Source organism: Diprion similis, chromosome 6, assembly GCF_021155765.1.
Source record: "Diprion similis isolate iyDipSimi1 chromosome 6, iyDipSimi1.1, whole genome shotgun sequence".
In the NCBI taxonomy this organism is placed as follows: Eukaryota; Metazoa; Arthropoda; class Insecta; order Hymenoptera; family Diprionidae; genus Diprion; species Diprion similis.
Genome location: NC_060110.1, coordinates 23253055 through 23531711, shown reverse-complemented (window position 1 = coordinate 23531711; position 278657 = coordinate 23253055). Strand labels below are relative to the sequence as shown.

At 37.9% G+C, this 278657-nt stretch overlaps 21 protein-coding genes and 1 long non-coding RNA gene across 28 annotated transcripts; 10 read left to right on the top strand and 12 right to left on the bottom strand.

The window, feature by feature from the left end:
* Positions 1-11604: 11604 nt before the first annotated feature.
* Positions 11605-11949, bottom strand: LOC124406799. Its single transcript, XR_006929260.1, has 2 exons — positions 11814-11949; positions 11605-11635 (listed from the first exon to the last, which is right to left on the bottom strand). It is a non-coding gene; the product is annotated as an uncharacterized LOC124406799 (long non-coding RNA).
* An 8602-nt stretch (positions 11950-20551) lies between these two features.
* LOC124407188 (valacyclovir hydrolase) lies at positions 20552-22388 on the bottom strand. Its single transcript, XM_046883061.1, has 5 exons — positions 22194-22388; positions 21958-22048; positions 21451-21771; positions 20838-21093; positions 20552-20736 (listed from the first exon to the last, which is right to left on the bottom strand). The coding sequence occupies exons 1-5, from the start codon at positions 22308-22310 to the stop codon at positions 20640-20642; spliced, it is 882 nt and encodes a 293-aa protein (XP_046739017.1). The 5' UTR covers positions 22311-22388; the 3' UTR covers positions 20552-20639.
* A 770-nt stretch (positions 22389-23158) lies between these two features.
* LOC124407154 (ubiquitin-conjugating enzyme E2 C) lies at positions 23159-25351 on the bottom strand. The gene is made up of 4 exons (XM_046883009.1): positions 25138-25351; positions 24821-24935; positions 24061-24265; positions 23159-23851 (listed from the first exon to the last, which is right to left on the bottom strand). Exons 1-4 carry the CDS (start codon positions 25239-25241, stop codon positions 23727-23729), a joined length of 549 nt encoding a protein of 182 aa, XP_046738965.1. The 5' UTR covers positions 25242-25351; the 3' UTR covers positions 23159-23726.
* Positions 25352-27194: 1843 nt separating this feature from the next.
* On the top strand, positions 27195-29210 carry LOC124407192 (kxDL motif-containing protein CG10681). Of its 2 annotated transcripts, none has more exons than XR_006929294.1 (5): positions 27195-27366; positions 27618-27817; positions 28006-28143; positions 28804-28989; positions 29024-29210. XR_006929294.1 is itself a non-coding variant. In XM_046883069.1 (5 exons), the coding sequence occupies exons 1-5, from the start codon at positions 27218-27220 to the stop codon at positions 28849-28851; spliced, it is 585 nt and encodes a 194-aa protein (XP_046739025.1). In that variant the 5' UTR covers positions 27196-27217; the 3' UTR covers positions 28852-28983. The 2 variants fall into 2 exon arrangements, 1 of the variants encoding a protein (XP_046739025.1); XM_046883069.1 differs by lacking the exon at positions 29024-29210 and adding an exon at positions 28647-28696 and having other exon boundaries at positions 27196-27366; positions 28804-28983.
* Positions 29211-52930: 23720 nt separating this feature from the next.
* Positions 52931-79769, top strand: LOC124407176 (protein CBFA2T3). Of its 3 annotated transcripts, none has more exons than XM_046883037.1 (7): positions 52931-53168; positions 70302-70729; positions 70838-70984; positions 75809-76113; positions 77844-78514; positions 78897-79324; positions 79416-79769. In XM_046883037.1, exons 1-7 carry the CDS (start codon positions 52940-52942, stop codon positions 79713-79715), a joined length of 2508 nt encoding a protein of 835 aa, XP_046738993.1. In that variant the 5' UTR covers positions 52931-52939; the 3' UTR covers positions 79716-79769. The 3 variants fall into 3 exon arrangements, with proteins under 3 accessions (XP_046738993.1, XP_046738994.1, XP_046738992.1); XM_046883038.1 differs by having other exon boundaries at positions 75797-76113; positions 79005-79324; XM_046883036.1 differs by having other exon boundaries at positions 75797-76113.
* A 1583-nt stretch (positions 79770-81352) lies between these two features.
* Positions 81353-83599, bottom strand: LOC124406451 (nucleolar protein 9). The gene has a single exon (XM_046881861.1). The coding sequence runs from the start codon at positions 83450-83452 to the stop codon at positions 81620-81622; it is 1833 nt and encodes a 610-aa protein (XP_046737817.1). The 5' UTR covers positions 83453-83599; the 3' UTR covers positions 81353-81619.
* A 1814-nt stretch (positions 83600-85413) lies between these two features.
* On the top strand, positions 85414-102789 carry LOC124406452 (oxidative stress-induced growth inhibitor 1-like). Its single transcript, XM_046881862.1, has 7 exons — positions 85414-85576; positions 97833-98036; positions 99650-100011; positions 100480-100757; positions 100859-101127; positions 101364-101795; positions 101899-102789. Exons 2-7 carry the CDS (start codon positions 97961-97963, stop codon positions 102162-102164), a joined length of 1683 nt encoding a protein of 560 aa, XP_046737818.1. The 5' UTR covers positions 85414-85576; positions 97833-97960; the 3' UTR covers positions 102165-102789.
* LOC124406450 (integrator complex subunit 8) lies at positions 102625-107931 on the bottom strand. Of its 2 annotated transcripts, none has more exons than XM_046881860.1 (12): positions 107720-107931; positions 107220-107637; positions 106877-107114; positions 106236-106472; positions 105847-106092; positions 105519-105768; positions 104959-105369; positions 104448-104702; positions 104117-104360; positions 103911-104029; positions 103232-103585; positions 102625-103145 (listed from the first exon to the last, which is right to left on the bottom strand). In XM_046881860.1, the coding sequence occupies exons 1-12, from the start codon at positions 107835-107837 to the stop codon at positions 103111-103113; spliced, it is 2925 nt and encodes a 974-aa protein (XP_046737816.1). In that variant the 5' UTR covers positions 107838-107931; the 3' UTR covers positions 102625-103110. The 2 variants fall into 2 exon arrangements, with proteins under 2 accessions (XP_046737816.1, XP_046737815.1); XM_046881859.1 differs by having other exon boundaries at positions 103236-103585.
* Positions 107932-108660: 729 nt separating this feature from the next.
* LOC124407190 (protein fuzzy homolog) lies at positions 108661-111364 on the bottom strand. Its single transcript, XM_046883064.1, has 5 exons — positions 110675-111364; positions 110037-110429; positions 109550-109747; positions 109230-109429; positions 108661-109121 (listed from the first exon to the last, which is right to left on the bottom strand). The coding sequence occupies exons 1-5, from the start codon at positions 110750-110752 to the stop codon at positions 108728-108730; spliced, it is 1263 nt and encodes a 420-aa protein (XP_046739020.1). The 5' UTR covers positions 110753-111364; the 3' UTR covers positions 108661-108727.
* Positions 111365-111579: 215 nt separating this feature from the next.
* On the bottom strand, positions 111580-121588 carry LOC124406935 (beta-galactosidase-1-like protein 2). Of its 3 annotated transcripts, XM_046882623.1 has the most exons (10): positions 121499-121588; positions 119755-119956; positions 119468-119653; positions 119192-119333; positions 118695-119007; positions 118308-118445; positions 117877-118064; positions 117559-117803; positions 117273-117476; positions 111580-111962 (listed from the first exon to the last, which is right to left on the bottom strand). In XM_046882623.1, the coding sequence occupies exons 1-10, from the start codon at positions 121548-121550 to the stop codon at positions 111653-111655; spliced, it is 1980 nt and encodes a 659-aa protein (XP_046738579.1). In that variant the 5' UTR covers positions 121551-121588; the 3' UTR covers positions 111580-111652. The 3 variants fall into 3 exon arrangements, with proteins under 3 accessions (XP_046738579.1, XP_046738581.1, XP_046738582.1); XM_046882625.1 differs by lacking the exons at positions 117273-117476; positions 117559-117803; positions 117877-118064; ... (4 more) ...; positions 119755-119956; positions 121499-121588 and adding exons at positions 112248-112492; positions 112576-112763; positions 113096-113233; ... (3 more) ...; positions 114456-114657; positions 115727-115805 and having other exon boundaries at positions 111580-112166; XM_046882626.1 differs by lacking the exons at positions 117273-117476; positions 117559-117803; positions 117877-118064; ... (4 more) ...; positions 119755-119956; positions 121499-121588 and adding exons at positions 112248-112492; positions 112576-112763; positions 113096-113233; ... (3 more) ...; positions 114456-114657; positions 114773-114792 and having other exon boundaries at positions 111580-112166.
* A 169-nt stretch (positions 121589-121757) lies between these two features.
* Positions 121758-122247, top strand: LOC124407074 (histone H3-like). Its single transcript, XM_046882892.1, has one exon. It carries the CDS (start codon positions 121782-121784, stop codon positions 122190-122192), a length of 411 nt encoding a protein of 136 aa, XP_046738848.1. The 5' UTR covers positions 121758-121781; the 3' UTR covers positions 122193-122247.
* A 958-nt stretch (positions 122248-123205) lies between these two features.
* Positions 123206-124145, bottom strand: LOC124406702 (histone H1-like). Its single transcript, XM_046882229.1, has one exon. The coding sequence runs from the start codon at positions 124048-124050 to the stop codon at positions 123346-123348; it is 705 nt and encodes a 234-aa protein (XP_046738185.1). The 5' UTR covers positions 124051-124145; the 3' UTR covers positions 123206-123345.
* A 2825-nt stretch (positions 124146-126970) lies between these two features.
* On the bottom strand, positions 126971-127444 carry LOC124406699 (histone H2B). The gene has a single exon (XM_046882226.1). The coding sequence runs from the start codon at positions 127393-127395 to the stop codon at positions 127024-127026; it is 372 nt and encodes a 123-aa protein (XP_046738182.1). The 5' UTR covers positions 127396-127444; the 3' UTR covers positions 126971-127023.
* Positions 127445-127627: 183 nt separating this feature from the next.
* LOC124406698 (histone H2A) lies at positions 127628-128131 on the top strand. Its single transcript, XM_046882225.1, has one exon. It carries the CDS (start codon positions 127676-127678, stop codon positions 128048-128050), a length of 375 nt encoding a protein of 124 aa, XP_046738181.1. The 5' UTR covers positions 127628-127675; the 3' UTR covers positions 128051-128131.
* A 1723-nt stretch (positions 128132-129854) lies between these two features.
* On the bottom strand, positions 129855-131998 carry LOC124406693 (zinc finger MYND domain-containing protein 10). Its single transcript, XM_046882221.1, has 8 exons — positions 131901-131998; positions 131695-131803; positions 131155-131441; positions 130843-131048; positions 130603-130772; positions 130383-130520; positions 130051-130283; positions 129855-129949 (listed from the first exon to the last, which is right to left on the bottom strand). Exons 1-8 carry the CDS (start codon positions 131996-131998, stop codon positions 129862-129864), a joined length of 1329 nt encoding a protein of 442 aa, XP_046738177.1. The 3' UTR covers positions 129855-129861.
* A 317-nt stretch (positions 131999-132315) lies between these two features.
* Positions 132316-133684, bottom strand: LOC124406697 (replication protein A 32 kDa subunit). Its single transcript, XM_046882224.1, has one exon. The coding sequence runs from the start codon at positions 133588-133590 to the stop codon at positions 132814-132816; it is 777 nt and encodes a 258-aa protein (XP_046738180.1). The 5' UTR covers positions 133591-133684; the 3' UTR covers positions 132316-132813.
* A 245-nt stretch (positions 133685-133929) lies between these two features.
* On the top strand, positions 133930-136292 carry LOC124406694 (F-box only protein 22-like). The gene is made up of 5 exons (XM_046882222.1): positions 133930-134230; positions 134475-134662; positions 135007-135361; positions 135442-135833; positions 136101-136292. Exons 1-5 carry the CDS (start codon positions 134049-134051, stop codon positions 136184-136186), a joined length of 1203 nt encoding a protein of 400 aa, XP_046738178.1. The 5' UTR covers positions 133930-134048; the 3' UTR covers positions 136187-136292.
* Positions 136293-136303: 11 nt separating this feature from the next.
* LOC124406696 (borealin) lies at positions 136304-138466 on the bottom strand. The gene has a single exon (XM_046882223.1). The coding sequence runs from the start codon at positions 138199-138201 to the stop codon at positions 137317-137319; it is 885 nt and encodes a 294-aa protein (XP_046738179.1). The 5' UTR covers positions 138202-138466; the 3' UTR covers positions 136304-137316.
* Positions 138467-138606: 140 nt separating this feature from the next.
* On the top strand, positions 138607-141830 carry LOC124406692 (zinc finger protein 420-like). The gene is made up of 3 exons (XM_046882220.1): positions 138607-138813; positions 138908-139075; positions 139177-141830. Exons 1-3 carry the CDS (start codon positions 138640-138642, stop codon positions 141424-141426), a joined length of 2592 nt encoding a protein of 863 aa, XP_046738176.1. The 5' UTR covers positions 138607-138639; the 3' UTR covers positions 141427-141830.
* Positions 141831-142413: 583 nt separating this feature from the next.
* Positions 142414-144870, top strand: LOC124407146 (protein LTV1 homolog). The gene is made up of 7 exons (XM_046882999.1): positions 142414-142557; positions 142773-143337; positions 143456-143676; positions 143753-143881; positions 143967-144158; positions 144349-144597; positions 144712-144870. Exons 1-7 carry the CDS (start codon positions 142555-142557, stop codon positions 144823-144825), a joined length of 1473 nt encoding a protein of 490 aa, XP_046738955.1. The 5' UTR covers positions 142414-142554; the 3' UTR covers positions 144826-144870.
* A 795-nt stretch (positions 144871-145665) lies between these two features.
* LOC124406893 (V-type proton ATPase subunit G) lies at positions 145666-148286 on the top strand. Its single transcript, XM_046882555.1, has 4 exons — positions 145666-145822; positions 146438-146538; positions 146790-146888; positions 147390-148286. Exons 1-4 carry the CDS (start codon positions 145741-145743, stop codon positions 147462-147464), a joined length of 357 nt encoding a protein of 118 aa, XP_046738511.1. The 5' UTR covers positions 145666-145740; the 3' UTR covers positions 147465-148286.
* Positions 148287-148952: 666 nt separating this feature from the next.
* LOC124407333 (E3 ubiquitin-protein ligase MYLIP) lies at positions 148953-275848 on the top strand. Its single transcript, XM_046883373.1, has 7 exons — positions 148953-149428; positions 257553-257749; positions 271696-271936; positions 274035-274204; positions 274603-274819; positions 274955-275152; positions 275262-275848. Exons 1-7 carry the CDS (start codon positions 149342-149344, stop codon positions 275598-275600), a joined length of 1449 nt encoding a protein of 482 aa, XP_046739329.1. The 5' UTR covers positions 148953-149341; the 3' UTR covers positions 275601-275848.
* The last annotated feature ends 2809 nt before the right edge of the window (positions 275849-278657 follow it).

Genomic DNA, 278657 nt, shown 5'->3' with positions numbered 1-278657 from the left:
CGTGGGCGTTTAGAACCTCGTGCAGAGCTGGCCTCAGTTGCCCATAAACCGTATACGAGTATATTACGAATAACTATAACAATAGAGCGTGGCCTACACGGACACGGACCACGCTGCCGTAGATTGACTCAATTAGGCACTGCGGTGTTCCGCATGACCTTAAATTCCCCAGATTTACAACTTGTTATATGCCTACTACTGCTTCGTGTTATTTTCAGACAATTTTCTATTAAACCTACTATTGCACTGACGCTGCGTTGACAGATCCAACCTCACCTAGACGCAGTACTGTTTAATTCTGCTTGTTCGTGGATCATGCAAGTCTGAAATAGCTTAGTAAAAACTCAGAATCCAGCCGTGTCTCGGTTATTGTATAGTAATAACGATAATGCTAAAAAGAGTAATTATTTTATGCATATTTTTCCAGTAAGTATTATGGAAAACATGATCAAGAAAATTAAGGTGCAACTTCAATTAAATCGCATGATTTTTTAATTCAGTTGGTTTTATTGTTAATCCCGAAAACAGGGGCTGGCTGTGAGGTTATTTTCTATTTTTGACGTACAAGATTAGAGGGAAGCTCCCTCTTTCACTGCAGTCAGCAGGTAAAAATTCACTGGGTGGAAAAAAGGGGATTAGTGAATACGTCTGGCTGCCAGACAGCTGGTCTATATGCAGGCATCGCCCTATGCAATGCATTTGGGTAAATGTGCAATTCTGCAGAAGGTCGTTAACGACTTTCAATAACAACGTTGTACACGTACACCAGCCGCGTTTACACAGCATATACATGCATGAACTGCTTATCAGCCAGTGACATAATAACGAAATCGGTTTTCTTATCAAATAATCAGTCGGTGTCCGTTTGAAAATTATGATACAAGCAGTAGATAAAGGTCGTAAAATATTTGTTTTCACTATTAGCATTTCAAAGTTAATTACCGAACACTTTCATCTTGCAATCTTTTCTCTCTTTTTGGCATGTTTTTTCTCCGTCTATGCACGACTATACATATAGAAAATTTTCTGAATATTGTAGAAAAACAAATTCAAACAGGGCAAATCTCCTCTGTACACTGCATCTAGTTCAGATAATGATTTGATTGCAGGATAGGCAGTTTTATTCCTAGTCTAAGAGGTGATTTGAAAATAATAACGAGCGGGTCAGACGTGTAATATATGGTACCGCTAAACTTTGACATGCTTAAAACCGAGATGAGAATCAATGGAGCGCATTGGGGCGTAACTAACGAGTGATCTTCATCCTGTCGTATAATTCAGCCACATAGACGTCTTGGGCAAGCCCTTCCTGCCCTGGTTGAAGAAATCCACTCAACGATTCGAATGCGATTGGATGTCCTGTCATCCTTGTCAAACCTCACCCACCGGGTCAAAAGAAAAGCTGCAGAAAACTAATGGATTCAGTGTAACCTCAGAGTAGGTATTATAAGTAAAACAGTGGGTATGAGGCGGTATTGGATAGTGTGTACCTAATAAAAGTTGATACAATAAAGAAGCCCACGCTATGATCACCTTTGTCTAAATTTGTCTAACGCCCAAACGCTCCTTTGATCCGTAATTGATCAGCCAACCGACTGTTACTATGGGTGTCTCTGGCTCAGTGTTGGCAGCGAAACGGAGCCTCGGCTTATCCCCTTAGAAGGAATCGATTGATGCGACAAGGCAATACCACGCGCAATTGTAAGTGTACGTCTTACGTCTTACGCGTCTTACGTATGGCGTGTTGCGTGTACATGTACGATGCCGGTCCCAGGGGGACCCGATCCCAGGCTTCGTGCAATTCGTACTGAATTTTACCCTCCTTTGAAAACATTTCAGATATTCGTCGTGCATCTACGGCATGGAGAGCCAATTGTCCTACGATGGAAGGAACTGCGAGACTGCAATGCGATGCTACCACGAACATTGGGACAGTGGCGTAGTAAGCCTCTAACGGTTCCGACGCCCCGAATGTTTTTATCGCATGTTTTAATTCTAGTATTTCGAGTTGCAGTGTTGACTAAGAACTTCTTGTTTTCAGTAAGAAAAACGTTGCTCCTTCCTGAGAATTGTGATTGATTAACGTGTGTGGTAGAAACCAACGTTCTTGCAGTTCCGAAGTAGCGGGAAAATATCGTAAACAGCAGGTGGAAGTCTTTTACACCGAGCAACTACACCGTCTATGTCACATAGTATTTATTAATTAACCATTAATTGATATAATTGTATATACATACTTTCATCGATTATTAATACAGCTGTATAAGATTGACATGCGAATGGATTATTTAGCACGTTTCCAGGGTCTCCGTAGAGAGAGAAAGTGTAACTTTTTACAGAACCTTACGTGTACTTACGTACACACACACACACAATTTTTTTCTTACCCGTTACGTCGAATTGTACGCCATTGAGGACGAGTTGACCAATGCGTTCCCCCGGCAAACTGTTCACCTTCGTTGATTTCCCATTTACGGTGTATTTCTTGTTTTTTTCTCCCTTTCTTTCTTTTTTCTTCTTAATCAGTGCTTCTACGATTAACGGTTAACTCCTACAGCGCGGAATTTTTGCTTAACACTCTTCTCTCGCTCTTATATCTCCACCTCTTTTCACGAGTCTGAGGAAAAAAAGGATTCAGTGGATTACAGTTTTGTATAATAATGTGTATACCTAATGCGATAAAAAACAAGTTCCGATCTATTCAAAACTAGCGAAGCAAAATCCCGTGAAATTTTCGTCCTCGGGCGGTAAGACTTCCGTTTTTTTCTGATCACGTATGTAATATTTATATATATAGAATAAAAATAGACCTCGTAAAAAGCGTTGGATATAAGGTGTATTAACACGCATATGAGCATGTTAATAACATTTTATAACATATAAAATGTAACACATTTTTAAGATATACCTACGCTCAAATGCAATAAATCGCACGTTTAACACGCTGTGATATTGTCGAGCAGTGACATCATGAGGTTCAAGCCAAAATTGCTCGCCGTTTTATTACCGTCATTTTGTAATTATCGTTTGGAACAATTTTTTTCTTCCCCCTAATACGCAGCCAGTATTAAAGGTATAATAGCTGCCTGAAAGCGGGCGGGTTAAATACTTTTATAATAATATCTGTAACTATGCATGTACCTTAGATTCAATAGAGAATTGTAAGAACGTCGTTTTTCGTTTCATCGCATTCAGCTTAACCTTGTTACATACAAGTTATTTTGAATAGTCCTCAGCTTTGACGCTCAAATACTTTCCAACGAATCGAAATCCGTGCGTTTATTTCAAATTAAACCTGCAGCAGCAGTAATAGCTCACATTCTTATCGCTCACGAAATCACGGGATTACAAACTTTCCTGCTGTCATCTTCTGCATGTAGATAGCAACAATTTTATCTGTCCGGGATACGACTTTGTGTGTTCGATCCATACTTAAGAAACATCAATACCTATACAATTATACATATTTGTAGGCATCATAGCCTACGCATAACGATTCGCAAAGGAAACGAATCGAATGGTGGTGGTTATCGACCGAGGCCTCGAAACGCGGGGCTGGCTTGAATATTTTGGGAACGCGCCGCGACCAGCTCGAATATTTTGGGAACGCGCCGCGACCAGAGAGGGTTGTTATCCTGCTGATCGATCCGATTAATCACCCCCGTAGCAAACAAACGGGTGAATAAATATCCACAGGCTATAATATACCTGGTAGGGATATTTCCGACGGACCCACCTGGCGACGCCCGCGACGACACGATTTCGGCGTCCCGTCTTATATATCCGTGACCTTGGTTATTGCGTGTGGTTATACCCACCCGCAGAATTCCCTAAAAAAACATGCATGTAACGTGCCGGCAACGCCATGCAAAATCGACTAGCAGATTATCGTGGTTATCGACGCAAATGGACGTAAGCTCGCGTGAAAAGAGAAATATTGTGTAATTGTATGTTATACCTACACAATGCGGTTTTTTATGCGACAACCTGATCATTCGGTTTATTTCTAGGTTTTTTCGGATAGTATAGAGTATCGTCTTTTCTTAGCCTCCGTTATGTGAATCATTGTTGACGCACAGGTAACGTATCTCTATCGGTAATCACTCTACCACTTAGGAAGTGTCGGACAATACTAGTTTATTTATAATATTTTTCTTTTATTCTCATCGCTTTTACCTATTCTGTAAACTAAGTTTCCATATTCTTTCTTTCGGCACTTCCAGACGAAAATTGATTGCGAATATAAAGGTGATGTTCTGTTCAAGCCGATGATTGAATGACATATAGTTTGAGAATTTGTGATTTTCAGAGTTAATTATGATTACTGTGTAGTCCTCGTGACAGGTCGAGAGTTATAATACCTTCGGAGGCACCTTCACTCGTTCTCTCACCTTTCTTGTTTGAGAAGTTACCAACTGAGGAAAACAAACATCGTTAAGACCAAGAAGAAATAGCTTGTTTGTCGATGTTTCAAAGGATGTTAACAATCAGATCACAAAAATAAACATATTCTGCTAGTTTTCCGTGGGCTAACTAATTAACATATAAGTACTTAAAGGTACGGCCTCTTAAGGAGACAAATATATAATGCAAACTGGAACGTCTGACCAACCTTCTGACATAAGCCAGAAATTACTCTTAAACGCGGCTGATAGCAGAGTTCGCAGAATGGTATAAGTAAGCCACTGGTAGGGTACCCACTTACGTATATGGCGAGCAGCCTACACCGCTTACAGTATTATATACGCTGCATTACATTACAGCACGAGGCCACTCTGCAAAATACAGATACTCTTGTAATCGTATTATATTTATAGACTCGTCATCACTCAATCTGCAGCGGAGACGACGGGACGGCTAGGAATGTCGAGGTTCAAGTGACGCTGCATAAAAACATTGTTCCACATGTAACGTGTTATGTTGGGAGATCATGATCGCGGTATTAGCGATACTTATAGTTCTAAAATCGAAAGTAAAATGACATGATCTATGGGATCTTGGTCGAAGCAAAACGCAGATGAGAGAGGATCGAGCAATTTATAAGCCGATGCCCGGTTTACCGTTTCGATTCACAAAAACCTCCATGTTAAGAATTACCGCGTGGGATCGGTGACACACGTGTGAGCGTTGATATGGAAAAAAATTAATGAATGGCCGATGAATGTTGGTGTGTGTATTGTTGTTTGAATAAAAATACTCAAGGTCCATTGTATATTTATGACAATGACCAAAATTAATTCATGACGAGAAATCGTAAGGTCTGTGCTGCAATCCGGAGAACCACTGGAATCCCGTGCAGCGTTGCCAACTCTAAGGAAATTAGAGTAAGTTCGAAGAAAAAAGGAGAGTTTTTTTCTGATTAACAAATATTGTCGTTTAGGCCGGAGTACAAAGATAATTTAAAGATCTCTCGACGAAATTTCAAGATTGATAGCGAAATCTCTAAATATTCTCTGTGAAATCGAAACAACAACAGACTGAAAATCAACCAATTGTCAGGTTCCTGAGAAAATATGCACAAATTACATAGCGTCTGCAATTTTCAAACGCACTCATTTGACAAGTTGGTGGTCCTAAATAATCAAAATAAGAACACATTACACTAATAGGTTTACACCTACAATCGATTTAGATAATAGGATATAAATCAGTCGTAAGGTAATTATCATTACATATTTCTATGAAAATCGTCAATGGTATGAAGCGAAAAAATGAAATATATTATCTATTCCTGTATTTATTGAGTTTCAAAACCGTAAAATATCACTCTTGAAAATGAGCTATATGCAGAATAATTATGCTGCCATTTAAATAATAAAACCAAAGAATTGTTTTGGCGCCATTTGAAGAAATATTCGTCTGATAGGAGTGGCTGCAGCGAGAGCATGCCTGCATGTAAAAAGATAATTGGCGTCAAATTATATCCAGTTAAAGCTTCAATTATGTGCCGATAAATACTTGTATCCGTTGATTATCGAGCCAGGAATCGATCGGCTTCGGTTAAAATCGCATTCGGGTCAGTTGCTGGTTATAGACTGAAGAAACGCGGCACTGTGGGCGCCACGGGCGCAATTATGCAGGATCTATCAGTAAGCCTGACAGCTTCCCACAGCCGTATTCGTATTATGCACGTGTATACGATCACTTATAATGCTAATACTAATATAGGGAGTTTTAGACTATTCTGGAGAGCTGTAAGTAGGCAGGCAAGTAGCCGACGCTACACGCTCGCTTTATACACTCCAGTTCGTTGTTGTCTTCTGAAACCGTGAATGAATGTCATCGTACAATTTACCGTCGACTCAGTGCCGTATCTAGGATTTCTAAGGTCCAAGGAGATTCGAAGATTTGAAGCCTCACTGGAGTCTGAATAATAAATGAACTCTTAGGTGAGACCTAGATACATAAGTTACACGCATCTGGGATCTTCGCGCTCCTTTTTCCTCTTTCTTTACTAGAAACCTAGAAAAATTGTTATATACAGCTTCGGTTTCTTCTCGGACGAATCACGAGAGCCCGCATGTTTACCTGCCTGCAAGTTCGACTTTCGTGAGACTGTGATCACCAGCTTTGCATGTCCAAAGCCAAAAGTGCTTCAGCTATAACCTATCCGATAGACTATAGACTCTCGAGTATATCCATTGCATAGAGTCACGTAGCTGACTCATGTTGTGTACGTGTCTTCCGGAGGGAATGGTATCCCATAAAATAATTCTCCCTCTGCTAAGGAGCTTGACGAGAGTTCAACGAGACGAATTTTAAGCTCCTTGTGTTAGACCTTCGAATGAAGCGTGCGATGGAGTTACTCAATGATGAAGTTTGAAATCTACAAATTAGTTAAAATTCTACAACTCCTTTTCTCGAAGGCAGAACAACTTTTGAGTCGTAGGCGAGAATACCAGAAATAACACAAGCCTGCGATGGTTTTCCCGTGAAAAACTAACGATGAGCGGCAATTTCCGTACGTAATAGGTACTGATGTATGAAAAAAATATTTAAAAAATTCTATCACGTAAATTTTTTGAATATTTTATTTTTTCATAAAATTGTTTAAAAATGTGTAGATATGCATATCTAGCATAAAAATAAATCTCAATGCGCTGTAAAAAAAAAACTAGCGCTACATTTTAATTCAACGTAACTAAATACGAAAAAAAAACATTATTATTATAAGGAGAAATTAAAAGTTATATTTCCTAGGCCTGTGTAATCTTTTGTGGGTTTATGTATGAAGAACTTGTGTTAGTTCATTGTGGTTTTTCTGATGTTACCACGGCCGGTGACGTTTTACCACATGACTTTTATACTCAAAAATACCGAGAATCGCGATTGCAAATAAGTAAGCAATTAACCGTGTCACGATTTGATTATATCTAATATTACGAAAAACACGATTCACCGAAAAATTTAAAAATAAAATAATTTCCAAATAATTTGCAAACATTACAATTCATTCAAAATTCGATCCAATTCCGTACTGTATAAAATCCTTCAACTCTCGTTTTCCCGTACTTGTGTATTTACAAATTCACTTTTCATCTCAGGGTGTTTTTTTTTTTTGTTTTTTTTTTCTATCCTCTTAGCATCAATTACCGTTCGATCCTGTCGTGCCGCACGTGCCGTTTGTGCATCGAAATTTATTTAGCCTCAAAGGCGGTCTCGAAATCCAGTTTAAAAGAATAAAAGTAAAAAGTTTATTGCCCGCGATCATTCGGTATCTTATACCTATATAAGAATATCAATTTTATTATTTTATTGCCCACGATCACTGGGACTCTACATAGACGTATACAACTATACAGCTCATCGGGAACGCACGGAAACATTCGTTCGAGGATTGCTTGGTATAACCGCGCCTTGCCTCGCCTCCTTTTTATCGATCGCGTCCTACGCTGGTCCCAACTTCGTGCCGAGTGTCCGTCCACCGGCTCGGCGAAGGAGTCACCGAGAGGCAGGGACGAGGAAGAAGATCTTCCTTATACCTTTGCAACCACTTCACGTAGGCGCCCCACGTTACATACGTAACACAATCCAAGTGCTCACGCAGGTCTATTTGCCGCAAATTCACGGTGCCAGGAAAGCCACAATAAATTCGATAAGTCGGTCAAGACTTGAAAAAAATATCGCCACGACTGATCGAGAATCCAATTATTAAAGACCCTAGACGAGGGTAAAATTGGAGTTTCGGAATTTTGGGTATTGACAAGTTTATCAATCAATATATTGTACTTTGTCCAAATCAAGTTAGACACTTATTGTTAGCTAATTCACCAAAGATTGTTTTGTTTTAATTCGTTAAATGTATTTGACGAATAAAAAGAGCTGAAAATCAGAAGCCAAAGTTCAGGGCCTGAAATCAAACTGCAAATTTGGTGAAAAATCAAAAAAGAGATTCAGCTGCCGATGATGTTGGGTTCGAAACCTACTCAGGTGGTGACCAAGAAGCGAACAACGAGGGAATTTCGTCCTGTGCTAGGAGGAGAAACCTTAAAAGGAGAAATCTCGCGCAATTCCTTCGGCGTAAATTTAATCGGCGTTAATCCGCTGCACCGTTGTTGTGAAAAAATAAGGCCCGGAGGTTCCTCTTCCACCTTTGCGTTGCCGCTCGTGTCGCAGGCTCCTGGGTGTCGCCTCCGTCAGCTGACTCACCCTAGTTAGCATACCTGTTTTTGCGACTCTTGATAGTGTGGAATCGTACACATTTAGCGTATGACACTAACACGTAGTAACTGCTGCAAATCACGCAACACCAGGACTTCGAACCTGGTGTTCACCGTTGTGGTTGCTGCAAGCATGTGTAAAGGACGAAATGTGCTGTGTTTTAGTTACCACGGTGCCCTGCGTGCACGTGCCCTACTTAATGACCTCTTGTCGCTGAAACGAAAATGTCGTAGGACATAAATTGATGAAATAAATAAATACAAGAACATTTACGTAAGCTGTTATAATTAATTACAGACACGCGCGTTGAACTACGCAGGTGGCAAGACGCGGGCCTGATAATGTATAGCTAATGCCTGATTTATGGACGATATTTTTCAGTAGGTAAACCCACACGCATGTGAATTACACGCGTGGCTTGATACGTGTCCATAGAGAAAATTGCAACTTCAGTTTTATTTTGAGAAAAATTTTCTGGCTATTTTCAAATTTACTTTCAGGTTTACTGATTCGATCACAATTCATGGAGGTTGTGTCTAGTCAACGGTATAGTAATCACCCAGACTGTTAAAAATTATTCTGAATTTACTACACGTTTACCGTAAAAAAGAGTTTTCAATTTACGAAACCAGGTTACAAATTTAAAAATTCCATGCAGCGACGTAAATTGCTATACGTATTGGTTTTAAATTTACAATGAAAATTTTTGATTTTCTTAAAATTTATAAGAAACACACAAACGTAACTCGAATTTACAATAATTCTTTAGTGAATTTATTGTATTTCCAAATTGAATAAACAGTAAATAAATCTATAGCAAATATACACAATAAATTAGAAGATATTATAACGATGACGATGTAAAATAACGTATTTCAAAAGCTCGGTAATACAATTTAATTATTATTATTATGCACGAATCTCGCGAGCTTCCATACATGGTCTCGTCTCTTGCATCTCGTTGCCTCTCTCTTCCTGTATCAGGCTTTCTTTTCTCTCTCTCTCTCGTCTCCCGTCGTTGTAGGGCTGTGTGCTGAATGAGGCGAGCGAGCACGCGCTAGCACACGCGAGCCAGACATGAGACAAACAGCTTGCCGGCGGAGGCATGGAACATGAGGCAGGACGACGATCGACGGGGCTGACGTCACCTCCGTAAATGCAGCCCACTACCGTGGACACAGCGATATTTATTGCAGAGCCGGGGGAAGCGAGCGTAACGAGGAACCGGCGTACGTGCACACATGCATAACATCCCTGGTACGTAGCTTCACGGCCACTCGTTTAGCTTCGACAATCCCGAACTCTTAGGCGAAAGCCGTATTAAACTAACTCCCGTAAAGCTAACGCCAGCGAAAATGGCGAAAAAAGTTATTTTGCAGTTCCCGCTAAACACACCGGAGCAAAAACAGTGACGACATGTACAGCGGTCATTCAAATTCCCGCGCCGATCTGTGATAACGGCGGTGATTGGTTCGAGGCGAATGACGTCACGCTGATACTCCCGGTCAATGTTGGATTAGATTGGGTTATGTTTGTGATTTTATTTTGTGATTCGGTGAAAACCGTACGTTTTTGCTGCAAAGTTGAACAAAACAAGCGATATAATTATACCAACGAGGGGGCCTTCTTTCACATTTTTAAACTTTGCTGTTTTCAGGTAAATACATTATACTATCGGGGGTTCTCTGGCATAGAGTCATCGGGCTCCTGAAACGGTGATCACCTTGCTCACGCCTGTGTTTAATCGTAAGAGGACAAATGCGTGTGCCCGCTACGTGTAGGGATATGACTGGAACGACTGGAAACAGGTGAAAGGTGGCGAGGCTAGGCTTTTCACCCGTAAAGCGATCATAAACGCCGCTGGGCTCACCTTCAGCGACCAGAAACATTGCACGACCCGGCGTTCGTTCCCCACCCACGGAAAATAGTTCCTGCTGCGAGCCCGTGAGAATTAATCGATTTGTCACGGTGAACTCCGCTCGCATTGTAGTAATACATGTGTGTTGGTATATAATATAACACTGAACACAGGAACGAACAATAATCGTTCTTGCTACCCCTCATGGTGTAAGGCAATAAGGTAAAACAATGCACATACGCTTTGGTTGAACCAATCAGAGAACATATCCAAGGTGACGTCATATGGGCGCTAAATTCAAACGTGAATAACGTAGAGGTAATTATCCTCTGTAGAGAATGAGAAAAACTTGATATTTAGTCATTTTCAGCAAACAGAATATACGGAAATAAATAAGTAACCTCAAGTAACCTATTTACATGGAGTCAGTTGTCACATACATGAGCGCCATGTTACATTTCTGTGATGTCATGTTGGATGTGCGGAAACTGAGCAAAAATCGGTTTTCAGTTCTGACACACCTTATTTCCTTAAATCATGCTACCCCTGAAGTACAATTTCATTTGGTTCTCGGACACTGAACTACACATAGGCATAACGATTATCGCGATGGCATATCGAGGTAATCCAACGATAGACGCGATTCGTGACTCAACACGGTAGTCGATATACTTAATCTACATCAGATTGCGAGCAATTTAGTCTGCCCTTTTACGAACCCGAACGAGACATAAACCTCCGGACGACTTTAGCCCGTCTATACATATATTGTTATGGTGAAATTTCGAGATGGTATTAAAATTGCGGATATGGTACAGATTATTATTTCTCACATAGACTTTGGCTTGTCGCCGAAACGAAAACTTCGGCAATATACCGAAATCGGGTAAACTTGGGGAGAATGTAGAATGGCTTGCAGTTTTGAGGGCCCGATATCGATGTGGGACGAAGCTCGAGTTGCGCGTTTGGTGTTGGCTGGGTTCGACCAAGCTCTGCATCAGAGCTGCTCTCTCGCGAGTCTGGCTCACCTGAAAGACGAGTGACCATATTTGGCAGCCCCCCAGAGTGTCCTTCTCCATGTTCTGCTCTTTCATCCGACTTTCATGCAGCACGTACCTACATACATAATATTAACTGACCGAGTGTATAATATATAAAGATCAATATTATATCCTACGCAGGTGGGGTGATGGAAAAATAAAGAGCTGCAAAATAAAATTTATATATATTCACTTACGTGCCAACATGTAGAATAAAGTAATAAATTACCACATATTTTGAGGAAAACCGTCACCTAGGACAGGCTGTCACGAAGAGCTTAAAACTCTCTTGTATAACATCCTGCAAGGAAAGGGAACCTCGTCTGCGGTATATAGCTGATCGGCTAGGTACTGCTGGATCGATATGAAAAGTTCGCAGCTTGGAATCTAAGGCACGTTCGCTCTGAAAACCGTGAAGTTAAATTCTGCTGATTGTCCAATTGTGAACGTTCATTCATTCTCCGGACTGGTGTTCACTTACAAAATCAAGCATTAATATTATAAGAGCAAAACCAAAGGTTTTCAAAGAATTTCATTCCGTTTGAATTTGGCATTGAAGATACTTGTAAAATATTTTTGGCATGTATTCCATTCGTGGTATGTCGGATTTTTTTTTCAAGTCACAATAATCACTATGAACGATGTTTGAAGTAGAAAATCCACTTGACATTAAAACGTTTTTGTCGCTCTACAGAAAACTGCTCCCATATTGATTCTTCGTTCGATGAGATTGAAAAACAATGCAACAGCCAGACGCAAAGAGAAATTTTTAATTGAATGTAGTAAGTAAAGGTTCAAATTTTAAAAATTGTTCAGAAGCAAGAGAAACAAGAGGAAAAATTTTGAGCGTCACACTCGAGTAAAGAGCTCTTCAGTAAGAGGGGAGACGATGCGCAGACATCTGGGAAAGAAATTAATATTCATATACACAGAATTAATTGGACGCCTGTCTGTCTGCCTGCCTGCTGAGAGACGAGCGCGGAAAACACTCGAAATTCAACGCTGGGCGGGGACGAGATCAGAGGCACAAGGACAGAATCCCACGACCTAAAGGAGCGTGGTTTTTTAAAAATGTTATAAACTGTTTCCCCCCGCGTTTTCAGCATTTCAACATACGGGTACTGAATTGAAATTGGCAATGAAATTTTCAGTAAAATGCTGCACGATCGTTTCGTTCATCCATAATTCAAAATCATTTTTTAGCTTCCAAGAAATCAAAATTCAAACCAACTTGGCGTCTCGTTCGTAAATAATTATTACTGTTCATGAACCTATAAGTTAAAGTACTTTTCTCATACATGGTGAGATGCTAAAATTCTTAGACAGTCAAGTTATTTAGTAATAATTAATTTTTTAGTAATATACGAAAAAAAATTTATTTTCAAGCTACGTTACAAACAGCCATTTCTGCATGTTTTTGAGTGGATCGACTCGTTCTCACCAGCCTTACAGGTCGTCGAGTTATCGCCGCATGCAGCTCTAAAAACTGACGAATCGTATTCTCGAAGCACTCGAGCAGGAAATTGACGTTGGTTGTAAGCCAGAGTTCAACTGTCAGAACAGAAATGGAGAAAGAATCAACATAAACAGTCTCCGTTACAGTTTTTATTCTATGATGTGTCGCCCCGAAGTAGGAAATCGGATAATATTTTTTGTCGCATTATAATTTCTCGGTGCAAACCTCCCTTCGTAATATCCTATATGGGTTTCAACCCGATTAATTACATACATTATACCATCGAAAAATTCGGAGGGCCGAATACCTACCAGTCACCCTGCCTTATAGGCAATTAGGGAAATGAGTCCTAATGGAGCTCATGTACTGGGCGTAGTTAATCCAACGACACACGAACACACCCTTGTTTATCAATTGCGCATGTACAATGCACACCGGAACCATCTACACTTTCATACTTTTCCAGTGCCAAACGCGCAAGCTCGAGGTCTAGCAGGTCACCCATTCATCAGTGGCATGGAGAATTTGGACAGTCTGTAAAAAAAAAATTCTACATAACGATTTTTACTCAAGGTTATAATTCCTTTGCCTCTTCTAGTGAGCAAAATTCTTACCGTCTTTTTTTAACAATGTTCAGATAGTATTGACAAGTCCAAAATGTAGTAGGAATCGGGACGCGGAAGCTCAGGAATCAGCAAGAATTAAGTTAGGCGTGCTAATTGAGCTTTCGTATAATGGTTGGCTAGTCCGAAATCGTTTCGTGCACGAAGTTCGAGCTTCTGCGGAGAAAATAGACGTCTAATTGTTGCTGATAGATATAAAGACCGACAGAAGTTGTAATTGAGTTATTCTTTCCCTCGATCGAACTTTGGCGAATTATTTCGCTTGATCGCGGACCCCTGGAAAAGTCTCAGGGTAGTAATTAGTCTCCGGTAGCAATACGGATAGATTTCGCGAAGAATCGTATACCCGGGTGTACGTATAGTTTTCGTAGAGTAATTAGAGGGGTGGCCAGAGATATTGACTCGGACTCTGTGACTCACTGAGTCACTTATATTATATTATACTATAGTATACGGCTGAGGGTGTACTTCTCCATGTAATATGAAAGAGGAACGGTGAGGTGACTCACGGAGCTTACCGTCGACTGGATGGCGTCCCGCAGAAATCGATACTCACCGCCGCCGTGCTTCCAGAACCTGATGTTTCGTGAGCTTCGTGCTTTTTCCGGCATTAAAAGACCCTCCGTGTTTCCATTATTTGGCGAAATTGTTAGCTTTTGTAGAAGGGTGTAAGTCATAGGCTCACCTCCAAAGTGTAGAGTTTTCTTTTTCTTTCGCGAATGAAAGGCTTTCAATTCGCAGTACTGGGGAACGTAAGGGTCATAAATTGAACGTGTTTTAAAGAGCGATGTCACACTAGTAATTATTATACTATACGTATGAGGTAAAATTTCTCGAAGTATTTAAATATATGAACGAAATTATCACTCGTTTATGTTGTAATAATATTACTATAATTGGAAGTGTAAGTAATTAAATGCTGCTCAGCAGTGTTGATTATAATTATAATCCAGCATGACCTAGACCCAGAAGCGTCGAAAAAATTCCAGCAAGCTTAGCAGCAATTAGTACCATTGCAGTTACTCATATCACAAAAGTATGATACCGCGGGAGATGAACTGATTATAGAAGTTAATTAAAATTAGAATGTCATGGAAGTCACGCATCAACAAATGAAACTAACTTTAGGTACGGATGATCCAATTTCGTAGAATTTTTTTAAGAGGCCCATTTCATCCTTTAAAGATGTCTCGAAGCGGCCCTGCGACCCGATTCAACAACCTATAAAAGGTCACAGTAAAAGGAAACGCATGCAGTTACCTGCATCAATAGTTTATACATATACCTAATAGTTATGCAGGTACTTATTGTTAGTCCGCACATGTGCAGGCATTAAAGCCGTCACTGGTAGGTGCAGGTGTATGAGTGCATTTGTGCCTGGGTATTCCATCCCACTTCGCATCTCTTTCTCTCGACTTTGCTTCATACACCCGAATCGGGCGTTTACAAGACGGCAATCAGCCTGCTCCACTTTCTCCCGGCGCGGATTTGAACCGAGATGCGATTAATCTCTCAGAATATCTCTTGTCGAGCTGCAGGTACTCTGAAGGATTGAAAGTAAAATTTTATAAATACCTAATCGTACTTGGATTGTGAAGAGAAAATCAACGAGAAACCACCAGATAACTCAATTCTGCATATCATGGTTATATCCATATTCGAAAATAGCTATAGCACAGTGTGCAGCTTAGGCGATATTTCTGAACTGGTGTCGAAAGAAATTTCAGAAGTTTTTTGTCCCTGATAAACGGCTCACAGAAGCTGCGGGTACGCCGTCTGGGGAGATGAAGTATCATTAATACTATCTTCGACCCTGGAATTATGAATTATGATAAACTGCGCGCATAACGAGACGCGGAGGATGAAGAATTACGTCAGAATAATGGTGCGGGACAACGCGATCTTGGAAGGCACAAATCCGGAGGATTTTTCGAATTGCAATTGGCTGGACAAGGAAGCAGAAGTCGCTCTGGCAGCCCACGCGATTCGCCGTGACACATGTGCCTATGTGTTCTAAGCGGCTACGTGCAAATTAAACACTGGTACTTTAAATTATTGCTAGAAATTACGTCACGTACCATTTTGCTATCCAGCCTCGCATTTTGTCGTTCTCATTATGTCATTATTTGCCCCAGCACAATAAGACGAGAAGCTCGAATGCATCGAATGCGTGTGAAATATCACAGATTCACGTAAATGTGAAAATATCACTTGAATTTTTATAGATGCGAAATTATTCCGAACCAAAAAATCTAACGAGAAATTCGGGTAAGCAACAAGCTACGGCGGTTTTAGGATCGTACAAATATGAAAAAGTTACGTGGAGTTATGAATAATAAATTTGGTATCGGCTCGTTATTACTCATGAAAAGTTTTCTTCCTAAATATATTCTCGAATTTCAGAATCCTCCTGATATATTATACATGGTGTGTATACATGGCGTCCAGTAAAAAATCCGTAATAAATTCAAGCCGTTTCCAGGATCGCTGGACGCCATGCCATATAGGATTCGTAGATATGTTTACATTTTCCAAAAACAATTTTTGAGTTTGTCTGGCAAGAAATAAAGTTTATACTTGATATTCGCGTCGCTGTTTTAATATAATTTCAGTTTTTGACGCTGCAGGAACTTCGTAACAAACGAAAATGGCTACCTGCTCGACTAATTCAATTCATAGAAAGTATTAAAAAATGAATCGAAACGCGTGAATTTGTATAAGATATGTTAGAACGAAAAGATATTCGTGGCCCACTTCGACTTCAATCTCCTCTCCTCATCTCGATGCTGTGCCACTTTTGTTTAAAACTCTTCACGCAGCTTTGTAGGTATAATCCGTACTGTTTGACGGAGATCATTATAACTTTATCCGTGAGTCGAATATATGCTCAAATGAATCACGCAGGTGCCATTATGCACTAAACACTGAATAGCAATTCACGCCGTCACGAACATCACAATAAGGCAGTTTATTAGTTCGTATAAAAATACTCGGAATAATTATTGTTGTTGGTTTTCTTCATCTGGAAAATTTTTATGAAAGTTGAAATAATTATTCAGCCATTTTCCTCGTCTTATCTGGTACACGCCTAGGACTGTATACTCAATGAAATGAGCACAAATTCGAAACGTTACTAGACCAGAATCATATTCTTATGCATCAGGATTATACGTGATTTAGGTTTAAGTATTTTACCATGAAGTAAACCTGAGTCAGAAATAAAAACGTTTTGTATCTTCATGTTCTGGAAAGAATTCATGAAAATTTGTCGATCAAGACATTTACATACACCTGTGAGCAGTTTGAGGTCGTCAAGTATTAAGACCGTGGGTGCCTCTGGATAATTTTAGTCCCAGATTCGGAAAGCAGGAACTCCATACAACAAGACCGCCCCTAATTGTATGGCGGAATAATTAAGAACGGTGTAAAAATTGAACAGGCTAAAATAGCAGTGGGTATACACGAAAATATACTACAAGAGAACAATGGACCGGTGGAGCGATATATTCTCAGTGGTGACAGACAGACGGAACATTAGGCAGCGTAGAAACTCTGTATCTACTACCTCACAGGATTTTCATAACTGCAGATAATAGCCAGTGGGAAGCAAATAACCTGCCACAAATGGCACGGTAATTAGTTAAATTAAACCCGCTAAGAGTCGAGGTGCGACAGAGTTGAAAAAAATGTTTGCACGGCGCTGAATTCAGTCTAAGTACACCTTTCATGAGATTATCGGATTAGCGAAAGGTAATACATCGATTATCACCTACAATTCACGGATTTCTTAATGGACGGTTTTCCAAGGTCATCGAGCCGATGTTAATCTGCAGATTCAGTGTGAATGTACTATAACTAAATGACTCCGCTGAGAAGTAAGTAGCAGGTAAAACGTAAAACTAGGTGGGTGCTCGAATCCATTCACTCGTTCCCCTCTCGACGACTAAGAGTGACGGTCAAAGGTGGGCAGTCGGATAAATCGTAGGAGTTTCTCTTTGGAGTTGCAAATCCCGCGCGTTCTTACTGCTAAGCGTGGGATTCGGACAATTTTTATCCAGTCAAACCGGAAACGCACTCGCGATATTCGCTTACGCGGAATTCCGAGGTTTTCACCATCTGCATGCGGGATCCACAAGTTGAAATTTTCGAGGTGATCGGGGTAATTATCTCGTTCATTGCATGTTGCAATGCCAGGTCTGATGACGGATGATGACAAAAACGCTAACGTGTGAGAGCTTAAATGTCATCGGGCCAGAGTGAACACGATTTTGGCTAAACGTGATAGAAGCCAGACCGACGGGAGACATCCGCAATGCGCTACACTTGACAAAATCAATGTGGTCGACTCTCAGGCTCGGGATTCTAGCCAGGCACTGCACGTGCCTCGCTCGTTACACGGTTCAAGAATTGCGAGGTCCTTGAATCCTATCAACCCCAGTCGCCACTTCTGAAATGATTGTTTCTTATAATAAATACCGATTGGCTTTGAAGCGTGCAATTTTAATTGACGTTCTAAAATTTATTCCAGATTCGACGTTTGAGTTCTATTCCAGACATAATTAGCATTGATACAAACAATTATAGATACTGAAATTCCGTGTCAGAAACTCTAATCATGAACTTAAATCCCCTTAGAAAGTCCCCAAACAATGTGCTTATATCTTAAATATGACCTATACAAAGCCCGATCACACCTAGAGGCTATATTTAGGCTTTTTGGGTTAACAGTAGGGAAAAGGTCAGCTGAGTGTGGAGTTTTAGGGGTCGCTGATAATGAATCTGAATTCAGATTATCGAAATTCAAGATGAGATATCCAATATGGTCGATAAACATCCAAGAAGTCACTCTACGCAACCACATTGGATCCGCTATGATGAATATTGAAATTGCGAGTTTAGATTCGTGATAAGTGACCTCGAAAACCCTTGAATACCGAGTTTCATCCAAATCGAGTGACTTTTCGGATTCGGTCTACTATCTTGAATCTCGAAATTTCGAATACAGATTCGTAATCAGCGACCTCACAAACACTCCAGTACAGAATTTTGATAGATTGCTCCATAGTGTCTATACTTAGATTTTCCGACGGCCTAAAGGTTAAGGGATAAAAGCAAAGATCGAGTCTCACTTATCGTACATATTCTCTCTTTCACTTACATTTCGAACTTCCATTATTAGAAATTACATCACAATATGTTATTTCGGACGATGTTTTCATTTTATCGCGTTTTTTTTTTTTTGTATTGCAGATTTGCTGGAGGTACTCAAATAAGCACAGATCATACCTCACAATAAATTCGAAACATCTCGAGCTATGTGTCTATAGTTTATATTTACACTAGCCTGTTGGCTCGTATTTTCTATGCAAGGTATAAACTTGGTTCTCGAACATTGTTGCGCCTATTAAGATGTTACTCGGCAAACATTAACGTGAGTGTGGTTGCATATACCAACCAACTCCAATTCTGCAGAAACGGGGGAGCGAAAGTAGAATAAGAATACAAGATATCTCCTCACAGATAAAATATATTGAATAGAAAAAAATTGAAGATATATGACAGTTCTACTTCAAATACTCACTACACTGCCGAATCTTGAAACGGAAAAAGTAAAAACTGTGTCGCTAGGTCATTAAATTCTGCGTGAAATCTTATGTGAGGGTGTGACGTCCCTTTTCAAATATTGAACATCCATTTTTCCGGGTATTGATTCAATCCTGATAGATATCTCTTGCATTTTCATAATTCAATGATTTTGACGGCGTCATTAAATTTCAGTGAGAGTAAAGTATTAGGTCTGATGACAAGTTTCTCTGACGCTCTTCATATCTGGCTGTCTGGCAGACTACCCGGTTTTATAAGTATCTCTGAAGCTACTTCCGTGGTGAGAAAGTTCACCGCCTAGTGGCCGTTTATAGTACTAGTAGACAAAGCTTTTCTTGAATCAAGAAATTCACGTGACTAAATCATTTTGACAAACTAACTATATCGGTATTATTGTATTGCAGTCATCGTATTTGGAACAAACAAGGGATACTAGGTTGAAGTGAATGGACTTCAACGAAATCTATTTTGTTGGTTCAAGAATTCCTTTCCTTTCGTGTAAGGTTATCATAAATTTTTAACTTACAGCTGTGACAACTGGCATCTGTATAAGACTCTATTCAAAAACAATTTTTTCCCGTCCCACTAAAGTTTTCCACATACACAAGTGACGGCATGACTTGAACTCGTTATCACAGTACTTGCATATCGTGTCCTAAATATCCGAATAATATTTACCGTGATTCGACTCATTGACCAATGTTCGAGTATTTCAACTGAATCTCATTTCAAATCCAAAATCTGCACGTTAACAAGAAACCATATGAAATCTTATTTTTTGCGTTACACTAGTTTAAATTAAAATGAAATGCTTTTTCTTTGATTTGCATTAGTTTTATTGTACAAAGAGTTCGAACAGATTTCGCGTTTAAATGCATTTACAATAATGAAGGGAACAATTAGCATTAGTTGATATAAATCATTGTTATCCTCACTAATCTAACGTGATTATCTCAGTGCCATGTAAGGATCATACAAAAATATAATATATAGGCTTCATCAAGCCAGGTGATTTTAGGGGAAACAAGGAAAACCTTTGTGAAGATAAGGGGGTATTAGGTTTCCAACATTTTTTCGTAGTACCGACCAAATAGAAAGAAATTGGATACACACTAGAGTTTCCGTTATTTGGATCGTGTTTGAATTTTTTTGATCGCACCCCAGCAATATGTTTATATTATGCAACAAAAAAAATTTCCTGTAAATATAAAAATTTTCGGATAATATTAACACGTGCTGGGAGGCGATTACAATTATGAATTCAAAATATATTGAACTTTTCGATGTTTTTAAGTTATGTTGTTTGTTCCTAAAATAAAATATTTTTGTTCTTGTTTTTCATCGATTTTCAGAAACGTAAACTTAGCGACTCTTATTGGAAGTTGGCGATCACCGTCCTAATCAGTTTCCAACAAAAATTGTTCAGAGAGACGGTTGAACTCTTCGTGATATTTCAAGTGAAGGGTGTGAGTTCCATTTTCGAAAATGTGTACTCTGAAAACACAACAAATTAGCAGTGGTGTATTTTACAAAAGTACGACGCTCCTCGGAGTAAAATTGTAAAAGGATCGTACAAAAAAGACGGCCGCACTTACTTTGAATTCTTGACATTTTCTGCGAGGAACGTTGGATGGTCCTTGTGAACCATGACGTCTTTTGCTCCGTGAACAATCAGCGTTGGACACTGAATTTGTTTCAGTAAATTCATGCAAATGTCTCCCTTGTTTTTCTCATATATGCTCGAAAGTGCGTCAACCCACGAGGCCCAAGTGCTCCTGAAGTATCCCTCACCGTACACAGCTATCATTGGAGCTCTCATACGCTCGGACCAAGAATCTATGTTTCTTAAACCTGGAAGAAGATCATCATGCTTGAAACTTGTGAAAAACTAAAATTCCAAAGACATTCGAAAGATCGCAGCAAAAAGGTCGCGAATCACGAATTTATCTATGAAAAGATATATCATTTGACGGATTTGGTATTCATTTGACAACCCGACACGGAAAATTTTTTCTTCTAAAAGATTTTTTCCCGAAGACAATTTGCAATTGTTAATCCTTTCACCGATCAATAAATATTTCCATTCAATAAATACTGTATATACTTTGAAGTGTATCTAGACAATTATATAAAGCTATAGCTTGCTAAATATTTCAGTAAAGAATCGGAACTTATGTGCCTGATTGGTATCGAAAGAATTCATCCTACTTTTATAAACTTCAACTTCTTCCGGTAACATGTAAGCATTGGCACCAACTACGATCATTTTTTTAACGCTCTCGGGGTAGTTGGCCGCTAAGAAAAGTGCGGTAATGCCGCCGTCACTCCAGCCGAGCAGAGAATATTTATCGAAACCAATTGCTTTCATCAAATCGTGAGCAAAGTCCGCATCTCTGCTGTAAAAATCATCACCAAAGGTCCGGTTCGGTGGGCGGGAATTCCCATATCCAGGGGGATCCCATGCGACAATGGTCAGTTTATCTTTGTCCAAATTCGTAATTTGAGGCTTGAAATCTGTCCAGATCGACCCTGCAAAAAAAAATTGTTAGTAAAATAATAGGTATAAGTAAGAACACACTGGTGCAAAGAAAAGTTTTTGTGATAAAGGCAGATAAACATATTTTTTCAGAATTCGGCAATAACGGGTACAGCGAACTTTTCTAATTCGAATATCGAAAGTCGAATCGTTGCGCATCTATTTTTCTCTTTACACACCGAGGGCGCCTGGGAGCAGAAGAACAGGATGAGCACCTCTGCCCACTTTTACGTAATTTATGTCCCGCCCTTTGACGTTGATTTTTTGTTCCTAAACATGTTAAATCAAACATATAAGAATTTGGGAGATGTTTGATTCACTTGGTAAACATGCCAGTCAGATAATTGGATCTTAGAATAATATGAGCACACATAACCTCTCCGCATTTCATATGTTTTTTCTCGCCTTACCGTACCTCAGAATTCGTTGACATGTTTCTCGTCGCTGAAATAAATACTAGCTTGCTGCTAGTCGAATTTGGTACTTTTTTTACAATTGCATTGACCACTTGCTTCACCACAGACGACAGCATATTTTACTGCTAATTAACTCTGTTCGATTAAACCGATACACTAACGACTACGATAGTGTCTGTAGTATAGTAAAAAAAACTCTCGTACCAAACTATTCACCTGATTTTGTGAGTTTCTACCTTTGATAGCGCCGCGTGAGCTCACACACAAAAATCGTTGAATTCAATTTTGAAATCATTTCTTTTTCACATCCATGCATAGATATCCAACATATTTCGTAATTTACGATATATTGTGATTTTCAAAGTTTAGGCAATTGCCTTTCTGATGAACAAAAAATATTCATAAGCCGGTAAAAGCATCACCTTTCCATATTCAACTTCTTAAATTTAGAATTAGCGGCTGCGACCGTTATATATCAAAACAAGACATTAGGCGACAGACAAAATGAACTCTAGAATTTTTCGCAAATTTTTTTTCACCATATTTCCAAATTATTTTTACGCAGTTTACGATGTTTTTAAATTTTTCGGGGGCTTTTATGGCCACTGCTGGCCCCGCTATTTGATTGTAACAATTATTCAGCTACTGAATTTTGTCTTGATATTTATTTTGATTAAATTATTGCTCACCTGCATGTAAGAAACAGTAGATAATCACGCGAAAGTTATAAAGGTCAAATAAGTAAAATATCACGAGATGAACGTAAAAAATTTGTCGTTGATTACTAACAGCGGATAGTTTTCTTAAATTTGAATATTCAATTTTATTCAAATCCGGAACTTTGGAATTTACATACTGCACAAAATTCAAAGCAATATCAAACCATGGAATTCCAATACACGTATTGACAAATCATCATACTTCACAACAGAACAAAACAAAAAAAAATAAAGCGAAAAAAATGTGCATGGTTTTAAAATATTTATTTTAGCATTACACAATAATAAACCAATTGAAAACGATCCACAAATCTATACGTCAGCGCCTTGTTGTACCAAGATATCAGATATTTATATTTATTATTACATATATAAAATAAATAAACGTTTGTTTTCATTCAAAATCAAACAAATAATAAAATTATGAATGTAGACGGCGTGTATTTGAGATCAGTCCCCTATATAAATGAATTTGTATACATGCTCACTTTACGCGAAAGTAACTCGCACTATATTATTATAAACCTCGTAGAGGTATGAATGATTAGCAATCACAAAGTATTAATTTGTTCTTTGAAGAGATTTCGATTACATATTACAATTTTATTATAACGTCAAAAACGTGATCAACATTCGTATGTATGTCTACTAAAGTAAAGTTGGGGTAACGAAAACAAAAAAAAAGTTCATAGGTACATATTCGTCATAATAATGCGTGTTTCTCGCACATCTCAAATGTACGTGTATTTTGACTGTACTGAGAATTACGATAATGGTAATAGAGGGATAGAGGAGTATGGAAGAGTAGGCTTATCATGAATCCTGATTGGCATGACTGGGAGCTTTACGGTATTCTTCGTGTAAATGTTTCTTGTACTCCGTTTGATTCGGCCACAATTCAGCGGCCTGAGGGTTCAGTGGACTTTCGTTGTTCGGCTCTACAGGAAACAAACCAAGGACAGACAAATTATTCATGCTATCATAATTGAATATATTTCTAGAAAGGTTAAACAGTTTATAAATTGAAACAAGAAAAATATAGTTCATACTTGGTACAGATTTTACAGACCGATGTAAAAGGCATCGGTAAAAGGAGGATCAAGCATTGTCAAGAAATAAAACAACGACTATAATTGAAGATACTTACCCCCTAGCAAGGACTGTATAGATAGAAGTATGGTACGAACATCATACAATGCACTCCATTTGTCTTTCAATATATCCAGGCAGATGTTACCGGCTGAATCGACGTTTGGATGAAAGCAAGGGGTGGCAAAGCGCACCACCGGAGCACTGTACGGGTAACTATGCGGGAACTCCAGTGTTAGCTTGTATGTCAGCCCCACATATACCTGTTTTTATCGTACATTAAATTATATAAATCACCCCGTGACTGCAGTATTGCACTTTGATCCAGTAGAACAGGATTTTGTACAATAATATCTAGCTTAATTCAGATAGCACAAATATAGAAAAGCATTGCAAACTAATTGGAAATTGCTTGTCGTTAATTTCATTCTGTTAAGCTGAAGTCTTTAGTTCGATTTGCAAATGAGTGGCCTCACACTTTGAACAAAATCTCGAAACCTAATCTGACTTTGGACTAATTTGGGATGTATAATAATTTTGAAACTGTTTTTCAATCGAGCTCAGCTATCAATCAGATCTTCCCTAATAGACCTCCAGCAACTGGGTTATTTCTAGGTTGTCACAAGACACGGTGAACAGTGGACAACATCTCGAAACACAGAATGCTCGCGTCGATCGACATCCCAGGAATTGTGCGACGAGCGTAAAATCTGGAAATATTTTTTCGAAGCACCGTTGCCTCGAGAATTTGTTTTAAATTTTTTACTTAGAGATTTGTTCCCGACAAAAACTGTGTGACGGGGACAAGAATACCTTACCGTGTCTCGAGGGCCGGTTATGGTTCCGATCCACTTGAAGAGGTTTTCACCGTCTGGAAAGGCAGATACACTTTTTTCAGTACTGGTCATCAGGACTAGGAGTTCCTTTTGAAGCCTGTGAAATAAACGCAAGCATATCATTTGGCGTGAATAAGGGGTTTGGGAAAAAGAGAGTAAAGTTTGGTTATGAGGCTGAAAAGCGCGGCGAAATCCCCAGTTTGGTCATACCGAGTGTGTACGTAAGTAATTGAATTCCGTTTGACCGAATGTCGATACTGCGCGAAGGCTCGGAGAATCGAGGTAGAAATTGTGCCTACCTTTTGCTCACTGCATGGTTGTCTTTTGGGACGTTCTGCTTCTCCTCCTTAGCTTTGTTAGGCGTACTTTGAGACGAGTAGAACGGGTTTATATTCTGTGCCATTTCCCAACTATACCAGATTCGCTAATACGATAAAGAATTCCTTTTGTCTACCAACCGAAAACCGACACAAGCACAACAGTCAACAGTGAAAATTTGAATGCGCCCATGTTATTATCCGTTCTTAAATACATTGAAAGTCAAAACAACTATTGAGCAACGTTAATTTCATAGGAATTGTTTCGTTTGTGATATAATAATGCGTATTTTGAACTCTGTTTCATCCAGAATCAGATTTTGTGTATTAGAAATACAAGCTTGGTTGTGAATATGGACAATATTTTGACTTCCTTCCGCGAATTACGAAAATGGATCGTTATTTCGTATTTTTTTGTAAAAATAAATCAAAACTTCCAACCTTTGATTCGTATGTATTTTATTAAAAAAATTAATACAATACTTGTTGCATTTTTTTTTTTTTTCGCAAATATTCTGTGGTTCTTACAGTAAATCGTAAAAAGTCCTAGCGTCCTCTGACTAGAAATAGAATTTTGAAACTAATTTTCAATGGTAAGCACATGTCGGTAACTGGCTCGATTACCATCACGAAAGTAGTGGATAATACAGAACACGAACATTGAGTAACCGTATTTTGGCATAAGTGACGACTGCAGTTGTTGAGATTGAGCTAATTACAAATATTAGCAACTGACATTAGCGCATTATTTCTCACTTCTACAAGGTTCTGTTTGTTTGTTACCTTTTGAGAACTTAAGAACTGAAAGATCCAGCTCATTGGTCAAGAATAAAAAATTAGCCAATAGGCAGTGTCTTTCAAACCTTTCCGAAAAGTGGTAAATAACTTGAAAACTAATTTCCTGATCACCGAATCTAAAAATGGCCAGATGCATAACAAAACTAATACAAATCCTTACTGTGACACAGTCACGGACAATCGACTAATAAACTTGTTAAACTTGGAATTATAGGTATGTGCTCGGTTCAACTTCACTACAAGTGGTAGAGCATCCGGCGTTTCTTTCCTACACGTGGTATTTGCGCAGTTGGCCTATTCCATCGCTAAAAATTATAAGACCGAACGGTCTCAACGTTCTTTCCAATTTATAGTTTGATTTTTTTCATATTTTTTGTGGTAAGCTATTTTTGCTCGTTATTATTTCTTATTCGTCTTACCCATGCCTTATGCGTTGACTGAATAATATAAGATCTTTCTAGGTAATCTCAATTGTATTATACCTCTTGTTTTTGTGTAATAAATTCATGCAATTACCCATCACTTGCTATTTTTCAAGATTCACTGACAGGGTCACTCGATACAGAGAATCCGTAATGCCAGCCAACGTTTTTGCGGTTTATTTCCGTTATCGGATAAGATACCATAATATCAAATTGTTAATATAATATAACTTAACAATCGATACGCGCTATATATAATTTACTACAAATTTTCAAAAACATACCGTAACATTTTCAAGATACGAAAAATAATACTACACGCAAAGCCACGTTTGTGAAAGTTAAATTTGTAAGTAGCAATTACGAAATCGTGACACAAAAATCGCGTTCAATATCCTCAAGTTCTTTTAATTTTACCAAATCTTTCTTTATCTGAGTCACACGCTGTGGATCCAGACCTCATAATCAAATATAAGACACGGAAAAATGCATCGATCGAATTAGGTGAAACATTTTTCAGATGGCAATCTAAATTCTAAATTTTTGAGCTAAATTGCCGTTGATGAAGATATATTCAGTCGACGGAATTGCGACACTCTTCACTTCATAACGCTTAATGCATTTACTCGGAAACAAATAATGCCGCGCAAGTCTCAATCGTCGGAGAGAGCTGCGCAATGGTAGCTGCGCACAACGTAGATGATGCTTACCGAATTGCAGTCAGTCGCTGCGCCAGGCGGCGTAGTCATGATAGTGGCTTGGTTGCATGTATACAATGATACAATTCTGTGGTTGAACCACGGTCGAACTGTCAAACGCATAGAGTCAAATGTGTGGTAAAGATGGCGGCCATTCGAGGGACACCCGAATCCGACGCTGGAAGTTTTGAGTGTTTTCAAAATTACACAGCCCCGGAGGTTTTCGTCCAAGGTCTAGCGGGCATCGTAGATCAACAAGATGTAGAATCTATGATTCGTGCTCAGAAGCAAATGTGAGGATATGAGATAAATATCTATTTAAGTCTAAGCTCAATCGGGACAGGTTATGTTGTGCATTCCTCTCCCCCCGTTCATCGATTTTTCTACCAAACGTCCGCATACCGCGCGAAATTTGAAATACGTCAATGGTTTAAAAAAGTTCAAGAATTACCGAATTTCTTAAATTTAATTTCGAATGCTTTGCTATTGACTTTCGTGTTTTTATTAAATACGGTAGTGATAATTATGTCAATTTAATTTTCAGGCTTCAAAGATTCGAAAAAACGAATGAAATGCTAACAAACTGCAATCAGCTATCGGTAAATCGTTTGAAGACTGCGGGAGTCGAGTTTAAGAAACACACCGCATTGTTAGCAGAAATGAAACGAGATTTGGATCACATTTTCAAGCGGATTCGGGTGGTCAAGACCAAACTCAGCCAACAATATCCGCAGGCATTCAACGGTTAGTTATTTCCTTCGATCTTCAATACATTCTTAACGAACTTAACGAACTTAAACTTAAATCGAGGATTCATACATTCCAATAAAAAAAAATGACATCTCATATCATAAGTTGTAACACTTAAATTACAACTTACTTAGATTTTCGCCTGTTATACTTGCCCAATTCTTTTATATGTCGTATGACAGAGGCTGTAAGGAGTAGCCTGGCAGAGGAAGTTATTGTCGAAGACATTGTGCCAGGTCCACCGCCCCTCCAGCCCGAAATAGTACCTCTACCCTTACCTGTGGAAAGCCATGTTACCGATGGAGATCCAGACTCAGACGGTAACGATGCGCACCTCAAATAACGACACCTTGACTAACTCACGTGTATATAATCTATTATTATTATTATTATTATTATTATTATCATCATTGTTATCATGATTCATGTTATTTATTTAATGTTAATGTAAAACGATGTACAACGTGGTACAGTCAAAGTGTGTGAATTCATTTTATATTGTAAATTTAGTAGAACAATTTTTATTGAAAAGTAAAGAAAAAAACATTCACATTAAGCGAGAATTGCTTGGTGGATCCACTGCTTTTTGGCTGTATTATATTATTATAATATGCGTCTTGAATTGTATAATGTTAGGTTAGGCATATATGAACCTGGCTTACGAAATATATATATAATTTATTTGTGTTTTGTATATAAATATTTTATTGTTTATGTATATATGCGTTTCATGTTAATTACCCTGCACACGTAACACATTTTCGTTTTACCTCTTGTTCTTGTCCATTGCTTTACTTCCGTTTCGTTTCTTTTCTCTTTCCAGCACCTTTGCGAAACACAGGGTCTTTCGTTGGGAGGTTGAAGCAGCGCGCGGTAGAGATATATTATCTTTTTTATTTTTGTATTTTTTTTTCATCCCTCAACTTCAATTCTCAATATGTGTCCTGATGTATAATTTAACTAACTCAACTGAATCACAGTTCCAGTGGAGGAGTTCCAATTCGCAAAACTTCGGAAAAGACGGGTAAAGAGCAGCAATAGCTCATCGACCGAAAGCAACAACGAAAATAGCAACGCCGAATCCTCACCGTGCACCTCAGACACTGGCTGATGAAATTTTATAATTTTTCAACAGCCGACTGAGGAACTCGCAAGGACCCCAAGCATTATAATTGGAAATCGCACGATTGCGTGGTGAATAATTAGCCGACAATAAACAGTAACTTCGCTAGAAAGCAAACGTTCAACATTGTGGCCCTCGTATTTAACATTGTTACGATATGTATAATAATAAAAAACATGTATATATGTATACAGCACATGTACACAAAATTCCGAGTTTATACATCGATATATAATATTATTGTATACACCTATTATATTGTCAATCGAATAATAGTTCCGAATGTATTTTATCATCTTACTTTTTTCATTCATTTTGCAATTTAAGCTTTCGTACACACTTTAGAAGCCTAATAAACATTATTATTAATCTACACGAATTTTAGTCGTGATGATTGTTCCTCGAATGGAATTGTACTTCTGTAATCCAATCATACCTAACAGAGTTGGCATCGAGATGGAAGATGTCGATAAATTCTTATGAATTTTAGCGGATACCTTTACTTTGAATTAATATCAAAGAAAATAACGTTACAATTGCCCACCTTGAAGCCATTGTATATACATAATACAATATGTGGAACGCAGATGCTTATGTTGATATCTGTGCAACTGTGCACACATTCTACCAGCAGCTATTTTCTCGTTCAGGTTAATTTCATTGGAAAGAACCATATATAGCATACTACAGCCTACATTTACGTCCTATAAAACTCGTTCGAATTTTGCATTGAAAAACACTAACTATGCGAAACGATTTCGCTCATGATCTATAAAAGACGATATCCAATCAATTTACAACATAATTTTTGCAAAAATCTCTTCATCCCTTGACCGCAATTGAATTATAAACACAATTACGGATGGAAGTATAATGCGAATTAAAAAATGTAAATAAGACTGTGAATAATTCTGAGCATATTTTGATAAGTACCGGAATCGGTTTATTCTGAGGCATAGAATACATTTAACATCACAGTCCTAAAGCTAAACGGAAATATACAATGTACGCCGTACTCGTTACATGATAAATGAGAAACAGTTGTCACGTATAGAATCATTTTTCACGATGAAACGAAATCGAATTAATCGTATGTTCGTCCGGGATTGTCATCATCACCGCCGCCGCGTGGGTAGCAGACGGAAGAAACGGGGCTGTCACCTTGCACCCCTCCACCCCCATCGTGGTCGCATACAGTTACATACACACGGTGAATACCTAGATACCTTTGTGGAATGCACGTTTAACGGGGATGGAAAGCCACGAGGCTTGCGTCGAGCTTGCGTGTAGTCAGAGCGAAATAGAGAGGGCAAGAGAAAGAGCGGGGAAAAGCGCTGCAGAGACGCCGAGAGGATCTGGAAATTGGAGGAAAGCGGGAAAGACGACGGAGGCCAGCCGTCGCGACGCCGCCAGCTGCTCCACAGCTGTGTCTCCCACTTCCATTCCATTTCCTCTCCCCTTCCGACCCATCTCTCGTACTCTCTCTCTCTCTCTTGCGCTCGTTCTCGGTACGTGAACGCGGCTATGTGTGCACGTGCATGTACGATGCATTTAGGCATACACAAGTGTCCAAACAGAGCCGAGTCGGATAGCTAGCGATAGTGCCCGATGTCCCACGTGCGTGCCACACGGTACCGATGTATGTACATACATAGGTACATAGGTATATCGCTATGTGTGATATGTATGTAGGTATGTAAGCATGTACGTATATATGCGATATGTGCGGGCCGGTGGGTCGCGCGGATCCTGCGATCCTTGTTGCGATCTTTTTTCACCGTCGGTTTTAGGCGCTGGTTGAAAAATTTAAATGTACGAAAGATCGAATAGCCTTTTATCATATTAACGGTTTAGGAGACTTTGCCTTGATCCTTTCATCGGATTCATTTCCATCACATCCGATCAGTGACAGGAATAATTGTTGTCATTGTTGCAAAATGGAACCGCGGCGGATTTTACATCAAGAGCTCGTTCCAGGAGAGAAAATTTCGGCAAGCTAACTAATTGGACTGGCAGAAACTTTAACTGGTAGAATCGATTAGTGTATAGAATCGATATACGCGCTCAATACGGTATGCGTTACGCGATTCGAAGTAACAATAATTTTATTGAGCATACCGCGATGCGAGGACAGTTGTCTGTAGAGGAATAGAGAGAAAAGTCTATTTTTGAACGTAAGGCGCCCATTCATCACGAGGGCTGGTCTCACCCTCAGCGCTGCAGTTGAAAAATAGCCGTCTCACCTCGCGAAAATCGGCGCTAACTCGCGGCGAGGAGGAGGGTCTAAAGAAGGAAGCGCTTGAGTGACAGGAAACAGCTGTTAATTGTTTGGCCCCACGAGGAGGCGACGACTCGCGATGGCAAGGCGCAGCAGCGGTACACCTGCCATCCTCCTGTCCCGTGACATGAAGCCACCGAAGAACGCGTCTCCGCTTTGCAGCGGTTCCAGTGGTTTAATAGTATGGTCATTTCTACGTACAGCTCTCGATACCGACATCTTACCGACATTTAAGCCGCCTCACAGCTCAGACACAAACCCTTTTCTTCGGGTGGAGATGCCCTCTGAAATGTCGGTAAGATGTCGGTATCGGGATCTGTACGCATAAACGGCCGTATGATACGACTGGTTCCTCGTTCTATTCCTGCGCCGCGAATTCGGTTCGGTAGTATATGAAAAACGAATCGTTGTCACCGCTCCCGATAATCGGATCCTCATTCCTATTTACCTTTGACCCTTTGCACGGAGTCCAGACGCTGCTCGCGAAAGATAGAGTCGGGGTCGAAGGAGACGAGGAGAATCGGGTATATGTTATACAGTTAGCCGACGCGGTTCGCGGGGCACATAAATGTCATAAATGCCGTAAATGCCATATGGTCGTCAGATGCTCCGGACACATGGTGACTTTTGCTAAACCTCGGCGTTGGTGGGTATGTACCTACACACGTAGGTACCGTGGGGCCAACGCTGACCTTGCAGAAATCCGTCTCTTCTTGGGTAAAAACTGCACTATGAACTGCGGGCCGAGCTGACCTTGAATGAAGTTAGCAGAAGGCATATATGTATACATATTCACTGCTGGAAATAAGTAACTTTGGGGGATGTTTTTTTTCCTTCTCCTACATCGGAAAAAGTTTGCTGAGTTAAAAAATCTAAGTTTGCCAATGGTTTTCCTCAGGGTTCCTCATATTACGCGACTCGGGTTTCAGGTTCATCCTTCTCGGGGATCTTTGATGAACTGAAGAGGTGGGCGCAGGGACAGATTTAATCTAAGTCAACGAAACTAATCCAATCTTTGCCTTTGCCTAACGGGCGAATACCTGAACCACGCAGCTAATTTCCGGTTCCCTGTTTCACAGTATTCCTGGGTAAGTGACGAAACAGACAAAGGAACAAAAGCTCGCGGAACCAGCGAAACTTCAAGTCCGAAAACGCGATTTGAAACTTAAAGAAAACCCAAGAGTCACAGTGAAGACTACGAGAATTCGAGTAGTTATTGGTCAAGATTAATCAGTCGATAAGAAGTTCGTATTGTCGGTAAAAAAACGAACGCGAAAGAAATTCACTGTAAATAAAGTATTAGGTACTTCACCTGTTTCTATCAATAGATCGAATTACCGAATTCTGCCGGACCAGGAAGTTTTCCGGTACTATTTTGCTAACTAAGGTCTTGCGGGTCTCGTGCCCTGAACGATATCATTGTGCTTGAAGATAGGCGTAGGTTGATTGATCACTGTAAACCTGTATATATCTATACAGCGTCCGCAGTAGGCGTTGATTCACGTAGTACAAGCCGAGGTGACTCACCGTTAGTATTCTATTCCAATAATAGTTTGTTTGTACTGCAGCATCGACTGGAAAAAAAGAAAAAAATGAAAGAAAAAAAACTTCCAAGCCACATGTACTTGTAGCAATCAATGGTTTAAATGGTTTTCAAAAGACTTTTTGCGTGGATGAGCACGAGCTACGACATTTCTTTGAAATTTGAAGTTTGGGTTCAAAACTATGTAAATCACTGCGTGAGTTCTCTGCTTACGTTTTTCCTGCATGTATAACGGCTACCTATAGTAAGTAGGTACCTGCGTGACGTCACCGTGAAGAGGATCTAGAAATCAGAATCAGGTTGATCGCCGGATGTGGATGTAGATGTGAATCCGGATATGAATGCGAGGAGGAGTGAGTTTGCCGATGACAGGGGTGTGACGGAGTGCTAATAATATAATAGGTGTAGGTCCCTTTGCGTGCTTATATGCACACCCATATAGGTATACGAGCTACACCTATGCCCTTGTATACCTCTGCCCATCTGCTTGTAATAGATTAGGTATTTATAATAATACACGTATTTACCATTACGCATGCATCGCGAACCCTGACAATAAAACATTCTTCTACCATAAAATCGTGAAATTATTATTATACCTAACTCACTAAATATTCTCATCGTGCGTATCATTGTAGATATGTATGTACATACATGGGTCGCAACGTTTCTTATCATTATTATAATGTCGCTCGTAATTTTATTTCAATGATTTCTGATTGGTCTGGTTTTCAGTTATAGGTAAAGAGCGGAGATAAATGGCCTCTAATTTGTAAGCAAAAAGACAGAGTGGTGGCGAAAATTGAATGGTGTTATTTTCCGTTTTTACACCCAATAGCCGAGTGTCAGCCCAACCATTCGACTCGATGGTCCAATTAGTCTCGCTTATTACACTGACACGTAATATAGGTATAAAACGCGGAGAGCTCGTGCCCCAAGATGACGCGGGTCCTTTGACTCCCCCTGACTGCGTAGGTACCTGACTTAATAAACGATCTTCACCCTCGCCCCTTGTATCTGTACACCTATACCTGCGTATAGCTGCTCAAGTTGAAAAGCTTCGAGAATATGATTAACTATTCTCATGTGGGCACCTACTTAAATGGGTAATTTTGCTTGTAAGGGTGAATTAGAGAGTATAAGAATTGATATTTCAAAATGAGCTAGACGGCATTGATGGACAAGAAAGATTGCAGGAAAACAAAGTCACTAGCTTTTCGCTAATACTTGGCACGTAATCTTACAACGAGATAGTCCGACATTGAGTATTTACCAAATTAATATATTCATTATCTACACGATCGTTTTACTAAAAATGAAAATTATAAACAGGTGTCTGCATATTGATTTTTCAATTCGGGTCGTTTTAAAATGGTAAAAGATTCAATTCAGTTTGACACGTTCAAATTTTGAACATAAGTATACAGATAGAATGAACAAAAGTATTTACTCTATTTGGTACGGCCTGCCTCGTGAAATAATATTGAACTAGTCTACTTTACCATTTGAAATAACAAATCAATATCTCATATTTTTTCGGTTTTTAATATTATTATTCATTATCCTTAAATTTTCTGGAAAATCATATCAATCAACGACCGCTTTGATTTGATTATCAAAAGAGCCTAGATTAACAAAAAGTATTGATTTCCGACTCACTAACCTCCCCGAAAAGTGTCGGTAAACGTTTCGCCATTCATGTTAAACACATACACGCTTATCAGATCTAGCCATGGGTAAACGTTGAGCCTCTGCAGGGTGGAGAGCGAGGATGCCAAGCAATGCATGGCAAATCAAAGGTAGGTACGTAGGCATGTACATTGTACATACACACACACATGTGTACCATGTGCCTATGCGAAAGGTGAAAGAAGAAACTTGAAAGAAGGTAAGGAAGGAATAAGCGAAGAAGGAAATGATGAGGTGGGGGGCGAGGAGGGGGGTGGAGGGTGGAGGATAGAGGGAGGAAAGGAATAAGGCTGAGCTATTTCTCAGCTTCAAAAGCAGAGTTTTCCCTGGCACTCCTCGGCTTTCTTCAACTTTTCTTAGCTTTTCTTAGCGGAATATATCGGGACGTCACAAACACGCAGCCAGTGCCTCAACGACTCACGATATCCTGAATCCAGCTCTCCGCGTATTTACACACACATGACCTACAGTTACGTATGCATGTATTCGGAGTAATGCCACTTGTCTACCTGTGCGTGCATAGTAGCCATGCATCGATTAATCAAGTTTAAAAAATAATCGATTATACTCGATTTAATCGAAAATAGATTATTTTTGGTAATTATCAAGTACTTGCAAATTATTATTACCACGTGTAATAGCGGCAGTCTTTTACGCTGAGATTCACAAATCCTGTGAAATATTACATAAAATACAATGAACTCGTCCGAAGTATTTGAAATATTGAAAACCAAACAAAAGCCTTAGAAATCTTTTGAAATCCTGCGACATAATTAGATTGCAAAAACGACAAGATCCTAATTCTTTCTATGGCTATGGTGAATATACGTTTCCAAATATTCCTGATCGACCGATGAATAATAACGCAGAGAAGCCCGTCATACGATATTGTGAAGTTCCGAAGCTGTCGGTGGTATCGCAGGTGTGTGGCAGTCGCGCAACGCAGGCTGCATCATTCGGTAGGTAGGTACCTTATACCTACAGGCATACGAAGGTAGACACAATACCTGGAGATGCGTATTGTTCGTAGGTCTGGTGACGGAGGATATACGTAGGAGCGGAGATAGGGCTGCAGACGTATCCGACGTATCGGAAGGTGGGCATAACGTCGCGGTTATTGGGACGCCCCGCATGCTGCATGGTGTGTAACGCCTGCCTGCAGGCCACCAGCCTTCCGCCTCTGCCTACTCGACGAAGAGCCAGACTAGAGAATTCATCGTCAGTCGGTCCGCGGCAGCCGCCAGAGCAGGACGTTGGCCTTTTTCGCTAATCGCGTCGTGCGGCATCTACCTCTCTTATAATCATGCTAGACCTTTCCCTTATCGGCCGCAAACTCGCAGCATTACGCTTCCCAAATCTTTATTGCCGATTATAGTTATACTTGGGGAACTAAGAAAAGTAAATGAAACAAGAAATTTAAAAATGAAAACAAAAATAATAAGAAAAAAACAAAAAAACTACAACAGACATGTCGAAATGAGAGACTAAATTCATAAATTCTCGTAACGATCCTAATATAAATAATAATAATAGTAATAATAATAAGAATAACAAGAAAAACAAGAATTGATAATCAAATTTTGTACAGTGAGAAAGTATAAAATAGTTGTTCTTGTGGTGATATGTATATGTTATATTAAGTTTTTACGGTTACTTTTTTTCCCTTTTTTTTCCTCTTCAAAGTTTCATTTACTCATTGTTATACTTGATTGCGATGTCTAAAGATTCTTCCATGTTCGAACCTACCTGTGCTAATTAAGATAATTGCGTATAATTATACTTGAATTTATGTTGTACGTATATATGCATAATTTGAAATTGTGCGGGGTTTAAATAGACTTGCAGATTGAAATTGGGAAATGAGAGAAAAGAGACGGATAAAATAAAAGAGTATTTCGTGCCGTTTGTTAGGCGTTATGCGGTACTTGTTCTGTTCCCGTTCTACTAATATCATGAACATTCGTATGTTTTTATAATCACAAAAACGTGATTAAATTATTCTCACCTATAAACACTTCAGTTTCGCCATTTGGATTTATTATTTCAACTCGCCTATGTCTGAAAACTTTGACGTTGTTGCTGTTCGAATACTGTACTGCGATCCTTAATACGCATCTTCGTGGACGCTGCAAAACAGGTAAATTAATGTAAATTTAATTAACAATCCGTATATGTCCGGTATAAGGTACATCATATGAATTAGTGAAAATAAGACGATAATTAAGTATAATGGAAATTAGAATGAAGATTGGTTCAGGTAATGGGGTTTCCTCGTTTGTTTCCGCGCGTATCGCACACCTGTGTGCTGCAACGTGCATAAATCTAGGCGTTGAAACACAAGAAATTTATAGGTATACACATACATGCACGCGATCACGTCTAACGGCGGAAGATTTATTTCTGAAGTATCGGAGATGATTATCATTAGACAGCTTATTTCTCCTCAAATGTGATGAATTTTCTGAGACTCGAAAATAAAGAAGTACTCACGATGATTATCAAATATAAATCGATCAATCGATCAATCTGATTCTTATACATGGTATATCCGTTGCACAGTTATTCTTCTTTTTCATTCAATCCGACTTTTAGGATGAATGAAATTAATGCAAAAGTTTATAAATTTGTCTAAGAAAAAGAAAAGGTGGTGAAGAAACAAAAAAAAAAAAAAAAATACCTGCCACAAAATTTTCGTTATTAATGGACATGTTTACATCGCGAAAGCACTCATCGTTAGGTATTGTAGTTATAATACAGGTACAGTAAAAACCCGCGGAAGATGTGTAAGCTCCTTAAGCCATGAGGATCGAGAGAAAATATTTTTTCTTGCGACGAATATTGAATCTATAGAGTGCCATATATCGCATGTCTAAAACAAAACGGTAACATAATCCGGAAGAAAGTTTTCTTATGAAATTTGTGTTAATATTAAAATATAAATGGTATATTACATGAGTTTTTAGGACAGTTTCGAAGGAACGAGGTTTTTTAAAGTTGCTACAGTTTGATTTTGGGCTTGGGATATAGCAAGCCTCTTTGAAATCCATGAAAGCCGGAAATATAGCTAAATTCATTAGAACCGATGCTCGGCGCTAGAGCAGCTTTTTTACAAGGGTTGACTTCGCTGGGCTTCTCGGGGCTTCTCGGTGTGAAGAAGGCTGATCGTACTTTCGTTCTTTCGCCGCCGATGGCGAAGAGAATAATACCATTCGGACAAGTGATTGGCCGGCGAGGGTCGCGAAACACCTGGCACTCTCTACGTCGCCGCATTTCAAACTTTGACTTACAAGAAAAAGGTAAAAATAACGGTGATCAATAACAAACTTCCCACTTTATTCCCGCACCCACATCGCACCGCAGCTCTCTCTCTATCTATCTCTCTCTATCTATCTATTTATCTTTTACTCTCTTTCTCTCAGGATCACGCGCTTCGTATCGGCCGGATACCCGGAAAGATCTAGACACGAGAAATTGTCTATCAGAAAGGGGATTCCAATCAGAGAGTAACAAAGGCGGGATTTTTGAGTATTTTCAATATTCGACATTTTCGTGAATCTTATCAATTTATGCAAGTTTCCGCACAACGCGTGCGGGCTTCCTTCGGATTGAATAACTCTCGATAAATTGTTCGAATTGCGTTACATACGTGTAAGGTGGGTAGATGAAATTGAACGACAATTCCAGATATTTTCAAAGAGAGGATATTTGACTGACTCGCGGCTGTCTGGCAACGCCATGCGCCCTCGGCTGTATATTATGGTATATATACATATAACGAAACACATGCAACAGACTTTTGTGTTTACTCAACAGGTTTACACAGTTGCTCGATATTGAACCGTGTCAAATTGTAAAAATAATTGAGACGTTCTGATCCTGCCATTCCGTTTCATGTTCTCCTATAAACTTGCATAGGTACGCTGTGTTATAACGCTGCTGTAGTTATAATTGAATCCCGCGCGCTTTGAGTTTTTACGAATTTATGATAACAATAGTAATAATAATAATGATGATGATAATCGGTACATACTATAAATTAAATTGCATTTAATTTAATTCTAATTTTCGTTTTCTTTGGATTTAGGACCGAAGAGAGATTGACCATAAAAAAGCAATCAGGTCTCACCGTCATTTTTCCTGATTCTATCTGTCCTTGTCACCTTCTCATATAATCACTTCTTTATCTACTTCGCTACCGCGCGAAAGTTCGCTTCCAACCTACAGAGATGCGAGGGAAATTATTCGAAGGAGGAACCGACGTGGTTAAAAGTTAGATCAACTCTGTTTCAACATTCTCCAGGACTCTGGAGATGGAGGTGGATTCACTCACTTGAATCCCGCAATTTGATTCATCCTTTGCTCCCGCCAATAAGATCAATGTCTTGCACGTGCCTGTAGGTTGGCGGCAATTTCTTGTGTTTACCAATTTCTAAGTGTTGGTACTCCTACTCATTTAACCACCAATTAACAATAAGGTGGCCCATCATTCCATCGCGAATGGAGTCCCGGTCTTTCTTGATATCAAACCACGCGCTCTGATTGGCTTGAGATCAGTGACGCAGACTGGCGCCAATTGGACGTTCAAAAGGCGAGAAATTCAAAGTGAATAATTCCCGCCAAATCGTTGCGATCACGTTAAAGTGGAACGAAATAGTCAAGAATGAGAAGTACAAAGAGACAAAATCAAATTCCTGCAGGGTACTAGCTGGAATGCATGTAAACATGGAGTATAAATTGGTGTTATCCCTGTATACTAACATGTTTACAAAATTTACCCTCTTACATTTAGTTATTTACACACATATTTGTCTACCCTTGTATTTATGTTTATTTTTCAGTTGCTTTTTCTGTGTGAGGTAGGGGTGAAGTGGGCAGGTAGGTATACGATGATGGTGCTGCACGTGTGTATTATACCTACCTACATACGTGTGTGTGTGTGTTATTCTGAAGTATTATATCGATTAACTGTTGGCAACAGAAGAGAAGCAGAGGAAAGCTTGTCGGGTGGGTGGCGGCGTGGTGGCAGCTCCGGTTTTGGCTTTGGCTTTGACTTTTCTATATTATTAATCTTTCTCTCGTCCCTTTCATCCCCTCTTCGCCATAAGCCCCGTCCTCCCTCCCCCTTATTTCCCTCAATCCTCGTCCTCCTCGTCTCTCTCTGCTGCAGTCACTCTTCCACCGCCCGCTGTATCCGGATGATCTACAGTACACATCATACACCAGGACACGTTATCCTGCGGTTTGTTCCTATCATCGCGATCAGACACTGTTTAGAGACAGAGGGGTTGGCGCGCGGGGTACAACCTGCAGCTCAGTTATTATTTGACGGATAACCGATCGAGCAGTGCTGCTGACGTAATTAACGTCGAAATTCACCTGCGAGGTAGACAACTCGTTGTCAGATATAAATCAGCCTGAGAATTGGTATAGGATTGTGCCTATAAGTAGGTACAAGCAACTTGATTTTCAGGAGGAATGAGATACATGCTGAAGAATTACACCAAAAATAATCAATTTTCTATTACATCAATTATTTTTTCTCACTTAATCGAGTATAATCGTTGAATCGATTTTCTTCAGCTGAGTGATTGATACGATTTCACAGTTTGTCCCTTATTACAGACTATCAATATCGTATGAAACTATTCAAATCACCATCTAGTGTCCATCTATTATAGAAATAATTTCTTACAGACTTGCTCTTTGAATTAGTTGCACTTTCAAAGTGTTTACCAAAAAAAAATTACGAAAAAAAAGTCCACATAACCAAGCTGATTAGTTCGAAGAATAGTATTTAAAATGGAAACAACCATCCTCACCCCATGCGTTCAGTATCAATTGAAATACTATAAACAGCTGAACTCTGGTTGTTTTACTTTTATAACTTTTCTTTTTCAAAAAAGTGAATGAAATATTCGTAACTTCTAAGGTGGGAAGGGCGGACAGACTAACCTGCGACGTATCCTGCAGAAGAATGTTATTTTTTGGGGTTGAGGAGTTAGAGAGTTTAAGACGAAGAATCAGGAGACATCGGTTGAAACTTCGGACGTTGATTATCAAGAGGAAAAGTTTGGCTAGCTGGCCCGGAGCTAGGCGTTTGAGTAAACGAGGCGCGGGCTGTGCGAGACATTTTTGTAATGGAATTACATTAAACGTAAGCAGTGGGTAGGTACGCGGTAGACATCTGGCCTGCCTCTCTCGCCGCACCGTTCTAATATTGGAAATTTCAGTTCGTCGGTATTAAAGGCTTCCCCTTCTCTCCCTCCCCCCGTCCACCTCCACCACCACCTCCGCCCACCTTACACCCCTCAACCCTCCACCCCCGCCCTTCGAAACTCGTACCGCGGCCTGGAGGCCGCGTGGTGTGCAGCGATGCTACAACATGTGCGAGGCATGTGTCCAAACATTAGGTTTTCCTCCCCTATGGGCTCCTCGATTCGTATGTACCCACCTACCTACGTCCTACATAGGAGCCAAGCATTGGCCTTTGGATGTGGCGGCGCCATGGAGAAACCTGTAAGCAAACCAAGAGTGTTTGACCGTTTGGAATGAGCAAATATTCACCGAATCGCCGCTGGCGAGTTCCTCTCTCTTTCTCTCTTTCTCTCTTTCTCTCTTGTGCAGTATGCTCTGTACGTACTACGCCTTGCGATATGTACTCACTCCATTGTGCCTAGTACATTAAGGCTCTATTGTTTGCGTGTACTTGTGTTGTACTGTCTACAGGTTGAACTTTCCTCTTGTGTACACTTACTCGAATCACTGTGTTCAACATCGTATATATCGTGTGTGTATATGAGGTACTCTGGAAACAGTTCACGATTTAGGGGATGCTGGACTGATGTCACTTATTCACATATTCTGGTTATTATCAGAAACTACGTGCGTCAATCAGTCTAATGTAATTCGAGAAGCACTGCAACAGCTGATAGTAACCAAGTTTTTAAGTTAGAATTTTCAACTCAACCCTATTTTTCTTTTTCATTTTAAAACTGCGAGTTGAATCCATGAATACAGGTTCACGCGTGATACTTTTTTCGTTACCTTAAAAATTATCGTCACTTCCGGAATTGTGCTTCAGACGAAATGGGGCCTTATTTGTTATATGTTCACCTGCTATAACTAAAGCAGGAACAAAAAACTGTGTACGAGCTATTAAAATACGGTTATAGCTGACGATAAATCATCCAGTAGACCCGAGATTGCAAAGAGGTGCCAAGTGGCTCGCGAACTCTGTTTATTTGTCTGTTTAAATTGGGACCCGAGCTCGGTGAACTGCAGGCATTGCACTGTGCTTGACAATTAGAAGGTACCAACACTCTTGGGGGTTTTCGCAGGGGATTAGGGAAATCTCGTAGTTCGAGCCAAGCGACTTTGCCCGTTATTTTTCCTCCGGTGTATACGTAGGTATAAGTTACAGGTGAGAGTGGATGGTTAAGGGTGTGTAGGTAAAGAGCACGTAGATTTCTCGCAGATATACTAATACACTCGCAATCAGCTGAAGAAGACGGTGCAAGACGGACGAAAGAAGCTGTGTAAATAAACGATGGCATGAGTATAACAAACTCCGGGTGTAACAGTGGTGTAACCGGTACACATAGGTGTTGTAGGTGATTGTATATCCATGTGCACGTTTATCGGTTTTCCTCTTATTCTCAAGAACGATCGAGCCTTGAAAACTACGCGTGTTGAATAGCACCTGGCTGTCACTCATTTGATTCGTACGGTAGGTATTGGAATTAGAATTTAAGAACGTTACGAAAGTCTCTCGGAGGCATTATACCTATATCTTATACACCTACCCAGACATAATGTTCCACGACACGTAAACCGGCTAATTGCATCACGCCGCGATCATCTTCTTATACTAATACCGGAAACACCTCGGCTAATCGGGCGCAGCTCAGCGAGACGGTAAACAATCGACTTCCGTTTCCGGAACAGATTTAAAAGCCGGAAGGTGACCCGAATCTCAAAAATCGAACTGCACAGTTTTAACGATTTCGATTGATGCACAATCTTATTTCGAATATTATACACAGCGGAAAAAGTGGATCTTGGTACATCGAGTCATTGAATGTTCGACTGCGCATGCGCGAACATCATCGTCTTGCCACTGCGACTTCAGCCGTCAAACGCTACTCATAGAGGTTATGCAGATGTTGCGATGTTTTTTTTAGGTTAAGCAGGTCTTGAATAGTCCATGCATTGGTTGCAGATGGCAATTAATTTTCATGTTCAATCGATGAATGATGACTGATGATTGCTACGAGTCATCCTAACTACGAAATTTCAATCCGCCACTTTACGCGGGAGAGTTTCACATTTTCTCCCCCGAACGTTGCCGCGATACGATTTCACCGACCAATAGATTTCAATAGTTTTGCGCATGCGCAATAGATCACCCTTATATCTTTGAAAATTTGTAACCTACAGCAAACGGAATTGACGATATCAGGAAAATTTTGTTTTCATTCAAGGATTCGTTTATATATGTACCCTTAAATTATACGTAATACTACGAGTAAAACGTTTCGAGTTATCTTTAAAATCGTAAAAATAAATGGTGAGCTCAAAATTTCGGGGACATTTTTGCTTCTAGTTCTTTTTCCACGCTTCCTGAGTTAAAATCTCCTGAAATTTCTCGATTGTGCGGAGCTAGAGAGACCTAGCGATTGATAAACTCTTATCAGATACGCATGTATATACATAATACATGTCTATCAGTAACGCACGATACACATTCGTGTGCACGCTCCTCGTGACAGCCGATTCGTGCTCGTTTCAATCCCAGGGGCAGCTCCGCCTTAATAGTAATGTTAAAATTGCTCCCTAGGTCCGTGGGGAAATGAGGGAGAAATCCCACCTGTTCAGGTTACACCTGTGATATCGACAGCCGCGGACTCGGTCCCTCCTCGGCAGTAAGAGGGATGGGGCAGAGCTCATAGAATTATCTATCAGCTGACAGAAGTATACGTGGATACATATAACTGGTCGTATTGCCCATCTTCGTTTATTATTCCATAATTTTCCACCTCACCGGGCGAAGCATTGAAAATTATTAATATATATATCTGACGAGAAAATCATGAGGTGCACTTTATACTCGTGAGAAATGAAACCTGATATGCTGGGGGGGGGGGGGGGGGCACGAGGATGAAATTCACAAGAATATAATTATACTTCGAAAAGTTTATTCCGTCGAAATTTTTTCACAAAGTTGCAAAAACAGTGAGAGGTAACTAAATTTTCAAAAAAAAAAAATTATCCACAACTTACAAATTAGACACGTGATCATTTGCATTTGGCTTTACAAAGTTACGTTTCGAATTTCTCTTCAAATTTCCGGGATACATTTTAATTACGAAGTTAAGTGTGCAGGTGTGTGTGTGTGTGTGTGTGTGTGCAATATTGAAAAGTCCAAGGTTTATCTTGGCTAATTACTGCAATACTGCGGAAAAGCTTTAACAATTTATTTTGGCAGTCAAGCCAACTTCCAGCCCCTGACTTCTCTGCGGATAGTGAGCTTTCCACGTACATCTATACGTACGTGTATTCCAGCGTCGCGCACGTGTTTGCCACGTGTGTCAAATCCCGCCTCTGCAGTCCGACGACTTTGCCCATCCCTTCGTCTCGAGATACGAAATTACTGTTCGCACGGAGCACAAAGAAGATTCTCTAGCCTTACTTCTCAACGAAAGCGAAGAACGAAAAATATCAAGAAGTTGGAAAAACATTTATTTCTGCTAATTTTTCAACCGATAGCTGATAAATTCTTCATCTTTCACATTTCATTAGACCTGAGATTTTTTTTAACCGTTGTTCAAAGTTTCTGTCTATCAGGATTCATTTCAAAGGGGACCAAAAAAGAATCAAGGAAATGTGTTGAATAAAGATTCAAGTAAGCTTCTTTTGAGCAAAACTCGGTAAGGGATTGAATATCAGGGTTCAAATTTGACGGAACGAGATTGGGAGGATGGTCAAAACGGCATCGAATGCCCCATACATAAACTATGTACTGTCGAGGCGAGACCTAGGCTCGTTGGTATAGTATATCGTAGATGCGGGCTGCCAAACCGTAAATAACGTACAGGCGGTGTTGCGGTCTCTTCTGCGTTGTTCACAGCACGTGTAAATGTCCCTTATATTACGAAATCACCGGGTATATACATATATACAGAAACGCGCACCTAAGCATACACATAGGTATATATATGTATATAATATATGTATATGGTGTAGACATACACGTGTGGTAGGAATTTAAAATTTAATATCCGCAGACCGTATTAGGCACGTAGAAAAAATACGTGGTCGAAAATTTTCACAAGATTTGTCAAAAATATTATAGAGATAAATCAAATTTAATTCACTAAAATATAATGCATTTTTAAACTGTAGTAAAATAATTAGGTTCTATCAAAATGTTGTCTGTCGAAGGTTTCGGTAATACAAGTTTCTGTAATCAGGGTCTATTAATTTTTGTCCAAAGTCAAGAAAACTGACGTGTTTTTACTTTTAATCACAATTTGTTGGATCGCCTTTGAAGTTGTATATTTTATACAATATTATTGTAATTAATCTTGTTTGTTTTGAGATCGTATTCCTGGCTAGACAGCGTGGTCTTAAAATTATGAAAGAAGCTGCATACGCGTATATATACCTATGCTTACACACATTTTATATACGTGTGGTGTAAGTAACTCGGCAGAGACGACGCGACGACGACGAATATAGGTATACGAGGTATGCACATATGTGTAATATGTATACATCACACATATCGTATGCATGTAACTCGGTGAAGATTTATCTACGCACGTGCACGCGTCGGCATCCCTCTGACAAAGATTATAATTAATAATAAGTATGTACATACGTCACATATTTTATTTTTTAAAAGATTTTTGCTGCTGGTGAAATTTGTTCGCCAGTCAGCCAGCCAGCGGGGATCAAAGCTAGAACGAAATCCAGAGAAGGTTTATCACGATCCCGTTTCACTGTTTCGTTATTTATTAAACCCTCTTCTACGATTGTTGTTATTATTCTTTTCATCCATTTCACATATCGTCTACGCCCAACGCGACGTGTTTCGTGAATTCAAAGATGACAGGTTACACGATTTCCGTTTACTTTGATGAAGATTATTCGACGAAAATATTATATCGAATCGTATTAATATTATGCCGCGACGCACTCGCTTTTATGTGAGTATCTTTCTTTCCTCTTACTTCTTTATAACTGCTGTAGGTTAAAAAAAAAAACAGAAGCAGCAAGAAAAAAATACCGGAAATTTCACAGGAAGATGAACTTTCTTTCTCTCTCTCTCTCTCTCTCTCCCTTGCAATCAGTCAGAGAAAGCAGTTTAAACTTCCCTGCGTTTTTATAGATCCCTCCACGAAATCAAAAACTAAGAAAATTATTGCCAGGATATAAAAAGAGCCTTTCGATTAGACGTGAAGGAATGTGAGTGTTGAATATAAATTTTAACGCGCAGACACGAGCCGAGCAGGGCGGTTTTGGGAAATTGCGATCCACCCCTATCCGCGAGCTTTTGGGGGAAATTGATAAAACCACTTTTTCCAACGCGTTGCGTGCACTGCGACCTCGTTACAAACGTCAATTTTTACAGTCCCAATCCTGATTTAAATCTTCGCATTTCTTATACCGCAGGATCGCAAGGTTTATATACACTATTATGAAAAAGATCAAAAGTTCCGGGGGAGAAAGCCGCAGGATTTATTAAATCGCTCGTACCTACCGCCCCGTGGAAATTTCACCACCCGTGTACCATTTCAAGTTTATTTCATTTTACAACTTTCCTTCTTTTCCCTTTTCTCAAATGTATTTATCACACTGTAGACTCTCCGATTCTCCGCCACGATGGGCGGTGATTAATTCGTTTTTTATTTACCTTTGTCGATCAAATTCCACTGTGAAAATACGAGATAAACACCATTAACGTTAAAATAACGAAACATCAATTCCGATATCCCAATTTTGCAACTTTACAATGACTCTACATTGTACTAAAATTTACCAAATCTAAGTACATTCTTCGCTTTATTACACCACTTTACCCCGTTCTAGACAATCCTAAGCTAAATGGAATCATCCAAAATCACCAATTTTGCTAAAAATGCATCGTCACATTAACGTCACGATCTTAAAGCTCACGAAGAAATTACTGAATATCTGTGGAAAAATCATCGTTATGAAATCATGGTCTATAGACCAAAAATTTTCCACAAAGACTAGGCATTTTGTGGCAAAAATTTCCCAAGTAAACATCGAAGCGTTCACCTGCTTGCTTTGTCGGCTGCAGAAAGTGGTCAGTATCAGCGTGTCGTCGTCCGCAAACCGGCGTCTGACTACGGCGAGCTCTTTCCACTGTAGCCTTAGTCAGGTGCGCGGAAAGCCGGCGAAGATGCGAAGTAGTAACGGCTGACAGGAGCTTTAGATCCCATAAATTTGGTTTATCAGTTTCCTGTTTTTTGTTGGCCGGAGTAATTTCCCTGAGCTTGTATTTCTCAAACCAAGCGGACTGAAAGTAAAGAAGAAAGCTGATCCACATGCAGAAATCTGTGCATCATTCGCAACAATGAAACCGAAATTTGGTCTTCCAAATTTTGTGATTGTTTTGTAGATCTTTTTTAACAAATCTATGTTGCAGTTGCAAGGAAAAGTTGAGGCATGAATTTGAGTCGAGATCATTAAGCTTGCATAATTCTTCTCCCTTTCTCTTTTCCTTTTTCATTTCCTTTTCGGCAGATTCGCAACCGGGCCGTCGTAATATCGATCGGTTAAAATTCATTCCTTCTTTCTTTCCCTCGGTGGAACTTAACCGTTTGGTCCCTTTGGCCAAAGGTTATAGGGGCAGGCAGGCAGGCAGGCAACCAATCGAGTAACATACGGAGCAGTAGTACGTACCTGGTGTGGTCAGACTTATTGGAATTTTTATGGTACGGTCTAGGGAAGAGGCCTGCATCCCGTTTCCCATTACCACGACCAATGGCCATCCCCTTCCATGCGGATTCATATTATTATATATTATGCACGTATGTACAACGTACGAATATTTAGGTGAACGTGATTCACAACCCCTTGTCATACGGATCGATATATAATTTATTAATATTTCCGATCTACGGATAGAAAATAAGTACTGATTATCCACATTTTTACTCCATCCAGGGTAATTCAATAAATTCAATTTTTGGATTTTACGATTCATTTCAACTTTTTTTTTTAACATAAAACTTAACTGAACTCTCCATTCACCGTTTTATCGGTAGTCCAAAGGGATAGCATTGAAAGAAAATAATGATGATTTACGAGTAGCCCCGACATTCATGCTAAGTTTCAGGTAACATGTAAATAGAAAGATATTCTTCCGATCGATACGAATAATTTCAAAAAGATATCAACAAAACACTTTCTCATTCCTCAATTCAGATTCCGAGCTGTTACCTAATTATTCGCCTGTAATTATAACTCCAAGAGATTTTTATAGTTATCTCGTTCAGCGTGTATATCATGTGGTCAAATTCGAAGAAACTTCCACTTTGAGGAAAGTTTTCACCCCTCGTCACCCCTGACCTTTCCCCCTCCTCACCTATGAGCCGTTGGTAGGTTCGAAAATACGTCTAACTCACGGTTGCAGAACTGATTGTAATGGTTGAGCCGTCAAAGACGAATTCAAGCTGGAGGCCTCGGGGGGTAAAACGGTGCCTGAGAGGTACGTTAGAGCCTAGAGGGGCCCATCTTTCAACGGTGCCCCGCGTCCATAATTCGTGGAGAACCTCGTCGCGCACAACCTTCGGGAAAACTTATTCTCTGTCTCGGTGATATTGGGGACGCCGATGACGCCTTGGGGGGGGGGGGGGGGGGGGGGGGGGGGAGAAAAAGAGAGAGAGAGAGAGAGAGAGAGAGAGGGAGGGGGAGAGGGGTTACTCGCGCGACTCTCGGGCGCAGAAATACGTTCCGGATGGGAAATTGGCCACCTGCTGTCCTCTCCTCCTTCGCCTCTACTCCCCATCCCCCCCCCTTGCCCCTCGCCGATTCCCCTCTCTCTCACGCCTATGTACCCTCGCCTATGTATAGTCGGATTCGTATGTAGTCCTGGCCCTCATCACTGCTCCCGTACGACGCGACGTGCTCGAACCTTCTTCCTCCCTCTGCGACTCCTCGTAGGATTGCTTTGCCTCCGTTCAAATTTACCCTTTCCCACTTTTTGCGACCTCCCCACTATTCTTCTCGGTTTTCTTCAATATTTTTAATTTTACGACATGGCGCCTCGTGACTGACGCGATGTAGGATTTATTATTTAGTTTGGAAATTGAAGAATTTTTAGACTTCTATAGATTTTATTTGGAATAATAACCGATTTGAAGTTATATCGGACACTAGACCTCGATATACGTCATTATATAAGGATCAGCTGAAAGCCGCCATCACTGTGGAAACGACTTCATTCGTGACGTCATTCGGCTCAAGCCTATCAAGGCTGGTCGCGTAAACAGGCGGGAAATCTCTCAGATTTAATTTGAGATTTGCTAAGAAGTATGCAGAGGGGCTTGTAAAGATATTCGATCAAGTAAAAGATGATATTTTTCATTAAAGTGCCCGCGATAAAAATAACGAAAATGAAAATGAAAATTCCTTTTATTCTTACATGTTATTTTATACATATAAAACACCGTCTTTGTTTACGATCGGGAGTGAGTTTTTCGCGGCGCAGTCGTGCTATTCAGGTTTGGCCCAACGTTTTGTGCATATCGTAAATTTAATTAAAAACCTCTGGGTGAAATAATAATTAATATGCAACGCGCTTGCTCGACGTTCGTTGGCGCGTTGCGGCTCTGCCGAGGCACGTAGACGAAATATGCGGCCGCCGTGGTACCCGCACGTGAAATGGAATCAATCAAATTCAAATTCACATTCAAATTCAAATTGTTGTTTAAGCCCGCCTAACGCAGGCTTCGCTCCTTTATCCCCGCAATGCCCGCACCTATCCCTTCATTAACAATCTAGAGATCAGTGAGCAGGATACGAATTGTAATATTCGCTGTATGCGTGCGCGTTGGTGAAACCGAAGGCTAATTTACTTGAACACCCTTTTTATTTCTAGAAATCGAATTTCTCGAACTCTCAATCTTGAAAACTTTTTGGAAACTTCTACGCTGCGAGAATGATCTCAAAAACGAAAAAAGAAACACTAGAAAATATCGCAATTATATCAACTTTCGCGACTGTTGTAAATCTAACGGACAGATGATACTCGATGAATTTTGGTGGTCAGGCGTGATTCAATTGTTTCTTCCATTAACCCAGTTATGCATAAAGTAATAAGGTTCGTGTAATTCAAGTTCGAAACGATGACTAAACTTTGTCAGAAGAGTGGCGCCAATTTCGTTATGCGAACAATCTGGGCCCACTCTGGTACAAAAATGGGCCTATCCATTCGCCTTTTTTTAAAAACGTAACAGATATAATGATTCGAAAATATTCGGGTGTGAATGTCGCGTCGATAAGTTTTCCCGTCAATACTTTAAGATTTTTGTCGAAGTCCATGCAGCCTTCGAGGTGAACAGAGTCTGGAATCCAGACAGGGAGGTAAAGCTCGGGGCAAAGTCAACAGAGATGGCGAAGTGATTAAATCTGACGTCTAGTCGATTCTGCGGGCCCTATCAAATCCGGAAACGGAAAACGAGTCCAATACGATCGCTCGTCAACGATCCCCGTGGTACTGCAGCGCGCGGAGCTGATGATGTCGAAGGTGAATTTATTTGTTTGGACTCGTCAAGCTCCGCTCTGAAAGCAGAAGTCGCCCGAGGCCGGCAACCAGCTTCTGGTTCGTATCCCGGCTGTCAGATGCATCGCGCGGTGTCTATGACTCGGCGAGGGGCGCACGCACACGGCTTCAGGGGGATGGCCATGTGGTCGAGACCACAGGAGAGCTCTGTTTAGTCCCTTCACTCGACGCCCGCTCGTCCGGCCTGCCAGATATCTCAATTCATTTGAAATCCGTTTGATTATTGACTTCGGGGTTCAGGCGTGGAATTTTTTACCCTATTTCTTCGCTTTTCATCACCATTCGATTAAATTCTATGGACAATCTAAGAAGCCGAACTTATGTAATAGTTATCAGGTTATAATCAAGTGGTTTTCTGTGAAAGTTGCAGCTTGGCGCCGGCAGATAGGCAACCGAAGTCACACTTCAAGTTTTATTAATCTAAGAAGCCGAACTTATATACCAGTTATCAGGTTATTATCAGGTAGTTTTATGTGAAACTTGCCACTCGGCGCCGGCAGATAGGCAACCGAAGTCACACATCAAGTTTATACTCCAATTTTTGAAGAAATCTGACCAAGCAGCCGACATAACCTCCGTCGGTTAAGTAGTGATACATCTTTTTAAAAATGGTATAATTTTATTTTTTAAATCGATGAAGAATACTTTGAATAGTTAGTTTTTAGATCGTTAAACTTCACATCAAAATTATTTTAATCTCTGAGTCTGAGTGATGTAACAAAATATTACTCTCAAATTATTTTCACGAAGGATGGTTTAATCATTCTTTCGACCCGACGTTTTCGAGCCACTAACTTGAGCCAATGTAAATACATCACATATTAAGGTGTACGCTTGAAGGAGAGATGATTCCAAAATTTATAACGATCGGACGGGATTTACGCTTAAAAGCGTAGGCTGCATGATATAAGCGGAGTCTGCAGGGCTGGTTCACCAACAGCGATGAATACCAGACAGTTTTTGTGGTTTTGAAATGTTATTTAAACACTCCCAGAGAACACCGAACCAGTTGTAGATAGGTACATGCATCTATATATACATACACATAGATATAAGTATACATAACATCGGTTGATCCGCGTTGATCCGTTTAGCCTGCAACCGCCGTAACTCGTCCCTCGCTAATCGCTCGTCTCCCTCAAAGTGAAGCGTTTTAAAAAGGAACATAAGCATCGGAAGAAAAGTGAAGAATAATTTTTCAAAAAAATAATTAAAACGAAAATATCGCCCATTACCTAGCAAACGAGTTAGAATATCCTTTAACTAAAATTAGACGCAACAGTAAATGTTTCAAACTTATCTCCCCATCCTGCTTCGCCTGGATCGTGTTCGTTCAATATTTATAAAGTTAAAAAAAAAATCATGTTGTGTGTATTACTGATGATGATAATTAGGTAGTAAATTAGCGTGTTTAGACCGTTTTCAATAATCGTAAGATCGATTTTTTTCATTCGAAATATACATCCAAATGAATTGAAACTACAGTACATCGAAATTTTTTTTTTATTTTCTCTTTCATGAAGATTTTAATTGCATCCGATGAATGGCTTGTTTTATTTATATTTTTTTTTTTCTTTCATTAGTTATTTATTTATCGTTAATTGAATTATCGTTGTTTTTGTCGTTATTCCGACCGGCAAGGTGGCCTGAAAGTAAGAATAATATATACATTGGTATGGATTGGTTTCGTGGGTGAATTGGCACACGCCCACCCACCCTATACGAAATCGAACAAGCCGAACTGCCGACATGGTGAAAACCTGCACGTGAGAATATTCGCACTCGGCGCGATAGTCAATACCGAAAAGCTTTGCGCTCGAGTACCCATACATAGAGAACCGACAACGTGGATATAACGTCTACTATACAAGCTTTGCCGCTAACCGAAAGCTCCCCCCTCCCTTCCTTCTCTGCGTTGGGCAAGCGGTCACGTGGTAGGTAATTGAAAAACTGAAATATCTCACAAGGGTAATGAGAGTTTCGAAAATCGACGAGCTTCCGCCTCATTTTTTTCTTCGCCATAATCAAGCTCAAAGCTGAAAGATGTACGGTAAGAAAAAAAAAATTAGATTTCTTCATCGAAAAGTGACGTATAGGTATACATATACTGTAATTTTTTGGAAAAACAAAAATAATCGGGAAATATCCTCGAATCGATATGGAGACATTGATTTTTTTGCTACACCTAGTAGACCGTATAAATTATGTAACATGTACGCTTATTATCTGTATATTTGCCGCCTCCATATGTATAATGCATCACACGTGATCACTATACACACCGTATATATATATATATATAGGCGTGGGTATAGGTTAAGCGTGAAAAATCGTTGAGGTCAAGTGAACGTAATTAGATGCAGATGCGAATTTTTTGCGCGAGACGATGCTGGGCTGCCGAAATAAGCGGGGGCAGCGTGTTCGGCATCTCGCGCAAAAACTTACATATTATAGTACTCCGCTGGTGTTGTTTGCCGACATGCAGATTTCTCCACTCGATTTTACCAAGATCGGTCGAAAATTTTCCAAAATTTATCAAATTTTATTTCCATACAATCTAATGCAATTTTTATTTCAATGGTTTTTGTCATTTTTCTAGTTACAGGTAGCTGGCACCGTCTTTTTTTTTTTTTTTTTTTTTTCTACATCCAAGTAATTCACAAACGATTATGAAAATGGACGTGCAGGAAGATTCCTGCGGTATCAAGATCAAGGAAGAGGCCAAGGAGTGCTTGTCGCCGACCAGTACCACTCACGCGCCGTCTGTTACGGGGGCGAATAACGCCCCCAATGTCAACACCATAATCAGCTACACACCGGCCTCAAAACTCACACCGACGACCAACAACAACCCGGAACCTTCCCCGGTCAACCTGAACCTCAAACCAAGGAGCAAAGGTCAGCAATTCAATCATTCATCGTCTGAAAATTCTGCATTTCTTCATTATTATCTCGATTGTAAGATTTGCGATCATTTCTCATAATTTTTGTCTCAAATGGAAAATGTTATAAGTAGATAGAATGATTTTTGAAAAAAAGCGCGCCACCGTTTTTAAATCAGGGAGAAATTGGGTGAGAAAAACAAGACCTATGTTTGAATCAAAGTTAGTTTTACTGTAAAAAGGAAAACCTGTAATAATTGTGTTATCAAGTATTTTTGCTTTTTTTAGCTTTTTAATTGACTCTGAAAAGCGCCGCGCAACGTTAAGTCTCGGGCAAGTTGAGTCAAGAATTTTTCTTTTGTGTATTTTATAAAAGCTTTCTTTTTCAATGCTCGTGCTTTTCGCTCACTTCCCTTGGATTATAATCGGTTTTATAGCGGATTAACAAAGCTTCTATAGCTGTAAGCAAGCCTGATCGTTCCACGGCGAGCGAACTATGAAACGTCAAAGGCTGCAGGCTGTCGGATCCCCTCATTTTCCGATAAACTTAATTATAAAGCTCTACCGTTCCATGGCTGCAAGCTCGTGTTCACTCCCTTGTATCGCGTGATTAGCAACTAATCCATTACTTTTAAACTTGCAATAAGAAATTCCCTCGAGCCCTTCGCGCTTCGCATCTGCGGCCTTCTCGGCCGCATGTTTCAACTACCTGCTACATCAAGTTAAATCGTGAAAATGTCCCACGAGAAATTTAACCTTGTATAAATCAGCCTGCATTTATGCAAGTCAAAATACATTCTAACCTAAATTCGCCTGTATTTCCGCAATTCAGGGCACACCTTACCCAATTTCGCCTGCATTCAGGCAACCAAGAGTACATAGTACACTTTCCCGATCGTCATTTGTCTCATGTTGTTCACGATTGGTTGACACTTCGCTGCGCCTCGCCAATCGTAGAAATCGAGACAAAATTTCGATCGTAAAATATACCTCGAAACAAACACTCACTGGTAGGTGAAATGATAGTTTCAAAGCTCGTGAAGCAAATCAAGCGTCCCGACAAGTTGTCGTGTTCTATAAAGTAAAAAAAACTTGTCCACCTCGAGAGAAAGTATAATAGAGCCGATATAGAGCTTTCGCAAAATAATACAAGCAATAGAAATTGGAGTGCTCGCACGAGAAAGGAGCGAACGCTTCTGCTTAAGACGTTGACAAAGAGGAAGGGGGGAGGGTGGGAGGCTGAAGCCGAGGGTGGGCTAGAGGGTTAACGCTGTGCCGTGCTCCCGATGGTAGTGGCAGGCCTGTTCTTGACGGGTCACAACACGCTGCAGGCAACAAACCTCAAACAAAACTGAAAGCCAGATGATCACCATCTCGCGCAGGTCACCTGCGAACGGAGGATATTTCGCATATACATTAGAATTAAAGAAAATTTTTCCCGTATAATTTGCGACCTCATCTTGCAAAATTTGCGATGCTTCGTTGTACCGCGTTTGAATTGCGAATAGAAGTAATCAATTCATGTTGAATCAAAAACACGAAGCATGGCTGGAACGCCATTTTTTTCTCTCTTATGGTTCTCGCATTTTCATTTTCAATTTAATGTTGTTGATTTTCCCGCTGATATGATTATACTCTATAATTCATGCTGCGTGACTTCTTGGCCTCCTTAAGGGTCCTTTCCAAGGTCCCGCAGCTCCTCCTCTTTTACGAGGACATCCTGAAAGTGTCCTCTGCACCCGACGTACGCCGCCCCTGCAGGACGAGGTTGACACTCGGAAAACGTTTAATCAACGGACAGATACAAAAGTAGCCGATTCTAGATTCTGCTGCCTCGAAATTCATCCCTCCGCTTTTTAGAACCTAGATTTTAATTTTCATCCTGAGGTTCGCCCGGATGAAAACTTATTTTCAACTTTTTATAGGCAAGATTCTAGACGGTTAGATAAGAGAGAAAAATCTTTGACAAACTTTGCAAAGGCCTTACAAGTTCCGAGTAATGTTTATTTTCACGTAATCCTTCGCAAATTTATCAAAAGTTTTACAAACAATTAAAGAAAAGGACAAAAACAGTCAAATATAAAACTATAATTTTTTTCCCCAGGTTCATTATCGATTCGTCCAATGACCTTTTCGTGTGTACGTACTTGCAAGTTTGCATATATAGTAAGCGCATATAACGACGCATGCATCGTAACTCTGTAGCGTATAAGCAAGTAAACATAGAGAATGAGGCAAAAAGAGGTTGACGAGGTTTATACTTGCGCAGTGACATTTTCGCGACATTTAATTACACACAAGTATAGTCACCGCATTGTGTCATCCTTACGGATAGTCGTCAGGTCGAGTCAGCTGGTGCATGGATTATAACGCTTTGGCCAGCATTGACAATAAATCCGTGTTATTTTTACCCAACGTATCGGTCCGGCATGTGTTCCCGGTTTCAGAATGCATTGCGCTTCGTTAAAACGCCGTAGGGATTTGATCAAACGGATGTTTATATAGGTATGATAATAATCCGACAACGACCCGGAGCGATGTAACACCGAAGAAAGAAGAGAGACGGGCACTAGACGGTGGATTATACAACCGGTGAGCATCCAAGCTCAAGGAAAAAAAGGACGACGAAGCTGATTGTGAGGATGATCATCAAATGGGAACGAGAGTAGCAATACGAAAGGGAAACCCTTGTACAGGAATTCAATTATTAATCAGCACACATCCTCAATACCTCCGTCCTTGTACAATGAATTGAACCGTTAGGTAAACCTCTAGGCCAAGCAACTAGGTTTATAGATTTGTAGACGTTGAATGATACAGATTCGACCACTACATCCTCTTCGCAGACGCAATCTCGTCATTTCCGTTACACTGGATATAGTGGGTAGCTAGACATTCGAATCCACATCAATCGCTCCGACATTCATACAACTCGAACAGGATGCTGGGATAATTGGTACGGCAGTACCGAACCCCACAAAGACTTGCGAACTGACATAAACATGCCTTGGAAACGGTTCCCAATCAAAGAACACTTCCAATTCACTCTCTGCGACTTTCATCATCATGTCCTCATCGAACGAACGAAAGGGCATCTCCACGTGAGGAAAGGTGAAAGTGAACCGCAAGTCTCAGGTACATGTATGGATGGATGGATGTTCACTCGGTTTCCTTGGACACCATAGACTACCTACACCCTTCCACTCGTAGAACAGAGTGATGGACAGAGAAGAACTGAACGGAGAGAATGCGAGGGGTTGGATAAGATGATGCAGCGAATCGACGACCAACGGAAGAATTTACGTTACTGAAAATCGAGCACTGCAGCCCAACCGCAGTGCAAATTGCTTGGCTGGATGCGTTAGGTTATACTCTGTGGGTGTGTAATGGGCACGTTAAAGTGGCTGTTGCATAGGGGCACCCGTATACCCCCAATGAATATACCCATCCTGTATACAGATCCATTCGCATCGTCGAGGCATTTTAGGTACCTACCTGCGCATTTCGAGGCTATCTAATCTACGCGGGCGAACCCGCAGTCCACCACCTCTCTCATCTCTACTAATCAGTCCTTCCAATTTTCCTCGATACACGTATCTGATGAAAAATTTCGAGTATAAATGTACGTCGAGTAAGCGATGTCAAAACTGCTGTTACGTAACATTTGTGAAAAATCCCATTCACATGTAAACTCGACTATATTATATTCATTGCAAAATAGAATAGTGAGTAACAAATTTTAATAAATTGATGTTATGATGCCTTAAATGATCTTCAGAATGTAAACAAAGTTGCACAGTATGCTTATGTACTAAATTATAATGATCACTCTGTTGTCGCTTCCTTTTTCTCATTAAACCAGTTGATTAGATAATTCGATTAGTTAATTTTTTTTTTCCCAAGACAAGAGAAGGTGGAAAAAGGAACGGGGTATCCAATTCCTGGGTTTCTGTTCGGTAACTTTACACCTACACACTGAATATTATATGTACCTTATATCTCTGAGCAGACTTTTCGTGCGTGCTTCGTACCTCGGTAACGCTCTCGCCTCTCTCGAATCCCCCTCAAATCCTTGGTACACAGCCGAGAGGCACGCGCCGCGGATGTTCTCCGCGCTAATGTGTTCGCCATACCACCATGTCTACGGTACCTGTCCCGGCATAATATGAGCTTTCTTCAAAATCATACCCCGAAGAGAAGGTGATCCTGATTGCCGCAAGTGAGCTGAGTAAAAACCGAAATTTTGGCAACCGTGAGAGTTGATTGATAAAAACGTTGTTGCATATTTCACATAACGACGTTGGCATGGCGTGTTCGAAGATGAAATAGTATATTACGCACCTAGGGAGGAAAAGTAGGCTATTCCAAACCGCGTGTGACGTATACTATTTTTCACCACCCCTTGCATTGGAAAGTGAAACTTCCGTTCATACGAGGGGTCGAAAGTTGTACCTACTTTCCGCACAGGTGTGGTGAAAAATTCATTTTTCTACTTGGGAAATCGTTCCAATCCCATATTTTCTGTTGGTCCGAAGGAGAGGCGGAAAATTTTCACTCTTATCTTTTTATTTTTTATTTTTTTTTATCGTGGGATCAGGGAGGTGATGAACCGGTCGAAAATGTGCATGAAAGCTTCGCAGTGCTGAGTGGAGAGGAGCGAGTTAGATAGGACAAAGCGAAGGAGGAGTAGAGCCCTCTGGGCAAGAGTAAAGCACGTACCTACCTACCTACCTACCAACCTACCTACCTTCTAGTAGAACGCCCTCGCACCATCTGAGAAAGTTCTCATCGAAATCCCCAGAACTCGGGAGAGTAAAGAATCAGTGAAAGTTTATTTCTACCTGAAAGAACAGCGTGAGAAGAAACTGATCATAATAACACAATAAATCGAAAGGAACAACGATTTCAAAATCTCTTCTCTTACTCGCTTGATTGATAGTTTTCGATGATAAGGTGATGATAATTAAGATCTCAGTTACCGAAACACAATATTCCAGAGAATTTCTTGTGGGTCAAATCCGGTTATCAATTGTTTACAGGTTATCGTTTAAGGAGGTTGGTTGGTTGGTCAAAAATCGATTCTTTTCGTTGAACTTGCGTATTGCGAGATTTTATGACGAGGAGTGAATTTGTAGAAAGTAACCATTGAAATCGAGTGAAATCGAAACAAAGCAAATCAGTATCCAAGCAGCATTTATTACTAATCGCAGTATAGCCTATTTTTATGTTTTATAACAATCTTTTTCACTATCTCCTGATAAAATACATGTTAAGTACAATCAAATCTCGATCAATGAAACATCAAAGAAAAAAACTTATCTTCTCACGTGTATGAAATAATTTTGGAAACCTGAGAGTACGTAACATCGTCGATGTGACCGTGAGGGGTTGTTTTGGACGCATGAGGCCCAAACTTATACATATGGAGGATTGTACATAAGCTTTACACGCACACGATCCCCCGCAGAGAAAATATATAGGAATTATGTGAAATAGACTTTGGAAAATACAGCGGGGCGTGATAAAGTGCGGGCACAGGTGCGGAAGGGGTCGCGCATCGCCTCGACGGGTACGCAGGTGGTTTCTAGTACCCGTTGCCCGCCTCCTATACGAGTTCCAACCTCCGTCCGCAGGTTAGGTGAGGTTACAGGATCCGTATGTGGGGGTGGTGGTGCAGGGGCACGGCGGGGGGGGGGGGGGGGGGGGGGGGGAAGGGCGAACTACGCCGCGTGTACATACACAAACACGTAGAAGAGGAGGTTTTACGCTTATTACAACCCCTGCAGGACACAACCGCCTGAACCGCTGCGCGATGTATCTTGACCCAATTTATCTTCGTCCTTGCGTAACGCGAGCGTCGAGATTATTTCTGTGTAAAAAGAATGATAATGAAATTTTTGGAGGATAATGGGGAGAAAAAATTTACCACGTAACTTATCAGGATCGTGGAAAGCTTTGTTTTATACTAATAAATGTGACATTGAAATGTTTTTAGAATTCTAGATCATCGCAGGGATCGTGTTGAGGATTTTCTTGTTCGAGGTTTTTTTTTTTTTTTTTTTTTTTCTACAGTCATAATCTTGATGCTGAGAAATTTCAGGCAATTGTTGTCTTTTTTTTTTTTGTCTCTCGTTATTTCAAGTGTTCGAAAAAATACAATTGTCGGAAGAACTCTGTCGTTGGACAAAAAATTTTGCAAAAATCGTAGGCTCCTCTACGTGAGAAAATCTTCCCTAAGATTTCCAGATTTTACAGATTTTGTCAGAAATTAGATAACCTAGTTTTTCGTAGGTATTCGCTTTGCAAAAAAACTCGTTTTACCAGAGAATTTAGAACCCTGATTGGAATGGGAATATAAAGATATCTGAATTTGCGAATCGGTTCGAAACTTTTATCCTTCCTGAAGTGTTCCTAAGTGATACATCTACACAATTTTGTTCATTTCTTGCAATACGTGAACAAGTTTGTATGGAAAACTCCAAACCAAAGACTGTCACCAATGGTTTTACGCCCTTCACGTATAAAAAGGATTTAAAAAATTTGGAATACATATACAATTGTAAAAAAGTGTTACATTTTAAAAAAATTCCTATCTGCTTCTCCAATTCTCCAGATGCTGCAGGTCTGAATATTTATCACCATTCACTCGTTGACGCATTTCTCGTTTGGAGTTGTTGATACGATTTTTTTTTTACAGCAATTTAAAAAAAACCGCGAAGAACCTCCCCCCCTCCCCCCCGACCACCCCCCCAAAAAAACGAAAAAATCCAATTGCTTGCAAAGTTCGTGAAACATTTTTGGCTAGAAATCTCCCCGGGGAAGTGAAAATTGCGATAAAAAAAAAAAAAAAAAAAAAAAAAGTAGTAAAAATAAAAATATGTGAAAGAAAGAAAAGAACAGAGAAGCAAAATGCCGGCATGACCCTGACAGGGGAAATTAAAGCCTCCCATGCCGAGGGGCGAGCTTCCCCGAGGTTTGCAAGGGCGGCGGGTGATCCTCTAGAGGAAAGCCTAAACCTATAGGGAAAGGTTGAAGCAGACCGGCGGCGCTAGGCGCCCACCAGTGTGTACACAGAACCTCGAAACCAGCCTTACCCTGGCCTGCTCCACGTTATCTGTTACCCTGCACGGCGGAATCGGTGCGGATACCACGCAGGCGGGGTTGGTTGACTCTAGCTGTCTGGTCCACGCCCGATAAGGCACGTCCAACACTTCCAGCCGAGCATTGCTCTCAACTGATATGATATCCGGGGTACACCTAACTAACGCCACGTTTCGCGAATACGCGGCCCTCCCCTCCCATGCAGCGAGAACGATATTCACCTGCAGGATTTTTATTTTTATTTTAAGAAACAATTCGGTTTCAATTTATCTCACGAGACTCTCTTTTTTACACAGAAACTTTACTCGTTAGGTACGTTAACGAATTATGAGTAAATAATTTTGGTTTAACACAGATTTTTCATCACACATGTCAGGAATTTATTTCTCATATAATGGTGATAAGCAGATTAGAAATAGTTGGTTTTATAAAATCGGTAGAATTAAGAAACAATTCGGTTTCAATTTATCTCACGAGACTCTCTTTTTTACACAGAAACTTTACTCGTTAGGTACGTTAACGAATTATGAGTAAATAATTTCGGTTTAACACAGTTTTTTGATCACACATGTCAGGAATTTATTTCTCATATAATGGTGATAAGCAGATTAGAAATAGTTGGTTTTGTAAAATCGGTAGAACTCTGATTGAAAGAAATTGTTTACTGCGAGGCTTTATGGATTTAATGAAACATCTTCTAATTGCAACTGCGAGTTTTTTTCCAGTTAAGTAAAAGTAGATTGTTTCAGTAGTAGAATTTATTTTTTCGACTAATGGGTGATAAATTGCTTTATCATTTTTTCTGAGTTCGACAAATTTTGGGAAAAAACCTCCGTGCGATCGGTCAACGAGTTGTGGATACCCAATTACTATTTTTTGAAACCATAGATCAGCCGAAGAAAAAATCCGATTTTTTCTGGACGGATTTCTTGAGAAGTTGATCGGGAGAAAAGTTATTTCATTTATTAACAAAACAGAATATATGATAAAACTTTCATTGAAATTGGCGAAAACATTTTCTTATTTCTTTTTTTAATGCTGCAAAATTACCATCCGTTGACCACCTTAAGTTTACATTAAAAATAAATGAAGCATTTCATTTTCCTTTTCATGTGCAGGAGGCATATTTTTTTAAATAAATTTTAACTTCATTGTCATTTTTCTTCTTGAGTTCGTATTTTACCGTTATAATACTTCATCTTGATAAAACACGTTACGTATAACCGTATCACGAATACGTTACAGACGTATTAAACGTAACTCCCATAGAATAGTTTCAACAGTCGTTGATTAGTGGCTGGTGAAGTCTGTTTACCTTCACGGGAGCAGCGACTTTGTGCTTATCGTTACGTCCACAATCAATTAGAACAGTCAGCTCGAACAATGCAAGTCGATTAGGTAGCAAGTCAATGAAATATCTTGTGAAAAGTAGGTCGAACGGATCAATTGATTTGTTACATTACATCATTCGTAATTGGACAAAACTCGCGTTAATTTGACGGCCGGAAGTGGAGGCATAACGGAAACGGCCGGATCTTATTCCCGGTTGTCTACCTAGGTCTTGAAAAATCATCCAACGAGCTCGCAGCGATTTGACGGAAAAGTCAAACGTTCTGACTCTTCAAGTCAGAGATGAAAATGCCTAATTTCATCGGCGATATTTCAATAAAAATCACGTGTGACGACGGAATTCAAAAATTTCATTCACGAGTGGATCGTGTGGTTTTACTGATTTACGAAGTGAAGAATCGAAAGAGAACAGCAATTTAAAACACCGACGAGATCACCTTGCATCGCTTAAATCATGGACCAGTAGTTACGGTCCAGCTGTGGTCAGACCGGCAGGTTTCTGGCGGCTGGTTGTGTGTCGTCATACCCAGTTGAACACCATGGGGTGCTAGACTTGGCTCTGAACGTGTCCTGGAGTGCAGGACACACGGTGGTTGTCTGGAGCATTTCCTTCGTTTATCATCAGCCGCGAAAAGTGTTTGAGACATAAAAATTGATTGTCAAAACACTGGAATATCCGTAATTTGAGCTAATAATTTATAAGGCGCAAATCATTTCTATATATCATATTACATACCTGCATAGGAAAACTTCGAACTTCTAAATCCGCAAATGTTGGGTATAAATTCGTAGGCACGAAACGCAGAATTATACTGGACACGCAGTAGAATTTGACGTAGACTAATGACTTTGGCGCAGGAGTAATTTTCCCGGATCAAAAGCTCCGCAACCAAAATTCAAGACTAGCCATGTAGAATTTATAGTAAATTAGCAGGGAGCGAGTAGGCGTGGACTAGACAGAGAAAGTGATAGAGGAGGGTGGAAAGTGCAGAATGAAAGAGCGTGTTTCAAAGGTTTCCCGGGCTTATAAGGCATGCCAGGTACCTACAACCGTTTCGCCACTTGTTAATAACGGCGCATCAAAGCTCGTGTAAGCACAGCGGACCTATGCTTCAAAAAGCTCAAAGAGCACGTCCGAGCCACGTTTTGCATACTGAAATACGGGACGAGCTTTTACCCTTGAGGCAAATTGTTCCATCGCCCAAAGTCTTTCAGACCCTATGAGATCCGCGGAGCTTTCATTGAGTCTATGGCTGACCCTATTTCCCTGGACACCGAAAGACCTTTCGGTCTTTGCATTACACAACGCAGACGTAATTCAATTACAGATGAATCAATCCCGACACTATTCTTCCCTCTATTTGTCCCTGGCTAATTTCATTTTCCATCGTTACGTACCGCAGTACGAGAATCAGTCTTCACGTGGCTGATTAGCACTTTTCAGTTCCAATTTCATCTATGAATTAATAACGACTGAACTGCGTGTTAGAAAAACTTGATAAATTATGACAGATGTCTGGTACAATTGCTGGAAAAGCTTTCTGTCCAATCGACAAACGCAAGCTTCGTCCTGTCTGACTACGATCGTATACTTTTGTGACAATGACGTATTTACCCAATCGATTTGAAAACACTCTAAAACATTAGAACCGTGGAAAGCTCGAACAATCCTACAACTTACTTGAAGCTCAACTTCGTCACACGGTAATAGATCAATAAAAAAAAAATCTGGAATATTCAGGATACCAGAAAAATTGGTTATACTCTAGGAAATCGTCTACGATAGTAAAATTTTCACGCGCGTTACAACTGCTGCGAAAGCTCGACCTGTGGGCAAATAAAATGGCTGAGCTGATGGCTGCGGGTGGCAAAGTTTGAGCAACGAAGGGGTGAGCTTCGCCCCCAACCCCCACCCCCACCCCCGCCATCGCATCCCACCCTTCAGGGCGGCGCGATCAAAGCCATCTGTTGCATTGTCCCGGCAATTAGAAGACGACAGCTGAGTCCTACCTTACTTACTTACCGTCAGCGACTCTCAATTATTATACTCGAAGGACTATAAGGAAGGACCTCAAGGGAACCGATTCCATCTCGATGAACCACCTTCGAAGTATTCCAGACACGGGTTTCCACGTTTTCCAGAATCCCGCAGGTTTTTCGTGTCGCAAGAAAGTCCGATTGAGACTTAACTCGACTAAATTCTAAATTCGAGTACCGTGAACAAGCACAAAATTCAGACTTATGTATTCGAAACAATGCAGAGCGTAAAAAAAAAAAAATTTGAAAGGTTCATTCATGCGGCAATTAAAGAGGCAAAAGAATGTTTAAATTGATCAATTACCGTCGACCTCGAAAAGTGGAGTGTCCCTTGTTGAACCCGACATTCACCTACACGAAGAAACGGATTTAGGTGTGGATATTCGAGCCTGTATAATGGGCGAAACGGAACGACACCCGACACCCGACCCCCGGAACCGCGGATGCGGGCGAAAGGTTCCTGCACCTCTCTCACGATGATAGCTTTTCCAGACAAATATATTTCCCACAGCCGCCGATGCAGGCCTCGGTTTAATAGACGTATGCGGCGATTCCGTGAGCGAGTGTGCGAGGTGCGGGTGAAAGGGCCGATTTTCTTCCCGAAGACAATAGGGATAATTGCAGGCGGCTAACTTGAGCCCCTTATACCTACCTATTACCCCCTGGCAACGATGCCTTTCTAACTTTGAGATAAAGGCGCGAGTAATTAGGGGATCTTCTATATCTATACCATATACCATATAGTTATGGGTATATATTATATACCTTACCAGCCGGTCGAACTTGAGAGGAGAAAAGCCATAAGTCATTCATTTAGTGCTCGAATCTCTGTTTACTCCATAAACTTCGAAAGGTTATAGCTAGCCTGAACCCTTTTCTCCCATTGTCTTTTACACTTCCTCGATTTACTACTCCCACTACATGCTCGAGTAAACCCGGAAATTGAATAGTGAATATTCAATTTCTTTGTATACACTGATTGAGCGAGAGTCAAAGGCTTCTGCGTTTTAATAAAAAAATTAATTTCTAAAAAAAACCGCAGTTTGTATCGTCAATTTATAATATTGGAAAATAAAAGGGTCAACAATTGGGTCTAAACGTGTCTACAACCTTCACACTTACCTTATAAGGTGATATAGTACTTCAGTCCACATTATATGTATACATGTTTTAAATCCATTAATTTTATCCAAGTTTTGATTTGTCCGATGTATGGAAATGCTCGATGGGTACACCGTTCGTGAAATTAGAAGTGAAGTGTGACTCGTTCGGCAAAGTGAAGTTATACGAAAAGCACGCGAAATGCAGGGTCGAGGGTGCGGACGAAGTGCGGGGGAGACGGTGGCACCAGATGTCGTCTCATGCCTAATTCCCTGAATATTTCAGCTCTCGGTGACAGGAGATTTTTCACATTTATATTGGACTGTTAGCAGTTCCGACCATTACCTTGCAGGTATTACTAACGGTTATAGGAGCATGACCTCGTAAAGCCACACACCGGAATTCATAACCGTTTAAACACCCCCCTACAGTAATAAAATTTAACCCAATTGTACTTATTAGTGTTATTATATTTTACAGAACATTCAAAAGCTTGATGAAAAAAAGTAAAAAAATATGAGTTTTTTTTATCGTTCGTTCTATTACACCTATACATATAAATATAATCCAAGAACTGTATACAACGGTGGAAAAATAATTAATCGAACCCGCACTGAACGACAAAAAATGGACTCAAATTTCACCGTGAAACTTTGAGATCAACATACGAATGCTGGGCTTAAATTGAACGGGTTGAAAAAGAGGGTGCGGGAAAATATTTCGGGGGTAGTAGCAGGTCCAGGTTGAGAACCGGTGAACAGGGTAACAGCTGGACGAAGGGGTAACAGCAGTAGCTCGATGTGATTAGCTCAAGACCACCTAGAAGCGCCTATGTTCGAAACGTACACACAAACACGCACACACACACTTACAGGTTCGGGATTGTCGATTCACCAAGGCGGTATTTGCACTTCAGACTCATGGCTTCGCTGAAACATTCGTGAAGTAATTCTCTAGCGAAAAAAAGGTTGACGTCTGATCGAAACTGTTGTTTGTTCAAAAATCTGGTAACCAACTTTCATGAAAAAGTGATACCAACGATAATGAACAGACGATGAAAGTTCAACGGGTGATCGTACGTACATCAGTTTCCATGTTTCACCATGATTCCGAATTCAACAATGAAACCACCCGCCAAAATAAGTTTCTTTTTTTTTTTTTTTTTTTTTTTTGTTGAAAAAATGACATTTTTCATTTCCTGTTATGAGAAAACTTTACCAATCGGATTAGTTAAAAAAATATTATGTTCTTACGGGTGAAACTGCTAAATCGCCCATTGACATGCCTTATTTTGGAGGGTGGTTTCGACCCTTTAAAGTGTTTAATGGGAGATTAAAAAAAATATGTGTCCCTTAGTTTTTACTATACTATAACATATTACAAAAGTAATCAAATCGGAGAGAACGATCTGGAATACCTTCCATGTAAGACCCCGAGCTATGTACAGCTCTCACGTTTCCTGTTATACACCAAGTTTTTTGGACACCTGGCAAATCGTCTTCGCCGTTAGGAATTTTCCGAAGCTGCGAAAATCCGTGGGCTCAAGATATAAATTATCGTATATTATAACTGAGGAAAAACGTACAGTCTACTTGATCCGTGGGAAATCCTTTTTTCAATCAGCTTCCGCGGGGGGAAAATGGCATTCCGACAGTGAGGAATGACCGGAAATCCCTCTTCGCAGGGTATCCGTTGCAGTATAAGCGAGGAATTGTTCAAGTTTGGGTTCACCTGGGGCGAGATATATACATATATATACACATACATATGGATACAAATTTGAAATGGGGCGTGCATACCGATACCGTGAAAACGTTTGCGTTGTACCAGAAGCATAGCTCGAAGCAGAGACCACGCGGTGCGCCGAGTCGAAGTCGGGTTGCTAGAGTTAGTTACAAAGCAGTTTCGCTCGAGGATTCAGGTGGGTATGAGGCGAGGTAATTACCAGCCGGAGACTACCGTCAGGTGGTTGTGGCACGACGAATACCACCAAGGGTGCCTTTCCCGTGTCTGACGCGATAGGAAGAGCAGTTTGGATCCGGATACTTCGATATTCGATCGGCGCCATCTTCCGGGGGGGGGGGGGGGGGGGGGGGGGGTCAGGGGACGTTAAGGAGGCAAGGCCGTTTAACAGGTGGTTGAAAAAACTCGACACGTCCAGTCGTGCCGCGACATTTAACGACTGCGATTGTCCGACGGTGACTGATATCGCTGACACTCTGGTTAAAAACAAAAAAATAAACGCTATAAGCGAAAGAGAAGTACTTACTGCGTAAATCACGCGGGGGAGTGAACGCGTGACGCAAAAACGTCTCGTCGACGGATTTCGGAGGACATTGCGAGCGTTATACGAGCGGGTGGGCGCCACGCGACCGGATGAATGGTATCGCCGTGTCGTGGTGAACCGTCGAGATCGTTGAGCCGAGGCGTTGACGAGGGTCTGATTTATTAGCCACGAAACCGCGGCCGATATCCACCTCTTTTACTCTTAACTAGCCCGTCCTCCATTACGTGAATTGTCTCGCCCAAAAACTGGCAACAGCGTTCAACGATGCACCAAAGAGTGAAGAGGCCAAGATGACAATGCGACGCCGCTTCCTCGGGGGGTGAATCTCTTATCGCAGAGGATTTCCGGCAACGGTGAACAGCCGGTTACGAGGAAGAGGGCTGCAGGGTGCGAACCTCGCCCGACACCCGCCGGAGGAGCTGTCAGGCGCATTCGTTTAATAAATCCCCCTCCTTCCCGGAGCGGGTCGCAGTGCTCACTTCTGTTCGGCTCGCGATCGAATTTATGCTGTCCACGGGTGTCCGGACGATCCTAGGGGGTGAGTGTCGGCGAGAGAAAGGTCGGGGGAGATAGGTGTTCGGTATTCGAGTACGTATATGAACTGGTTTGGCGGATTTTGAGAGGAGAGGGGTGGGGGGGTGGGAGCAATCACTCGGAACGTGCAACGGACCTGCAGGCGTGTACCGAATAGCCATTCACCGCCGTGGCGAACGCGGTTTCAATGCAGAAATTCAGAGAAATACGTCACCCGTTTGATTTGTTTACGTCGATCGTTTATCTTCCGCGTAAAACCCGTGCCAACCTCCCCAACCACCCGCCGTTTAAAACAACCCCCTCGAACCATCCGAACCGAACCGCACGCGGCTATTCGATAAATATAATGTATGTGCAGAGGCTCTTTGTACACCATGACATAGCATTGGTGTCGGGGACTTCGACCATAACTGCATTACGCTGCGCTCTTGATCCAGATGTTTTTCTTTTTCAACGATTACCGTCCTTTTCTTTCTTTCTTTCTTTCTTTCTTTCTTGCTTTCCCTCCTCCAGACCAGGGTTACGACATGTATTACACGTCTTTGAAATCGCGATACGTTTCAAATCGACCTCGGACTCGGTTTGTTGTGATTCATGGTATCGGGAAACGATCGAACGGTGTGTGTCACATGGTTGTCCCTAAAAACCTTTGCTCCTTAAATCTGTAGGTACTCGATGTCCTGAAGCGACAATCGCATTGGCGAATTATCGTGTAACGTGAATGTTACGATTAGTTGATGCTTTCGTAAATCCGGATTCAGACATGTGATGAAGACGTATAATCTGGACGATAAACCGTTGCTTTGTTTCTGGACTGAGAACCTCAAGACTTTACCTTTCTCCGGTTCCTTCGCATTCATTTCGACTCTTGATCTCACTCGAATTGAATCTGACTCCAGACTTCGACTTCGAGATGCATAATCACCCCGTCGTTAATTTCCGTCTCCATTTTCGACCCAAATTTCCAAAATCCACCACTGACGTACGATCGTGCTTAATGACCGGGTTCCCGGTGTTCCTGGCGGCCATTTTTCACACCCTAAACAGCATGTGAAATGTCGCCGGGTGCAGGCGTGTGTGTTAGAAATTATTGATCCCTAATATAATGTGGGTGGAAAATTGATTTTCGTCGGTGAAACAGGTTTGCAGAGCATACTACGAGGGGGGGGGGGGGGGGGGGGGTGCGCGTTGAAGGACGACAAGAAAATATGAAGCAGGCTGGCGGGGTGGAAGGGGGGGGGGGAGGTTGGATGATCTAAAATCAGATTTATTTGAGGAGTTTTTTTTTGCAAAGAAAATGGAAACACTTAAAACCATTTGTGTTGGAGTACTTTATTATTTATAGTTTCAAGAACGTTTTAGAATTTTTTCATTGAAATTAATAAAAAAATGGCGGCATGGCGTATATGTATAAGTAGCGAACAACCCCGATTTGAATCCGGTAGCGCAGATTAGTCGGTCAATTTTAATCCGTTCGACTTGAAACCTTGACACAATCTATAAAATTTGTTTATCGATTCAAGTTCGTCGTTAGATTGTTCGATTTCAACCGGAAAATTTTTTTTGTACAATCTTTTTTAACAATTTTTCGATCTAAAAATGAAATTTTTTGTTCACAATCAAACACATTCGAATTTTTTTTTTCTTTTGTTCTCCCAACATTTCGGCTACGAGGTCAAACTCGAAAACGTGTTTTTAACCTAAAAAAAAAAAAATTTCCGTCTCTTACAAGTTGAACAGTAACGCCAGGAGTTCCGCCACCGCAAAAGCCCTCTGCTTCAGACTCGTTCGCTACTTATATCCTCCATTTTGTTATGAATTTCTGTAAAAAAAATTCTACAACGTTCTTAAAACTATAAATAATAAAACCCTCAAACTCTAATTGCTCTAACTATTTTCATTTTTTTGTAAAAATAAAAAAAAAAAAAAAAAAAGACTATAAATAGGTATGGCTTTAAACCCTTCAAGCTGCCCCCCGTAAGGGTACGAAGTTGGGGGTGGGGGTTATAATAGCACCAACTTTATTATCCATCGCGTCGTGTCGCGACGCAGGAACCTCGTGGCTCTCGCACAACCGTCCAGGCATGCAGGACGGATCTCTCCAGCCTGCGCGATAGGTACAACACCCTGCGAGGTAGAGCTGCTGACGCGACCAGTAATTGCATGTTATCCACTCTACATATATGTTTATGTATGTGCACGCACGTGCGCGTTGTGGTTATGTGCTCGCCCTGTGTACAGGTGGAGGCGTCGCGTATATTAATGCACATGCGGACGTCTGTGCATCCAGCGAATTCCTATTACTGTAACCGAGAACTGCCGCGCGTCTCTTCCGCTCACTTCCGCAATCTGACAAACTACCCCGTTCCTCACCATTCGGTACGACAATATGACACCTTCTGATGATAATGCTCCACTCACCTCGTTACCTATACTCTTTTCTGCCTCGGTACTTTGTGATGTTTCAAATACTTTTGGGACGTTTCAAGTTCTCAAAAAATACGATTCTGTCGCTTGGAGTTGACCGGGGTTCAGTCTTTTACACACTTTTTAGGATACCACTTCCGCTAAGTGTTTAAGGATTAATTTGAAAAACGTTTCCACGTCTCGAGAGTTCAAACTGCTATTAAACACCTTATTCGATCAGCAATTTTGAAATGAATTTTTAAAAAATTATAAGGCCTTTGAACCTAACTCCATCAATCGCTGTCACTTTTAGTTCCTACATTAAACCTGCAGGTGGCAGCCAACCGTCAAAGGAACGAGTTTTGGAGGAAGCTCCAGTTTCCGCAACGACAGAAGCAAGAGCAATATCACCGGGTTCGCAAAGGACGTCGACGCAGTCTTCGAGCATCACAAGATCGTCAGGGGCCCACGATGCGTGCAGAACCGGAGGTTCCAGGTCACCAGAAAGCGACAGTCCTCTGCCGCAGACGACGAAGCTGGAGAACGGAGAGTCCATAGTCGGCAGGCTTTTAACCGTGAACGTCGTCCACGAGGAAGTGTCTCCAGGTGCGGTCAGCAATGGCATCGGTCCATCCGGGGGTTCCGTGTCGCGTGTACCGCACGCCAAGCTCAAAAGACTTCTGGGGACGCTGGTACAGTTTGCGAGCGACATTTCACCGGAAACCGGAGATACAGTGCGTAGTCTGGTTCTCAGCGTTCTGGTGAGTTTGGAATCGATGAGATTGACGATGATAATGATGTGGAGAAGTAATCAATGTGGAGCTAGGAGTTCATGTATTTTGGTTTGCCTTTTCTCGTCGTTGATATAGAGCGGATCCATGACTGCTGAAGAATTTCACGGGGCACTTCAGGACGCCACGAATTTTCCCCTCAGAGGATTCGTCCTTCCTTACCTGAAGCATACTCTGCCGTCGCTTCAGAGGGACCTGACTAATGCCGCTAGAGCCAACAATCAGGTAAGTTGGTCAGACCATTCAGAAAATCGTAATTCACACCTTTGTACGTGCCTATATCGAGTTTCGAGTGACTACAATGAGGTTTGAAATAAATTCACGAGTTTGCTAGTCTTCAAACGCTGATTTCGAAGGCCATGCAGCTACAAATGGGTTGAAATCAAATCCATTTGAAACCTACCTTCAAATTTTAAAGCCACTAACTCATAAACTCTTCCAGCATTTGAGAAGGTGATGTCAAATTTTCTTCCCAACGCAGTGTAGTTTCGTATTGTAATCAGTTATTTCTGCTTACAAGGAGAGTATCTGACCTCCGGGTAATAGATTCTGCTGAAACTTGTAGGGGTGTTTCTTTGGTCCAAAATATCGAGCTTCTGATGTGTAGTTCCATCCATTGAACCTTCCTTCGCTCGATTTTATGACACATACATGAATATTGAATACATAAGATTGTCGAAAATTCGCAATTTAGCCTTTACTATACGTTTCTAAAATAATGGTATATCCGTTTACACTTGAATCGATGATAACCACGATATCATCGAAACTTTAACAGAAGAAATCAATTTTAATGGAATTTAAAAACTGCTCAACGTATCAAACTACACATCAAAAGGTCCATGTTTTAAGGCAAAGAGGGACTTCTAGAAGTTTCATCAGAATCCGTGATTCGGACGTCTGATACTCTCCTTGTTAAACACACACACACACACACACACCAGGTATACACCTAGACGTATCATCGCATAGAGCGAAGGCACCGTCCTCCGCTTGGTAGTGCCTCCATCAGGTGCATCAGCCGCATGCATTGTGGTGAAGCGTTTATTTTGAAGCCGATTGTAGGTCTTTGCCCCTCGGGGAAGGCACGGGGTGCTCCTTTTCCCACGGCACATTTGTCCGTGCACCTTCTACTCCTCACTGTCCCAACAACCCTGCTCGATGACAGTCCCTGCCACACCTACCGCATTTAAATGGAGTGTGGACGACGCTACACGTCATTGTGCGTCGAGTTGATGTGTCAGTACCTGGACATCATCGTCTGTACGCCTTCGTCTTCGGAGAAGGTTATAGAGGACGATTAAAACTGGGGTTATCGTCGGACCAACCAAGTATCTACGAACAAATAAACCATGACCTCATAACCGTAGGAAAATAATATTCTGATAAAGTATCCAGAAACGGACATAAATCATTTCAGAGAAAGTTACTTGAGTGAGTTCGAAGTGGACACGGAAACCCATATTCAGAGTCCGGATTCCGGCGACCGGACGGCAGTCGAAACAGTTGGACCACGTCGTCTCTCTGAATACAAATCTTGCCGGTGGACTCCCTTCCTCGATAGCTTCCACCGACCTACCAACCTATCTACCAACACGCGTCAACCGCTGTTCGTTTAGTTCTGGATTCCGAGAGCCTTGGGAACCTCCGATATTGTACATGTGAAATAAAGCGTCTCGATGCGTCTTTGAAAGGGCTATTCGTTCGGCATTACCACAGGGCGCGGAACCGGATCCAAGCAACCTGCACATCTGGGTACACCCAATTCTTCCACTTGCCTACCCAGTATCGGCCACCATACGTCCCGCAAATTTCTCCATCTGTTTTGTGGAGCGATCTGTACTCGAGGTGAACTCGAAGCGAGTTTCTTTTACAATCGTCATCTGCAGAAGAGTGGACTCTGTCATGTATGTGTCACTGTCATCTCCTTTTTCACCTTCGTCTTCTTCTGATCGTCGAAATATTAGGTACCCAATGAAACCAGGAAAATCAATGTTTACCAATTTTCAAGAACGTTGAGTTGAATCTTAATTAGTAGGTAGAGCATAGAAACTTAAGAGACGAGTCGGCTGATCAAGAGTGTCGCTAACCAGGTGTTATGACAATTATATGTGTGCATAATGACAAGAAAACGTCCCACAGGATCCACCTTAAGCTGTATTATACATACGAGTGTGCAACGCACATAGACGGACATGATGTTATACTAAAACCATCCACATCAGACTTTGCGAGTAAAATCAACAGAGCAGGTTAGCTGCAGGCTGATGGTTTGTTTTAATTTCCCAGGCCACCCTTCCCTCGGCCATGCCATGCCTATGACAGAGGCTCAGGGCGGTTCGCGATATCCGCCATCCGGCAGTCGTTTTTCGTTCAATTCTAGTGAGAACTCTCGCTATGTTCCCGTGGCAAAATGAACACCCGGTGCGACGTATGTTGAGTCTCAGGTTTCCCCCCAAAAAAAAATCGCAACTAGCGTCTCAGTTAGGGTTTCGTAGGTATACAGAGGCGTAAGACTATAGATGAGCCAAAGACAACAATGCGCTGTATAATAAGCGTGAAGGGAAAAGAGGGGTAAAAAAGAGTTACAGAAACTGAAGAAGAATAGTAAAAGACAGTAGAGTTTTGTAGAAAATATAAATTTAAAATCTTACGGCCAAGCACAGGCAGCTGTCACCGCTTCTTCTTCGTCGTCTTACGCCACCCTCTCCTACCCCCCACTTTACCCGTCGCGAAGAAGGGGTAGATAACGAATTGCAAATTAATAATGCGCATTTACATTAGCCAGACTCTGCAGACAGCAGCAGCAGCAGCAGCAGCAACAGAAGCACCAGCTTTCGCACCCCGCGGATTAAACCGTATCTTTCGATTCGAATAATAATTAAAAAAAACCTCGATTTTTCAAGAGATGCAAATGGAAAAGACGCGTCGAATCCGCCCGATAATTGCGAATTTTTGAAAACATATTCTAGCACTGTACATGCGTTTTATTAAAAAATAAAGCAAATTTCTTCTGCAAGCTTATTAAGGAAATAATGTATAATGCGTAATTTAATTTTACTAATGTCGCTGGAAGAAATGGGGTCAGGATAAAAAAATTCTACGATTTTGAACTATTTTGCAATTGCAAAATCACATCTGCACAGCCTCATAAGTGTATAATATTTAGCTACAATATAACAAAAACTGTTTTCTCATTCTCTCAGCGAAGCCTGAATCAGACGAGCCGCTTGAAGGTTGGGAAAATTAAGTAAAAGTATCAGCCGCAGGTATTGGTCAAAAATTATTAATTGCAAATCGGTACCGAGGAGCGGTGGCACGGTTGGAGGGGGAAGAGGCCTGATATTAAATTAGGGTCGATAAATTACACCCCCGGGTAGGCGCGAACCTGCAATAATAAGAAGTATAAGCATAGAAAGAAAGGAGGGGGTGGGTCGACCGGATGTCGCAGAATGGCAGAGACGGGGTTGTGTTGAGAGAGAAAGAGAGGGAGAGAAAAAAAATGGGGGGAGGTAAAAGAGAGAGGCAGAAAAGAGGCGGAGAATGCCAAAGAAAGGGACGCAAAAGCAATAAAGAAGCCAACTTGAATATTACAAAGCCAACTGATTGGAAATTGCGCGCTTTACTCTTATTACGACTTTCTTATTTACGTTTCTCCTGGCTCCTCGACATATCCCAGCCACGCTTTTCCTCTCTCTCTCTCTTTCTCCTTCTCTCTCCACTCTGGCTCCGTTATTAGCTGCTGCTCCCGCCGTTGATACTGCTGTTGCATAACGCGGAATATTTATTTTTCTTCAACAGAACCAATTCCGACTCACAATCGGTCTTGTGCGACTCGCTGTCCCACAGATTCTATGGGTACAACAGAATTCCATAAAAAAAGAAAAAAATTTTCGTGAAGTAATTAAGCAGATCTGCAGACGTTGATGTATAATGAATAGCGAAGAGATTGGGGAATTTGTTCCGTTTTTATAATTCTTCCAATCCAAATGATACTTTGTAGAATACGTCGGAAATACGTCATCCAGAATGCGGATCGCGAAATACGATATGAGGAAATTTCCGTCGGGAAGAAAAAAAGATTTTCGGAAATATCAATGCGGCGATAAATCAGGTGCGGAGGAACCGCTAGCTGAGGATTTTCCAGCTACACGGTGAGGAATTAAAACTGACGGAATCGGTGGGCATAATTATTATTGTCCTTCGGTGAGCCGCGAAGACAGTACGGCAAATGAAAGCATCGATTTAATTTATCAGTCTACGGGCAACGCACCTGCGACACCCTCCGACCCTCGACGCCGGCTTTCCAACTGCAGCTGTCACGCCACGTTTATTATTAAAGTTCGAATTCTAAGCTGGCAAAATCTATAGAATGCCTACCGCTTTTATACTCCGTCCTCCGCCTCTGCCTACTTCGATACGTTGTTATATAATAATGCGGTTAGGAGGCCCGCAACCTCTGAACTCTGCCACTATATAAGATCAATTAGACCAAAAAATTCTCCCCGCTCTCTACCTGGTTGCCTGTAAATGTTCCCAGTGCCTTATACTCTTGATATTATTCTATCATAGGTATATGTTCAGATCCATACCTAATCTAAATAGTTTTTATAGATTTACGACAGTATACTAGGTATTTACATTTTTATATTAGGGTGGTTCTTATTTTGGTCATGTAGGAATTTCTTCGCGTTCACATCCCAAAAGTAATCAAACTATACATAGAAAAACATTTGAAATAATTTTTTTAGGAAAACTATTAATTACTTAATAGGAACTGTTAATATACATATATATTGTGGTTATTTTTTTTCTGCTAAACGTCATTCACGTGCTAATTTAGTAGAAAAAAAAAAGTTGGCTGGTTGTTAATAACGACTTTATCGCAAGCTGTGTAACACTGTTAACAGCTAATTACTGAACAGCAGTAAATATGGAAAGTTGCTAAAGTACTTTGGAGTATAAGACTGCATAGCAGATCAAAAAAAAAAAAAGAACTTCAACGAAAGAACGAGTAAAGTACATGCTTGATTATAGACGTCTGTGCAGTACCTGCGCTCAAACGAGGCAGCGGTTCTGGAGGCGGCAGGTTTCAGTCCTGGAGAGGCTGGAGAAGTCTTCGGAGAACGAAATAGCGCCGGTTCAGGTTGCCACTTTCCTCCGTACAACATCGCCTCGACGGGTGCCGCAAATTCCAGCAACCCCAACAACTCCGGGGGCAGCACGGGTGCTGGACAAGCTCCCGGACTCCATGGAGGTAATCAACACTCTGGTGCAACGAGCATTCATCATTATCCTGGTCCGCCGCCACCGCCATCATCGCATTCCTTGAAACGTCGAGCATCCGACACACCGTAAGTGTTTATAATGCAATAGAAGTATCTTGAATTTGTAGGATCAATCGTATTTTTGATTTTTATGCATTTTAAACTTCTCGCTGCTCTGTTTACAGAGAAAAACGAAAACAAGGGAAGTTATTATATCGTCACTCTAAAAACGAAAATTTGGACTTTTACTGAAACGCCACGATTCTCTTAAGACCATGATCTGATTTTGGATCTGATCAATTCAATAGTTGTCAAATTATTCAAAGAGCATCATTTTGAAAGGGAAACATGTGTTTAATGTTTTCTCAACTGGAAACCAGATCTACGACTAACTACTCCTATACTCCAATGAAACGTGATGATCTCCATCATTTCCTCTTTCAAAATCTAACGTTTTCGGTATTAACCGAAGTCATCAGAGCGGTTATGCATACCTCAGAAACCTCAAGTTACGGGAAGGGGAATTCAACCCCTCTGATGACCTTGACATGTGGTTTCCAGTATACCGTTTGGTTTCGACGTGAGGTTCCGTTTGTCTTCGACTACTTGATAATTACTATTCACGGTGAATTCCAAGCTCAACCTTTGTTCCAGCCGTTCTTCACTCAACGTTCGATCAACCCGCAATTTCGGGGAGCATCTTACAACTCCTCAGCAAAAGAGACCCGCGAGTTTTCCCGCACCTCAAGTTGGGTCGATAGAAATCACTAAATCGGCCAAGGTTTCCGGTCTGAAATAAATTTAATCGGTGCTCGTCATCCCTTCGAGGGTTCGAGCTTACACCAAAATCGTATTATTTGAATTCCTGTTCGATGATAGTAATTATCGGGTCAAAAAATTCAGCCAAAGTCGAATTAGAATGAAATCCCATGGATGTGTGTGTACGTACATACATGTAAATACGTGTTTATAAGTTGCTTAGATTGAGATATATGTGGACCGAGGTAATACCGCGGCATGGACCATGAGTCCTGCACGGGTCGAGGGTGAGGGGATAAGAGCCGGGGGAGAAATTCGAGTGGCTGCCGTTTCCATGCGCCTGACGTTGACGTTTCTATACGTTCTCGTACGCCCTGGATCGCACCCCTGGAATCCCCTGCGCCTCGAGCTATTCCTTACCTCCACCTCTTCGCCTTTGAAAATCTCACCTAGCACATTCTCCTCCAGCAGGCACGGAACCGTCGTGTTACCAATGGCTAACAAGCCCGTCATTCCAATTAATTTTTTTCTCTTTTGTCTTTCTTCCTCGCATTACATTTTCAATTAATATCCCTACGAACGTGCAACACGAAACACATATTAACGGAGAAAATTTTATTGACATATGCCAGAAACATGGGTGACATGCTAAACGTCATACGTTTCATGTTCATGAAACACGATGACAACGTTCAACGCTACAAATTTACAACTCGATCGTATAATTATCGGGTTTTCGTAATATTCATCACTGTTCGGGAATAAATATTTAGCGAAAATTACGCTTTGGAGGTGTAATTCAATACACTGCAGCTACGATTCAAAATTATCAGCCTCGTGGATTCTTCTCTTGAAATGTGAACATAAATGGTGTACACGAAGTGGTGAAAGGCAGTGATATAATTCATACCTTGCTTATCCCACTTCGCCATCGTGTGCTACGTTCGTTGACTCTTTTCAATTCAATTCCAAAAACTGATTACATCATCTCAACCGAATAGGCTGATGGCGATCAATATTTATATCAGTCTATCTATTTCTCTTATTCTGCGTTTCAGGTACTACGAAAACGGAGCAGGACCTCTATTCGACGACGGTCCTCTTTACGGTAAACGGTCAATGAACCCGTGGTCCAGCCACCATCCACTCCACCATCAACGACAGCAGCAACAGCAGCAGCAACAGCAGGCAGACGCTTACTGCTGGTACCATCCTCTTCAGATCCCGGGTAACAGCGGAGGCTCGCTGCAGGGTCATCAGCAGTCCTCGATGCCGCCTTCACTCGTGCAAATAAATCATCTTGCAGCATCGTCGACTATCTCATCAGCGCCTCACCTAGTTCATCAACAGCAGTGGGCCGTCAGCGGTAATTCCCAGGGAGTTTCCGGTCTGCCGAACGGATCCTGCCCCGCTGCATCAGCCGCCCTTGACGACGAGTGGAAGAACATCCACGTTATGCTGAACTGCATCCTCGGCATGGTCGAGAAGACTAAACGAGCCTTGGCCATCCTCCAGCGACGGGGATGTCCTAGTCCAGCGACACCGGTGACGACGGTGACCACTTCCGGTAGCAATTCGCAGAACAACGGACCGGCGATAAACACCGGCTCGCAGTCGGAATCTGGTGGAAACGACCGGGACAACAGTTTGAAACGCATATCAGGGGAGATCGTCGCCCAAACTATTCGAGCTACGGAGGACAGAGTAGCGGAAGTCCAACGGAGAGCTGGTGAGCGTTATATATGATTCACGTTTCAGTGTGTTCTTGAGGTCTTTTTTTATCCTCTCATTACGAGTGATCGCCTCTCGAGCATCAACGCTCGTCAATGTCTTTAATCGCTCGTCGAGAGTCTTCAAGTACGGGCGTTGCCGTTTAGAAAAAAACCTCTTGGGGCCAGCGAGATAACAAAATCGCAATACAGGAAGCCACGAAGGTCCTAGTACAATGAAAAACTTGTGTACAAGAAGTGTATAAAATGATGGCTTTGTGCCGCCTTGTATTCCCAGGTTCGAACGCAGACGGCCGTTCAGGTCACACAAAAAGATATAATTCTCTCGAATTCTGAGCTGTACAATTCATCAAACCCTGCATGCTTTCTTTTTTGCTATAGTTTTTATGCGGCACTCTGTGCCAATTCGACCGATGCAGTCTCTGACTGACCTCGAACGTCTTCAACCAAAGGTCGCGTCAATTCCAAGCATTAATTTTACTCGTGCAGAGGAGGCGATGCTCGAGGCTAAGCGAGCGGCTGTTGCCGAGGTTCAGCGCGCGATTGCGGCCGCTGCTGCGGAGACGAGGGCGGCCGAGCGTCTTCGGGTCCATCATCGCTTCTTCGAGCCACCGATGCAAAGGAGCCACGGAGCTCACGGTCACGGTCACGGAATGGCACACGGACCGCTTCTCCGGGTTGTCGACACGACAACCTGCTCGACGACGACTGCGACGACAACCGCGACCACGACGACAGCGAGCAATGCAATAACCGGGGGAGCCAGAGACGAGGAGATTAAGGAACCGCAGCCAACAGTCGCCGGATCCGTAAGCTCAGCAAGTCGTTATAGTCATCGCTAGACTCCATCTTCTCGCGTTCTCACACAATTGTTAATCACCTTCATGTTTCTCTCGACAGAGTTGCTGGAACTGCGGCAGACAGGCGTTGGAGACCTGCGGTGGATGCGGCATCGCCAGGTACTGCGGACCTTTCTGTCAGCACCGGGACTGGGAGGCCGGAGGTCATCATGCAACCTGCAATCCGCGACGGCCAACGCCACCACCTCCACCTCCTCTGCCCCCACCACCGTCATCAAGATCCGCTTCCCGGAGTCCGACGGCGTCGTCCGGTGGCACGGGAACAGTTGTGGGTACTTCCGGGTCTTCGACAACGGCTGCCGCCAATACAGCGTCTGGTCATCCAGGCAAGGGGAAATGACGCAATAACAGAAAATATGCCACTTTGTTACGTAGCGCTCGCAGAAATTCGACGAAGAAAAATTAGTAGTGGTCCATGTTGGGGAAGAGCGTGATGAAGAATGCTGGGAAAAATTAATTAGGATCGTTTGAAAGATAATGTGGGATGAAAAATGAGGTGATGAGTTGGTTGCCATCTATAGTGGTAATGACGGAACCTTTTTATTGTATTATTGAGATCCAGCATGTAGTTGTAGTTGAACAATTTATGGCACGCGTGTATAAGATAGTAGGCATCGATATATTTGAGAATAGAAATCTCCGTGTGAACGGTTTGGGCTTTTATTTTTTCACCTTAGGTTAAGACGATTCTGTGGTCAGTCTTTACCGACCGAGCAAAATATATCATTCATTTCGAATATTTTAGAAGCATATGCATCGTTGTCCCGAGAAAGTCCCAGCTGGCGCAATGCTATATGCAATATCAAACACAAATATTCCACAAAAAATGGTTTACGCAATAATAACGCTAGAAAATTTATTCTTCTAATTAAACAGTCACTTATTGCAAGAATACCTTTTTTGGTGGTGCTCTTAGATGAGACAAAAGACATTTTGACATTTTTGTTCACCATTGTATTTAGAATTGCGCCATCTGTGGTACTTTACGTCAGTGATACGCAGGCTCTGATGGTAATCAGTCGTATAAGTGAAATTTTACTCGATCGGTAAGAAGTTAATCTGTCATTCTCTTAATGTGGAATAAGAATTGAATGCGACACTATAGGAGTTGTAGGATCCCGATATAAATATTGTGTATAGATATAATTTAGTCTGTTTATATCTGATCGTTCCTGCTATCAATACTATTATGTTTTAAATTTAATATTAATAAGATTAAATCAAGATATAAATATATACGTACAATATATTAAGTAGGTAGAAGAGAAAAGAAAAGTGAAAATTAGATAAATAAGTAAAAAGAAAAACGAAAAAAACACTCGAATCTAGCTGTGGTTTACTTGTTTATATTAACGTTACGTAAAATCACGAATTTAACGATAAAATTTTTTTTATTGAATCCACGTACTAGTCAATTTGTAGATTATAAATAGATAATTATATACATACAATACACTGTAATATCTGGGTAATTATATGAATTTGTACGTTTGAGAGTTCTATATTCTCAAATTTTATAATTTGATTAGGGAAATTATACGTTGTACATGCTGGAGAGAAACTGATATGTTACGAGTAATATGAATATTATTTAAGTCGTCTAGTCAGAAAGATAAATAAATAATATTATATCATGAATCTATATTATATATATATATATACATACATACATACATATACATTATTCAACCGCATTTCGCACATACTAGGAAACTTTGCTCAACGTAGACTATACAAAGTACTGGAAACTTTTCTCCTTGAATATTACTACTTACAATTAGATTGCAACAGCAATCCTTTGTAATATACGTAAAATGTGTTTATGAAATAATTAAATACAGTCGTCGGAATAAATGCAACATAGTTCTTTTTCAATTAATAAGATTGTCACCTAAAAAACTTTACTCATTCCCGCGCCACTAAACAGATACAGTGAAAGAGTAATAATTCACCGCACCCCTCAGCCTGAAGAGTAAGTATTAGAAAATAAATCGACATTTATTCAACGGTATCCTCACCAAAAAGTTACATTATATGTATCTGATCATATATTCTAATAACTAACTAAAAATGGTTTCGTATGCATATAATTACAACTAAATAAATCGAAATCATCAACAATTATTATTACTTTTTCGTCCAATAGCCGCAAATTCGATTATTCTTTTACCGCTCGTATTTTACAAGGACACAAATTATCCATAAATCTAAAGTTTTATAAGCAATCATCAGCTAATCGCCGATTCATTTGCCAGATGGAGGATCTCCTATTATATCAGCAAATAAGGCTTTCGTCTTTTCTTCCTTGCCAAGAGAGTCACTCCAGTCTTTCCGACTCCTGGCAAAAAGTGGAACATTCAATTTGCTGGATATAATTTTTCCAGCCTCTGTAGCTAGAAGCGATGCTCCAACAGAGGCGAGCTCCTCAATGATCCATAATTTTTGTTTCATCTGAGACCATTGCCAAACTTTTTCCAAACTCCTAGAGCCGTGCTTAGAGCAAGCGAGCTGGACCCAATTACCGCCCAACTTCCGGGCCATTTTCTCCCTGCTTTTTTCTCCAATGAATTTACTCTCTGCAAAAGCATCCATCACTCTACTTCCACGAGGATCAGCAAACAAGATTCTCAGGTCGGTCCCGCTCGATTCAAGTAAAGAATTTACGATCTTGATCGGCTTGTTGAATTGCAGCATTGCCTGCAGGATCAAACTACCATGTAAATTGACTCTGTACTCTCCCCCTTTGTCCTCAGTTGCCAAAGTTTCAAAAGGCTTCATTCGCGCCACTAGCAATGCAATCGAATTCTGTCTGTCCACTGGCTGTTCACAGTGCAAAGCCGTAGCCATTGCGCTGATGAAGGCGCCTTGTCTCGCCTGTAACCTTTTACAAGCATCAGCGACGCTTGCTATAACGCCGAGATTCCCCTTTCCAATTATCGCTTCAAAATGAGGTGATATTTCATCAAATAACGTCTCTAGTTCCTCTTTAACCTGACAATTATTAAATAGCCTTTGAACGGTAAAATTCGCCCCAGCCATCAGAGCCAACCTGTCGATCCTGTTGATGAAGAACTTTGCATAAATTTGTGTGTACATTTTTGGCTTGGCAACTGCTAAGCACGCTTCGAGCAGCCTCATTGAACTCTCAGAATTGAAAGCTGAAGATATTTGGGTCTCGTCCTGGGAGTCGAAGCAGTCCGACACCACTTTCTTCGTCAGAGCTTTGCTGGCCTGTTTGTCCACATCTTTGACTGAATACAGCAATACTTGTAGTAAACCTGAGGTTAGTTCATTCCGGGGAAACTCAGGAAGCTGCGGCCAGGCGCTAAGCCTTTTGCAAATTTCTAAAAGTAGATCAGTGTACTCCTGTGGCACAGTTTTACGTTTGCTCAAGTCAAAAGGCTCGTTTTTTTTCGACCTGTTATCCCCGCTGTCTGAAGAATCGCCGATAAGCCCGCCAAGCAACTCGATCACTGTTCGAATAATATGATTGGCACAAGAGTCCCAGACGAAGTCCTCCATATTGTTCATGATGTACTTACTCAACTTCAGAGTCCAATCGTTATAAATCTTCACGTGTTCTTCTTTGACTACAACGGTCGTGTCGTCTTTAGGTATAGTGGAGGTATTCAGAGATCGCGTTCCTCTCTCAGCACATATGATCATGATTTTCTGTAATACATGACTGGCGAATCTGTCACTGCAGATTGGCCTCAGAACATCCATGAAAGCGGTTGCAAACCTGGTTACAACTTCGAAACTTGCATGTTTCATCAGTGAGTCGATTACTCTTGAGCCGATTTGATTTTTAGCATATTCCACCTCGTGCTCGACCATTTCCTCATAGACATTGTTAACGAACACGAGCTTCTCTTCGTTACTTGGAAAATCGTTGTCCCTGATCAGTTCTAGCACGCGTATCATGTACTTGTACGTTTCTTCGTCCAGGTGACTGCCCCGACCGTAAGTTCCTTTTCTGCCGTATTTACGGGCGTTTTGCATGAATGATTTTTTCTTCTTACGCTTTATCCCTTTCCCTCGACCTTCAGATGGCACGTTATTGTCCGTCGTCTCCATCTCAAAAGTAAGGCGTCTATTTTACTACCAAACGACACTATACGGCTAATAACAAACAAAGAACACTTTTTTTGGTTATGTCAAAACAGATTAGGTTAGGCTTCAAACACGTGTGGCTTTGTCTCTGAAGTTGGTTACGGTCACGTAAACGAAAAGTATAAGCGATTGATCGAATCGAAATAGATGGAAATGGTATGCGTACTCAAATGGTTGACTGAAGTCTACTCCGTGCTTGAGGTAATGTGAGCTACCGACGGTCGGTAACAAAAACTAAAACCCAACTTTCTCTGATATTATTAAAATTTCATCAACAGATTTGACGAAAAATGGTTACGCTTTGGTTATCGAATACCCCTTTCCGAGTTAATTTCGAATGATGGCGCACCAACCTCTAGGTACAGTGAAAAAAAATCATCGGCAATGGAAAATCTGTAGACATCAGTAGACAATCTCAAACGACTGCAAGAATCCCTACGGTTTATTAAAAATCTCCAGAATTCTCTGCCCCCGTTAGAAAATCGCCAGACTTGAGATGTGTCGCAATTTCGGCGAAAAATCTCAATTTGATGTTCAAAAACTTCACATCTAGCTACGGATTCTCCAAATTGGCAATACTGGCACTGGTTATTTCTAGGGAGCGTTCTAAAACTAGATTATAGTGCGAAAAATTCCCTAGGACAGAGGCAGATTTACCCACGAACTCGGCAGCGCAAAAGAGATAAAAGATGGTCGACAGCACTGGGAGCTAATTTTTATTGGGGCCGAAATTGCTAGTTGGTGATAAACGATCTCAATTCATTGAAAATCAGTTCAAATATGAAAACGTGTAAAATCGAACCGGAAAGACTTGTTGTACCCCTTGTCGTGAATTGCGCCTTTAAGCTGCAACTGAACCACCAGAGAGTCCTGACCTCATTTTTAGTAATTCAAAAACGAATAGTTGAGCAGTGAAGAATCTCGCACCATTCTGATCTATGGTGAAATCGAATTTTAGAACACCCAATGAAGTTGCCGTGGAGATACCCAAAATATTCAACGTCTGCGCAGATCAATACCCGCTTGTCGCTTTCAGCACTTGACGACGCATGTCCACGTGAAGAAACCTGAAATCGTTTTACAGAAATTAGACGTTCATAGATATTATCAGATGGATTACATGTGTATGTGTACACATAAAAATACATATTGTAGACACACACTACAAGAGTATATAAATAAACAGCTGTGTATGACATATGACGAAAAGCTCTTCTTTCTAATTTTCATGTAAGAATGAACTGTATAACTGTATAAATTTATAAAATGTAAAATACTAAGCAAATAAATAAAAAGAGTGAAAAACCGCCGCAACAAAAACCTAATCGATAACACTTTCGGTATTAATATAAATTTCTTATCTGCCCCTGAACGTGAAAGGAAGTCGCCTGCGAAAGTATTTTACTATTGGTCATAGATTTGGATCCGAAAGAATGGAAGTGGGAGTTGCGTATCCAGTTCACGCGGTACCTTGGCATTCGACATCCGACATCACATGCAGGATAGATTCAGTTTGCCGGTATCCGTCATCGCGTAAAGGCGTGTGCTTTGTAAATATTTGATACGAGTTGTGTGAGAAAAAGCACATTTTTTCTGCCCCTTCTATCTTTTTCGCAATAAGTAAAAGTGCATTCGCTATCTTACAAATCACGCGTATTAATTTAAGCTTATACGTGAGCAAAAACCGGTATCAAGTTTGTAAAAGTAACACGATTCCACGACAGGCGCGAATATATTCCATTGAATGTAATTCCGCCGATTGAGTAGTGTTGCCTCAAGAATAAATATTTTTAAATAAGCAATTATTATATTTCACTCATATTCAGACGGTGTCTTACTATCGAAAAAAAAACAAACACAGTAAAAAACGATTAATAAAAACTAATTCATTCATAATTAGTCAGAAAAATATTTATACACACATTTAAATATCATACTAATACATCGTATATTTTTCTCTGAAAATATATAGAGATTTTTTAAAGAACATAAAAAAAAGGTATTAAAAATACTATTTTAATACTATTGTTAAACATATAACTATACTTCTCTAGCAACCGCTTCACTGCAAAAGCTGTGAACATATAGGTAAGTATTTTTATACTCTTTACGCATTATCTACTCACATAATTTCAATTTTTCAACCGCATCATGCTTATATTCGCTGTAAAGTCAATTACGTTACGCAACGTGGTGTACAACAAGCCGCAGGCAATTCACGAGGAAAAACCAGTGGTTATTGTGTCTGCCTCAGTTTTTTTGCATATGAGAACACCGTGAGAATTTTCGTTTTATTCTTATGATGATTATGCACGTTTCTTGGAAGTCGACTATAGTAAAAACACATAACATCTCAAATATCCATGACATATGTGTTTCCTCCGCTCTGGCGCTTACTTACATGTTACATATATATATACTTCTTAGACGCGCATTAGACCATACACAAACCATCTTATCCAGACGCCGTACGTAGTCCATGGTTAAATTCAAATTCAAATATTACACTCACCTGATGCCATATATTATACCTGTACAATATTTGACTTCGTGATTGTTTTTATAAAACAAAAATTATGTCATCCCCTGAACGAAGCCCGATATGCAGCTTGATAAACGTGATAAAAATTACGATACGTCGTAATACTTTTAATATCGCTTGAATCGATGTTCCGCGTTGCGGAAGGGCAGCTAGAGATAGGTTGGTACGACTTATAATCGAACCCGGTGATATGCATATTTCAAATATATCCTATGTAAGACGTTCTTATTGATGTAACGGACGTGAAAATAGAGAAACCATAACAGATCGATACAAGTATGACGTTAATATTACAGACTCCATTGTACGTATATTTGAAAGCAAATAACTAATCGCTGTCGAAGCTGGTTGGCCATGCATAAATCTTACACAATCTTACATAAATTATCATTCTTTTTTGCAAAGGTATGCTCACCGGCCTTTCAAGTCGGGCAAATTAAATGAATATAATTTTCATTCACGCGTATTTGCGGACATTCTTTTATTATTCTATATCTACATATGTATGTATATTGTACATGTGTACTACGTAATATGTGTATATAGGTATACGTTATCGATCGACTAGCTTGAGGGATTGTGGAGAACTATGTATTTCTACACTATAGGTACATAACTACGCACTCGCATTATAGGTATAGTCACACATGTGGTACGAAATGAAAAAAAGAAAATAAAAAAAAAACTAGTTCGAATGTCCAGTGCACGTGACGGTGTCGGTTTTAGAAAAGAGAAGGAAGTAAGAAAACAAAACTAGTCCAAAACGTTGTTAAATATGAGTTCTAAAAGAAATACGACGATATTTCTAGAAAACAAACGTTCTAGTCCCACGCTTTTGTATTTTAAAATACTTTCTCGCGATTGACGATTAGTCTCTGAAGTTTTACGAGTTTCATGTTCTTCGCGCTAATTCGACAGAAGAAGATAACCCTTTATGTAATTTTTACATCCCGAAACCTGAAAAGAAAAACACAAGTGGGGTAAAAACGGAAATATATTACATCCTCCCAGAGTGAAAAAAACGACTTGGTGAGATACGGAAAAATATGGTCAGGAAAAATTAATTAGGTACTTACAAGAGGGATCGTTTATCGTGTCTCTAGTTTACGACTTATTGTTAAACAAACGATCAAGTTAATAACCCGTCCAATTACACCTTGCAGACATTCACGCGCAACATAACTATATATTATACGTAATATATTCCTATTCGGTTTAAGCGCATAGATTAAAATCTTGAAGTGAACCGAAACGTCGTTGGGTCCTTGAAACCTACAGTTCAATGTAAAGCGTAGGACGTTATATAATACCAAAGGAATGAAACTTAGAAGGATTTTAGATTGTTCGACGAACCTCTTTTCATCTCATCTCCTTTACATATCTTCTTCTCCTTATACAACTCAACGTCTCTCTGTCTGTTCGCATATTCGCTTAGAAGTCGAGGAACTACTGAACCGATTTTGATTACTTTTTTTCTGTCAACAGTTAAAACTTCTGGCCAGATATTAGGCTATATTTTGTTACAATCATGTGAATAATTTTTTAGATATAACAATATTTGTAAACGAATTCGAAAGGGGATCGCACACACTCGTAAGAACGCTGACTAAACTCTTACAAATAGAGGAAAGTCATATTCAATAGTTTTCAAGATATCGACGAGCTGTAGGTACTAAAACGTCTGGCTATGTCTAATACTTTCGCCACAAAAAGCATTTGAAAATACTTTCAGGCGGAGCCGTAACGGGCTTTTAGTATATTATAGTATTGCGCAATAAATGCGTGTCGCTTATCGTTTGTTTCTAGTTATAAGCGGGATTTTCACAATCTTTACGCAAGCAAGGGGCTTTGATCGCAGCATAGCTCGTTCGTTTCTAATACTAAACCAATACTACGTATTCACTACAGGAATCAAGGTCTTCGGTTTTATCATTGAACTTGAGATTCGGCTACTGATAAAACCCGCCCACATATACGTCATAACATTAAACGTATATATTCAATCACGTGAAATCGGCTGACCACCGGCTCTTTGCCTCTGATCCATGGTGTGCCTGACGTTCTACGAGATGTGTACCAACTGTCTAAAAAAATCTCTATATTGTTAGGGAATTATTTTTCTGGTAAACGCTACCCTGCTTAGTAATGCCATCATGTATATAGTTGTGGTGTGAGTTATTTAAAGTGCTGTTCATTTTCACCCCACGCAAATTCAACGTCACAACAATTAATCACCACCGATCTAGGGTATTTTGGCACCGTTGGTACGCATCTTACTTAAGTCCAGTCCAGCGCTAGAGAAAAACTTTTTTGGTGAAAAAAACTGCACTTCTAGGCACACCATATATATGATGTATATATATAATACTCACACCACGCTCTGATTTTGATCCTTTCTGATTTTGCGCGGTGTTTAACCTCTTAGGTTTACACGGAGGCGGCTACACTTGACATTTCGACAAGGTTGGACCATTTGATATACTTACATACAACACGTGTGGGATAATAAATGGCACTAGTCCAGCTCTTACTGCACGTTTACGTGAATTAACTTGGAACGAAGGATAGTCGAGGTTTTTATTACTTCATGTATGTATGTACATACATACAAACTCCTCGACATTCGGAAATCCCAGATCTCGAGTTTCGGTCCTCGTTTGGCGCTCGCGTTTTTCAATCGCCCATATAACTATTCGTGAAACCTTATATCATGATATTATAGGAGTTCAGAACACCCGCAAAAGTAAGCCGAGTGTATGGATTCGCGGAAAGCGACTCAAGGCGATGTGTTAATCGGAGAATTTGCGAATCGTCGTTAACTGCGTAGAACTTTTTCATTTTTTATTCAAATAAGTTGAAAATTTTCAATCACGCATCATAAAATCTCATGGTCTAATTATATATACAATATCTCGCTTTCTAATTTCTTCTTGGAAACAACTAAACGCTAAACATATTCGATATAATCCTTGTGATTAAAATTCACAATCAAAAATAATCTGAAGTTATGAATAAAAGCATGAATAATTCTCGATACGAATGAGAGGCGTAAAAAAAAGAAGAAAAAAATTTATCACCAATCAAGTACCAATGAGGACTTGCAATGCAGTTTTTCGGTCACCTGCTGCACGTGATGGTTTATATTATTCTTACAGAATGCGACCCTCTGTCAAATATTTGATGAACTAAGGAAATATTTGTCGTTGTTCCATGCTGGATGATAACTTGACTTTATCATTTTTTCATCTACTGCTCGCACACAATCACATCAATAATAACTACATATCGAGTCCTCGGTAAATTTCCATAAAATGACTAAGCCTGTATAACATATGTATGCTGAAAATCAAAGTACACGTAGATTAAATTCTAAATTAACGTACACGGTAAACAGAGATCGGTAATAAGCACGAGTAGATAACGATTGATTTTAAATCTAATCACCGATACGTATAAGTTATACCAATAACGATTGTTTTCGTTTTTTTTTTTTTTCAAAATCAGCTCGTGCAAACGCTTTCATCTCGACTATATTAATCACGAGGAAAGTTACTCAAGTTGATTTGCGGCAAATTTGTCATTGGCACGTGTCATATAAACGTCATATGATCACTTGACAGACTATTAAATCACTATATAATAAAATACAATAATAAAATAATACGGCGCAAAGACTAACGACTATAATATCAATTAAAAGTGTCAGGAACTAAATTTATTACCCCAGAGACAGACAATTGGCTTTTAAATATCAATATATAATCAAACTCTCTCTCTCTCTCTCTCTCTCTTTTTCTTCATAATAATAAGCCAACGCGGAAAAGCAGAAAGTGTGATAATAACATCAAAACAAACAATTCTCGACTTTTCTTCGCACAATTATTATCATTATTATCTCTTGGGTAGAATTTGCGTCGAGATTTAAAGGTCGTATAAGGATTAATCAACGTACATTAACCGAATCAATTCGCAACGACGATTATACAGCGTTATTTAATACTTGTAGCGAATTTATCACGATTTATCTATAACGAGTGGTTCTAGAATGATTCTTTCCTTGTTATGCATATCATTTATCTAATACACTTTTTTATATCTACGTTTCATATTTTATCGGCTGACTGTAATCCGTTCGTGTAATCAGCTGACGCAATTATACAGCTGGACGTTGATTCTACGTGCGTGAAATAAATTTTGAATTACAGTTGGTATGTATAACGTGATTTGTAGAATACTGTAGTGCTATGTAAACGCGTTATACGGCTTTGAATAAATGTGTGATAACAATTCGCTCTCGTTGTAATCTTTCGGTAGTACGCCGCGAATCCATGACGTATAATAAATATACCGCGAAAGACAATTTATGACGTAAATGGTCGAAAGTAAGAGTCGAATCAATTTTTCTATACACGAGGAAATAATTTTTTTCCACAGATTTCTTACAACGACGACGAAAAATTTTTCACCCTCCGTATAATCTGCGAATTAATCTTGCCAGATGGATTGTCGTTTTTGCAATGCTCGTGATAATTGCCTGCAGCGTTTACGCTGAACGCGGTTAATTGTATGCGGCTTTCGACCATGACTCATTAAAAATGATGAATTACGTGTAAGTCATTCCGCATATTAATTTCGCACTTTTAGCCCCGTTGGCACTAGTTAGTCAGGCACATATATGAAATATACGCGAATCATATTTCAGATAAAGATATTGCATAAATTTTCATATATTATCTTGTGTAATAACCGTTACCTGCGCTTATTATTCAGTTATTATTATATATTTAACTAGTTTTGAAATATTTTCAATTCAATTTAAATTCAGAGGATCGCAGATTTTAAGATTCTTGTTCTATCATACAAACCACAATATGAGGAAAAAATTCTTCATGATTTATAACGTATTTGACTGTATAATAATTTATCATACGAACAGACGTCCTTCTCCATTGGTCTCTAACTTTTTACATAATCCACACAGCTGTTATCCTTTTTTAATAATATTGGTAAACAAGGCACAACATATTCGCCTCATTATTCGTATATCATTGAATCGATTTTATTCTTAAACTTATCTTTTTTACTCTACTGCGATCTACAAAACGTTCGGGAATATCGATTTTTGCGCACAATTGTTTTCAACAAAAACTGTAATTGAAAAACAACTACTGTCCAAGGAATACAAGAATTTTATCCTCGTGAATATTTTGAATAGCTGATATATCGAAATTTGAAACATGCGATAGTAAAATAGTAACGAAAATTGAATTGTTCGAAATGTTGATTTTCGAAAATGTCACTGAGTAGAATAACTCAAAAATCAAGATTTCGAACAACTCATCTTTCGCTACTTTATTTTTGGATGTTTAAAATTTCGGTATAACGGGCATTCGAAATATTCATCCTTCCTAGTTTTCACACCCATCCCAACAAAAGGTTGAAGAGAAAAAAGTCGGAAATACAGACACGAGTATATAGTTAACAAGGACCATGAACGTGGCGGAAAAACTAACAAGGACAATTAATGACTGACACGGTTATCGGTTAAAGCGTTGTTACATATATATACACATTCGAGACTTGGCATTGATAAATCTGGTCGTGAGGTCAGATCACTCGAGATGTAGGATATGCACCGCAATTTCCTCGTTGAGCATGTCGTCCTTCGTTGATGCGAAACGAAGGTCTCTGATTTATGAGGAAAAAGCCTGGCTGTAGGTAAATGCATTATTGGCAGTCGAGGAAATGCGACGAAGCAGGCAACGAGATCGGGAGCGATTGGGAGTTTGAGGTGAGACGGAGAATCGACTTGTTGGAAAATTTCAAACAGCGATACCTGGTGAAAGTAATTCCATGAATTTCTATGACAAACAACTAAGAATTGTTACGAAATTTTTGAATTGAAATAAACGGAAGACAGTGAAGAATTACATTTACGTGCGCTTTATAACTAAAATATAATCTAAGAATCTTTTTAATGTTTTTCAAAAAATTAAGCCCGGATATACGAGGTTCGGTTGAAAATCAACAGAGTTTAATCGTTTTGAACTTTTTCTGATTATAGAATCTTTTCTCGAGTTGCCGATATCTTACTTGTGTTTTTCAAACTTGCTCAGATTTATAACTAATGTGACAAAGAATGTTTTTACATTATCATTTGCTAAATAACATTGCTGACGATTCTTCGAGCTGCTTTTTCCGTTTTACTCCACTTTCCATTGCTGTTTGCGGTGACAAGTGCGGAACAGAACATGTTGACAATGACTAAGTGAAAAAGTCAGGAAGTTGTTATCACGCCACCTTTCTCACAATCAGAGGGAGAGAAAAGACTTTAGAATTCCTGTGTAACTTCCATCGAGTAAAAAATATTCTCAATTTCAGTCTTATTCTAATGCTGGAGTCGAAAATTTTTATTTCAGTCACTCTTCGGTTGAACTTTGGCACGCTTTTAATACAATTACAGTGAAAATAGAGTGTAAAAAATTCTTAAGGGCAAACAAAAATATCTACATGGAAATATTCTGACTTGCTTTTGATTCGTTAATTATCTAAGCGCATGAATAAATAGCAGATTTTTTTTCGCTTTCTATCGACATTGAAAAGCAATTTTTTTATAAAATATAAAAATTGTAATACAATGAAGTCGAAATTCGTCATCAGAGTAATTCGATTTGTCCATTTGCGGCAAGATGAACTTTTCAAAAATATTTGAAGTCTGCACGTAACAGTTTTTCATTCACGAAATTAGAGTGGAATTAAAAACGATCATAAAACGATCACATTATTCGATTGATCGATTGATGGATGTTAAATGTTTTTCAGTTAATTTGGCTGACTTAAGCGAACAGTTCAGGAATTTCTTTTCAACTTGAGTTTTTTAATACCCAAGCAGAGCGATTTGGAACATTCCGGAATATTCGTTTGAATGTAAATTTAGACTTACGTACCCCTGTTAAATCATTCTTCTTTATTCACTATTTATTCGATAAACGCAAACACGCCGCCACCCACACACACGTACAATAAATAAACCATTCTATTTTATTTTCTCAACAGTAAGTTGATAAAACAAGGAGTTTGACAAAGGTTTACTACACGCTGGAAATAATTGCTAAATTAAATAATGCATGAAAAATATTAGCCAAGCGTATATAATAAATTATATTGAGTTTTTTTCTTCTATCGCTTGAAGTTAAAATATGTAATATACCGATACATAATCTTTACCGCAACGAAAATATCTTATCAATTTAAACCGTCTCTACTTTTTCTTGTGTAAATTATTTTTTTCACCGACTCATTAAAATTCTTGATTATATCATCTCGATATTTTACCGAACCCTGTGTCATTCATCTTCGGATCTACGGTGTACACAGTGTATGATAATATACTTGAAATAAAAATCTTCATATTATACTCATAATTGCGATGTGAAATCAAATTTTTTTGCCAGACAGACTTTGAGAAATGAAAATTATGTAAACGAGAAACAGCTGCGCAATCCTTGTTATATCAAGAACTAACTTTGCTTTCTCGTTACATAACATTGCAAAAACGAACCTTCTCGATTGTCTTTTGCTATCTTATGTATGTACATCAATGTAACGATAGTGACATCATTACAGAGACCTCGTCGATCTTAAGCACTGCAGTTCGAGTAAAAGCAAGATAAAGATAATGATTCGCCAATCATTGAAAAAGATTAATGTTTTTACTGCTAGTATCAACGAAGATTTTTTTTATTTCAACTTAATCGAAATGCATTGCTGTCACATAATGTCAGTGAAGATATATGGTAGATACTTGCACTAAGCTTCATATCTCGAGAAATTACGTATTTATGTAGGTACATACATACTAGAGTATCAAAGTAGCTACGTAATTTATATTAGAATAATTTTTTTGTCACACGTTGACGGTTTTATTTTTTATTTTCTTCTCTTTTCTCTATTATAAGATGGTATTAAAAGAACGACGATTGAATATCTTCCAAATTATAATATCACAATTGTATATTCACCGCGTTTTATTGTATCATTTTACCAAAAGACCGAGTCACGTTATGTATTATAAGCACGCGTGTAATATTCTGTACATACTTATATATAAACTATATACGTTAGACCAGTTTCGTATAGTTGCGTAACTAAAACATTATGCGCGTGTGTGTAATTTATACATGTAACGTATAGGTATAGGTATAGGTATATATACACAAGTATGTATAATATGTACCTCAGATTCAGGGCTTAATACTTCTTCAAAAATACTTCTCTTACACTTCTATAATAACTGTTTTATATTGAGGAACGTAATCACAGTCTAAGTAGAATCTTATGAATAAAGGTGTGTTAATTAATACGGTTATGTATCGTATAACGATTATTAATTCCGATAAATAAAACTATATGATTCTAGCCGAGAATAATGATCTCAGATTTTAAATACATAGGAAAAATCAACATTGTTAATATAATCGCAGTAATTAATTTTATACAGGAAAGCTAATATACAAATTCAAGCGTAAAAAATCACTCTCGAGCTAGTTTTACATATGAAAGATTGATTTCTAGCCATGCGCATTTCTTTAGAATTATTAACGACTTGGGCTTACATACGTGTGTGTGACAAGTTAAATCATGGTGTAATTGCTATAATTAGCCGAGTGATCAAACTCCCTGCTGTGTATAGTGCAAGACAATGTGCAGGGCGAAAGAGTTTGTCCGCAGTATGAATATAGAGCGGAGTATATAAAGTGAGTCGATGTATTTTGTACGCAGAATTTTCTAAGACATGCGATTTCATATACGAAAAATTTATATTGTATAACTCACAGTATAAATAAATAATGCATAAATTATTTTCTATGGTACGTTGACCTCTTATACCTTGAATGGTAAAAAATTTGCGAACGATGGTCTAAAGTTATTAATAATTCTTACGCAATATCATAACCGAATTCCTACGCTTCATCATTTCTATAGAACGTGCACTTTGTACGGAATATAATCGTATTTTAATGTTTTTTTTTAATCAAACTTTAGCTACTAATTGGTAGAGTATAATACGAGAAATGAATGAATCGCGATTATACGTATTTACGTACGTACGAGTTTGATACGTAATGGAAAGTTGTAGAATTGTCAGGGGATAAGGTTCAAGTTTACAAACGTTATACATATATAAATATATATATATTATTATTCAGATTTAGTTTACTGCAAATATTATACGAGTAATTGTTTTCTTTTTATTTTCACGTCCGAACGGAAAGAAGTGAACTTGATTTCGGTATAGTTTATTAAATTCTAGCTAAAATTTAATTTTTATCTGATGTAAACGGTAAACACGTAATTCTTTCAAAATTCATTTCAAAAAACACGAAACGCGGTGTTTTTAAAAAAAAGGCGGTACGAATGGACTTCGAATTTAATAAACCTGCCGATGGGTTCATTTTTTCATACCCTTGAATACCCTGTACTATACATATATGGGAAATCGTACACATATAGTAGCTGCTTTATGCGTGGGTTAAATTATGCCTAAAACCGGTTAGGCACATCGTTAAACAAGCAGGGGCAATGTTACGGTCGCATATCAGATACATCACGTGCGTATATAGATTAAACCTGTTCAAACTTACGTCAGAAGTCAATTTAATATTTAACGGACTCGAATTTCACAATTCTAATGATTATTATGACGTATATAATATTACGGGATTCATTAATTGATTCAAGAGAAACTGTTGGTGCCAGGATTCATTCACTTGATGCTCGTCTCAGATGTAAATGTAACTGGATAAAATTATTCAACATATTAGATGGCTGTTTGCAAATAATTTATTACCATACAAAAGAAAAAAGAAAAAGAAAAAACGTCCACGGACAAAATTATTTAGTAACCCATCACTTCATTGTACATATGCGGTCAGGAATGAAAATTAATAAACCAAAAGATAAAAAATTTTCTTTTTTTCTTTTCTAAATACGTGCGATTTTGAATCCTGTATATAAGAATTCGATTACAGAGTATATAAAATCTGTGAAAATATATGTATATGGAATAGATCATATTGCAACGGAATAACAGAGGCGGGAAATTTTTTTACCCATGTTGCAAATAATGTTGCAAAAATTGACCTGGTTCAAACGAGACTAGACCTCTCCGACAGCCTCGAGGGTAGTGACTATAAGTATACGTACCCATATACACGTATAGATAATAGGCAAGACGCCAAACTTTTCGGAGAACTGTGTGAGTTTCTAGGCTAGACGATCCTCGAATAAACACATGTATTTACATAATGTATGCATGCCGCTAGGTAGGTGTAAGATATAGAAAGAAATTAGCCTTGGTTCTTCTGAAACTGGACTGTCTGCAGTCTGCGTGGTTTAGAAAATAAAATCAGTTACATATAGTTATGATATATGTGTATACATGAAATGTTAGCATAAGATGAATTTTGTTTGCCAAAATTTGCTGCAACAAATATCTCGAGACTTTAATCAACTTATTATCGTAAAAAGAAAATAACAATAATGATCGTAAATTTATCGTTATATCAATATCGATGACACAGAAGAAGTGAAACAATAATCGCAAGCCGGCAGAATATCGATTCGTGGTTATTTGTTATTAATACCTATGTAAAGTGAGAAGAATTAAACGTCGCATGCTGCAAAGTTTCTTTTAATTGTTTTTAATTGCCGGTTTAATTGCACCGAGTTTGTATTTTGTATGATTATAGTTTAGTTCGAAAGTGATACACGCAATGTCGATTCGCAAGAATGAAATTCGATATTGGTGTATACCTATATCTATATATATATTCTTAACGATTACCGTCATGTATATATATGTATGCATTTAATCTCTGTAACCCTTGAATTGGCAAGATCGACGATAAAACTAATCATTTAGTTTAGATTATTCCGGTTCATGATTGTACGGGTCATTTTGCTGAGATAAGCAAAATTATCACGATAAATTATCTACCGCTTTTATTAAAAACTTTTCGACGAATTTCGCAGCGTAAGATTCACGAATATTATATTATATGTAACCGTTAAATCAGTAAATTAATTTGCGAATTATTTATCGAATTTTTTCTTTGAATAATAATTGTTTCCACTTTTTTTTTTGTAACCAGAACAAATGTCTTATTTTTTCTTTCCCTCAAAAAATGTAATAAACGGTGATAAATTCATTAATTTGATGTCATCGCGGGTACTTACTGAGGAATTATATAGTGATTAACGATAATAATTGAATCAGTTGTGTGATGGACAGTTGAATGGTTGAACAGGAATTGACGTTTTCAATTAAGTATATGGTAACACGTGTCGATGTGCCTAAATAGCATCGGTTTGCTTGTATTCTGATAATCAACCGTTAATTTACCTATTTTTCCGTGTTCAAATATTTATTGGGAACTCTGCCTTTTGCCAAGGAAAATCACGACTAAATGTCGAACAATATATTTGTTTATCTATACGGTTCATAAACATAGCCATTGACACGAAAAGCACGTGCTTGCCGACCGTTCAAATACTCGTGCATTCCTGCACTATACATATGTACACACCTAATATTTTCTTTAACTGTATATACAGGAGAATGTTCCCTTTTGATAAAACCAATGCATCAATATATAACCGTAGCTTGAGTTCACGTGAAGATCAGAGTTTTCCTCTGTATATAATATTGTGAAATAATAAAAATTATAACTGCGATATTGTGAATTTTTACTTTCGTTACGGCAAAGATAATAATTCGCATTTTTTTCACATCTGTTGCAGATAATACGGAAATCCGGAAGACTGATTTACATGCATTAATATTTATATACACACACGATATATATATATATATATACATACATATACGTAAACGTCAAGATAAATTTTCTTCGTAAATCTTCGGTACAATGTTCGAGCATCATTGTCAGCACACGGAACATCTTGCAGAAAATGACATCCATTACAAAGATGTCGTCATCGTAGGTAAGACTAAAATTCTTTTGCTTTTACAATATCATTTACCTAGCTACGAAAATTATTAATTTGGCATTGTTTTTCAAATTAGTATGAGACAGAAACGATTTTTTTATTCAAGTACTATAATAAATTTCTCAATAAAACATTAGATCAATATTTAATAAGAAAATTCACGAAATGCTAGTCAAAAATCGACATGGCCGCCGTAATTGATACGCTTGCGATTTTATTTTAAGCTTAGAATTATTCTCAATACTAACCGGTTATCGAGCGCTGTTTTACGCGAAATTAAAGTATGGCAAGAATTGTCTAGTTAGTATTACGTCGTTAATGAAAGCATAGGGAACTGGAAAATTAGATTGCAAAAGTCGCTCTTACGTGATGTGTCGCATGCATAATGCCTACATTGCGGTTCGCTCTTGAATATTATCGCGCTCAGAAGTGCCCTATGATGATAGTTTTTAAACTTGCATACCTTTGTCTATTATGCATTTCACAGGATATAATAGTTTATAACATCGTATATATATATATATATATATATATATATGTTTTGACTGCATAGCTTCACATTTGCATATCGTGAACAATTAATGTTATCCTCTGCTTTAATGCAAGTTCAACATCGATATTGTGTATATGAATGAGAATGCGTTTATGTAGTACAAGATACAATAGTTAGTAATAATAAAAAAAAGCTAAAATAAAAAACAATTGGCTTAAGAGTATATGTTCACAGTAAACAATTCGTCGGTCCTGTTTTCATTTTGTCGGTCAAATTGGAATACCTAATAATGCGATAGCACAACGACAAACAAAAGACAAAAACTTTGTTATCGTCGTAATTGTTACGACGAATGTTTTATTTTACAACCTTCGAAAGTTAAAGATTGAAACAAAGTATTATTAACTTTTATCACTGACGATTTCACTTATACACCTATGTTTATACTTTATGCATTAATTAAGTGTACAAAATACTAATATAATAATCCAGAGGCAAAACTTATGTCGTGAGGAGAAATTATTTTATACAAAAAGTAATTTTAAAGCACATGTATATTTATCTCCAGACTGTTTCGAAGCAGAAATCTTATGTATGTTTGTGCAGAAGATTCAGTGCATTTCATTCAGTATAAAAATGAAACAAATATTGACTGAACTCTAATTATACGTCTCTTGTATAGGTATGTATGTAGTATACAGTCAATGCCCTAAATCAGTCTTGAGATAAAAATGTAATTATACGTCTCTTGTATAGGTATGTATGTAGTATACAGTCAATGCCCTAAATCAGTCTTGAGATAAAAATGTAATTATACGTCTCTTGTATAGGTATGTATGTAGTATACAGTCAATGCCCTAAATCAGTTTTGAGATAAAAATGTAATAAGCTGAGAATCATTTCTTTCCATCGCATAGTTATACCGAATCTCATGTTCAAATGAATCAATTAGCAAAGAAGTTCCTCTTATTGGATGTCATAAATTTCTTTTGAATTTTTGAAGTCACTGAAACGGTTGTATGAGCCAATACAATAGTAAATCCGTTTCTATAACTATTCCTGCAGTCTCCTGCAGTCTTACTGCAAGTGCAATAAAAAACTACTCCCTTTTCAGGGAATGGACCGAGCGGTATTTGCCTTTCGTACATGCTGGCTGGAAATTGGCCCTATTACACAGGGGAACCACATCCAGGTGATGAAATGCTGACCGCACGACTTGCTAATGGAACTAGTAGTGGCTTAGCATGTAACACTCGATGGGGCCTTGAGACTCTTTCGCTGGGCTTGGAGGGCAGAAATGGTGGAAGACCGCTGCCACTTTTGATAGATCACTTGCAACATCCATGCACAGACGCAGGCCTTGATCTACCACCACTGCTGACATGGCTTTCTCCTGGCACAGAAAGTGGCGAAGAAGACCACAAAGTATTTGATCATGTTGTCCTGGGCAAAGGCGCACCTGGCGGAGCGTGGCAGGTAATATAAATTCCAGCGCCAAGTTACGATAATATTTAGACCTCATACTCGTATTATTTATCAGCGAAACAACAGATCCAGAAATTTACTTAACGCGATTACCTTCAAAATTTTCTCCAAAATAGGTCATGGGTCCAAGTCGTGTAATAAGCTCATCAGTTTGCTGATCACTGTTGAAACTCAACGTCCGATATCGGTGTATGCGGAATACTCTACCGACATATTCTTTCCTGACTTTTATCACACGTAGCATTGATCCACTGACATTCCATTTGCAACAATTTTTCAATCAACTTTGACACTTAAGAATTAATCTATCTGGGTTAGCGTGATGTAATTATTTCTAATGTTAAGGAGACAATCGTGTTATGGTCAGTGCATTACCCTTGATGTAGTTAATTCACTGGATAGAGAATCTAAAGAATAACTTTTTGCATCTTACTTTAACACCATGTGCTTCATTTCCAGGCAATGGATCCTAACGTCTTAACAATCAGCCTCAGCCGGTGGATGTCCTTACCCGGTCTCGATATCAAGACTTGGGAGACGATGGTCGACGCAGAGCAGCGAGAAGTGCACGATCATAGTTTAACGTCAACAGGAACAGGCGATCAAATTCCAAATCCATTCCTCACTCAAGAGAAGCTTAGCAGCTATAAAGGACTTGGGCGAGTGCTAGTTGGTACGGTGGCTAGATACTTCAGGGATTACGTGAGGATACAGAAGCTCGAAAAGTACTTTCGATGGTAGGTGTGCGCATGAATATTAAATTTGCAAAAATACTTCCAAAGTTATCCTCCTTTCACAATTCGTTTTAATGTCGCTTCATCTTTGCCTCTACTCACAGTGGGACCACAGTGACTTCTATAAGGCCTGTAAATTATGAGAAAGATGTCGATGCAGAGAACGACACATCAGATTATAAATGGATAGTACGAGGTGTAGAAAACGAGAGTGGTAAACAATTTGAGTACCGTGCTAAGAGGGTAGTTCTGGCAACAGGTGCATCTGACCACTCGAATCGCTTGGGATTACCTGGTGAAGATTCCAACTCCAACTGGCTAACCCACGACTTGAATGACCTAGAAACAAAGCTCGATTATACAGCCGCACAACGTGAGTATATTGCATTAGTGATGAATTCATTAATAATCAGGCAATAAATTTTTAAGCTGAAGTAACTTTTACCCTAGATATCGCGGAGTTTGCAGCAACGTTTTTACTCACAGTAAATTGATGCAGAAATTCGCACAAATACCCGCTTATTGTACGACACAAGTTCTGACGTGCCGAGTTCAGTCGTTGCTTTATATGACAATTGATATGGTAATAAGGTAAGATTCATTTTTCAGAATGTAGAGACAGATTAGCAGATCCTGTCCTGATCGTTGGAGCTGGTCTGAGCGCTGCGGACGCTGTGACCGCCGCTCGTTTCCGAGGTATTCCTGTTCTTCACGCTTTTCGTCACAACAACAACAATACAGAATACTGGTCCAACAATAATGACAAGAGAGGAAAAGGTGTTGGAGAGAATGGAATATCCGTCGGCAGTGATCGACTAAGGTGGCTGCCTCCTTCTATGTACCCAGAATATCATAAAGTTTATGAGATGATGGCTGACGGAGGGACGAATTATCCGCTATATCAGGCACTTTCAAATTATACTCTCGTCGATCTTCATCCAAACTCAAACTGTTCATCTAATGGGACGAAACTCGTCACCCTGTGTTCACCAAATGGAGAACTTCGATCGTTTGAAGTGTCTGTTGTCGCGATTCTCATCGGTAAGTTACTCTTCGTCATTATTGAGACGTTATCTACATTTATAAAAGGCAGATGTTGGATTCATAGTTCACAAACATGCAAAAATTAATTTTTACATTACAGGTTCTCGACCGGATCTTTCATTCTTGCAAGAAAGCGGTCTAGGACTGGGAAAAGATCCATCAAAGCCTATAGACGGGCGATCAAACCCCATACTAGTTGACGATTTCACTTACGAAGTTAATCGAGCACCAGCTAAAGGCCTATATGCTCTTGGACCGCTTGCGGGAGATAATTTTGTTCGTTTTACTCAAGGCGGAGCATTCGGCGTCCTAACACATATTCTTAACACGACTGGTAATGTCACGCATCGAGCTAAAAAGAAATGAAGTGTCACAGCTGACGAGTGATGTGTGGAAACGTCCTCGTCATTCAAATCCTATCTTCATCAAGCATTACTTACTACCTGATGCTGGTACCTCGGGGCACTATTCACTTATTTGCTCAAAGTGTGTATAGTGCTAAATAACGTAATATACTACCGTGACTCAATTGTCATCAAATTTGTTGTTATCCAAATTGTAAATACTATTTGGAATATAAGCATTTATATAACAATATCGCATATTATATATACATGTACATATATATATATATCTTTTTTAAATATATTATTTTTGTTTTCCATTACTTTTTACATGATTATTATTATTATTTTTGGATCACGCGTTTTTTATACGCAGGCTATTTATTTGAACATATAAGATATGTTTACATAATTGAGCATATTCGAGTTGATGCTTTTTTCATATATTTTTGGACTGATCCATCAGTGAGTATTTTATTCAGATATTGGATACGAACTGGCATTGTTGAAAAGTTTCATTAATAATATAGATTATAAAATATATTTATTAATCTGTGATATTCTAGAAGACACGATACTTAGCACTGCTTTGGATTTCACAAAATAATTTATGAATCAACCAATGACATTAAACTATATTTATTAAAGCCTGTCTCGTTCTTCATTTCCTCTCCCTTCATTATTTTTTGCTATGGGCAAAAATATATCACTATATCAGTCTATTTTCGACTTTATTCTTGCCTCAATGATATTTCTGTTCAACAGGTATGCTAGTCTCAAAATAAGGACGTTCTATATTAAAAATGTCTATTATTGACAGATTCATTAACAGAAATCAATTCAAAGTACTTATATACTTCAATGTATGTTTTGATGAAAGTAATCAATACACATATTGTTTGGCCAGAGCTCTCAAAAATTTTGCTTTTCGAATGTTTGCAGCTTCCCGTTGAATTTCTTCATTATTATTAGAGTTTAATTCTAACAGTCCTATAACTTTGATCTGAAATAGAAAAAATATTTTCAGCATAAAAACATATCAGGGTCAGCGAAAAGATAAGTATTCAGTATGTATAGTCAACGATTGACCTACCGCGAGCTGTTTTCTGTGGTGCTCGCCTCGTTTGGTGTGCAAATATATAAGAAATTCTAGAATCGTCGTGTCCCATATACAGTGATAATAAGCATCCATTGCATCAGCTGCAGCGCAGCTCTTCTGATCGCTAGACATCATCTTGAACGCCAAAGCGTAATCTACTTCTTCTAAAAATTGACACAACACTGCCGCCTGTGTGTAACACTGCAAGTGCGCACAGCATTTAATCATACGCCGATAGACGAGATCATCAATCTGAGTGCGTGGCACAGGCTGACTAAAGAGATCACTGGCAACCATCGTGGCCTCAAGGTAATACTTCATGGCACTTTCGTGATAGCCGAGAACTGAAACATGCATAAGATAAACAGGCTGATAATCTGATCGATGTAACTTATTTTGTCAAACGTGTTTAACTTTCATCAGTACCCATATTTTGGCGCGCTTAGAAACAAGTCATTTTGATATCACTAATCACTTGTTGAAGGTGAATTGACTGATTATTAATGTCAATTTAGCACTTTGTGTGCTGATAAAAATTTACTCATTTTGAAACCCTTGCAATGTGGATTAAAACGGTGCTTAATTTTATCACTGATGAATTTGTGCGATTTAAGATGCTTTAAGTGCAAGAGCAAAGTTCACATTTTATCAGTCATGACTTTGACTTACCAAAATTAAGATCTGCCATCAATTTTAACCAAGAAACATTGCTTGGGTAATACTTAAGTGCTTGAGACAAAACTTGAAACAAGAATTCCCCAATTGTCCTCGTGTTGTACGAATTGGAACTGTAAAGAATAATTTTATTCAAAAATATGTCCTCATTGTTACTGTACTTGTGATAAGAAATAAAAAATTGCATAACTTAATCATACTTAGAAATGGTAGCTGGCCAAAGATTCAAGTATTGGGTGTGAAGCTCGAGGCTAGACTCGTCACGGAGAACGTTATGCAGCCGTGCCAGTAACGATGTGACAACAGTGAGAGCGGTAGGTTCTCGAAGTCGACTGAGAGCTCCACTTACAGCTATGATAGCATCTCTAGAAGCACTACTTGCACTAGATCCGCTACTGCTTCGTTTTTGCGGTTGTTGACTGCCAGGCCCAAACACTACTAGAACTGATATATAAAAGTATGGGAATCAGTTGTGTCATTTTACTTTGTTTTCGATGTAGGCACGCAGTGAAATTTTTCGTTATTCGTTACCCATGTCCCAGGCTTCTCTGGGGAACTTTCTACTTCCTTTGTGCTTAACAATGTCTTGGCAAGCAGTGCTTATCGCTGCTGCTAACTCAGCGTAACTCCATCGTTTTTCTATACTTGTTAAATAGTCCCATTCAGCCATATTCAACAAAAATATTATGCAATATTCTATTATCTCTTGTCGCGGGATAACTTGATCTGTAGCTTGCAAAGCACCCAGACACTGTTTACACTCCCCAACCAAAGTCTGCATGTCACCTGCATCATAAATATTCAGTTGTACATAATTTCGAACTCTATGTTAACTCATTAATTATATCAATGTAAATTGACAAGCAAAAGTAGGATCTATATTCAATGTTAAACAACTATTCCTAGTTCAAGTAGCTAATATTATGAGCAATTACTATCAAAACGTAGCGTAATTTAATCTCACGTTTGTACGACCCAATAAAAGAGAAATATCGTTCACATTAATATTTTTCAAAAACAAACGAATACAAATTATACTTACAAATATTATTGGCCGGCCAGACGTAGAGGCAGTGCAATATTTCGATCAACAATGCTTCCCATGCTACAAGTTGGCATAATTTAAATATTGAACTGTTGCCACCAGCTACATTCAGCTGCACTTCCTGCTGTAGGATATTCAGCATCTCTTTAGCACCGACAAAGTCTTTGGATGTGACGAGTTCTCGACTTTTGGCTAGGAGTACGTAGGAATAATCCTGCAGCAAACCTCTCGGTAATGACATTACCACACTTTGCAAAGGAATGGGAAGTACCCAACAGTTGTTTACTCGCCATATTGGTTTCCTTCGATTTGTACTGGCGATGCGTATTAAAAGTTCACGTATTTCATGCGGGTTGTAAGACATAATTATATGCTGCTCCAAAGCACCGACATCCACTCTAGAGTTTTCTGAAATGCCAATGCTCGTGAAGTTTAAATTCATGTGATTGGAATACTTTATCAGGAAAATTTATTTGAGCAAAATTCTACGAGAATAATAATTTTGATAAATTTAGATTAAAATTAAGGGTTCAGAAAGAATTTAGTTTCAGGCTCACGTGTGTAGGTCACTGTTTGGATTCCCCATTCATTGTTTGTTAACAAATCTGGAATTTCAAGATCATTCTGTTCGGCCTCTCTCTTAACTTCCCCTAATTCTTCTTCATTGAATAATGATCGCAGATTAGCATCATCAAGTAATTGACTTGCAAGTCCATCTATTTCACCACTCAGTACAAGATACAATAAAAATCGTGAAATACGCCTCTTATCCAGTTCTGTCACTTTGTCTATGACACTACCAAAAGCCTAAAAAGAAAAATGGTGCGAATTTATTGGAAAACAAGTCAAATAAAATGTAAAATATTTTTATTAAATTTTTTGTACCCAAAATAGTGTGTTGAGTCCCTTTGTGCCTGCAGTTTTAATTTCTGCAATGTAGTCACCGAGGAGAATTTCGCTTTCAAGCACCTTCCTGACTAAATTAAGGCACTGAATCTGTACAAGCAAATCACGAGCTACAATGATTTTTCTATTAACCATTCCGCCCTGTATATCCAGCTCTAAATTGTCCCTATAAACTTGAGGAATTTCTCTGCTCACATTGTCCGCCTGCAGCACCTGTACGATGTTCTGAAAGAAAAATCAACGTATGTGATATAATTCGAGTCTGAGTATAATTTTGAAAACCACAGTTAATTAAAACAGTACATATAAATTTTATTCTGGGTAGAGAATACATGTTACTCTTTTTTTAAAATCCATATTGTACATACCGTATACTGGTCTTTGATAGATGAATGCATTTGTTGCACGAGATCTATCTTGATATTTTCCACCGGTATTTCACAAGCCAAACAATAACCTTCTAAATATTCCTTTTGGACTGTACAATATATCAAGGGAATAGAAGTATCCAGTTTTTGAAATAGTTCTTTGGCACCACTAACGTGTCGTTTGGCACTTTCATAATCTTCCCTGAGAAGATAAAATACTGCAAGATCATAGTGTATCTGTAAATTGATAGAAAAATAGTTTACGTAAAAAAAAATTTTGTCTTCCAAAACATACGTAAATTACAATGCAAATGATATTTGATGACGGATTTAAAAAAATTTGGAATAGAATATAAGTCTGTGGTCCAGCCTTTATCAAAATGATTTAATAATGTAGTATAAGTCATACCATGTACAACATAACACCATACACATAATTAATATCGTTCCAAGAATTGTAAAATTCTGTCAGGAATTAGAGGAATGATGTTGTCATTTATCAAAAGTTCGATATCAAACAACTTTTTGATTCACAGCTACAACACAAAATAAAGAAGAAAGATAGGGTTCAACAAAGTTGAAAAAAAAGTTACGAGATTATTAAAAAAAAAGCTCAAGTATATGCGGAAATTTAAATATACCTGACACTTAAACTCCTCAATACTTATACTGTACATGTTTTCCCAATTCTGTTTGCACTCTGTACTATCCTCAGTCAGCATAACAAATGTCTCAAACGATAAGACCTTTGGTGAAATATCATTTAATTCTAAAACAGCATTCAGAGTATTGATAGTGTTGGGAAGATACGTCTCCAACTTTCTCATTATATCGTCGGTCACAGCAGGAGGAACATATGTTACCTCTTGTATACCCGGGCTAAAAAAATTTAGTTATAAAACCCGGTGAATGATATTGGGTACAGATGAAAATTAATTAATTATAATGAGCACAAAAAATTGCACACAGTAGTTGACTGCTTACATGTGAACAAACGGCTGTTTGATCTGTCGACTGTTTAATGACTTACAAACGATCGCTCTCAAATGCCACCTATGGTAAAGAACGACTGTAAAAAGAAGCTGATCGCTCATAGAATTCAATTGGTACTCAGGAATCATTGGAATTTCGACAATGGTTTCTGTGGCTACGTAAAATAGATCCTGCAGTAGTGAAATCTGCATTGGCAATGGTAATTTTGTTTCCAAACTATCTAGGTCCCATTTTAAATAGGCGGCTACTTTAAGCGAAAGAATTTTTAGTGCCAGATTTTTGAGACTCCACTTGTTGATCATGTTTTGCTGCACTTCGTTTGCATCGACATCAACAATTTTGACATCACCATCTCTTTGCTCCAAATTTATTGTCATGAATTTTATTATCAGATCCGTTGGTGACGGGTCTAAAAAGGAAATTGTGTGAATATCATGGAAAACTAAATTTTTCAAATACATATCTACTAGCAGGAAATATATATTACTAACCTGGAAACGGTTTGGAAAGATGTTCGTGGAGCAAAGACGGATTTAAGAGAAACTCGAACCATAATATTGTGTCAGGTGAAATCGGAACGGTTCCTGGCCGCAGCAGATCCACGTCCATGATTATTTTTGCCCAAAGATGATTTAAATTCAGTTAATACTCATTGATAGAAATGTCAAGCTTAACAAAGAGGTTAACTTTACTCCGGCATCATTGTACCATTTGTACCGCATGACAGAAAGTAAAGAAATACCCACACTTGCACGCTCCTTGATTTACGCCTGTGAGCAGGCAACTCAGTGTACACGCATGAATTACAAGTCACTGTCAATCAGGCACTATGTCAAGTATCTAGCACCATGATTTTGGAAAATGCCTATAATTCACACACAGCCATGCAGATTTTTATCCACAAATGTAAATTATTTCTTGATGCAGGGGCGAGGGGGCAAAATGTACCTAGGAGAAAAGCTTCGAATCGAGATTTGAACGATAGATAGAGGAGGTATTCTTCGGTGGAACACAATATTGTCGGCTATTTAATTTATTTCGAGTAAGAAAGATTATGTAAGCGAAAACCAATAAGTCGAGAGATGAAAACAGAAGATTTGAAAAATCTGCTGTTTTGTAAATTTAATCACAATAAAAGGGTTCGATAGCTCGTTATATTTACAGTAAAAGATGTAAGCTGGCTAAAAAGAGGTATTACCATTCGAGTAATGTTTTACCATAAAAAATCAATGAATATTATATAATACTGATATAAAATTTTATTCTTACTGTACAAGATAAAGTCATGTTTTTTTTTAGACAAAAATAAGTTTTCTGGTACCACTAGTATACGTTATAACGTCATAACGTGATCTTACAATAAAAAATAAAGTATCTAATTCTGATTATTCACTAGACTTATTTTTAGAAATTATAAAAATATTAACAACTGTTTTATATTTCATAGCAGAACAAATTATTTCGCTATAAAATTAAAATAAAAACGTTTCAAGAAACTGCTACCAAAAAACTTGTTTATCAGCAAGAAGCGTTTTGAGAGTTTTTTGGGAAATAAGTCTCATCGTATGTGTAGGAACTATGGACGTATATAATACGCAAAAGACATAGTCGCCCTCTTTAAGAGCATGACATTTGTGAAACTCTGAACACCAGTAAGTTTCTTTAGCACCTTCAAATACCTGCCCGTGTTTCGGCTTCGATGGTTTTACCGACTCGTCGGTTTCTTCAGTATCGCGATCCGAGGATGGACCAGAGAGCAAAAATGTTTCCACAGCTTGATAGTAAAACGTTCTCAAAATGTCCAATCTGTGTGTGCCACTGACTCGGTTCTTCGAGTTTTGCGAATTCCGACTCAGAACAAATTTTCCTATCACATGGTTGGCCAACAAAAATCTGGAAGCGAAGAACTTTTTAATAAATTCTATATCTCTGGTTTATTTCCATGAAAAGCAAAATTTACTACTGTAACTCTACTATATAATCATCTTCATATTCTATTACCCTAGTATCTCAGAATCCAATGATACACTGGCAGGAAAATTTCTGGGATAGCATTGCTCGGCAGCTCGCAGGATGTCTATACTACTCCGCCAACTCTGAATAGCCAATCGTTCCGTTTCGGCCAACTCAGGTGTTGGTCCACACAAAGCTAGGACTTCAATGTGATTCACTAGAGTAACAGAGACTAACCTGAAAGCGACCTGAAATCAATTATTTTTTTCTTAACTACAAGGCTAGTCTGAAGCATTAAAGCATCTATTTTAGATTTTCGGTGCTATACCACGTAGGCAATTCTAAACATTGAAATGATTATCTCATACATTCGGACTCTTATTTGGCAGGAATACTGGAAGATCTCTTGCAGTGCAAGTTCCATCACAAGTTGCTGCAATTATCAGCAATTTTCTTTCAATTGGGTCTAAAGACCACCAACTCTCAGTTGCAACCGCCAAGCAGCCATGCACCAAAACGCAGCCGTACAAAGAATCCAGACATTCCATGTACCCCTCAAGGCAGCTCTGATACAAAACATAAACATAGAAATTAATATGATGGCCGCTAAAATTTCTTTCATTTAAAAATGATCTGCGTGTCACATTATCTTTTAGCTGGTGTTGTTCATATTACAATTAAATATTCCAGTAGGTTAATCAAGTACACCTGCTATTTCTCTCATAAGATAATTGATTGTGATAGAATTGCAGGATTTGTTTTTATGTTTTTTCAATTGATAAAACAATCATCTTAAAAAAATTCAGAACAATGAGATATTTTCTACTGTATACAAAGAACGGGTAACTTCGATACCTGCAGCAAGTGATTCTCGGGACTCATAATACTATCAGTCATGTCAACCAAGTCCGTCTTGGTGCATATCCGATCTCCGATGTCTAAGCACTCGAGTAGTCTGTCAATAATTGGATTGCATACGCGCAGGTCTCGCTTCAACCTCTCAACATTCCTTGGATTTTTAATTTCATCTATGCCAACGATGAGGATCATCGCGCTGAAAACAGCTTCTAGAAATCTGTTCAGAACATTATTCGTCGTACCACTGGCTATGGCTATCAGTAATATGCTATCTTCGAATTCTTTCCAGACAACATTCGTGTCCGGCATGTCTGTGCACAGTAGTTCAATGTTCTGGGACTTCAAAAACATGTGCACACCATTCAGCGATGCCATTTTCGAAAACGTTATCTGAAATAGTTTGACATCGTGTAAAAGGTGAATTTCTTCAATAACTTTGAACATTAGATCATTTCCTATACTTCAGTCATTTGCATATGAACAAAAAATTTTGCTATCAATGTAGAGAGATACGACTATAAGAATAATTGCATTCCCAATTAACGTTAAAGTATATTTTCGCATTTGCAGTGAGTGAATCCGCTTCCAGATTTTATACTGCAATGAAGTTTTGGGTTAAAAATCATTTATTGTACCATATCACCGTCCCCTTTTTTTCGGACAAAAACTGGAATTCCTCCGGAAGATGTTAGGCACAATACATGAGCAGTCATTTTTACAACAAAAAAGAAGTATAGATACGAGTTTTAGGTTTCAGGTAGTCTAGCAAAGTTCTCACTACTGTGAGTACCTGAAGTTTAATGCCTGTGAACAGGGGAATGGGATCTGAACCAGCATGAGCAGGTAGATGGGCAGGTCGTTAACCCATGATACACAGGTACAGGATGGGCCAACGTTGCGAAAATGGTAGCTTGTGTATATTGATATGTAGTATGACGAATTGAAAAATTTGGATAAGCCATTGCAATGTAACATTGAAGGCTGTAAGCCCTTATTTCTTTATTAACAAATTTCAGCAAGTAGACCCCTTTCCAATAAATCCAGTTGTACAGGGATCCGCAGTAGAAAAAGTATGCTAAAATTCTACTTTTTCCATAGATATATGTATAAATATATAGGTATCATTCATATTATTATATAAGTATAATACAGATTGAAATAATACAACATAATCAATTGTCTATCGCTTTTTTCTACGTATTTAATGAATTGCTTTCTTATATTTGTAAGATATTGAGAATTAAGAAAACGTCAAGAATACCTGAATCTGATTACACTATTTCTAAAGCGTTTCGGTATGTTTCATTCGTTTTTATTTTTTAATGTTTGAATGCTCTGTGAATATATTTAGTGGTATATTTTACTAGAAAAAAATAACTTCATCAATATTTGCATAAGTATTTAAAAAAATTACATCAAGTACGAAATGCTTTGTCGCTATTTCTTTCAATAACTATTTTCATGAAGCATCACGAAGTTTCATTTTGATGTGGCTAACACTGAGTGCACTGCTGACGAAATTGTAAATAAATGTTCCTGGCAGGTATTCTGGTGTAAAATGACACTTGTAATCAGAGATGACGTCTGGTTTTCTCAGTTTTTTTTTTTTTACTTCAGGGTTTCAAATCTCCCAAAATAGGATAATCTAAGAAACTCAATTCAATATCTGGCTTGAAATGTTCAAATACTAAAATTTCGTTCTGGCCTTTCTTAAGTAAGGGAGCTGGCAAGTAAAGGGTCCTTGTTGGTCCAAGATGACAGTACCTCCCCAAATTAAAACCGTTTACAAATACTAAACCCTTTGTCCAGCCTCGCAAATCGACAAATGTATCCTGAGGTAAAGCTAAGTTTATGACGAATCGGGAAACGGACGGACCTTTCGTGCTGATAGAGGGCGGTCCCAATTTCCAATTAGTTAGGGACTTTGCCCATTTAGAATCAAACTCAAGAGCATAGATTTCCCAATCTTTCAGCTCTTTGCCATCGACGTAAACTGGCCCTTGCCACAAACCTTTTCTCTGATCAAAATTAGCAAGGACACCAAAGTTGACACGTCCCCAATTTTCTACCACGATGTCCAAAATCTTGTCCCCAGCTTGATCAGAATTCAATGTCAACTCAGCGTCTCTGAAACAATTGATTCACCTGTTAGTGTCTTATCTACTGAAAATATACGTCTTTAGTTGACTAGTAAGTGCTAAAACTCACTTCTTCATCCAGTAACCAAAGCCATTAATATCTTCTTCAGTTTCTAGTGGTTTGCTCTTCAGCTCACCATCAACAAGCACCATTGCTGTGTCTTGGACATGTCCAGAGATTTTCAGGGTAGATGCGGTTTTCAATGCAACCTTTTTCCTATAGTTTATGTATCCATAAGATTGGCCATTGCCGTTTTTAATTGGCAAGTTTTCCATATTGATCACGTTGGGTAATTTCACCTTCAAATCTGCCGGCTGTAATACATAAGATATTTGAAGAAACAAGAGGCAAAACAGCACAAGTCGCAGGTTTCATTGATAAAGAGAAAAATACCCACCAACTGATCAAGGATGTCCTCGAAATCCAAATGACCGAATATTTTTAGAGTGGGATAAGCTACTTTTGATGATTCTGCAGGCAAATCTGGTAATTTGGTTATCACACTTTGATGCTTTGCCAAAATCTCCTTGGTTTTGTGATACTTCGGTGTGTAATCTCCCGATTCAGTGATTGGCGAATCATAATCTGGAAAAAAGTTTTATAAAACGAATAATGATCATGGAATTACAGTAGAGAATTTAAAAAAAAATTAAAAACCGAAGGAGCAACAGCTAAAGACTTTAATTAATTAGAAATAATTATTGAACTTGTTTTCCTCAGATTATACTGAAATTATCTACCAAGAAGCAATCATAAAATTACGCAATGTGATATAGATATGTATCCACCAAATAAATAATGATTATACCTAGGATCATATATCAAAAGATTACTCCATTGAGTTTATCTGATCAAAACTTCAAACTGCAAATACAATTTATGAACGTTGTACAAATCGGTTTGATCTTTAGTCTTACCATAACTTGTTACATCCGCTTGATAGTTCTCAAAAACATTGGCTCCATTCATAAATCCAAAATTAGTACCACCATGGAACATATAAAAATTAACCGATGATGGAAAACTTAAAATTCTCTCTAGGACGTCAGCATAAACTGAAATATGAAATAGGTACTCATACAATCATTGCATTGACCAATCTGAAATTTCACGTACTTATGTTAAAAACTATCTTCTCAGGGAAATAGCGCAAAGTAATTACCTAATTATTCATGCAAAAAGACATAATGTTAAAATTACCGTGAACTGGTTCAATGGAATGATACGGTTCGAGCCAGTGATCGAACCAACCAGTCCAATATTCCATGACCATAGCTGGTTGATTGGGTTGCAATTCTTTTAGGAGATTTAACTCTTTTTCAGGATCAACTTTAAAGTTTGCCATCTGCAATACTCCTGGTAGGGACCCAGCATCTCTATGAAGACTCGGCGTGTCCGAAGTAAAGAACATTTCAACAAGGCCATGATTTACGAACAGATCTTTAAGTTGTTTGAGGTATTCAATATCAGGAACTGTTCCATCTTCTTCAACGGAACCGTACTCATTCTCGATCTGTAAAAGAAAATAACTTTTGTATCTTCAAGTCTTCTACTTATACAAAAATATCGACATTCTTTAAGTGATTTTGTGATCGTAAATCTGTACACATTGCACCCATTTTACTCAAAGAGACTTATTATAGTGATATTTCATCTACCTGGAATGCAATGATTGGCCCCCCTTTTGTAAATTGTAAGTCAGTGAAGAGCGGTAGAAGTTTGTCAAAGTAATCAGTAACTCGTTTCATATACTTTGGTTCAGAGGTCCTCAGCTTCAGTCCTTCTTCGTTTAAAATCCAACTAAAAAATTCAAAGAAGATTATTTCGCTTGTTGGCTGTGAGTTCAAGCAGGAAGTTGTTCACCATTCATACAGATATAATGGTAATCAAGGTATCTACAATAAATGCATCATTGTGAAAATAATCTGTTATGATTTTATGTTCACCATCAAGGTCTAAGTGATCGAACCTTGGGAGTCCACCGAAATCCCATTCGGCGCAAATGTAAGGTCCTGGTCTAACGATCACAAATAGATCCTCTTCCTGTGCAATTTTGATAAATTTAACGACATCCAGGAAATCCGAAAAATCGTTATCTCCGTCACCAAAATCGAATACGTCTCTGAGGGGTTCGTGCAAATTCCATGGAACATAGCTGAAGAAAATTAATTGAAAAATCGGAATATGCTTGAAGATTTTGAGTGTGTAAGAATAAGGAAATAAATTGATATATTTTTGGTAGGATTGACAATAAAATGAATAGAACTTCAAATTTACGTTTCCACAGCGTTTAGACCAGCTGCTCTGTACTTTCTTAATCTATCCCTCCAATATGCTTGAGGAACTCGGAAATAATGGAGAGCTCCGCTGTGAAGAGAAATTTTTTTCCCATTCAAGTAGAATCCATCAGGTTTAGCGTAAAGGCCTGAGTTTACTTTGGGTGACACATAGTGTTGGTACAATGTCGGTAGACTCATAACTGGTAAAATAAAATAAAACTTGTCAAATAAGCATTATTTTAAGAAAATTAATATTAGTTAATTACTTCAGAACACAAACATTTTATCTTATACAAATTAGAGCTATGAAATTACCTTGGCTGAAGAGTTTTCACAGCTGGTGAATGGAAACTGTGAGGTGAAGTCAACTTATTGAATCTGAAAGCAAGTATGTCTATCATTGTGAAGGACTATGGCTACTTAAGATAAGAGATTAACTAAAAGAATGATTAGATATCTGCCCACAAATAATTTTTGTGCACAATAAAAATGCTGTATATAGAATTATCAGATAAACTAGTAAAGCAATCCTGCATATTTTTCAAACGGACGCAAACTTCACAGTCTTTCTTATTTCTTTACTCCAGTGGAAAATATTGAATCTTAAATTTACAGATTGAACATAGAGACTGGAGATGGTAGCAGCATTCTTTCAACAGTCAGCAAAACATTAGAATTTTACGAACCTGATAGTATAACATATTTTAATTTACACTGTAAAGAATAATTCTTTTCAATTATATCGAACAACAATAGCATCAAACCAGATTATCCAATTAAACCATGCATAAAATTTCAAAACTTATCAGAACCAATGAATAGATTTTGTGTGTTACAGTTTGAAATAATTTTCTGCAGTAGGTGGATGCAAAAAAAAAAAAAAAAATGGTAAATCTATCTATTCAGAAGTAACAAAAGTTCCATCAGATAAGTATTCAATAGTACTTGATTTTTAATTGAATAACTTTCATAACGAAGACTTGTGTGAGTGGTTTTTCTTTTTATATTAATTTATTATATCTGACAAATACAAATTACACAAAGTCAGAGAATATAGTTATGGCGAAAAAAAATATCAAGATTTTCAAATTCTTGGTGAAAAATTGGACAAAATATATGTTCAATTGTTACTACATGGTGGCAAAAAGAGGCGTGAACCGAGTAGCTAAACAATGTTTACTACACTATAAATAATGCGAATGGTTTAATTGATTGTTTGAAACGCAAGTATGATCGAAAAATTGTAATAAATTTTACGTGCATACATACCTGCTTATAAATAAACAATGACGCCTTACTGAGAACTGGCGGACGTGTAGCGAGGAACACCTTAGATTGATTTCATGATACGTACTTTTCCTGCAATATTTAAATTATCTAGAAAAACATAATAATAATGCTCTTTCAACAATTGTCATAAGACCCCTGCATACCTCACGTGTCATCCTTGTGACACGTCACGAGACGCCGGCATAGCCTGTAATTTGTTTACCAAAATATTAGCTCAACGCTAGACTGACTCTGATTGGCTGCCTCGGACGCCATGACAGGTGTGTCAGGTGATTAATGGGACCTGCATAAATATGTATTTAAAATTACGAAATATATATGTACAATATATAGACTTTAAAAAACTATAATACGAAACTCTATTTTCTGGCTCCAAAAATCATACGTTATGTGTAAGACCAAATAAGGAATGGAAATGATTTGAATAAAAAATATGAATTGTAAGATAGCAGGCATGAATTAGGGATTCCAAAGTTTTCGATGAGTTCTCGTTTTTGAACCATAGGCGAATGAGACATTCAGAATTAGACTATTATGCTTACCCTTTTCAAACGTCTCATATTATATCGATAGAGAGAATTTTTATGTAAGCATTAACTTTTTCACGTGCATCGTTGAAAATATTTCTTCATTTGTAAAGTAGTTACGATAATATACATATTGAAATGGACTCGCGTTTCAAATAAAATGTGGGTTCGTGAGCTTAGTTAACGGAATCAATAAAAGGCGCTAAGTAAAATATTTGGAGGAATGCTTTTAATGGCAATACATGTTTCTAGTTTAAAGTCTGAAACAGAACTGTTTTTATAATAATAGTGGTTGATACAGCAACCCTATTCATTTTATAACATGAGAACGTTTATACTTTTTGCGTCACAAGCCGACTACTAGATCATTTGAACGGGGGGTAAAACGGGTCATTTCACCCTTTGTAACAATATTATAAAACATTTAATCCTTAACAGTATGAAATAAGTAATGTAACAAAAACTGTAAACACTTTCGCATACAGTTTGACGTCACTGCCACAATTAATCAAATTCTCGTAGAAGAAATATTACGTATTTCAACACCTACTGGCCGTAGGAAGCAAAAAATATAATAAAACGCTAGTACGTCAAACATTAATGATCACAGAAATTTGTCTTAGGGTACAATTATGTGTATACAAATAGCAGGATATATATGTGACCTCTGTTTCTTGCATTTTCGCTTATTTTACGGATTTAGATTCCCGAGTATGGGATAATCTAGGAAGCTCACTTTCACGTCTGGCTTAAAGTGTTCAAACACTAAAATTTCGTTTTGGCCTTTTTTAAGTAACGGAGCTGGTAAGTAGAGGGTTCTCGGCGGTCCGAGGTGGCAGTACCTGCCTAAATTAAAACCATTGACAAATACTAAGCCCTTTGACCAGCCTCTCAAATCGATAAACGTATCCTGAGGTACAGTCAAGTTTAAGATAACTCGGGAAATGGATGGACATTTCTTATGAATAGAAGGTCCCTGTTTCCAATTAATTAGGGACTTTGCCCACTTAGAATCAAACTCAAGAGCATAGATTTCCCAATCTTTTAGCTCATCGCCATCGAGATAAACTGGCCCATGCCACAAGCCTTTTCTCTGATCAAAGTCATCAAGAACACCAAAGTTGACACGCCCCCAATTTTCTACAATAATGTCCAAAGTCTTTTCCTCGGCCTTATCAGAATTTAATGTCAGCTCGGCATCTCTGAAAAAATTCATTTATTCGTTAGCAACTTATCAACTGAGAATAAATGTCACTTATCCAACTAGTGAGTGTTCAAGCTTACTTCTTCATCCAGTAACCAAAACCATTAATATCTTCTTTAGTTTCTAGCGGTTTGCTCTTCAGCTCTCCGTCAAGAAGAACCATTGCTGTGTCTTGAACATACCCAGAGATTTTTAAACTAGATGTTGTTTTCAATCCTACTTTTTTCCTGTAATTTATGTAGCCATAAGATTGACCACTGCCATTTTTAATTGGCAAGTTTTCCATATTGATCACACTTGGCAGCTTTACCTTCAAGTGTGCAGGCTGTGCATAAGATACCCAATTAGCCAAATGTAAAATGTATACAGGTTTACCTTCTAAAGTGAAAAGAACCTACCAACTGATCAAGAATATCCCAAAAGTCCAAATGTCCATGTACTTCAAGAGTGGGATAAGCTACCTTTTGTGATACTGCAGGTAAGTCTGGTAATTTGGTTGTCACACTTTGATATTTTGCTAAAATCTCTTTGGTTTTGTAATATTTCTCTGTGTAGTCACCTGATTCTGTTAGCGGCGCGACATAATCTGGAAAATGATTTTTCAGAATACGTATTAAGCAAGCACTAGAGAAGAGCCAGCAGCTCAGCAAGAATTACTTACTAAGAAAAAAGAGACAAGATAACACAGTACGAATATTGATCTACCAAATAAACATTAAACATGCTTATGATCACATATCAAGACTACATCATTTTGGCCCAATTAAGAAGGGGAACTAACACAATTTCCGAACTGATTTCTGAATATGAGTTTGATCTCCAGTCTTACCATAAGTTGTCACATCCGGTTGATAATTCTTGGTAACATCAGCGCCATTCATAAAACCAAAACTGGTACCACCATGAAACATATAGAAATTAACTGATGATGGAAAAAGCAAGATCCTCTCAAGGACATCCGCATAAACTGAAATATGAAACGTAGCATTCAGTGGAGAATAATTTCATTGGATCACCTGTTGCTTTATGTATGGAACTTGCTTTAAAAGACATAACAATTTCGCGCACTGAATAAAAGTCTATAGAAATCTGGGCAAAATTTGGTTTTAGTAATCCAATTGATGGAAAAACATTCGGTAATTTCATTGTTTCTAATACCCTACCAGATATAAAATCCTGATTGATTGTTGATTTAAAGAATTCATGTTAAATTTACCATCAAATGGTTCTGGCAAGTCACGTGGTTCGAGCCAGTGATCGTAGGAACCAGTCCAATATTCCATAACCATAGCAGGCTTATTGGGCTGCAGTTCGTTCAAGAGATTTAATTCCTTTTCTGGATCAACTTTAAAATTTGCGGTCTGCAATACTCCTGGTAAAGTTCCATCATCTCTTCGAATACTCGGTGTGTCTGAAGTAAAGAACATCTCAACCAGACCATTGTTCTCAAAGATTTCTTTGAGCTGTTTCAAGTACTCGATATCAGGAACTGTTCCATCCTCGTTAATCGAACCATACTCGTTCTCAATCTAAGTAAAATAAAATCAAATTTGTACTTCTGAGCGTTCACTTTCATGATAATTGCTTTAGACTGTCGAGTATCTAAGTATATTGACATTTTTTAGCTGAATCTTGTGATTATAAAATACTGATCTCTATGTATATCGCTTCCATTTCACTCAGTCACACCTGGAAACACATAACTTCATCTACCTGAAAAGCAATTATTGATCCACCTCTTGTGAATTGTAGATCAGCAAAAAGTGGCAAAAGTTTATTGAAGTAGCAAGTGACTCGATTCATGTACTTGGATTCAGAGGTTCGCACCTTGACTCCCTTTTCATTTAAAATCCAACTAAAAATAGGTGAAAATGAATAGTACATACATATTATCAGCAGATACCTTCTAAATAGATATTCTGAATTAATTTTCTTCAAGTTTCTTTGATTTTTCTAGTGAGAACCATTGATAAGAAAGTTATACTATACCTTGGTAGTCCTCCAAAATCCCATTCGGCACAAATGTAAGGGCCTGGTCTGACAATAACAAACAGATCTTCTTCTTGTGCCATCTTGACAAATTTAACGACGTCAAGAAACTCGGAAAAATCATTTTCTCCGTCGCCAAAATCATACACATCTCTCAACGGTTCATGTAAGTTCCATGGAACATAGCTGGGAAAATTGAAAAAAAAAATTCACACCTTTAGCAAGTTTTATGAGGAACTTTATGAAGAATCTTTGGTAATGTCGTTGCGAGAATGAATAAAACTCACGTTTCTACGGCGTTTAATCCAGCTGCTCTGTACTTCCTCAATCTATCCCTCCAATAAGCCGGGGGAACTCGAAAATAATGGAGGGCACCGCTGTGTATCGAAATTTTCTTCCCGTTCAAGTAGAATCCATCTGGTTTTGGATCCAAGCCGGAGTTTATACTAGGCAACACGTAGTGTTGGTACAATGATGGCGAACACATTGCTGGACATAATAAGAGAATTGATTCAATGAAAAATGTTGGTTTTTTAGAGTGTTGAGAATGATCAAATGAATTGATGAAACTAGCCTGAATATTCTTGAAAAGGATATAAGTTTGGCATGAATTTTTTCGAATCTTTATTGCAGCAGAGAGTGTTGCAGCAAAAGTATTCAACGTTTTCAACAAAAACCAATGTATATTACTTTGTGGATGGCAAAAAAGTATAGTCTGTGATGGTTCTGCATGCCTCTCGATTCAAACTTTAACAGACAGTGAGACGATTCATGATCAGTTCTGCAGAAACAGAGATAAAATTTTATCTGCCGTTAGTCACAAATTTGTCTGTGTTACAAAGCATGCATTATATGTAGATGTAATATATATGGTATAAGTACAAAACTGCATCCTTTCAAGATATGAATATTCTTTTTATCCTTGTACAAGATTTGTGACTCAAATAGTGAAACTTGACTAGAAGTTATGAACTTAAAAATACATACCTAACATTACAAAATTCATTATTCTTGAGATTATGCTGATAACAGTTATATTTTTTCCAAATAATCTTCATCTTTGGGTAGACATGCAAAAAAGTAACAATTTTTTCTGCGTACAATACTTTTTTAGGGGATTTTACTTTCCACAATCAGTCTTTTCTTTGCTACATTTCTATATGTTTTCAAGTTTTCCTCCATTCAAATCAGACGTCTGTGTCGCATAAGTGATAACGAAGTCATAGCCAGCCTGAGACATTATACTTTCCAGGCGTGCACCCCAGCTGCGATTGCTTATCGGCTCGTGACTACTTTAAGTATATCTTACAAAGCAATACTTCATGCAAGAATAATGCCAACAATAAATTGTAAAGCAACATGCATATATTTAGAAAAGTTTAGCCTTATGACTAGCCGTCCAGGTACTGCTATAACCTGCAATTTACTGTTTATCAACTTGAATATTTCTTTTCTTTCTTACTTTCATCAAAAGGAATATCGAGCCGAATCTCATGTCACGCAATATTTCTCTTTCTTTACGTCGTAGCCACAAATTAACCGAAATAATGAATAATGTATTGTAATTACTTATACTTTTACAAAGGCATCGGGTGGCATTATTTCTAAAGATGCATAATCATGGAAAATTTAGGATTGCGAATAACTTTACAGGAGGGGATTGTAATTAAAGCGTACACGAGAACGTCACGTCGATGCCTTTCGTAAAAGTATAACTAAATACCATACATTCTTAGAGCATCTGTATGCTCTGAGGATACATTAAGTATTATTTTGGTTCATTTATGGCGTAAGTATCGTAAATATTGAAAGTCAAAGATGAAAAGAAAGTCCCGCAGTGGGACTCGAAGCTGCGATCCTTCTCACACAAATTCGAACTTTTGCGGCGCGCCAACCGCTGCTTTAAACTATACTGTGAACGTACAAGAATGCACTAGTGTATTGACCGGTCCTCGATAAAAATATTATTTTCTCAACGCTTGGCCATCTAGTGATCCCACTTGCATTACTTTTATTTCTAGTCTTACATACCTATACTGTAAATCCGGACGAAATCGGTGAGGATAGTTAAGGGCCCTTCCATTGTGAGTTCTGCGAGCCGTCAGCGATCTTGGATCTGCATTGAATCTGTGTATGTGGCAAATCGGCGTAGCAGCTGCATAACGCATCGTTCATAGCGAACCCCCCACCACTCAGTCGCCGACCAATCCACGCACACTACAGTCGTCGTACGAACATATAAATAGGAGATCCGGAACTTGAACGCTCATAACTGCTGCGTCTGTCGCGTTGTAAGCATCACGAATTGTCTGCAATGGCTCGTACAAAGCAAACTGCTCGTAAATCTACTGGAGGAAAGGCGCCCAGGAAGCAGCTCGCCACTAAGGCAGCTCGTAAGAGCGCCCCTGCTACTGGAGGAGTTAAGAAGCCCCACAGATATCGCCCAGGAACCGTCGCCCTGCGTGAAATTCGTCGTTTCCAGAAGAGCACTGAACTGTTGATCCGCAAGCTACCATTTCAGCGATTGGTGCGTGAAATTGCGCAAGATTTCAAGACCGACTTGCGATTCCAGAGCTCTGCTGTTATGGCTCTTCAGGAGGCCAGCGAAGCCTATCTCGTTGGTCTCTTTGAAGACACGAACCTGTGTGCTATCCACGCTAAGCGAGTCACCATCATGCCCAAGGACATTCAACTAGCTCGTCGTATCCGCGGCGAACGTGCCTAATTCATCGAGCCTTCAACCTCTCCAACCAAACGGCCCTTTTCAGGGCCACAAATTTATTACGTTTGAAATCGAATTCGTTATATTGCGTAGAAGCGAGTACACTGGTATGCTCCATGTCTCGTTCCATATCTCCCCAATCGAATTCATAAAGCATGACCGATATTACTGCACCGACGACTTGGAGTACAGAAGTTTGGAACTCATGTCGACGCGTAAGACAGAAAACGTAACGCTCGCAACTTGAGGGAAAAAATGTAAACGCATGCGTTCATACACGTGATCTGCGTCGTGTGCTATGGCAACGTGACGTTACGACGCATTGCCTCTTGAAATTGTCCAATTTCGAGACGTACTTTTGTGAACAACGCATATAGTGAATAGTAGGCGTGCATAGTCGCATTCAAATGCTGAGAAATAAAATGTACAGTCGTATGTATGGTTAGTCGACATACAACAATTCATTCGGCGTCCATCAAATTGCGGACGAAGAGAAAAGCGTATGTGTCGAAAAATTGTGCATACCTACATCGTTTACCCTCGTTTTCATTTATGTTTGCTGCGAATCAATCTATTTGCTAATTAAACGACTACTAAGGTCGTCAAACATACGGTACGATCAAGCATAATGTTCCACTTACTCTACATGTGATGTTCAACCAGTGACTACACTCGAAAACGAGTTAAAAAAAAATGTTACGCCGTTTATGACCTGTTAGGGTCAAATTGCGGCGTAGTATTGCGTATCTGAGAATGGCCTCAATGTCTCCCTAGTCTGCTGGATTTACCATACTACGGAAATTTATACAGCGTTAGATTTAAAGATGAAGCTGAATTGAATTGATGTAATTTGCGCATATTGCAATAAATGAAGTCGGATTTTGATTAATGACAAGATTGGTTTTCAAGCTCGAATTACGTCTCGTCAACGTCAACTATAATGGCAAAATATACGAGTGAATTCGAACGCAATGCTCAAATTTTTTTCATCCTTGCAATTATCTAATTTGTGTTGCAAATAGTACTAATTTTCCTCTAAAGTACAGTGTGAATCGATTCTTTTGCAATAGAACTGCATTAGTGGCCCTGAAAAGGGCCGTTTGATAATTATTTTTCTGGTGTTCTGTTAGAGATGACTCATTGCAGTGGTACGAATTCACTTCTTCTTTGATGCAACTGGCTTCTTCGCTGCAGGTTTTGCGGTCTTGGGTGCTGCTGCTGCCGCCTTTTTTGGTTTAGGCGCCTTGGGTTTGCTGGTTGGTGCTTTGGCAGCCTTCTTAGCCTTCGATGGGCTCTTCACTTTCGGCGATTTAATGACTGGGCTCTTGGCTGCCTTGCGTTTTTCCTTCGTGGGTGGCGTTACAGCGCTAGGCTTCTTGGCAACTGCAGCTTTCTTGACAGCGGTAGCAGGCTTCTTGGCTGCGGCAACAGTCGATGCAGCGGGCTTCTTTTTCGGAACAGTAGCCTTCGGTGCAGCACGCTTTACCTTAGGCTTTGGTGCGTCGGATTTGTTGGTGGGAATTTTGAAAGACCCAGATGCACCCTTACCTTTGGTCTGAACTAAAGCTCCGGTAGCCACAGCTGACTTCAGATACCTCTTAATGAACGGCGCTTGTTTCTCAGCGTCTACTTTGTACGTCGACGCGATGTACTTCTTGATAGCCTGCAGGGATGAACCTCCACGTTCCTTTAGAGTTTGGATAGCGCTGGTAACCATGTCAGAAGTCCGTGGATGCGCTGGCTTGGCACGAGGGATCTTTGCCTTGGCTCCTGCCGCCTTTTTCGTTGGTGTGGCCTGCGCTGCTGGGCTTGCTGATGCTGGGCTAGCGGCGACTGCCGTTGCTGCTACTTTGTCTGCCATCTTCTCTTCAGCTTGCTTTTTCGATAGAATATCGGAATGACTGCGTGACTGCGGAAAGCTTTTGAATTGGTCGTGCTCAATGCGCTCACTAACTGACTGATACTCGAGAATTGTGGCAGCGAGAATACAGCAGTAGGTAGTATAACGGAGCGCGGACCATGGAGAGAGGCCCCCCGAACGTTTCACGCGGCGCGCTCGATCAGCGTCGGAAGGCCTGGCACTGGGTACACCATCGATCGTCGGATTCCTGAGCTATTTCCCCGATGACCCACTAATACCACATCGTCACCAGGTTCTGTGAACTCTGGGCAAGATTTTACAAAAATTCCGGTTGACCTTGCACTGTCGAGTGTCTCGAAAACTGCGGGAGTCGCGGACCATGTGTCTTGACGCCCTTCGCACTCCGAGCAAAAGACGCGTTGTTCCTGACCGAGGAAATCGCGATCCGGTACCAACAAAAACATTTTTAGGAGCCTGAAACTTTGGTCTTTACGCCCGCAAAAATTCAATTTCGCTGTTTTACCGGGGAAGCTGTTATCGATATTCTAAGTCGACAAGGCCGCGTTCCGCCGACGCCTGCTGTCACGCCTTCCTCGGATACGGCTAGACCGGTTCGGATTATTTACCAATGACAACCCCGACGAAGAATTCGGGAATGGGTTGCTAAGAGGGAATATCCTAGTTGTTGGAACCAGGAGTTACGCTTCCTGGTGAAGTTGTATAGTATGCTTTTGAGGAGTGACGCGTTCCTAATCTAGGCGCGCTCGAATATAATCCTACGATATAACAGTTTTCATTACTTTGAGAACGATAATTATGATTTATGAAAAATTCACCATCAACAATCGATGTAACGTTCATTGATCGTAGAAAGTGCTAATAAAATAGAAAAAAATATACATATTAGTTGCCGATATACTTGGTTATTTTACTCGACGTATCCTGCGGCGTTTGCATCACGTAAATTTTTTTCCTAATTATATTTAGAAAAATTTCTTCCTCAGGTTAAATTTTGAATGAGCAATAAATAACAATAAATAAAAATAAACTTGCAAGTGATGTAAAAATGTTTTTTGGTCTGAAATTGGAATACGATAATTTCTCGCATACTACAATTGGAAATTACGGTAATTAAAACCATACAGACTGATTGAAGGACTGAAATTTCAGTACAAATTTTCGTCATAAGTTTAATCGAATGTTTTCAGTAAAAATAAAGAAATATTTTTACAAATATTAACTCAAGATTTTTCAAACAGTATATTATTCAAAAAAATATAACAGCTGTAACTAACTTTGTATTTCCATCTCGTTTTATAACCAAGAGACAATTTTATATTGTTGAAATTGTTTTGATTGTTTGAGGAGTCAAGACATAATTCCTAGAATCAGTTCGACATTTTTCATCACTCTAGATAAGTAGGGACTCATATTCATTTCTTGTGGATCGTTAGATCGCATTGTTTAACGCTACACTGAACAACATCCAGTATTACCTGGATTCCTGACATTTGCTAGCTGGAATTTGCTGCTATGTGCATGTGAATCGCTGGATAATCCGTAGGTATGTAGGTATAAATGCGAATACAAAATTTTAATAACATTAATAGATACCAAATAAATTCGAATGCATTTGAATTGCCATCGAGTATAATAATCATTAATACTTAAATTCTCATTAAGTATTTTTCAGCGGCATCTGGTATAGAAATCAAAGTATGCTTGAACAATAGTAATATAATATGCGTGGCGTAAATTATACCATAATCGTCTTGGAGAATTTCAGTTCATATGTTGTGAATAATAATATTTCTGTGCGCAACATTTTTTCAATCAACCAGCAATTACCACAGAAATATATTTTTACTTCATTCTTCGTATCTACACGCAGATAGTGTAAAAAACTACACTGAAGACGTTTTCGATTAATCTTCGGCCATCGGTATCATCTACATAGCTGAACAGATGGAAACTGCCGGTGGTTGTGTGTACCTACAGGTCAACTGGTGACTGGCATATGTATCTTATACATGCACCTCGTCGAACAAACTAATCAGTGTTTATCCTTGTATCCTTGAAAATCTTCTGTAGTTTATAAACTTTCAAGCTGCGCGTTTCACATTTGATACCTAACCGCTTTCACTCATTTTTAATGCTCTGATGTTTTCCAGCAAAATTCTAAGTCTTTTTCAAGTTGTCATCTGATTATCCCAAGTTTTTCGTGTGAGATATACGGCTATTGATTGCTCGATATGTAAGAAAATAAAGCGAAAAATAAAGTTTCTGAAAGCAAATATTTCTCAGCTTGGATGCAACTTTTTCACAAGACATTAAATTTAGGGATAAAAAATGTATCCAGTCACGGTACTTCTTGCGCCTTTATCATTACTATTATTTTGTCAAACATAGTGGACGTGGCTGCTGCGAGCTCAACGCAATTCGGATTTAATTATTAATTACTAATTAAGTTTAGCGTCCAGCATGCTTAGCCAGTTCGTGAACGTTTAGCGCGGCATGGGACCGCATTTCACTGTTGCAAATTCTAATTGACGTATTGGATCAGGAAACTTAGGCCAGATGTACCGTCAATTTCAAGCATCGTTACAAGTGCTTCAATTATGCTGATGTTCAAGACGATATAACATTCAGGCTTATATTCTTACTAAACCTGTCCGAGCAAATTTGGCTGTCATTGGTCGTTTGACTTACTCGGACGAAAAACAATTTTCGTCAGCTGTTTACTAATTACCGACAAAAGCGTGGGATTTGGAATTTTCCATTGTCATGTGACGAAGGTATTATATTCTGCTTTCTGGTGTTAGATGTAAATGGAGATAATGAAATGTTTTATAGGTAAATCATCAAATATGTTGTAAGTGGTTCGGCGTTAGGAAGACAGTTCTTTGTGCAAAACGAATTGGTGGCCCTGAAAAGGGCCGTTTGATTTTTTTTGTTGAAATTTGTGGATGGAGCTCACTTAGAACTTGTGTATTTCGTCACGGCTTTGGTGCCTTCAGAAACAGCGTGCTTGGCAAGTTCTCCAGGTAGCAATAACCTAACTGCAGTTTGAATTTCCCGAGATGTGATGGTCGACCGCTTGTTGTAGTGGGCAAGTCGAGATGATTCGGCGGCAATCCGTTCAAATATGTCGTTGACGAAGCTGTTCATGATGCTCATCGCTTTACTGGAGATACCAGTGTCCGGGTGGACTTGTTTGAGGACCTTGTAAATGTAGATTGCGTAACTTTCCTTCCTCCTGCGTTTCTTCTTCTTGTCGCCCTTCGTAATATTCTTTTGTGCCTTTCCGGCCTTCTTTGCGGCTTTACCACTTGTCTTGGGTGGCATTGTCAGAGAATAAAATCCGTCGGTTGCTAATCAGATGCGTCTCTACTCGGCGTACAGGACCAACTGAAGAGCGGACACCGCCGCGCGACTTTATTAGGCGCTGCCCCACTGACGCCGGGCCAATCAGAAGCAGCCGCGCTGAGTCAGGCGCTCCGATTGGCCCGCGCCACGTACGCAGGCACGTATAAATACGTAGCCGCAAGCTGTTTGAGTCATTCCACAGTCAGCAGCGTTCGCGTTGACTTCTTGAGAGTACAGTCCCAAGTAAACAAACATCAACATGTCTGGACGCGGTAAAGGCGGCAAAGTCAAGGGCAAGGCAAAGTCCCGCTCAAGCAGAGCAGGACTTCAGTTCCCGGTGGGTCGTATCCATCGATTGCTTCGCAAAGGGAATTATGCAGAACGAGTCGGTGCTGGAGCTCCAGTGTACCTCGCCGCTGTGATGGAGTACTTGGCTGCTGAAGTGTTGGAATTGGCTGGTAATGCTGCCCGTGACAACAAGAAGACTAGGATTATTCCTCGTCATTTGCAGCTGGCCATTCGTAATGACGAAGAGTTGAACAAACTGTTGTCTGGAGTTACCATTGCACAGGGTGGTGTCTTGCCTAACATTCAGGCTGTTCTCCTACCCAAGAAGACCGAGAAGAAGGCTTAAATTGCTTGCTTCAGCTTCTAATACCACAAACGGCCCTTTTCAGGGCCACAAAATTACTCGATACGCATTGTACAACGTCTTGCACAACCTGAACATATTACCCTACTCGTTTCAAACCACATTTGTACTTCGCCAATTGTATGTACATTTCTGACATTGTACGCATCCTCGTTTCGAAGAAGAAACCTGTGTTACAAATTAGCAGCTTGAACCGAAGATTTCTCAAATCTCCGTTAAATGCCCCAACGTTCATTAAACCCGGTTATGCTGATTACGGATAAATACATCGTCTAGATCAAAAGCTACCCTCTAGTGTACTGTAGAAAATTTAACAATTCGAAAACCACGGTGTATATCCTTTGCTCATGTAGCGCAACTTTTCTCTTGCTGCTTGAAATCCGATAATTATACACACAAAATCTTCATTTATTGATTCACTTTGCTTTAAAGTGTTCGAAACTTGACTTCAGCGAACAGTCATGAAATTTCATAGGAACTGTGGAACTTATAATTTATTCACGTTTGACCAGGATATTTTATATTTAGTATATTTTCTAATTTGCGGGATGTCGAATATTTCTTTTATACGGAACGCAACATTTCTAAAATCAGTGACGCATGAATTATTTTGGATGTAATGATTTTTTGTGAAACGGATGTAGAAACATTTGAATGCGTATGATGTTTAGGTTTGAAAGTCGAGAGAATTACACAAATGAAAGTTTCAAAATTCTGTAGATAAACTGTGCTGAGAAGATCACAACAACGGGCAATAATTGATAAACTTATTACTTTATTTAAGGTGCAATAATCTCTGCTGTGAATTCACCGTTGGTTATTAGTAAAGACAGTAAGTGACTTCCATGATTCGGATAAACGATCATTTTGATATAAGTGGTCATCGTAGAAAATTTGATGTATCTTGAATGATCGGAAATTTGTAGTTGTAAATACATAGCGACCAGTACATGAGCTAGATAATGTGATTTGCTGTGTCCTCGTTCCCTTGCCATGATGACTCAGAAAAAAAAGTTAATTATTTCAAGGTGAAAGTCCACTAACTGCCGCGAGCATCAATTAGGCAGATTTTTAGATTACATAAATTCATAATTTACTAGAAGTTGGAACCAAATACCCTGGAAGGAAATGCAGCACAGTTTGATTACAAATATGACGACTAACATAAAACAGCGTTATAATGCCCAATTGCACATCATGTAGCATGTACGAATTTTCGGTCAGGAATGATGAATCCACCGTGATAGTTGATTAACACACTGAATTTTCCCAGGGTGCATCTTGTATAGTATATTGAAAGATATAGCAGTGCGAATCAGTTGTCCAACATCGTAAACAAGTGGTGGCTCTGAAAAGGTCCGGTTTGTTGTTGATGAAGTCGTTGACCTTGACCTCCAAAACTTTGTAGAGTGTGACTGAGTTTCAAAGCGTAGACAACGTCCATTGCGATCACGGTTTTCCTCTTGGCGTGTTTGGTTCAAGTAACAAACATCTCGAATTACGTTCTCAAGAAGGACTTTGAGAATCACACGGTTTTTTTTGCAAATTAGTCCAGAAATACGTTTGACCCCACCACGACAAGCCGTCAATTTTTTTGTTTTTTCCTTGTTTCAGATCAATGGTTAATGTGTGATAAATGGAGCACTCTTGGACCTCGCGTCGGAGACGATACACGAAAAATTATCCTGAGCCTCGAATATTTTACAATCTTATTGTTGATAATATTGAAAGCAGGTTATTCATCTCCCAGAACTTCGACATGATTTTTTCAACAACATTCAATTGTTGTGTTATCAATCTTTGATGCCGTAGGCCGCTTTATTTTGTATAATCTTATCGCATACATCCTTATGTCGGGTCCAATCCTTTACTTGACATTCTCTATAACACGTAAGTATTCATCAGTTGGTTTGTAAAATATAATTACCCAAAATTCAACGAGAAACGATATTTTAGAGAAAGTGATGAAGTGTCAAGCTTACCTGCCGCAGTACCAAGCCTCCCTGCATTTAGAACAGCGATTCGATGCAATTTCTTTACAGGCAAAGCACCTTCTTGGTTCTATAGATTCGAGCTTGTCCAGGTCATATGCGTCGCTCAAAACCTGTGCCATACTCTTAATGTGTTCTATGTCATTATTGAACAGCGATTTCGATTGAAGTTTAGCTATTTTTTTCCATTTCCTATGATTCTTAGCCAGGATAGACGACCTTACCTGGAGAAAGAATTTAATTCCACGATTTAATTAATAGTACAATATCGAACAGATCGTTTACGAGTAATACGTCGAAAATAAGTAATTTCGAAATTTCACCTCAGGCAGCATTTCAACAATTATTGGTTTTTGTACATTCGGAGGTTGGGACATCACGCTCAATTGACAAAGCCATCTTTTCAACTCTATCAACGGAGAAATTTGATCCAGTATAGATTCGTGTAGGTATTTTTGCAGCTAAAATTAATCCGGTTCAGAAATTATTCCAGCACGTATATCTTCAATAAAATTAGACGTGCCATGAGTGCTTTCGAATTACCTTGACCAGTTTAGACATTCTGAATTCAGTGATCTCATAATACGGCGCACATTTTGGATTCAGGAGAATTTCCCGTAAACCTATCCACACTTGACCCTCTACTTTACAGATTCTGTCCTGGTCGGTTTCGTTAACCGTTTCCCATTTTCCATTGTATACCATTTTATTCCCTGACGATGTAAGAGTTATACTTGTGGAGTTAGGGTTAATGACAACTTGCAACAAATCAGCGATGCTTACCATCCTCGCCGAGTTTCATCCAGGGTTGTTTTTCAATTAATTCAGTCAACAGGTACGGAACGTCGTGTGTTGATAACATTCGTGAAAGAGCGCACAGAGATAAACTATCAGTAAACTCGGCCATGTATCGCAAAATCGACACACACTTCATGCTAATGTCAAATTCAATTTCCTTCCTCTTTCGGAGTAACTCTGCCAAGCACGTGCTGGTAAATAAAAAAGATATCAATCGAGGATTACTCAACTAATTTCTATCGCCGATATTAAAACTCATGAGTGATGCTGTCAGATTATCTGAATATGATAAAGTACTTTGCGTCTTTGAACTCGTCCTCGGATTCTTCTCTGCCCTTATAGAGCAGATTCGTAACGTTGGTAACTGCGTAATCAATCAAATCCAGGGCATAGTCATCCACAGCTTCTGCACTATCGGAATGAAATAGAATATTTTCCAACAAGGAACAAGCTATCACTTCGTGATAAAACACGCTGTGCAGGAGAAACGTGTTCGTGGGTTCATCATTTATTTCAATCAAAAGAGGAAATACTTTTTCTTTCCATACATTTATCTGAATAACTTCGTGAATCAGTACTGGTATCTGAAATGGAAAATTTCACAAGTGTACCTAATATATTTAATCACTTGTCTCATTACTCCCGTTAATGATCAAAATTAATTTCGTTATAATTTATGCACAGAGTCGCATTCAAGAATGTATTGTCAAATGTAGGTAGTAGTCAACATAAGTAACATCATAGAAACTCAAATTATGTATCGACATTTACACGTATCGATCAAACTTCTCCAGATAGCGTCCATGCTACATATATACAGATAAACATCGTACTTACCTTTTTTAACGAGATGAACCATTCTTTTACAGCTTCTTCTCGCAAGGAGCTGATTTCTAAAACGCTTTGCTGGTTTAACAGCATCAACTTCTTGTGAAATTCCAACCATCTACAATTATCGCGATATTGTATACAGTATTAGAAAATACCGAGCAAGATACTTTCTACGAATTGATAACATTTTTTAGAATAATAAAATAATTTACCGTTTAGTACCAATGTCCTCGATGTTTGAGGGCTGTAAATCTTGTACGTGAATTTCTATCTCCCATGGTGTTATAATGTAATCCGTTCGTTCCGTCATATTATGTATGTCATGGAATCCAAAATTTCAGTGCTTATTCAAACTGATCACTCGCTGTACTGACATCGGCCATTTGTAAATAATTCCCGTATCACGTGTAGCCCCGCGTAAATCCGATTGGCAGCTGGCTCGAGCAATCAATCAGTTAATTGGATTTGAAAGAGTATTTTATATCAATAACAATATACCATCTAAATAGGCTTAAGGATTGGTGTTTGATAGAGAATGCCGATTGCAGTTGAGAATCAGGTTCCAAATAAAGTAACAACAATGTACAAATGTATACTCAAGTATATTATCTTCAAGAAGTTCATCATATAAATCAGCCGAATGAAAATCGTCTTGTTTGCAGATATCTTGTAAGCGCAGATGGAAAATGGTATAAGACGAGTGTAAAAAAAACCTTGCTTCATTTTATTAGTCTTTGGAATTACGGTTTTTTATGAACAAACAAAAAAGTAAACACAGATTAACCTAGAACTAAACACTACCATATTTCTAGCGAGAAGTTGAGAAAAAATATATGATATTCATATTATAACTGCAACGCATTACACGTAACGTCACAGCATCGACTAAAATGCACAAACAAAAAAAATTAATGCGTACTGTTTTAATTTTTTTCATTCAAAATAATTTTTTTTTTCTCATCATTTAGCGGTTCATCAAGAATAGACTGGCAATGGAATAATTTCAATTTTACTGACGTAATTCTATTGTACTATAACAACTTTCTTTAAAAAAGAAAGGGGTAAAGGTACCCGATCAACAAGTACCCGAAAAATTTAAACAAGTCGACGTTGGGTGTCCTATGTTTACGTTGTTTTGAAGTGATCGTCGGTAAGCGTTGTGTAAATGTGTCCTTCCCCGGCCAGAAAATCGAGGATATCGTCGACCTGAGAACGGATATGCGGCTGCACCCGCGCCTTGATCTGATCCCTCTCGATGCCGCTCGGCGTGTCGTTTTCGGACTGTATTATCTTGAAGACGGCTTTCTGGTCGTTCGTCATGCCGCCAAGACTCGCCCCCATTATCGAGGAATCCATCAACGAATTCTGCAGCCCAACAGGTTGCTTCGAGTCCTGGATGCCAGTCGCGTCCATGTTGCCGGCCCCAGCCAATTTCTCACCCTTCAGATCGACGTATATCGTCTCCAGGAGATGAAGGGTGAGTTCGTTCAGGTCTACTATGGGGTATATTTTCATAACGAGAATGTGCTTCTTCTGGTGCTGCTCGCGGAGTGAGCCGTAGACCCGGACGTAGGTATTCACCTCGATGACAGACTCCTGTGGTGGTTTGTCTGCCTCTATCCAGTGGAAGGCCGTTATCGTCCCGGTTTCGTCCTCTATGTCGTAGGTTATCTTCGTCGCCGAAGGGTCTATCCGACGGACGATACCAACGGTCGTTATTATCTGCACATCCGTACCCCAGATTTGCAGTTCGTCCGGGCTGTCGATCAAGTGCTTCATCATCACCGGGACGATGTTCTGGGCCCGTTTTGGTCCGCGTTTCGTGTTCGCCGCCGGCGAAGACACCTCCGAAGAGTTAAAGTACCCACCGCCATCATTGGCAAACGCTTTTTCGCCCCACATTGTCAACTATTAACTCCTAACGGATAACAAGGGTCACAACTTAACCTCAAATTACAACAGGCGTTCTCCAAACTGCGCGCTGTCTACTGTTTGGCGGGAATAGCGAGATTTCCATTCAATGGCGATCCTCGAAGAAGATTCTTTATTCAACGGGATCGCCCATTGGCTCAATCAGATTTCTTTCTACGTTTCGTCTGCTTGATACAAGTTGGTGGCGCCATCTGCCGTTCACTGTCAAAACTCTGCAGTCGCATACGTGAATTACATGGACTACATACAAGATATTTGTACGTTCATGGTGGATTAGGAGTTCATGTCAATGTAGCAAAACGCCGCACAGTTGTAGTCACTTTGTGGTCACTTTCATCGATTCTCTGTTTTGAGCGCGATAGAAAGGCTGGCATGTTGTAAACAGAAACTGTTGTCGTGGGATAATTGAAAAACAGTAACATTTGGACATGGAGAAAGTGTCGAAAATGAAGACGCGAAAGAAGAGACAGTCTAGTCGAGATGAAAATAAAGATGTTGATACCGTTGTGGATGGTGTAAATTGTAGAGAGCGCATAATCTATGACGTACTTCGACTGATGTTAGAATATTTTAATATTACGGATATAACTCGGGCAGCTATGGTTTGCAGGTAATACAACGTTTGGTCGTTCTGTAATGTGTTTCAGCGGCAAAAAATTCCGCATCCAGCAATTTTCTCCATCGTGAACTGGTTTTTCAGCAATTGTTTTTAGCCGTCTCTTCTTGCGCTTGAGTCTCGTTTTTTGTTCCATTATTTAAAAAGAAGGAGAGTTAACAAAAGCTAGTTTTCTAACAAAGGTTTTTCAGTGAATAAATACTAATGAACTACCACTCAACGAATTGGTATGTTTCAGGTCCTGGAATGAAGCTGCAAGCAAAGAAATTCACACTAGACTGAAACCGCAACATTTTTTGCTCGAACCTAATGCCGAGTCGAAAAAAATTACTGATCCAAAACATATTGTCGACAAATTGTTCATCCGGCCCAGCATTGGAATAGTGTTTAATGGCGTTCAAAGTAGACGTCAAATTTGGCAGCCAGGTACTGTCTGTGGCTTAACGTAACATCACATTGGTGCAAGCTATCTAAAAAACGAGAGAAACTAAAGTCAAGTTTGGTGAAGCTCTAAAATTTGAAATATTATTTTAGTATTAGCTCACTTTCCCACGGAATTTATTTTTAGGTATTTTCTGTTCATAACTGAATTGCTTCAAATATTGTACTTTATCCATTGTCGAACTGCCAAGTAACTTGAAATTGAAAATAATATTTATCAAGAACTTTGAAATATTAGGTAATATCAAATGTGTTGAAACAATTTTATCTATAATGAGATTTGTTATTCATCTTCGATTTTTAGTTTGACTGAAGTTTAAATTTTTCAGATTGTTTGTGTAATTATTTGCCACCTCAAACTGATTATATAACATTGATAAACAGTGGTACTATTTATGATGATGTGGAGCACAAAGCTGGAGGTCTATCCAGTATATTCTTCCCTGAGATTCCTGATGTAAAAATCAAATATTTTCATACGACAAAGTTGGACCCCCTCAAATTCGATCCGATGCAAAATCCAAAATCTCGCGAGAAGTTAGCTAGGGAACTGTGTAAAATATCTCCAAAAGAAAAAAACATAAAATGTATAATAATGTTCCTGGGTGGGATGGCACGCAACATTTTCGCACATCCAGATCCAGACAATATAGAACAAATCATAAAATCGATTCTTTCACATGGGTAAAGCACATGGATTTAACAAAACTTGATACTAAAAATTTTTTCAATTATAATACTTGCACGATATTGTCATTCCACAGGACGGACAAAGCTGAAAATAAAATTGCAGTCTGGGGTGGCATAACTCGCAGGGTACTGGTATGCAGTTCTTCGTGTGATGAGAGAACATGTAAAAAAAATGTACCTATTGCTGGGCTTAGTATCTGTGGTTCAGGCGTTTCAACGTGGTCCCTGGTATTGGATAGCCGTATAAAAACTAAGGAAGAGGCTGAAAAAGAATTGACAGTCCTGAGGGATGCGGTCAAGTTGCAAAAACACACAATTGGTTTCATGTTTTCTTGTTGTGCACGAGGCGACAGCTGGTATTCGGAACCAAACGTCGAGGCTAAGATTTTCAGAAAACTTTTTCCAAATGTTCCACTGGTTGGATCGATTGGAGATGGCGAGTTTGGCGTATCCACAGTTCCTCACGGTACTTACAACCAGAATTATGATTAATTTCTCTGTGTGGCAAGCACATCTGTTACTTGGTTTTTTCTTTATATTAAAAAAATCAATATTCATGATTCTCTGAAGTATTTTAGCTGTATTAGTTACGAACCGAGATTATTTGAACGTATAACTCCTACATTACCCTTTCACTGCTAAAATTTCTCTGGACAACCTATGGATGCAACAAGTTTTAGTAATTTAACTTTAATCAGTATCGTTAACATTCCTTCTTGTTTTCTGTTTTCAGAATATTCACCAGGTGAACATATTTTTCATCAATATGCTACAATATTTTTAATTGTGTCTTACGGATCTGCGAGAAAAGTGTTATAAATATACAAGTAAACTGCATCAGTAAGAAACGAGTTGTTAACACAAAACACTAATGCATTTTGTACTTTATTACAACAAATAAATATGACAAAATCCTATGATTTAATTTGCAATCAGTTAACTTTACCTAGGAGTTCTAAATGCCAATTATAATAAAAGTATGAATATATAAACTGAATAGAGTATAATAAAATTAATCACATCCAAATAGGAAGGTGCAAATGTTATACAGTGTTTTAGGAATTCATAATCTAATTTATTAGTGCTCACCAACCACATAAGGCACTCTTTGCATCAGTCATATTCGAAAGGCACAACTTACTATGTCTAACTTATTAGTAATGCATTTATAAGCTATGTATTTATATTAAGTGCAAACAAAGAAATGTCCTCGATCAGCCTCTTTCACTCACATTCTCAAGAGCTTTTGCCTCTTCATAGAAAGCTCTAGAATGAGACAAAGTGTGGCGTAGTTTTAGAGCATGTTGGTCATAAGATTGATCAACGTTCCAATATTTTTTACATTTTACTACAGTAAGATATTGTGAAACAAAAATCATGCAAATTTTACTGAAATATTTGCTATTCACATTCTTTAGATACAGATGTTCGTAGACTCACAATCAAATTTTGTAACTTGAATATGTTTACAAATTGCTACTACAAGCAATTTTTTTTTTTTTCTAGTACAATTATAACGATGAAGGGTGGGGATTATATTATTTGTAATGTAAGAATGAATACTGTTTGAAATGATATATCTATATATAAACTTTCGACACACGAGTGTTTCAGCGCCAATCCTTGATAAGTACGGAAAAGAATTGGATAGAGCTATAACAAAACTGGACATTTTGTGATTTGGGAAATCAATTAGAGAATAAGTATCAATATACACATGAGATAGGGAAGCAGGCAGTCTAATATGTCGATAATCCAAGTGAATAAAGTAGATACTCAAACATCAACAAGTCTATCCGTATCTTTTCCACGTATCATTAAAATGTAGTTAGTCACGTTAAATCCGATGAGATGGACACGTGTTTAAAAATTATGCTAAATATGTATAAAAAATATGATTCAATCTAATTACGAATACAATGAGAAAAAAGAGTACAGAACGTGACATACTAGGACCCGATGACCTTATCTAAGTGCTGTTTTAGGGTAACTAACTGACGTCTCGTCTCTGCGTCGAATTCCGGTAAATACGATAGCCGGAGTCCATCGTTGGGCAGCAGAGAAAGGACCCTTCCATTTTCCAAGGGCACGTTGACGTTGGCGACATTCTCATTGACAACAGACGTCACTAGCAGCGGACTGCCCTGCATACTGAGGGCCATTTCTCCCTGACGAGGTCGTCTCATCACGCTCAACGGTGTGTTGGGCTTGACTTTGGGTGTGACGAGGGCATACTCGTTTCCATGCGGCTTGAGCATTGGCGCTGGAGTCTTGAACTTGTTTTTAATAGCCGACGAAGCTCCCCGTTCCTCTTTCCTGGAGGTTTTGGGCGCGGTGTTGATCTCGCTGAGTTTTGTTTTCCTGCTCGCAGACGAACTCCGCGTCCTCATTTTACGCGTCTTTGTCGAGGTCGCCGGGACAGCCAGAGAATTTTGAGTCCTCGTGCTCGTCGTCGTTCCAACCTCCGTCGCGTACCCGTCGTCGGAGGCAGTCGTCGTGCGCTTCGAGGCCCTCTTCGGCCTGACGGTTCTCGGGGTGGGCGACATCGTCTCGTCGACGTCGATCGAGGAACTCACCTCGCATTCTTCGGTCGCACCGTCTTCGGCGGACGTTATTCGGATGATATCGCGGAGCGTCAGTTTCGCCAAGGATTGGGGTAGACGGGAAGATGCCATGCGGTAGTGCGTGTCGATTCTGTTTAATCGCCCCTCGAATTCTACTTGCATTTTGTGCAGTCGTAGCTGCACTTGCTTCTCGAAATCCTTGAGTAGCAGACCGCCGTCCTCGCCTGCCTCGATCGATTTTGTTTTACGGACATGCTTTGTTCGCGGCATTTTCACCTTTGCTATCGCTTCTCACGGCGGTTTAGCAACGCGGCTTTACAGCTGAGGGACCCGATTAAAACCTCAGTTTTCTGCTGGTACGCTATTTACGACATCTTAACACGCCTCGAATTGTTGCTAATTTCAAACGCACCTCAGTTCCAACTGTCCGTCGATATGATGACGCTGTTACGCTTCGAATATTAAATTTTGCTTGCCGATTCCCTCGCAAAATGACAACAGCTCCGACAGCTCCTAACGTACATTTAATTTTCAAATCAGAAGCCACGAACTATGACAAGATCGACGAACTCTGTTGGAAAAAATTTGGATTTTTGCACCCTCTCGTGGATTCTGCTTGAACTATTCAACATCAATTAGAATCACATCCGATGCGATGCTTTGTGCAGGGCAGAGACGACATAAATTTCGTGTATCAAAATACGTGCGATGGAGATGAAAATCGAGACGAGTGTCTCGAGAGAGAACTTGGATGATGTATGTCGTGTTTGCCTTTCGTCCGATCAAAACAACGAGTTTATTTTTCGTAATGAGGTTGAGATTTCAAATATTAACAACACATTTACGTTGTCCGAAAAGCTCAAGCTTTACGGTGGGATAGAGGTTAGTTTAGTTCGTATAGTTTCAAATGATGCTCTGTTACAGATTTTATTTTATATGATCGAATAAACGACGAATTTCATTTTATCCACGTTAGATCTGGGAGGATGATGGGCTGCCTGCCAAGATTTGCCCGCTTTGCATCTCGAAAATTAGCGTCGCGCACGATTTTCGTGATCAGTGTCAGAGAGCTGACCAAAAGTTACGAAAATTATACGGCAAGCCAGCAGGAAGAAACATTTTGAAACTTTCCAGTAGTTTTAAGGTGCGTAATGCTGTTGCAAAGGTAATTGGAATATTTATCATTTTAAGAACTGCTTGTTTCTGGTTATCCTGACTCATTCTTCATCATCTTTGCCTCTTCAGGATCAGCACTCTCAAACAGATTTATCCTCGTTATCGTCATGTGTCAAGAAAGAAGAAGTCAACGTCACAGAAGAAGAGATCAAAATGCAGCAAGATGTCCCAGCCGGCAATGAGTTGACCACAGAGGTTCAAGTATCTCCTTGGAATAATTGTACAGAGCACGTAGAAGTTCATGAGCATAAACACTTGCAAGATGTTAATGTTGATGGGCCACAAACAGAAAAGGAGAAAAGCTCTGTGAAAAGAGAGTCATACAGAACCCGGAGGGTATCAATGTTCAAAAGAATGACGTCGATGGAAAATTTAAAAAGTTACAAAGAAAGACAGAGACAGTATATTAAAAAAAACACAAACTCCAAGGTGGAGTCTGTCGAGCAGGATTATTCAAGCGTAAAGAGGATGACTCGCAATAGAGGGACTAGGTCGATGGAATATAATTTGGAATCAGAGCTCTCTCACAAGTGTGGCAAGTGCAATAGATCTTATTCAACAAAAAAGTCTTTGGAAAGACACGCGTTAACTCATGACAGTAAAAAATTCAAATGCGATAAATGTGGTAAGGAATTTTTCAGACTGGACAAGCTGGTTGAGCACAGTAAACTGCACGTCTCAAAGCTCAAGCCAGAGCCTGTATCCTGTAAAATATGTAACAAAAACTTCAGAAAAGTTGATACTATGGTCCGTCACCTAAACGTCCACAAGAAAGCTAATCCTAAGGAAGTTTTTACTATACTAAAAGAAATTAGGGACAGGCGAAAGACAGAAAATGAAATTGAAAATTGTATGGAGGATGGGAAAAGAGGAATTAAAATTGTCAAGGCTGAGCTGAGTAATCAGGAAAGCAGTAGCGGGGATGAAGAGATGAGCAAACGTCTGCAAACGTCAAACGATGATCAGGACTATAACCCAGACTCCCCGAACTCGGATTCGCAGAGCGAAAGCGAAACTGATTCTTTTAATAATCTGGCTTTTTATAGATGTAAACACTGTACCAAGTGTTATTCTACAAAGAAATCTCTGCAAAGACACATGTTGATACATGACGAGAAGAAATTTGTTTGTAATGTTTGCAACATGAAATTTTTTAGACCAGACAGATTGAAAAGCCACAGAAACAGGTATGGGCATGATGAAGACAAAGAATGCTCGGAGCCTCAAAAACCACCGGATGACAAATCTGCAATAAAATTAATAAACAGTTGGATAAGAGAGGAGCTGGATTCTGACAACGAAGGAAAGGGGTTTCCGTGTGATATATGTGGTAAATCGTACGTCACCAAAAAATCATTGCAGAAGCACAAGGCAAATATGCATCAGAATAAAGAAGACTTTTGTGACAACTGCAAAGCGGATAAATGTAAGTGCACCGAAAGGGTGAAAGATGGCGACACAAAGAATGAAAAACTGAAACCATTCAGTTGCGATGAGTGTAACAAGTCCTTTGAAAAGGAATCAAAACTTGAGAAACATTTGAGGAGTCATGAGCGTGCCAAGGAGCAGCAGGACTCAAATTTCAAACGGTTTTTGTGTCACATTTGCAGCAAAACTTTTCGTCAAAATACAGGACTTATGTTCCACATGCGGACTCATACCGGTTATAAGCCACATGTGTGCAAATATTGCGGACGTGGTTTTACATCCAATTCAAATTGCATTAATCATGAAAGAACTCACACTGGAGACCGACCTTTTGTGTGCCATTTTTGTAGTGCAGCATTTGCAAAATCTTGCACTCTCAAAGCGCACATTACAACTCACACGGGAGAAGCTAATTACCACTGTAAGACTTGTGGAAAATCGTTTAGACGACTTAAGTACTTGAAAGAACATAGATTTACACATACTGGGGAGAAACCGTATGCCTGTAAAATCTGTGGCACGGCTTATAGTCACTCCGGTAGCTTGTTTGTCCACGAAAAAAAATGCAAGGCTCAATACAGCAACTATCAAGCCGTTTCTGAACAAAATGCACAAAATTATACCCAGTCCCAAACCGGCCTCAACACGTCAGTTATGGCCCCTATTATTCCTATGCTCTCTTCATCCCACCATTTAAATAATGCTAATAATTCTCTGGGAGGTCATGCTAACAAAAATTATGTCGAAAGTATGCAGAGAATGAACGCACACGCAGCTGCTGTGGCAGCAGTTGGAAATCCAGCCTTACATATGCATCCGAATCCGGAAGTTTCGGAAATGGCTTCAGCTGTGAGAAATTTCGCCATTATAGGACAAATATTTCACTCGTAATGAACTGATATATTCCATAAAATCCCTCAACCTTCTCTGTGATAAGATATTGTCTCTATTGGGATATTATTGTATAAATTTTTATATACTGATGAATCTTGCAACACATATAATGATAACGAATATTTACTTATAATATTAACGGAAAGAAAAATCAAATTAAATGCAAAGAGGTCAGTGATGCAAATAAATGCATCCAAAAAATAAATTTTTATTCTCTTTATCATTTGTACCTATAGATATGGTAACTAAAATAGTAGCATGTAATGTAATGTATCTACCGATTATAAAATAGATATATATATATATATATATATGGAATACGATGTAAAAAGTTATATTTTAACATTTATAAGAAGCATAATAATGATAATGTCATTTAGTATTTATCTCGATAAACGTTTCACAAATTTTTCTTCATATTTTATTTTGCTTTGTCTGTTATTGTTTGTTCAATAACTGTATGTACAAAGGAAGTGCATACATATTTGAATGAACAAATTATACACTGGGTAAAATTACCCAAAATTTTTATCTCCGAAAGCACCTTGTATATGAAGCTTACAAAAATACAACACAAATAAAAACTACGTAAAATTAAGTATGTTTTGAAAAGAACACAATTCACACTCAATTTGTCATGTGCAGGTATATTTGCTTTAAAATCTGAAATCTACTAATAAGTGTAAAATCTTGAATAAGAATTTGATTTGGTATAAAATATACGAAAAAAATTATTGACTATGCGGTTGATCCAAAATCCATATCATTTACCACGTTAGTATAGAGTTCAGTGTTTACCACCCATTCAACAGAATACACGTTCGAATCTTCATTCGAATTATTCGAAAAGACGATTTTGAAATAACATTCCGAAACGGCGAATTAACGTACCGTAAATCGCTTGTGGAAATTCAACGGCCAATCGGAAGGTACTGATTCCCTGTCGCGACAAAACTGTCGTTTCATGCGAACCGGTGTCGCGGCGACGGAATTAACACATGTTCACTGTTTGGAGTTAGACATTTGGGTTGAAGATCAACAAGGTTGGGGAAGATTTGTGAGTTTTATGATAGCTGAGTGAATTAATTAAACCCTTGTAAGACTGACAGTGGTATCCGCCTAGTCATGGTAAGTATTTCCTCAATCCTGCACGATTCAAAAAGATGCATTTTTAGGTTAAGTTAAAGGCCACTGGTAGAAATTTCGTAAAACGTGTAAGCTTAATGTGAATTCTCGCAAACTGATTTTTTTTTTATTTATGAAAGTGATCGAGCTTCTATATTGAAGCAGCTATGTCATGAAGGAGTAATACTCAATTAGTAAGAACTTGTCATTGTTTACAGCCTAAAGGAAAAGGGAAGAAATTTATCGATAAAAAGAACGCGGTGACGTTTCACCTGGTTCATCGTTCTCAACAAGATCCGTTAGCTGCTGATGAGACAGCTCCTCAAAGAGTATTGGTACCTGCTGGAGAGACGCAGGCTACCAAGTCCGAGAAGAAGGGAACGGACACCGCGAAGCGCAAAGAGGAACAACAGAAGTATGGAATATTTTTTGACGATGATTACGACTACTTGCAACACATGCGGGATTCAAACAAAATCTCTGTTGACTGGGAACCGGTTGAAGACCCTCAGAAGAGTAGGAGAGATAAAAATGCAGATCATATTGAGCCAAAAATTAATCTACCCTCTTCCGTCTTTGCATCCGATGTTGAAGAAGATGTTGGTCTTCTTAATAAGGCAGCGCCAGTCTCCGGACTGAGATTAGATGTGGATCCTGACATTGTTGCCGCGATGGATGAAGATTTTGATTTTGAAGATCCTGATAATCAGTTAGAAGATAATTTCTTAGAATTAGCTAATGCGGAAGGCAGCGACATTGAGTTTGATGAACACGACGAAGATGGTGAGCAGCATGAAATTGTTGACACAGTTCTACGTGAAACGATTTTTCATATATTTACATAGCCATAAAGTTTTATTCGTATTTCATGGACTATTACAAAACGAATTATCTTCATCAGGTTACGAATCCGATGAAAGCGACGAACAGTATTCAGATGTTTCTTCTGAAGGACATATGCAGTTGTCAGATGAGGAGAAAGATCAGGTTCCGAGTTTAAATGGACGGGAATTCGCGTTTGAGGATGTTGAAACAAAATCACAATTTACCGACTACTCAATGAGCAGCAGTGTCATGCGAAGGAATGATCAGTTGACGTTACTTGATAATAGATTTGAAAAAGTTAGTAGGTTAAGAATCTTATTAGCAAAATAGCAGGCTGTATGAATATTTCACTTCAACATTTTTCCATTTACAGATGTATGCTGGATACGATGATCTTGAAATTGGGGCGCTTGATTGTGAGGAAATCGAAGGACATGTTGCTCCTGATTCTGATATTCTTCTGCAATATGCAAACGAATTCGAAAAGAAGAAAAAAGAAAATGTGAGGGTTCAATAAAATATTCGTTGAATATATATTTTTTTTTCTTTAATTTTGCTCGGGTTTTGATTACTGAATTCTTCCACAGACTGAGAATGTTGCTAAGATGATGGCAGAGCGACTGAAAGTCATTGACTTAGAAGAATCAAATTCTGAGGATGAAGATGATTTGGAAAAGCTTCTAGTTGACGTTAGAGAAAAGGAAAAATGGGACTGTGAAAGTATTCTATCTACCTACAGCAACATTTATAATCACCCCAAACTTATATCAGAGCCTAAGGTGAACATAGTCATAAGATTTTTATGAATTTCTGATTGACGTTCATATGGGAATTCGAATTGGTAGATAGGTCCCGTGTTCACAGTGTGTTATTGGTTTTTATTGTTCATCAGAGATTTAATTCATAAGTAAAAAGCCAGAAGGTTGAGATTTGAAAAATTTTGTAAGATACTTAGACTATCTATTTCAGGGTCCTGGAAAAATAAAAATTAATCCACGCACTGGAATTCCACAAGATGTCCTGAATTCGTCTAATGGAACGTTGACGGCGAAAGCATTGGCCAAATTCAACTTGGAAAATGACAGCCAAGTAAACACAGGTCCACGATCAGTAGCGGAAACCATGAAATCTAATTTGAGTGTCCTGAGTATAAGGCCAAAAGACGAATCCCCTGAGGATAGGAAAGAACGAAAAAAAGCTCTCAAAGAGTATCGAAAGGTATATCACATAGTGATCAGAACTGTGTAAAATTCACATTTTAAAATTTCATGTCATTGGATTCATTGAATCGATTCAGCTTTATATTTAATCAAATCTCATTTGTTCCATCAGGAAAGAAGATTGGAACGCAAGGCTAACATAGAAGCTTTCAAAGAAGAAAAGAAACGACAAGAAAAAATTATGCTCAACAACAGAAACAATATCCAAGGCAACAGAGTATTGTGAATTTACAAAATCATATTGTCAAAATTTCAATATTATTTAATATAATGGTACATTTATTTCTATTTTAGAATCATCGACTATCGTTTTCTTTCTCCATTATTGTATAGTTAAATGTAAAACCAAAATTTTACCAACGCTTTGTGTTTTTGTGTATTAGGGTGGTCCCTATTTAGGGTGTTGACGTATTTTTTCTGAGTCGCTTCCCAAATCGATTCTAAATAATTCGAAAACAATTCCCTAATTTTTTCAGATGTTTATTCCAACTTTAACCCTTTCTTCTAAGACGGTGGATTTCTCCAATTAAAATTGTAGATTGAAGAACACGTGATTGGCCATATTAATAGTATTCATCTTATTGTCAGAGTAACAATCTTCAAAAAAATCTGTAGCTGGTGAGATTTCAGGTGGTAGTGAAATTTGAAACGAATTTGACATATTTGGAAACGGACTGAATAAGTGGCGTAAAATATCAACGTTAACTTATTATTATCACGCCAAATCAATGCAAATGTTTTTTCAATAGGGTGGAACGAGCTTTTCAAGTTCCGCTTTTTTCAAGTACGGGCCTGAAGTTGGTTTATTTGGAATAAGATTTTAGTTGGAATTAAGATTTCAAAATCTGAGCGTGTTCTGGTTTATTACGGTTTATCGAAATTCAAACAGTTCCAAAATTGCGCAATAACGGTTTTTCCGTTTTTTCAAGGTAACGGGTAACGTTTCTAACTTCCATACGATGATTTTCCAATTCAAACCCCCCGAGAATAATATGCTCAAGAAGGCAGTGGCCACGTGATGTCCACGAGGTCGAAGGTGGCGCCCCCGTAATCGAGTGCACGGCGAAGAGGCGCAACATGCGCAACTTCCTAGTCATATGATCGATCTGAGGCAGAGATCACCTCATCGTTCGTCGCAAAGATGGCCAGCCAGACGGAAGGTATTCAGCAGCTCTTAGCGGCGGAAAAACGGGCCGCCGAGAAAGTATCCGACGCGAGAAAACGTGAGTATTAATCCTTACAACGCGACGAACAATTAGATGTAAAAATTACTTGTGATAGAAGCGTTGTTAGTAAGAATCTTGACTGACCCGTTTTGGGTGGGTGTAACCAAGAGACGTAGCGATACGTATTCCGCATCAACATGTACTTATCTATTCAAATTGGCTTCATCTCGCAATTTCCATTGTATACTTTATTCCCCTTATTCCTTTAGTCAATGATGGACGAAAATTTTAACTCCTCTCCTCAAGTTATTTCGCAAACTCTCTTTTGGTTTTACTCTTTCACCGAAAAACCTCGGCTATTACGTGAATTACTCATATCCATAAAATACACACCAGAATCACAAATGATCTACAAATATATTTCAATCCATTAATCGAAAATTGGATCTCAAAATAATAAACACGAACTCTGTTGGTGCTCGTAAAGCGTCTGGCCAATCCTGTAATCGACAAGTATTTCAGTCCTTTAATCGCTTAATTTGAGTAATTCGGGTAGCACGGTCTGTGAATTGGTATATTATATTCGACAGTATCAATTATATGGTGTGTATTCGACCACCACGGGTACTTATAAAATGTTCAAGTGAAGCGAACAAATTCATCTCTCTTTAGGCAAGGCTCGCAGGCTCAAGCAAGCTAAGGAAGAGGCTCAAGACGAGATCGAGAAATACAGACAGGAGCGTGAGAAGCAGTTCCGCGAATTCGAGGCCAAGGTGAGTTCCTAATTCGCAATAAACTTGGAGCATGAGACCGTGCATGAAAAAGTGGGTGTGTCTCGTCAAGAGTGTCTCTCTTATAACTCTGTAATATTAGTAGATATTCTTTTATTCTTCAGTTTTATCGATTCCTAACATGATATTACACAGATGTATTGTATTTATTATAGAATGTTGAATAATAAGTTGCTGTACATTTATAGTTTGTCGTATTTACTTGATGACTAGAGCATTATTTCTTTCCACAGCACATGGGGTCCAAGGAGGATGTCGCTGCTCGTATCGAAGCTGATACTAAGGTCAAGATTGAGGAAATGAATCGTGCAGTTGCCATCCACAAGGATCCGGTAAGTTGTTTTTCGTGGCTGCTTGCAGATTTTTTTCTGTGTATTTAATATGAAGTATGTAGTGATGAATACTGTTTCGATTACTCGGATACTTTTTGAAAGTTTGCGATATATAATTTTATTAATTTAGAAAGAGTGAAGCAATTGAAATCTCTTTTCTTTTTGAAGAAAACCGAAATCTTACGTGCTAAATTTGAGTTTTTCTTTATTGCTTTCTGTGTGATTGTAAATGAATCGTCAAATTTATTGAGGCTTTCAAATTTTCGGATATTGCTTTGAGGAGGTTTACTTTGTAACAACATTCGTTTTATAAAAATTTGAATTGAAATAAGAAATTAGTAATGACCCTTTCGGAAAATTATTGATAGAATTTGTGAGAATTGTTTTGCAATTGGAGAGTGAAAACTAGTTTGAAGAGCCTTCCGTGGTCTCCTTACAGAAAGCAAAAGGAGAAAATGAAAAAGAAGTTATAATCCTAACGAATTTTTGTATTCTCGATAGGTAATGCTAAAGATTTTGGAGCTGGTTTACGACATCAAGCCGGAGTTGCACAAGAATTATCGCGTTGAAGCCTAAACAAAAAGTAAAAGAAAAAAAAACTCCGACATCCAATAATTATAAATACTATATTCTATATTATACATGTACATTAAATCTTATAAACTATACACACACATATATATATACGCATATATCTTATGTATAATGTATCTATCAATCGGTCATTCTATTGTATTTAAACCAGAAAAACAGTTTACTGTTTAGCTTTAGATGGTGATACTCAAACTTACGATTAGAAAAATGAAAAAGAAAAGTCCTAAAGAAACAAAGGAATGAAGGAAAGAATACAAAAGAAGGAATTATGTTACAGCCATAATCCTATGTACTGGTCGAATCGACAATAAGTAATAACCGTTGCGTTGTGTTAATATCGTTAATGATCCGTTATACATTAGCTTTCGTTGAACAGTTTGAGAATCGCTGTAGGTGTATTGTAATGAAATATTTAAATGTAACGTACGAACCTCTCGCGGCAAGGCCTAGGCGCGAAAGGTTTAAACTTAGCACGTAAGATTTAAAGAAATTGAATTAAGGTGGTGGCTAACAATGTATCGTTAATCGTAGTAGATGTCATTCCATGTTTCTGTCACCTCGAGGACAAAAAATATTAATTTAACGCCACTGTACGTCCTCTCAGAGACCCTGAAAAGTTCGCTCCCAACTATATTTGGGTCCCTACGACGACGTACAAGCGTCAAAAATCGATTCGTTTAACCTTTTAAAATGAAAACTTTATCGCGTAAGAGAATAGTAGCCCTACCTCAAATGTACACCTTATCTCTGTTGTAAGCTGGCTGGCTGACTGTACAGTATTAGTGTTCAATATAATGATAATAATAAAAAAAAAGAAAACGCCCAAAAAAAAGAACCGTAGTGGATATTAATATTAATTATTTCTACCTATTTGTCCATGAGCAGTAACTAAAATATCGCGTTCATGGTCTGATTTAGGTAATCGAATCGGTTGCTTTGAAAAAAATTAGAGGTAAATTTAAAAACGTAGAAAATTAGTGCAAATAGTTGAACATTACGTTGACCGAATTACAGTGTGCATGCCGAGAGAAACGGGTGAAGGTTGTGCAGTTACGTAACAACGGAGACTTCCAATTTTCTATTTTAAGACACATCGAGCGATCTTCCTGCCGCAAATCCTAAAAGTCGAAAATCGCGAGTGAAAGTGTCAGAAAATTTCGCGACCAAGCATATAAGCGAACAATGAGTAACGTACGCGATAAAAATATATAATTCGGTTTAGAAATAGGTAGAAACGGTTGATATTACGCTTTTCAAACGGTCAGTTGGGTAAGAATCGAGGCACGTGGTTTGAATTTAGCGCGGATCAACCTTCTTCGTGTTACCGACAGAGTAGTTGCCCAGCGGTGCGAATAATCTTGAGATCGAGAAGGCAGTGGGAGGTAAACGGTTGCGTCTCCGTCGTTGGAGGGGGAATCAGCTGTGATGTTTCCCTGTCCCCACCCCGCGAGTAAGAAATTGGAGAGTCCGTGTGCTCGGTTTGTGTTTGGCAGGTCGTCCGCGAGGGCAGCGCCATTCGATAAAAAGCGTATTCAATTTAGCGAACTAATAACAGTCCGTGCCATTCCGCACTGAGAAATGGAAGTGGCGGAGACGGTGCCAAACAGTTCGTGCGAGAAGAACACGTTGCCGTATATCGCGAGTGACGTTATGACAGCTGTGATTAGGTTAATACTTTAACCTGTTATGATACAACGCCGAATACTCTAGTGACGGAATCGCGGATGGGTAACTCGGTTTCTGTACCACAAATAAATTGACGACGTGGCTCGCGGCTCGCTCCTGGATATCGTACCTACCTTTTATTTTTGTTTCAACCCCCGTAACCGAGACCAACGTGTGACGTAAGAGAAACAAAAATGTGGTGTCTAGTGTGTCAGCCCAATTCCGTCATCCTCGAGGTTCAGGTCGACCCGAAGGCGATCGGCCAGGAATGCTTGGAAAAGGTTAGTCCCATCCTCGTGTCTGTGTTCCGTCGGATCTCGGTTATCGAAATTTGAAAACGCGCCTTGAATGAGAGTGCAAACAAACGAAAGCCGGGCCCAGGCGCGTTGCGATCTTCATTTGTTCAACTTAACCGAACTGCATAGCCGAACCACCAAACTCCCTCGCAAAGTTCCTCGTAAAGGTGCTTTTGAGGTCATAAATAAACTTGCATGCACGACGCGCAACAGATGCTTTAAAAGTTGATACTCGTCAACGTGGCTTGAAATTTAAATCCTTCGAAGCCACAACGCTCCGCCGAGCGCGGCGTATATTTACTCAACAAACTTGTAAGCATCCCGCGTCGGTGCGTCGTCGCTGCGTGGCTGTGTTGTTTAATGTTTTCATACCTCACGCAATACAGATTCGCGGCCATACAGTCGAGTCAACAAAGCCCGCAACACAGTCTCTGGCGGGCTAGGCGGCGTGCTAAAAATACGCACCACTCGTGCCCTTATAATTCCGTAAATGGCGTCCGGTTTTGCCTGAGCTCTCTCTCTCTTTCCCTCTCTGCTACCGGCCCCGTTTTCACGCATCCAAAAAATAACGACTCACTCCTTCGCCTCCTTACCTCCTCTGAATAATTCCCGCGCGCGCGCCTTTCATTTATTTATTCACCTGGCGATTGATGCTGCGCGCTTAGGTATACCGCGGATAAGTTTTCCTCCTCCTCGTTCTCGTACGAAATATAAATACCGCTTACGTGGGTTCCCCGCGATGCATATATGTAGGTAGGTACCCGCTGTGGATGTTTTGTTGCGCCTATACCCAACTTCTTACATCAGGTTCAACCGAACCCCAGGGGGCGGGTCCGCATGTCGCTTTATAAAAAGTTGCTCCGAACTTTCGGAGCCGTCTGCCTGACTCTTCTTCTTCTTCTTCTTCTTCTTCTTCTTCTTATTCATCTTATTACTATTCTACTTCTTGTCAAGGGAAACCAGTCCGCGTTAACTCGGACGGTTGCAGGTGAGAATGTGAATTTTCTAGGGTGTTAGTATTTGAAGTAAATTTACACGTTCTATCTCGAGAGAGGAGAAGGAACTTTGAAATATAGAAAGAAAAATACATTAACCGATGAGCTTCAATTCACACGATTCAAGGAAACAATGATTGCGTGTGTAGAAAAAAAAAAAAAAAAAAAAAAAAAAAAAAAAAAAAAAAAAAAAAAAAAAAAAAAAAAAAAAAAGAAATTATCTTTGCCACGAAACGCACCTTATATTCGATTCGATAATCCTAGCAAGTTCTTTTCCAAGGTCCATATTTACATGATCTGTTCAGAATTTCTCCTCTAATATCTCCCAGTTTTATTTTTGCAATCAGAGAGCGAGGAACACCACCGCTGACAACGACAGATATTGAAAATCCGCATCGACGTCGTAGACACTTTACATAATTTTCATCGTAATAAATTATCGATATTTTCATTCGTTTCTCTATCATACTACTATTTAGCCACTGTGAAAATATCTCTACTCGTCGTTTCGTTACACGATTTTATGTTTGTTCAGCATGGGGATTGAAAGTCGCTGAAGAGATTTGCGGGATAGAGATAATCCCCAAAGCGGCGTCTCTTCTCCTCGGATTTTCTTTCCACGACAGTCGATTTGTTTATTTATTTATTTTTTTCCATTTGTCTCTTCTTTCTATAGCGAGTTGGATAGAACTATTAGTTATATATCTAGATCCCTGTGCAAACTGGATACATTCATGCAGATGCAGGCACGCGAGGATCGATCTATTCAAAATTGGTGGATACGAAATTGGCCAGAATTGGCAAGAACTCCATCTTCAAATTCAATTTGGCGCTCTCGTGTCCGTGTGTGTGTGTGTGTGTGTGTGTGTGTGATTGAGAGAAAAAGAGAGAGAGAGAGAGAGAGAAAAAGGCCGATTGCGAGGATCGGATGCTTCGGCGTCGTTTGCTCGGATCTGATTTGCGTTTACAACCAAGTTTCTCTCTTTCTTTCTCTTTATCTCTCTCCAAGCCTCTTCTCCACCTCAGTCCAGCTGCAGTAGGCAGCATTTAGCTGATACTCGCTGTAGATTCTTTTAATTTTCAAGCAAACGATTCCTGTTTTCGTTTTATAAGTACCTAATTGCAGAGACCAACGAATTCCGACTTTTATAATTCATTATTCGAAACAAAAAGAATAAAAAAAGAAAAAAAAATCGTAGTACGAAAAGTTCGGTGATTCGAGTGTATCGATAATGCATAATACGGCAGAAGGTCGATACCTACTTTGCGTATCGAAATCGCGCTGTGTATTTAAAATACTTGTATACTTTTGAACACATCCATATACGTACGTACAGGCTGCATAAGTAATGATATGCATGCGCAGCGCCTCCGTATAGTATATAGATCTTTACAGCAGGTATACCGGACAGAAAAGGACAGATGCATTTTGGTATCTGTGCACGTGTCGTGCAGCAACGACGACCGACGCACATTACCGACTCTGTCTTTTACTACATTCTATATGTAGGTATACAGGGTGAGTCAATTGAAACGGCGAGAATGGGAGGAGCTTAGTTGATTAACTAGACCGTATCCCTCAGCTAATTTGGAGGGAGTTAATTGAAACTCCGAGAATGGGAGGAGCTAAATTGTCTTGACATCAAAGTAAGGTTCGATGTCTACTACCTACAGGTATTCAATGATAATGAGTAAAAATAAAGTCACGACATGACGACACCAAATTGTTGACGTTTCGTGGCGTCGTCTTTCTTTTGTTGTCATAATATCTTTATTATTGTTTCTCATTTACAGTGGTTACCTGCATCAAGACTTCGAACCTTACTTTGACATTAACAAAACTGAGCTCCTCCCATTTTCGCCGTTTCAATTGACTCACCCTGTATATTTTATACTCGTTCAGTATAATATGCAAACTGCATATATTCACCCTGAAAACGAACACGTCTAAGCACACGGTCCTGATTAAGTGCTGCTTGATGTGTGTGTTTGCAGCAGTTTACCATAGTTTAGAACCTGGCTGGCTGCTGCGACGACCATTTTATATACCTGTGTTAACACACACACACACACATACACGTATATTTCAGTAATATTGTATATACATACAGACGTACATAAATTTGTTTGCGTCAATCCACGTGCAGTCTATGTAAATTGGTGCGATTCGCCGGAGTTCTTTTCGCAGCGGATATCGGTTTACGGTTTTAAGGAAAATTGTGTTTTTTTTTTTGTTTTTTGTTTTTTTTGTCCCCCTGTTACTATACTTGTACTTACTATTCTCCTGTTTTTATTTGGCGAGCTTTTTTTCTTCGATGAAAATAAAAGTAAATAAATAAATAAGTATTGATTTCACGATGTTTACAATCCATTATTCAAATTGCTTTATGCTGGGTAGGTTATATGTATGTATGTACATGACACACCTATATTACCCATAATACGTGAAACGTTCGTGCGCACGTATATATGTATAAAAATATAAAATTATATTTTCTCTGTTTCTTCTCCAACCTTGGAAGATTTTCTCTTTATTTTATTTTGCGATTTCATTGTTTTGTCATCCTATTATGTACATATACATATATACACAAAAGTCGGTATATTATATTGGTTTTTTTCCACCCTCGCAATTTTTGTCAAAAGGAAACAAAGTAGACGTGTAACGCGACAGCGTTTCCACGTATTAATATATATATATATATATATATATATATATATATATATATATATATATATATATATTATAATATCGTTGTCTCCAGTATTGCAAAAATTTTATACATTGGTAGGTATGTATCTACTTACTACCCACCCATGTCGTCGTACGATTCAATATAAAAACGGAATAGCTGTGTGGATACACGATGTTACGACTGTACGTCGAGTTTGTTACGTGTGTACACCTTCCTTCGTTCGGAAAACGTATAACAAGATGCGCCAAATCATACGTAGAAGCATAATAAATGGAACGCTGGAGGGAAAAGAAAAAAGGAGACAATTCGGTTTTATAATAATAATAATAATAATAATAGGAAATAACAATAATGATGATATCAACAGTAATAACAATAAACTAGCGAGATGATGGTTTGAGATTTTTGCGGTTATACAGGGATGTGAAAAACTCTTGGATAGAACGAGTAAATAAAATTCATTGTATTATACAACGGAAGTTGAGAGTGAATTGTTAACCCTTCGAGTCAAAGTGGTAAATATTTTATATCCATATTTTGTATATTTAAAGAACTCTTCAACATATTTCATTGCGGTTTTTGCTACTTTTGATAGTATACTAATAATAGGGTTTTGATACTCGAGAGTTATTTATTACGATATGATTTGAATTATTATTGAATCGTTTTTGTGAAAAATTTTGAGAATGGGATGAAAGTGGGATCTCGATCAAATTTATGGCTGTAAATGGTTCGAGTTACGTATCAAAAAATTCTCCTCTTGATTTTGGCACTTATCCAGAGTTCCATGTTACACCCCGAATGGAAATTTGGGCAATCAATGTCCCCAAATCCCCGCTGCGAAAGGTTCTTGACAATGAAGCGACCATCGAGGATTTCCTACTAACAATAATCCAGGACCCGTTAATAGCTGCGCAGGTTACGAGGAAACAAACTGAAAGGAATTCGAGATAAATTTTCAACCCCAAAACTTGATTGTGTTCATTAAGAAAAAGGTAGGTTGAAGTTCGTAGCGTTATCAATCAAACAAAATGTTTTACCTTCTCAATATTTTTATACATTTTATTCAACTAGTTATTAATTTGAGAGAATTATTTTTCATTTAGTTCTAGGAGAATTTTTTTTCTCATCAAACGAAATTCATTTCAATCAAGTAAAGCCGCCGAAATGAATATTAAGTAAATACAACAACGATATTGTGAGTTATCTGGAACCGAGAATGAAAAATAACTCAAACTAATAACTAGTTGAATAAAATACAAGAATATTGAGACGGGAAAACATTTTCTTAAAAATCTATATTGCATAGTATATATAGGTATATATGTGGTACTTTGTAAAAATATATCCATGTAAAAAAAAAAAAACTAAAAAAAAACTAAAAAAAAAAAAACTTCGACGATCGTAACTTTTTGCCAGACTTTTTTTTATCTTCGGTCAAAGTCGTTATTTACGATCAGATAATTTTTAACGAAATTCCGCAATGAAATATACTCTGCCCCCCTCCTCCCCTCCCCGGCAACATTGACGCTGCAAACGTCGTGTCGGGCGCAGCTGCTTTTCCTGATATAACGGATATCCCAACGTGTAACGTATAGCAACGGCATATATTATGTATCATATAGCTGCATTATCAGGCTAATATATTGAATTTTTATGTATAGCAGGAGCGATATTTTATTTTACAAAAAACCTTGAGCCTCGTCGGTCGTTTTTTTTTTTTTTACATTTTCTTGTTATTTTTATATGAATATTATATATATATATATATATATATATATATATATAAAGTAAAAAGGTGAAAAAGAATAATAATGTGAAAGAGAAATGAAAAAAGAATTGAAAAGAACAAAAGGATGGTCGTAGTAAGTAATTACATTAACATACGGGGAACGGAGGCTTAACGCAAACACGGAATAGAAATGACGATGCGAAGTTGAATTAATCACACGTTATATTGTGCTGAATCAAGTTTTATAACAAGATTTTATAGACAAGTATTTTATGGTTTTCTGGGGTTCAAATTTTGAAAATTTAAGATGGTGGATCCGATATGGCAGATGAACATTTAAAATTTGATCGAATATGGGGAAAAAAAAAAAAAAACAACAACAACAACTGTGAAGGAGTTTTCCAGTCGCTGATTGGATTCGCCATGCTGAAATTTCAGATTCGTAATCAGCGATCCCGAAAACCCTCAGACAGAGTTTTGTTTCCGGATTCTATGGAATTTGAAATTTTCTTCCACTGTCTTAAATTTTTTAAATCCGAATTCAGATTCGCAATCAGCGTCCCGAAAAGCTTGTAATTTGTGTAAAATATGCATGCGTGTAGGTAGAGGAGTAACTTTCTTGGTTAATGAATTGTTCGTTCAATTTTCACGATTTTCTTCAATCAATTTGTATCTAACAATAATAAATACTTTCGAGTATCAAGAACGAAAGAAATACGTTGAAAATTTCTCTGAATATACAAAAAATGGATATAAATTAGTCGGCGAGAATACAAACTTATCACTATGATGACTCAAAGGGTTATCATCTCGTTAGTTGATACCAAGCGTGCGACTCGAGGTAATAAATCGCTTCTTTCATCTTCGCTCAGCTGTTATTTTCTTCCACATTTATACTATATACATATACGTTTATAATCGAAGGTAAAAAGTGCACTGCGTCGTTATCGAAGACAGCGAGTTACTTTTATCGTTTTTCTCTGATAATAATATATCACGATGCTGGGATTCAATTAAAGGCTAAAATTAAAACGAAAGTCTGTATAAAGGCTTATTTGTTTCTTATTCTTTTTCTTTTTCTATTTCTATTTCTATTTCCCTTGATCACTTACTGTCCCATATTTGTTAAAGATCATACCTTTCCGATATTTCTTTACTAATTTTTATTTTTTCTATAAATCTGTTTTACTTACTTATATATACGTATAATGCTTTTACTCGAGGCGAGTCTTTCTAAACGACTCGAAAGCTTTTTTTACCCACATTTTTTATTATATTATAATTTTTTTCGTGCATTTCTTTAGATCTTTTCGAGCGACCTTTTAATATTCATATTAAAATTTCATAAATTTTTTTCTTCAATTTAGTAAGAAAGAATCGATAACAATACACCACGACATGAATTAAAAATCGAACAAAATACTGAAAATACAATTTTTTTTTATCGAATTTTTTGACGATTTTTTACATTATTAAAAATTTGGAGCGACCTCTTAAAATTTTTTTTTAGAGCTGTCCTTTGGAGTGGGTTCTTAAAACATCAGAAAACTAACATTTTTTCACACGAGACTCAAAAAAAAAGAAAAAAAAAAAAAAAAGTCGGTTTTTTTGCGCCACTCTAACATATAGGTGTATATAGGTATATATAGGAAACCCGGTGGGACTAGGAAGTACTCAGCTAATCAAATTTCCCCCTAACGACGATGAAGTAATAAAAAAAATTCCTGCACTGTTCGTGTTCATTGCTTTTTTTTTCTTTTTTTCTTTCTTTCTTTCTTTCTTTCTTTCTTTCTCTCCATCTCTTTTCCGTCTGTTTATCGATAGCGCACTTCATCATCGGATGAGGTGCTTTTCCAATTGCAATTCCAGAACCACCGCCGGACACTGAAGTCGGGATCATCTGACGACTGACAAAAGGCGACTCGCTTTTACTGTTGGGGAGTTTTTAAGCCGGAAAACCGTTCGTTCGTTCGTTCGTTCGTTACATCGTTCATTTATATATGTCCGTCCAACTTTGTACATGAACCTTTGCTGCTGCTGCTGCTGCTGCTGCAAGGCTTCCCTGCAACTGCACCAGTCGCGAGGTTGCATAGCAATCAGAACCCGGGAGGTCAGCATTTGCATCAACCCTGTTACTGGCTGTCTTACACTTGGCTGCTCCTGTTTACCTGCACAGCTGCTCGCGATCGAGAATGTTTAAATTGGCAAAACGCAGACCCGCAGTGCGCATTGTCATCGTTAGTAAGCGATTCGTTCAATCGTTTCATCACGGTTATGAAGATCAAGTTGGTAACGTTATTTCCACGATTCACGTTTCGGGAAAAATCGTTATTTCCGAATTTTACGAATTTTTTAACGATATGGTAAATTATAATAAGCCAGTATATACATATACATATATTCATATTTTGAAAACTCAATTACTTCAATCACTCACACTTATAAAAGCGAAACAATGAATTTTTCCCCAAACACGTTTCGTGTTACGTCAACGTTATTACTAACTTTCAAATTTGACGGTCAATCTTCCGTTCGAACTTTATGACTGATATGGAAACATGTGTGAATTTCAACTTTGAGATTAAATGGGACTGATGTTGGTGACGTTATTGTAATGATTCCAGTTTCGGAAAACCGGTTATTTCATAATTTTAGGAATCTCTGGAGTGCAGTAAATTGTAATAAGGCGAAGCTGTGATTCATATTTTCAAAATTTGGTCACTTCAAAGTTTCTACAGAATTCGAAAATAGTAAACCCCCCCCCCCCCCCCCCCCCCCCCCTTTAATATATCGTCATGCTAACGTTACTAACTTCAGCCTCAAGAGATTCAGGGTTTATCCTATAGGATATACTATAAGGTTTTCTATATCTTGAGTCCTTGACTCAGTTTCGCGGTTTGTAAGGAGACGTTTATTATTATCCTTAGAGGATCGACGTGTTCCTCCAAGTTTATCGCAACGTGCGTGTACCTTTCGAACTTTAAATAATTTTCCCAATATTATACAAGGGATAAGAAAAAGAAAAAGAAGAAAAAAAAAAAAAATAAACGGAGAATAAGGATAAGAATAAGAAGAGAGTGTTGAGGTTTGGTGTGAACGCGAGGAAAAAGAAAAGTAAAGGAGGAAAAGCGCGACGGAAAAGGTGAAAATGAAAATGACACTTTCGTCCGCAGTTGTTGGAAAGCTAAGGTAAAAGTTAATTTTGCGAAATAACTTTGAAATGCAAATTACACGAGAGAACGGAGTCGAAGTTCATTCCTCCTCCTCCTTTTTCGAGGCTTTTGCTTTTGCTTTTGCTTTGGCTGCGGCCCTCGAGCCGTTCAATTACCAAATCGTATAAACTTCGTCGTCGTCGTCGTCGGTTCGTCAACTCGGTTCATTCGTTCGTCCATTCGTCCGGTGAACGCGGTGTAAAAATTTCTGTCGTCGACGACGCTGGTCATTTATTTAAAATGCAAATTGTCGCATTAATACGTATTCTCACCCGGAATACCCTGGTACTTGTAGGTCTATATATGTATATACATACACACATACATACATACGTACGTACATACGATTTACATGCCAGCAACGGCACCGCGAGTGCCGTAACGGATGCTAAGATTTTTCTCTGCAAGATTGATGTTCCTCCATTTAGAACAAACCGTTTCCGCATCGTCGAGTTGCAGCTTCGTTCTTTCTTTCTTTCTTTCTTTCCTTTCCTTTCTTCCTTTTTTCTCCAACGTCTGTTGTATAATGTAACGTATATATACCTATATATATATAGGTATGTCGATAACTTGTGGTTTTATATGTGAAAACTGTAGTAAAACTCTTGACACGTATAACTACAGAATTTGAGGAGAAGTTTTTTAATGTTGGGAAAATTAAGAGGGAAGTAGAATGAAAATTTATTTTACCTCGTCGTAGGATATGTTCATTCACTCGCGTTATATATACGTATTAGGTATACAAGCTATCGTTTGCTGATAGGATGTAAAGTGATTCCATCCGATTGATCCATTCACCTTGGAATCCGTTTGATGGGATTTTCGTGATATGAGATTATTTATCATCGTTTCTTATCACTTTAGTGAATGGAAGATGATTTCAAGTCATTGCACTTGACCAGATAATGAGCTTTGGGTTTTATCCTTCCTACTGCGATACCAACTTTGTCATTTCGTAATAGAGAGTGTTTAAAATCACATCACGGGAGGCAGAATGCAACTCTCAAGTACTTTGACTCGTGATATTCTGAAAATCAGGAAACTGGAGGGTTGATAATAGCCTGACATACTAACTCGTGTCTGGGATATTGATCAAGTGCTGGAAAGGAAGAGGAAAATCAATTGAAGGAAAGAATCGTCACTCTTGAGTATTCAGAATAAAAGATGCAGAAACATCTTTCATACGCATGATTTAAATCTAGATGAGATAAACTCTGTACAATCGTAGAGAGAACTCTAGAGTGCGCTACCTGATGAAATTTCTTTTTTTTTTGTTTTTACCTCATAATGTAAGTATGAACAACGTGTTACAGTGTATAACGATGTAGAGATTCCAAGGTCGTACACCATTCACGAAGATGAGTTTCGTAATCCTCGTTTCTTGGATTTCAGGCTCTTTATCTTTCTCTATTTTCAAGACAATTAACACGCGGTAAATCAGTCTCTTTATCTGTAGTGTGAACTTTTCAAAGATTAAGGGTAAATTAGTCACGTCGACGATGCTTGATAAACAGACTCTTTCCGAACCTTGCGATGCTGCATCACATCCATCATCATCATCATCATCATCATCATCGGCATCAGAATTATTTAGGATAGTTGCTTCATGCTGAATGGTTTCAAGATCGTGCAAGTTGATGCTGTCACTTCGTGATCATTCGTTACGGATCTGTGAACTCTTACAATTAGCAGAGAAACGAACCCTTGGAACTATCCATATTGCGAAACGTGGTAACGTTCATGACGATTGAAGGTGGTAATATTGTAGTATAATGGTGTATATGGTTGTCCGATAGGTGCTTTATACTCATGGGACCATAACTACGAACGACGAGTTATCGTGTCCACGATACGATTCGGTTCTAAACCCCATTCCGTCAATGACTGTTACGTTATACGCTAGGAAATTGACGGGAAATGAACGTATTGCAAACCCTTGGGGTGTTATGGAAGTGTCAATGGAATTGATACAGGCAATCATTGAACTACAAAATGTAAAAAAAATAAAAAAAGAAGACGAAGAAAAAGAAGAAACCTGTAAACTTTAAATTCTAACCGTTTATAACAGAAAGTATTGCATAATACTTTAATAAAATATAGTTTATTTTTATCTTTATCAACTTTATTAAAGGTTCACCGGTTTTTTTTTTTCTCTTCTCGTTTTGTATTCGACAATCGTCTCTCGCGATATATGATTCCAAACTTCCCCCTCATGCTGCTCTGCCCGGGTAATGCAAGCATGACATGTCACGGACACGGTTCATTTCCATCTATCCATCCATGCATCCGTTTCAATCGATATATACATCAAATATTTAACTTGAACGTATAGCATATGGCATATGGATAGATTGTATAGCTTTGTGCCAATTCTATCTATGCACTCCCAATTCTGATCATCCCCTACGATACTTTCTGCTTTTCGGGTACAGTATTATACCGTTTGGGGGGGGGGGGGGGGGGGGGTGTTTAAAAGCGTAAAAGAGGCATATTTTCGCGATTTTTTTACGGCGATATAAGCAATATTATTCAATTCAATTCATCTACATATTGTGGTAGAACTTCTGAAGTAAGTTAGACAAAAATTTTCAGTAAAAAATGTTGATAAATACGCCTGTGACGGCGAATCTCCGGAGGCGCTTTAAAAGAGAGTTGTTTTGCGGTGAAGATTATAACTCGTTATCGGATCATCTGAAACAAAAAAATCGATGTGCATTTTAAAGGCGATATGTTTCCCCAGGTAATCAGGAAGAGTTTTTCACGTTCTATATCAGCGACGAGGAGAAAAATGACGTGATACCCTATTTATTGTCCTCTCGTTATGCATACCCAATTATTTTATCACTCGTCTCTGCAAATATTGCAATTTGACGTCACGACGTTACCCGTCACTTACGTTTGTTTACTCGATGATTCGTCTACCGAAAAGATCGACTTGTTCTAAAACTGTTATATCTAGATTTTGCAAAACTTTTTTATCGACCGGGTTTGCCTGTCATTTGAAAACTGGAGTGACCGACTGCTTACTTAATTACTATATAATTATATATACAGTTTCGCTAAATTGGATTGGCGATGTTGCCAATTTTACACCTCGATATTTCTCGCGTGTCTAATTATTTTTAATAGTTTTCTATTTTTAAAAACATTTTCATTTTGCTTCGTTGATTTCATCTCTTGATCTTAGTCCTCGGGGACTTTGTCGTGCATCGCGCTGGTCGAGCAACTGGTTAGTGGATTATATCATCATCATCATCATCATCATCATCATCATCATCATTGTTATCGTATTGTTTGCACGCATTGCGTGCATCAGAAAGGTCTAAATCGTACGGTTGGTAATCTTTGTACGAGCATCCTCCTACTGGTTTTGATATACGATGTCATGCATGTGTATATAAGTATATATATATATATATATATATATATGTATACGTACGTACCTACACGTTACTTGCTATATACCTTGGTATAAATATTATAGGTGTATGTTTACAAGCGTGTATATTAAATGTAAAATGAAGCCTTGGTGGACTTCCGAGTCCAAAGTACAGTAGTTCATAATATATGACGCATTTTGTCGTTGCGGTTCTTTCCCTTCTCTTCCTTTCCTTTCCTTTTCTTCTTCTTATCGTTGTGTTATAGAAATTGTCTCCCGTATTAACTTATTTTCCTTTTAATTCAACCATTCCGCTAACAATAATTAAACACTTGTCATTTTAGTAATAAACCATATACCGTGTATCAGTTAATTGATTATTATACTTGTGATTATTTCGAATCCTGATCATTTATTACGTGTATAACAACAAAAACAATAACAATAATTAATTATCATCGATAGGCAAGTCTTTTTATTATTCTTCATAAACTTTTATTTTTATTTTATTTTATTTTATTTAATTTTTTTTTTTTATTTTTTTTTTTTTCACCGCTGAAGATTCAATTGGCGAGAAATCTATTCTCCACATTTTTTTTTTTTTTTTTTTTTTTTCTCAACCACTACTGGTTGTTTACCTAATAATGAATCACGTTTTGTTGTTACACTGATATATGTATAAATTTATAAATTATCTATACGAATAATCTAGACGTAGGTATGCAGATGAAGCGAACTTTGTACGGAATATAGAATTAAATGCGTTTAAGGTGTATTCTGGCTGCCATGCACACGTTCGAACTTTAAATGTTGCTATTGAATCTGACGTGAGGTGTGACCCGGTCTTTCATCGTATATGTATACACCTTATATAAACGCCTTAATACATACCCAATTATACATTTTTGTGAAATGATCCCAAAGGTCAAGATTGTAATTTACAAATGGGGTCGAAACACCGATTCTCTACATGTATTTAATACTAAATTTATCATCCAAATACTTTTTTTTTTCCTCAGAAACCTTATTGTTTATATATATATATATATATATATATATCGAGGCGATAACGATAAGTTATACTGTTTGTGGTTTTCATTCTTGTACGTGATAATTTATTGCATGTATTGGTGTTTTCATAAATTTATTTGAAAATAAAAACTCTCAAGTATATATTCATTTTGTTTAAAGTATGCGTATTTATTTTTAAGTACGAAATTTAGATCTATTTATCGAATGATCTTACGGTTCCGATATCATTCGATAAATAGATCTAAATTTCGTACTTAAAAATGTATATACATATATATATATATATATAAATATATACACACATCTATATCTATATAAGGAGAAATGTTATAGTTTTATCGATTTGTCATAATTATCGATCTAATCACGTTGCTATAGAGTACAACTGAAGAGAAGCAAAGCGGGCGAAGAATTCTTATCTTCTTATCTACGAGGTTTATAAAAATCTTAATGCAATTGAAATGGAGAAATATCTTATTTTTTTTTGTTTGTTTTTTTTTTTGTTTTTTTTTTTTGTATTATTATCAGGCTTGTCACTTAAGTTTTATTTAACAGAGATGGTGAATGTAATAATCTCCGCGGATTTCTTCCGACGTGTTGTAATTAAACGGATAATTAATACTGTGTGCGTGCGTGTGTCTTTATGCAAAAAATTGGAAATATTATCGTCTTTTTTTTTATTTTGGGTAAAATATGAAAAGTAGAGACAGTTTTAATTTTTTTTTAAATCTGCGATTTTCTGATTCTCTGAAAGTTTGCAATCTGCATGCACTTGCTCCGTGTGTTTTATGTGCGAAAGTGTACTTACTTGAAACTTGAATCTTCCTCGTTCTCCTCCCCGTCCATATATATATACTTACTTCCGCGTGAGTTTAAACTTTGGACAGAAGTCTTAAATATTTCTTAACTCGTTAAATAAATTTTTTAGTATCATTATTATGCTACGCATTAAATGGAAAAGAAACATTTCTATTATTGAAATATATTATTTTAATTCAATGCCTTGTTATTATTATTATTATTACTAATATGTATTATTTATACAGAAAGTTATTTGAATGGTAATTTTATTTGGGGGGGGGGGGGGGGGGGGGGGGCTGGTGGTGTGGAAATAAATATTTATAGTTACATTAAAAATATTACGTATGCTTTTTGGTTTTTTTTTTTTTTTTTTTTTCCTAAATTCTTCTTTCTCCCAGGAAGTGATATATATATATATTTTCAAATGCTATACATGTATAATAAATAAGATATGATCGGCTAGTGGAGCGCGGAAGCGATTCGATTATTATATGTACAGATTTTATGCTCTGATCCAGAACTCGGCGATGTATAATGATAATAATAAACGATCGAAGCGTATTATTATCGTCATTATCCTTCGACGGTCTACCATTAAATTCTGATGCCTTCGATGTGCGAATTTATTAGCTCCGCGTTCAAGCGTTTGCACTTTGTGTTTTATGGTATTTGTATTTGTATTTGCAAGGTGGCGGGCAAGTTGAGTTTTGTGCAATTTTTTGCGAAATTACGAGCTTCGGGAGGAATTCTAATTCGGGAAGCCGATAGCAAGAGTCTTTTATTTTTATTTCGGTTCGTGCGGTTGATGAAAATGAAAAAAAAAAAAAAAAAAATAAACAACTTTCTATTACACGTTAGGATTATTTTACTTGCAATAATTAGTTTTCACGTGTTTGAGAAAATAAGAAGAGAGAGAGAGAAATTCTCACGACCATTGTGCCGATAATGCAAGTTTTCAAAATGCAATATTATCTTTTGGAAAAGTGCAATTATCGAGACGCGCAAATGTGTAGCAAAAATAAAAACATGACGAAAAAGAGGTTAAAAAAAAAAAAATTGAAACTAATTTAAAAAAAAAAGTCTGTGTGATTCGGAAAACTGTTTTTTTTTTCTTTCTCTCTTTCCTCTTTTCATAAACTCTTGATTTCAACTGTAAACACCTTATGATATTAACAAAGTCTGAGAAACATTACAACGTGATTATTCTATTATATTTATAGAGTATAATAAACCTATATATATATATATATATATATGTACGTATTTCATCGAGTTTGAATGAAAAATAACTCTGATTTTAGTTCACAAATGAATTCCTTGGAAATCGTTTCGAGACAAAGATTTTCTTCTTCAGTTCGTTGTTGGGAATGAAAAGAAATAGAAATAGAATAAACTGAAAGAAATCGAATACGTAGAATTTTTCTAATTAATTAGAAACGATAAATTTGTATGATTCGGCAAATGAAATAACCTCAATTATTATTACCATTCATAATATAGATCACAATCAATCATACGATTTAATTCTGAAAAATCATTCACGCATATTATTATTATTATTATTATTATTACTATTATTGTTGTTGTTGTTGTTGTTTATAAGTTTCCATCCCGCCGAACGTAACCGCGAGTATAAAATGTATACCTATACATGTTGGTTCAAAAGTTGATGAAAATATAAATTTTGTACAATAGTTTACATTAAAAACTTGGGAAATTTGAGGAAGATAATATGATCTTTGAGAAATTTCATAATTTGTTAATTTTTCAACCATTATTTCATAGCGAAAATGAAAAAAAAAAGTCGTGAAATTTGACATAACTGATTCTTAACCTTAAATAACTTTTGAATCAGTAGATTTACGAAAAAATCGCTGAAGACCTTTTGAGTAGATCGTTTAATTCCCTAGAAATACATATATTGCTATTTACGATACGCCAATCCATAGTTGAGTAATAAAACCCCCCCCAAAAAAAAAAAAAAAAAAAAAAAATGTGTCGTTTTAAACGGAAATTTTCGCTTGTGTGGGCCGCAAAAAAATGACCGCAGATCTGCTAATGAAAAGTGAAAATTTTGGTCCGCCGAAATTTGCCGGCAGAATCTGAAGCAGTTCTACTCTTGACGTGCCCACCGGAAATTGAGTGAAATACATTAAATCAACGCGGTGCCGTCGAGCTCCGGACCGGAAATGAACTGATCGCCGAGACATTACCCCTGTGAAAATCCTCGCATGCCATTCGAATCCTTCTACCATCCACCGATTTTCTACTTCTTTGCCTCCGTCTCGACTATACTGACTTGTTTTTTTTTTTTTTTAATTAATTTATTTATTTTTTATTTTAGTTTACGATATTTTTTTTTCTAACTTTTATTAAATCAACGACAATTCAAGCGATATTCTTGCACCCACATTTCGATGTTGGAAAAGTTTTGCTCGACCGTAAAAATTTTTTTTTATCTCTAGGTATTTAAGTGTGACCTCGTTTAATTTTAATTATCCGCACCATTATGTTGTATTATTATATTCGATTTATATATATATATATATATAATGTCACGTTTATTTTCATTTAAGTGAATTTATTAACGTCATTTTAATGTTAAACTTGTGTTTTATACAACAGAGATAATTCTTTTTTACTTTATTCGATTCGAAATCTGTAATTTGTTTCAGGGATAAATAAATTCTTTCTTCGACTTGAAAATTTTTTTTTTTTATTCATTTCATTCAAACATGTTGTAATGAGCCAACCTTTTTTTTTTTTTCTTCTTCTTCTTTCTTTTACCGAGCATTACTTATGCTCGTAAAGATAAATCATTGAATTACGGTTTTTGCGTGTACACATAAAAAAAAAAAAAAAAAAAAAATGTAGAGATGATCTTTTTATTTTATTTTTTTGATTCATTCACTACGTGAAATCTATTTTATCTTTGTTTTCTGTGTAATAAACTGTGGAATTGCATTATCTGTATATATATAATGCAATATATAATAATAATCGTGTAATTTTTTTTCTCTGTTTCAGGTAAATATCTTGCACATGTGTTGCAAAAATTGCAACGAAATCCCAATTTACTGCTATTGGATATGAAATTTTCTTCTTCACGATGCAACGAGAAGCGGCATCGAATACGTAAGAGAATTTAAAATAACGACTCACATTTATTATTCGTTAGTAACACCATTCTAATTTTGTGTGTTTGGTTCGTTTGGTTTGGTTTCGTTTTTTTTTTTTTTTTTTCTACACTCAACGATCAAACACAACCGATGCAAATATTTATTATACATGTATGTATATATGTATACCTATATACGTCAAACACAAAGGTGTTATATTTTTTGTGACTTGACTCAAATGAACTTATCGTACCACAAGATAATTATAATTATTATTATTATTATTATTATTCGCGGATACTTATTTACGGGTGCGCAAATACTTGGGCTTTTTTTTTATTTGGCGCTCAACAAATAAGTAAGCGAAAAAAATTAATAAATCAATAGAAATAAATAGTAATAAAAGGAGGCAGACACGTTATGGCTAATTTTCCGCAGTGAGGAAACCTTCGTCGTAGATTTCGGTGATCGTGTGTATGTATGACGAACGATACTTTATGTTTCTTACGTTTCGAATGAAAAAAAAAAAGACAAAAAAAAAAAAAAAGAAACCAACTAAACAAATTGAAACTGCACAGCTTATAAGAAAATATTTTGTACGTGTGCGTTTGGAAATTAAAGATCAAAACAATCGTGTACGTGTATAATAATAATAATTATTGATATTATCGAAGCTTTTTTTGAGAACGAGGAAGAAAATTTATCGTTATCTTCTTCGAAACATCGGTTAAAGTGGAGGGGGGGGGGGGGGGGGGGGGGGGGGGTAAAAAACAACCCACGAAAAAACCGTTTGGAAAAGTTGAGATTTTCTTGTTTTTTTTTTTTCTTTCTTACTTACTTTGTTTTTTATTTTTTCTCCTCATCTCATTCGTAATTCACTCGAGTCCGGAAAAGTCGAGATGCTGTAGCCCTAGAGGCCGAGGTAAAAAGGAACCCACGACGAAGGGTTAGGTACCTATATCTTTTCGGTCAAGAGGATACTAAACGAGTGCCTGTCAAGTATAAGTAATAGTCACACCTATATATGTATACGTATATTGCATATATCTCTGTGCTCTGCGGCATTTGACCGTGAGAGACGGATCGCCGTTTACACTGCTGTAATGTCACGGTGAATAAAGAAGAAGACGAGGAAGAAGAAGAAAAGAAAACTGATAATATAAAAAATAGAAAAACAAAAAATACACCCTCTTTTTCGCTCTGCGCTTTTATTTCTTCTTATCGGTGAAGAAAACGTGTTTCGTACAAGATCGGATGAATATTGTATTACGGAATACGTTTCGCTTACTTATTTATTATTTTATCATCCCCCCCCCCCCCCCCCCCCCCCCCTCCTGTTGCCGGCGCTGCTGCTACTGCGTCATGTGATAGTAAAATATTTATCGATCATAAGAATACTTTTTCTCTATTCTCGGTCAATGATCAACGAAAGAGAAAGTGAAGGAGAATGAATTTCTCTCTTTCTCTTTCTCTCTTTCTCTCTCATTAATGGTTTTATCGGCCAATAGATTGATCTTCTAATAATATTGGATACCATTTTTTTTTTTTTCTTTCCTTGTTTCATTTTCTTCAAATTCTAACTCCTGAAGCAATATTCATTTTTATATTATTTATTCAATGCCGAAGGGATTTTAGAACACGAATTATATGCAGTTTTTTTTTTTCAGAAATTTCTCTACATCACGCGCCGGTTAAGATGAGAGAAGCAAAAAAGCAAAAAAAAATGAAAAAAAAAATGAAAAAAATTTGAAAAATTGTGAAAAAGAATTAATTGAATTTTTTTTTTTTCATATCGTCCTCCCGATAAACGTGACTTTTCCTCTTTTTTTTTTTTTTTTGTTCTTCTCTTCCTGCCGTTGTCATTTTGACTCGGCGAAATTTTCGTCCGCGGCGAAACTCACGCGTCTAAACCTTATTCAATATAAAGTTTGTTGAACTTTTTGACGTTGCCAGCAAGACGAAATAATGCATACATATATATATATATATATATATATATATATATATATATATATATAACATAGGTACTTACGTGTGTAGTAAACCTTGCCAATACCGATTTCGGGTTATCTTTACAAGAGATGATTCTCCAAAGAATTTCAAACTCTATATACCTAATAACAATCAGGTACCTTTCATTCTGTGCATATGCATGTGTATATTGAGATATATATATATATATATATATATATATATATTATTTCACTTTCTCTATCTCTCTCTCTCTCTTTCTCTACGTCTTTCTCCTTGTAGCGAAAAACTCCTCGTGTATAAGTGAGGTTATTATCTTATCAAGTTTCAACACGCGTACACATCTATGAATAATATTGCGGAGAGAAGTTTAGTTTATATTATATACAATATATGTATAGAATAGGCTAGAATATATTTACCATACTATATGATATATATATATATATATACAAAATACCTAACTCAGACATGAGAGTGATATAGTTCGAAGTATTTAGCCAATTGAACTGATTGTCAGTTAATTACTTGTACAGAAAAATGTCATTATATATGTACAATTTAATGTATAAGTAGTAACGAACGAAAGTATAGTTACGTAAGATTGGAGAAAAAATTTCAAACTCGAATTTTTCATCTTAAAAAGAAAAATTCATTGTGTCGATAATTACGTATACGATGGAATAAAATTAATCTGATTGAAGCAAATATCTAATATAGAAATATTTTTGCGCTGGAAAAGTTTTTTTTTTCATAGCCATTTGAATTATAGTTATTGTATATTATATATTCAAATCGGTTCATTTATCTTGTCTTTCTTCTAATCGTGCTTTTCTTTTGATAAAAAAAAAAAAAAAAATGAAAAAAAAGAAAAAGAAAAACAAAAACAACGTCGGATTCTTTCATCAAAGTCTTTTTTATCTTTCGCCCGACGTACGTTATTAATTTAAATTATCTTACACGCGCACTTTATTTATTATATTATCTCGAAGCGACGTCACCGCGATATGAAATGTATTTTAATGCTTTTAACGTATGGGCTTCATTGAAGAGAGGCGCTATCAATTCTTTACCGAAGTATCTGACAGACGATTGGCTAGCGGCAACGACGGTTGATAATGATATCAAAGAAATAGTGTCGATTAAAAGAAGGCTAAGGGTCTGAGGAGAAAGATTAGAAAAAGGAACACTTATCGTGCATCACTGAAGGGGGTAGAGAAGATATTTATATATCTGATAACGGTGAAAGTTTTTTTTACCTTATTCTTTTTTGTTTGTGTCCGGTTTCTTTTTCTTTTTCTTTTTTTTTCTTTTTTTTTTTTTCTAATTGTTGTTTTTCTCTACAGCTTGTATTTATTTTTTAAATCTACTAATCTTGGCGCAGAAAGAGAGAGAGTTGGAGAGAGAGAGAGAGAGAGAACAAAAACAGCTATACTCGCTTTAAAAAGTCTCTTTTAGCCATCCCCTGCGAGTTTTCTTAACTTGAGGCGTAATTTTATTTCCCCTGACGTTAATTGCTTTTGTTATATGTATATAAGTATATAAAATTATATACTTATTATTTCATCGATTTTCACCACTGCGCGAAGAAACCAATTAACAGTACATACGACGAATCGTGGTGTGTGTGTTTTTTTTTACGTTGTTTTTCATTGCGTTTTAAAAGAGGTAAATAAAAAAAAACTATCTTTCTCTTCGTTTTTTTTTTTTTCATGTACCACGCTGTTCGTGTTTCGATCGATTCATCGTCACGCACCAGACGTTAAGGATGAAAAAAAATTGACAAAGAAAGAAGATAATTAACGATATAGGTTTTTCGGTGCCCATATGAAAGCGGAATTTATTTACATTCGCGCAGAATTTCAATTGAGACACATTATTTGCGAATGGGCAATATATTACAATATCGATATGTGATTCGATTCATGAAGGCTTGGGATCGTCTCGCTATATATATAAATTATTTCTTTTCTATCTCTCACCTTTTTTTTTTTAGTACATTTTCATATATCTTGGGGTAAAAGTAGAAGAGCAGTTTCTGTTTTGATGTTTCAAGTTGTGACCACTCCTGCAGCGTGATTACCTCTCGAGTTGTGTCTTAGAAGATATAAAAATTTCTATTTTTCGAGTCTCACAATTGCTGAGCAATTAATTAACTTCACTTCGGTTGATCCATATCCAAAAATTAATTTTCAAATATCTCCAGTAATCAAAATCTTGACTTCAGTTTGGGTTGTTCTTCTTTTTTTAATCTTTAGAATATGATCGCCATTCTAATTTACGATTAGTTACTAGTGAACAGAATAATTTTTGGCTTTTTGACTATGAGCTAGACGGAAAGAGAGAGAGAAATAAACGGATGAATAAAATTCATCGTCTGGGTTCACATGGAGTTTGTGAAAACGATTCATGTTTTCTCGGAGAGTTTGGGGATTAAGATATTTCAACTTGGCGAATATTTGGTTGGGATTTATAAACGAGCAAACCACAAACATGTTCAGCTTAGTCTTAATTTTCTCGTTTTTCCTCACGTCGAAGTTTCTTCATGCGTATTATCCGTAATTATAAACCAACTATCAAAGTATCTTTTTGCTCTCGTTAGCGATATGACCGATATTCCAAAAAAACTTAAGATAAAAATCCAATTAATTTTACGGAGAAACTACATTTTGACACAAAGTCAAACACACTTATATAAAGTGATTACGAGATACTAGTTTAGAAAATGATTTTTTTTTTTTTCCATTTCTTCTTAACGTCACAAAGAGATTTCTGTAATCCATAAATCATTTCTCATAATCACTAATTTGATGATTACCTCGATGATTACTAATCCAGAATTTTATTTTAATATCTTCAATTTCAGTGTGATTTCCGATAAATCACCAAATCATTTCGAATGATCTAGACACCTCGGACGCTTGGTCGAAACAACTTCCATATTGTGTTTTTTCGCCTGCTTCTTCTCGATACTTAAACATAAATGTTCACACCTTCTTCTTGGATCTATAAATATCACTTTTGGCTCGATGCCTGCAGTCTGCACACAGCATACTAGCACTTGTACAGTCAAGTCACAAGCATCGTTCCTACACAGGCTTACACACACAAACACTCGTCAGTACCGAAAACCGGATTTTCTCACGTTCTCCAGATCTCTTGATACACGTTCGATCCGATTTCAAGTCTCGAGATTTGGTACTGTTTGATGCTTAATTGCTGGGTCTCTTTACACGCTTAAACACAGCATCTCTTCCACTTTGCGTTGTTGATCGAGCTGTTGATCCCCACACCAACGTCATAGAACAACATCAACATCAATACAAACGTAAGAAAAGATACACGACCACCTTCGATTTCGTTGTAACGATCATTTATAATATCAAGTTTCATTACCCGTGACACCGTTTGTTTAGTTATCAATGTATGATTAGCTCTTGATGTTGCTGTCGTTATTGATGTTGACCAAAAGTTCCACTTCGTGGAAGTCTGATGTAGGCACATGGTATCGATGATAAGACCCGGGCCTCAGCCTCATTACCTGTTGTTGGGCATAAAGGGCTTGCTGCTGCTGCTGATGCTGCTTCAGAGGAGTGTCAAGTGCCCGAGAGTATCGGATTCCTACTTCTAAATATTTATACCTGGCTTGGGTTACCTCTCCTGACTTTCGTGCTTTCTCATTCTTCTGCTTCTTTTATGCTCCTCTATTTTCCACCTTCACTATTACTCTTCCACTTTGTTCATCCCTTTTTCTTTCCCCTTTTTCATTATTACGCCGCAGTGGTAGTTCGTATCAAAACATGTTATCCAATATTTTATCCAACTGGTAATTCCTGCTGTTGATGTTGTTGCTACATACATGAAACAAATGTATCGTGGGAAGTAGACGCTATACATGCAGGTGAGGTGCTGCTTCAGTCGCTCATTATTGTTGACTAGATACTTCTTTCTCTTCTTTTCTATATTTATCGTGTTACTACTGCATCCCCTCTATATCCACTACTTCTACTATTATTATCATCGACTTGTTATCCACAATCTATAACAGGTTCCTACCAATGACACCTCGTCGTTGGTTCTACAGTTTATACTCATAAACCGGGAATTTAAGCATTTGGATCACTTATAGATTAAAAATGAATCTACGTATGTCTATAAAGTCCACTAATTTTCATACCTTTGATGGATGTGACGGAGGCGTAGCTTGAAGATGATCATTTATTACTTCTCTGAAATCCGAAAAATAAATAGGAACCAAATTGTACGGACTTGATTAAGGATATCCATAGTTGGAGAGATGGTGCCTGAATCTCCAGCCACACCTGTTATTGTGAAACTTAATGAACTTGATGTATGTACCTATTCTAGTCATCTCTGTCTCTAAATCGTATACGACATGCACGAAACATAAGCAATGAAATGTATCTGAACCCAGAGGTATAACAACCTTTGGCTATTTTCGAATAGCTACAACGTACTTTATCATCTCTTTGTGTCAGTTCAGCTCTGTGGTTATCTTATCGCGACTCGTCGTTATCAGTCGACCAGTTTTTTTTATTTGAATAACTACGTCATAGTGTTTAACAATTGAACATACGTTGAAACGATGTTTTCACAAATTTGCGTACACGATCATTACAGTATCGAGAAACTGATCCTTGAGAAGAGGTGATTCGGTTGAATAGTTGAGTCAAATTTTAGAACATCGAGTTTCAACGATACGTCAAACACCTTGTGCTTATTAATTAAACAATGTCAGTAAAATCACATGATACTTTGGACGTGTCGTTGATCAGGTTCCAGTAGACTTTTCAATCATCTATTTCATCAAGTTCTCATTCAATCATCGCGTTGGTGATAAAAGATTCCTCTGCTCAGCTTGTTTTCTTCGTTACTGAATCACCGACGTTTCTACGTGGTACACAATGTATGATGTATATGCGACGTGCTTCATCCGAATGAGATACGTTATCAAAACTTTGGTCCTGGTTTACGTACGAGAATAACATCAACGAGAGAAAGAAGAAGAGGAGGAGGAGAAAACAAGCCATGAGACATTGGTTTTGATCTGCCGACACGAACCTCTTTGATTTTCGAAAAACATATTCTTCGTTTACTTTGTTCTTGGTTCTTTCTTTTTATTTGTATTATTATGAACATTTTTCTTCTTCTTCTTCTTCTTCTTCTTGTTCCTCTACTGTTTGAAAGGCACGAAGATGAGAGGGGAGATGAGGACGAGGAGAATCGTAAATTTTGAAACTTTTCAACAACGAAAACGTCTGTCTTTATTGTAATCGTCGCTGGGAATTTCTGGCACAAGAACCGCGTTCGTTGCTCAGTTGCTGTCTCCGTTCTAGGCTGTTTTATCCCTGGAAGGATTTTCTACCTGTCCAAATTCATCCCAAAAATCCTATTCACCTTCTTCTTTCCTAATCCGTGTTTGCTGCCGTCGCTACCGCCGCTACTGCCTCATATCCCCATGTCGTACCCTGGTTTCGAGACTAACAACTTGTGGGAGTCTGCACACTCGTCTTCGAGGTTTCCCCAGTTTTATCTGTATTTTATCAGCCACGCCAATCCAACTTGAAATCCGTACTCTTACCCTCGGATCTATCCATCCATCCACCTTGCCTTGCCTTGCCTTGCCTTGCCGTCTATATCTATATCAGCCAAGTTCTTGGTACAAAGTTAGGCAAAGTTTTGTATTTGTCTTTCTCTTTCTCTCTTTCTTTCTCTCTCTCTCTCTCTCTCTCTCTCTCTCACTCTCTTTCGCTATTTCATTCATCCTAAGCATTGTCCCAAGCGAGGGCTTCTTCTTTTCGGTCGTGTTCTTCGATTTTTTTCTTTTTCTTTTTTCTCCCGCGTCTGGTCCTGTTTCGTCTTTTCTTTATTCTTGCACAAAAGTGTGCGGCGAGAAAAAAAGCACAAGTATTTGGTATGTATGTATATATATAATAAGGGCTTCGGACCAGACGGTCGAGGTACACGCTTTCCTTCAAGTCACGTCGAGTCGAGTCGAGTCGAGTCGAGTCGAGTCTCAAGTGGCAACGGAAAATGAGAGTGAACGGTACAGAAAAGCATCCAAAAACTTTATCTATAACGAGCTGTAGCAGACTATATAGGAGTCTTCTTGCTCTCGAGTGGTGGCGGTGGTTGTGGTTCTTCTTCTTCTTCTTCTTCTTCTTCTTTGGGGTCAAATTGTGGAAATCTTGCCTCTGTTCGTTTATTCGTAGCTATAAGGTCAGGAGGTATAATATTATATCGTATTTGAGTGGTGGCGTATTTTTTTTATTTATATATATATATATGTATATTATAAACTGTGTAAATACTGTTGTACAGCAATTAAGTAACGCCTTGTTAAAATGATGAATATATGACTAACCACTTCACAGATCGACGACTATAGATGAGACGCCTTTGCAAATGTTACGAATCCACGATGATTACTCGGTAATCGTTCCTCGCTAATTTCAACGACGCGTTTATTACACGAGTATATGTAATGTACATACGTTACGTATATCGGTGTGAATTTCATTGCTGTATTGCCGTCTATATTTGTCAAAGCTTGATGATATTCGACGAGGGGGATTTGCCGAGTATTCGTTTTATATATATATGTTACAAACACACTGAAGGAAACACATGGAAAGACAAATATTACAGATATTATATATATATATCCGGTTGTGAATGTATATATATATATAGATTCGTAATCAGTGATCTCGAAAATCCATGGACACAGTTTTTTTCTACGAATTCGATGAAATTTGAATTTTTTATCCGCCATATTAGATCCACTATCTTGAATTCTTAAAATTCGAATTCAGATTCGTGATCAGCGAGCCCTAAATCTTATAATTTATCCAAAACATGTACATACATACATGTGTAGAGAAGTAACTTTCTCAAAGATGAATTATTCCTTCAATTTTCACGATCTTCTTCAATCAATTTCTTTCTAACAACAATGATTTACATTACATCGTAATAATTACTCTCGAGTATTAAAAATCTGAAGCAAAAAACCGTCAAAAAATACGTTGAAAAATTCTCTAAATATATATACAAAAATTTCACAATACTTGACTCAGTATGACTAAAAAGTTTAATTAATATTTACTTTTATGCACTGAAAAAAATTTTCTCATCTATCTACCCTACGTCTATAAAAATACTTTGCATAGTTATGTGAAAGTTTTGAGAAAATTCGTCAACTTTACACAACTCGTATATATAATATTCCATGCACACGATTTTCAGTTCAAGTGTTTTTTTTATCGCATCGCGCCATCGAATGTACGTTGTGTACAACCGAGTTGTGCATAAATAATATATTATACCACGTGCTTTATGGGATTATATATAGTCTCCGGGTTATGGTGAAATGTCGTAAAACAAGCTGCGAGAGACTAGCTGTTTGGGGCTTGGAGACTGCCTAGGATCGACAGGAGGAGAACACGAATGCGTCAGTTTCAAAATTCGATTATAGTTTGAAGGTGTGCGCGCACAGTACCAGCAGTACATAAAGTTGAATTTATAGTTATATGGATGGGAATTGGTCGAGGAATTGGTGATGGAGAACGAGAGGCAATTCTCGAAACCGAATTGCAGCGCAGGTGCAACATCGTTTTTTTTTTTTATTTATCCATACATATGTGTATAAACGAATCGAAAGCATTCATTCTGCAATCTCTGGATCTGTGTGTTCCATTCATGAGTCGTAATTTACGAGTTTTTTCTCCCCCTTCCCCCCTCTCAAAAAAATTGATTTTTTCATGATACGTAAGTACTGGTGTAAACTCGACTTCATTTTATTCTTTTCACCTTATTAAATATGTAATTGCGGAAGAAGTAGGCGGTAAAAATGTTGAGAAAACAGTGTGAAACTATTATTAGATATTATTATCATCTCGTAGAATAAATAAGTAACGTACTTAGATTGTTTTTCGAAATTTTTTTTTTTTTTTTCATTAATTATTAATAAATCAGCAGAGACTTAGTTGAAATATATATATATATATATATATATATAAGGTATTGGGTAAAACTCTTTCTTATTTATTATTATAAATTTTGGTATTTATAAAATACAGAAAAAGCTGAGTTTTAGTTTTCCCCAGGATCCAAATATGATGACATTGTACAAGTATTATTTTTATTTCAAACTATGTCGTGTGATTTCGTTTAAAAATTTCGATCTTTTTCAGGGAAAATAACCCTCTTATGGTTATCTTCGGGTTTTTTTTCTTCTCTTTTTTGTTTTTTTCTGTTTTCTCGAATCGTTTACAACGAGTATGATTAACTTTTGCGTAGAATTGTTTTTCCTTTTAAATATAACAAAAAAAAAAAATAAATAAAAAAAAACCTGTTTTTTTTCCCTATACTTTCAACACACCGAATGACGTCTTCATATAGGTATCCGCACTATTGCGCTATACGACGCAATTTGAATTAACTCGCTGTATCGAACTTTGATTCATCGAATTGATTAACATACTTTGTATAAGTAATTCTTACCTTTTGTTTACTATTAGAAGACTCGTTTTTATTATTACAACCGCGACGATACGCGTAGAGGAATTCAAGGCTGCATATTAAGAGATTATCGCTGAAGTACACGTGTGACATGATAAATAAAAACTGAACTTACCAGAATTGAGAAAATTTCAGGAAAAACTAGACTAATTTTCTTCCACACAAATTTTTGGCCACCCTGTAATAACAATGTAAAACAATATTCTTCTATTGATGTGTATGAAATGTATTTCAGATAATCGAAATACCTTGATAATATAATTTATCAACGTTTATTATATATGCAATTAAGAATACATGTAACAAAGAATATTCCAACTAATGATCAAACCAATTATATCGGATCTGTAAACACTTGTTCACGCATTTATCACATCCGTTGTATGCATGGCTATATAGTAAATAGGCATCGAGTCGGGTTTCATTTTGTTTCATTCCTGCACGAACGGACGTTATTATCGCCCCAAAATCGTACCGATTTAACGACTCGACGAGGCGCGGAAGCCCGGAATTACGAATTTCGAATTCGAACCCTGTTGCGGTCGTTTTCGCGGATTCGTTGATCGCTATATACGAACAGCTGCGATCTGTGTATATCGGCTATTTTCGCTTTTCGCCTTCGCTCAATTCGATTCCCCCGAGTATCAAGATTTCAGAGACTCTCAGAGGAGGGTCTCTAGTCTGGTGCGTAAAGTAGGGAGAGAAAAGCGTGCGAAGCCAAGGGTTCGACTGCAAACTACCCGATTATAGGTGTCCGGGGTTTTTTTTTTTTCACTCGCTTAGTTTCTTTCTTCTGTTTTGTTTGTTTGTTTTTTTTTTTGTCTCTTTTTTTTTTCGTGCCAAAAAAGTTGAATGAGTAGAAAAATTGCTGGGAAGCCTTTGTTTTTTTTTTACTTTCTTGAAAGTCAGAATTTAAGTTAGCGATGGATTTTTTAATATTCGGCAATCTTGAGATATCGAATTTTCATTCATTTGATTAGAAGAAGATTTGTGTTTTATAGATAAGCGACTGGAGGGTACAAGATTGAAATGAGTAATCGAGCAGTCGAATTTTTGAAAAACTTTCATAAATTATTTAACAAGTAATTGTAATCTTGACTATTCTGTATTTATATTATAAAACATTAGATATATCATTTATTTTTACAATTTACAATTACAGTCGTACGATAATATGTAAAGCGTAAAAATTTCGCAAATTTGAAAATTTGGAACTGTCTGAAATTTAGTAAACCGTAATAAAAAAAAAAAAAAAAACATACTTATAATTGTAAATTTCAGTTCCTTAAAAATCATTTGAAAATTATAGAAATATTGATCTTTTTACCAATGTTTCGTTACGATAACGTTATCAACTTCAACACCATGAAAATAATGAATACTTGAAGAAATGGTATAACCCAAATCGACATTCTAATATCGATGGTTTCACATTCTATACTGCGGAAAATTTCAATCCATCCTTCGACGATGTGGAAAACGTGGAAAACGATATTAAACATCACGTGCAGTCATTTGTACAAAGCTTCGCGCTCTTGCGGGAAAAATCTCCCTTACACGGGAGAGTAAGAGTCCCGTATCCATGCGAATAGTTGTAAAATCTTGAATAGGAGGAGTAAAGTAGTGAGTAGGTTGTGTATCACAACCTATATATATATATATATATATATATATTTAGGTAACTCGGTGTAGGTATAGGTAGGTAGGTACGTAGGTATGATATGGGCGGATAGGAAACTAGGGTGGAAAAGAAAATAGAAATAGTATCTAGCGTGGGGGTGGGGGTGGGTGATATCCTGAGGACAAACGTCTCTCGTTGTTGCGGAAAAAGGGATGCCGTTTGCTGGGGAAATTTACTTTTACGATATAGCAGCAACAGCAACAGCAACAGCAGCAGGCATGAAGAGGAAATAGTGGAGGGAAGAGGGGGAGGGGGAGGGGGAGAAGGTTGTTTCGGTGGTGCAGAAGAAGGAGCGAAGGATGTGTTGGGGGCCTCCGAAGATCACGTCACGCGTTTTCGAAGGACGTAGAGGAAGTCGAGGAAGAGGAGGAACCACGCTTGCAGGGTGATGCTAAATTCAAATCTATGTATCCGCGCTGCAGGGGTGATAAAATACAATTTAAGGATGCGCGGGACGTACAGTCGCGTTGAACAGTGGAAAGGAAGAAAGGATAATAAAGGATTACATTATGTATTTATAAAAATCTATCAAAGTGAAATATCAATTTATATATAATTATTTAAATCATAAGTTTATCATTTGTAAATCGTAAAACGATTCTAAAACTTTGGTTTTTTTCTTTGTTTCTTCTCACGAGACGAATAAATACAAGAATAAATTTATCTGAAACGATTTGTAGAGAATTGATCTTATAAGTAAGACGAGTTCATTAAAATCCAACAAACCGCGTGTGGATTTTTTCTTTTCTTTCTTCTTGTACTTTTTTTTTTTTTTTTTTTTTTTTGCGTTTAGAATCGAAATTCGCTGTTGTAAAATTTCTTTTCCTTTGATCACAGGGACTTTTACTTTTTTCTTTTTCCCCCTTTATCTTCCCAACAGATAAAACTTTTGACTTATGCCTTCATAGTGACGGTTTTTTCAAATCTTTTTTCGAATCACGTAATTTTATTTATTTATTTATTTTTTCTCTTCCTTTGTCATCGGACAAATTTTTCACCCGACTGTACCTCACCTACACCCCCTTCGCACGAAATGTACACGTGGATGTACACGATAAAATTCTCACTCTGGAAATTTTATGTTAAGGTTACAGTATACAAATACTGGCACGTATATGTATGTAATGAAAATGAATAATTTGCACGTACATATGTAGAAATCCCGCACAATGCCGTTTGCCATGTAACAGCGTGTCCGCATGTTTTCTGCATCTCCGTTTTCAGCGTCGCTTTCCTCTTAATCGCGAATCTCGCGTAATAGAAACTGGTTGGCCAATTTGGTTTTAATTAACTTGTCATTGTTCTCCGCGGGAGAACTTCTCGAGTTTCTGCAAATTTTGCCATGGATTTTGCACCGCTGCCGCGTTTTTCAATCCCTATTATAAATATATATATATATAGGTATAGGATTATGTATCATTTTTTAACTTGTATGCGTATATTTTTTACGTGAATTATCTGTAAACAGCTTCAACTTTCTTATTCTTTCTTATTCTTTCTTTCCTTTTTTATCTTCATTAATTGGGATCGATTTCCCTACTTCGGCATTCTTTTTTTTTCACACATATTATACAGTACAGTTTACAAAAAATTTTTTTTTTTTAAGAAAAATTTCGTCGAACTAATATCAATACGATTTTGATTTCTTTATTTATCTTTTTTTTTTCTTCTTCTTGTTCACATATTTCGTTATTATTTCAATAAAGTTGGTAAAATCCAGAGGATCGATAGATGATAGAAGAACAAACTGTGAAAAAAAAGAAAAAAACGAAGAACGGGAAACCCTTTCGATATGCATAATATTATACATATATATACACACATCGGCTCGAAAGGGCTCGACGATGTTATCATGCGGGGGCGAAAGGGTGTCTGTTTTATGTAAGTGTACGTATAGTATAACTATAACAGTAGCAATTGATATTCCGATCATTTTTCAAATGTCTAAGGCAAACATTATCGTTTTCTTCTTTGCCTAGCTTCAGGCATGGCAGGACGATAAGCATCCTTATATGTATACATATACCCTCATATATTATATGTCGTCGTCTTCGTCGTCGTTGTTGAAGTTGTTGTTGTTTCTTATAAATTTACTTCACTAGGTTTTGCCTAAATCTACGATTTATCGTCCAACTTTTTGTTCTATAAGTTTGAATTTTGGAGTAGTTTGAATAGAGAATACTAGTTCGTTATAGTTTCTCAAAATTCTGATCGATTCGTTTGAAAAATTTCTTCATCAAAGAAAAGTAAAAGATCGTAATAAAGGAATGGAGATGGCTTGAAAATATGTATAAGGAAGAAGGGGAAACTTTAATGGAGGAAAAGTGAATAAGCTGGTTTTAATTTTTTGGAAGCCCTTTTCGAGGCTCGATTTCAAACCTGAATCTTGAATTCTTGGTGTTTGTTATCAAATGACTTCGCGGAACGAACTCGTCTCGACGTTTTGTATCATAAATGTTGAGGTTCTGCGAATGTTAGGTGGATATTCAAGTCAATTCTCTAGTCTCAGTGTCTTCTCCACGAAATTCAGCCACGTGGCTGTTAGGGGATCGGTTCAATCCCCTTCTCGTACCTTCCTTATAAATGTAGGTAGGTGTGTTATACGTGATCGCGCGTCCCTTAGGCGAAGCTCCAAATTAGCTTACAAGGTTTCAATTTGTAATTAATTAATTTTCGAAATTCTCTCGTCTCCTTTGCGTGCCTTTGTAACATTGCTTATAGGCAACTAGGCACGAGTTAAGTATATATTTATATTAGGGTGGCGTAAAAAAAACGACAATTTTTTTTTTTTTTTGAGTTTCGTGTGACAAAATGTTAGTTTTTGATATTTTGAGAGCCCACTCCAAAGGACAGTTAAAAAAAAATTTTTGGAGAGGTCGCTCCACATTTTTTAAAACGTCAGAAATCGTCAAAAATTGATTGTTTTTTTCTAAATTTTCTTTTCGTTACGGTATAATTTTATAGACAAAAAAAAAACAAGTTTCCGAAAGTTTCAGTTCAAAATTTGAATTTTGAAAGGTCGCTCATAATTTTTTTTCAATTTTTTCGTGCATTTCTTTAGATCTTTTCGAGCGACTTTTAATATTCATATTAAAATTTCATACATTTTTTATCTTTAATTTAGTAAAAAAGAATCGATAACAATACACCACGACATGAATTAAAAATCAAACAAAATACTGAAAATACAATTTTTTTAATTGAATTTTTTGACGATTTTTGACATTTTTAAAAATTTGGAGTGATTTTAAAAAATTTTTTTTTGAGCTGTCCTTTGTAGTGGGCTCTTAAAACATCAAAAACTAACATTTTTTCACACGAGACTCAAGAAAAAAAAATATTCGGTTTTTTTGCGCCACCCTAATATACACACATATTTATATGTAGATCTGCAGGGTATGAGGAGGAGAGAATCAGACTTATATTTGTAGACTTGGCGTGTGCCTTAATTCTGTTGTTGTTAAAACCACCTGCTTCCTCGGCTTTCGACGTTCATATGTAGGTATATCATACATGTTATACGCACAATCAGCATGCCCAAAATCTACGGTCTACACATTTTGCATGATAATGCTTATGCTGGCGTACCCTCCCAGATAAGGAATCAAGGAGTGCCTGAAATCCCAGCTTAGCGTTGTAATCGCGTCATCCGATCATCGCCTACCTTCTCTTGTTAATCATCCCTTCGTTGGCGAGGTAAAATCCCTTAAAACCTCGTTCAATAGCCTAAAGTTGGATTATTGGGTATTTCAAAGGTCAATGGATTGTACTGAATAGTGTAGAAATTGTAAATTACTTTTTTTTCTTTCTTCTAACTCTCAAACCTTCGCCATTTTGACGAAATCGGACGTCGAAATTCTCTGACAATGTTATCGAGGATGTAGACCAATGTCGTCTTATCCATTTTTTGTCAAACCTTCCTTTTACGAACTGTCGTTCCTAAAAAACGAGAGATCTGGCAAGAAGCAATAAACCCTGAAACGTTTGACGTTGTTGGCCTGTTGGATGAGCATGATATCTAGGAACTCGGCTGGCATCAGTCAACTTGTATATGTGAGTGAGTGACATGATGGCGCCTGTAACCGAAATGTCTCGAGTGTTCCGCGGCGGACTTTGATCCGTACAAAAAGAGGATAAAAGCCAAAAAAAAAACAGGCGGAAATTTCATTCGAACGAAACCCGCGAAGAAAAGTACGAATGATCGATGGATGTCGATGTTGTCACGTGGCGGTATCGATCCTCGGAGCTTTTAACCCTCCAGATTGATTGGAAGATTTTTAGGTTAGACGAAATTTTCAAGATAAAGATTGAAACTGGTTTGTCTTGTTGTTAATCAAGTGACTCGTTAATAAACTTGATATTCTTACAGTTTCATGCTTATTACGCATATTGCTAGTGTTTAATTATAGATATTCATATGAAAATGGCAAAGAAATCGCTTCACGAGGATCAAATCTAGCCTCAACCATTTCAATTACATAAAATTTCTGAACCCAATATGGCGGTTGTAAAATCAAAAAACTATCAAAATCCTAGGAATCTCGCCGAAACTTATTACTGTTATATTTTAATATTCATACGAAGTAACAAAGATCATTTCAAGTTATAAATAAACTGTGATAAGGCCAAGATGTGGAAATTTTCAAGGTGGGACACCGAGTATCCCACTGTAACTTGAAGGGTTAATTATAAACCGCCCATGGCGTCCAAGTCATTTAGTGATTCTGGTTTGCCTGAGAATCGGTAGGTAAAATCGACGTTTTTTCTACCCTGACTACCGTGTCTGGTTGAAGGAATAGAAGAAGGGGGCAGAAAGACACGCGACATTGCGTGCGGCGTGATTATAGGTGCCTCAGGTAACCGCCAGTATCCATGGTATCCATGGTATCCATGGTATCCATGGTATCCATGATATCCACTCTTCCTGGGCTCGGCCACCACTTGTCAGGATAATAAACGAGGTTTCATGAGGAAATATATAGTTGCCCTTACGAGCATTAATATCGCTTTTCCCATTAAACGGGGGGAAGGGTGGGGGGTTCGCTTCTTGCACGTCCAGCGCACTCTGGTTTTCGGCTAAAAGCTTTCCGAGGCTTTATTTGCCAAGGAGAGACCAGACCGCCACCGTCTCGCTGTCCCCACGTCAATTTGCGCACCTCTGAGGGTGCGTGTTTCAAGAATATTCCATTCCAGGCTTGTCCCTCTTCATTTCGCTCTTCATCCTCTTCTATTTATGGACTCTACGTCTTCTGCATTCATTTTTCACTGTACTCGAGTGTTATTTTAAAAATAGAAAACTGATTTTCATTCGATAATCTTTTTTTCACCGAAATGTTATCGTGACAAAAACGAAAAATTTAGAGGAAAATTTTTGTTATCTTCTTTCTTTATTTTCATTGCGGAATAAAATGATACTTTCTTTGTATCAAGAACAAAGAAAGTAAACAATTGTTTCGCCATATTTGGTAAACTTGAAAAATTATTTTTTCGTGTGTGTACGAGCAAACTTTTATGAAAACAAAAAAAAAATTTACAAGTGGGGGTCGGGGGTGGAGGATTTAGTGCTACTTTGACCAGGTTTTGACCTTGCCAAATGATATAGTACCGCGTCTAAAGCCCTAAAATTGAAATAAAAAAATCACAATTCAAAAACCGTCGCACGGAACAATAAATAATAATATTTAATTAAATTAAGATTATTCAAAAGACTTTTATATCGTATAAAAATCTTTTATCATCAAACCTAAGGGGTCATGAAAATCCGATTGGCTCGGCATGGAATCCGTCATATATAATTGTGCTTCGTAATATTATTATAACGTTGCACAAACTTGTTTGCGGAATCCTTAGACCCGACAGCGTGTTTCGACTTCCTCATTTAGCTGGTCAATATTTGTCAGACATCTTGACTAATTAAGCGTCAAGACTGACAAATATCGGGTTAGCTTCGCGGTTGCCCTTCGCAATTATAGCTCGTCACGTCCAACTTGCGAAGCCGCATAGATTCTCTCTCTCTCTCTCTCTCTCTCTCTCTCTCGTTCTCTCTCTTCCTTTAATTCTCTCAAGCTTCCGGCCATCCCGCAACTCTTTATGTACCTTATATTTGAATTGGCGAAACGGTTTATTGAGAATTTCTACGGAATACAGAAAGCCTCGATCTCTTGTCTCCGTAATGCGTAGATAATTAGAAATTGATAAAAGCCAACGGAATTATCATCTAATGAAAATCTTTGTTCCCTTTTTCTTATTCATTATTAGCCTCCTAATTGACGTCGACGTTTTGATAATGTTTTATCGTCACTCTGCCAGAAAACCGAGATCTTATAGCGAGATACTATAAAGTTCATTTAAACTTTAATATTTCTAATTCTCTTCGAAAGTGAGTTTACGTGCGTTTTTTTTTTCTCTTACTCTACAAAAGTCACGGTTTTGTATTCAATCAGCGACGCGTGACGATACAGTCATATATATATATATATATATATATATATATATATATATATATATATATAAACTGTGTGTACGGAATCTGCACATTTCCTTACTCACTTTATGTAATCCTCTTTCACCTGAAATCTACTTACTCTGTTACATACATACACACACACACACACACACACACAGGTGTATCTAAATATAAATATTATACACATATTTATTTATATATATCGCATTGTGTAACGACTTGGTTTTGACTTGTTCGAGATCCACTGTAAGCACATTTAACATTAGCAATGTTGCAATCTCGTCATTTTGCAACTTGTGTTAATTATACATACCTGAGTATATGTATACCAAAACTGTAATTACTCTGGTAATATTATATGTATGCTTAATTGTTTTGTTCCAGGTAAGAGGCTTTTTCTTATCACAATTTTCAACGACCAAACTGCTAGTGAAAATTAATTATTTCCTCAACGATGATTTACCGTGTAAAGACGTAAGTTGTTGCAACTTGTCATATTTAAAATGGAATAATTATTATTATACTCGTTCTAACGGTAATAGACAAAAAAAAATAGAGTCGTAACGTTAATATTATACTTGACATGAAAATCGTGGCAAATCGATCAATACGAAAGGAAAAAAAAAAAAGAAAAATCTAAAAGTCAGAGAGTATATAGTCCTTGTTTTTCATGATTTTCACCCCTCCCCCTCCCCCCCCCCCCTCCCCCGCACCTACATAACTTCGCTTTTAAAAAGTTTTCGACTTTGTCGTCGTCGTAAAAATATATTTCCCAACTTTTTTTGCGCACAAGCATTGTACTAATAGTGAAATAAAAAAGATTACCTCAAAAGATGAAACTAAGGCTGTATTTATATCGTACATAAGCACTAATCGAATCTTACGACTAGAAACTTTTTTTGAAATTATTTCAATTATGCATTCAATTTTTATTGCAGGTTATTGTTAGTTTTGAATTAGAATTGAATTCGTTAGTTATTGAATTTCTCGGCTCCAGGTATAAATAAATCGAAATATCCGTGGTCACAATTGACATTGAACGAAGAAAGATTTTTCCTCCGTTATAATGTTTTTCATATTTATATGCACAATTAGTAACGAAATAGTTTATTTTGTAGGAAATTAATTAAGGCCACCCTGTATTAGGTACGAAGCTGATGAAATCCTTCTGCACTTCTTATTTTTCGCAAAACTCTAACGGATCGTTGTTTCTGCTGCTCATCAGTTTTGACTACCGCAAAAACTTACAGAGTCAATTACCGAAGTCAGCTAATCGGAGGCTCCAGAATTGCTTGAGAGCAATTCGTTACCTAATATCTACCGATTTAATCAACGAGTTGTGAGGTAAAAACCTCGAGGTTCGGGGAAAGGTTGAAATTAGGTGAAAAAAACAAGGAAGTAAGGCTCGCCTTAAGAGAAAAAAAGAAAGAAAGAAAGAAAGAAAGAAACGTGCAATTTGCTAGAGGAGAAAAACAAGGAGGAAATTGGGCCCGATGGAATGGAACAAGGTGTCGATGGTATACAGAATCTAGAGTGTTTTTCTCATATTCACACAACATATATCTTGTTTCTCCATCGTCTTTATTCGCCTTATTATTCTCATCCTTCTCTTTTCTCCCCCTCCTTGGAATGATGATGATGATGATGATGATGATGATGATGATGCTTGTGTATATTTTTACGCAGAATATATTTTTCCCCTTCAACGAGATATGGATGTAGGTACAGAGGTGGGTCGTTGGGGAGTCGGGAATATTTTTCTTTCACATTTATTACAGGTACTACAGACTGGGTCGTTAATCATACATATATCTTATATCTACTACTACACACACCTACCGATGATTGGAAAACGTAAAAAGGACTTTCGATATTTCCAAGACTCTTTCGATTCCATCTACATTTATAGCTTTCTCTTTGTCACATGGTATTCCAACTCAATAATCAAGTCTAATAATTCTGCAATGTTTTTTTCTTACCTTCTTTCGAACTCATTGTACTCTTGAATTAAACTTTTATCAAGCATAGTCGAAACAACATATATATTTATTTATAATCGAAAACACTTGCTGCGTATTTAAATCACGTTTCCATGTCACAACACTTCGCGATCTCAAGAGACATTCATTCCGTGGTCCAGTAATTATATTAACCTATAAACACCAATGTTCAAACACTTTTTTTTATCCTGACTGTACACTCATCGTGCATCTTTGATCCTTACTGACTTCCTGACTTCCTGATCCTCGAACTTGTCAAACTTTGACTTGGACATCGTCTCTCTGAAGTATTTCTTGAATCGACACAAACTGAATGTTTGCCACATTCATCACAAACTTTGTCGCACCTTCTTAATCTTTACAACTTGGTGGTCGAATGTAAGATGAAAGTACTTTGATTCAATGCTTTATCGAGCGGACCTCACTGATCATCCTGAGGCTTCTTTTCGCAACCGCTTTTTCATCTTCGCTTATTTATTCTTTTTCCTTCCACCTCGTACGCTTTGAGGGATGATCAAACTTTCCAGACACGTCGTTGTGCACTAGCGGGCGACACTTCATTAGATACGGTTCGATTCGGCCTGATTCTCAACGTCACACCGCCGCTATATCTCTAGACTGTGTTATGCTATGAGCCGATTTTCTATACCCGTTCTATACGACCTACCTATATACGTGTATACCTACGTGTATACCTTATAGCTCATATCATTCTCGAATAACGCGAAGAAAAAGCTTCATTACGGTTCTCCGTCATGGATATAATGATCGAGGTGTCATGTCGTCTCGTCCAGACGTCAACAAACGACAGAAAAGTAGTAAACTGTATTTAAAGACGAAAAGGAAAAATTGTTGATTTTGGTGTAACAACTTGTTTTTATTTTTTCATTTTTTTAATTTTCTTTACTTTCATTCTCAACGCTTCGAGATTATAATATGCAACAAGCATGCAACAATTAGACTTTTGCGGCAAGATTAGTCGTGGATCGGCGATCATTGAATCGTATCGTCCGAATCCAATGTAGGTAGAATAGAAGGAAATAAAAAATTGTTTTTCAAAATTATTTCGCGGTATAGTTTTCGTTTTCACCGTATCATTGGCGAAAGATAATATTCCTGGAGTTTTTTTATTTTTTTATTTTTTTATTATTTTTTTTTTTTTGGGGCGGGAGGGGGGGGAGGAATTTTTTTGCTCTTTCTTTTCTTCTTCTTCTTCTTCTCAGCTGTAGGGGCTGCGCGATGCCTTTCCTTTCCCATTGTGCGACGTTGGTATTGACGATGAGGGGACGACAGCCCAAGGAACAGCGAATGAGGTGCAAAGAAAATTCGATATACATGTATACATATATATTTCGATCCCCTTGGCCTGCAGCAACGCCTCTCTCGATACACACAAGAGTAAATCTACGCAAATACGATCCAAGCCAGTGCACACCGAGCAAGAAGGAGGCTATGAATATATTTACACACTCTGGTGGTTGGTGCTCCTCTTGTCGAGTCTCAGCCACGCCGCATATCCGCGGTTTAGTTCTGATGTCTGCACCGCGAGGCGAGAAGGGGGTTTGGGGGAGGGTGAAATAATGTCACGCCTGGGCTCGTCGATGTCCACGAGGTATATTAAATCTGATGAGTTTTTGAGGTAGAATTTTTGTGCGCTTACTTTCTTTTATTTTATTTAATTTTTTTTTTTTTTTATTCTATAATAACAATTATTCGGTTCTAGCTGTCGAAATGAACGTTCGGTGATGTACTATATATATATTTTTTTACATTTTTATATCAATATTTATTTTCGAGTTGTAAATTTTCGAGAAAAACCTTGATGTATGAATATATTTATATATATATTGCAAAGAATTGTAGGTGAAAACTAAAAAATGAGTTTGAGAAGCTGAAAGAAGTTGGGAGTTTTTTTTTTTATCTCTCTGTGTCGAGTCGTTGATGATTAAAAAAAAAATTTATATTTATGAAAAGATTATGTAAATATATATATATCATAAAAATCTTTAACTGCTGATTTGTAAATTTGAGATTTATTTTATTTTATTTTTTTTTATGTTTTGTTGTAGTTGTTTGGTGAAAAAAAAAATGTTAAATCGTGGTCGATGAAATTATCGGGTATAATCGCTCCGCTCGATAAACTTTATAGTAATAAAAAATGAATGAAGATTAGAAAAAAAAAAAATAAAAATAAAAAAAAAAACCTTGACCTTAAAATCTTGTCAGATTTCAAAAACAATTCTGCATATTTATGTATTGTAGCTACTTATATTGTATTATGAAGTCTGATTCGCGCAGGCTTTGGAAAATTCACGAAGTTATTATTATCATCATCTTCCTCAGCCTGAGAAAAGATCACACAACTTGACTTGGTTTCTTCCCTCAGATCCTCGTCACGAAGCCCATGAATTGGTGAATTCAATTCTACGGAGGCAATTTTATTTAACATACACGTTTTATCCGGCGTATACAACAGATTTGATTTGATTCCCTTCCTTGTTTCTGTACCTCGTTTTTTTTCACCGATTTCGAATTATCTTCCGATTACCTACGCAATTCTCTTGCTTACGAACGATAACCTCATTTTGCATAGTTTTATCGCGAATTCGTACCGTTTATGTAGAATTTTTTTGATTAAGTACGCGATGAAATATTTCGATTTTTAAAATACGTTTATAACAGGCAGAAAGTACGTATATAAAATGTAAAACGTATTATTTTCGTTAATTTTTCATTACGCATTGAAAAATATTACAACCGAATAATTGATATATCATTTATGACAAAATCTGGTTTTACTATTTTGTAAAACACTTATTTAAATACAAGTCACTTGAATTTGTTACGTCAAAATTGTATACTGTGAGAAAATAAATTCATTAAATCGTTACATTCCATTGATCGTATGTGAAATAGTTTTGGTTTTATATTCGAGCCTATGAATAAGAAGGAAGAACAAAAGAAAAGAAAAAAAAAAAAAAAAAAAAATGTTTCGCTACTTTTAAAAAGCATTATTAAACTGCCAATAATTCTTCCAATCGATCAGACTTTCTTTCTTTTTTTTTTTTCTACTTATCGATATCTATTTAATAGCAACGTATTTGAAACGCTTTCACGTCTATCGATATTGTGCTCAACTCGGGATCCGTCTATTGCTATTCGCCTGTGTCTGAAATATCAGCTGGCATCCATTGAAATAGGCTATTCAGATCGCGGTGAACGTATATGAATTAATGCGTCCCACCCTATAATTAATTACATCGTACAACACGCGAGGAGGGGATGCAGAATTCATCCAGCCATGTGAATAACCGCGTCCCTTGTCATTTTCCATGCCTTCGTGCATTATTATATACATATATGTATATATATATATATATACTAGGGTGGCGTAAAAAAACCGACTATTTTTTTTTTTTTTTCGAGTCTCGTGTGACAAAATGTTAGTTTTTGATGTATGAAGAGCCCACTTCAAAGGACAGTTGAAAAAAAAATTTTTAAGAGGTCGCTCCACATTTTTTAAAACGTCAGAAATCGTCAAAAATAGTTTTTTTTTTTTAATTTTTTTTCTCGTTACGGTATAATTTTATAGACAAAAAAAAAAAAAATAAGTTTCCGAAAGTTTCAGTTGAAAATTTGAATTTTGAAAGGTCGCTCATAATTTTTTTTCAATTTTTTGATGCATTTCTTTAGATCTTTTAATATTCATATTAAAATTTCATAAATTTTTTTTCTTCAATTTAGTAAGAAGAGAATCGATAACAATACACCACGACTTGAATTAAAAATCAAACAAAATACTGAAAATATAATTTTTTTAATTCAATTTTTTGACGATTTTTGACATTTTTTTAAATTTGGAGCGACCGCTTAAAATTTTTTTTTCTGAGCTGTCCTTTGGAGTGGGCTCTTAAAACATCAAAAACTAACATTTTGTCACACAAGACTCGAAAAAAAAAAATAGTCGGTTTTTTTGCGCCACCCTAATGTATATACATATATATATATTACACATGTTATATACATCCGTCCGGTTTCTTGCAGGCATCAAACTCCGGACAGGCGATGTATATTAATTCTGAATTAGCAAAATCTTGAGACATGATTAATGATATGCTCGTTTTTTTTCTCTTTTTGCTTCGCTGCTCCATTCAGAGTGAACCGTTGAACCGATAATCCAAGCTCTTCGCATTCTGATTTAAAATCTACGGTCGAAATCGTTGGAGATGTTATGCAACGGTCAGATACTTACGTATATATTCTAAACGAACGTGATAAGTCGTGTTTCGGGTTCATCGAAAATCTCGTTTATACTTTTCGTAGCTTGTATCAGATGCGATAACGTGTCTGAAATTACACGTGTCTGACTATTTGACGATCGTTAATCTCGATCCGAAGATTTCTAATCGCTAGTATTTTCAGATCTTGGACTCTGATCGGGAGCTAATAATGATTAGAATTGTAATGCGTCTGATCGTTTTGGCTGAAAATTCAACGAGGCTGAAGTTGGTGACGTTATTTTAACCGTGCACGCTTACTTACGTTTTCGAAAATCGTCACATTTCATCTTTGGTGGTCTGAGATACCAAAAAAAAAAGGATATTTTTGTGATTTTTTTTTACAGTGTACCTTATTTGTTAATATTTTTAAACTTATTTTACATTATTAAGCATTATTCTAAGAATATTCTGCTACGTTGCCATAAAAAAATATTGAAAATTCAGCTAGTCGTAGTAGTGAAAACCGAGTCACTTCAAAAAAAAAAAAAAAAAAAAAAATAGTTTCCATGCGGTAGGCAGGATAACTCATGATTGCTTTATCTGAAATTAGAAAACCAAAGGGATTTCTTTAGTACATAAATTTATCTTGAATTTGAACGAAGGAATTAATAAAATATTCGTTTTTCAATTTTTGGCGAATATGCAATCAAAAAACTCTGATTTAAACTTTGAGTTGCTCTTTTTGTTTAATTAAAAAATAAGTTGTAATTGAAAATAAAAATCCTTCGTTCAGAATCTAGTATTTAATATTTAAATAAAGTGTGCAAAGTTTACGCGAAATCGGTCTGAAAGTTTTCGAGAAATTTTGACTACCGTATGGAAACTTTTTTTTTTTTTGAGGTGACTCAAAATTCTCACAACTACCACTGGCTGAATTTTCAACATTTTTTTTTATAAAAATGTAGCAGAATATTCTTAGAATAATGCTTAATAATCTAAAATAAGTTTAAAAATATTATTTCTGCAACAACTTACAGGAAATTTGGCAATTCTAGATTAGCGTGTAAATTGAAGCAACTCATTTGCTCTTATACCTATATATATATATATATATTCGCTGTCAGATACATTCATCCACTATATTTCCTGCATCTCGCGTGGAGTCGGAATCTCCAGCAGCTGCTTCCAATTAGCGAAGGTATTGTGGAAATGGCGGATGATCAAGGTAATATCTCCGTTTATCCGTTGACGTCAGACGCACGCATCGTCTGCCTTGGAAACCCGCGGCTGATTGCGAGTCGATCCTTTGAACCATTTGGAATTCCATCTTCTCTAAATTCTCACAGTCTTCACGTGATGATGTAACGCTGCATGCGAAGACGTGATTGCGTTCAACTAAATTAGAGAGATATTTTTGATTGTCGAGTTTTTGGGAAACTATTTACTGTGTATAAAATCGATCCGTAATCCGTGGTTTAATTACTAAGAAATTGAGACGATCTCCGCGCACAGATTTTCTCTCTCTCTTGAATTATAATACGGATCTCTGCACAGCTCCTTAACTACTGTTATGATTATAAGTCACGATAATACACTTCTTCGAGTTGTTTGAATTGAAATTCCGATGGGTTTGCGGCAGCGATAACTGGCTGATTGTCAATCCATTGAAGTCGAGATTAACGTCGAGCTGCGGGTTGAATAAGCTCGCAATTAGACGTCGTCGACGTATTCAAGAGTTGTAACAACTTTCAGAACAGATATCTCTCGCGATAATTAGATTTTCGTACCGTTTGTCAAGAGTTTCGTATTTCAGATTCATCAGTTAATATTGTTTTGTTATAGTCTCTCGGTGTATCTACTCGACAAAGAAATTCATTCTATTTTCAAAGCTGTCTTTCATGTGTATCTATATATCTATCTACCTAATACAATTCAATGTGAGGTCGAGGAGAGTATTTGCTCAAGAAAACCGTCCATCGACGAACGAACATCACGGAAGATCGAACAGATTCGGACCTTCACAAACGAACGTTGTGTTGTCTCTTGCAAATAAGAAGAAACGGACAACAAATAGGATCCTTATGAATGCGTTTCTCTGTAATGTCGGTCGACTAACGGGCCTCTCTGTTCCTTGATCTCCGATGGCTCTGCAACTTACTTACTTACTTATTTACTTACTTACTTACTTACGGGCCTAAGCATGGCATTGAATTGAGAGTTGAAGAGAGAAAAAGATAAAAAGAGAGCAAAGTCCAAGACATACCACGTCGTCGTCGTCGTCGTTGTCGTCGTCTACAAAGGAGAAGGAGAGTCTCAGTTTTTGACCCAAGAAACGGCGGCTCTCTTATGACCAAAGAGAGGTTTACATCTACAAGTTGGAGAGAAGCTGCCTGAGTTCAGTCACTTCCAATATTCGTCAGAGCGTCTTTACTCATGCTGCTGCAGTTTCACGTATCCTTCACGTGGCCGAGGCGACGCCACATTCTCACCTCGTCGTCTACTTCTCCTCCTCATCCAAAGTCCAAAGTCCAACCAGCTCTCTGACCACATTAGATATGAACGTTATAGCCTCTGGGCTCTACTGCGCTACTATAAGGTGTCGTGTATGTACATGTGGCATTCTCGTGTTGGTTATACTCACACATGTGGAATAATTCAGAATTTATGTCTTTTTCTCTCTCTCTACACGTGGTAGGAACAGTGTGTAAATCGAGAGGAGCAGAATTTTTTCAAGCTTTTACCGTACGTGGATGGAGTGAAAGCGAACGCCTCACTTGTACTACTCCCACGAGTTCAAACTTCAAGGATGGTGAAAATTGTGGGGAGTTGGGAAACTCTAGCTTTGGAATGTCTTCTTGTCTCCTTTGGCGAGAAGGAGGGAGAGAGGGATGAGCGGAAGGGAGAAGGAAGGATCCAGAATTCCGACTACTTCTCGTCATTTGGACAGATGGATGGAAACGTATCGTCGACGGTTCATCGAGTTTGCTTTACGATACGTTCTTATTCGTCCATGAAGCTGATTTTTCTTTAATCTTTGGTACAGTGTCTTACTTCAAAGCTGAGTTCATTTCGAATACAAAAATGTTGTTTATTCTATTTATTCTCTTTTATATTCAGAAACAAACGTAAAGTTCGAAATGTTAAATAAACACGACTGTGTGGTCGAAAATTGATGTACAGTGGAAAATGGTTCAAACGTATTGGCTTATCGTGAATGTTGAAGTAGAGTGGAAAAAGTGGAAAAACAACGTTCGTTTATTTTTCGTCAATTGCTCGACCTGTTCGCGTTTGTTTCCGAACTTTTATTCCTCGATCTTGGGACAAGACTTTCGTTTTAGCATTACCCAGTACTCGTTACTGAATAAATAAAAACACGTAAACCTCCCTTGCGGGTATTTCTGAACCTAGACTAAGGAAAGTGGTCGAATATGTGTGGGTATAAAGTCAATGGGCCACCAGAGCTCGTGGAGTGGTCGCCGCAGAGAAATGCACTTTGTGTGAAATTCGCACGGCGTTGTACAAGCCAAAAAAAAAACTTTCTCTCCTCTCTCTCTTTGTTTTTTTTTGTTTTGTTTTTTTCACCCTGTTTTCTCTCCATTGCCAAACTTGGAGTATAGTTTTTATTTTTTCGAAGTCGAATCTATCCACCGTTTCAAGGGGATTTCGAGTGCACCGTTCACGGTTGGAATCCTGAAACTTGTTTTTTTTTTTTTCTTCCTCGGAATATACTTTGACGGTTTCAAGGATTTTCCTTTCTTGCTTATTACTCTTCCGTGGAAAGAAGTTCTCATCCTTTTCCTCTCTCTCTCTTTCCTCCTATCGCCGCTATCGAGTGATCACTTTTACTCTACCTGTAACATGAGATTTCTCATCGTTACACATAAAGTGCTGATGACGCTGTATACTCGAGGCGCGGAAGTGAATTGGAGCCAGGATGACAACTGGACTGAGTTACATTCAGTTACCGTTTGCTAGGCTTTCATGTTTGCTCTCTTGGCACGGAAATGACGATTGCAATTTGCCGAGATGTGTTTCTCACTACTTCCGCATACGTTGTTGCTGGAATTACGCTTTGCTCGGTAAAAGTTGAAAAAGGAGAAGAGTTAGGACAGAAGATACTCGTACACCAGCGAACAAAGTAAGCAAAGCGTTTAGCCAAACAAGACTGCAGGCAAAGCAAAACAAAGCAAAGCAAAGCAAAACACTATCACGCAGATGAAAGATTTGCTGCTACTCTCTTCACTTTGGCACTCGCACACACGTTGCAATATCATCCACGTACTCAACACGTGGGATTGCTAAATTTACCATCACAGTGTGTCAGTGTTCACGTGGCATTACGACAAGACGAGGCTCGCTTCGGCTAACGCGTCAATAGAAACTCATCTAAAACAGAAACTTGGGCTGGTGGACGTTAGGAGGTTCTTCACTGAGCAACGTCTTTCGAACCTCACCGAGTTAGTCGGTTCTCTACTACACAATCCTCATGTCTATGGTCGTTTGGTTTCAGTAAAAGTAGTGGACTTTCTTTAAGGGTGGCCAGATTTCAGTACACTTTCTGACTTATACATCAATCAATCAATCTGTCGCTGGGAAACTGAATTCAGAGTTTGATTTTCCTACGAAAACAATGATTTCAACTCTTATGTATCACATTACCAATGTCCAAATATATATTGCATCCAGAATCATCATCTCGTCCGACTGCGATTGCTGCAGGTTCATGATGATCATTATGCAGGTACCGGATTCCGCGGCTTTGGACATGTTGTGGCTTCTCGGATGCAAGGCCATACATATCACCGCATTCACCGGGGACTCGATGTCGTCGTGGTTGTAGTCGTGGTCGTGGGTCTCGCGTAACACAGGTCCAAATCGATTTGTCTGCCTTCCAACGAATCAGATTCAGTGACTAGCGTTTGATACACGTCAATTTCGAAGCTGTCAAGCAATCTTTGTGGATCATATTTCGTTTGAAATATCCTCGAGAAGATTTTTTAATCATCGTTGTTATGTATGGACAATTTTTTGAGATTCAGGTGAACGTAGGACGGACTATATATATTTACTCTGCCCTCCAACTTCTCTTTTTCTCTTTTCTCATCAGCTTGACGCTCATTCCATTCTCTTTTACCCAGTTTAATCCAGTTTCTTGCATCCTCAATACGGAGTCACGTATTTGCAAGGAATTAGGTCTTCCGTGACAAAGGCTTCACCTGGTCTGGCTGCTGATGCATCTTTTCTCGAACAGGGAAAATACATGTTTCGTTACATCATGTGATGCATCTCCTGTATACACCCTTTCTTTGTCAGACTTCTAATATCATCCTGATCGATGTTCCACAGACTTAGACGTACACCAATTTTCCTTGGATCGTTTGTGATCTCAATATTATACGATCAGAGTTTTTATAGTCAATTTATATGCACCGTTCATACGCTGCAGCAGACTGGAATGTCAGATTTGGGATCTCATCTAATCTGGCTAGATGTTGAATTGTCGCAAGTATCGCTAGACTCGACGTACTAATTCCAAAATATACTCCTGCACAGACTTTGGTGGTCACGTCTAGTCTGCCGTTGGTATGTCTGTATGTTCCTTAGTTTTAAGCCGAGCCAAAGCTTTGAGAGAGAAATTTATATACATATATATATGAGGGTGGCGCCAAAAAACCGACAATTTTTTTTTTTTTTGTGTCTCGTGTGACAAAATGTTAGTTTTCGATGTTTTAAGAGCCCACTCCAAAGGACAGTTCAAAAAAAAAATTTTAAGAGGTCGCTCCGCATTCTTTAAAACGTCAGAAATCGTCAAAAATCGTTGTTTTTTTTTTCTCATTACGGTATAATTTTATAGACAAAAAAAAAATATGTTTCCGAAAGTTTCAGTTCAAAATTTGAATTTTGAAAGGTCGCTCATAATTTTTTTTCATTTTTTTCGTGCATTTCTTTAGATCTTTTCGAGCGACCTTTTAATATTCATGTTAAAATTTCGTAAATTTTTTTTCTTCAATTTAGTAAGAAAGAATCGATAACAATACACTACGACATGAATTAAAAATCAAACGAAATACTGAAAATATAATTTTTTTAATTTAATTTTTTGACGATTTTTGACATTTTTTTAAATTTGGAGTGACCTCTTAAAATTTTTTTTGTTAGCTGTCCCTTGGAGTGGGCTCTTAAAATACCAAAAACTAACATTTTGTCGCACGAGACTTAAAAAAAAAAAAAAAAAAAAAATCGGTTTTTTTGTGCCACCCTAATATATATGTATATAAAATTATTATTATGTCCGCAGTAATTTGATTCAAAGACTTCTAAAGAACTCCTTTTCTAAAGCCTTCTGTTTCCCCTCTAATTATGGGTATATATTCTTCTCTTTTATATGAGAAAAGATGTGATCAAGTATCTGCTTTAATGTAATTTCTTTTCAAGTGAAGAAATTGTCTCGGCTTTTTTTTTTAATCCTTTTTTTCTCCTTCTGTTCCTCTTTCGTTCAATTGATGCTTCATCGTTCTTTCCTTCCTTATTTTAATAAAAAATTCTCCGCGCGTTTCTATAATATCGGAATAATTGGGGTATTCTCTATCCTTTCCATTCATCTCCTGGTTATACTAGATAATTTACAACTCTGGATCATTATTGTTATTGTTATATTGTTATCACATTCTAATCTAACGAACCTTTCAAAGGATTAACAATATTCAGGATGTAACAGGTATTACAGGATCGTAGGACAAACAGCTTTCAATTCAGGGTTGAACTCGCGTCGAAGCTGATTATCGACTTAGTTATGGTAGCCAACTTGTCAAATTCCAAGGATGTTATTGGCAGACGACGAAAGTTCCTTTACACGCTATTTGTATTCTACAAACTTCCCATATTGATTAACGGATTGACGTATGGATTACAATTGTTGACACTGTATATTATAATAACAAATTCGCACCGTTCCTTTGAATCAAAAATTTGAATTTTGAAAGGTCGCTCATAATTTTTTTTCCAATTTTTGGTGCATTTCTTTAGATCTTCTCGATCGACCTTTTAATATTCATATTAAAATTTGATAAATTTTTTTTCTTTAATTTAGTAAGAAAGAATCGATAACAATACACGACGACATGAATTAAAAATCAAACAAAATACTGAAAATATAATTTTTTTAATTTAATTTTTTGACGATTTTTGACATTTTAAAAAATTTTTAGCGACCTCTTAAATTTTTTTTTTGAACTGTCCTTTGGAGTGGGCTATTAAAACATCAAAAACTAACATTTTGTCACACGAGACTCAAAAAAAAAAAAAAAATAGTCGTTTTTTTTTGCGCCACCCTATTTATTAGGATAACGAATGAATTTTTTCGTAATTTTTCTTCGACAACTTTTCCACCTGATTGACCGTTCCGCGAAACTCAACGTGCGTCTTTATAATAAAGAGATGATGTGAAAAATTATATTTCCAAATAAAAAAGTTTTCCCCCTTCAGCTAACGATTCTCTCGCTCTTTTCCCTTCCTTTCTCTCTACTCAATGCATCACTCATTCGTTCTTCCCGTCTTTCAACACTTCATAAATAAAACTCTCCGGTGACTATGATAAATTATGCAATTGCACTCGAGCTAAGCCGCCCACATTTCCTCGTTCATAATCCTTCCTATCTATACCTCGTACGTTCTCTACGCTTCCAACACTGGAAACCCACGCAAATTCATTAGCGAGCTATTAATTAATTGCCACAATTTATCGCCGATGCACCTACAGCATTATTCTTACTCTGATCCTAAAGCAAGAGTTTGCAACTCTGTGGCACCAATTCTCCCATAACTAGACCATCAACAATGTATGCAAATTTCTCGAAGCTGCCTACGAGGATTCGTTATTTAAACCAACTCGAAGAATTACGTCAATTCTAAGTGATTACGCGGCAATCTCGTTTTCTGCAATTTGTACGACTTTACGATCGTTGCTAATGATACGACGATTCAAGGTCACCAATTAACGTTCTCGGGGTCTCGTTACGTCGACGTTCACGATCATTCTCATTCTCATTCTCATTTTCGAGGTCGACGAGTAGAATCTTCAAACAAAACTGATCCCATAGAACTCAACTTCAGACTTCAAACAGTTCTCTAAAAAATACTAAAAATCGTAATTCGAGTTATCAGACACTGGAAAGAAATTGCAATTCGATTGATACTGTTGTACAGACGAAATTCCGTGAGTCAGGATTGAAAATCTGTAATAATGGAAACTTGATCCTTCTTATTGAAGGAAAGTTTCAACTGCGTCGTCGTCGCATAACGGGCAGTAACGACGAGCAGCGTCTCTAGGTTTGTACGTTTGAAACAAGCTTAAACACTCTAGGAGTAGACAAACTGTAACGAGGTTAGATAACTAGTAGCAATATCGTCTGTCGGAGATGCCAAATTGAGTTTCCTCACGATCGTGTTACAGGAGGGCGTCGTTATTCCGGTTCTGGGTCTGGGTCTGGGTCTGGGTCTGGGTATGCCTGGCATTGCAGATAATATAATGTACAACCACTCCGCGTTTCTCGACTTCCTCTTGATCGGCTATCGATGATTCTAACCAGCGCGCACCTCCGCTGTAGTATACATGTATAGTGTATACATTAGGTATATATATATATAGTATAGGTACTTGTCTGTAAGATAAATCCAGAATATTTTTCATCGATTTTTCATTCTAAGATATTATTCAACGGTTTTCTCAACCGAACTTCCACAGGCCTCTTACAACTGATCACTCTAGAACGGCAAAATTGCTGTACGAATTTTTTATTATTATAACCACTTTCGAAAGCCGGTTTACTCTGTTTGTATTTCGAGTTTTTTGATTTTTAGTCAATGATTGACTCTAGGTTTCTAGTTATCTTATCGTTTACTCTTTTTTTTTTTTTTTTTTTTTTTTTTTATCTTTCTTCTTTTCTTGGGTCAACGAAAGACAGCATTAATGGAAAATTGGAAAATCAGTTCAAAGATAATGACAAAAAGGATGTACAACTCTAGTACGTATGTATCACATCGTTTGTTAAGAGAGATTGAGATTTCTAAACTTTTTCGATTTAAAACTGACTTTAGGATTGTCATGAGAAAGTCTATTTCCAAGCTGCTCTTTAATGTGACGGTATGAAGTCTGTTCTGTGTAACGATATTAGGGTTCAAAGCATTTCTAACGTCGCTTTTGTATTCACGTGTACGTGTCGATGTGCCTAACAAGCGAATTTTGGAATCGACAGCGTTCTAGGATGATAAATATATGTTATATTTGCGGTTATTGAAGCACCTGAAGTGTAAGACACTTAATTAAAGTGAAATTTGAGTGCTTCAAATGTAGGCAGCTTCGATATTACCGTATTTGCTTGAAAGTACTTGGAGCTTTTTGGAATTAATTGAGGGTAGGATCAAGTTTGATTGTTTTTTTTTTCTTTGTTTATACCATATAGAACGATTCTGCTTGCTTTTGAAATAGCGATACTCGGTGCTATAGAAACCTCATCTTCTATAATCGAACTACACAACTGCGATTGTTCCTGCAATAATCCAGCTAGTCGTTGAAACGTTTCAGCGAAGAATTCCCGACATTCGTTTTCAGCCTCGCACACCCTCACGTCTCTGCTATAAGTTCTTGATATTTGAGATCATTAGGCTCGCTCCTAATGCGCCTAACGGCTCCTTAAACTTTCCCCTGAACGGGCAAGAACCCGAACAAATTCTCGTTCAGCATCTAATCTTGTTCAAGACCCTGAAACGGCATGAAACGTTCGCTGCTTTTGCCACGGATGTGTAAACCGTAATCAAGAAAGGACTTCCTGGCTTTCCAGGATTGAGTAGACACCGCTTGATATCGAGTAAAAATAATATCGAAATGTGATCACAATGTGCTCAAAGAACTGAAATAATGAAGCTCGTTTAAATGATTTGGACAAAATTGAATCTCGAATCAAGTATTCCATGATTCTAATATTATAATTATAATGCATACTTAAGTCCAGGATGAGGATACGCGCAGTTTAGATGTGTTATCCTCGAGTTGATGAGGTCTAATTAAGGGAATTGGATCCATTTGATGGTTGAAGTTGAGGTAAAGGGGTCAGGAGTTCACTTCCACCCCTTTTTCTATGCTGAGTTCATCCTGAATTAGTAGACTTATTTTTCTTTCAAATTCAATGCAAGTACCTTGATCAACTTTTGGCGCACTGATAAACTGACGATCCTATTCAATCCCCAGGGAACAGAACAGATATCTTGCAAAGTGGATAAACACATGTGGAGAGGGGAAAACGCGAGAAGCGAAGCGAGAGCCTTGGGACCCGGATTAACCTTTGAAGGAGGCTAAATCCGTGGAAATTTTTGCGCAAAGAGAAAAATCTCTTACTCTTATCTCCATCGGCCACCGTCTTATAACCTACATTATATGTATATATATATATATATATATATATATATATATATATATACCACTGGAACACGAAATTGCATTCCATGTTTTCCGACTCTAGAAGCGCGCTTCTCTCTTTCTCGTGATTTTCACATAGATGTAATAACGATTATGTGACTAGTTCCGTTTGTTACGGTTAACATCGTTACTTGAATATTAGATTTTGTGGAAAAGATTATTTTATCCTTATAGCGGAATTTTTAAAGCGCATAATTCTTGGATCGCGTAAATAAAATGAGGTTAAAATTAGCGAAATCTTATCGCAAATGGCCTTCGACGAGTTTGATTAAATAACAATTTCGTTATGTCAATTCTATTGAAAATTGTAACTAATCATTTACGTTTTAGTGATCTTTTTTAAAACGGCAATTTAAATTCTTAGTGCAATTTTAATAGTGGATAAAAATTTCCGAGTGTGACGTCCTTTCTGACGATCGTTTCGAGCATGTTGAGTGAAAATGTGTTGAAACTTGCAACTGATGCTTTCATCGATAAAGTCGACGAACTACAGACGGGCTCGGATCTAATTAAGCTCTTCGTCTTTCTCATTAAGAGTTTTTCGGTAAATTACCTCGCCAGTCGCTTCGGTAATGATCCGCTGCTCTGCGCAGAGCTACACACATATATATATATATATATATATATATATATATATAGATACTCTGGAAAAGAATCTTCCTTCCTCCCTATGTACGGAAGCGCGAAATATTCTATCCCGAAAAGTATTTTCAACAAGATAGACGTCACGAGCTGCGTTTTTAATCACATGAAAAAGTTTTTTTTTTTTTTTTTTTTTTTTTTTTTTTTATAAATGATTTCAAGAACCAAGAAAAAAATAAATTAAAATAAATATATAATATCATTCCTTTCTCGTACTTGATGTTTCTTGGAAAATCTTAGGTACCAACAGGTCTCGAAGATCCTGTAAATTATTGTTCTCACCCTATTGGGATCCGAGATTTTGTTCCTATCCTGACGACGAAGAAATATCGACGCGACCCAAAACTTCACGGGTGGTTTAGGCGGAGAGGATTTTTTGTCGTCTTCTTATTCTTCTTTTTTTTCGTTCGAAGCGTAATTCAACTCAGCGGAGAAAAAGTTTTCGAAAAAGCACATGAGAGTATACAGAGTAGATTGTATTTATGGAGGATTTAGATGAACAGTGTTGGTAAATGGAAATCATGAAAGCAATAACTCGACGTCTTAACGATCTCGGCTACGTGTTATATAAATGATTCAACGATAATTAGCGGGAATGTGTGTTGAGACAGAGGATAATTGGTTACTGGATTTCGTGTAATTTGATACACCAGCTAATTCCACACGCCAGCTTCTCCGTGTCTTCTTCTTTGATCGCTTCACTCGGGGTCATTCCGAATCGCTGAATACACATCCTAATAGAGGGTGCAATCATCCTCTTCGCGTATAATTCCTACGGTGGTGAGAACCGGCACTAAAACGTGCTGCTGCATCTGGTGAATATGCTCTGCCCTAACGCTTCGCAAAAGCTAGTTACGAGTAGTTTCAGACCATCCGGATTGCGGCAGTGTTGCTAATCGTAGCTAACGCTCCGTGGAAGCGAGCATGTCCGCGATAATTAGGAAACATGGCTTTGCTGGCTGCTGCTGGGATAACTCTCTCTTGAATACCTACCACCAACGAAACGCGACTCCCACGGGGTTTAAAGACCGTCAAATCTTACCTGAAATCACCACGGAATCCCACTGGGAAGTATCTTTATACCTTTTGCCCTACCTCACCTCCTTCTTCGTATACCCCGAACTCCAGGACAAGTTTGCTCTCTATCAAAAGGATTTCATTATTTCGTTTACACTGTCGTCACGACCCTTCATGATTTGGACTGTCTTTGAATCTGAAATTTGTTTCACTTCCACTTTGGAGAAGAATTATTTATGTATATATTATTTTTGAAGGTTGTGTTTTTGGTGTAGATTAAAGTTCTGTTTGGTTAAATGCAAAATATCTCACTTTACAAGTTAGAGAATATTTTTACTGTTGGATTGAGTAAATGGAAAGTTTCAATACTTGTAACATTTTGGAAAACGACTTTGAAAAATCAACATTATCTTGGTTCAATATATCACATTTTCCTGGACAGATATTGGGTTGCAAATTTCGATTTATAAAAAACCATCCTTCCAAACCTTTGTCACCATTTTCAGATCGACAGCTTTTCGAGCTTTGCATGATTCGAAAATGTGCATCTTTTTCGTTCGAGCTAAAGTTAACGGTGAGTAAAATCGTCCAGGAATTCAGCTTCTCTCCTGACTGTAGCCAACCTAGTTGCGAATCGATTTCCATAATTCTGGTAGGTTTCAACCGTTTTCCAGCACTGACATTTCAATCCTACATGCTGCGGACTGCAGTCTACGTGCCTCGTGTCGCGTTTCATCGTCGTCACGGTATAACGTAGGTTAAAATAAACCTATTGCCCGTAGGTGTACCTCTTTAAAGAAAGCGGATTCAAATGCCGTTAAAACTTTGCGTTGGTTACTTAAATAAATCGCTTTTTATGCAATTCAGTTTGACGAGAACCAGCGCATGTGAAACTGCATATATCTTTTCTCGATATCCTTATATGTGAGTATTACAAGAAAAGAAAAGCTTCTTTCCAAACTGATCGAGACCCGCGATCAATTCTCTAAACAATTCTCTTCCTTCTCTCGCTCGCCAATTTCGTTTCAATCTTCATCGGCAAATCCCCCAAAAAGCTAGCTGCCGTGACGCTGAGTGCTTTCGAGAGCTTTCAATCACTGGCCTCGTGACCTGCCTTGAATGCTGCTCATTTCCTGTTACGCAACACCAATTGACGGCTCGCATTTATGTGCAATACTTACCGGACGAGCCGGATTGTTCACGACTTTTCTGACGCGGCTCGAGGTCAATCGGTGATCTCATTGCACGTATAATATAGAAAAGAAAAAAAAAAAAAAAAACAACTGTTGCATGATTGATCAGGGGGAGAATACTTTTTATTATAAATTCAATGAGGGGGAAATACGCTGCTTCATCCACCGAAAACAACAACCATGCAGGCAATTGCTTGCACGGACAACAATTTAACGATGGCTAGTTAGTCCGTTAGTTGAATTCAGGCTGTATACACTGCATCAGCTTTTGGTAATCGCATTCAATGCATTCTAAAAATTAATATATTATAAACGGACCTTATGGGTAGGAACACGAAGATCAATAATGCCATTTACCTTACCACGGTTTTGTATAATCCAGGATTACAATTGCGAATGCTGCTTTATGCTGAGCGTTCAAATTTTAATTGAATCCTTTTATTTCTACTTATATGTGGAATGATAACAGTAAGAAATAAAATTGAAATAGGTTCCAGGAATCCGGAAAAATCATCAATTTTCTATTTCTGTGTGACGATTTTCTATCGTTACATCAATATATCAAGGAAATATTCTTAAGCCTACAATGTGCGTGCGTCCAAGACGTTGTTATGAATTCATGAAACTCCATCTAAAAAAAAAAAAAAAAATAACCAAGACAAAAAACTGTTTCCGGAACTGATTGGAACTAACTACTCATTGAAATTGCTTGGCCAGTATTACCTTGGAAATGCTACAGATTAATAGGCAATTCCGTCGAGTCGGTCACTAAATATGCATCAAACATATCGGCTGGCTCATTATCGTAAAAATTCGACGAATGTGTGCGCGATAACGAAGAACGAGCAAGGCGTGTTTTTAGAGGGCAACGCAGCAGCAATCGAAGACCGCTGGAACGATGGACCGAAATAGATTTGAGCCGAGCTCGGAATGAATGCCTCCGTTGGACCCATTTTCTAAAATTATCGATTCCACCCGGGTTGAAAAATTGGAAATCCTCCGATGTGCATCCAAGGTTATTGTAGTGAAGGTTTGATGAAAAAGCTCCTCGCTCCAAGTTCTTTCGAGCTTTCTTCCTCCTCACTTTCCAAGCGATTATGCATCTGTTTTGTCGTTCGTTGCCAGTCTAATAGTCCACACAACAGTGAAGAGGAGGTTTGTTTTATAATGTTATGCTCAATGCAGAGAGAAAAGTGACGGAAACTCTCGAGAAGGAAATCCTTGGAAGCTTGCAACAATGGCTTTGGGCGCATGAGCCACAGATTCATTCTGCCTCCAACCGCAGATGGACTCTGTATGGAAAAGCAGGAAGTCTGGGGCTTCGTTAACACCAAGCTTAGCGTTTCATGTTCTGTACTGCAGACGATGAACCGTTGCGTTTAATCATGGTGTTCAGTGTCCTTGGAATTGTGCTTGACTTTTACCTATACTTCAAAACTTCTGGAAACTATCCTTGAATTTTTTTTGTGCCCTGGAAATATTGTGTTTTCAATGTCCTTAAATGACCTGAAAATGTCTTGGAAGTGTCATGGAATGTGTTACGGATTTTCACATGGGATTTACGAAAGTATTTACTATGAAATTTCTCTCGTTCATATCACTGTTCATATCGATGGATTCTGGTAAAGCATTTACTTGGATTATAACAGTCTCGATGCATCGAACTTGAGAGAAAATGTAGGATATACACTAGTGACGAAAAGCTGGTCATAATGATGATAAGCGAAGGAAAAAAAATCAGAGAAGGCAGGAAATGGATGGCCAAGCTGTGCGGTTTGACTGCATGAATTGATGGACCGGACCACCACCTGTCCATTCAACCCATACATGTCCAACGATCATTCGGGTGCGGTGGGGTAATTCCGAGGAGGTGACCTCTTTGTCTGAGAAACTGGATTTAGTACGAACAAAGCGAGGTCAACCCCTTTCCAGCTGGGATTCACCATCGGTCTGGCTTAAGTTGGTTAGAAAAGGGTACTGGCCTCTGTATACCTAAGCGTGGTTCGACTAACTCTCTTCTGGGGTCACGCATCCACGTTTTGGCATAGTTGAAGCAACCGTTTAGGCACCCGACGATGCACAAGTTCATTTTAGGTCTAAATACTCAACCATCGTTCGTATCCATCGTCGAATTTCAGCTGATGTTGATTTGAAGATGTACCAGGTGTGCAATCCGGGTAACCAAGTCTCAAAACGAAGGAATCAGGGATACAAATGATTGTTTGTTTGGTCATTTGAGATGCGTCTTTAAATGCGATACAATTGGGCTGGTTTTTTCTTTTGATCCAGTGGACGTTTAATCAGTTAGAGAAGTTGACTTTTTGCTCATTTGGAACAGTCGCCTAATGAGTTCAAGTAGGTACGTAGAGGAAATGGATTCATGTATACTTTCGTGTCAGAAGAAAATCTTCCTACTTTCTCTACGTTTTATGTAACATCAATTTTTTTACAACACATGACTATTTATTTTTTCAATTTTCTTCTTTGTAGGAAACAAACGACAGTGGCAATTAAAACTGTGCAGAATAATGAGCTGGAGAGACACGTTGTATAATATAATAACGTCTCACCGGCGTTCTTTTGTTCCATCCCTAATTTCCAGGGTGTCCGGTGTGTCCGTTTTAAATTACCCTCATTGTTCGTTGTGTATTCTTTAGTTTTTACCCCGTCACTTTTAGTCCGTCTCGTTTTTCTTTCTTCTTCATTCCTTACCTTCATTTTATCTTGCGTCTCGTTTTTCATTCCATGTCATTTTTCTTTGCGTTCGTTTTTTTTTCTTGCTTAGCTTCATTCAATGATTCAACAACACAATTTGCACCCTCGACATTCAGCAGTCTTTTACCGTTCAGTATACACTGCGTAATGTATGCTTTTTGAATCGACGTTGGGTATATATATAATTTTCATTTTCTTTCGGTATCGAGCCATCGAATCGATCGTCTCTATGTATGTCGTGGTCAACTACCACATTATACCTGATTCAACTTTACTCAACTTTAGCCAAATGGGTTCTTCTATGCTCTAGGAGGGAGAAGAAAAAGTTTAAACTACGTTCTTACTCCGCAGCGAAAAAGTCTGGCAACATTTTTCTACTTTTTTTCCTCATCGTTCCTCCAATTTTGCGCTCTTCTTCCAGCTGTCAGATCTTTTTATAACCACCGAGTCTCATGAAGAAATTCTCGTTTCAGATTATAACGACTTTTCACTACTATTGTGATAATCTTTGACTATATAATCACTCGAAAAAATTAAATCAAATTTATTTAATTGCAGCTTTGTTTTTCTCAAGTTTTATCGTTATTTCATCCGTGCGTTATCCGTCTATCGATTCGTTCAAAGTCGAGGATGTTGGAATGGACGCGATCATTGTAACGAAGAGACCCAATTACCAGAGAAAACTACACCGGCATGGCAGTAAGCAACCGGGTATTTGCTCGTCTGAGCAAAGACAAATAGAGGAAAAAGAGGAGAAGGTGTAATGACGAAAAAACAAAAACAGCATAGACGTACGACACTAACGAAATACCCTGTCCGCCGGTACCAGATGCTCCGCCATTTCTCTTGATTCTCTTGAATCCATTCGAGAAGGACGACGACGATTCGCGTACCTTCGCGTAATTCTCAGTTTTTCGGATTCATTGTACCTAAGCAGAATGAAGAAAGGCTGAAAAATTATTCAAGAATAATTCCAACGCATGGTTCAAGGATAGCGAAACCTTTCGAGCTACCCATACAGATGGTGGTAATTTCTCAATTTTCCATCCAAAACAGAAGAAAAAGTACAAGACTTCTTTTTTTTAGTCTTATTGGTCTGCGGTCGATTCCTTGCTCAAGTTAAAAAACTTGATAATTTTTAACAGCTTTTGCAGCGATAAGCAAGGCGATGAATCAATTAGTCAAGTGTAAACTACTACTTTGCGGTGTTTGCAAATAGGTACACAACTACAGAGTTTCAACGCTCTCGAATAAAGCGAGTACTACAGTAAGGTCGGTTCTGTGTAGGTACAGATCCCGATACCGACAATTTTACCCGCTGAACAGCTCAGACACGAACCTTTTTTTCCGACGAACGATCGTAGAGTGCAAAACGAAAGATGTTTTTCCGATGATCGATAAACGTTGACCAGAGTGGGGATTACCCTAACCCGAAAAAAGGGTTTGTGTCTGAGCTGCTCAGCGGGTAAAAATGTCGGTATCGGGATCTGTACGCAGAACCTGCCTAATTTATTATAAAGCAAAAAAAAATTGCACTTTACTTTGCGGGATGAACAACGATCCAAAAGAGCTGAGAAGAGAAAAGTTATTACGCTAAATTTATAAAGGATATAGAACGTGTCTTAAGTTCCTATGAAAGGCGATTTTCCTTCAAGTATGCAGGTATGTTTATAACAGCTGGGTGTGAGGAACAGAGTGGTTACCTTACTCCGCTGAGCGAATTCTAAGACCCGTTCGCATTTTGAAGTGGATGGCAGATATCCAGTGTGGAGTATACAAGAAACTCGAGAGTATTATATTATGGATATACACTGGCATAGCGGTGCGAGAGACGCGAATAGCTACGGAGGAAATTAAATTTGCCCTCTTGCGCTTTGAGCATCAGTCGAACGTCTCACTTTCCACTCAATGAAGTGATACTGTATATACCCTTATTTGACGTCAATATAACTTCTCGTCTCGATCGAGCTCGTCGAGTTCAATTTCTAAGCTATAAATTTCCATCAGCTACTAACTTTTCTCATGCGATGTGTGTGTATATGGGATAACATAAAAACGTGAAACTGAAAAGAGAAAAGAACCACCAAAAACTGATTGGCTGGTACCTCGAGTGATATTTTCATCCACTTTAGTACCTTAAAGTCCTCTTTTACGTTAGTAATGTCAAATTTTCCACGAATATCAGATATACAATATTAGCATTTAAACGACCATTAGCAAGAAAGCACGAAATGATATTCAGACTACCGAAACCAACGAATTGAAAATTGCTTTAAACCTCTTTCAGATTTAAGCGCTAGGTGTGAGAAAGCGTTGAGGAAGTACGTTGAAGTTAAACGCATGACAGATTTCATCCCCCTTTTTCGTTGGAGCAAACTTACGTCGAAGTTTTCACCCTTTATTGTGCAAATTATCATAAAAATCAGTCAAGAATAACGCGTCGTTGATTGTGGCGAGATCATTGAAATTCAGACGACGAATCCAGCGACGGAGTAGGTTGGCTATGGCGAAGCAAAGAGTCGAACGAGGAATCAAGGAACCGAGGAGCGAATAGCTGGCCTCAAGAATAGCCTCAAAAGTCGGGAAAGAACCAGAACCACGGCTTGAGTTTTACTTGAAAGCTTTAAGCCTGAAAGTGGGTCAGGTGTCTGCGCCACGGCCACCAAAGTTATGATCGAGAAATGGTTCCACCACGTTCCAGAACCAATGTTCCTTCAGCCTTCCATCGACACTTAAACCTATCCACCGTTGTACCTTACTTTATTTTTTCAAATCTCTTACCGACACTACATTTGCCGAATACTTTGTGAGAATTTTGTCAAAACGATTGAAACGCGACGGAAAACAGAGGCTTGTAAAGTGATTTAGACAATGCAGAAGGTGATCAAGCGGAGAACGTGTCATTGATGGTAGGGTCCCTATGATCCAAAAGTTTTGTTTCGATCAACTTGACTCGTACTCGAAAGCTTTACTTATATGAGCTCTTCTCCTCTTGGATGACAGTGATTTTAGTCACAGGCTCATGGGATCAAGTGCATCGCAAGAAAAGCGAACGTCTTTACAGGAGGCTGGAGTTAGTACTTAACGTTAACACGACGATACATTCGGAGACAACAATTATTATTGGACAATTTTAGAATGACTTTTATTCAGGGAGTTGGATTTTCAAAATTTCTGTATATTTTATTGTTTATGGTGGTTTAGTAAATTTCTGAAAGATACGAATTAACGATTTTACCTAAACGTGCATCGTTACGGTAACGGTGCTATCTTCATGATTTTATAAATTTAGTTTGTCGGAAAATTTCTCAACCTGCACGTGTTGCTTGCTTCAGCTGTGGCGCAAGTCTTTCTAATTACGGAATTCACGTTGGGTGCTTCACCCACCGCAGTTACACTCCGTTTCTAACTACATGTACACACCAACTACACACCAGCTACTCCTTTTCTGAAATTATACCTCGTTTACTGCAGCTTTGTTACTGCCTTGCGTCGTCGTCTTGTGTTGCAGGTCAACTTCAACTTGTTATTTTCCCGTTTCTGGACTTTCGCAAACGCGTGTTTAGATTATAAAGTTTCTTTCCTCTCATTTCACGACGAAGAGGAAGACATTTTTCATCGTTGGGAAATTTTTTTTTTTTTTGTATATCTACTTTTCTTTTCTTCGTTTTCAATTTTTAAGTCGAGTCAATGAAAAAGTACAGCCCAGTTGATGAAAATTTAAACTTTCAACAGGGTTTTTACATGTATATGGAAAATCGTTGGGTTTGCAGGAACGGGGAAGCGAGAAGGAAATTATTGAAAAATTTATAAGCAGCTTATACGCGAATGTTTTTAATTCCAAGAGTAGAAAAGTTGCTGCCGCTGCTGCTGCTGTTGCTGCTGCTGTTACAGCAAACGTTGGAGTATCTATTTTCGGTGATGCAAACATTGCAGCAGCAGTTTGGCTGGCAGATTCATTGTCAGATACTAAAATAAAGCGGGAATTTTCCTCGTCTATCTGATGGTACGATTTATATCATAGTAAAAACGATATTTTGATAAACTCTCGTCTAATTTTGGCTGCACTTTAGGTGCAACGATAAGAATCTCGCGACGTAGCCAAATTACGAAATCAATTCGCGTGTCTTCTTCATCAAATTGGAAGCTCTCAAAGCTCGGAAAATACTTGCTCCGAGTAATTTTACCGAATCTCTGTGATCTGCGGCTGTCATCGTTGCCTGCTGCTGCTGGCTTTGCTGATTGCAGAGTTCGTATTGAGCCGACGAATGGGAAATCTCTCGTTGTTCGTTATACCCGCCTTCCTCATCCTACTCTCAAAAGACCGAGAGAACCAGACTTATAATCGAAAAGTTACTCGCGCGGAAATTGCGGCTCGCTCAGAGAGAGCCTGGATACTAACGATCAATTAACGTCTTGCGCCAAACTCACTTCACTCCTTTTGCACACCCAACACATTTGTGTTCACAGAATTTCACAAGTGTTTTTTGTTTTTATCTTTTCTTTTTCTTTTTTTTTTTATCTTTTTTTTTTTTTTTCTTCGCAGTAATCGTTGACTCAACGAAACGTACAAAACCAGAAATCATTGTGTTTGCTTACATTTTCAGAACAGACTCTGAGGGGTTTTTGACTTCAGAAATATATGAGTATATATATATATATATATATATATATATATATATATATATATATATATATATATACGATACTTTTTATTGCTGGCTTTTGCTGAATTTTAGACTCAGAATTCATTCTCATCGAATTTGCAAGTAAAAAATCTGTAATAATGCGTCATCAGTTTGAAAAATTTAACTTCGGCACGACTCATATTCACCGACGGTATTCTGGTCAGCGATTATTTGAACACGCTGACTAATTTCCGTTAACGTAGCAATCTCAGGTTTGTTTTAATAATTTAACCATTTGTACGTCGACGAGACAAACGGAGGATTAAAATTCTGTACAAACTGCATTATCGTAACTACGTACATACGTTTTACGAGAATTTACATATCCGCTGGGGAAAATACAGTCGCAGGAATCCAACTGCAACCTTCCTTCCATCCGTATGTGCAGCCCTTCGTGGTTTGAGTCTGAAAATTAACCTGCGTTATTCCGAGTGGCGGTTGTCCGATAAAGTGCATGTCTCTGTTTGTTCGTTTGTTGCGTCGACTCGTGTCACGGTGATAACGTCGGGGCTTGAAAATTAGGTCACGTGACCGAGCTTCCAGCTTCCAGTTTCCAGTTTCCAGTTTCCAGTTTCCAGCTTTTACCCTGCCTGGCTGCCTGTAGGGCCTGAAACAACTCCGGCGGCACGGCAACATTTCATTCCGCAAAACTGTCATCCGCAATGCCGGACGGAGGCAGATCGTTTTGGCGAGCGTGACGGGCAAGCTTCTCTCTCCCCCCTTTTTTTTGTCCCTTCACCTCTCCGTCAATTTACTTGATTACGAAATTCCTTTTCACCTCGTGTTTCGGCATTCCTGCTATTCCAGGATAATGAATTCGACACAAACGCTTTTCCATACACGCTACTCGGCGAAATTGTATTTTTCTTTCGTTTAACAAATATTCAGTTTAAATAAACGGTCTGTTTGGTAAAATAAATATACTTTAGATCCATTTGAATAGAGCGAAATTCTTGTTTTTCTCGTTCTTTTGTTTGTTTATATTTTATTTTTTATTTTATTGTGCAGTCAAATCACCTTCTTCTTTTCTTTTATCAACTACGAGCTCGATCAAAAATTTTAATATCGAAATTTCGATGAATAATCGTAGAATCTTGGTAACAATTTAACCAAAATCACGAACTTGAGGCTAAACAATCCTGCTTTGATTCAAATTATTCTATTATCAGAAATCGGAATGACCGCAAACTTGGCTTCTGAATCATAGATTATAGATCATGGATTAAAACTTCGGATACATCACGTGCAGATGATGAAAATTGATTTGAAATTTTCGTGAAAAACACCTTCAGCTTCGTCGTTGTTTCATTTACTTTCGCGAATATACGTGAGATGAGAAACAGTTTTCGGTAGATTGTAACCTTTCAAAAAAGAAGTCGCCTCTTATATCTTGTTGCTTCGCGAAGTAAAATAGGAAGCCTGGAGGCTCCGGGCAAATAGAAGGACAATTTTAGTAGACGAGAGAAGAAGAAGATATTATCGATTTATTCCGAAGAGGCGCGTTTCTTCTTGCTTTTTTTCGTCTTTTTCTTCTTTTCCTTATCTTGAACCGCTTATATGACGTTGTTCCAGTCTACAAAGGAGTAAACGAACGAAGGCACTAATGGCACTGATCGAGTGTTCAAAACAATGCTACGTAAGTTATAGAAATTCCGTCACGATCACAGATCACAAAGAAAGTAAGTGAAACTTACGATTTTTTTGAAAACGATTTTTGATTCAAGAAATTACTTATGTAGGTACGTTTTTTAGAATTTTATAGTATAATTTTATACAGACTCCATACTATCAAAGAAAATTGTATAAAATTTTTACAATTATGGAGACTGCAGAAACGGAGCCGTGAATTTAAGGGATGCAATTCTAATATTCTCCTCTAGCAGTCAGCTTCCATTTTTATTTTCATTCTCATCCTCCGTTCAGATAGCAGCAATCTTCATATTTCCATCTCAACAAGTCGCGCTTAAGTGCGCACACTAACTTTTCGTATAAGTTATACGATAATTCATCGAACGAAATACCGCAGGGGAAGCGGATATCACAGACGACTATCAAATCTCCGCTGAGTCAGGTTGAACCTCTTCAACCCGCTGCATCTGCAGCAGATCCATAAAGTCCCGGAAGCAACTTTGACGCGAGTATTTCGTGGCCGGTACAGAAGGGGAATCCACGCGACTGCCAGCTTTAGTTGAAGCTGCGACCTTCCTTCCAGAAATTATAAAACTTCGAACTAGAGAGTTTAGTTTATCGATGAAATTGTTTTCTCTTTATGAAAATCGTCGTTGCATTGTTAGGTTTATTTATAGCGCAGCTCGCTTATATTATACGTTTGAAAAGATAAATAATTTAAGCAAAGCGTTGTATAATTATTCTCGAATAACCGTCTCGCGCTTAGTAAACATGAAATTTTTTTATTCCATTCAAAACTTTTCGAATCTCGTTACCGCTTGTATATCTATCGAACTATCTATATACACTAGGGTGGCGTAAAAAAACCGACTATTTTTATTTTTTTTTTTCGAGTCTCGTGTGACGAAATGTTAGTTTTTGATGTTTTAAGAGCCCACTCCAAAGGACAGTTAAAAAAAAAAAAATTTTAAGAGGTCGCTCCACGTTTTTTAAAACGTCAGAAATCGTCAAAAATCGATTTTTTTTTTCTTGTTACGGTATAATTTTATAGAAAAAAAAAAAAATAAGTTTCCGAAAGTTTCAGTTCAAAATTTGAATTTTGAAAGATCGCTCATAATTTTTTTTTCCATTTTTTGGTGCATTTCTTTAGATATTTTCGAGCGAACTTTTAATATTCATATTAAAATTTCATAAATTTTTTTTCTTTGATTTAGTAAGAAAGAATCGATAACAATACACCACGACATGAATTAAAAATCAAACAAAATACTGAAAATACAATTTTCTTAATTAAATTTTTTGACGATTTTTGACATTTAAATAAATTTGGAGCGACCTCTTAAAATTTTTTTTTTGAACTGTCCTTTGGAGTGGGCTCTTAAAACATGAAAAACCAATATTTTGTCACACGAGACTCAAAAAAAGAAAGTAGTCGGTTTTTTTGCGCCACCCTAATATACACGGTAACACGTATATAGATGTAAGATACGACAAGGCAAAGTATTCAAAGTAAAAAACAATCGCGAAGTATACGTACGACATGACCGTGGAACTTTTATTCTTCTAAAATTTTTCAATTTTTTTTCTTTTTCCATTCGCCTTCCACTTCTCCGCTTTTTCCTCACTTCATCGTCCGATATTCCATACAGTCTCCTCCTCCCCCTCCTTCTTCTCCTTTTTCTACATTCTTACTAATCATTTCCCCTTCTGCATGCCCTTCTCACGATCGTTATATCTCCGGCTGAATTCTCTTGAAGCCAAGATGTCCCTCCTTCCCTTCCTTCCTTCCTTCCTTCCTTTCTTCCTTGGATCCTCCTCCTCTCTTCGCGACGCCAGAATCCATTTACTCGCAATTTCAAACTTTCAACTTTTTCCGCTCAGCTTAAGTGACTGTAAAATCTCCCGTCTCGTCTTCTGAAGGCGTGAAGGATAAAATGCGTACTACAAGTGTAAAAAGGTATATATATAGAATGTATAGGTTATGTCCTCACGTTTTCACTTTATAAGTTTGAATACGAGAGATGAAACGGTGATACTTATTTCAAAATTACCGAATCACCGATAACATTAACGTCTGCGAAAAACAATTCAACTTTATTGTCATAGACGAGATCACATATCGCGGTGATATTTTCGTCTGCTAAGGCAGGAGTGCCAACTTAATCGAAATTGGGAATCACGTTGTTGCGATGACTCGTAGCAGTCACTGGTCTTCACGAGACTTCGCAGCCTACACGAATCACTGCATCGCCTATTTGAGACCTTTTTAACCTAAAAAGAGAAAAAAAAAACTCGTATCATCCACGTAACATTATCCGTAAGCCGTGTTTAACTGATTCATGCATAAATTTTTTTCTTGCATGCGATTCACTTGAAATTTTTGAGTACGTGGGCTTTTGGGGTTGCTCATTACGAATCTGAACTCAAAATTCTAAAGTTCAAAATGGTGGATCCAATATGGCCGACGTAAATTCAAAAAATTATTAGATCTTGATAAAACTTTATGTTATATAGTTTTTGGGATCACTTATTACGAACCTGAACTCGAAATTTGATTATTCAAAATGGCGGAGCCAATATCGCGGACGAAAGAAAACGACAAAAAGAAAAATTCTGTCAAATTTTTCGTGTACACATCTAGTTTGTGTAAAAATTGGTATTTGGATTTTCATGGTTGATTAGCAGAGAATCAATCCCTTATTTCGTGGAAAATAACGAATTTCTACCATTTATGTATATGTGATATTTTTTACGATAAATAAATAAATTTTTATGTTTAGGTTAGACTTGGAAATATTTCGGGTTCTATATGAAGCCAAAAAAATTTGGTAGTTTTTGCTAAAAACCTTGTTTAATAAATAAAAAGCTGAAATTATAGATACAGGAATAATTTTGAAAGTATGATGAAACGAGATAAATGCGAACGAATCCATATTGTCCTCGTTTATAGTTTTTTTCTCGTTAGGTTATGGTGGATTTTATTCCGCTCGGGGTTTCTACTTAATCTTAAAATTCAATTATTTCGACTCGCCGAATCTGGCTTAGTTATTAATGGATTTAATTGCTAATTTGGAATTGTCGGAATCTCGAGTATTAAAAAAAATTATAGAAGCCGTCTTGATTTTGATACTTCAGGGTGTTTAATCATCTGCAAAAACCTTGGAATTGTCATAGAATTTGAATCGAGGTAGGGAAAAAAATTGAAAATATCTGTTTTTTTTTTTTTTTTATACATTTCAAATTTAAATAAATTTTTGACATGACAAACCGATCGATTCCGTTTCAAATAGAAAGGGAAATAAAAATACGAATATTTTTATCGAATTTGGGAATCATAAAGTATCTAAACAAATTAGGACAATTACCTACTAACTAGAATGAAGAAAATGTTATGGAAAAAACTGCTTTTTGGCTATTAGAAAATTTTGAAATCAAATGGAATTTATATTCCAAAAATTAGTTGCTAATACTACGTTGAAACTTTATTATAATATAAAAATGGAAAACATTATCACTGAAATTTAGGGTTAAAAGTAAAAATTTCTCGTAACACTTGAAAATCATCCATAAAGAGTGCTTTGTAAAAAAAAAAAAAGTAAGAAAGAAAAAATGAAAAATTCCTCGACAGTGAGTTTATCATCTCTCGATTGACCGTCGACGCACTCTATAACCGCGGGCTTTGCATTACCGCTGCGCAAATTCATCCGTTCAATGGTAATTATCCTCTTCAATAGTAGCAATTACATTTCCGGTGTGTAGAAACCGCGGTTGAGTGACCCTCGATGCGCGATGGTCGGACAAACCGATTCCAGTTGCGTTTTAATTACGGTCATCATCCCCGGAATACAATCCGCGTGCACACAATTCAAATTATAATTAATATCGTGCACAACGCACGGCGGTGTTGTTGAATAATGGAAAAAAGAAAAAAACTTTCCCTGCAAAACTCGACAATGCAATTCATGCGAAAAGTGAATTCTTAACTTCGGTATTAGTTTCGAATCATATATATCTCGTTTTCTAATTATATAAATTTTTATTATTTATTTATTTACGTTTTTTTTTTTTTTTTTTTTTCTAATGTAATTCGTTTAATAAATTTATATCGAGTTTCCTTATTGCTGAATAATTTTTGTTTTTCATTTTCTTTTTTCTCCCTTGATAGAGAGTCCCATCGTGTAATTACAGTTTTATAATTGATATTTGAATTTTATCGATTTTAAATTTATTTTCCTGCTAATATTCATATTTATTATTATATATTCCAAGAATTATTTTCACCGCTTTAAATGATCGGTGTTGATCTTTGATCGCGACCGAGTGCGAATAACGTTGTAAACTACTTATGTATATACCTATACAATATACATATATATATATATATATATATATATATATATTGTATAATTATCAATGATTCATATTATGTTTACTTGCAACGCAGCTTTATTAACAATGAGAGGAATTTTATAGGTCGTATTTTAATTATTTTCTTTTTTGTACCCCAACCACCGATCGTTGATCGTGTACTGAACTGCAAAATTTTTATTACGTTATATTCGTGAATAAATGAATAACCGAATAAAAATATTTCATTTAGTTAACGTATTGATATGTATATATAAAAAAAAAAAAGAAAAAAAAAAGTTAATAAATAAATAACTTATACTACCTTATACAGATTCACATTTTGCAAAATCGTTATTCTGCACACCGCGCTCAACATTGATATGTTATTACGATTGTCATGAAAAATTTCTCCCGTTTACCTTTAAATACGTATTGAAACTTTCAGTTTCGCAAGGTATATATGATTTTGTCACGACTGTTTGCGCAAAGCTCTTTATCATCGTTTCGCACTTCTACTTATTATTATTATTATTATTGTTATTATTATATATTATTTATGGATACCGAGTGAAGTAAAGAAAACTCGCAGAGCGAAGAAGACGAAGAATGAATTTTATGCAGGCTTCCTTAGATACTTTTGTGTGTCTTTCTTATATATGACTGATGTTATTCGGTGGCTGCAAGACGGCTTAGAGAGAAGTCGCCTGTCTGTTTAAAGTGAAATAATCTGTCCAAAAGAAAAAGAAGAAGAAGAAACTTGGAGAGATTTTCGTTGTACATAAGAAAACTAAGGCTAACGATGAGAGCCGCCGTATATTTTTTTTTTTTTAAAGTTATACTTAAAATATTTTTATACAAATGACGAAAAAAGAATTTTGCCCAATTTTTAAGCTTTTATTATTAATATATAGAAATGCCTCATCGCAATTTTCTAGTTTCTATTATAGAATAAAACGGAAAAAATCGATTTTTCTTCTTCCTGATTACTATATAACTAGCCGACGACGCCTCGTAAAGAAAATTCCACACACAAATTTTTTTGTACGTTTCTTGCCCCATTTTACGATAAATCTAATGATTCAAAAGTTATTTGAGGTTAATAATCAAGAAAGGATTTTCTTAAAAATCTGTAAATAAATCGATTATTTTTGGAGAGAAAGAGTAGATTACAAAATGAAGAAAGTGCAGTCAAAAAAAAAAAAAAACAAAAAAGAACAAGAAAAAGAAGTAAGAAAAAAAAACAACAAAATTCATCTAGATAACTCGGGTTTATGTAATCATACTTTAACGGTGATTACCCTGAACTTGACATTATTCACTAGACTTAGCCGCCTCAAGTATATAATTTCTAGATAACGCGTCAAGTTTTTTTTTTTTCACTATATGTATAAATTATTGCACTGCGAACGAACAGATCTTAGATAATATATGCGTTGAAATATTTATGAATTTTACACTCACTTATCCGTGTCCAAGAGATAATACAGATATGAGGACCGACCGATCATGTGTTTGTTACACACATGCGAACAAACGAAATGAAAAGGTTAAGAAATCTTTTACACATGCACACACACACGTATATTTATTTAATATTTAAAATGAAGCAGCTGTTATTGCTAGTACGAATTGCGTGTACGATTAATCTAATCTGTGCATTATGTCACCCTTCGCGAGATATGGATTAGATATATATTCAATTATTTAAACAAACTCATCAAAATTGCGTTAATCGATCGACGTTTTTATTCAGATTAGTTATTAATTATGAAGTTGGTTTGAAAATAGATTTTCACATTAGGATCAGCGAAATTTAGACGAAGCTGTTCATACCAAATCGAGAGTCGAAATTACACTGGTCTTTAAGAAATCGTTATAATAGAAAATTTTTATTTCAATATAATGAAAAAATATTTTATTACATATTACGTGTTTTTTAAAGATCAGTCATTTTAACTTGTTTCGGTAGAAATACCTTCGTCTTAATTATTTGCATAATTCTACCGTTTAAAGTTATAATTTTCATTTTCAATCGAACTCGAATGAATCATTTATTCAGTTATTACATTCGGAAAAAGGTTCCGCATTGGAAATAAGGAATGATAAAGTTTTTTTTATTTTTATTACTATTATTATTATTATTCTTATTTTAACATGTATAACTCGTAAATACGACACCGTAAAAATATTTTATGGAATTAATTGCGAATCCAGGGCGAGTTTTAGTACCTCCTATACTTATACCGAAAGAAATATTTCGTATTTTATATATATACATATATATATAATATTATTATATCCCCTACAGCGATTGCATAAAATTGAAGAGAATTATTGCATAATACTCGGCGTTTCAAGTTCGTCATCTCAAAGTTCATTAACGATCGTGAACATCGTACTTTCCATTAGATCTAATCAACACCTGGCATCGCAGTTGTGTATATATATATATATATATATATAAAATAATAATAATAATAATAATAATAACAATAATATAAATTCGCCGAAAGATTGAAATCCCTCATCTGCACGGAAATTTGCGTCCGTTTTTCATCTGCACGAATCACAATTGATTCGTTTATAATTGTACAAAATTTCATTTGTTCATAGCTGCGTTACATATAGCTGTAGCGAATATTATGTTTAGGTATGTACGTACATATGGAGGTATTTATATACGTATAATACGGATATTGTATATATAGTATTTATAACTGAAATTTCCTGAAAATTTCTCGATTAAATTGACTTGTAAATCAGTTTTATAATTAAACTGTCGTGTAGGTACATGTATAATTTAACGGCTGATATATATAATTATATATACCTTAATTTTCTGCCGCTGAATTTAAACGCCTGTCGCCGGTATATTTTATGTCCTTTGCGAATTCAAATCCCTTGGCTTTATTTTTATATATATATATATATATAAAAAATTCATTCATGTAAAATTCATTTATCATTGGTAGGCTTGATATTGCAAGCCTTTTTTTCAATATTTTATATTACGCTATAATTATCGCTCACCGCTGACAATGAGAGTGGAAAAGAAGAAATCGCCAACAATTCAACACGTCGAACGGAAATATATTGCAAACCGATTCCTGTTTTTTTTTTTTTTTTTATTTTTCCTCGTACTCGTTTTGAAAGTAGAATTTCTTTTTTCAAATTTTCTTACATTTCTTGTTATTACCTTAGCGTACATATATTACACGTATATACATATTCATATGTATTGTATATAATTATACGCGTTGCTTTTTTCAATTTGAGGCAAACGTTGAGTGAAATCGACTCGGAATATATATATATATATATATATGTATTTCCTTCTTCCGGAAATCGTTTTTCTTTCCAATAAGTTATGTTGGGGTATCAAAGGTCCCTTTGATCGTTTAAGGGACCTGCAGCAGGGGGGGGGGGGGGAGGGGAGGGGGGAGAGGCCGGAACTGCGGGTTTTCTCATTCGACGTGCGATTCGAACTTTGAACCTTTCGACTTTCGGCTGGGAAAAGCGATTCTCTCGTTTCGTCGATCGTACCGGGCTGATTTTATTCCGAAAAACGTTTAAATCGAGAAACTTGACGAGGGTTAAAATTTTCATGGTAATACAAACTTTGCGCGGATCGAAATATTTTTTGTACACGTAAATGGTTTTTTTTTTTTTTTTTTTCTTCTTCCTCTTTCTTGCGCAAATTTTTCAGCCACCATTTTGAGCTTCAATTTTCAACGAATGGAAAGAAGAAGAAGAAAAAAAAAAAAACAACTAAAAACTGCAAATTTTTTCCCACAAAACAGAACGTAAATCTTTTTTTCCTTTCTTTGCAAAAAAACTTTTTGTTTCTCGTTTCACGCATTTTTTACACTATCTGAATTCTATTATTATTATTATTATTATTATTATTGTTGTTTTTTTTTTCGCCACCGCTGGAACGCGTTTCGAAAACGTTGTTAATTCGTTCGCATTCATTATGTAACATACGGTACAAAAATATACGTAACTATTCGAATCGAACGAGCAAATAATAGGTCTGTGAGCGGTCGAATTATAATGAAGAATAATAATAAAGACTAATTAAAATTATGATGACGATGGGTGTTCACAATTAGTAATTAGCAATTAGCGCTTTTGTGCTTCGTAAAGGAATCGATGGGCACGTTTCAATGGCGATGGTTAATTAGGCGGAGAATTAAAACAAATAGACAATAATGAATGCACGGAATTCATTTGATATAAACATATGTATATATATTTTTTTTTTTTTTTGCTCTCCCACATTTCCGCGATATTTGAAAACGCGTTATTTGAAATGGGTTACCCTTAAAATTAAAAAAAAAAAATGTTGTTTTTCAAAATGTTTTTCAAATAGTCACAAGTGACTTCTACTTAAACATTGTAAAGCATTATTTGTAATTTTCAAAAATTTTTGCAAATTTCTATTTTTTTCCCTGACATCTGAAAATCACTTTTATTTTCTATGGTTAGTTAGAGAGGAGAAAAAAATTGTTTGCGTATTTGAGACCTCGAAAATTAAATATTTCCTTGAGTACTTCGTTTTGCCCCCCCCGACACATATTATTATGGGTATATGAATTCGTTTCTTGACAGGGTGAAATATCGGTGTAATTTTCTCCTTGTAATTTCAATGCAAAACGCCTGAATTTGTATAATCTCCGAAGTGACGATGCTGTCGAAAATATATGCCGAAAGTTTTATCAGCTGCAAATATTGAGCAATAGAGCGAATTTTTGCATGTTTCAAGCCACTTTGAACTTTTGATGTAAATTAGTCGATTACATAAACGAACACGAGCTGTGTTTCAATTTTTTTTTCCTCATCTTTTTCTTCATCTCATTTACTAATCTGCGCACACGAATCGTGGGGGGGGGGGGGGGGGGGGAGAGGACTGGGGAGGGATATACAGCAGAAAAATCTTACCGTTAAACTAACATTTGTTGAGAATTTACAAGTATAAATTCTCATCCCCTGCGAGAGAATGTTCGCGATCTATTTCTCTCTTTATCTTCTGACTCACGCGTGAAAATCTATTTCTTTTTTTTTATTCCTCTTCCATTTATCAATAACACGTAACGTAATTTTTATCATCATATAATTATTCTAACAATTATGTTAGTTGGTATTTCTCTTTTTTTCCCAAATTCAAAGTCAATCTCACCTTAATCGTAATATTGACATGTTCATTTTGACGTAATAAAAATGATTCATAATTTATATTGAAAATTTGTTAAAACCATCCAACTTGTTCGTTATTATTGCTCATTGAAAAGATTCATGGTAAAGCTGCAGGCGAAGTAAAAAGTTTATTAAATTTTTAATGGCTTGACAGAACAACGATGCTTTGTTTACAAATCGATTGGGAATGGTGGAAAATTTTAGCAAATTTGGTCGGTTTCATTCTATGATCGTTCATATTTTATTCCGAAGACTATTTTCGAAAACGACGCTGACACGGATTTTTCTTTTTTCTTTCTTTTTTTTTTTTTCTCAGTCCTCGATTCAATATTGCCATTCAATATGTTATCATGATAAATATCGTCGTAATATTTTGTAATTTTTTTAAAATTTGATGTATACACGTATGTATATATATATATATATATCATATATTCTCTACGCTACGAATATATAGTTTTTAAAAAAAAAAGTGTTTCGGTGAATTTCTCTAAAATAATCTTCCGATTAAAATGAAATTTTTTTTCTCTTATTACTCCGAAGCGATTTTAAATCAGTAAATCCAGTTGCTTAAATTTTTAATACGAGACTTTTCGTAGCTTGTAGGTAATGAATTAGATGAATAATCAATATTATATGCGGATTTATATTGCAATAAAATTAATAAAAATGAAAGTATCGATTTTAATACCTATCAAAAATTTCATCATAGTTCGAAATTTCATCTTTTCTCCGTGCAACTTTCGAGTTTATCGTATACTACATATATATATATATATATAACGAGGTTCACACATTCAAGGTTTCAGATGTTCAGGGTGAAAACATCTGCGCCATCTACTTTACCAAAAGTAAGGGTGGTAATAAAATTAACACGGATCGTCAAACGACACCAGTTTTTATTTTCTCTAACGCGGCGCGAAGAGAAACTTTTCACCCGGAAGCTGAGGGGCCGCAACTTTTGAGATTTTTTTTTTTTTTCCTTCTTTCTTACTTTTCTTCTTCCTCCTCTTTTACCGACAATAATAATTAGTGAAATTATTTCCGCTTTCTCTCCCCTTCTTCTTTCCACGACGACGATCTGCGCGCTTTTACCCCATTCTCGATAAAATTATGATATATATATATATATATATATATATATATATTGTATAAACAGCGAGATTTTGTAACGAATAAAACGGGAAAAAAGGAAAATTCAAAGCGTTGAGAAATGGTTGAGAAAATATGGATCTTTCTTTTTCACATCTCGTTTTTTCGTTCAAAGTGTGTCGCGATAATTAATTCCCTCCTGCGGCACTACGTGTAAGAGGGTCTCCAGTATTCATGGAAATTATGGAATCAGGGAATTCTCAGGGAATTTAATATCCCCTGAAAAAAAGTTGGAAATCTCAGAGAATTTTATGTCGTATCTGGAATATAATAATTTTCATCCTAGATTTATAAAAATTTACCTATTTGGTTAAGAGAAAAAAACAAATTTTTCTTTCAACTTTCAGGCAAAAATTGTACGTGCTAGCAAATTCTTACAAATTCGCCTTAAAATCAGCTGTGCTCTAGTCAAATATAATAGAATATTCTTGTCCTCGTGACTATTGTATTTTTCATTTATTGTTTACATGAAAAAAAAAGTGGATAAATAATGATTCTTGTCTGGAAAGTCTGGAATTCTCACGAAATTACGTTTTCACAAATAACTGGACAATATTATAATTGAGATACGTGTGTCGTTTTTTTTTTTTTTTTTTTTTCTTTTTTTTTCTTCTTTTGGCAGTCAGTGCAGGAATCCAATTCGAACAATTCAGAAGCTCACATGATTGAACCGAAAACAGTGATTTCCGTGCTCGTTTCGATCGAGTGATTTTTTGTTTCGAAAAACGAGACTTTTCCCCTCTCTTTCTCTCTCTCTCTTTCTCTCTCTCTCTCTCTCTCTCTCTCTCTCTCTTACTCTCTTCCTCTACCCATGCAGCTGTTGTTCTTTGCTCTTTGCCAAATCCCTCCCGGTAAATTCCCGGTCGCAGCGAATATTTGTTCAGCCGATCGAATCGCCCGGAGTTTGCTATTCTAGCCGTATTTCTATGCTCGATTCCATCATATGTACGTATGTACATACATACATATATGTAGGAGATTCTAATATTGAATGGGATAAATTCAAGCTGCACCTCGGCCATACACATTATACGAATATATATACATTTGATAAAAAACTTATTTTTCGCAAGGGTTAACCCTTTGAGTCATAGTGATAATAAGTGTTATCACCATATATTTTATATACATTTTTTACGGCTCGCTGATTACGAGTTTGAAATCAGATTTTAGAAATTCAGTAAGTACGACGAATTACATCAGCGATCCTGAAAATTCTTGCATGAGAGTTTTTTTCATCGGAATTCGATGAAATTCGAAATTTATGTTTGCCATATTTGATCCGCTTGATATTGAATTTTTTTTAAATCAGATTTCAGATTCGTAATCAACGATCACGAGAACCATCTTTTTGTATAAAAGTTGACTCAGCACAATAACGTCCGACTCGAAGGATTAATTATAGAATAGCAATCGTTAAGAAAAATTTGCAAAATACGTCGATATATTTCATGTTAATTTTATCGACCTTGTCCGACATCGAAATGAAAAAAAAAAAAAAAAAAAAAAAAAAAAAAAAAAATACCACCAATAATTTCATGCAATTAAAGTCTCTCCGATAATAATCGATAATTGCAGATTGCGTATTTCGCGTTTATTGTTATCGAAAAACAGACAGAGGATGCGCGATGAAATTTTAAACAGACTGCACAAGTCTTCATTGCCATTATCATTATTACCATTTACTTTGTTGTTATTGTTGTTGTTGTTGTTGTTGATGATGATCGCTTTGAACAGAATTTTAATGCGTCATGTCGCGTTACACATTCTGGTCACGACGAGTCGCTATATAAACCGTCCGAAGGTATGCGGTGAGTGATGATGATAAATGTGCCGAAGACCATAGAAGGTAGCGATATTTCTCCACGTTACATATATAAAATTCTGTATTCCCCGACGCTTTGTATACGTCCTTATAATATGTAATACATATATATACGATAAGATAAAAATAAGAAATAAAAATTCCTCGCGCATTCGTCGTTTCGATTGGTAGAAATGTTTAAATTATTGTTAGAGGTCAGAGTATAACTATATATAATTTAATGTCGTCTTGTTTTTTATTATTTTTATTAATTTTATTTTTATTATTATTCTGTTCCAGGTATATATCTATATTATCCGGAAAATAGAGAAGTTAATTAGCTACGAGGTTTTCGATGTGCTGCAAGCTAAATGCAGGTACGATCTTCGCCTCGCATCAAATGATGAGTAAATATATATATATATATATATATATATATATATATATATATATATAGTATAATATAATAGTCGAAGTATTATTATTTCTTATTATCATCATCATAGCTTTAATATTATTTAGTGGTAACAATTTCTCACCAAGTATTCACTCTCGTTGCTGTCAATGTTTCGTTTGACTGTGAAAGAAAGTGAAGCTTTGGTACAATGCAGACGATACGGTCATATAAGAGCCGTATGTGTATAAAAGCCATCAGGTATCGTCCATGACTGTAAATGTCGCGGAGCTTGCAGCTGCGAGTGGAATAATATATCAGATGAAATACTGCCTTAAGTCTTCTTACGTTGGATACATGTATGTATGTATATATATATATATATATATATATATATATATATATATATTACACGGATGAGGTATATTATGGAGCAGCAATGCTGCATTATGGAAAAGATCCTGGGAGACAAAGCTGCTTCGATAAAATACACCTTGTACATTGCAATATACGTGCGTGTGTGTGTTTATATATATATATATATACGCCTATGGTACCTATAACTTGTACTATTATCTACTCACGCGTTTTTACCAAAGCCTGAGTTCCGAGTAAAGTTTAACTATAAGTATAACATATATACTAAGGTGGTGCAAAAAAACCGACTATTTTTTTTTTTTTCTTGAGTCTGGTGTGACAAAATGTTAGTTTTTGATGTTTTAAGAGCCCACTCCAAAGAACAGCTCAAAAAAAAAATTTTTAAGAGGTCGCTCCACATTTTTTAAAACGTCAGAAATCGTCAAAAATCGATTTTTTTATTTTTTTTCTCGGTACGGTATAATTTTATAGACAAAAAAAAAAAATAAGTTTCCCAAAGTTTCAGTTCAAGATTTGAATTTTGAAAGGTCACTCATAATTTTTTTAAATTTTTTGGTGCATTTCTTTACATTTTTTCGAGCGACCTTTTAATATTCATATTAAAATTTCATAAATTTTTTTTCTTCTATTTAGTAAGAAAGAATCGATAACAATACACCACGACATGAATTAAAAATCAAGCAAAATACTGAAAATATAATTTTTTTAATTTAATTTTTTGACGATTTTTAACATTTTGAAAAATTTGGAGCGACCTCTTAAAAATTTTTTTTTGAGCTGTTCTTTGGAGTGGGCTCTTAAAACATCAAAAACTAACATATACATATATATATATATATGTATATTATGTTGTAAAAAAAATGGCCTGCGAAGCTTTTACTCGATCTCGTGAAAATAATATTTACGAATGAGAAAATTTTCGCTAACCTTACGTGGTTTTGATGAATATTTTTCGAAAAAATCACTGGGTTGTTTTTTCTTTTTTTTTTTTTTTGACTCGAGTCGAATCAAGAGTAAATTAAGAATTTTTCACTTAAAAAAATGTGTGTTAAATCTTATATTTATCTTGTACTACAAGAAAAGTGTGCTCGGGATTTTTAATGAAAAGATGCGTGGATGTGTGAGAAGCCATTCATTAATTACGTTAGGATTCCTAGGGGGAGGGGGTGAAAGTTATTCTTACATAATATTTTACAAGTCGAAATGTGTATAATAGTCATTTTTTATTAATGAAAAAAATTAAAGGATAGTTTTAAAAACTATAAACAAAAATTCTATTTAGACGTTCCATAAACTATGAGATCTATTTTTTCATTTTTAATGTACAATTTCACTTTTATACTGTTACTGTAAAGATTTTTATTTCATATTAAGTATTTAAAATCGTAAATTTGTTCATATTTACACACTTTGATGCTTATAAATGAAAATTATAGGTAAAATCTTACGTAAAAAAAAGTGGGAGGGAGAGTTCAAGAAATCTTATGTGTTCTTACATGGGGGTAGGGGTAAGGGGGGTTGAAAATGGCTAAAATCATTTTTACATTATTAATAAACGCTTTCTGATATTGTAAAAAGACGCGGAAAATTAGGAAAATGAAAAATAAATAAACGACGAAACGATGCAACGTAGAGTTGATTAAAATTGTATGAAAAAGAAAAAAATTTGATATACCTACAAACTGTAAGGATTATGCATTGAATAATATTGACAAAGATCGTAATTGCGGTTAGGATTATTAGACGTATGATTTATGCGTCGATACGCTCAAGTAGCTCGTTAACAACTTTTTACCTGCTGTTTTTCTGCTCTGTTGGTTGTTTTTTTTTTTTCTCTTTCCTGTTTGTTTTTTCAACCCAACCGCGTATCAAAACGTTCCAGCGATTTCCTCCTCGATTCACTGACCGCAAGCTCCATACATAAACGGAATCTCTAAAACAAACATTTGTAAGTTTTTCTTAAGATTCCTCGTGGCACATTAATTTTTTTTTTTTTTTTTTTTTTTTTATAAATAATTTCATTTATTCAAATATTTATTCTTTCAACTAGTTTTTATTCTTGAGTTTTACTTGTGGATCATTTATAAGGGTCTGTATATATAGTTCATTTTATCGGTACGATTAAGGACGAGGTTAAAATTCTTAATTAATGAATAAATTAATAATGAAGTAATAAAACAAATCGTGTGATATATTCAATTTGGAAATTCAACTTCTTCAAACGTCCTTAAAAAATTGTGAATTTACTCGATTCAGAATATCTGCGACAAGATTGTAATAAATTTCTCATTAAAGTAAAAAAAGAATCTTTAATGCATTGTCAATCGGGAAAATCGCATCTTTAAACAACGTAAATTTGAATGCAAAAAAAAGCTGAGAACTATTTTCCACTCTCTCTTCTTCTCTGTATCACATTTTTCTGCTGCAGATTCGTAGGTTCGTGATATTCAGTTTTTAAAATATTTCTTCTCGTGAATCTCGAGGATATTTTGCAAAAATGCTTTCAAGCGCGGAGACAAAGGGATGAAACCCGGACGAGGGAAGAGAAAGATAAAGATAAAGATGAAGATGATGAGAAAGAGGGAGAGAGAGAGAGAGAGAGAAGCGAACTCCATGTCTCAGGAATAAAAGAAGGATGAAAAGACTTGCAGCAGTCAGCTCGCAGCTTCGGTGTAAAAGGGTAGAAAAATTTACGGCACACAGACAAAAGGGTGGTGGCTTGTTTTCATCGGCATACGTTTTTCACCCCCCCCCCCCCCCCCCCCCCTCACTTCTCGCTCACCCTTCACTCATCATCTTTCTGCTGCCATTATTTTGTCTGACGAACCCACAACGCGATTATCGTCATCATCATCATCATCATCATCATCATCATCATCGTTATCGTCATTATCCAGACTTCCACCAGAATTCGATTTGTATATGGAATTATACCATTCTTAATTATATAGCCTGATTTATATTAGGAGATCGATCCGCGATTCGTAAATTTATTAGGTGTGATTAATCGACGTACGAAAAACAAACGTTTTTGGTTTTAGTTATGATTATATTAATCTCACAGCCGATTCGACGTGTATCAATATGTATGTATATATTTTTTCTTTCTTTTTTCTCGATTACTTTACTCTTCGAATCAAACGGGACAAAAATATTTCGTTAAGAATGTAATTTAATAATTTACCGGATGCTGAGTAAACTTTTACACAGTGTAAGAGGTTACACATCTGGAAAACCTGGAGAACATGAAATTGTCAGGTGATTTTTAATTTGGTTATGGAAAAAACTGAAAATGTCACTTTTCTGTCATGGGAATTAGAAATGATTTTTTTCAGGTAATAAGTTTACCTTTTTTCATCGAGAAAAGAAATTTGCTCAAACTGATTTTTATTTATTTATTTTTTTTTTTACGTTACATTTTTCCTCAATTTGAATTGAATTTTAACCGGAATATAAAGTTAGTAAGCTGAACGATTTTGGTTTCAGTAACTTACTAGAACTGGGAAAATTTCAGGGAAAACTATTAGGCTTTAGGTTCTGGGAAAACTAAAAATTTCATGGAATTTTTTCCCCAGAAATTTGTGACCACCCTGTTACAGATGGAGGAAAGTTGTGTTCGATAATTTTCAAGATGTCGACTAACTCTTCGAAAAATTTCACGAGAGCTTACGGCTGTCTTCAATAGTTTTTGCCACACAAAGCATTTGAAAATATTCAAAGGTTTATATACTGGAAATTTATTTTTTGGCAAACTTTGAAACAAGGATCGACGAACAGATAAAATCAAAAAAGGTCATTCATTAGAGCAGGGTCAGTGACTGAGATGATTGAAAAAAAATTTTCCCTTTCTTCGGATAGAGGATAAAGAAATGCTGAGAAATGGAAGAAGATTAGAAGTAGAAAAATCTAAACCAGCTTCGATTTATGGAGGCTGCTGCAGGCTTGTGTGGGATATTATACACCGTATGAATGCCATCGCCGCAAGATCGTAGAAAGAATTTCAAACGATAAGAAGAACGTGTTTAAACGAAGAAGCGCTGGCTCCGCGGTTGGGCGAAAGGAAAGGAAAAGAAACGAAAGAAAAGAAAAGAAAAGAAAAGAAAAGGAAAGGAAAGGAGGGGGAGGGGGGAGGACGGGAGCGTTATCCATCGACATTTTCACATTTCCTCAACTTTACGATCCATAAAGATCTGGGTTGAGTCAGAGACCAGCATCGGCAGCATCGGCAGCATCCTCGTCATCATCTTCTTCGCGCGTTAAATATTTTATTTAAAATTTGAACGGCCGTAGCTCGGAGCACCGTCTGTTGTGTGAGATATAAATTTTAGCTTACGTTCACTTTAATATATCTTCTAATGTTTTTTTACCCTGATCGCGAATTTTTCTGCCTGCGGGAAATATTCTGAAATTTGCAGGATACACGATTTCGTAAGATCACATGTGTGTTATGTTATACCGGATACGGAGAAAGATTTTGAAATTTTTAATAAGATCTGATAATACACAAAAGTTTTCATGTATCGGAAGAATTTAGTAACAGCAATCGAATTAAACGGGTTGAGATATTTTTTTTTTTTCAGACTATTTGTTTAAATTAATAAATTTTTGATTCTATGCATCGAAAATTAACCGGTAAAAATCTTTATTTATTATTGTTTTAATGTTGATGAATAATCACCGGTCATCACGAATTTTTAGTCTGGTTTCCAGTCGTCGAATTTTTTTTCTTATTTATGTAACTAAGAAAAGAAAAATCGTTTTATTTAGACAAAGTTTAGTCTTGTAGAAACCAGAACGATAATTTCATTTTTCAGAAAAACTTCAGTATCGCATTTAAATTCACATTTGTTGAAAAATTTTAATGAGAAACTAAAGTTTTTAATAAAATTTCTTCACACACTTGGCGAAATTCATTTATTAATTTACTTATGTTAAGGATCTGATAGGATATTACAGTCAGGTCGAAATTGTTTTGGAAGAAAAACTAGATGAAACAGGACTTTGAATAGCGTCACTGAAGCTAATGGGATGAATGTGAAAAATTTTTTTATACTTATACTTATTATTATAATTATTAACTTATATTTATTTTAACTCCATCGTAGAGATCTCGTTCCTTGAATTATTATTATTATCATTATTATTATTATCATTATTATCATTTTTGTTTTTTTCATAGAAAATTCATTTTATTCGTTAATGAATTCTACCGACCGATCGTCTGTGAGTCAAATTGTGATTAACAATAACGTATTCCTTGTTGAAACACCGTTATGTACATATGTCATGTAGCGCCATTAAGTACAGATTTTTCATTACGTAACGCAGCTTGCGTCTTCGAACGCTGTGTATAATAAATCGTATTTTTTCCCCCGTGACAATACGGAATATTTATTTATATGTGTATATATATTTATAGAAATGCGGTAATGAATTCCGTTTTGTCAAGAGAAAAAAATACGATTTACATTATGTACATATATATATATATATATATATATATATATATATATATATATATATATATTATGCATATACATATATGGTATATAGCTGTGTAGGTATGATTTGAAATGTAAATCGATGGAAATTCTGGCTGTGATTTAAGACACGAAAGAGTAAATTATTACATTGTCTTCCCGCGAAGTCAATGAAATTAATGCTCAGTTGCAGACGAGAAGGAGTCGTCGTATTATATTTGACAAGAATTAATGGAAATCAGCGCAGACGAGAGATTGAGATTTTTTGATTTCCGGTAAATGAGGGTGAAGTCAGTAACTTTAACGTAACGGAACAATGAGGCGGGTGGTTGGGGAGGGATTACAATTTTACAATTTCGTAGTGACTTTGATGGATTCAGTCAAGTTTTGAAAATATTAATCACCGCCACGCCTTGATTATAATTTATTATTCGATTTCAGAATAGATTCCTAAAATTAGTAAATAACGGATTTTCCGAAACTTGAATTATCACAATAACGTTACCAATTTCAGTCTCATTTGAAAAATTCGTTTTTCAGCGTATATCAAGTACGCGAATTAATCTCACTAAGGAATTCCGCGATCTAGATTTTATCGATTTTGAATTGGCAATCAGTACAGCTGATGCTCGTGACGGGAATGGGAATATATATATCAGAAATTTTTTTCAGAATAAGCAGCAACATCGAGCCTGATTCAATCGAAAAGGAATGCGAAAGTGAAATCGTGATTCATTTTGATGCGCTGTTTTCGAAACATCGAATCTTTCGGAATATCGACTTTTCATTTTTTTTTTTCTTCGTCATTTTCTGCAGCGAAATTTTTTCCCATGTACTTGCCGACATTTTCAACGTATTGCAGAACAGATTTGATCTTGCGAAATGCAAAAAATTAGCCATCGTTACGGAGTCGTTCTTCTTGTTGCGAAAAAATTATGTCTGACTGGTCGTCGTTCTATAACCTTTCGGAGTTTCCGCTCCCTAATGATCATTATCTCTCCTGCAATTATCGAGTCGTTAGCAGATCGTCTGACCGTTTCGCACCCCTCTTGAAACCCACTTTCTGTACTCATCAAGGAATCTGGGAACCTACCCAAAATCTTGTGGCAATTTAAATCACGCTGTGGATAAATTCTTGCGTAATTATATCGCCATTCATTCTAACACATCTTCGCATAGTTAATTTTTGCATATTCGTTAGTGTTGATGTGATGCAATTGCTGTGTTTAACTGGAAAAATATGTCAAGTTTCGGAAACTATACAGGGTGGGCAAAAAAAAAAAAAAGAAAAGAAAAACAAAGAACGAGACCGATTTGAAACATTCTTTAATATTAATTTATTATTCAATCTCTCAACGACTTTTTCGAAGCTTATTTTTCAAAAGTTCTGTATCTCAACAACGAATGAATATTTTCCATTTTTTCAAATTCGAAATGGAAGATTCGTTCTTTCACTTTCGAGGAGAAAAAAGTTTTAAAAAATCGTTCGACAAGTTTGGATTTTATTCACGTTTAAAATCAGTCCAGTTTTTTTTTTTGTTTTTTTTTTTTAAATTTTTCTTCGCCCCACATCAGAGTCTTAAATTTGAAGAGCTCGATTTCCAAAACGAAATAACTGTTGCAACGATGAGTTAATTTTTTGCAATTCGACGGATGCAGGAAAATTCTGGAAAGTCTAGTTACCGTTTTGAACTGTACGACAAGTGACTTGGAAGTAAGGTGTCGAGGGACATTCTTAGCTGCATGATCCATTTTATTGTCAGTTCTTCTTGAGAGTTACGAAGAAGAATAGCTAAAAATTCCAGTTACATACATACATACATACATACAAGCTAATGCTCTTACCGGTTCTTTAGGATCTGTCGAGAAGTTTCTGCTGGCAAGTATTAGGTATAAGGTATCGCCTTGTAACATCGAGAGTGCGAAGAAAAGAGAAGAAGGATGAAAGGAATAAGAAAGAACTGGAACAGAAGTGCTTTCCACCTTTGTTTGCACGTAGATGAAGAAGGATCGGCATGAGGTAGTACTATACATCCAATCTATCCGACGAATTCCGTTTTCGAAAAGCAAGAACAGAGAGCTCGCTCAGGAGCAGAGCTTCGTTACAATCCATCAATTACTCGGATCCTGCCAGGTCAGGATCTCTAACGTAATTTCAAATTATCGATTATCCACTCAGGGCGTATTACGGCTGTACGTTTACACGTGGAAAACACCGCATAAGCATCATCATCATAATATATTAGGATTGTCACATTGCGATGCGCCATCTGGTGGGAAAAAATTAAACTAACGCAAGCAAGCTGTTGACAGCCGAACGTTGAACGTTTTTTTTCGCGTATGGATAGTAAGTAAAACATACATTTAGTTCCGATTTTCGCCACCGGAGGGCGTGACGAAAGGTTTTCAGATAATCAAAAAAGTTTTTCAGAAATAAAAAATGGTTCTCCGAAGAACTTTTTTGTCGTACCCTCTGGTGGTGGGAATTTGAACTAAATCCAGTATTGTCGAATGAGTAAAGGTAATAGATCGAATTACGATTTGCCTTCATTAAAGTTCGAAAACTTTGGTTATTTGGTAATATAAAATGGCGCTGACAACCAGGCTCTCTGATGCCAGCAGGATGTTTTCCAATAGCTGTGGCAATTGAGCGAGATGTGTCCAATTTTGAAAATCGTCACGCTGCTCGGTGATGAGCAAATTTCTACCCGTTACGATGTGTAATTAAACTTTAATTGAACACTACAGTCGCTTACTCCGGGTCGTATGGATATAATATTATATCAGTTAACGACAAATTTTACCGTGTCCGGAGAGAAAATACAATATTTTGTGTACGGTGAACTATTTTTTGTATTTTTTTTTTTTTTTTCTATGATAATAATAGACGAAATTATAATCGATAACGAAGGTCACGGATCTCCGAAACTCATTTTAGGTTATGTTTATCGTTAGTCGCTTGATTTTTGGCATTACGTATAGACAGATTTGAAATATCAAGAATTCGATTTTTTATTTTAATTCACGTAATTATGTAACAACTATTCACTTTTCCGCGTGCAACTTTATTCAATAACACATATATGTCAGATAATAAATTCATATCTTTAGAATAATTACAGCGAATGAAAAATTCAACGATATTATAAATTGTGGGTGAGAAAAAACCTGTCGCGCATCCAAAGGACGAACAACGATCGGGACGATGGCCATTAGAGATCCTTTTTTCCCTCGTTTCTTTTGCGTCGATCAGTCGGTGCGGAGAATTGCGGGTTCTACAGAAAGCCGAAACCTCTGGTTGAAGCTCCGGAGCATTAAGTGAGATGAGCTTAACCGCCCGGCCGTGATCCGGATTTATATAAATTTCTGAGGTCACCCTCGAGCTTTTCGGTTCCGAGGGTCGTCCTTTCTTCCTTCCTTTCTCTCTCTTTCTCTCTCTCTCTCTCTCTCTCTCTCTCTCTCTCTCTCTCTCTCTCTCTCTCTCTCTCTCTCTTTTTTCTCTGAGGGGATCACGACCCGCCGCAACCCAGAAAATAAAAACCCCGCGAGACGACGAGACGCGCGGTTATTTCTACGATTTGAACTTATCATCCCTGCTGTTTTTGTCTCTACGTCAGCCTTCGTACCTCGCCTTCCATGCTACGTCGAGAGGAATTCCATATTGATGCAATTTTCATTCTTTCTTCGAACCTGGAATATTTTTCATCAGGTATGTGTAGATAAATTTTTCTCGTTTACATCATATCCTGTTTTTAGTTATGGATTTTTGTAACTGCGGTCCAACGAAGAAGAAAATCAATTTCTTATCGTCAAATCGAAAGGGGCTTTATTTACCAAAAATTTGTCAATCTGAAAACAATATATATACACACACCCAGAAAAATGTATTCGATTACGAGAACTAAATTCAGTCGGGAATGAAAAAATTCAGTCTGATTTGAATCTAATAAATTTTTTATTTTATACATGTTTTATTTAATTTTTTTTCTTTCTTAGAAGTATTCGAAGTGACGTGAAAAATTTTAATATCTCGAATCGAGGTATTAATAATTTGCAAATATTTTATAAAAATTGAACGATAAGAAATATTAACCGATAGCGTGTAAAAAGAATGTCATTCGATTCAACTGAACATAAATTTCAGCCGAACAAATTCTTTCAAAAATATTAAACACACTGGTTGGATGACATTAAAAGACTTTACCAGGGTCGGATAGTCAGTTTTGAAACAAGCGTGCAACAAAGCTCAGTGAGTGTATTATAAAAATTTATAACAAAATACCGGACACCCAAACGGTATTCCGTCGACGTGGCCGCCCCGAGGAGATCCTTCAGGATGAATTTATTACCGCTATCAGGTGGTATGAAAAATATTACGGGCCACCCGAGGATCGTAACACCTAAATTCCTATGCAACCCGGCCTGCCAGCCAGCCTCGCATTACATCTATTCCTCCTCTAGTTTCCTCTTCAATCTTTTTTTTCTCCTTCTCCCTTCTGTCCTTCCTTACTTTCTTACCTTCTCTAAAACCTGTCGCTTTAATACGATTTATATATGTACGCGTTTATGCCTCGCGTTTTAGAAAAAACGGAATAACGTTTTTGACAACTTGATGCACCTATTTCAACAACGAATGGTAAATAAATAAATACTGCAACCCAGAAGTGACCAATTTACGGAAAAAACAGGATTCGATCTCTATTTTCAATTGAAACGTTAACAAATATATCTATTTTTTCTGTTTTCATTTTGTATAGAAAAAGAAGTGAAAATTTTATATCGATGTATAGGTATACAGAGTTAGAATTCTGAAAATTAATACGAAAATTGAAATTTTTTTTCTATCAACTTTAGAACCTTTAGAATTCAATTTTCATCATTGATAAAAAGTTAATCGAGCTTCTGTGTATAATTGCTCGGATAACCGTAATGGCGGAAAGCTCGCTTGGCTTAGATATCGACGGAAACGTCGAAAAACAGACAGACGCGTTAACGGGTTAGAATTTAATCGACATTATAAACGTGGAAGATCGGAGAGGCAGAGGCAGAGGCGGAAGTGACGGAAGGGGCGGACTGCGGACCGGAAGTAATTCATTCACGACGCAAACACCCTTGTGTGCGGAAATTTTCGAACTTTCGGTGAAATTTAGAAAAATCGTGAAAATAAGAATCGCTTAAATCGTGAAAACTGTCCGAAGATCCAAAAACACCGCGCCTGCATCCGGGCTATAAAATTCCACGGGGAGGATTCCCTCGACAATGTAAATCCGGTCCGTAAATCGATTTTGAAGAGGATAAAAAACAAAAAAAAAAAAACAAAAAAAAACAAGCAACAACGATCTTTAACACTCGTTTCATTTCTCCGCTGATAGATATTTAACTAACGACGATAATAACAAAAACATCACAATCGAAACGTGCGTTTCTGTATTTATTTAAACTTTTTCTCTCACTACTTTTTTCTTCTAATAAATCTTTTCTTCATCCCCGTCATTATATTCCACCCTTTTAACTGTACCATCGATGTATAGATTTTTTTTTTTATTTTTTTTTCACACACAACGGTGAAAAGTTCCGCAGTAGCACAAATTTTCACGAAGCTCATGTTTTTTGCCTCTCTTTCTCTCTCTCTCTCTCTCTCTCTCTCTCGCTCTCTCTGTTCTTCTCTCCTGATTCTATATATATATATATATTCCTGTTTTCGCGAGGGTTCGTCGAGTCTTGAATGCACGCCTCGGTCCTTCGGGCAAAAAGAGAAACGGACGGAAAGCGGAAACGGAATCGCGACAGAAATGACTCGAGTCGAGGGGGTGAAAACAGAAGTAAAAAGAAGATAGCCGAGGGGTCGAAAGCGTTGAATATTCGGTCCGTGCAAACCTCCGCGTCTACCCACTGAAAACACGTACGTAACTAACTGCCATCCGTTTTTTTTTTTTTTGTTTTTTTTGTTTTTGTTGTTTGTTTGTTTATTTCTGTTTTTTCTTTTTTTAATGGTTTAATTTTCTCAATCCTTTCGACAACGCTCGTTATCGTCGTCGACGTTTCTATTCCATTAGTTTGAAACTACGACACGGATACTCTGTAAACATATAACGCACATGTCGTCATATGTCGTAATCGTAACGTAAAAAATTATGGGCGACGTTAGTCGGGTAATAGCTTTTCTTAGAGGCGATAAGAGACGACGGGGCTGTTCTTTCCGTTGAAACAGCTCCAGATTGTGCATCTATATGTAGGTATATACATATTGTGTATATATATATTAGACTGTATCAAAAAAATTGACTATTTTTTTTTTTTTTTTTAATGGTATACTGAAAATATTGTTCAAGATGACGAAAAAGAAATACCATAAAAATTTCAGATTTTAATATTGATATTTAGATGTGCCTCATCGCGATTTTCTACTTTCCATAAGAATAACATGGCAAAAATGGTTCTTGCTTCTTGCGATTTTTATAACTAGATAACGACGCGTCGTACAGAAAATTCATAAACATGGTTTTGTAGGAAATTGAACGTTCTACAAAAAAGGTCTCTTGTCATTTTACGATAAATCTACTCCTTCAAAAGTTATTTGAGGTCCTTTGTTGATGTTTGATTTGCCCATTTTTTCAAATTCTTAAAAATGGACAATCGCAATCGACTTGAAATATTGATAAAAAATAAACGGGTTGATAAAAAATTTTGAAAAAAATTCAGGTCGCGTTTTTTATCGAATACAATGCTAGAAAAAAACATGAAATGATTTTGAGATGGTCGGGATTTAACACTGGTCGAGTTGGCGTCGAATATCCCATATGTATGTAGAAATTATGATGTTCATAATTTTTCAACTGATTCCTTTTTTTTTTTTTTCTTTTGCATATCCTTTTGCGGATTCAGACCCTTTTATTATCTCATGTACATACATTCGTAGTTCATAGATGAGATCTTCTGCACCGAAATGCACTACGATTATTGCTGTATATACGGATTTAAACACTATATAGGTATGTATGTGTACAGGTATATTCAAATTCGATAAATATCGATTTTGGATTTAGTAAATCGTGTCCTATAATAAAGTCAACTTTACCCAGCAGCAGCAGCAGCGGCGCTCGATTTGTATGCATCTATACACCTATAGTACCTATAGACTCGTTTTATTTCAACGGTTTACATAATTGCTTCACTGCCTGGTTGATATACTCAAATTTATTGTTTTCCAAAATGCAAAATTCCGAAAAGTAAAGTTTCGATAGAGTAAAATTACGAAAATTAAAATATACTCAAACAGCTTAGTTTACTCAACGAATCGGTGTAAAAAAAAAAAAAATGATAAATACCGAAAATCAAAATCACCGCGGGAATCCAAATGCAAAAATATCGAAAGTCCAAAACAAGGGAAACAAAATGAAATTGGTGAAATTTCACTAATCCAGAAATTGACGGAATTAAAAATCTTCAGTCAATTTCAATTTTCTCATTTTCGTACTTTCGGAACTTTGAGCTTCTAGTTTCGGATCGTTCGAAACGATGATATCTTGTCAAAGTTTCCATTTCTTTACTCTAAGTTTTCCCCACAAACAAAATAAATTCAGACTTTTACAGAAATTCAACTCGGTGCCAACTTTTTTCTTTCAACTTAAAAAAAAAAAAAAAAAAAAAAAGAAGCAACAACGATATTGCTTTCAAATGTCTCGCACATTACGGACATCCATTATATTCACAAGTTATATAATCGAATTTTGTTTTTGGAGGAGGGAGAATAGCAATCGAATGACTCATCATGAACGAACGGCGTTGCATGTTTATTCGTATTGTCGTCGTCGACGACACGTGTTTAGAATGCTGCTGTTGCTGCTGCTTTTGCTAGCTCTGCGGCAGTCTCTGGATTAACGAACAAATAACACAAGTTTACAAACACGCAACTTTTGTCATGTATGTACCGTTCCTTCGGCTCGACTATTTTATAGTTTTGTTTGCCACCGCGCAGGGCTCGTTAAACTGTCGGAACTTGTTGCAAACTTTACGTCGTAATAAAACTTTCTATATGCAGTAGTCATAAGCGAAATTTGACCCACCTTCGTCGTTCTTCTTCTATTTAATCTTTCACTTTCCCTGTTTCGAATAATTAAAAATATCCCAAAAGAAGAAGAAGAAAAAAAAAAAAAATAGTTTATCATAATTTCAAATTGCAACTAATTGTTACATACCTTTCTTACTTTATTCATCTTCTTATATACGATTATCAAATTAGTAAAATTACTTACTCAGCATCACAGGTACCAGCGTCAGCCTTGACCTCGAGTCTTTGATAATTTTCGAGACTAGACGCAGCGAAAACAGGTTCATATTTCTCTCTTTTTCGCTATAAAAAAAAATTTCTCACTGGACACGAATTTTCACGCAGACTAATCGTTTCGCACGGTTTATTGCGTGGAAGAAAGGAAAGTAAAAACAAAAAACGACGAAACAATATAGAGGTTGAAATTTTTTCGATGCGGAGTGAAAAAAAAAAAAAAACAGCGGGTCGTTAAAAATACATAATAAATGTTTTTTTCGTACACAGCTCGGTTAAAACCGATCAGGCGTAATAAAAGTTTTTCGTCGAGATGAAAAATCAACCTCTCCTATCATACGCGTCGTCCGCAATCATCCCTTACATGGCCATGAATTTTTCGTTCTTTTGGTCAAAACGAGAGCAGTGACGAAATTTTGGAGCCGCAACTGGAATAAGTTGATTACGTCATAAATATGCTATATTGAAATCCGCCGTTTAATTATTCAATTATTATACTTGTCGGATGTATTTTTAATTAAATTCAGGGAGTGAAGAAAAAAGAAGAAGAAAAGGGGAGAAAGAAAACGCCGTTTTGCGAGGCTCGTAAACTCTTAAAAGCCTTTTATAGTGCGGAGTCTACGTGACGCATTACCGCGGATTTGCAAAGAGGCGACCGACTCCTTCCTTCATCTCTTTACGTCTGTACCGAGAGACCGAAAGTCGAGAGAATCAGAGGAGAACTCAAGAATTACGAAAGAACAGGGAGATATTGTTTTTCTCTCTTTTTTTTTTTTTTTTTGTGTCGTCGTCTTACAAATTTTACAATCTAGACAGGAAAATTCTTGCTTCAATATTTTCGAGTCACCTTTTGTTAAGAATCTGAAAAAATTACACCAAATTCTATATGGAAAATTAGAAAAATTGTAAAACCTTGCAGAAATTGGTATCTTAAGTGAACTGAATTATTTACTAACGTGTCAAAATAAAAAAATTTTTTTGAGATGTTCTGAATAATTGGACAACAACAACAATAAGAACAAGAACATCTGTACAGAGAATTTTAGGTAAAATCACAAAGATTTTTAAAAACAGACACTACTTGGGGTAAGGTACATTAGGGTGGCGCAAAAAAACCGACTGTTTTTTTTTTCTGAGTCTTGTGTGACGAAATGTTAGTTTTTAATGTTTTCAGAGCCCACTCCAAAGGACAGTAAAAAAAAAAAAAATTTTAAGAGGTCGCTCCACATTTTTTAAAACGTCAGAAATCGTTAAAAATCGATTTTTTTTTTAAATTTTTTCCTCGTTACGGTATAATTTTATAGATAAAAAAAAAAAAGTTTCCGAAAGTTTCAGTTCAAAATTTGAATTTTGAAAGGTCGCTCATAATTTTTTTTCAATTTTTTAGTGCATTTCTTTAGATCTTTTCGAGCGACCTTTTAATATTCATATTAAAATCGCATAAATTTTTTTTCTCTAATTTAGTAAGAAAGAATCGATAACAATACACCACGACATGAATTAAAAATCAAACAAAATACTGAAAATATGATTTTTTTTAATTTAATTTTTTGACGATTTTTTACATTTTAAAAACTTTGGAGCGACCTCTTAAAATTTTTTTTCGAGCTGTCCTTTGGAGTGGGCTCTTAAAACAACAAAAACTAACATTTTGTCACATGAGACTTGAAAAAAATAAAACTAGTCGGTTTTTTTGCGCCACCCTAATATACATGTAACATATATCACTTATGAGATCTACTTCTTTTTTCTTCCACGTGCTTTTTTCGCTTTTTCACTCTTTCTCTGTTCGTCTATTATGCAACGTCTATAAAACGAAGAAAAGAGACCGAGAGCGAGTAAATAACGTCTCATGGTCTCCTCAACGTCTCATTGTTCCGGACACGTGGAGAGAAGAAGGAGAGAACTCCACTAGAAAACTGGTTTGCACCAGACAAAGAGCCGGGCTCTCTGCTTGTAGACTCTCCGTGCCTGAATGCGTCGCGTTTTGTATCTGCATACGAGATATTACAGACACACACACACACACACACACGTATACACGCACACATCGTGCGTGAAAACACTGAAAACTTTATAGGCGACGAGTTTTCTCGCTCGCCTGCAGGAAATACTTCACACAAAAGAACAGGTATTATATCTTCTTCTTCTTCTTCTTCTTCTTCTTCTTCTTCTTCTTCTTCTTCTTCTTCTTAGGTACACTCGACGTTGTCTAATTCGCTTCTACGGAAACTCTATCCGCACGTTTATTCATCTATAATTTCTCTGCAATTACGTATAACGACTCTCCTTTCTTTGTAACACGATATAAGAACCGAATGTAATTACCGTAACTTCGGTATTTACTCTTACAAGACCAACGTTCCAGGGGTTTCAGGCTTCTTGAGCAATTATTTTCCCTCTCTGAATTCGTTCTGCGGGTTTCGAGTTTCTTTTCTTTATTATTTTACCCTCATAATACTCGGCGTGAAATATCTCACCCATCGTACACCCTCGTCCCTCAAATTTTTCTCTCAATCGTGAAATAGTTTCAGAGTTACATTCCGAACCAACGATTGTAATTTATATATCACGATATGGAGATTCAGGGTTCTCAGAGAATTCAGGAAATCCGTAAGGAAAGTTTTCAACTTTCTTTCTTACCGAAAACAACTTTTATCTTTCTCTGACGAAATCTTGATATCTGGCTTAAGTCCAAGTTCTCAAAGTTCAACGGTCTCAGCAGGGTTTATAACTACGGAGCTTTCGGTCAGCGTCAGCTTCTTTTTACTTACACTTATTTTGCAGGCATTAGAAATGTTCGAAAGAATTATCAAGTTCCGTTGAAATATACACATATATATATATATATATATATATATATATAATAGATTGCTATTACATCCGCTGTCTTCTATACTTTACGATCATTAATGTTCAGTAGAAGCAGGTTTGACTCTCCACCATCTTAATTGCCATGATGGTTCATAGCGGGGCGACACAGTAATTAGGTATATATTGTACTGATACAAATGTAGTTAGAATCTACGCATGAGTATGATGAGGCGTATCTATAGGTAGGTTTACAAATGTGCGAGGCTTGGCATCACGTCGCCTCGCCTCGCCTTGAGCACGTGAGCGACGCGTGCACGCCTAGAGAGAAAGAGAGAAAGAGAGAAAGAGAGAAAGAGAGAAAGAGAGAGCCGCCGCAAACTTCACGGTTACAAACATTGCAAATAAGCGGCTGCTGCGTTGAGCCCAAGAGAGAATGTTACGAAGTTGAAGAGAGAAAGAGAGAGAGAGAAAGATGAAGGAACGAGATTCCTCCTAAGACAAGCCCAGGCGAACGCTGTAAACAAAATTGACCTTCGGAAAGGCCACTGCACCCAACCGACGCCTGCACATCGCCGTGCATTACCATCCAGGTATAACCAGGATGGCTGATATAGTCCTGCAGGAAACTTCAGGAGTAAGCTTCACGTTAAACTGTTTGAGAATTTTGGAAGAGGTTTGGTAATTGAATCAAGGACAGTGCGGCGGGAATTGATGGAAAGAATTGTTAATGAGAACGTTGGTTTTAATCTAGGTACTTACTTCCAATCTTCGTGACTTGTATTTGTAACGATGATCCATGTTATACAGTTATTGTGATCGATTGACTTTCTTTCTATGGTATCTAGATCGAGATCGGATCTATGCTGCATTGCAGAAAGAAGGTGTAACATCATACTCAGCTACAAGTAGAAATCCATGATGTAAACTTGATAATCTTGTTCTGTTGGATGCAATTCAAGTATGGTGCGTAATGTAGTTGAAAAATGGAATAAAGGTATAACATTGTAACTAAATGACCCGAAGCACATCTGATCATCAATGCACTGCACTGCAACTGCACTCTATGGTATCCAGTGAAAATTCTTTGGCTCGCGATGCTCCTGGGTTATGGATTATTCAAAGCTCTGGGTCATAAACGAGAGAAAATGAAAAATATACCTCAAACATATTTTATGAATATTTTATACACTGTCTGGGACCAAAAGGTGTTCGGCAGACCTGCTAATGTGTCTGAATATCTCGTTTCACGCTGTTTTAATCCGTCATTCAACGAGATTCAAAGGGAAAAAGATCATCATTTCTGGTACTCAGTGATGAAGATTTTCTTTATACCTCTTCTGGCTACCTTGACTATGTTCCTGATTTTTTGAGTGATTCTGCAAGTCGGAAAATCTCGACTATCATCATTTCTGTGCCAGTTGCACGACGAGTAAGCAACGAGGATGTTTTGTCGCGTTTATTCGTTGTTCCAATTTCCATTCCTGACATTGCACTCGAGTTTTGACTACGCCATTCGTCTCCACACCCATGACAAGCATTTATTTTTGCTTGGTTTTTCGGAAGCTCGTTTTTTATCGCCGTCCGATTAATCCCTGTTCATCTTCTAGCGTGTAACTCTTCTTCCACAAGCTTAATTCCTTCTTCGTTTTGTTATCTCTATCGGATCAGGACACGTGATATAATTTCTGGACACAGAAAGACGTCTTTACTCAAATTCCTCCTAATTTGTTTATTCGGTTTGTAACTTTTTTTGAACACAGTGTCTACTGACACTCCAGTAACCGAAAGAAAGACTAAAGCAAAAAACTTTGACGACAGAGTTACAAACTGCAAAGAATACGAGACTGCGATTCTCTGGACCCACGAAGTGACGTAAACACTGAGGTATTGCATCGAGGGTCGAATGAATCAAGGTGGAAGTGTGTAATCTTTTATCCACCACCCTTCCTTCCCCCTTCCATTTCTCTTTATCCTATTCTGTGTCGTGACTCTTCTCTCCATCCCTTGCCATGCTTTTCTGACGGTGATTGAATTCCGCGATTCTGTTATGGAAGAATGATCGAAACGAAATTCCACCTAACAAGCAATTGTTGGATGTGCCTGTTATTTTCTATCACTTGTTTTTCCAATTCTTCTCTTTCGATGATACAAAATTACTGAAGTCCGAGTTCTTATTCGTTTGTCACTATCGAAATTAATCGAAGGCTGCGTCGATCGAACGTTTTTTAGCACTGATCGATTTTTAACTGTCAATTCGTCGTTGTACTTTAAGAGTTGAAATTTTTCCCAAAACTATTCGTTCGCAAGTATTAATTAGCATTTGTGCAAAATTTTGATAGTTAGCCCTGAGAATGGCGGTGTCTCTGTAAATTTGAAAATGCTAATGAATAATCGCAGTGACGATGGGGATAAAAAGTATCGAATCAGCCGACCTTGTTCCACTTTCCAATTCACGCTTTGAGTCAAGTATCTCTTGTGCGCAGGTTTTTTGTCAACCTTTTGCCTCTTTTTTGCGTAAGCAATAACATGTGTGTAATAAACTCGAAGGATTTGTCATGTAAAATAGCAAGTAGTAATCTACGTTTAAGAAAAAGAAAATCAACAAATAAATATCTAAATCAAGTGTACATTCTATAACGTGAAGCGAAAGGCAAACGTAACAAGTTTTATCAAGTTTAAAAATTGCCAGACGATAACTTTACCAGATTATAAATAATCTTTTTCTTCATCGGTCGCAAGAGTGTTATAAATTAGCAAGCTATGAAACCGATTACCGAACTACAAACGACTCGATAAATTTTTTATTTTCAGCTTCATCTATTCATTTGGCCTCGCCATTTTACGTCTATATCTCAATGTCTGTGCTGACTATACATGCTATGTTTATTATGCGTGGTTAACATACACGTGAATTTAGTAATTATCCAGACAAACATATTACGTTCTCAAGTTCAAGCTATGCAATTTGGACTCAAATAAAATTTCAAACGTTGCTTTCATTCCCTTGAAATTCTCAAAGAATACTAGAACTCGTCAAATCTGAGCTCTATAATACCGAAAACACGAATCGGTGCTAAATTACCTCGGTCTGCTTCGTATTTCAATCTTAAAAAATGTTCATCATTTCTGAAACAACCCCTTTAAGAAGAAGCATTTTATATCTTGGACCAAAACCGTTGTATCGGTATTCCGAGTGGTTCTATAGGTTCGATATAGATTCCAGGGAATTTTGTCCTTCCGTCCGTAAAAGACAAGATTATACGCCGAGGTTCGGAGGAGTGCGAATTGATTTCATGCCAAAGTTCCAACGCGAACTTTATCCCTATGTGCAGTGGTATCTGCAAGTGATGGTGGTGGTGGTGGTGGTGGTGGTCCCTAGTCACACATGTCCATGTGAAAGACGACGTACGTCCCGCTCCCTCGCTGGCTCTTGTTTCCAGACGAATAGCTCTCGAAAGTTACCATGCAGTAGTAGCAGTAGCAGTAGCACCCTTAAAGCCCACCGTCGTAGCTGTGCCGCTACCCAGATTACAGCATGGAACTGGATGCAGCAGCACCACGAGGGCAGAAGCACACGCCTTTACTCCTTGGCTTATGCCGAAAGAGAATGCGCATAACTTCCAGCAGATCTGCATGCATACGAATTCCAAAACTCGTTCGGCAATTGTGCCACTGATGCATATTACCCGCGGAATTCAACTGTGGCTAAACTATGTTGCCTTCTCCAGACGATGGTTTCTCTTGTGTATGAGACTGATAAGAGTTGGCACCATAAGCATAACGCCAAGATCAGCTTCTGCTGCAAGTCAAGTTGAAAGCACTCTAATCCAAACCTTCATTTCAGATGTTCTCTCTCGTCTCGTCTATTTATCCAACCGTGCAGCCAGTAGCTTATCGCAATACAGTGCGAATGGTTAGCGAATTCGACATTTCGGCGTACACTTGAATAACCTCGATCTCTTCTCTCCCCGGCACAGGACTTACGTCAAACGTTAAGCTCTACGGTGTTACGAACCGAATGCGTTTATCACGTTCATACGGGGGGGGGGGGGGGGGGGAGTGACTTGACATGAAGATGATTTTTTTTTCTACGTTGCCACAAAAGTGCAGATGTAACGTGAATCAACTATATGTGTACAAGCTTACTTCTGAATTTAAGTAATTCTATCCACATAAGAAAACTCTACCGATTCAATTTCACCGATCATTTCGAACCCAATCATTGCACAATTGGCCATTAATATTTTCCTCACGCGGTTGTTAAATAATAAATCGATGCAATTCGGGTCGATGATTGCCAGATTATCCTTGAATCAGCTGAACACACACATAACGACACGTGGCGTGGGTAGCCGGTGGCCTCGGGCAGTCATACGGTTGAAAACGGGTAAAAAGAGGCAAATTTGATGCTGCTGCTGCTCGTGGAAGCTTGTGCAACGTTTGCTAATGCGATTGAGAACTGCTAGATGGCGAGTGTTAACTGTAAAAGAGTTTGACTCGAGGTGGTTCTAAACAATGACTCTTATTCTCTAAAAAAGTACCATTATGTGAGGTGAGTCTAGCCAAGGGACCGAGACGCTAGGTGGCGTTGTTAGAGCGAGGCCACGCGGATGGAGCTGCAAAATATTTTCTCACACTATTATACAGGCTCGGTTTTTGTTATCCCTGGCGCCACGTGTGTAAACATACCCTGACGTCAAACAGACGGTGTGCTAGTTTCGTGAACCATGAGCAGCGGCATGGCATCCGGGCGACTTCACCTATAACCATTTCACCAGGGTGTGTGTGGGTTTTTGGGTGTGTCTGTGCATGTCTGGGAACATATCAGTCCGTACACGCGTTGCTAGCCGGGATTTGTAACGTTTGCATCTCTCCTTTTTACCGACGATACCGGTGTTATGCTCAACTTTTTACGCATCTGTAACTTATCCTCTCGTCCGTTGAAGGCCGACGTTGACTGGGTATTTCTCGAAAAATTATTATGCAGAAAATCCAGACTCTCATCTCTCGTCATGATTCTGGAAAAGAAAATTTTTCCCGTAGTTTTAAACCACGGTAGTCACGGATCGTGATCCTCATGTTTTTATTGCGGTACTTCTGTACTTCTTGACTCGGCTTACTCGTAATTTTTCTTTTTTTTTTATGTTTTTGTATTCGTGGTTTTACGTTTATTAATGATCAAACACGTCGAGAATAATTATTCTGGTATTATAATTATGGATCTCGAATTTGATAACTAGAATATTTCAAAATCGTCTTATCATTGATTATAAAGTTTTTAAGCATTGAATGGACAGTTACAAAGGCAAATTCGAGGTTAAACAGATGAGAATATGCATTTATACATTGTTCTATACACCGTTGATGAAAAATTTATTATCGAGCAATAATCATGATTCGACTAATTTATAGTATAACACTGGCGATGAATTTCTGTTCTGAAAAATATTTTTTACAGGAACATGATACAGCTTTGAAGCATTAAATATATACATACTCTTCAATCCCAGGTCTCTCGTTGTATAAATGCAGCTCACACGCGATGGATAATGAGTGAAAACATCATGAAGTATTATCGCGCCGACGATGAATGTTTATACAATTGTTGCACTTGCGGAATGTGAATAATACGCACACGCAGCTTTAATTCTCGCAGCTTTCAAGCTGATTTTGTCAGCGTGCAGAGATATTCGAATTACCCATCCAAGTCATTCTACAACGGATGGAATAAATCAATCCATCGTTATTACATCGACTGCAGTAGCACATGTTTTATTATAGCCAAACGAAACTGTTGATCAGTCAAAGTGTCCAGCTGTGAAATCTCGTTATCGTGCCTCACTATTTTTAAACCAGCTACGCTACTGAAAGACCCGGTTGTTCGTACTCGGGAATCTGAGTCATCGGGGGCCTCCTTGCAGCCTGCTGCAATCCATGTTTCAAAACGTTTCGGCGATCATTCGAAAACCCGTGCAATGGAATCCGGTTGAAAGGAAAATTGTTAATGAAATTGATGAAATCAGTACAATTAATTTTACTTTTACGAATACGAATGACAAATTTTCTTCAACGAATCAATCCTTGTTTAATCCACTCAATTTGTAATCATCGAGAACAAATAAACAAGTGATTAGGATAAAGACGATGAAAAATCCATCGTCAAAGAAATTGTAAACGTTTCGTGTACAAATCCCTTGTATCCCTTCTATGTAATACCGCGGTAGTAAAAATAGCTTACTACTGCAGGGTGAGAGAGTAAAGCAGCTGATAATGAGAGTGAGAAAGGAAGAAAGGGAAAGAAAGAATCAGAAATACCGAAGAGAGATTTTCACTCGACTTATGCCAGACAGTCACGGTTTCTGTGCGTGAAAAAACACGAGCGAAACTTCTTTTCTGAATCCGTACGTTTACTTACAACTTATTCTATATAGTACCTACCAATGTATATAACGTAATACGAATTCATGATGCAAATTCTAATTTTAACGGCACAAAAGAAGGATAAATTTGGTTTTCCAACATTGCGATGTGCTGGGCTGCGCTGTCTCAAAGAAGAATGAAATCATCGCGACGGAAATCTCTGGGAAAAAAGTTACACGTCTGGCATTTACATGATTTTCAACCTTTGTTGCTCCTCGCGCTCGGACAATTTATGTATGTACAACCTACCTACCATTTCTCTCCTTTTCACTTTTGAAAACAATGCTGGTCGCTCTTATACATGCGACAAAAAAAAATGGGAAAAATATATTCACTTAATCACGATATGTGATTTGGGATTTTTTATTCAATTCAATTTTGTGAGATTGAGTTCGGGTTTTTAACCATTTCAACGGTCCTCCAATGATGCTTCGTCTTTTCATCTCCTTCTTCGTAAAGTTTGTACTTATTTCCTTTCAAGCTTGAAGACTTATAGACTCCAGATTTTCCCTTGAAAATAAATAAATGAAATAAAATACACTTCGGTAAAACTCGTCGTCAGGAGTATCTCTGCCATGGTCTCATATCCGTCGTTGAAAAATACCATCGATAATTACCACGCCAAGTGGTAATTATCGAATTATCTTTCAAGCTTTAGCCTGACAAGTACAATAAACCTGAAAGAGATGGCTGGGATGGATGTTGTCGTTTTCATTATACAAACAACAAACAACAAACTAACCTGTTACCACAGCTTTCAAAAATGTTGACCTAACGACGTGCCTTGTTAACAAACATCATCTCGGAAACTTGAAATTATGAAGAAGTACTTTGGTAGCCAATTCCTTAGACCAAGCAATTCATGTCTTATTCAAGCATGACTGGATTCCATAAATTTCAGACTAAATTATAGAGCCATCCTGTAATTGTCATCTTAACATTCGTTAATCTGCTGATAATAAGTGGTAACATAATAAGTATCGCTGCTCTGAAAGGTGCGAAAGAATTTTGAAAATCCATTAAAACGAGGAGAAGAATATCATCGAGTGCTGGATTTGGCCAACTGTGCTTTCGTCTTCTCAATTTCTGGGATGCCCAGATTCGTCGGACTAACTGATGCCGCCTGTAACTGTATTACATCTCGCAATATTTGAATCCATTAATCAGTCTAGCCCGTGAAGCACGTGGCTTAAATTCGCATCGACTGCCTCTCTGGACGACTCTTCCCGGGTTTTGCGAGGCGAATGGCGATGAGTGGAATGCTCGTTTGTTCCGAGACGCCATGCTGGATTAACGAGTTGATTTAATTTGTACCTTTGCGATATTAATTTCGGCACGGGGAATGCAAATTAGCTCGTTCCTACCCGGGACAAACAGCACGGCGTGGGTCGTCTGGTCTCGAAACCTGCAACCACTCGAGTATCCCGCTCCTCGGCTATCCTAGAAGCCTCGTCTTCCGAGTTCTGGGAGTTTCGCCGGCTTTATCTCTCGGGTTGGGTTACGCCCCGGTGAATCCCATCTGTTCTGGGACAGAATTCCGAGGTCGTATCTTGGATAGAGGGGATAAGCTGTTGACCTGAAGGTGCGTTGCAGGACTGTAATTAGACACGCGTTTGAAGTCTTTGACGAATATTTGAGGGGGCAGCCCTCAAAAGTGGAATTTTTGAGACATTTACCTTTTTCTTTTTTTTTTTTTTACTTTATAAGATCCACTCTACGAATGATTTTTTAATCAATTGTCAGTCGTTTGGAAGTAGAGATATACAACCTTGTCCGGTAAACTCTAATGTGCATAATGTAATTTTGAGACATCTTTTTATAAAAATAGGTACTCGTTATTGGTTAAGCATTGACAGTAAATATGAATTTATATATAAGATTTAATTACAGCTCCTTTGTACTGATTCTTTTCTCCATGAAGCTCATCGATTTATCTTTGAGTAACTTTTACGACTGCAGCAGGCTTGATAAGCAGTGACGATCGAGAGTGGAAAACACTAAGACGCAATCGAAGGTATTTTGCGAAGCGAGAAATTACCGCAGGCACCGTGAAATAATAGCCCTAAAGATAGGAGAGGGGGAGAAAAAAAAAATCAAGACCGCTACCACCTATAAAAGCAACGAACGACCGCTGGACTCGATGTGACCAAGGTTACGACGTTCTTCGTAAAATGTGTACAACTGCGGTAGACACTTTTAAAAAGCAATCATTTCGAAATTGATGCTCTACTCCTCTTCGCTGTGAAACCGCGAGTGGAAAGGTTTCGCTAGTAATACATGAGGATATGTGAAAATATGATACATGTCATAGGTGTAAAACGAATGGGATGAAATAATGTGGAAGCATCGTGAAAGCGAAAAGCAATATGGAGTTTTCGATATGTCGTAAACTATTTTATCTTGACTCTCACGTACGAAGGGTGCCTTATTTTTTTCTCATCGTTCCTCGATCGACTTCTGAATTAATTGACAGTGCCAACTGAATAATTACGTCGACAAATACACCGTTTTTATTACGGTTATCTAATCGACGGTCACTTTCTTTGGTCACGTTTCACCTAAATTACCTCATACACACGTACCTACAACTGATTCACGCTTGAAGACTTTGGAGCCGGTTAATTGCTTTTGGAATTAAGTCCGCCGTTCGCTTGTCTGTGGCGTACGAAGTCCAGGATGGGATGGGATGGATCCGTATTGCCTGAATTAGCCTTGCACGCAGCTTTTCACGGTGACCGAAATAACTGTTTTCCCACATCGTGCATAATGATGCAGGGCGAAAAAGAAGCGAGGTTCTGGAGCCATTGAAACTTGAATAGAAGGCAGTGGTAAACAAGTTGAACAAACTTGTCCCCACTCACCGTGAACACGTACATTCGAGTTTGAAAATAAACCCCCTCCCCCTCCCCCCCGGTTCCATTACGTTGAAACGTTCTTTCTCTTCAGTTGAATGTACACACTAACGATAAGTATTCATAAAATTCGTGACCTCACTCTGGTGGTACTCTCGTTGATAATAACTCCCTGGTTTATGTCACAGGCGTAAATTTATCGGGATAATGATGATAAATAAGGTGAATAAAAATGAGCATAAACTTGTTGCTGCCAAGATGGTCATATTTATTTACATCGTGAAAAATCTAACGTCGAAAGTATGAAAAACGAATAACATGCTGGGTTACATAAGATATGCTTCAAAGTTGGCATCATTGACCCCAAGACGTGCCAATTCTATTCCTATAATGATAAATCGAAACCGAAACGATCATTGGAGGATTTTATTTCTCTGTTGATCAATGTATTTTGATGCTGCAGTATTGTGGAGTCACAGAAGACACAAAGAGAGAAAACTCGTTCGACACGTGATGTTAAAGACTCCACCATCAAACCTATTTGAACCACAACTTATCAATTGAGCTTTCGCAATAGGTTGAACTTAATGTTTGAAGATGTCCTCGAGAACCGTTTTATGGGGGAATTAAATCAGTGTGCATTGTAAAAATGGAAGTAAAGATTTTCCATGTAAGCCCAAACTCCATTGCATTAGATGTAATATGTGTTGTACGGACTTTCATTTATCTGCCCACCGAGTGTTTCCATTATTCGGGTGCTTCGGAAACCTGAAGAGAGAAGACGTTGAGGGATCCGAAACGCCACTTCCGTTCGCAAATACCTTTCCAAATGCCGCTGTGAAACAGTTTCGACTTCTTTGCAGAACCCGACATTATCCTTTATGATTCCTGCAAGCACAAGGTGTACCCTGGTAGGGAGGACCCCTTATAAAGAAGAGCTTGAGCATCATCCTCGAGGACCTCGAGCACTGGTGCTATCCGATTCCAAGCTTGTACTCCAGCAGTCGTTATTGAAATACTTCCTGTATACCGCCACGAGAGAAACGTGAAAAGGAAATTGCAATTTCATGTTTCGCAACTATTTCGCAGCTGCTATAGAATTTTTCAGCTTAAAAGATGAAAGGAAGCATCTCGTCACTCTCGTGAAGTGCCACGGCATTATCCAGACTGGTAAGCCTTGTTCCATGGTGTCTAATACCATCCAAGACTTACCGTGCTAATGTTGAATCCACGTGGCACTTAGATCGTCCCAAACAAATATTGTTCTGGCTCAATTTACTCTCGGTTTATCTGCCTGCCGTCTATCCTAGAGTTTTCTCTATGTTCTCTTCGTCTGTTTTTCTTCTATCCTTACAGTTCTGTGTCTCGCTCGCATATGTTGACTTCATTTCAAGTTTCTCGTCGCGCTTTCTTTATTTATTTTCAGTTCTCTGGCTAACGCCGAAAAACATTTTACACCAATACCGAAATGCGGGGCAAGTTTTGGACAGCACAGCGATGATTCACACGGCTATGGTAGTCACGTTCAGGGCTTTTCAGCGGCACGCGTGCGGCATGTAGGGCGAAATTCAGCACGTCTGAACGTCCGCATGACGAAGGTGAACCGCATTTTAGAAGGGGAGTCTCCCTGGCTAAACAAAACACGTAACAACGCGGCAGTGTTCTATATATATAAGTTTAATGAAACGAAATGACTTTCACTGCTTGTCCGTCACGTGTGAGGACATTTTCAGCAACTAAAAATAAAAAAAAAAATAAAAAAAAATACCGGCTCTTACCTTTTTTCTTCTCTTTTTCTCTTTCTCTCTCTCTTTCAAACCGTCCTGCTAGCATAGGTATACGGATTTACACCTGAAATCCCGTCAAACTTTGTCTCTATTTACTTATCTTGCTGCGATTATTGTACCTGTAATAAATTTGCGAAGGACAAGTTTTTATCGCACGATACAAACTAGAGATGAGAAGAATTCCTCTGCAAGGACTATAAACTTTAATAACGATGTCATAGATACTTGGCTACCAGGAACGCGACTTCAAGCTTTGTCATTTTGTGAAAGCATCTGGAAAGAAATCTTGAGGTAGAAAAATGGAGAGAGGCTTGGGTCTTGGTATTAGTATCAACAAAAGAAAAAGGAAAAAAAAAAAGAACAAAAATGTGAGTTCGCGAAGCGCTTGCCTTGAATTCTTCAGCTTTGAAGATGCAGAGAGCAGTCAGTCGAGGCTTCTGTCCGTTAGTAACGCTCGAGGGAAAAATCCATTCTTGAGAGGAATAATTTTTTCATCCTAGGCATAAAGAGAGGGAGAGAGAGAGAGAGAGCAGCGCGAAAAAGCTGGCGAAGAGGTTGAGTCATATTTAATTTACTCCCTGTTCAACTTTATCGTAGGCGCCGCTATTTTTACGGCTTCGTTGCGCACGTTAACCTTCCTGTATATTCTTGTACAATATATTATCTATACCAAGCAAGCGGTGTACGATCAATGCTTACCGATGAAAAAAACATATTCAAGCACATTTATTTATTCAAGGTAGAAAAGTCGACGACATTCCTAACCTCGACTTGTACCTTGAAAACTTGCGTCAAGTGTTGAAACATTTATCCAAGAATTCGTAAGGATGTTGAATCGAATGGTGGCGTAGCTGCATCTTGGCTTGTTGCAATGACGATATAAACATTTACCAAAGTATTCAACGGAGAATTAATAATTATGACAGGAATATTATTAAGGCTGTAATTCAATGTAATAAATTATATGTATTGTTATTTTTATTTGTTTTTTTATTTTTTCCCCCTTCAACATAACCGTGAAACTTCTGACAAGCAATTTAAACTTTCGGTCAGTACTTCCGCACTTGAATGCTCCTTTTCAACAACTTGTTTCATTTGTACGAGGCAAGTTGTTGAAGGTGGGGGGAAAAAAATCTTGCATATCATTTGAATAAGAAGAAGATACCTTGTACTTATATATCTTGAACTTTCTGATGGAACTTGGATTTTCGGGAGTTCAATCTCGAGCAAACAACACAACGAAGTTAAGACTTGTGATATGGTACTAGGGTGATGTGACGGAGAAAAATGGCGTCACTTTCTTTGACACCCTTTACAAACTGGCCAAGGCAAATAAACGATTCAACAAAGAGAGAAAGAGAGAGAGGATTGCTGGCTAGACCGAATGAATTACTCACCCAAAGCACGTCCTTCGTTAGTGGAAAAGCATGTACGCCGAACCAAAAACAACACAGAAACAAATGAGCTGTGCCAATTGCATTTGCACAAACAAATGCGAATGAGGTTATTCTCCTCTTCTCCACAGCTAGTCCTCGTCTTCGTCGTCGTGTGTGTGTTTCAGTTTGGTATAAATGTGCCCGGAATGTTGTTTCTGGAATTCAAACCCCGGGATTCAGGTTCTTCTTGTCCCCCCCTTTTTTCTCCATGCGTAATATGCTTCGTTAGCAAATGTCCGTAAATACGTTACATCATATACCATTTGCGTTAGAAATTCAGACGTTATTTTAACACCGGCATATTCGTTATCAAGTTCTCTGTGTAAAACATAAATGCAGCCGGTTTTCTTTGGTTTATCTCGTAACAAGAATAACCCATCGGTCCGTATGTTCTGGATAATTAATGTGCGTATTTAAGGTTATGCGACCAGAAGAAGGAAGGAATTAAAAGGAAGAAAAAAGAAGAAAAATGCGTCCGGATTAGGAGAGCCCCGCGTTTTCAGGCAAAGCGGGTATTTGTTTCATCGCCTCTTTCTCTCTCCCTTCTATATATATATATACGTGCCTCATTTGCTTACACCGGGAACATGCAAGGTGGAAACACCTCTCGGCCCTTGAAAGCCCGCGCATATATACGTCCGACGTGCCCTGTTTCTCCTTTTTCGCCCACCCCCCCTTTTTTTTTTTTCAACTCTCTCAGATGTTTTTACCCCTCCTTTTTTCAAGCAAAAACGTGAGCGAGATAATCTTTTTACGGAGATGGGCTGCCGGCGTACGCTTGAACTGTACCCAACCCAACCCAACCCCATGCCTCCAGGAACTTTCTAAGTTATTGCCGGCAATTTGTTATAGGCGTTTGTTTGGAGGCAGCGTTTTACCGCTGGTTTTCCTGGGAATTAATAAGATAAACGGTTAATTGCTTCGGGAGATGGAAACAGCCGGAGTGCGATGAGGGTTATGTCGTGTAACAAAAATACTTTGGAAAAAATGATATCTAGGAAAGAAGGTGAAAAGGCAGAGGCGATGAAACATCGATTCTTCAATTTCCGATGATGTTGAAGTTAGTAACGTTATCGCAACGAAAGCTTGGACTGAAACAAACAGAAAAAAAAAAAATCAATGTTTTTCAATTTTCGACTTACCGAAGGAGCCAAATTTTAAAAATGTCGGCGTCTTTTGGTTTATTATACGGTTTACTGAATTTCAGACGGTCAAAATTTCCGAAATAACGCTTTTTTTTTTTTTACTTCAACGTGATAATATTGCGGTCCATCATTTTTTCAGAAACAATCCAACCCACGTTCCACTTTTGGTACCTGAACCATAAAAACTGTACGAGCATAAAACACTCTTGCCAACCTACCTCTGATAATGGTCGAGTAAATAAACGTAATATTGAATATTGTCAATAGAATTTTATTTCACCAACCCCTCCTAAAAAATCTGCAAAAAATCCGAAAAAAAGGGTAAAAATCGTTTTACACACCGATTTCCACCCGGCCTTTCTTGCTCTCAACTGCAACGAGTATAATGTTGAATTTTCCGACTGATTTCAGGTCTGCGACTGTCTGGGCATCAGCAAGGAGTGCGACTACTTCGGGCTGAAACATCAGAGCGCGAAGGGAGAAGAGCTGTGGCTAAACCTGAGGAACCCAATCGAACGTCAAACTGGGGGCGGAGTAGCACATCTGAGGTTCGCTCTTCGGGTCAAATTCTGGGTGCCTCCTCACCTGTTGCTGCAAGAGGCGACGAGGTCAGTATCACTTTACCGGCATTTCCGTTTCGGTGGCAAAAAGAAAAAGAAAAAGAAGGGGAAAAAAAAAAAAAAATGAGACAGCGCCCTTCAATTTCCAACATCCGAGACAATTCCTCCGGGGCTAGATCCCCTTTGAACTGATTCGGTGCGAAATTTTCTCAAACTCCACTCTTGGCGAAATGTAAAACACTCTCGCATTCTCGTCACGAGAGGTGTTTTATATCCCTCTTAAAGCACCGTCGAAAGATGATCCTTGCATCAGGACCTCTCTCAAAGCGGTGTGTTTTTTCTCGGAAGGCTTGTGATTGGATTCGTACGGGGTTTTCATCCCTGTTATAACCGGCAGGAATACGGTGGGATGATCCTTGTGTCTACAGGGATCTACACTCGGGGAGCCTTCGGGTGGTTGGAAGACTTTTTTCTTCGCTCGCGTTTGATCCCATCAGAAAGTGATGATGGAAGACGATGAATTTCTGGTAGATCGGGATCCATAGGGTGGATGAAACTTACTTTAGACTGAAAATTGTCTTGTCGTTAGGTGAGACGAAGTGCCACTTGTACTAGTCTCCCCGTCAATTGGTGTGACAAAAAATTAGGCAGGGTGTAAATCGAATTCATCAAGTTACACTGAGTAACGAGGATGAAATTATACGGAGCGGAGACGTCGCGGAAAATTTGTGAAAAGTAATGAAAAAGGTCCTTCAGCTCAGGTGAAACAATAAGGAACATGCACTTGTTATGCAAATCCGTATAGACAAGCTGGGGAAACAATCAACCATTTAGCGATACCGCAATTCCATGGAAATTTCAATCAAGCAGAGAGGCAGAAGAATTCTTCAAAGTATATAACACAAACAAGGAAATGAAATACCGCAGAAGCAGGCAATCAAGCCGTGTCCGAAGCATCTTTTGTTGATTGTACAAGTCCTGATTGGTGAGGTAAGAGGATTCCAAGCTACAGATTGGTGCGTTCTTCTTCATCTCTCACAGTTGGCCTTCAGTCGCTTTTCTGTATCCCATAACCAAAGTCCATATCATTGTCTTTAATTAGATAATTTTTACGGCGAATGTTACGAGTATTCGACTACCAATTACAAACATCTTGATCGCTTGTAATCAGTGAGCAGAGTTCAGGAAAACGAAGAAACGTTGGCAAAGTTTTTGGGCATGCGCGTTCTTTGGAGAAATACACACCGACTAGGGATTCCGCGATGTGCAAAGGTTGATCGATTCGTCCGACGAGAAATGGTCCATCCTCTAATCTACCACCGCTCAAGAAACAGTCATAAAACCCTTCGGAGGTTAGGGAGGTGGATTGCTTTGAACCGAAAATGGAACGGAGGACGTCGAGGCGTTTTAGAGGAGGTCTTTGAGGCGGATTTGGTTTCAGGCCCGAGGCGAGGTTTTTCGAAGCCTCTCCGCGGCCTAATTTCGAATCGTACCAACTCCCTGTTTCCTTGAAGAAAGAGGAAGATAAAAGAGGAAGAAAAAAGCACAGCGTGGCGCTTTCTTCGTCGGTCGAATTCCGCGGATATTCCAACGTGAGGGGCGACCGCTTTGCTCCGATGTTTTATTGCACGGTTTTGTTTGTCCAACGCTCTGACTATACATATAGCACCGGGTAACGAAACGGTTCTTTAAACATCCCAACGGAAATTACATTTCCATCCTAGAGTCCCTTTTTCCTTACGCTACAGCCTTACTTTCAGACGACGACTCGAGACTTACCTTCTCCATCAGCCAAACGAGGAAAAGGGTCCCCCAACTTTATTTCTATTTTTTTTTTTTCACCGACCCCCATCGCTCTTTCTCTGAACACGGCAAATGCATGCACAGCTTCATTTCGACTACGATATATCGTCTGCTTGTGCAAACGGAAATTAGGTCACGTTGGACTGATAGGTAAATCGGTTATCGATCAAACCGTGCTCTTCTTTGTATCGGGAGAACCGAATTCCAAGTTTCCAGATGCGGAAATTGCACCGCGTTTTCCAATTTCAACGTTTCTCCAAACCTGATCCAGCAATTTAGTGCATCATGAATACGGTCCGTCTTTCCTTCGCACGTACAACGATCTCCGAGTGAACTCTAACGAAATTACACTCTCATCTCTTGGAAACCCGAGCTTCGGATACAGGAGCGAAGAAGAACCGACAGACGAGAAATGGAGCCACAGCGCATAGCCTTCGTGTAAAATTAATCCGATGTGGGACCAGATTTAATTACGTTACAGCCTGGAAATGGCTCGTGGCTCTTAGGGAAAGGACATAGCGATAGTGTTTAGGAGACCCAAGAAAGGACACCGCGGTCCAAGTCTGTCTGAAGTCTGTGGAGGACCACAACATTTGGAGTATCGTTTTTTCGTTTCTCGTGCGGTAGGGATTCGGACCTTGGCCTGAATTTCAAATTCAATATCATGGTGCGATGGCTTTTACGTCTCGATTTTAGTAGGCACTCGGGCAGCTCCTGCGGCTCCATATTCCAGTCTCTATTTTTATGATTCTACTCCTCGATCCGATCCTCTCAAGGTTTAACTAACCGAACGTTGCACGGTTGACCAGCTGACCATCGAGGCGTGTGAGCACCTAGTCACCCTCGAATGTATTATGTATCACATAGCCACACACATAGTCCGATTCAGGATGAGTCAAACTCACGGATATTCGACCATCGCTTTTCGCCTCCACCCTATGCACCCCCTGATGTACATTTAATCGCGACCCCTTTCCATCAACGCTGAAGTCTTGACGCGTGAGCAGTAGAAACGAATTCTCACAGCGCTTGCGGATTTGAATTTGAATTTGCATTTGCATTTGAATTCGTGCGAGAATCATTCCCGCCCCTCATACCAACCCCCTCTAATTTTATTGAGAGGTCTTTTGAGTCGACTATATACTGCAAAGCTACGTTATACAAGGTGACTAATTGCTGAAGGAGATGCTTTAGGCCACATTTCGAATTTCCTTTCAAAGACAGCTTTCGACTCTAGAAAGTCAGTTGAAGACTGAAAGTTTGTACGATTATAATTCGAACTGCGATAAACGACCAGGCGGTCAATTTACACTGTACACCCCCTGTCGTTCGACGTATGAACCTGGGTCTGCGGGCTCTGGATGTGTTTGTGAAAGCTGCAAATGATGAATAAAGTCGACAAACCCTGGACGAACCCTGGAAACCCTGAAACCCTAACCGATGGACGTTGACCCACAACTATCCAAAACCATGAGGATGACGTTAGTAACGTCGTTGACTTTAACGATGTCCGAAATTTAGTAAACCATGATAAAAGAATCTACTCTTATTTATCAAAAGCCAACTCTTTTAAAACCATTATAAAATTGCACGATAATGATATTTTCCCTGACGTTTCGTTTCCCCTTGATGGGAAATCCTGTTTGTTGCTGGTTGAGCAATACCTCCCCCCTCAACCCTGAAGAACTTGCGACATGCTTGATATGCAACGACTCGTGTGTATATAAGCTCGAGCTGCCAGATATTATATGTGTACACGTTTCGGCCATAAGCAGTGAGTTATAAGCGATATTTTTCCCTGACTCCTCTCCAACTTGACCCGATGGATGGAAGTAAGAAAGGTAGGAAGGAAGGAAGGAAGGAAGGAAGGAAGGAAAAAAGAAAGCTGCTAGCCAAAGTCCTCTTCTTTCCGCCTCTGCTTCTCTTTTTCTCCTTCAGTTCCCTCGAAACTCGCGGTCGAGGGACATTCAATGGAATATCTTCATCGGTCGGAGGCCGAGAGCCAGTCGGGGGTGGTTGGAATATGCTGGGTGGACAGTAAAAACACTCGAATTCACTCTGGAATGAAAAAGATTGGCAAAAGAGGATGAGGATCAGCGAAGAAACGTTACAGAGAAACGAGAAAGAGGGTAGTGATATAAATCAGAGGCTATTACAGCCCTTTTTTTTACCCCTTCTTCCTTTTTTACCATCGCGTATCGCCGCCCCGGGAACAGAGCTGCATTCTCAATATTGGGCAATATTCCGAAGGTACCATTGCGCAGTCTTCTTCTTCTCACTACCATGCCTGACGCAAGCAGTTCTTCGCAGCCGTAAGAAAATCTCTTGGCAAGCGAAAATCTATGTCTGTCTATACATATATTATGTACTTCAGGTATGCTTCAGGCCCATTAATATCTCGATATAACCTGTATCAGGAAACCAGCTCGTTTCTTTCATTCGACACTACAGGTTGTATCTTCTTACAACGTGCTGCTGATGCCAAATAATACATTCGTTTTTGCCATTCAATTCTATTCGGAATTCTAATTTTCCACCCAAGAGCGTCGGTATAGCCTATAAGTACCCAACAACTATGAGGCTGGCCTTCTAGCTCTCACGGCTTATCGGAAAACTTCTAATTCTATCCCTCGATTCACCGCCGAAGAGGAGGATAATCCTCGGGTATAATCGAGAATGGAGGGGGGGGATGAGAAAAAATTATCCACACCCACTGAGTTTAATTGGGTTCTTTTGGGTTAGTCGGGTCTTTTTGAGTCTAATTGTCCTTTTCACGGTGGTAGGTTTAACTCGGATTTCAACATTCGTTCAATCGTGTTTTGTACTCTTTTTCGGCTTCATTTGTAACCACGATACGAGAGACCATTTTTTTGCAGGTCGTTGAAGATTATCATTGTGGATATATGGATGTATATATATGTATATATATATATATATATATATATATATATATATTCGCCAATTCTCTTTCTCTCACATTTTCGATTCGTTCTTTCATTTTGTTGTAGATTCTGCCCGATGTTATGGACCCTGACGTTTATTATCGACGAAGGTTTTTTTTTTTCTTCTAATTTATAGATGTAACAGACAAAATTTATTCTTATGCTAAACAGATTCTTTAATACGTGAATAAATTTTCAATACAGAACAAATAACCCAGACTATTGTTGGAGCACGCTTCTGAATTTGAGTCAAGATTAAAAATTACCATTCCTTGGAACAACGATAAACGAATACGAAGAACTGCTCATTCCGAAAGGAAGGTTGAACGTACATAACAAAAGGTCACAAGCTTGTCGATGTCTCAGGTGTAATTGCTAGATCGAAAACGTGGCTTGTAGTTATTATAAATATTCATTTCATTAAGAACCTTTTTCTTTTTTTTTGTTAGTTGACCGTACACTTGCAAAATAATCTACAAGTATACTGTTCGTTTTATTAGTCATCATCTATTTTGCATAAATTAGGATCAACTCGTTTATTTGGCAATCTATAATGATTTGAATTAGTTTCAATATTCCGCTACAATCTAAGATTAGAATAGCCTGAAGTATTACAATTTTTTCATTCGTTTCTTTACTTACTTTTTTTCCGTCAGTTACAAATCGCAGATTTTCGGACACGGACTTTCCGCTCCGGGATCTGAACGGGAACAATCCGCACTGTTATAACGACGAAAAAGCGGTCTGGGAATGATAGGCTTAATTAATTTTCTCCCGAAGCCGGTTCAACTCCACCGCCCATTTCTCTCTTGTATGAGACAATCGACCGCGTAGGGAACGACACGAATTACGAAGATTTACGAGATGGAATATCCTTCCTGGTTGAAACATCTTGCCGGTACGTGTATCGGCGTTCCCTTCCTTTATAGCACGTGTCTTCTCCTACCGCCGCTCGCGTAGCAATTTGATATCCGTATGAGGAGGAGGAGGAGGAGGAGGAGGAGGAGAAAGAGGACCAACCGCGGTGCTGGCTTATGAGTTATGCCTCACGTGTGTCAGACCAACCGTTAAGCGCGGAATCGACGGTACCGGAAGTACGAGGATCCCCGAATGTCACGCTGAAAAAACCTCGACTTTTGCACACGAATTAAATTAGATCCAAATTAGTAGGATCAGGCATCGACATTCTTCCTTGGTAGGTATTTCGATGCGTTTTTGAAACACCTCCAACAACCATCTGGTCCATGAACTTCCGCGGAAACAATCGTTGGCAAAACTTTCCTCAAGATTCAACCCGACTTCTCGGTATATTATACAGCGATGCGAATATTGAACAGCCACCTTGCTTCACCCTGTTGAAAAGCATTCAATCAAGTCGGCTGATGTGACGTTGACGAGATAACGGAAACCTCAGAGTTATCCGTTTAATTAAACTGTGCATCTGAAACCGTCGTGACGAAAAGTACCTCGTGGGTACCCAGCTGCTAGATCTTCGTAGATAAATTCCGAGTCTATTCACACCTGGTTGGTTAACTAGACAAGCGTTGAAACGGGGAGACTGAAAGTGGATTTCTGTGGACGTCGGAGCCTCGCAGCTCGCTTCCTCATTTACTTCCACAGATAGCGGATTGCTGTTTGAAACCGACGTAGCTGATGCTTATCCTCCATCTCCAGCGTTTGCATATTACACGAGGATCCTACAGGAGGCGGGCAGTGCAGCGATTGATTGATTCTGATACGAAATTATTCATCATTACTTCTGAAGAATTCGAAAGCTTTAATCCTAGTACGTTGTAGATGAAGTTAGAGGAGCTGGGAGAAGGATCAAAAACTTTTTCAGATCTTGTGGTGCTTTTAAGTTGCCAGACGTGAGGAAAACTCATCTCGTGTTTTTGCGTGTGTTCAAATTCATACAATACATGAAAATGAAATCGTTACTTCCATCTGTAATGCTTTAAAAGGCTGCGAGGAGGAGAAAAAATTACTCCAGGAACATCAGCGAGAGACGATTCAATTGAATGGAAGCTTTCCTCCGACGAAAGTGCAGTAATGAGAAAATTGTGAAAGTAACCATTAGCGTTACGTTTTCTTTTTCAATTTCTGTCTAATGTTCTCTCCAGGGTAATTTCGTTATTCAATTAATCGAGGTATGGATTATCTACTAACACTTATACTGCTCTCTCTGTCTCTCTCTCTCTCTCTCCCCTTTTCACGAGATCGAAGTGACGGTTCCGCGTCGCTAAATCGAGTGAATTACCGACACTCTCTGAACGCGATATTTCGTTTCTTGGAATTACTTGTATATATCGTTTCGAAAACTCTTTTACTTCCGTCACACCCACCACCACCACCGTTATGAATACGTGAGTAAGTATCAAGTTTGAAGGCCAGACGGCACCAACGATCATTTCGAAGTCCGTGCGGATCGCTGGTGTGGCAAAATACACTGGATTTATTCCACCGGGACAAAAAATTACTTTTAGGGTTCAAACAGCGAGTGATACCTACGTGTCTCACCAACGCCGTTCAGAAACTCGAAGCCATCCGGACACGTAGTTTGAAGTTTTCAAATTTTATACTTTGGTGTAGCGAAATCGAGTTTGGGAACGACTGGGTCGAACCCTCAGCTCCTTTTTCTGCATTACCTTAACAGTCCTGTGCGATCCGGCCGTCCTTCATGGAGGATCGAGGATCCTTGTGTACGAACAAAAATCCCCCGGAGCTGTTGGGTCGTGACAAACTTCTCTCTGAAGTTAGTATCGCGTAGCCACGTTTACAGCCTCCGACCTGCAACCGTAAATTACAACAAGCGATATCAACTTTGATTAACTCATTGGGCGCCGGTGTTCGGTTGGGTCCGGTTAGCCTCCCTCGAGGGCGTTAGAATTTAGTATCTATGTAAACTACCGGTGAATATGATCCGGTGCTTGACCAGTCGTGCGGACCAACCTCCATACCGAGGGTTCTGAAGTGCCGAGTCCCAGACTTGGAAGCACCGGCACAGGTGGCCACAGTCCCGAAGTTCACTCGCTTCGCACCCAGTCAATGGTTTATCGAATCTCAACCGTGACCGGAAACCCAGGCGTCTTAAACCTCGCTTCTCTTGCCACCCTGATAGCTGACCGATGCTCTGGGTACTCGGCGACGATGATGGCGTTGGTCACGACGCGTAACGACCACCCAGAGTTGAGACGTGAATACTGGTTGGACCTAATCTAAGACTCATTGTGAGTATCCGCGCATATTCGTCGACGAAACTTGTCGCCCCCAAGAAGAAGGTCCAGATAGTTGAGCTTAAAATGCCAAAGAATATGAACACAGGGAATACTTGCTTGAATCTTGAACCTTTTACCACACGCGTTGTTGGACCTCAACTATGGATTGGATTGTGTATCAGTGCTGATATGCAACGCGCAATGCATGATGGGAATAGTCATTCCTCTTGATTTAGATGAGGCTTATCGTCAGCTGATGAATATGGAGGATCGCGATTACGAAAGAATGAGGCAGCCCCGGGGGTACGGGGGAAGGGAAAAGCTGATGTTGAGGCGGAAAAGGAGGAATAAGAATCGGTAGGGCACAATGGAAGGTGGAGGGAGGCCTCGATGGAATGACATTTACGCACGGGCACGCTCCAAAAGGAAAAGGCGCCGAAGGTGAAAGGTGACGGAGCGAAGGTGTCGGCAGCTCGTCGTCAGTGGCGCCGATTTTCACCACCACTACGAACACCTTATTCGCTCGGTGAAGATTATTAGGCGGAGCCCCTCGGCTCTCGTTATTCGAAATCACGTCGTAGAATTTTTCCCGCGTTCCCTGCCTTATTTCCCGTCGAGTGAGCCCTCGAAAACCGACCCTTTTCATAGATCGGAGCTGCAAGGGGTGGAGGGGGAGGCGTTTTTGTCGGAAACTAAATCCGCGAACACTTCCATTTTAAAAACCTTCCGCAAAGAGTCGTTTTAAATCTGATACAGGCTGCGTATCACACCTGAAGGGGAAACTTCATCGTAACGTGAACTTTGGATTTAATTTAATCGCCATTCCCTCCCTCCATTTTTTTTTTTTTTTTTTTAATTTATTTCGGAGCTGGGATTCGATGATCTTAACGGAAAACCACATTAGGCATCCGATTTGATAATGGACTTCAACTTTAAACCGATAATGGTAATGGACTTTGAATTTCGGCTACGGTAATAATTACAACGAACGAGTCACACGCGAGGCCATTAGCTGTAGGTATAGTGTTGCTTCACAGCAATGTCAAGCAGCTGTTTTCGCCTTGCTAAACGTGAAACGAGACCCAACTAACTTCGAATCGAATAAATATACGAGTTTGTTACCTTGGGAGCGTTGGAATTGATGGAATAAAAGCGGTGAAGAGTATGGGCATGAGTATTTTTGTATCAAAAGTTACGTGGCTTGACAGTTCAAGCGAGAGAGACGGACACGCGCGGCTCATTCATTATTCAACATGTCCGCTCTGCGGGTGCTTGTGCCGATCTACCTGTTGGGCTTTATTGTCTTCTATTTACAATGGAAATGTTACTACGAGTCTGTGTGTCTACTTTATAAATTGCGTTTCGCTGTCCGTGTATACCGATGCTTGCGAGAAAGCAAGAAAGCTTGCTAAAGAAGAAGAAGAAGAAGAAGAAGAAGAAGAAGTAACGCAAGCTTATCGATTATTCAATAACCATTGCGAAGTCATAAGTTGATTCACGAAATTTTAACTTAAAGTAAAAGTCATCGTATCGCCGCTAGCGGATGCGGTGAAACGTGAATTATTCACGTATGTATAATTATTCGTATCAAAAAGCGGGATCGCGTAACGCGGTTATACAAACGAAGACCAAGGTCTGTTTACCGGTGAAACTCACCACCCTTCATACCAACGTGAATCCCAAAGTGGCTACATTTAGCTTTATACGTACGCGTATAATGTATTATATACAGGAAAATTAGATTAACCCAATTCAGCGATAAATCTCGTTAGCTTTCATCTCGTCACATGTCTCTAGGTGTAATTGAGAAACTTGCCCTGAGGAAATTTCTTCACCCTAATTACTGCTATCGGATTGCAAGAGACTAAATGAAACCACGCGTGAAATAAACCGAGCGGAAAATTGTAAACTGATTATTCGCTCCGCGACGCGAATTAGAATATATTCCTTTTTTTAATTTTATTTTCTTCTTTCGTAACATCTTCATCAGTGATTTTCTATTATTTAGTTCATTTCACATTCGTCAATCGTGCGATGGGTATTCATTTTTTTAATCTCCTGTCATGCTTTTACGTAGAAACAATTTATCTCCGTTCTGTAACCGAGGTGTCGTTGGTATTCTTCACGTATTGCAATTCTACACCTGATCGCAATAAAACGCGCGGAATCGGTAATCGATACGCCTCTGACATTTCGTGAAATCTTATGCAATTTATAAACGAAATACCTGCAACCTGTGTTTCACCATTTTGTATGTAAAAAGATTTGGAAAAAAATTGCAAGGAATATTGCAAACGTTTGTTTAACTTGCGATCCGGTAAAATCTTTACAGAACTCACTTGGTCTAATCATCTGAAATTTTAATCCTTCGCTACGAAATTATAACGCGAAACGTGGATTTCGTATAGCTATCTTAACGGATAATTGGACGGAAGTTACTCGGCCAGAATTTCAAACACGAGGGTGAAAAACTTGCTTCACTGCTGGCTTGAGTGTAAAACAACAGCCGAGGAATTCCGCGTACCTACTCCTATATAATATACACATAGGGCAATGGGTGTTTAATTTTGCACCCCGTGTTCCCAGAACCGCGAATTGAGAGTTCACCCTCATTTTCCGCGAACCGAATACAAACGAGATGTATTGTAATTTATGTCGAGAGAAAATCTTCCGGGGAAATATTTCCCTGTAAACACTAATTACACGTAAAATGAATAATTATAGGGAATGAATTACCCGCGAAGGGGAGGGTAGGTGAAAAGTAGACCCGGGATATTCATCACAATCATCCTAAGCCCGGTATGCAGGCTTTACAACGTAAGCTTCGCTTATTTTCTACAGCCGGACATATTGTTCGAATAAATTTAGCCGGTATTCTTTTTATTTCGAACGGGATAAAACCACCGTCCCGGAAAATTGTTTTCATCAAGACAACAAATTTTTTTGCTGCTACCCCTGCGGTAATTGTGTAAACGGGAAGATAAATTGTGTACTTTGAAGGTGTTCATAGCGTAAGAATTCTTATCATCATTATTATGGAGTCTTGGATTTTCTTTTTGTAGAATTTTAAGAACATCATCGAGATGCAGGGTCACGTATTTACGGAATTGCATATACATATAACGGACAAAAACTTATTTGGTTGAAACACAAGTCAAGACTATCAGGTGAAGCGAACGTTCGATTTCGAGTTCTGAAATAATTTTTGCTGGTAAGAATATTACACGCAAGTTTGATTTTCATTTTTTATTTATACTTTCGATGCATTCTTGATAGTTCATCAGAATATGTTGCAGAATGTCGGAGGTGTCCTGGTGCATTTGGTAAACGAAGAATCGAGGTGATTTTAATCCCGGTTTATTTTTATTTTATTATTATTGCATTATTATTTTCGGAAAATGCATTATCCGCTGCTGCACTTTTGCAGCTGGAAAAGTTGGAAGCTATTCGACAGCTGCTACTTGATGCGAGCAGTTCGTAACTCACTTGCTGTGTGCTGCTGGAGGATAATTGCGAAAAGCAACAATGCGGAAGCAATGCTCGAAGGTTCGGAGTTTGAGTTGGGAGCTCTGAGATTTTAGTTCATGCCTTGTGCAAGCTTGGGCAAAGCCCGACTCAAGACACTCAAATCGCGAACTATTCAAATTGCACCCCAGTTTCTCCTAGAAATATCGCGAATACCTCGAGGAGAGCAGAGCGTCGCTTATAATTGTCGGCATCCCTTCGTCGTTTCTGTTTGCTTTATTGGAGTTGGACTTGAAGACTGGAAACATTGATTGACAGAAGGACCAGAATTATATCGAATTTTCATAGATCTATGCAAAAAACTAACTCGCAAAATTTTAAAACGCGGAAAGTCCGATATTGAAAATTGTAAATTTATATCGAAAGATCAAAATACAGAACAGGAAGATCTAGGATCTGTATACGATTTTCTGACGATTCTATAGTTTGGCATTCTATGGTATGTTCTGACATTTCTATTCTTTTACTTCTCCATAGTTCGAATTTCAAAATTTTTAAATTCTATGAATTTAGTTTTCCACTTTTTTAAAGATTTTAAAGATAAGTTATATATTTATACCCCCACTCCTGTATTGCGCCGTTTTTCAAGAAGAACGAAACTGCGATCTTGAGGATTCATGTTTTTAGGGAAAATCGTTATCTCGAAATTTTATTAGCATTCTAGTATAAAATTATTATTTGTTTTTCCGTTTTACTCAATTCATTCTAGTCATATTATACGAAAATATATCGTCCCAATCTATTTCCGATTCGATTACTCATCATCCCGTCTGAGAGGTCATATTGAGAAGAGGGACTAAAAAATTCCGGTCGCCAATCAAGCCTGGCGAGCAGAGGAGAATCGGCTCAATATAATCCCGGGCACTCCTTGAGCCTTAATTCCACTTTGGCAGGTACTTCATAAGCTGCAAAACGTTTGATGAAAAATCTCGAAAACGTCTAGCCTCGGGGTCGAGATGATGATGAGCAGCTTCGAGAACACTTCAAACAGATTGTTTTCTTCTTCTCCCTCTGTTTCGGTAAAGTCGTTAGAAGGTTGATTTACGTATTTTTTTCATCTCATACTTCATCGACTTGCATTTGGCAGCTTCTTTTTTTTTTTTTTTTTTATCTATCTCTCTATCTCGGACTATTTTTAGACCAGTTTTAATCCTCTGGCAGTATAGAATTTTACCGTGAGCATAAATTCAACTTATAATTTCGTCTAGCCTTATAGTCAAGTTGTTGAAAAGTTTTCTCATAAAAATTTCACGAAGGTGGTGGAAAATGAAGGGAAGAGAGAAGAGAAGAGAAGAGAAGAGAAGAGTGTGCCGAGTGGCAATTCTGAATTATTAATTTCGCATAGTGAGTCCCTCGAGGAAAAGGACTCGGGAGGGAAAGTAAAGGCGATGCGAAAATTTGCCGCACGGTGGAATATCGCTATAGAATATCTATTTCAAGCATCAATTATTCCCATTCCGCGGGAATATTATTTGCGTCTCGCCGGTTATTCCAGCCCGAAGGAATAATTAGGTGGGATTTACGTGTGCGAATACCGCTTATGTAATTTATATTTTATATGTACATACATCGAGGTTCCATGACCTACTTATACCTTCGGAACAAGCCTATAATACACGAAATATTATGTGTTTATATTAAACTGCAAGGAGCGACGAAATGAGTGGAAGATCGATTACCTCCACCACCTCCGAGCGCTGTAGATTTTAAATATTATTAAAAAGTAACGATCGTTACTGTAGATGCCCTGCAGTTCATACCAAAGTACCTATAATCATAACCTCTCCTACGAATCGATCTGGCGGAAAATCTATAGCGACCTCTTTCTCTTTGCTGCACACGAAGTTTGTTAATACTCGGTCCTTTCACCTGGGAAACACCTCTGAAAATAAAATTCACGTGAAGAAAATTTACTCATTTTATATGAAACGAAAATATAGCTATAGATCGTAATAAGTTTAAGGTGTGATGAAAAAAATGCAGAAAAAAATTGGTTTCATACCATGAATCATTTTAGGGTTCACTTATTGAAAACTCCTACAGAATTGAGTCTTGACTATACTGATGATTTATTCAGCTGTTACTCATTTTGTTACTCAATTCAATAAAACAATTTTGGAAATTTACGGTGTAACGGATAATTTAATCGTGGTAATTAATTATTAGCGCTGATTATATGCTTGATTTGACTACATTTCATACAACAAATAGATTTAGTAAACTGTATGAATCATTGTGCTAGAATCTGCCGGAAGGAGATTCATTAATGTGATGAAATCATGAAACTATAACTACTTAAAAAAAAAAAATCACGGAATCAATATCGAGATTTCGTATATAAACTTACAAGCACATTTCGTTCCATAAATTTTTGTTTACAATATTGGAAACAATTTTCGTCGTACGTATATATCGAAACACTTCTACAAATTGATTATAAAGCAATGGGTTTTAATTTGTCGCGAGCCTAGTGCAGCCATGCTTAAAGTACGTGACTTTCTCATTTCAGACATCAATTCTACCTCCACTCCAGACTGGAACTTGTCGAGGGAAGGTTGAAGGTGTCGGATTGGGCATCGGCCGCATGGCTCGTCGCGTTGATCGCCCAAGCCGAAGGCGGCGATTACGACGCTTTAAAGCCACCGCATGCGATTTACTCTCAGTGCTGTCAGATCCAGCCCAACGAGCCCTGTGACCCAAAACCGCATGATTTTCTGCATCAGATCGTGCAGCAGCACAAAGATATCAAGGTGAGGAGAAATGTTTAGGATAGCTGGGGACTAAGGCTCTTCAAACAAATTATATTAATAAACACAGTTGGCTTTTTCTACACTCTCGCGAAAATGGCCACTCACCAATTCGAAAGTGTAGAACTTTTACAAAATGCGAGTTTTATCGCGACATTACGGTATATATCTGTATACAATGTTTTGCAAGTAATTACTGTAATTTAACGACGGACAAACGTTAATAATTGTATGAAAAATATTACACGTTTCGTCGTTTATGTTCTAACTCGTTGCGAAATTAGCGTGAATTTTTTCTTTTTTTTCTTTTTGCTTTTATTCTGCTTGAGTCTATTCAAGATCTGTTTAAATAAGCATTCTCCTTAATCCAGTACAAATTTTTTCTTTGAAGTCCTTGAATTGACCTGTAATACACGTCTCCATCTGTTGATTTTTGTTACGTTTTTTTTAAGAATCAATGTAATAGTATTTTGAAAATTAATTGCAAAATCCTATATGTGTTAATATATGGATTTTGAAAAAAGTCTATTATTTATCGCTGGTATCCATTTCCTGATTGTGTTGAAAAAAATAACCTGTCATAGCTACATTCTATTTCGTATATATATATACTTGTCGGATTTGGCGCAACTTTTTTTCTTTATGATTCGTAAGTAGTTACGCAAGTAGTCTGTTTGAGCAAGGCCTTTATTAGCCTTGTCTATGTTACTCGCAATATGTATGCGAATTTATAATAAATATGTCTGCGTACCTCAGCGCCAGAAATCGGTTTCATCGTTTTTATTGCACATTGCGTTTGACCTGTGATTTATATATATATATATATATATATATATATATATGCGACTACGGAATTTGCAAATCCGTCCGACATGTGAGCTCGGCATAACCGAGTGGGTGAATCGTATCGCATGAATTCCATTAGAGAGTCATATAGGAATCCCAAACTGCTCGATACAATCGAGTCCATAATATTGAGCGGCAAGCGAGGGTATAAAAAGGTCGGCAAAGTGGGGAAATTTTTACGGGAGGGTCGTAATGCGGGGGTTAAAGTGCCGGTAAACGACCAGTTAAATCGGATGATAATAGTACCGGTTAATGGCCACAGCGGTATTGTCATAAGCATAATACACCAAAACAGCAATTTACCGGTACATTTATTCTGTAGAGGTGCACGCCCTTAACAAGAAGGATGCAGAAAGTGTAACAGGGTATATTCTAAGATCTCGTTATAATAGGGTTACAGAAAACAAAGAAAAAACTATTTTTCAAAGACCTAGTGATCGTAACTCGGCCGCGTTTTCGTTTGAATTAAGAACGAATGAAAAAGGTTACAGATTTTGTCTCTACGATTCTTTAATTTGTTTATTTGCATTTCGAATTGGTCCAGAATATGAGAAATTATTCACGATTTCCGCTGCCGAAAATTCTGTCAATCTGCTCTCCGAAAGGAAATTTTATTTGACAATAACTGTAGAAGTTGATGTATACTCGGGATATGCAACTTTTTGTTGAATAAGAACTGTTAGTTGTAGGCAATTATGTCAATCAATTGTTATGGATCAGGTCTTTAAACTTGTATAACATTAAGGCAGCCCTAATTTTTTTATATGTTTCTATATTAAAAAATGTAGAATTTTTATGTGCCAGAAAAAAACCTGATTTTTTGGGGATAAACACAGTTATACAATGAATTTAAATAGAAAAAAAATACAATATAAACTTACATTGATATGGATATTTATTACGAATCGAAATACGCATTTTTGAGAAAAGTTTATAGCTTCAGTCGTCTTTATAACATTTTGACTTTGTGTTTCTTATATTCATAGTAAATTTTATTGATTAAAAACCTGAACAAAATGACTACATAATTAGCTCAAGCTCAAGCTGCCACAATTTTGCTTTGTACATTAAAAAAGTTGTAAAATTGACTAGTTCAGAGGTACAAAAAGTCGGCTCTTCAAAGTCTTCGGGGACTCATTCGGAATCTGACATCGAATTAGAAAAATTTCAGATCAAGAATCAAGTATTCTAGGTTGAAGTTACAGAGGTGTTTATTGCAATCTTCTTGTTTCAAACGTATTTATTATTTCCCCAGGGAATGAAGGCATCCGCCGCCGAGTACTGGCTCTTGAAAGAAGTGTCTAACTTGGATACATTCGGCCAAGAGATGTTCCACAGCAAATTCGCCTACAATGGTGTTTCAATGATCGGCGTGGGGCCCCATGGAATCACCGTATACCGTGGCTCGGACGAGGAGACCCAAAAGTGCGTATTTGCGTATTCTAACAGCTAATTACACGCTTCGACGCAGTTTTCATATATTTTGCCTTGCAAGGTATCTTCGCTTCTTTCCCTCAGTTAGTAATACTCATTATACGCGATAATTCATCCCTTATGATACTTCATTTCATCGCTAGAGGCAGCACCAACCGTTCCATAATTCTACTGTGATTCCCTCGCATCAGCTCCACCGGTAAAGACGAAACACTTCATCTTATCTCCTGTAGATAAAACATAAGACATTTACTTTATATATCTTATTTAGGAGATTTCTTTCTCGTCGAAGCCCATAGGAATATTTTCAGTCAATTGATTTACTGCTTCGCTGATCTTGCCAGCAATTTAGTTTCCATGATTGATAGTTTTTTACTTCTTTGTTTCAGCATCCCGTATACAGCGATTCAAAGCGCCATGTCTCAACGTCGTATGTTTCATCTGGTTTACTTATCCCTTGACGGAGTGGAAACGTCGTTGAATTTCAAATTGGACTCAAGCCAATCGGCGAGTGGATTGTACAGGGCAATCACCGAGAAACATGCCTTCTATAGCTGCGAAACGGTCAGGAGCGCCGTTACTGCCCAGTTCATAAGAGACTTGAAGGTAATTCAAACTGTATATAAGGCATATTTTCAGTTCTCAATAACCTGGTGAGATCAGTATTCGATCTATATTTTTGTAGAACAACGGAACGTCTGGATTGAATAATAAGAATACTAATAACTCGTTTGATTACAGGGAACAATTATTTCAATATTTAACGAGGATTCAACGCTGGGTAAAAAGTACGTCTTTGACATTCGTAGAACCTGTAGAGAGGTGTACGACAATGCTCGACGAGCTCTTTATTGCGAGGCAGCGAATATCGGTCTACCGGAAGAGAGTCAGGTCATAGATAGGCACGATTGCGGAGATTGCGCCAATCCTAAATGCAAGGTAATCCCATTGTGGCCACACATCTCTCTGACTGAGTTTCTTTCAGTTTGATAAACAATGTCGTATGGTTCTCGCTTTATTCTATTTTCTCTTTTCTCACTTCACACAGGAATCACGAGAATGCTTGACGAGACTTCTGGATGCGATGCTTTGCAGAATTTGTATGGATCGCAGTTTGGATACCGCCTTGTTTCCCTGCGGCCATGCCGTGGCTTGCTTGGAGTGCGCCAGACGCTGTTCACGCTGTCCCCTCTGTAGAGCAGACATCGATCACTGTCGTACGATTTATCTACCGATCGAACTGACCCATGTGGATAAACACAATTTCAAAATGTCCTCAGAAGTGGTCGGACCAACGTTCAGCGTCAAATCATCTCCAGAAGAAATGATCAGTGAGAGAATCATCGCGAATGACGACAACATCAATAACAATAATAGCAATATTTGAGAGCGCCGCGCAAGGCGTAGATTCAACGCCTTTCAAAATTTTTTTAGAATTTTCACGTGCAGGATTGAGAGGATATATTAAGCGGACAGGAAGCAGCGTCCAAAGTCTTGGTGGGCAAGGTCTGCGTTGTCGTTTCCTGGTCGATTCGGGATACGTGTTACCAATTTCTTTGAAAGAGAATAAATTTCCGATCCTGTGAATTATTTTTTTTCAGTTTGAAGCCTGATCATCATCGGTTAGTTTTTGTTTTGATAATAACGAAGAAATCTTTGCGCGAGTATCAGCATGCTTAACAAAATCTTAAACGATATATCGTGGTATGCAATATTCCCAATTTTGTATTTGATTTTATGTGATTGTAAGTGACGGAACACCTGCATCCATGCTATTGGTTATCGAGTAGAAGCACAGCATTAAATTGACGAGGGAAATAAATTTTTTTTTACAATTTCTTAACAGGGTCGTTAAAATGTTGAATGCGTGATTGCAGGCGCGCGTATCTTCTCAATTTCGAAATATAAATAAAAACTGTACAAATATATTATATATCGAATGACAATATTTTACCTTCATTTCGTGAGTTTTCGGATCTTACCGACTCAGTCCTATTTTCGAAGTTTAACGTGTCGAGTCTTGGAGAAATTCGGTAAAGAGTAACACAGAGAAAAAAACGGTCTAAAATAACGGCACTTACTTTTAGTTTACCTTTTTCTTTTCTCGTTTTTTTTTTTTGGTATATCCCACTTAAGGAATTATTTTTCTAAAAACATCTGTGTTTGTCTTTTCATTTAATCGCGGAGTAAGAGGAAAGGCTGCTTGAGGTAACTTCATCAACTATAGAGTCCAAACATTATTTGATAACACTACATGATACACTCAAAGCTGCTTCCGATGCAAAATAAAATTTGATTGATGTTTAAAACCAAAGAGTAACTCACCATTTCACTTTTGAACTTAATGATCTAATGCAACGTGCAACTTGATAAATTTCTACAAAAAAACAATTGAACTCCATTCTTTTGCGAGATATTGTTTATTGCCAAATGAATCGTTGAATGTTGCGTATGTACCTAATACTAGAAATTTGAAAGAGATGATGCATATCTCTATTGAGTGTTGAAAATAAAATGTTTCAGTTTCTAGAAGTGTAATCAAATCACGCATGGACTCTAGAAATCGTCGAAGATAATATTCGCTAATAAAAGTGCTGTGAACAAAGAGGATGTTGGATGAAAGGAAATAAGAAATTTACGAAATCATAAATAAAAAATTTTTGTGGTATTTTTAAAAGTCATATAACTAAGATATCAGTGATAACGATACGATGAAAACGAACAAAAAATGAATGAAAACTAATTATACGAAAAAAATATAATAATAATTAACAAAAAAAGAATTGCATAGTTATTAAGGGATTCTTATTTTAAAGTGATAAATGGACCAATGTTTTTTATTCATTACAATGTACAATACAATTTATTTCAGTGCCCTCAAATTCAGGGTCTTTCTTACAGTTTACTTTTGTTTATTTTTTATGCTATTTTATTTTATCTTACTTTTTTGCGCTGAACTGAATCAGACGTGACCCCTAAGTGCGGAGGTCGGAGTTTTATCAGAGAAACTGACCCCTGGTAAATTTAGTATACGTATACATAGGGTTTATATACATATAGATTGTAGCACAGGAATCGAGTTGATAAAAGAAGAATCGCAATTTCGATATTTTTATTCAAACATACGTTCAATACGGTAAAAAAAGTAATAGTATTATCTGATTTATATTATCAAAGTCTTGGGCATAGTATGCAAGCGTTAACACTCATAATGAATGATGTTATCATTTCAGTTAGTTTCCAGATTGTACAGGTCACTATACTATGAAAATATTTTCTCCGTAATCTCAGGATTGCCCAATTATCTGTTGAGATTACTGACGGCAGTATGGTCGTATTTATATAAATAAATCTCGAAAAGCAGACTCACACAGATAACGCGATTCTAAACTATACAGATCTGGTCTTTTAATGTCGTTGCTATTGTTGATTAAAAATGATATACATACAATTAGAGGTACTATAAAGAAGATAATGAATATTAATATCGAGTCCTAGATTCGTATATCTGAAAACCATATCCTTGTAAGAGCAAAAAAGTTTGCTTCTATAGTAATTCTGTAAAACCGATAACCCTCTCCACTTATTGAACATCCCGTATATGATCAGGCATGGGTTGTTACCATAATATCTATTTGTATGTATAAATGAGTAGCTCCGATAACCCTTAGGAGGGGTCAAACGAGTAAAAGTCATAGGTTCACCAAATGTCAAATCCGATTTATATACCAGACTGGTCCACGATTGATAATTGTAAGAACAAGACATAATAAAAACCACAATACATTAATTCAATAATTGCATATTATAAATGCGTAGAAACAGAGTGTTGATTGAGATATGAAATTTTGTAGCACGTCCACACGTTAATGTATCGCGCCCTGATAATTTAATTATCGACGACAATCTTGACCTCAAAATTAAAAATTAATTTACGCAAATTGATATGAAAATTGTATCCATTCAGTAAAATTTCTAACATTTCCTTCGTCACATTATGTTTGTATTTCTTTTAGAAACTTTGAGATGACACTCTTTGTGCGCACTTTTCAACTTTTAGCCTAAATCAGTTTACATATATTTTATTGAGTTTTTACTTTGATTTTATCATGTCTGTGAAATGTTTCAAGCAATTAGAATTTAAGATTCATCCCGATATCAAAAAAGTAACGATTTGTTAAATATGTGTGCGAGTGTGAGAATGGTCGAGCAACACAGAGAGAAAACGGGAGAGAGTGAGAAAAAAAGAAAAAAGAGAGAAGAAAGTGAGACAAGGCAATTGTTATAGTCATACATCAATGCAATGTAAACTTAGTCTGTAACTATTTATAAGGCATAATAATAATAATAATAATGTTAATACTGTTCAATATTCATTTGTATTCACATGCAATTGAGGTGAATATTCAATTATGATAGCCTCGAGTAATAATTTTTTTTTTCT

What these genes read in the sequence shown, in the direction of transcription:
- LOC124407176 (XM_046883036.1), top strand. Translation starts at nt 52,940, where the DNA reads ATGAAAATGGACGTGCAGGAAGATTCCTGCGGTATCAAGATCAAGGAA. An exon ending in CGTCGAGCATCCGACACACC is followed by an intron (nt 76,114 to 77,843) that starts GTAAGTGTTTAT and finishes TCTGCGTTTCAG; the next exon opens with GTACTACGAAAACGGAGCAG. An exon ending in GGAAGTCCAACGGAGAGCTG is followed by an intron (nt 78,515 to 78,896) that starts GTGAGCGTTATA and finishes TTTTTGCTATAG; the next exon opens with TTTTTATGCGGCACTCTGTG.
- LOC124407190 (XM_046883064.1), bottom strand. Translation starts at nt 110,752, where the DNA reads ATGACTGCTCATGTATTGTGCCTAACATCTTCCGGAGGAATTCCAGTT. An exon ending in AAAAAGGGGACGGTGATATG is followed by an intron (nt 110,430 to 110,674) that starts GTACAATAAATG and finishes AAACTATTTCAG; the next exon opens with ATAACGTTTTCGAAAATGGC. An exon ending in TTGGATTCTGAGATACTAGG is followed by an intron (nt 109,122 to 109,229) that starts GTAATAGAATAT and finishes CTTCGCTTCCAG; the next exon opens with ATTTTTGTTGGCCAACCATG.
- LOC124406935 (XM_046882623.1), bottom strand. Translation starts at nt 121,550, where the DNA reads ATGGAAGGGCCCTTAACTATCCTCACCGATTTCGTCCGGATTTACAGT. An exon ending in GGGATATTCTTGATCAGTTG is followed by an intron (nt 117,804 to 117,876) that starts GTAGGTTCTTTT and finishes TCTTATGCACAG; the next exon opens with CCTGCACACTTGAAGGTAAA. An exon ending in TTTGGTTACTGGATGAAGAA is followed by an intron (nt 117,477 to 117,558) that starts GTAAGCTTGAAC and finishes GAATTTTTTCAG; the next exon opens with AGATGCCGAGCTGACATTAA.
- LOC124406451 (XM_046881861.1), bottom strand. Translation starts at nt 83,452, where the DNA reads ATGGAGACGACGGACAATAACGTGCCATCTGAAGGTCGAGGGAAAGGG.
- LOC124407074 (XM_046882892.1), top strand. Translation starts at nt 121,782, where the DNA reads ATGGCTCGTACAAAGCAAACTGCTCGTAAATCTACTGGAGGAAAGGCG.
- LOC124407154 (XM_046883009.1), bottom strand. Translation starts at nt 25,241, where the DNA reads ATGGCACAGAATATAAACCCGTTCTACTCGTCTCAAAGTACGCCTAAC. An exon ending in AACCATGCAGTGAGCAAAAG is followed by an intron (nt 24,936 to 25,137) that starts GTAGGCACAATT and finishes TTTATTTCACAG; the next exon opens with GCTTCAAAAGGAACTCCTAG. An exon ending in TAACCGGCCCTCGAGACACG is followed by an intron (nt 24,266 to 24,820) that starts GTAAGGTATTCT and finishes CGATAAAAACAG; the next exon opens with GTATATGTGGGGCTGACATA.
- LOC124406450 (XM_046881859.1), bottom strand. Translation starts at nt 107,837, where the DNA reads ATGGACGTGGATCTGCTGCGGCCAGGAACCGTTCCGATTTCACCTGAC. An exon ending in TCTTTCCAAACCGTTTCCAG is followed by an intron (nt 107,638 to 107,719) that starts GTTAGTAATATA and finishes TTTCCTTTTTAG; the next exon opens with ACCCGTCACCAACGGATCTG. An exon ending in CTGGCCGGCCAATAATATTT is followed by an intron (nt 104,703 to 104,958) that starts GTAAGTATAATT and finishes TTTATGATGCAG; the next exon opens with GTGACATGCAGACTTTGGTT.
- LOC124406697 (XM_046882224.1), bottom strand. Translation starts at nt 133,590, where the DNA reads ATGTGGGGCGAAAAAGCGTTTGCCAATGATGGCGGTGGGTACTTTAAC.
- LOC124407188 (XM_046883061.1), bottom strand. Translation starts at nt 22,310, where the DNA reads ATGCTGTCGTCTGTGGTGAAGCAAGTGGTCAATGCAATTGTAAAAAAA. An exon ending in ACATGTCAACGAATTCTGAG is followed by an intron (nt 22,049 to 22,193) that starts GTACGGTAAGGC and finishes TAACATGTTTAG; the next exon opens with GAACAAAAAATCAACGTCAA. An exon ending in GAAAATGTCAAGAATTCAAA is followed by an intron (nt 20,737 to 20,837) that starts GTAAGTGCGGCC and finishes TTGTGTTTTCAG; the next exon opens with AGTACACATTTTCGAAAATG.
- LOC124406702 (XM_046882229.1), bottom strand. Translation starts at nt 124,050, where the DNA reads ATGGCAGACAAAGTAGCAGCAACGGCAGTCGCCGCTAGCCCAGCATCA.
- LOC124406692 (XM_046882220.1), top strand. Translation starts at nt 138,640, where the DNA reads ATGGAGATGAAAATCGAGACGAGTGTCTCGAGAGAGAACTTGGATGAT. An exon ending in AGCTTTACGGTGGGATAGAG is followed by an intron (nt 138,814 to 138,907) that starts GTTAGTTTAGTT and finishes TATCCACGTTAG; the next exon opens with ATCTGGGAGGATGATGGGCT. An exon ending in AACTTTCCAGTAGTTTTAAG is followed by an intron (nt 139,076 to 139,176) that starts GTGCGTAATGCT and finishes TTGCCTCTTCAG; the next exon opens with GATCAGCACTCTCAAACAGA.
- LOC124407333 (XM_046883373.1), top strand. Translation starts at nt 149,342, where the DNA reads ATGTGGTGTCTAGTGTGTCAGCCCAATTCCGTCATCCTCGAGGTTCAG. An exon ending in GCCAGGAATGCTTGGAAAAG is followed by an intron (nt 149,429 to 257,552) that starts GTTAGTCCCATC and finishes GACTGATTTCAG; the next exon opens with GTCTGCGACTGTCTGGGCAT. An exon ending in AGCAGCACAAAGATATCAAG is followed by an intron (nt 271,937 to 274,034) that starts GTGAGGAGAAAT and finishes TTATTTCCCCAG; the next exon opens with GGAATGAAGGCATCCGCCGC.
- LOC124407192 (XM_046883069.1), top strand. Translation starts at nt 27,218, where the DNA reads ATGGCGGCCATTCGAGGGACACCCGAATCCGACGCTGGAAGTTTTGAG. An exon ending in ATATCCGCAGGCATTCAACG is followed by an intron (nt 27,818 to 28,005) that starts GTTAGTTATTTC and finishes GTCGTATGACAG; the next exon opens with AGGCTGTAAGGAGTAGCCTG. An exon ending in TGGAGATCCAGACTCAGACG is followed by an intron (nt 28,144 to 28,646) that starts GTAACGATGCGC and finishes TTCTCTTTCCAG; the next exon opens with CACCTTTGCGAAACACAGGG.
- LOC124406693 (XM_046882221.1), bottom strand. Translation starts at nt 131,998, where the DNA reads ATGACGGAACGAACGGATTACATTATAACACCATGGGAGATAGAAATT. An exon ending in GAATGTCTAAACTGGTCAAG is followed by an intron (nt 130,521 to 130,602) that starts GTAATTCGAAAG and finishes GATTAATTTTAG; the next exon opens with CTGCAAAAATACCTACACGA. An exon ending in TTGTTGAAATGCTGCCTGAG is followed by an intron (nt 130,284 to 130,382) that starts GTGAAATTTCGA and finishes TTCTTTCTCCAG; the next exon opens with GTAAGGTCGTCTATCCTGGC.
- LOC124406452 (XM_046881862.1), top strand. Translation starts at nt 97,961, where the DNA reads ATGTTCGAGCATCATTGTCAGCACACGGAACATCTTGCAGAAAATGAC. An exon ending in CACCTGGCGGAGCGTGGCAG is followed by an intron (nt 100,012 to 100,479) that starts GTAATATAAATT and finishes CTTCATTTCCAG; the next exon opens with GCAATGGATCCTAACGTCTT. An exon ending in TGTTGTCGCGATTCTCATCG is followed by an intron (nt 101,796 to 101,898) that starts GTAAGTTACTCT and finishes TTTACATTACAG; the next exon opens with GTTCTCGACCGGATCTTTCA.
- LOC124406893 (XM_046882555.1), top strand. Translation starts at nt 145,741, where the DNA reads ATGGCCAGCCAGACGGAAGGTATTCAGCAGCTCTTAGCGGCGGAAAAA. An exon ending in TCCGCGAATTCGAGGCCAAG is followed by an intron (nt 146,539 to 146,789) that starts GTGAGTTCCTAA and finishes TTCTTTCCACAG; the next exon opens with CACATGGGGTCCAAGGAGGA. An exon ending in TTGCCATCCACAAGGATCCG is followed by an intron (nt 146,889 to 147,389) that starts GTAAGTTGTTTT and finishes TATTCTCGATAG; the next exon opens with GTAATGCTAAAGATTTTGGA.
- LOC124406694 (XM_046882222.1), top strand. Translation starts at nt 134,049, where the DNA reads ATGGAGAAAGTGTCGAAAATGAAGACGCGAAAGAAGAGACAGTCTAGT. An exon ending in CGGGCAGCTATGGTTTGCAG is followed by an intron (nt 134,231 to 134,474) that starts GTAATACAACGT and finishes GGTATGTTTCAG; the next exon opens with GTCCTGGAATGAAGCTGCAA. An exon ending in ACGTCAAATTTGGCAGCCAG is followed by an intron (nt 134,663 to 135,006) that starts GTACTGTCTGTG and finishes TAAATTTTTCAG; the next exon opens with ATTGTTTGTGTAATTATTTG.
- LOC124406696 (XM_046882223.1), bottom strand. Translation starts at nt 138,201, where the DNA reads ATGCCGCGAACAAAGCATGTCCGTAAAACAAAATCGATCGAGGCAGGC.
- LOC124407146 (XM_046882999.1), top strand. An exon ending in TGATGAACACGACGAAGATG is followed by an intron (nt 143,338 to 143,455) that starts GTGAGCAGCATG and finishes TATCTTCATCAG; the next exon opens with GTTACGAATCCGATGAAAGC. An exon ending in TTGATAATAGATTTGAAAAA is followed by an intron (nt 143,677 to 143,752) that starts GTTAGTAGGTTA and finishes TTCCATTTACAG; the next exon opens with ATGTATGCTGGATACGATGA.
- LOC124406699 (XM_046882226.1), bottom strand. Translation starts at nt 127,395, where the DNA reads ATGCCACCCAAGACAAGTGGTAAAGCCGCAAAGAAGGCCGGAAAGGCA.
- LOC124406698 (XM_046882225.1), top strand. Translation starts at nt 127,676, where the DNA reads ATGTCTGGACGCGGTAAAGGCGGCAAAGTCAAGGGCAAGGCAAAGTCC.